Source organism: Lissotriton helveticus (assembly GCF_964261635.1).
Source record: "Lissotriton helveticus chromosome 1_1 unlocalized genomic scaffold, aLisHel1.1 SUPER_1_unloc_33, whole genome shotgun sequence".
Lineage (NCBI taxonomy): Eukaryota > Metazoa > Chordata > Amphibia > Caudata > Salamandridae > Lissotriton > Lissotriton helveticus.
In genome coordinates, this window is record NW_027611674.1 from 1,929,870 (window position 1) to 2,215,317 (window position 285,448).

Genomic DNA, 285,448 nt, shown 5'->3' on the forward strand with positions numbered 1-285,448 from the left:
AAAAACTAATCGCTCTGGCCATCGCCCCGTCAGCAAGTCTGTACGCACGAAGAGCATTCTGACTTCAAAATGGCCAGGGGCACTCCTATTAGACGCATCGGAGAGTCGGATGGCCATAATTACAGACCCCGGTACGGGAAACACTTGGGGCACTGAATTTGTGGACCACAGACTCTCATGGATTTCTTTAATTTCCCTTCTGTCCTGCCCGCCATTTTGCTGCTGTTCTCGGCCGTCTTTCCTTTCCATTCCTTCGTCTTTTAACCTTTTCCCTCGTTTCCCCCTCGATGTTCCTCAAATGTTTCTTCCCTTTTCTGCCTTGCCTTCTCTCCTTACCGTTGATTCCCTCCCACCCTCCCTTGGTGTTGTGACCACATGCCCCCCTACGACCCCACTTAAGGGACCTCTGCCTAAGAAATTCTACTATGTGTGTATACATATATATATATAGGGATAACTCTAATCACTAGTATATGCAGTAGACTGTTGTGCTCTCTTCCATTTCTATGTGACTCTTAGAGTATATCCATTCGTATCCCTTCCCTCTGTATATAGAGATAACTCTATTCACTAGTACATGCTGTAGACCTTTATACTATCTACCATTCTTATGTGACTCTTAGAGTATATCCACTTGTATCTCCTCCTTGTGTGACTTTACATCTTGTACATTTGCAATTTTTTCCGTGTGTAACCTTTTTGTAACGCATGTAATCCTAAGTCCTTATGTTTTTCAACTGGTGCTTATGTAAAGCGCTCTGACACCTTCGGGTAAAGTTCGCGCTATAGAAAATCGCATAAATAAATAAATATGTTAGTGACCTTTCATTTCAGTTGTTTCCCATTATTTTCAAAATTTGTTTAGAGGTTCTCATTGTTCAAAATATAGAAATTTCTGATATTTATTTCTTCCAATGCACTTCATTCGATGACTTCTCGTGCCCCGGTACAGGGGGCAGTGTCTGTCCTCAGCGCATGCTCAGCTGGTGATATAGGGCCCGAGAGCTCTGTCTGTCCTCCGCGCATGCTCAGCTGTTGATATAAGGCCCGAGTGTGCCGTCTGTCCCCCGCGCATGCGCAGTGGCTCACCCAACAGACCCTCAGTAACCCTCCATCGGGTGCTGCGCAGTGGGATCGTAGTGTCAATACTCTGCGCATGCGCAGTTGTTAATCAAAAGACAATCTTCAACCCGCACTCGCAGTGCTGTCTGTCCTCAGCGCATGCTCAGGTGGTTCATCCAAAAGACCCTCAGTAACCCTCGCTCGGGGGCTGCGCAGTGGGAACGAAATAGAAGAACACCGCGCATGCGCAGTTGTTAATCAGTAGCAATCGCCAGCTGTGATCAGTCCTCCGCGCATGCGCAGTTGTTAATCATTATGCAATCGCTGTCTATCCTCAGCGCATGCGCAGTTGTTAAGCATATGCAATCTTCACCAGTGTCAGTCTTGAGCGCATGCGCAGTTAATGCAAAGCCTCTAACCCACGCTGATAGGTTGTTTGGCACCGGCGCCATTGACAGGTCACTGGGTGTCCAGGTGGGTCTGGGACAAGGTGTCTCAGTTTTTAGTTCCTCAGGGGGCCCCATGGCGGGTGTTTGAAGAGTGGATACAGTTAAACGGAATTTCAAAGCACCTGGCTTCTTGTTCCAGGTATAGTTGAGTGCATTCGGTCTTCTCATTTTTTCTGCTCAATGTAACAAAATGTTTACAATAGGAACTGATTCTAGTCTTATTTCTTACAGCTCGATCTTTCCACAAAGCAAATGGTGCAAGCACATTAGGTGTGAAGTGTTCACAGCTCTGGGGCCTATTTCCTTTAGGTGCTTAACTCTACAAGATGCTTACACTGCATAGTTATCAACATTATTTCGATTCTAATGGGAGAACTGAGAAAAGTAGTACATTCTACCTGGTCTTTTCTCACTGGTGCATTGCCCCAACCCCGAGAAAGATGTGTGTTCACGCCCTTGGATTTGTAAGCGCTGGACATGTGTATTGACCTGCCATTTGCACATTTGAGTCTAAATGACCAACCTGTGGCCTGCTGAGTTATGTGCCACCCTCTTTGTTGTATCAAAAATATATGTATTGCTTTAGCACGAAAATGCAAAAGGTGCACATGGAAAAGAGTTTGTTTTAAAAAGGCCGATATTGCTCATGGTAAATTGAAACTAGCATTTGCAATGCAATAGGTCTTGCATTTACCAGAGTTTTGTAAATGCGACACCTATTGCATTGCAAATGCCTGTTTGTAAAAACGCCCATGCAGCGCATTAACTTTAATGTTGGCCGGGCCCCTTTTCTTAGACGAGCCGTGTCTAAAGAAAGGGGTGGGTCGCCATTAAAGTGAAAGAGCAGTATGGGGCGCTTTTACAAAACAACAATTTACAATGCACTAGGTCTCGCATTTACACGAGTTTGAGCTATTAACATTACAAATAACAATGCCTTTTATTTTTGATTCGTTTTTAAAACATAAATAAAAGGCATTGTCATTTACAATACCAATAGCTTAAACTCGTGTAATTGCGAGACCTATTGCATTACAAATGCTTGTACATAGATTGGTAAACAGAAACAGGCTGTCTTTTACTCAATGCAAACATGGAATGGGAGACAGATGTATTGATACAAAAACAGTCACATACATCAACACAGCACCCATTTAACGTCACAGCTACACCTGCCAATATTTGGAATAGCGGTATTTCATTTATTTCTTTTACCAATCAAGTGGCATAACGTATGCAAAATGAAGCCGCATCTACTGTAGTTAAATGAAGTAAGCCATCCCTTTCCTCAGGGCAGGAAAACAATGCAGCAAAATAGAAATGCGCACATGCTGCTGCTGTTAACCTGCTGCTCGCGGGTGTCTCCGCTCCAGATACAAGCTTCCTAGGACCGGTTTCTGTCATTTCAGCCGTCTTCAGCCAGGCTTGCTCGAATCCAGTGGCATAGTGAGCAAGGGACTCACGTCCGAGCATACCCTGCCAACTTATGGCGAACAAAGCCGTACAAAAGGGGGTGGTGATGGACCGCTTTGTTCAGCTGAAATGCCAGAAAACGGTCCTAGGAAGCTTGTTTCCGGTCCAGGGAAGGCATGGCTTGGCAGTTCGGGCTGGGCTGTTCCCATGAGGCACAGGGTCAGACAGATTTGCATATGGCCATGTCTGAACTGGGGTGGCAGAGTGGGCTAAAGAACAGTTATGGATTAAATCCAGATCTGTTGACTGGGTGTGAGTGTTTGATTGGTTCAGATGCGCCGTCCATCACCACCCCCTTTTGTACCCATTTGAAACCAGGCCTTTTTTCCCTTTATTACGCCACTCCCTTCATGGTGACATCACTCTTTCCGCATGTGCTTCCAGGGTGAGCAATATTCCTCGCCCCGGCCAGCACATGCGCAGGAGGTCTCTGACCTTCTGTGCCCTCGTCATCGTCCGTCCCTTGACGAAAAAAGACAAAACAGTCAGAGTCAGACTGACTGAATTTAATTTGTGACACACGGGGCAGTGAGCAGTTCATTGATTTGACGCTGCTGCATTGCGTGCGTGTGGTACGTGTCTCTCTTGTCTTCCTCCCCGTCCCGACTCCCGAGGCTAGTGGGGCAACGGCCCATTCGCCCCTATGAACCAACCGCCACTGCTTATACCACGTGCAATTCATCCTCTCCAAAGCCAAGCCTCAAGAATTCCTGGGTGTGAAGGCCGGCTGATTCTGATTGGGTGCTTGATAGTTTTCCAGAAACTCATGTTCTTGATTTTTCATGTTTGTCAGTAGTTAATTAAACATGCCCAGGGGTTTTATCTCTTCAGTTGACAGAAGCTACAATAAAAGTTTCTTTGTCATTGCAAAAAAATATGAATGGCGAACGAGCCTCTGTCTGTCAAAGATTGGAAGGGCTGGGGAACTGTCATTCATCTCACTGCTAAGCAGGGCCATGTCATGCTTCATCCTCCGTCAGGCCTCTGATTTTGACCAACATCGCTTAGAACACTGGGACGTTAGAGCCCATCCTTTTAATGAGAAAAACAAAACTACAAGTCCCATAAGCAATAGTGGTGGAAGGTGTCACGCATGACCTGGGACAACTTCCGATTCAGCACATCCAGTTAAATTTTTTAAGTATTTGACACAATATTGAATTTATAACCTTTGTTTTTTATGGTCATGAGTCACCAGGATACTAAAACGTGTCTTTTATTTTCAAGGTCAATTAAGTAATGGTCATCAGCTTGGAAGCTCAGTTAATTCTTCAGTATTTGTCATTGATCTCCATGTGTGGCTGGTTTGGGTCTGCCCCCTGCATCGTTCCCGATAACTCACACAGGTAAGGACCTTGTAGCAGCAACATGATACCCCCATACTCGTCTGTAAGAAGTGCGCTCCGAGGCAGGTATCCGATCATTTTTGTGAAACAAGCAAGCACCAATATCTGCTATGTACATTTGTTAAAATAAAACAAAATCAAGTCAATTCAAAATATACTTTATTTGGCATAAACGAATACCATAAAAGTACAGTGTTAAAAAACAATATCTCATACATTATAAAAACCATACTAAAAACCTGTTTAACATCAATACATAAAAGATAAATGATTTGGCACGGGGATCATCTTATAGAAATGACAAGGAGGTACCCGGTTAAAAATGTTTCATCCAAAGTATAGTGCAAATCAGAGCAAATATTGAACACACAGGACCATTATTCCTCCCCTCTACTGGTTCTGAGTTTCATCGCTAATCTTAGAAAATATACTACACAGGAAAGTGTTAAAGGCTCTACTGACAATTTACAGAAACAGTAGGACCACCTTAACTTGTTTGAACTTGGCCTTCCTTAAAATACCTTTTAAAAATAGTCACCTAGGGTAAGCGTAAAATGGGCATAGTAGGACCAAATGGAGCGTATCCTGTGGAGACCGTTGGTTGCAGCCACAGGAGCCCTTACTCTCCAAATGCTTTGTATACCCTGCTAGAACCGCCAAAGTATGGTGTAACAAATCTAGCCTGAAACGGGTCATGAGAAATCTGTCTTGAGGATTGTAAATAAGACTCAAATAAGGTTCCACGCCCAGGCACGACTTTGTTAACTGATGAGTTCTTACTGATGGCTTAGTCAGCTCTCTTGCTTCCCTATTTGACGTGGCTCTGTTTAAAAATTCTGACTTAATACAGCCCTTATCCTTAGATAGCAATTTGGTCGGGTAGGTAAAATATTCAACACAACCCATGGCTAACCGGTTTTCCTTGATGTGTCTACTCCAAGGAATATTGTAACTCCGTGCCCGTGCAATGCAGTCTGATATTATTTGTTGACTTAACGCCGCCTCTGGGTTTGTCCATACCTTAATCCAGCATGCGAGGGGCTTCCATTGCAGCCTATCGCACAGATGGGTTATACTCAGTTCCTCATGAACCACGTAGGAGGAAATGCTTTGTGGGACTTTCAGTACCCGCCTCAAATATTTGTTTCCTTCTATTTGTAACTTAAGCGGGTCTATAAAGCCCCAGACCTCACTCCCATATAAAACTTTGGCACAGCTTACAGAACTGTAGAGGTTCAGGATTTGTTCCGGAGACCATCGGCCTAGCCTTTTTGCAAAATTCATAGTTGCCCCTGTTGAGTTAATTAGTTTATTGCATTTCTCCTCCACAAGGGCTTTAAAACTATGGCGACTGTCGAACATGATCCCCTGATATGAAAATGACTTGACCTTTTCCAGTCCCTGTGTGCCTATTGTATACTTAGTTTTGTTGTATGGTCCTTCCCTACCTCCATAACATATGATTTGGTGAGGTTCGGAGACAAATCTAAGCTATCCATAAAATGGACAAAGCCATCTATGAGGCGCTGCAGTCCACGCGCAGTGCGGGCCAAGAGTACCGCGTCATCTGCATACAGTAACACCGGTATCCCTCTCCAACCTATCTGCGGGCAGTCCACCCCTAGAGCTACCAGCGCCTGGGTCAAACCATTTATATATAAAGTAAAGAGGAAGGGGGCCAAAATACATCCCTGCCTCACTCCCCTTGAGCATGGGACGTGGTCTGTGACTTTTCCCTCCTTATCATATCTGACCTGGGCAGAAGTATTCTGATGCAGTGTCCGTAATATATTTACCAGACCAGGGTCGACTCCCAAGGCCCCCAATAGTCCCCACAATTTCTTCCGATTTACTCGATCAAATGCCGCGGTGAGGTCCATGAAAGCCATGTACACCGTGCCCTCACTGGCTACGGTGTGCTTGGCTGCCAGGAGATATAAATTAAGGCATTGATCTGTGGTACCTAAACCCATACTGGGTATCCGTAATGATCTCATGTTACTCCGCCCAATCAATCAATCGGTTAAGAATGGCCCTACCTAGCACTTTCACGGTAACATCAATTAATGAGATAGGCCTATAGCATTGAGGGCTATTTCTGTCCCCTTTTTAAAATATGGGGACTATTGTGGCCGTAGACCAGGATATTGGCATCATTGTTTGCACTGCGGTATTCATTACTCTGGTGAGTATGGGCACCCAGAGTTCTTTCTGGCTTAAGAGTAGATCTGGTGGAATCCCATCAGGTCCTGGCGCCTTATTACGGGTTAGTCCCTCAATCCCCGCCTTTATTTCTCCCAAGGAAAAGGTAATCTGGGGTGGGTTCACACTTTCCAGTTCTCAATGATACCATGGTTATACAGGCCCTTGTAATGCTCAAGCCAGGTTTCTGGGAGGATGTGGCAGGCCAGCTTGCGTTTATTTGAATCCTGAAAGCATGGTTCATTAACAACTCTCCAAAAAGCAGTCAAGCCCTTTGTCTCGGCCGCTTCTCTCAAGTTTTCCTATACCTGGTTCTGCAATACGGTTCTGCTGCATCTTAGTGTTTTATTGTACCTAGCCCTGCAGCTTGAAACCTTCCCTCTGTCCCTAGTTACGCATTTCAGAGGCGATTTCAGATCCCACAAGGTGAGGGTGCAGTCATGATCGAACCACCTTGGTGCACTGTGTTCCTTGTTGATCTTCCTGCCCCTAAGTAAGCCATCTATTTGTTTGGCCGCTCCCTCAAATGCCTTGATCAGGTCTGCCCCCTCAACCTCCAAGTCCAAACACTTCCAAACGTTGGACTCGGCCTGTGTAAGTAAGATTCTGTAAAATGCCTCACTGTCCTTGTTGACTCACCTTAGTCTCCTACCTTGTTCAGTGGCTTTAATCAAACCTCTGGCCCCCCTACGTTGTGATAGAAGTACCGCATTTGGATCTATGATGCACGGGAGAAGCGGGTTATGGAGTGGTAGAAGAGGAGTAGTAGAGCGGTAGAGTGGTAGGATAGCAGTGGTAGAGGGGTAGTAGAGGGGTTGAGGTATAGTAGAGGGGTATACGAGGGGTAGAGGGGTAGGAGAGGGGTAGAAAAAGGGTAGAGGGGTAGAAGAGAGGTAGAGGGGTAGAAGAGGGGTAGAGGGTTAGAAGAGAGATAGAGTAGAGGTAGAGGGGTAGAAGGGTAGGAGAGAGGTAGAGGGGTAGAAGAGAGGTAGACTAGAGGTTGAGGGGTAGAGGAGAGGTAGTGCAGAGGTAGAGGAGGGGTAGAGGAGGGATAGAAGAGTAGAAAAGGGGTAGAGGGTTATTAGAGGGTTAGAGGGGTAGAAAGGGGTAGAGGGGTAGAAGAGGGGTAGAGCTGTAGAAGAGGGGTAGAAGGGAGTAGAAGGGTAGTAGAGGGGTAGACAAAGGGTAGCGGTGTAGAGGGGTATAAGAGGGATAGAGGTGTAGTGGGGTAGAAGGGTAGAAGAGAGGTCGAGGGATAGAAGAGAGGTAGAGTAGAGGTAGAGGGGTAGAAGAGAGGTAGAGGGGTAGATGGGTAGAAGGATAAAAGAGGGGTAGAGGTATAGTAGAGGGGTAGAAGAGAGTTAGAGGGGTAAAATAGAGGTAGAGTAGAGGTAGAGGGGTAGAAGAGAGGTTGAGGGGTAGAAGAGAGGTAGAGTAAATGTACAGGGGTAGAAGAGAGGTAGAGGGGTAGAAGAAAGGTAGAGTAGAGGTAGAGGGGTAGAAGAGAGGTAGAGGGGAGGTAGAGGGGTAATAGAGGGGTAGTAGGTTAGAGGGGTATTATGGTAGAGGGTAGTAGAGGGGTACAAGAGGTGTAGAGGGTTAGAAGAGGGAAATTAGAGGAGTAGAGGGGTAGAAGAGGGTTAGAGGGGTAGAAGAGGGTTAGAGGGGTAGAAGAGAGGTAGAGGGGTAGAAGAGAGGTAGAGTAGAGATAGAACGGTAGAGGAGAGGTAGAGGAGTAGAGGAGAGGTAGAGGGCTAGAAGAGAGGTAGAGGGATAGAAGAGTAGAAGAAAGGTAGAGGGGTAGAGGAGAGGTTGAGGGATAGAAGAGAGGTAGGGGGATAGAAGAGAGGTAGAAGAGAGGTAGAGTAGAGGTAGAGGGTAGAAGAGAGGTAGAGGTGTAGAGGAGAGGTAGCGGGATAGAAGAAAGGTAGAGGGATGAAGAGAGGTAGAGCGGTAGAAGAGAAGTAGAGGGGTAGAAGAGAGGTAGAGGGGTAGAAGAGAGGTAGAGTAGAGGTAGAGGGGTAGAGTAGAGGTAGAGGGGTAGAAGGGAGGTAGGGATATATAGTCAAATGAAAAGGAAGCTATCAACTTCAGGAATGTGAAAGAAAGCTCTCGTATTTTGAAAGCTGATGACCCATGAGGAGAGAGGAAAGCCAGATAGCTCCTCTGCTCGTGAGAGCACGCCCGAGAGCGTAACCGCAAGCTCTAGGCCACAGTGGTAGAATTTTCTAAAGCCCACTTATTAAAAGTCTTGCCAGTGGCTCAGGTGAGACCTAAAAAGGTCGCCTTCTGACCCAAGCACTACCTTTTTGCCAAATTTGGGGTAATTCCGTTCAGTAGTTTCGGCTGTAGCCTTGCACAAATTTTCCTATGGGAAATTGATTTTTTTTACTCTTATTTTTTGATTTTCTCAAAAACTACTGTACGGATTTACACCATTTAAAAAAAGGTTGCATTCTGAACCAAGCTCTACCTTTTTGCCAAATTTCGGGTAATTCCGTTCAGCAGTTCGGGCTGTAGCTTGTCGCAAAATTTCCTATGGAAATTACCATGGAGAAAATGTGTTTTGGGACCCCGCTTATTTCTCAGCCCCTGCTTGACGAATCACCCCCAAACTTTTCGGATAGGAGCTGACCTGGATAGACTTATTTTTGCGAAAATTTCAGGAAGATTCGTCAAACGACGCCAAAGTTATTCGCAAATGAAAAAATTTTTTGCCTATGGAAACTAGGTTCTAATTATAACGTACCTACTGGCGACCGCCAGTTGGTAATGTATATATGTATATATATATATATATATATATATATATATATATATATATATACATACATATATATATATTACCTACTGGCAGTCGCCAGTAGGTAGTTATAGTTAGGTCCTATTTTCCATAGGAAATCCACAACATTCTATTTGGAATAACTTTGGTGCCGGTTGACGATTCTTTGCGAAATTTCCAAACTTGGTGGGGCGCTCTGGTACGCTCCTATCCTGAAAGTCTTGGGGTGATTCGTGAAGCGGGGTCTGAGAAAAATGGGGGGTCCCAAAACGTGTTTTCTCCATGCAATTTTCCATAGGTAACGTTCATCGCGGCTACAGCCCGAACGGTTGAACGGAATTACACCAAATTTGGCAAAGTTGTAGTCCTTGGTTCAGACTCATGCCTTTTGCTTATATGGTGTAAATCTATTCAGTAGTTTATGAGAAAATTTCAATCAAAAGTACATATATATCTATGGCCGCAGTGGATCCGTGCATCTGTAAATGGAGAATTTTGCGCTGGGTGCATGGATCCGCCGTAAAAAAAACATAAAAACGAAGCGCGGGGTCCTGTGCTTGTTTAAAAATTAGCTACGTGGGAAGGAGAAATCCCGGGGTCTAAAATATTGCATTTGAAGCGGGGGCCGAGAAAAAAGGAAGGTCCCATAACGTGTTTTCCTATGCCCATGACACCCAGCTCATCCTCTCTCTCACCAAGGACATTACACAATCAGACAACAGTACATCTACATTCACCAGTTGGGTTTTCAATAATTGGACAAAAATCTCACCTGTGTCTGGCACAAGTGCAATCTTATCTGGGAGCCTCCATCAACACTCTCAAAGCTCTAGCCACTCCCAATAGAGCCAGGAGTCACAATATCCAGGCCACACTATTACAATTTCAACCCAACCAATCATTACCAGTCAGAGTCTTCATGCATCTGCTGGGAATGATGGCATCCTGCGTTGCAATCGTACCTCATGCAAGGCTTCACATGTGTCCTCTGCAACAATGTTTAGCGAGTCAGTGGAATCAATCACAGGGGGCCAGATGTACGACGTTATTTTGCATGCGCAAACGGGTTTGCAAGCCCATTTGCACATGAAAATCGCTGTTGGCCATGTACAATTCCAAAATAGCGAGTCGCAGTTTATTTGCTATTTAGGAATTGAGAGTCTCAATTAGAAAGGGGCATTCCCTTCCTAATTGCGTTCGCAATGCTATGTGTGAATGTTTTGTGACCACAATTGCGGTCGCAAAACACTTGCAAATTACCACCCTCTTCAAGACGGTGGTAATGCAGTCACAATTTCGAAGGGGACCCCAGGGGACCCCTTCCACTTTGTGACTGTCTCTAAAAATATTTTTTACGGGCCGGCAGTGGTCCCAGGTACCACTGCCTTCCCTTAAAGAATGAAACTAAAACGTTTCATTGTTTTTTTTTTAATGCATCCCGTTTTCCTTTAAGAAAAACGGGCTGCATTTACAAAAAAAAGCTACTTTATTAAAAAGCAGTCCCAGACATGGTGGTCTGCTGAGCCCAGCAGGCCACCATCCCTGGTAGGGCTGGCATTCCCAAAGGGCTCGTAAATTGCGAGTGGCTCATTAATATTAATGAGCCTCACAATTTGCGAGCCCATTGGGAATTGCAAATCAGTGTAATAACAACTACTGTACACTTCATTTAGCGCCTCATAATTTGTGACTCACAATGAGTCGCAAATTGCGAGGCGCAAAATGAAAGGGTCGTACATCTGGCCCAGGGTCTATTAACCGATCTAGTGTTCGTAGACCGCCGCAACCATCGCTCGCTGCAGTGGTGGAACCCTCAAAACTTAGCAAAAGGGCAGCCTTTCATAGACCCACAGATACATCGTTAACCGGTTGGGGTGCCCATCTTCAACATTACAAAGTCCAGGGGCTGCCGTCGGACAAGCACAAACGTTTCCACATCAACTACCTGGAACTTCTAGCAGTGTTCCTCAGCTTTTCTCACCCAACTTGTAGACAAGACAGTCTTAGTTCACACTGACAACATGACAGAAATGTACTACCTACAGAAACATGGAAGGACTCACTCTTTCCAGCTGTCGTGCCTTGCACAAAGCATTTGGGATTGGGCGATTCACCAGAAAATCTATCTCCTAGCAGAACACCTCCCAGGAGAAGACCATCAGATTGCAGACCTGCTCAGCAGACACATGCAGCAAGTCCACAAGTGGGAAATTCATCCCCAAGTTCTTCTTCCCTACATTCAAAAATGAGGTTTTCCACAGATAGATCTGTTTGCCACAGTGCACAACGCAAAATGCCCAAACTCTGCATCCAGGTTCCCACACCCAGCATCCAAGGGCAATGCCCTATGGACGATTTGGTCAGGGACATTTGCTTACGCTTTTCCGCCTCTCCTGCTAATTCCATTTATATTTCGGAAGCTCAGACAAATGTCCCTCATTGATCTTAATAGCCCCCACATGTTCTCGTCAACCTTGGTACTCTCATCCTTAGAACTCTCAGTGGTTCCACATCAAAAGCTACATCTCACATCTTGTCTCCTCACTCCGAGCCATGGAGAAATCAGACATCCAATTCCCAGAGAACTCAACCTAGCGATTTGGCTCCTGAAGTCATAGAGTTTGGTTATTTACAACTACCATCAGACTGTATGAATATTCCCAAGGAAGCTAGAAAGCCGACTACTAGAGCATGTTATGCTGCAAATGGAAACATTTTGTTGCCTATTGTAACAACAACAATATCAATCATCTTGATGCGTTTGTGCAGAACATCATTTGTTATCTGTTGCATTTACAGCAATGTGGATTCACTTACACGTCCATTTGTTTACACCTGGGAGCCGTAGCTGCACACTTGCAAAATAGACAACACATATCTCTCTTCAGAGTACCAGTGATTAAAGTCTTCATGGAAGGATTAAAAAGGGTTATACTGCCAAGTATTCCCCCTGCACCTGAGTGGAACTTAAACATAGTCCTTACAAGGCTAATGGGCCCGCCTTTTGAACCAATGCACAAATGTGAGTTACAATTCCTATCATGGAAAGTTACTTTCCCCATAACGATAACCTCACTAAGGAGAGTTGATGAACTTCAGGCATTAACTATACAAGAGCCTTTCTTTCAACTTCACAAAGATCGAGTGGTACTACAACCAGGGGTGTGGAATTTAATAAAATATGTACTTGTCCATGGGACAAGTAGCTTCATAAATCTACATGTCCTGTAACAAAATCCACTTGTCCCTTTGGTGCCATGTACTGCACCGTCAAATAATGGCTACAATCTATTTATAGAAGAGCTCTGATAAAAGCCTCTCTGGTTATGCCAGGCAAATACTATAGAAGGATTTGAATTTTTGAGTTTTTCACCAGCTCTTCTCTAATCTTTTCCCATACTGAGAAAGGTTGGCAATTTACCCCTTGCAATGGCAGAAGTAAAGTTTCTTCCAGGGCTGGGAAAAATGTGGTTGGAGAAAAAGTGAACTTATAAACACTCAACAGATTTCCGCTGGGGCATATTCATATTTGCTCATGCTAAGATGCAATTCACAAATATTTTCTAGGACTACGGGTTCCTGGCCTACTTGAGGAAATTCATGTGAATACATGAAAAACGTAAATCTGCATTAATACAAGGACATATATCATGGGTGCACTTTTGTGACTTTCACATTGAGCCCCTAATTAAATCTGAGTTAACCAAGACCTTTTGTTTTTATTAAAATGCTATCTCTGCCTATCTGTGAGCTGGCATCCTTGTGTGTAACAGCATTCTGCTCTTTTACAAAGTAGTTTTGTTCAGTGCCAGGAATTTCTATGGCAATGTGGCCTTTATGAGACCAAATACTAGCAGTCTAGTATGAACGCGCTGGCATACAGCACCACGCCTACCTGATAATCCCACAGTAGAGAAAGGAGAATAGTGTAGGCCAAGTGAGTAACCAGAAAATTAAAATACCCCCCACGTTGATCCAAAGTTCTTATGACACCAAGCAAGCGAAAAAAGTAATTGGAATCCTCGCCAACATAGCTCTCTTGTCTCTTCCATCTAAGCATCTATCCCATTCATCCTTTCACCCACTGATATCTAGCATTTCACCTTTACATTGGCACCCATTTATTCTTTTATCCATTATCCTTTCACCAATCTGTTCGTCCATCTGTTAATCTGTCAGTCCATCTGCTTATCCATATCCAAACCTACCCATCCATCTCCAAACCTATCCATTTCAACCATCCTGCCATCCTTTTGCTCATCCATAAACCCTCCCTTTCACTCATCTATCCACCCTCCCTTTCACTCATCCTTCCACCCTCCCTTCGACCCATCCATCAATCCATCCTTCCACTCATCCATCCATTTATCCTTTACACTCGTCCATCCTTTTGCTCTCTAATCCTTACACCCTGTAACCCATCCACTCATTCACCCTTTCCTTCATTATAACATCCTTTGTCCATCGACCAACCCCGTCACTCAACCATCCCGGTCACTCAATCATCCATCCATCCGTCTAGCCAGCCACACTTCCACTCACTCATCCTTTCACCCAAACATCCATTCATCTTTTCACATTAATTACAAATCTTTGTCTGCCGAGCTGCAGACAGAAGAGGCCCATCAAGAGCTCCACCTCTACTGTAGCTACTGAAGGGGGCGTTCAGGAAGCCCCTGTTCAAACCTATCCTGCCATCTCCAAACCTATCGATCTAACTGATCCATCCCGCCTTCCTTTTACTCATCCATCCTTTCACTCCACACATCCTCCTTTTCACTCCTATTCATCCACCCTTTCACTCATCCTTCCATTCATCCTTCCACTCATCCATCCACCCACCCCATCAATCCTCCTTTTCACTCACCTATCCACCTACCCTTTCACTTCCTCTATTTATGCTTTCGCTCGTCCATCCACCCTTTCACCCGTCCAGCTTCCGTTTCCATCATATATCCATCCACCCTTTCAATAATCCCTCCATCCACCTTTACACTCAACTGTCCACCCATCCATCCATCAACCCTTCCACCCAGCCACCAACCCATCCATACATCCCCACCCACTCAGCCATCTATTCATCTACTCTCTCACCCATGAATCCACCCGTTCAATACGCCATCCATCCTTTCACTCATCAATCCACTTTCAACCTATCCATCCACTCACCCATCCCTTCATTCACCCTTATCCTACCATTCTTTCACACATCCATCCTTACATCCATCCACTCATTCATCCATGCATCTACCCTTTCACTCCACTCATTCATCCATCTATCTATCCATCCAGCCTTTCACTCATTCATCCATGCATCTATCCATTCACCCTTTCACTCATTAATGTATGCATCTATCATCCACTCTTGCACGTATTCATCCATGCATTCTATACATCCACCCTTTCACTTATTCATACATGCATCTATCCATCCACTCATTTATCCATACACCTATCGAACCACCCTTCCACTTATTCATTCATGCATGCATCTAAACATCAACCCTTTCACTCCTCATTCATCCAACTATACATCCAGCCTTTCACTCATTAATTTATGCATCTATCATCCATTCTTGCACGTATTCATCCATGCATTTATACATCCACCCATTCACTTATTCATACATGCATCTATCCATCTACTCATTCATACATGCACCTATCCATCCACCCTTTCACTCATTCATTTATGCATCTAAACATCCACCCTTTCACTCCACTCATTCATCTAACTATACATCCAGCCTTTCACTCATTCATCCATGCATCTATCCATTCACCCTTTCACTCATTAAGTTATGCATCTACCATCCACTCTTGCACGTATTCACCCATGCATTTATACATCCACCCATTCACTTATTCATACATGCATCTATCCATTCACCCTTTCACTCATTAATGTATGCATGCATCTACCATCCACTCTTGCACGTATTCCTCCATGCATCTGTACTTCCACCCTTTCACTTATTCATACATGCATCTATCCATCCACTCTTTCACTATTCATCCATGCATCTATTCATCCACCCTTTCACTCACTCTCCCACCCACCCTTTCAAGTCCATTATGGGCATTTGTCTGCGGACCTGCAGATTGAAGAGGCCCATCAAAAACTCTACAGCTGCTGCAGTTGCTACAGCTGTGTGTTCACAATGCCCCTGGTGCAGGCACAAAGTGAGATGAGAGGCCTAGTGCAAGGACAGAATTAGGGGTGGCCTTAGGCCTGCATGAAAGCCCATGTGGAAACTAATGAGCTTTAATGTAAGCCCTCGATGACGTAAGAAATGAGAGGCCAAGGCGAGTGGGTCAGAGATGTCAGAGAGGGCGGCGGAGGGTGGTGGGTTAGCAGGTTTTGGCACCAGGTGTAAGATAAGGTGTACAGGAAATGCAAAGTGTCAAGGAGGGGGTGCATGAGAAGGGAAAGCAAAGTGATTTGAAGATGAGCAGGGATATTGGAGCCCTATGAGGCCCAGGAGTGGAGCAGAGAATACAAGACAGGGAGGGGTCATACAGTTCAAGTCAGAGCAAGGGGCCAAGAGGCAGAAAAAAAGCAGCCTCTTACATGCCATTGCTGGAGTGTACTGGAGCTGCAAAAGCTTGATGTGCGTCTCGTGCTTGATGAAAATAAAAGGACCAGGGGAGTGCCTGGAAGTCAAACAAGCTTTTGTTGTTCTGCTCTGGGGAAATTAAAGTGCAGGCCCCAGCTTTTACATTGACCCTTTCGCTGCCAATAAACTGCTCAGAGCAACTTATTTACTGGCTGTGACCTCCAGGGTTGAACAGCTGTGTATCGTTTTACCATAAATCTGTCTACTTGTCCTTTGGACAAAATGCAAATTTAAACCTCTTGCCCTCCTAAGAAATCTAGATGTCTCGGGCGTCGGGAGATAGGAATTCCCCACCCCTGTACAACTAATCCTAAATTTCTCCTTAAAGTAGTTTCTGCTTAGGGGTAATTCTTGTGCGATATCAAATTAAAATAATATAACATTAGCATTTTCATTATTTCAATTCAATTTAAATTCTTTATTCGGCACTTAAAAAGACACCATAAAAGTACATAAGCAATTGCATTTAAAAATATTTAAAAAACACATTAAAATAGTTAAAAAGCTAAAAAGGCGTTGCATTCATTTCAAAAGGGTTTCTGAAATAAGTCTCTGGTTATGGGTCATTACAATCAATTGCTTCTCTTGAGTTCCTCATTGCCACCTTGATAAAACTTATTATGGAGAACAGTGTATGAGCGTCTGGAGCTTCCTGCAAAAACATTAGGGCTGCTTTCGCCTGTCTAAATTTGGCTTCTTTCAGAATCCCTACTAAAAACGTACGTCTGGGGACTGAGTAAAAAGGGCATAGCAGTACAAAGTGAAGGGTATCCTGCGGAGACCTACCGTTGCAGCCGCAGGTACCCTTCAACTCCAATGATAGGGTAAAACCAGAGGGGACAGAGAGTAGATGATGTAGCATATTAAGTCTGAAACGAGTCATATAAAATCTATCCTGTGCCTTGTACATCACAGCGAGGTATGGTTCCATTCCATATGTCTTTTTCAATGAGCTATAGGACAGGACTGTAGGTTTACGCTTTTCAGCGACAGCCCTATTCGTAAGTGTCCATTCAGTGAAAAGTTTTTTGACCATTGTCTTATTCTGGGTATTTAAGGTTTCCGGTGCAGTGAAGAAGTTTTTACAGCCGATTGCCTCCAAGGACTCTTTTACATACTTCATCCAGGGGATGTGACCCCCTCTGTCACGGTTCAGGCAGTCTTGATAATTTGCCTGCTGAGGCCCGCCTCTGGGTTAGTCCAGATTTTAATCCAAGCCAAAAGCGGCCTAATCTTTATTCGGTCTTCGATGTAGGGCTCTCCCAGTTCTTCATGTGTAATATAAGATGGAGTACTCTGTGGCACTTTCAAAATCCTTTTAAAAAACCTTTTTTCCTCCACCTGAATCTGGTGCAAATGTTTGTTTGTAAAACCACACACTCCTGACCCGTAGCCTGCTTTAGCGCAACATATTGACCTATACAAGTTGACCACTTGCCCCGGCGACCATCTGCCCAGTCTTCTCCCATAGCCCATTATGGCCCCTGATGACGCCACCAATTTAGCTGCATGTTTTTCCATCAGGGATTTGAAGTCTAATTGCTCATCAAATAACACGCCTAAATAGGAAAAAGACTGGACCTGGCCTATTTTATGAGAGCCTATCTTATATACAAATTTCCTTTTTAGGTCTCGTAGCGATACAGCGCGTAAGCGCTGTCTTCGGCGAGACCTATTGTTACTGACTCTGCTTCCCAGGAGACAGCACCTGGCCGCGCTCATCTCGCAAAAGGCGATCGGCGCAGGCCACGCGCGCGCGAATGCGCTCGCCGTGGCTGTCTCCTGGGAAGCGCATACATACACAGGCACACTTCCCCCTGCACGCATGCGCACACACAGACACACACACGAGCGCACATACACGCACGTACACATACAGAGACCCCCGTCGCGCGCACACACACACACGCTCCCCCGTCGCACACACACACATGCTCGCACACACAAGCGCACCGCCCCCCGTCCCACTTACCTCCAGTCCGGTGTTCTGTAGGCTCCGCCCGAGGGAGAGCCCCGCGTCACCGTGAATTATGTCCACCTTCCAGCGCGTGGACACCGAGAACGAGGCTGACGTCACAGCTCCCCGCCCCCTCCTCCGCCGCCGGCGGCGGACGACGCAGACTGCCATTTGAGCCGTGAAACCCCTTGTTATTACAGCAAGGCTCATGTGACACTTCTGTCTTTATATTTATTAAGATAATGTTTTCATTTGGGATTACAAATCCAGGGTATATTAAAATATATTTGAGCGAGATTTCTGGAAAGCCTGCAAGGTACTACAAGGAACAAAGTCCTGCCCTAAAGCCTAAAGAATTGGCTTGGTAGTTTGGTTTGCCCTGTTCCCATGATACACTGGGCCAGGGACAGACTAATTTGCATATAGCCAGGTTCTGAGCTGGGATGGTGCAGTCAGCTAAAAAACGGTGTTGGATTAAGCCCTGATCTCTTGACTAGGTGAGAGTATTCTGCTTAATTCAGAAACTCTGTCCATCACCACCCCCTGTTGTTTAATTATTTTGTCCACCATAAGCGTGGAAGGGTATACTCAGACGCGAGTCCCTTGCTCATTGCACCATCAGGATTCAAGCAAGCCGGGCCGAAGACGGCTGAAATGCCAGAAACCGGTCCCCGGTAGCTTGTTTCCTTCCCAGTTAAAGAATTGGCTTGGTAGTTTGGTTTGCCCTGTTCCCATGATACACTGGGCCAGGGACAGACTAATTTGCATATAGCCAGGTTCTGAGCTGGGATGGTGCATTGAGCTAAAAAACGGTGTTGGATTAAGCCCTGATCCCTTGACTGGGTGAGAGTATTCTGCTTAATTCAGAAACTCTGTCCATCACCACCCCCTGTTTTTTAATTATAATAATAATAATAAAGATCTTTATTCGGCTTATTCACAATGGAAAAACCATAAAAGAGACAAGTAATATCGTACATTACGAAATTGCATATTAAAAAAATACACACATTGCATAGCATTTCATATAAAATTCATTTCACAGATAAAAAGGAGTTAATCAAAATATGCAGGAAACCGCTCAAAGTGGGCTTGATGAAGATTTTTAGAGATTCTTTCTATGTTTCATGATACATTTTAAAAAATTACTAACAAAATAACAGACATTTTCCGTCTCCAGCATTTGGAGTCTTAAGAGGGCGGGTCTGCATTGTCTCAACCCCCAAGTTCTTAATATCGGTAGTAGCCAGGTCTTTCTGTGGGCTTGATGGAATTTACAAAGCAGAATCACATGCAGGTTAGACTGTGTTGATAAGCCATCACATGGGCAAGGCGGGAGTGTGGCATTCCAACAGTTTTGTAACGGAAAGGTAACCATTCTAAAAAAGGTGTTTAGCCTGAATCTTGTAATTAACATTCTTTCGTAAGTTGATGTTTGGAGTGCCAAGTACGGGTGAATGTCATAGGCTAGTTGAATCATGTTCGCATGTATAACTGCCGTTTTTGATGAGTTGGATGCAAGTCTTAAGGATTCCAGATGTCTTAATGCTTTCTGTTTAAGATCTTTTTTAGAAATGTCTGTTATGGATACTGGATCCAGGTAATAGTTCTCAGAACCTAGGTCATTAAAAAAATTTCTAACATATAAGAGCCACTTTATTTTTAAGGAATTGTCCAGGTTCATTGAATCGGCAATGATGGATTGAGTCAGTGCGTTTTTATCTGATTTCCAGATACGGCGCCACAACATCAGTGGTTCTATTTTAATTAGGTCCTCTATGTAGGGTATGCCTAGTTCTAAGTGCATTGCATAAATTGAGGTACCTTTGGGAGTGGCTAATAGAAATCTCAAAAAGGCATTTTCTGCCTTCTGGATAGAGCTGGTATCAGTGTAGCCCCAAACTCCCGCGCCATATGTTGCGATTGCCTGGCATTTAGCATTATAAATCTTTAGTAGCTCCACTGGTGGCCTTTTACCTAGTCTCTGGGAAAAGGTTGTTAGGGCGGCAATTGATCTCTTAAATAAATGTGCCCTTGTGTTCACTGCTGGCTTCCAAGTTAATTGGTCGTCTATCATAACCGCCAAATAGGGATATTGAGGGGTTGCTTCAAGCTTTTGGTTATTGAGCTGTATGGGTTTTATTCTTTTCTGACCCCTACCAGCCGTCATTACAAACGTTTTCTTCACGTTCACCATTAGATCTAAATTGCCCATGAAGGTCGTGTACCTACTCACTGATTTCTGGAGTTCACGAGGAGTTCGCGCAAGGATAACAGCGTCATCCGCGTAGAGCAGGGCTGGAATCAGGCGTCGGTTTATGCGTGGGAGGTCCTGAGCCCCCCTCAACATCTCCCCCTCCAGACCATTGGTATAGAGTGAGAAGAGGAAGGGGGCCAGGACGCATCCCTGCCTGACTCCACGCCCTACACTAAACAGAGACGTCAGCTCTCCGTTTAGGCCAAAACGCACTCTGGCCGATGCCCCGGTATAGAGCTCTCTTAGGAAGTCCAAAAGGGGAAGATCTACTCCCAATTGGGCTAGGACCTTCCACAGCTTTGCGTGCGAGACGCAGTCAAAAGCTGCGGATAGGTCGACAAAGACCATGTAGATCTTAGTTGGGATGGCCTGGGTGTATTTGCCCATTATTAGGGTAAGGTTAAGAACCTGCTCTAGTGTGCCAAAGCCCTCGCGAAAGCCGAATTGGATGTCAGAGATAATGCCTTGGTCCTCACTCCACTGCTGCAGACGCTCTAGAATGACTCTCCCCACTACTTTCCCAAGCGAATCCAGCAGTGAGATTGGCCGGTAACATTTTGCATCTTGGCGGTCCCCCTTTTTGAAAATGGGGACCATTATTGATTTAGTCCATGAGCTTAGGATTCCCTCATTTGCGGCCGCTGTACAGACTCTCGTTAGAATGGGGGCCCAGAGATCTAGATTGCTTTTGAAGAAGTCCACTGGGACCCCATCGGGACCTGGTGCCTTGCCTGGTTTACTGTTCTGCAAAGCCTCCAAGAGATCTGGGATGTCAAAAGGAACCAGAATGGGGTACTGGGCCTTTAGGGGTGATGGGTCTGTTGGTGAAGTATTTTTGAAGATCTCTGCGAAGTGAGTAACCCATGTGTTTTCATCAATGGCGACTTCTATTTTTGGGATACCAGTTTCTGAGAGATATGGAGTTCTAACTGTGCGCCAAAAAAGCTCACTATTTTTTGAGACTGCACCTTTATGGAGGTCGTCCCAAAGTTTTTGCTTAAGTTGGGCAGTTCTCAGTTTTCGTTCCCCTATATATTGGCGCCTTAAAAGTTGGATCTGGGCTGCGTTTCGCGGTTTGTTGTGGAGTGCTGATTTCAGTTTTGTTAATGCAGCTGTACAATTATGATTAAACCATTTCTGTTTTGTGGAACGGTTTGGTTTGGGTTTTGAAGTAAGTAGGTCCTTTGTAGAATCTAAGATTAGTTTAAAGTTTATTAGGACTTCCTTGTGACTTGATGCAAGGTCTAGGCATTTTACAATATTTGGATAGGTCCGAGTTATTAATTTTTTTGTTATATCAGTAGGATTAATTTTTGCCCATTTAATTGTGAATCCATTATGTTTACCGACCTCAATTTTATTCTGTGTGAGGGTGGTCGCTATATCTAATTTATGGGAGGAGCTAGATGGCATATATAACTTGATCGTTAAGGCTGAGTGATCACTGAGAGGATTAGCAATGACCCCGAAATCCTTAACTTTGTTCATCAGGCTTGGGGAAAGGAATATAAAATCTACTGTAGTTTGATGGCCTCTGCCCACGTAAGTCGGACTGAATTTGTTAGGGTCTGCATCATGATGGTTAACAATATGCAGATCCAAATCCGAAAGGACAGCGTTAATGGAGTTTCCCAATTTGTTGTGTGCAAAGTGCGCCAATGGGGCGCCGAATTCATCCACTATCCCACAACACAGGGGGTTAGTCATTGTACAGGGATGGAGGTTGAAATCTCCTCCCCAAATTAAGTGGGTTGCCTCTTTGCCAGATCTCCAGTGGTAAAATTGTTTTAATTTATCATGTAGGCTTGTGAGGATAGTTATGAAGTTTTCTTCCGAGAGATTATTATATACATTAGTCAAAATGATTGTTTCTTTATTCTCAAGGGTTAATGAGAGAATTTGATGGTTAGCGTCCTGGGAGAGTGTGACCACTTTGTTAAGTGATAGGGTGTTTGCAATATAGATTATTAACCCTCCTTTCGGTCTTCCCATTAGGCTGGTTAATGCTGGTACAAAGTGGGTTTTATAGCCTTGTAGATGTAGTTCTTCTAATAACCATGTCTCTTGGAGACATATTATTTGATATGGTTTTAGGAACTTTTGCGCAGATCCATCCTCGATTTTACTTCGAAGGCCTGCGGTGTTCCAATAGAGTATTGTAATTGGAAAGAGGTCGTCATTTAGTTGTTCTGTTGGGGTTATGGGTTCCGTATTTCTAAAACCTGAGGGGGTAATCGAGGTCTGTGAAGAAGAGGAAACGTGATGCTCATTGGGTAGGGTTTCTATTAGTGGTCAGTCGACCATTTCTAGGCCACTGTACCTGTTATATAACGGGATGTTATGCCATGGGTCCCACCGGGATTGATCTCTGGATAGCGGCCATTGCGTATGGGGTCTTCTATCTTCCCATCGTCCGCCCTGGTGGCGTTGTCTTACTGTGTGCCAGGAAAAGTCTGGCTCATAAATGTTAGGGGGGCCATGGTATCTAGAATTTGGTAAGTCGTCCTGCCTGGGGAATGGAACGGACCAGGGTGGCTCCTGCTCCTGGATAAATCCGTCCACTTGCCTAGAGGGATAGAAAAAGGAGAGTGACTTGATCTTAATACCTCCATTTGAGGCAATATCTTCCCATGCGCAGACGTAGTCCGCTATGCGTGGGTCCTCGAAAGTAATCGTTATACAGTCTCCGGGAATCGTCTTTCTGGTGCTACCCACCCATGGTACTCTGGCTACGGATCTAATCCTTCCACGCCAGGTGGATGGAATCGGGCGGTTGGTCTGGAGCCAGTGCTGGGCCTTATTTTTTAAGGACCAAACGGGTTCCGAAGTAAGATCGGTCAATTCGGGGACGCCAGCCATGACCACCACGTACGGTGAGGCCTCAGGAGGGAAATCTGCTGGGAGTCTTAGGTGACCAAAATTCTTTGCAGTATTTCTCTTGGGCCTATCCAAGGGGGTTTTTGGGGCTGGGGCCTGAGGGACTGGTGTTTTAGTTGTTGATTTATTTGCGGTTTTGCCAAGGGTTTTATTAGCAGAACTATTAGGAGCGACTGGAGTGGGGGCAGATGTAAGTGCCGCACCTGGGGAGGTTAGTATGATTGTCTGTTGTGAGTTATTAGTGGTGCTCAGAGCAGTAGCAGTTTTTGATGTTTTCGCTGAATTTGGTGTGTTATTATTAGTGAGCACATTGGGTGTTGTTATCCGAAGCGTCTTTTGTTGAAGATTGAGCGAGGGTGGATTAGCGTTGATAGTTTTAGTAATAGTTGATTTTTTAGTATTGGTTCCTCCTGCTTTTTGTGGGCATGGTAGGAGGGTTGAGTGTTGGGTTTTTAGAAGTTTTGAAATTTGTGACTCCAAGAGTACCAATCGCTGTTCTAGGGGTTGTAATGCTTGTTTAAATATGCTGGCTATATTGGTCAGTGTTAGTTCCTGGGCCTCCATATCACTCAAGTCCACTTGGGCTTGTGTGAGAGAGGGAGGGTCCATGACTCTCGGGATCGATGTTTCCTTCTCTGATTGATGAACTGACGCTAGAATCTCTATTTGCACTAATTTATCTTCTCGATCTTGCAGGATGCTAGGTGGCTGTGTCGGGTTATTTAGTGTGGTAGAGTTAGTGGGCACCCTTTTCTTGCTAATGGCTCCCTCCCTCCTACCCCTTTCTATTCTTTTGTCTGTGGAGGAAATTTGTGGAGATGTTATCGGGCGTAGATCCGGTGTTTTTTCTAGATCGAAGCTAAGCTGTGAGTCCGCGAGCTGGGATACTGATAAATCTACTGTGTTTGGCAAGCTGCGTCTCTCTCGTATTGGGGCTACCTCAGCATTTGACGCTCCTATGGCTGGGGATCTGGCTTCCGCCAGGATACCTAATGAGGATCTTTTGGCGAATGCCAGATCCAAGGAGACCCTTTCTTCCATCATTGAAATGCTTTGATCTATGAATGTGTTAGCCTTCGTTAGGAAGTCGTCCATAGGGCCAAGCAGTTTACCAACTGAGCTAGGGGCTTTAGTTTTAGTTTTGGATCCTCTTGTGAGAACCATTATTATTCTTGTTAAGCTGTGAATCGGGTGAGGTTACTAGCAAAAGAAATGGGGAATATCCAGATGGAAATATCAGACAGGTGGCCCAGTCCAGTCTCTTGCGTCCTCGAACGGCCTAAAACGGCCCGCTCTTTGCCCGGTCTTCGTCCCGGGCTGCGACCCGCGCGCGACCCGCGTCGCGATGGAGGTTGGCTGCTTAAATGGGAGAGTTAAAGGGCGTGGCCGCCGGGGGAAGAGGCGCCAGCTGCAAGGTGCGGTGGTTTCTGGGCCTCGCAGTCCCCCGGTAGGCTTTTCCAGGACACAGCCTATCAGGTGCACTACAACCTGGGCGGGTCGCGCTGAGAGCGGGTTGACTTACCGCCGATTGCAGTAACGCTCCCACCAGCCGACCACTGCCACAGGGAGTGCGCTGCAGTTCGTGGGCAAAGGGCAAATCCTCAGGTGATCACAGGAACAGGTCAGTGAGCGGCACCCGCGCAGCGGGTGTCGCGAAAAGTTATATTGAAACGGGCCAATTAGATGGGCGTGGCCGCCGGGGGAAGAGGCGCCAGCTGCAAGGTGCGGTGGTTTCTGGGCCTCGCAGTCCCCCGGTAGGCTTTTCCAGGACACAGCCTATCAGGTGCACTACAACCTGGGCGGGTCGCGCTGAGAGCGGGTTGACTTACCGCCGATTGCAGTAACGCTCCCACCAGCCGACCACTGCCACAGGGAGTGCGCTGCAGTTCGTGGGCAAAGGGCAAATCCTCAGGTGATCACAGGAACAGGTCAGTGAGCGGCACCCGCGCAGCGGGTGTCGCGAAAAGTTATATTGAAACGGGCCAATTAGATGGGCGTGGCCGCCGGGGGAAGAGGCGCAAGGTGCGGTGGTTTCTGGGCCTCGCAGTCCCCCGGTAGGCTTTTCCAGGACACAGCCTATCAGGTGCACTACAACCTGGGCGGGTCGCGCTGAGAGCGGGTTGACTTACCGCCGATTGCAGTAACGCTCCCACCAGCCGACCACTGCCACAGGGAGTGCGCTGCAGTTCGTGGGCAAAGGGCAAATCCTCAGGTGATCACAGGAACAGGTCAGTGATTATTATTTTGTCCACCATAAGCGTGGTTTGCCCTGTTCCCATGATACACTGGGACAGGGACAGACTAATTTGCATATAGCCAGGTTCTGAGCTGGGATGGTGCAGTGAGCTAAAAAACGGTGTTGGATGAAGCCATGATCTCTTGACTGGGTGAGAGTATTCTGCTTAATTCAGAAGCTCTGTCCATCACCACCCCCTGTTGTTTAATTATTTTGTCCACCATAAGCGTGGAAGGGTATACTCAGACATGAGTCCCTTGCTCATTGCACCATCAGGATTCAAGCAAGCCGGGCCGAAGACGGCTGAAATGCCAGAAACCGGTCCCCGGTAGCTTGTTTCCTTCCCAGTTAAAGAATTGGCTTGGTAGTTTGGTTTGCCCTGTTCCCATGATACACTGGGCCAGGGACAGACTAATTTGCATATAGCCAGGTTCTGAGCTGGGATGGTGCAGTGAGCTAAAAAACGGTGTTGGATTAAGCCCTGATCCCTTGACTGGGTGAGAGTATTCTGCTTAATTCAGAAACTCTGTCCATCACCACCCCCTGTTGTTTAATTATTTTGTCCACCATAAGCGTGGAAGGGTATACTCAGACGTGAGTCCCTTGCTCATTGCACCATCAGGATTCAAGCAAGCCGGGCCGAAGACGGCTGAAATGCCAGAAACCGGTCCCCGGTAGCTTGTTTCTTTCCCAGTTAAAGAATTGGCTTGGTAGTTTAGTTTGCCCTGTTCCCAGGATACACTGGGCCAGGGACAGACTAATTTGCATATAGCCAGGGTCTGAGCTGGGATGGTGCAGTGAGCTAAAAAACGGTGTTGGATTAAGCCCTGATCTCTTGACTGGGTGAGAGTATTCTGCTTAATTCAGAAACTCTGTCCATCACCACCCCCTGTTGTTTAATTATTTTGTCAACCATAAGCGTGGAAGGGTATACTCAGACGTGAGTCCCTTGCTCATTGCACCATCAGGATTCAAGCAAGCCGGGCCGAAGACGGCTGAAATGCCAGAAACCGGTCCCCGGTAGCTTGTTTCCTTCCCAGTTAAAGAATTGGCTTGGTAGTTTGGTTTGCCCTGTTCCCATGATACACTGGGCCAGGGACAGATTAATTTGCATATAGCCAGGTTCTGAGCTGGGATGGTGCAGTGAGCTAAAAACGGTGTTGGATTAAGCCCTGATCTCTTGACTGGGTGAGAGTATTCTGCTTAATTCAGAAACACTGTCCATCACCACCCCCTGTTGTTTAATTATTTTGTCCACCATAAGCGTGGAAGGGTATACTCAGACGTGAGTCCCTTGCTCATTGCACCATCAGGATTCAAGCAAGCCGGGCCGAAGACGGCTGAAATGCCAGAAACCGGTCCCCGGTAGCTTGTTTCCTTCCCAGTTAAAGAATTGGCTTGGTAGTTTGGTTTGCCCTGTTCCCATGATACACTGGGCCAGGGACAGACTAATTTGCATATAGCCAGGTTCTGAGCTGGGATGGTGCAGTGAGCTAAAAAACGGTGTTGGATTAAGCCCTGATCTTTTGACTGGGTGAGAGTATTCTGCTTAATTCAGAAACTCTGTCCATCACCACCCCCTGTTGTTTAATTATTTTGTCCACCATAAGCGTGGAAGGGTATACTCAGACGTGAGTCCCTTGCTCATTGCACCATCAGGATTCAAGCAAGCCGGCCGAAGACGGCTGAAATGCCAGAAACCGGTCCCCGGTAGCTTGTTTCCTTCCCAGTTAAAGAATTGGCTTGGTAGTTTGGTTTGCCCTGTTCCCATGATACACTGGGCCAGGGACAGACTAATTTGCATATAGCCAGGTTCTGAGCTGGGATGGTGCAGTGAGCTAAAAAACGGTGTTGGATTAAGCCCTGATCTCTTGACTGGGTGAGAGTATTCTGCTTAATTCAGAAACTCTGTCCATCACCACCCCCTGTTGTTTAATTATTTTGTCCACCATAAGCGTGGAAGGGTATACTCAGACGTGAGTCCCTTGCTCATTGCACCATCAGGATTCAAGCAAGCCGGGCCGAAGACGGCTGAAATGCCAGAAACCGGTCCCCGGTAGCTTGTTTCCTTCCCAGTTAAAGAATTGGCTTGGTAGTTTGGTTTGCCCTGTTCCCATGATACACTGGGCCAGGGACAGACTAATTTGCATATAGCCAGGTTCTGAGCTGGGATGGTGCAGTGAGCTAAAAAACGGTGTTGGATTAAGCCCTGATCCCTTGACTGGGTGAGAGTATTCTGCTTAATTCAGAAACTCTGTCCATCACCACCCCCTGTTTTTTAATTATTTTGTCCACCATAAGCGTGGAAGGGTATACTCAGACGTGAGTCCCTTGCTCATTGCACCATCAGGATTCAATCAAGCCGGGCCGAAGACGGCTGAAATGCCAGAAACCGGTCCCCGGTAGCTTGTATCCTTCCCAGTTAAAGAATTGGCTTGGTAGTTTGGTTTGCCCTGTTCCCATGATACACTGGGCCAGGGACAGACTAATTTGCATATAGCCAGGTTCTGAGCTGGGATGGTGCAGTGAGCTAAAAAACGGTGTTGGATTAAGCCCTGATCTCTTGACTGGGTGAGAGTATTCTGCTTAATTCAGAAGCTCTGTCCATCACCACCCCCTGTTGTTTAATTATTTTGTCCACCATAAGCGTGGAAGGGTATACTCAGACGTGAGTCCCTTGCTCATTGCACCATCAGGATTCAAGCAAGCCGGGCCGAAGACGGCTGAAATGCCAGAAACCGGTCCCCGGTAGCTTGTTTCCTTCCCAGTTAAAGAATTGGCTTGGTAGTTTGGTTTGCCCTGTTCCCATGATACACTGGGCCAGGGACAGACTAATTTGCATATAGCCAGGTTCTGAGCTGGGATGGTGCAGTGAGCTAAAAAACGGTGTTGGATTAAGCCCTGATCCCTTGACTGGGTGAGAGTATTCTGCTTAATTCAGACACTCTGTCCATCACCACCCCCTGTTGTTTAACTATTTTGTCCACCATAAGCGTGGAAGGGTATACTCAGACGTGAGTCCCTTGCTCAATGCACCATCAGGATTCAAGCAAGCCGGGCCGAAGACGGCTGAAATGCCAGAAACCGGTCCCCGGTAGCTTGTTTCCTTCCCAGTTAAAGAATTGGCTTGGTAGTTTGGTTTGCCCTGTTCCCATGATACACTGGGCCAGGGACAGACTAATTTGCATATAGCCAGGTTCTGAGCTGGGATGGTGCAGTGAGCTAAAAAACGGTGTTGGATTAAGCCCTGATCTCTTGACTGGGTGAGAGTATTCTGCTTAATTCAGAAACTCTGTCCATCACCACCCCCTGTTGTTTAGATATTTTGTCCACCATAAGCGTGGAAGGGTATACTCAGACGTGAGTCCCTTGCTCATTGCACCATCAGGATTCAAGCAAGCTGGGCCGAAGACGGCTGAAATGCCAGAAACCGGTCCCCGGTAGCTTGTTTCCTTCCCAGTTAAAGAATTGGCTTGGTAGTTTGGTTTGCCCTGTTCCCATGATACACTGGGCCAGGGACAGACTAATTTGCATATAGCCAGGTTCTGAGCTGGGATGGTGCAGTGAGCTAAAAAACGGTGTTGGATTAAGCCCTGATCCCTTGACTGGGTGAGAGTATTCTGCTTAATTCAGAAACTCTGTCCATCACCACCCCCTGTTGTTTAATTATTTTGTCCACCATAAGCGTGGAAGGGTATACTCAGACGTGAGTCCCTTGCTCATTGCACCATCAGGATTCAAGCAAGCCGGGCCGAAGACGGCTGAAATGCCAGAAACCGGTCCCCGGTAGCTTGTTTCCTTCCCAGTTAAAGAATTGGCTTGGTAGTTTGGTTTGCCCTGTTCCCATGATACACTGGGCCAGGGACAGACTAATTTGCATATAGCCAGGTTCTGAGCTGGGATGGTGCAGTGAGCTAAAAAACGGTGTTGGATTAAGCCCTGATCTCTTGACTGGGTGAGAGTATTCTGCCTAATTCAGAAACTCTGTCCATCACCACCCCCTGTTGTTTAATTATTTTGTCTACCATAAGCGTGGAAGGGTATACTCAGATGTGAGTCCCTTGCTCATTGCACCATCAGGATTCAAGCAAGCCGGGCCGAAGACGGCTGAAATGCCAGAAACCGGTCCCCGGTAGCTTGTTTCCTTCCCAGTTAAAGAATTGGCTTGGTAGTTTGGTTTGCCCTGGTCCCATGATACACTGGGCCAGGGACAGACTAATTTGCATATAGCCAGGTTCTGAGCTGGGATTGTACAGTGAGCTAAAAAAACGGTGTTGGATTAAGCCCTGATCTCTTGACTGGGTGAGAGTATTCTGCTTAATTCAGAAACTCTGTCCATCACCACCCCCTGTTGTTTAATTATTATTATTATTATTTTTTTTTTAAATTTGTGTGAATAATAACAGCTTTGAGCCCATGCGTGAGGTGCATTATCAGAGCTGTGTGAATAATAACAGCTGTGAGCCCGTGGCTGAGGTGCATCATCAGAGCTGTGTGAATAATAACAGCTGTGAGCCCATGCGTGAGGTGCATCATCAGAGCTGTGTGAATAATAACAGCTGTGAGCCCGTGGCTGAGGTGCATCATCAGAGCTGTGTGAATAATAACAGCTGTGAGCCCATGCGTGAGGTGCATCATCAGAGCTGTGTGAATAATAACAGCTGTGAGCCCGTGGCTGAGGTGCATCATCAGAGCTGTGTGAATAATAACTGCGTCAGCCCCGTGCGTGAGGTGCAGCATCAGACCTGTGTGAATAATAACAGCTGTAAGCCTGTGCCTGAGGTGCATCAATAGAGCTTTGTGAATAATAACTGCGTCAGCCCCATGCGTGAGTTGCATCATTAGAGCTGTGTGAATAATAACAGATGTGAACCCGTCCATAAGGTGCATCATCAGAGCTTTGTGAATAATAACTGCGTCAGCCCCGTGCGTGAGGTGCATCATTAGAGCTGTGTTAATAATAACAGCTGTGAGCCCGTGCCTAAGGTGCATCATCAGAGCTGTGTGAATAATGACAGCTGCGAGCCCGTGCCGGAGGTGCATCATCAGAGCTGTGTGAATAATAACAGCTGTGAGCCCGTGCCTGAGGTGCATCATGAGAGCTGTGTGAATAATAACTGCGTCAGCCCTGTGCGTGAGGTGCATCATCAGAGCTGTGTGAATAACAACTGTGAGCCTCTGCGTGAGGTGCATCATCAGAGCTGTGTGAATAATAACTGTGAGCCTGTGCGTGAGGTGCATCATCAGAGCTGTGTGAATAATAACTGTGAGCCTGTGCGTGAGGTGCATCATCAGAGCTGTGTGAATAATAACAGCTGTGAACCCGTGCCTGAGGTGCATCATCAGAGCTGTGTGAATAATAACTGCGTCAGCCCCGTGCGTGAGGTGCATCATCAGAGCTGTGTGAATAATAACAGCTGTGACCCCATGCCTGAGGTGCATCATCAGAGCTGTGTGAATAATAACTGCGTCAGCCCTGTGGGGAGGTGCATCATTAGAGCTGTGTGAATAATAACAGCTGTGAACCCGTGCCTGAGGTGCATCATCAGAGCTGTGTGAATAATAACTGCGTCAGCCCCGTGCGTGAGGTGCATCATCAGACCTGTGTGAATAATAACAGCTGTGAGCCTGTCCCTTAGGTGCATCATCAGAGCTTTGTGAATAATAACTGCGTCAGCCCTGTGGTGAGGTGCATCATTAGAGCTGTGTGAATAATAACAGCTGTGAGCAACAGCATACTCTTGCACACACTCAAACTGCTCACCAATTCAAAGTTTGCTAAACATTTTATGCAACGCATTGTCATACACAATGCCAAAAACTCAAACTTTAATGCTGCGAGACCTATTGCATTGCAAATGCTTGTTGCTCTTCCTCCTGCTGTCATGACGTAGGATTTTTCCATATTAGCTGACAGGTCAAGTGTGGCCATAAAGTTAACAAATCCATCGATTAGCTTCTGGAGCCCCAGCGGTGTTCGAGCTAACAACACCGCGTGGTCCGCGTAAAGCAATACGGGCACCGGACGGTGTCCTATTTGGGGGGAATCCACACTCAGTTTGGATAGTTCTTTGTCCAGGTTATTAATATATAGCGAAAATAAAAATGGCGCTAAAATGCAGCCCTGCCGCCCTCCACTCGTGCATAAGAATGGTTCTGTCTTGCTTCCCTCTTGGTTATATCGGACCGTTGCTGATGTGTTCCAGTGTAGGGCCTTCAGGGTGTCAACTAGCTCTTGTTCCACTCCCAGGCTTATCATCAGTGCCCATAGTTTTTCTCTGTTTACGCGGTCGAAGGCCGCAGAGAGGTCCATAAACCCCATGTAGATAGCCCCCTTACTGGCGATAGTGTACTTAGCCGTCAAAAGGTATAAATTCAAGCACTGGTCGGTAGTTGATCTGCCCTCCCTGAACCCATATTGTATATCTGTGAGAATTTGGCTATCCTCTGCCCATTCTTGTAGACGATTTAAAAATGGCATGGCCCAGCACCTTGGCCGTCACGTCAATTAAGGATATAGGGCGATAGCATTGTGGGTCATCCCGATTCCCTTTTTTGTAGATAGGAACAATGGTCGCCGAGGACCAAGAGCGGGGCAGTCTTGCCACAACTGCCTCGTTCAAGACCCTCGTGAGAATGGGAGCCCACAACTCTATATTACTCAAATAAAAGTCAGGGGGTATACCGTCGGGTCCTGGTGCTTTATTTTTAGTTAGCCCTGAGATAGCCAATTCCACTTCTGCAATAGAAAAATCTAGTTGTGCAGTCAGTTTTGGCCTCTGGTCTTCATCATGGGTTATTTGCCCTGTGTAGTTGTAAAGACTCTGGAAGTGAGTATACATTGTTCTGGTAGGATTGTATTCAGTATTTGGGATCCACTAGGTTCCTGGAAGCACGGTATATTTATAACTTTCCAGAACCCCGACATATCTCCTCTTTCTGCCGCCTCCCTTAAGTCTTCCCAGGCTTGTATTTGTAGACTTTCTTTACGAGATTTCAGGGCCTTTTTATATTTCGATCTACAGTGAGCTATGTTGGAGTTGTCCCTAGGGCGCTGTTTAAGGCTATATTTGAGATCTTTATGTGCCTTAATACAATCTTGGTCAAACCAGCGAGATGTGGGTACTATTTTGCTTCCTTTAGAGGTCTTTAATAGACCATCCACAAGACGTGCTATTTCCTCGAATGCGCTAACCACCATCACTCCCTCCACGCTTTGATCGAGGCATATATTTATAGCATTTCGCCCTGCTGTTACGAGACTTCTATAAAAATTTTCTCCGTCTGTCTTAGCCCATTTAAGCCACCTCCCCTGATCTACCGCCTTTTCTGTTACATCTATTTTGCTCGGTGGTTTCTTGTAGTTTAGACATTTTAGTTCCATAACCAGAGGGTTGTGATCACTAAAAATGCTGATTTCAATTGCCATACTACTAGTCCATTTTTTGAGTGTGGGCGAGACCATAATGAAGCCTATGTATGAATGGCAGCCTCTACCCTTAAACGTTGAGTTAGGTTCTCCACTACTGCCTAACTCTATTACGTCCATTGTATGGACCAAATTGTGCCTTTTTGTTACTTTTTCTATTTCCCACCCCTCTGTGGTGTGTGCAAAGTGTGGTCCTTTTGTCACTGTGCACCGCGACCAGTCCTTATTTAGTGGTCTCCGATTCTCGCAGAGGTGACAATTAAAATCCCCAGTAAGTATGATGTGAGAGGTACTTGTTGCCTTACTTAACGATAACTGAGCATCTAATCGGGAATCCAGTTCCTTTATTACATTTCCTCTGCTATTTGAGCCCACCGCATTATACCAATTTAACACTAACATATTAGTCCCTTTGGAGCGGTAGTCTATCGCCTGCATGTTTTTTGAGTCCCAGTTGTAATTAGACCATACCCCTTGTATAAGGAGGTCTACATATATTAGTAGTCCTCCAATCGCTCTCCCCGATGACGATCTTACAGCAGGGACTGAAAAACATTTATACCCCTCTATAGTGTACTGGTTAGGGTCAACTACCCAAGCCTCCTGCAGACATATAATTTGGAAGCTAATTATGTACTGTCTCCATTCCTGGCAATCATATTTGGCCGCCAAACCTGCTATGTTCCAGGATATAATTCTAAGACCATCCTGACTGACCAACATATTCGCTCCTTCCCCTTCCCTTAATGAACAAGTTTTCCTGTCCTCTCCCACTCTGTTTTCTGCATTTGTCCTTGCCAGTTTGTCTATCGCCTTTGGTTCTATGTGCTTTGTCCCCTCTTGTTGTTCTGGGACATTCGTCTTGCTGGCTCTCCTGCTGCTACTTTCTTCTAGAGTTGTGGGTGTGGTGTTTCCCATCCCTAAGGCCCCTTCCCCAAATAGTCTCGTATCCGGTTGTGATGTACTAATTTCATCATGTACGAGTCAGCCCACCTCGTCCAGTACAGAGAACCTGTTCCAATGAGCATACTGTGAGATAACAGGGTCATAGAGGGGTATACCCTGCCAGGGTGCTTGCCATTGTTGGATTCTGTTCTGGGGGTCATAGTGATAAACCCTACTCGCATGGGCCCTGTTTATGTGCACTGGTCTCTGGGGTATGATCGGGTAGAAATATGATAGGTGCAGCGGGTAAATTTTTGTGTTTGTGCCACTCGGCGGGGCATTACATATATAATTCACTGCAGAGGTGTCCCTGAAGTTGATTGTTATAATATCCCCTGCTATCGTTTTTACTCATTTCCCAATCCACTCCCCTCTTCTGACTGAAAGTATTTCGCCGGAGGTATTTGGGGGTAAAGGTAGGTTCGCCCTTAACGATTGCACACATTTGTTTTTTAGCTCAAAATGTGTTTCTCTTTTCCCTTCCTTTAAGGGAGGAACTCCTGTCAGTACTACAATGAAAGGCAAAGCTTCCGGGGGGAGATTAATTGTATGGAAGCGAGCTGATCCTGGTTTTTCAGATGCGTCTTTAGGCGTATTTTTGGTTACTTTGTTACTCTCCTTCGAGTTAGGGCCTGTGGTGCCATTTGCAACTAGAGGATTTCCCTTTCCCTGATTAATGTGTACTTGAGGGGTGGTAGTAGTAGTGAGGCTAGAGGGTAAGGGAGCTTTGGTGTTTTTTGGGGTAGTGGTTTGAGTTCCTTTCTTGGGTTTATTTGTAGAAGGATTAACAACTGGTACTACCTTATCCTTATGTGTGTTGTTAGATGTTCCCCTTTCCTGCCGAGCCTGGGCTAGTGTTCTATCTGGGGCCACCGGCCTAGATGTTCCTGCCCCTCTATTGTTTATTATAGATGTTAATCTGTCAATCTTTGACATCAGGGGTTTGATGTGAGTAATGATAGTTTCTTCCAGTCCTGCCTTTAAGTCGGCTACCATATTTGCCACCCAACAGGGTATGCCTGGTGTGGTATTAGATATTGGTGCCACTAGGTTATGATTTGCCGTATGGTTTCTCCCTTTTTTTTTGTTATTTACTAGAGTTTCTTTGGCCCTTTTCTGGTCTGTATTGCTTAATCTTGCCTTTTCTGTAGCGGGCGCGAGATTTAAGTTTGTCAGAATGTTCTCAGTACCTCTAGGAGTCTCTATGGGTGCCTGTGCGCAGGGAAGCTCCGCATAGGAAGAAGTGAAGCAAAAGCTTGTATCCGGGACATCTGTTGCGACTACTGAGAGGTCTTCTCCTAGGTCTTGTATGGTTATAGTCGGTGGTAATGAGAGCCTCCTTTCAGTGTTAACAATTGCTGTGACTACTGCCCCTATTGTTTGTTGCAGCATCTTATCTATCGCTGTTAGTGTGGGTAAGGGCTGTGGTATGTCAAATGCCAAATTCTGTCTCAACATCGCAAGGGAGCTTGGGAGATGTAGTTCCCAGCTCCCCTCGGTCCTCCCCCCCACAGCGGCCGCGCACTGACCGAAAGGCTGCGGCAGCGAGGAAGGACCGGTAGCGGTGTTAGTGCCCTCGGGCAGCGTTGGCGAGTGTAGACCTCCCACCTCTGAAGTCACAGCAAGGTTGGTGGCAGCAGCAAAGTAATTTTTTCAAATCCCCCGTTCCACCGGGGGTGACGTACAATTTATAGCACCTCCTGGCGCGTATTCCCCCTCAGCAGGGCCGCAAGGGAGCTTGGAAGATGTAGTTCCCAGCTCCCCTCGGTCCTCCCCCCCACAGCGGCCGCGCACTGATCGAAAGGCTGCGGTGGCGAGGAAGGACCGGTAGCGGTGTCAGTGGCCTCGGGCAGCGTTGGCGAGTGTAGACCTCCCGCCTCTGGCGTCACAGCAAGGTTGGTGGCAGCAGCAAAGTAATTATTTCAAATCCCCCCATTTTCATTATTTATTGAACCATTGTAATTCTTGTACAGAATGTATGTGCTGCAATGATAATAGAAGCAGATAAAAGTAAATAGCAAAATAAGTACATTGAACAAAATCAATAGTTCCACCATCTTTCTAAAACAATGTACATATGCAAGCATATAAAAACTGTATGTAGCGTTTTCCTACTTTGCTTTCCTGTGTGTGTGTCTGTTGGTCTCTGTGTGTCTGTCTCCCATTCCCTGTAGGGAAAGTATGTAGCTCCCCGTTCTAGAAGAGTCGGTGAAGAAGGAGCACACTGCATTAAATGATTTCTTGGTATACACTTTTTATTAGTATTACAGGAAATCACTATGATTGATTGTCTCTTTTATATTCTTCTTTCCCACAGGGTCTTCCACTTCAGTCCCTTAGGTGAGCCTCGGCTGCCGTTGTCTCTCGGACAGAAGGAAAAGACTCAGGTAAGCAAGACCGCGGGTGCATATGTTGCCCCTATGGAGGGGAACATCGGCAAGGGGCTCAGTGAAGAGGGTGCGCTTGGGTGTGTTGGAGGAATTCGGGAGGATGCCAGGAAGGATATTTTTGTAATGGTGGAAAAGGCTTGATTTTGTGGAAAATCCAATTTAAGGGAAGACTTTACACTCCCAGACATTGGCATTGAAGCTCAAACAAGAGGGTGGGGAGCCATCAACGTACACCCTGTGAAGAGCCCTGTGAAGAACGGGTATCCAATGAGTAGTCCGAAGGAGAAGAACACTTGCATTGTAAACTCCCCCCTCAGGCGTCTCTCTTTGCCCCTATTATATTGTAGTACAAGTCCCTTGAATGGTAATTCTGTGGAGTCCGTCTATGATGCTCATGATGTTCATGATGTATTTTTGCCTTGCTCACAACCAAAGCTGGGTAATGAGAGGGATGGTGTGTTTTCGGAATACTTTGTCTGCATTGAAAGACTTTTAAGTTCTATTTTGTCTTTATTGGAGAAATCTGTTTTTAGTTCAGATCATATGCTGGAAATTATCTCCGTAATTTTGTGTGAAGTACAAAAAGTAAATAAATTGGGCACCATTATTCCCCCCTCTATTATACCCGTGCGATTGGACGAACAAACTGATGTTAGTCCCCTTTTACTTGTTCCCTGTGTAGAGCAGAGAGATGTGTCTGTTCAAGCAGGTACACCTCTCTTCTCATTGTCCCCAATTGAATCTTCCTTTAATCTTGAGAATGAAGAGCTTTGTTTAACACCTTGGCTGCTAAGGCAATTCCCCTCCTGTGCTGGAGATCCTTGATCCCCATTCTTCATGACGAGCTCAGCTCGTCATAAGCACAGCTCCAGTGTGCCTCATGACGAGCTGAGCTCGTCATGAGCAGCGAAGGGGTTCAGCTCACTCTTTTAGGAAGCTGCAGTGGGCCTTCCTTTGGGACATGTCCCACTAAAACTTTATCCTTTGTTCATGAAGGGGAAAAGGGGGGCCGGTGGAGCCACTGAGAAAGCAGCGAAAATCGAGGGTTACGTTGGGCAAAAAGGTGGGGGAGGGACAGAGGGGGACGCCCCAAACTCCATCTGCCCCACAGGCCCGACCTCCGAACTCTTTGGCGAACTTGGAAATGAAAGCAGGGAAGAGGGGAGGGCTTGCAACAAACTGCAAAGGGGAAAATAGGAAGAAGAAATAAACAAGCATTTACAATGCAATAGGTCTCGCAGCATTAAAGTTTGAGTTACTGGCATTGTAAATGACAATGCTTTACATTATTTTTTTTTTTTTAATTTGCAATTGGTATATAAACATTGTTTGTGAATGCTTAGCGGTTGCTTATACTAAGCAAAGTTGGAAGTAATATAGAGTGCTAGTCTTGCTTGTTATAAGCATGCTGATTTAAAGCGCTCTGATACCTGTGGGTAAAGATTGCGCTATATAAAAGTGAAAACTAATAAACAACCTCTCAATTGACAAGGTCAGGGTATAGTGCCCACCAAGCACCTTTCGGGTTTAAACAAGCATTGGCATACAAATAGAAGACGCTGACCAGTACGGGGTTGTTTGCTCTCCCCCACGCCCCAGTGACACTCAGGAGTGACCCCTCAGTAATGACACACCCAGTGGTGATACATCCAGGAGTGATAATCTCAGGAGAGAAACACAGGACTGACAAACTTAAGAGTGACACGCCCAGGAGTGTCAAACTCTGGAGTGTAAGTACAGGGGCCCCTGTCCCTGCAGGCTGGACTTATTAAGATGTGACCTAACGGTTAGAGTGTAGGACCTCGAAGCTGGGTAACCAGGATCGAGTCGCTGCTGCTCAACCTCTTGTGATTCTGGGCAAATCACTTCATCTCCCAGCATCTAACAAAACATGGATGTGCCCGTCTGGAACAGCTGATGCTCGTGTAAAGCGCCCTGATTCCTCCGGGTCAAGTTCGAGCTATATAAAACTGCAGAAAAAACAAGAAATAAGATGCAATGCATTCTGACCAGAAGGATGCAATTTGCGTTGGGAATTTGACAATTCTGGGTTTAACCAAGAACTTACCATCACGACAGGAAGGTGAGGCAGTTACAGTGGCAAGGCAGATTTGTGGCACCACACATTTGGCCTTAAAACACTTTCTGACGTGTATTGCATTCATATCAAACTGGTAAGTTAACGTTATTCCCCCTATGGCCTTTGAATGTGTCAGACAAATTGCATGTACGTGGGGCAGGTGTGGAAATGTTGCATCACTTTAAAAAAGACCTGTATGTGCGATAACACGCCTAAAGGCGCGTGAGAGCTTTTCTCGTCTTCTTCCCCGTGCAGAGCACGAAAGGTAATGCCTACCACGCAGCTGGTTTTGGTTCTTATGCAGTGCCTCGCTGGCTGCAAAGCAAATGGGTGAGCATGAGCAATGTCAAGGGGTTGGTGCACTGGCTGTGAGTGTCCTATATGCCAAGTACCAAGGAGCGCCATTTCCAGCTAACCAGCGAGTTATTGGAGATGGAATACCTCGAGGCAGGTCTCATGCAGTGTTTTAAGCGAGTTAGCATTACGGTAAACTCTGCATTAGTTTCCAAAGAAATAGCAAATTTTTAAGGCAGTAGCATGAAGAACCGCTAACGTCAAATTGCAGTGTTTTAGCAAAGGCCGCCTTGCCAAAGGACTCTCTCAATGCTCAGCTGACTTTGTTTACCATAGTGTTACCATTTCACGAACTTTATTTACCCCACCAATTTAACTGCAGATTTGTGACATGAAAAATCGTGAAGCCCTTCGGTGTGGATCTCGGTTTCCTGGATAGCAAAAGGAACGTGGTAATAATTAATTTTACACTTCTGGGGTTTTCAACGCCGGGGTTCGATGGTAAACACAGGTTTTCTAAATGTACGTTAATGGCTTCGCAGAGGAGGTCCGCGAGGTTTGGAAAGAAGAACAAGAAGACACAATTTAAAACAAGCCTCACATCGTGACCCCCCAGGATCTTCATGGCGGCGGCCGTGGTGCATGGAGCTCCCTGGATCGCCGGTCGCGAAACTGAAAGTGCGGTGGGAGCGCAGGAGACGCCGTCGCCGTGAGCGTGCACATCGGCTGTCCCGGCGCAAGCTCCGAGTCTGAATTGGAGACTGACTCACGCGCGCGACCAAATCCCATTATCCCATTGACAATGCTGCGCGCGTGGCCATCTCTTGTCTCTCCCATTGACAATGCTGCTCGCGTGGCCATTTTTTGTCTCCACTCGTTGGCGGCTGAGCCGCCGACTATAGTTCTCGCAGCCTCAACCTAAAAAGGATAAGACAATTCCCTAAACGAAAAATGTCAAAGTTACATTTTCCACAGATCCCAGATAGCCAGAGTGTTGCTCAGACTGCTACGGAGGAGGATGGTTCTAAACTGCTAATTGGGGAAGGTGCACCCAGGAACCCCGTTACCGTACTTCTGTCTCCTAATGGGAGAGTAGGGGCCACTGGAGCAGTAGTGGCGACATCAAGTCTTCCGCTGCAATCCCCTTTAGTACCTCATCCTCTTTAGCTTAATGAGGGGGATGATCCCTTGGGGAGGAGAAAAATACTGGGAGGTGGCGACCCTATATTTCAAACATGGTCCTCAGCTCGGAGTGTAGAACCAGATGGTAATCTAGAGGTGGAGTCTCACACGCAGATTGAGTTCAATGCGAAGGTACAGGTGGTTAATAATGGTGATAGGGTGCCTCTATGGATCCCCAAAGAGATGCCGTAAAGAAAGCCAATGTGGTACAGACCGCTTCATCGCCCATAGTGGATTTCATCTGGTTATTTGAGACCGAGTCCGATCCGATAAATAGAGGTTTCATTCTCAAACTTTTTCCTGAAATAGAGGAATTGAAGTTGTTATTAAGCAGGGATATTCTAAATGTGAATATTATTGAGCACGAGAATGTTTCCTTTTCTAGAGTCACCTACAAGAGACTTGGGCGTGCAAAGATTTTGATTGTAACAGGTTTTTTACTTTCTCTAGCTACGCTAAGCACTCTGAAAGGGGACATGTAGTTGGGGGGGGGGTCTCTATTTTGCTTAAGACCAGTATTAATTGGAATCAGAAAGTTTTTGATCATCCTTCAAATCCCTGCATTTGCCTGAAGTTGGCATGTTTGGGAGAGTTCAGTAGGTCCACCTTCTTCCTGGTGGCAAATCTCTATATCCCCCCAGGGAAAAATGACGACCATCTGTTGAGTTCACTCTTTTTATATATTAATGAGATAGCCACCATGGAAGAATGCCCTTTAGTGGTATTAGTGGGAGATTGAAATGCAAAACTTTCTAATTTGTCGCAGGCAATATATGCTAACCCAGACAAAGAGGAAATCTGGCATATTTCCGAATCCTTTTAACCAGATAAAAAAAAACGGACAAACGGGGATTCCTTCTGCTTGATAGCATTAGAAGCGTAGACTTGGTCATCCTAAATGGGAGGATGCCAGTCGATAAAACAGCTCAATATACCTTTAATTCTTCTCGTACACAAAGCCTATTGGACTATGTAGCCATTTCTTACCAACTGTTTGGGGCCTGTGAAAATTTAGAGGTTATCCCCTCACTATGCAGTGATCACAGTGTCATAAGCTTGACTTTGGCCTTTACCTATCTGCACTGAATCGAGGGCACTTGTGCCTGGGCTCGATGGTTTTTAATAAATCTAATGGTCGTTCATTTTGGACACAAATAAATACCGTTGAGGTAGGTGCTATAGTGAAAAAAACTTTCCCAGAACAGCATGTCAATGTTTCCGTTAATAGCATGCAATTTTATGAGGCACAAATGAGGGAGATAAAAAATTTAAGCTCAGTATCCTCTGGCCGACGTAGAGTAAATCAGGTTCCCTCTATCCTGAAGGTTATAAACCATGAAATTAACAATTTAGTTCAGAAGCAATATAAACAATTTTCTACAGGTGTGCAACAGGAAATTAATCGCCTAAAGCGAGTTAGAGGCCGTTATAAATTAAGAGTAAAGAGAGACAAGATGGATGCTAAATGGATAGGGTTGAGAGAAGCAGCGAGAACCAAAGATTCAAAAAAGTATTGGCACCTGATCGCAGAGTATTGTGATTCTAGACAGAGGGCACTCCCCATTCCGATTCCCGAAAGTGAGTGGGTGGACTATATTTCACTATTATATAAACTTAAAAGCTCAGTGCCTTTTCAGATGCCTGTAATAGAGGAGGCTGTCGGTGTTGATTATGGTCCCCCGTCAAGGGCTGAAGTGATGGGCTATATAAAGAACGCTAGAACCTCCGGTGCACAAGGACCGGATGGTATATCGATTATGCTAATTAAAAAGGATCCAGCTGCATGCGGAGCCTTCCTGGTGCCTTTGTTTAACTTCTGCGTTCAATCAATTAGTATTCCCTCCTCTTGGAAGGGGAGTATCATAGTTCCGCTGTATAAAAAGGGCTCAAAAAGGTCACCTACTAGCTTTAGACAGATCACGCTGTTGGACGCTGCGGGCAAATTCTTTGCAAAAAGTATACTTCAGCATTTGCAGCAGTGGGCCCAAGGCCAGAACATCTTACCGCCAGAACAGGCAGGCTTCAGACCGAACCGCGGAACGCTGGATAATATTGCGGTCGTCCAGACCATCGTGGAGAAATATGTTTTCTCGAAAAGCATGTTAGTCTACACAGCTTTTATTGATTTCTCCACGGCGTTTGATAAAGTGGATCGTCAGATGCTGTGGAGAAAGCTCTCTCATCTTGGTATGCCATACCGGCCTCATACTAGAATTACACTTGGTGTCAAGTGATGATGGGTGGCTCGCAGGGGCTTTCCTGTAGGATTAATACACATAATGGTCTCAAGCAGGGTTGCCTGTTGGCCCCTCATCTGTTTTCTTTTTATATTTATGACCTTCCCGAGAAAATAAACTTAGTGAAGGGGGACGCTCCTAGAATTTGTACAATGTCCATTGGCTCTCTACTATATGCAGATGACGTTGCAATTTTTGATTTAACCCCTATTGGCTTGCAGCGCCGTCTGGATGCCTTGACTAAATATGCGGAGGACCATTGTCTGAAAATTAATATTGCTAAAAGCTAAATTTTAGTCTTTCGCAAGAAAGGTTTTAGAATAAAGAAAGGGTATAAGTGGCTGTAGGGGCAGGAAGAACTGGAACTGGTCAATACGTATATGTTTTTGGGGAAGGTTTTCTCAAAAAACAGGCGCGACTCAGAGCACATCAAACGGTGTGTTGGTAAGGCCACCTCCCAGGCTGGAGCTTTAATTAGATTTTATAAGACCTGTGGTTGACGTCATTTTGATCACGTTCTGTCAGTATTTAAGGTTTAAATCCCCCGACATTAAGTTATGCTGCAGAAGTTTTGGATAGGAATTACTGGCTCTCTTTTGATAAGGCGGAAGGCCGGTTTTTCCATCAAATTTGTAATTTAAATTCCTTGGCTGCCCCACACGTTCTTCGTTTGGAATTCCATTTAGTTTCTTCTTATACTTCTTCTTTGGCAGCGGTCCTGAGGTGGGGGAACTCCCTCTTTTGGGGGATGAGGGCCACTCTAAGGGCCAGCTTGAAGTTGTAACTTTTTTCAAAATTAAAAGATACATCTGCTTTTTTTTTAGATCATTCGCCTATGCAAACCATTTATTTGGGCTTAATTTAAATTGTGATTTACCCATCCCAAAGCCTGTATTGAAGCCATTTCTAAAGAAGTCAGTAAGTACGATTAGTACAGTAAGAGATATAGCTTTAAGTCCTATTTAAGTGCGAGCATATATCTGGGCAAGACACGACCATTCTTGTGGCGTTAAGCCCGCAACGAGGTGATCTGTGTGAGTGCGACGGGAAGCAGATCCCAGCCCTATCTTTCATGGAATGTCCCACATGGAACCAGAAGGCTAATACTACTTTTAAGAACTAACCCACTTGCCCCTGAGAGAAGTAACGGGCATTTTGGAAAAAATTCCCAGAGAGGAGAGAATTTGAGAATTGTGCTGTTCCCAAATACTGGATCTCAATCATGTGCTATTTGTGTGTCCAGAACTTCTAATCGCAAGGCGAATGTTTTTGAGACCCTCTTTTATCAAATGTATTTATCGTTATGCTCAGGAGGCCCGATCTTTTGTGTTGTCCCCTCCAAATGAAATGATTTGCCATAAAATATTTCAATTTTTTAAAACATTCCTGGCCATTTATTAGAATTTTTTTTTTTGTTTAGTTGGTATGTGTAATGTTATGCTGACTGCTTAAGGTAGAATTTTGTATTTGTTCTAAAGCATGTTTCTTTTATTGTATTGGTGTATTTTTGTGGACCTCCGTTGGAGTTCTGTAACAAATAAACAAATTGAATTGAAATTGAATTGAAATTGAATTGAATTGAATTGCCTGCCTGATGGAGACAACCGGGATGAGATATGCCCCATGAAGGTAGTACAGTTGGACCAGGTGAAGGTTGGCTGAGGTAGTAATGGTTTTAGGAGCCATCAAGGCATCCCGACAGTCCTCGTCTACCATCGAACCCAACTAGGCCTCCCACTGGTGTCTGAGCAAGTCAAGTGTTGGACTGTTATTGGTTAGGGAGCAATATATCGTTGATACCCCCTTTTCCCTAGATTCCCCATCATAATCTGCGCTTCCATTGGGCTGAATTCGGGAAGTGATGTGCCTAGCACGAAAGGATATCTGATGTTTGAATCCTCGTGCAAAGACCGGTCCATGGTACCTACTTATCCTTATTTTGACCTGTGGTTTGTTACATTTTCTTATTCACCTTATCTGAAAAATCCACATCTAGTAGCCATTGAATTCAAAAGTGAATGAAACCTCCTAATGCATCCGTTCTACTTCCGTCACAACCATCCCTTCCTGGTGTAATACTGAACCGTCTAGGGGCAGGCAGAAATAGACAGTCCCACATAAGCAGAGGGGGGTCATGATGATAGACTAGAGCGTTAAAACGCGTTGGGCTTCATAGAAAGACTACCAAGATGTTTCCTTTCAAGGTCAAGGTTGGAAATCAAATTCAGGACCCATAAAGCGCCTCTCACTTGTTGCCACAGCCTTACTCTGCGACAGTAGTTGCCCATGTTGTAAGAAATGTTGGATACTATTTCATCTCAGGTAGACTGAAAACTCTTATGAGTAGCAACCTTCAAAAAAGAGCAACAGCTTTGAAGGAGCTCCTGGCACATGTTGTCTTGAATTGTAAAACTCACTAGGTGGTACTTTAATTTTGTCAACATACAACCTGGCAGTCAGAGTATACAGAGACATATCATACCAATATGTTCTACGTAAGTAGGTTAATCAAGAAGCAGTAAATAATTACACATGCACTAATCTGCTTTCCCATTCTCCAGGTGATCAATAAGTGTCCCATTTCCCTAATTGGGAATGTACCGTATAATTATCATGTGGAGACACCTCCCTGCTCGTCCCCAGTGTTGTAGTGTTCTGCCTCGTCAGTTTCAGAGCCAGAGTCTGTGTCTGTTCTCACTCTGAAAGCAGGAGCTAGGAGTTATCTGTATGAGCACGGCAAGTCTTTAGTGTATCCTCAAATTTGTCATCCTTTCTGCTAAGGCGCATACGTGTTTCCTCAGCTAGGGCCCAGTCGAGCGCATCTCTATGCTAGAGCGCAATCGTTGGGGCAGGCTGGGACAGCCATGTGATTGCAATTCTACGCCATGCCAGTACCATAGGCGATTGACCAAATTTATAGGTTATCTTGCGCCCTTCTAGCATCTAAAGAGGGCTTAATAAACAGCATTTGGGTGTCAGCTCAATACTTAGTTGTGTGGCATGCACCATTTCTTCGACAGCTAGTTGCCAGATGGAGTGTACTGCATCGCAGGGCCATGGTTAATGTAAGAAATCAGCCCCCACATTGTTGCAGCGCGAGCATATATCTGGGCAAGACACGACCATTCGATAAAGGTCTTGTGGCGTTAAGTAGGTTCTTTGCAGAAAATTATAATGTATCATTTGAAAATGGTCATTACTAGAAATCATGCGTATTAGTTCACAGGCCCACTGCCAGTCTTTACCTTCCATTGGAATGTCAAAGTCTAAATTCCAGGCCTCTCGGGCCCGTGTGTAGTGTCTACTGTTTCTGAACGCATTGTTCTGTAAAGATGCATAATTAGGTGTCTACAAGCACCATAAGTTAGCAGTATCTCAAGGGTTTGAGTATGCGGCGGAGCTGTCGCATAGCATGGGCAGGGGTGCTTAGTTGTGTCTGCCAAGCCCGCATGTTGTAAAAATTGCCACTGGCTTAGACCAAACTCTTTGCGGGCATGATTAAAGGAGATAAGTCTCATCTGGGTACAATTCACCCTATTGCTCTCACTTCCTAAAAAACTCAAAAGAAGATGGGATATCTTACTTCCATGGCTGCTTTTTGCCTATTGGGAAGGGCCACAGAAGGGAGTGGGGTCCTCCTTATTTTAGCTTATGTTTGGGTTTCCTGTCAGGAACACTGTGCCTTGTGAAGGAGGGATTGGAGAAACCTCTTGTTGAACCTTAGCAGATATAGTGGACTATGTGCTTGGCTTTTGCTCCAGGATGTATGAGTACATGGAAATAGCAAGCAAAAGCGTTAAGGCCAGCCTAGCTCCAGAAGCTCTGGTAATGCCAAAAGGCTGCTATGGTTGAGTTCCAGCCAAGACAGGTGGTGTGGGTTTTGGGCCTGTGGCTCCTAGGGCTCTGCAAGGTAAGTGGAGTGGACCCTACCCTATCCTAGAAACAAAAGGGGCGGTCACCTACCTGGTAGACCCTGGCTCTGACAGGAATCATAAGAGGGTCGTCCATCTCAACCGCCTTACACCCTACTATGACATGGCAGATGTGACCATGCTCATGGTTACGGATGAGGATCGGGAAGCAAAGAGTGAACCTGTCCCTGACCTGTCCGACAATCCAAAAGATGGGTCAGTGGAAGGTGTGGTCTTGTCAGACACCCTACCTGCCCATCAGGAGACTGATTGCAGGCAAGTCCTAAATCAGTTTGCTGAGCTCTTCTTTTTGACGTCTCGCCAGACTAGCTGGTGTATCCATGATGTAGACGCTGATGAAAGACTACCTGTCGAGAATAAAACATACAGGCAGACTGAACATGTGATAGAGAGCATCAAAGCTGAAGTAAGCATGATGCTGGAATTGGGAGTTCTAAAGCCTTCTGAGAGCCCCTGGACCTGCCCAGTTGTCTTAATCCCCAAGCCTCATAGCCAGGATGGTAAGAAAGAAATGAGGTTTTGTGTGGACTATTGGGGCGTGAATGCTGTGATCAAAAGCAATGCATACCAAACTCCATGGGCAGATGAACTTATTGGCCGGGTGGGAGCAGCCAAGTATCTGAGTATGTTTGATCTCACATCAGAGTACTGACAGATAGGACTGACGACTGCAGGAACAAAAGATATATCTGTATTTTCAACCTCAGATGGGTATTATCAGTTCACTGTAATGCCCTTTGGTTTGAAAAATGCACCTGACACTTTTCAAAGGTTGGTGAACTAAGCCTTGCTGGATTGGAATCCTTGAGTGCAGCATATCTACACAATATTGCTGTCTTTACCTCCACCTGGCAGGATCACCTGATCCACCTTAGGAAAGTACCAGAGGCTCTGAGAAGTGCAGGCCTCACTATCAAGGCATGCAAGTGCCAGATAGGGCAGGGAAAGGTTGCATACTTGGGTCACCTTGTTGGTGGAGGCCAGGTTCAACCCTAACAACCCAAGATCAAGCCCATTCTAGACTGGGTGGCTCCAACTACCCAGACTCAAGTGAGGGCCTTCCTTGGCTTCCCTGGTACTATAGGAGGTTTGTGAGGGATTATGGCACCATTGTGGCACCCCTCACAGAACTGACTTCCAAACGAATGTCACAAATAGTGAACTGGACTGTGAGCTGTCTAAAGGCTTTTGACACGCTGAAGGAAGCAATGTGCTCTGCAGCTGTTCTGAAAGCTGCAGATTATGTCAAGCAATTCATTGTGCAGACTGATGCCTCTGAACATGGTACAGGAGCAGTGCTATCCCAAAAACATGACCAAGCTCAAGATCAGCCACTGGCTTTCATCAGCAGAAGGCTAATCCCCAGGGATCAGCGTTGAAGTGCCATTTAGATGGACGCCTTTGCTGTGGTTTGGTGCCTTGAAGTTTAGGTCAAACCTGTTTGGCTCTCACTTCCTAGTTCAAACCGACCACAGGCCTCTCCGATGGTTAATACAAATGAAAGGTGAAAATCCCAAACAGCTAAAGTAGTCCATCTCCATACAGGGAATAGACTTTGAAGTGAAACAGAGACCTGGGACTGCCAATGCAGATGAACTTTCCAGGTTGTCCCATTTAGACGATGTTAAATATTATGTTATGTTAAAAATACTTATAAAGCGCGCGCACACCACAAGGTTTCATGGCGCTGCGGACAAGGGAGTCCTGCCGCTAAGTGATTTCATTCATAAGCCTGGCGAAAGAGGCATGTCTTTAAGAGTTTCCAAAATTGAGGATATAATGTCCTGAGGGAGAGAATTCAAAATTTGAGGGGCCAGGACCGCAAATCTTCAAATGGAAGACCAAAGATTCTGAATGTGGATATATCTCTGGACCCGAGTAGATACATACACCAGGCAGTTGCCATGGAGTGTTTTAAAGATGAGGCATCCCAACTTGAATGCATTGCGTTCGACTACCAGAAGCAAATGTAACTTTTTCATAAGAGGGTGACATACTGCATTCTTGGCTGGCGATAGATTAATCAGACCCTCCAGGATTTCGCGATTTCGCGATTTCGCGATTTGCCGCGAAATCGGCACTTTTGTAAAAATGCCGCGATTTTTACAAAAGTGCCCGCGAAATCGGCAATTTTATAGAAATCGCGGCATTTTTACAAAAGATCCTGGGGGGTCTGGTGCCATTATAAAAGGCAGGGATAATCTGGAAGGCCCCCCTCGCCTCCCACATCTACCTGGAGATATTACCCTAAGGCACAGTCTGCTGATTTATTGTCTTACAGCTAACATTTAATTCTCTGAAACATTTAACCCACACGTTGGCCGCGGTGTTACAGGCATTGGATGCTCGTGGACCTCCCATGCGCACAGGTGCAGTGGGTGCCCCATGGCTCACCCTGGCATGATGGTTCAAGGTTCAGTGTTTGTGCCTCCTGATCAGGGGGTGTAGAAGGGCTCTGCCAGGCCTGCTCTGGGCATACACTGCCATAGTCCTCGTTGAATCTGGTGAGCATCTATAAAGGGGCTACCGTTACCTAGGTAGCGCCAGGCAGTCTCCACAGAAGGCTGGCATGAAATACGGTCAGGAGGCGGAGATGATACCCCAGGAAGGAGACGCCAGTGAAGGGTCCCCTGGATCTCGGACATGAGGGGCATCCTAGGGGCCTGGAGAGGAAGGAGTCATTTCTTAGGCACTTAGTCAGGTTTTAATGAGCACGTCAGCATCATTCCAAGGGCTGTCTCCCAGTACGGACTGGCCGGAGGAACTGAAAGGTCATGGTTGAGGCCTTTGGTCCAGGTCAGTGCCATATATCACTGTCGCCACAGAACGGAGTCTGATGCCTGCGGGAAGTGGCCATGTGCAGCGCTATGTCGCACATATTACACACACAGACAGGCGCGCAACACCCCATGGACTCACCGGGCTACAGCCCCGAAATCCCCCCCCTCCCGTGTGTGGCAGCCCGGGATGAGACAGATCCCGGGCACACACAGACCCGCTCCCGAACGATTCAAAGGTCTTTAAAAGACCATTTGAATGTTAATTAGGCCTTGCATTTGTTTCACCCCTTCTAAGAGCCCCTGCAGCTCCACTCTGCCTACCGATTAAAGGTCCAGCCCCCCACCCCCCGAAATTTGTCTCTTGTTGCACCTCTGCACACAGACACACACACAGCTGTGGAAATAGTGAGGTTACCATGCTGGGGGGAGCCAGTGGTGGTGTGTTTTCACTGATTATTACTGTACACGTCTGCTGGGCTCTTTCTTTATGGAAACTCAGTACAGGAGTGAGTCAGGGGATGTTCCCATCCTGACATGTATTTTTTTTTTTACAACTAGTTGCGATTCTCTGTATAATAGAAACCGCAGCTAGCCTAGCCATGGGAGTCAATTATTCTTCAATTACTACTGCCTCCTCCTCGCCTTCCCACCCCCATCTCCATGAGCACCAGTATCTTGTCATCAAGTACTTGCCTTGAAAGGTTGCAAGCGAGTTCATTTGGAGGGCATCATAAATTCTAAATCACGTCAGAAACCTATGTTCAGCAAGGGTTCCCAAGTGCAGACAGAACAAGAAGTAGCTAAGTGGCAGCAGTGTTTTTAACATGGGGAAGACTCTCGAAAATAAACCAAGACAGTCTAAGGAAAGATGAAAGCACGTATGTGTGCGTGTTTCTGTGTGTACATTAACCATAAAAAGTTTTTTTCTTTACTAACGTGGCCTGCCCTGCCAAACTATCAGTGGGATGCTTGGTTAGCTGTAGTTAAGGTGGGGAAACATTGTTTAGAACGCGGTGTTTACACCGCAGTGCCTTTAGAACACTGCCATTACAACGCAAGTCGTTACTACGACTTGCGCTGGATGGCGCTGTTGGACAAGGAATGTTGTAATTTTATATTCCAACACCTTCCCTACTGTTACGTGGACTGGTGTTGGAATATTAACACGTTTATGTCCTATATGTAGCCTTGAAGCCAAACAAAGTGTCTACATTGTAAATAAACCAAATATACATAGCTTCATGTTGTTAAATAACTAAAAATACTAAGATATCTGCGTTTGTTGTAGGAAAAACCGCCAAATAAAATGCCGCTAAATTGCCGCTAAATTTCCATATTTGTGCCGCTAAATTTCCATTTTTGTGCCGCTAAATTTGCTAATCCATGCCGCTATATCCTGGGGGGTCTGATTAATCTAGCAGCCTGGTTTGGAACTAGTTCCTGTCTCTTAGATTGATATGCCGGAATGCCAAAGTAAAGAGTTAGTGTAGTCAATGTGAGAGATGGCTAAGGCTAAAGCAACTTGTGTAAGAGCTTCAGTAGTGGGAAATCTGCTGTTCTCCAGTAATGGGGAATCTTTCATAGATTCACATGCTTGAATCATTTCCCGTCGGCGAAGTGGGATTCCCACGGTACGTAGAATAGCAATATAGCAATAGCATAGCGAAAGTATAGCTTAAAGAGCAATAGGAAGTATTGTAACATGGACGTTAATAGGAAAAAACTTGTCACTTTAATAACTTGTCCAAGTCATTAGATATGGTACAAACTCCAGCCAATCAGGCTACAGCACCCTCTGGAACCTTCTCCTCAGAGGCTCAGGCTCTCAGATTTTCTACTGCACGTCGTGTGAAGGGAGTCTCCCTGAGCTCTACTCAGTACCTCTACCTTTTCCCTTCAGAAACTCTTCAGAATATCTTCACTGCTTTGTCTACTACAAAGAGGTCACTCATCAGACACTGTGAGTCTTGTGGGAAACTCCGGCTTCATTCCGAAGACCCCCACAAAAAGTGTATCTACTGCCTCCACCTTAAACATCAGGTGAGAGATTGTAAAATATGCAGGACTTTTCCTCAAAAGACTTTAAGAGACAGAGAGGGACGTCTACTTCTATGGTTACAGAAACTCAAGACCAAGGATAATCCCTTATCAGATGTTGAGAAGATTCCTCTCTCAGGACTGTCATCTTTAAGAAGAGGGCTTGTGAGGTGGAGATGGTATCTGCTAAGGCTAAGGTGCTCAAGAAAGACCACACCTCTACTCATGAAGGCCTGACTTCTTCCTCAAAAAGGGCTCCTGCTCCGTGGGGGACTACCTATGCCCTCTTCGCCTCCGAGATCAGCCTCTAAGTCTCAGGTGTCTAAGTCTCTTTCTGAGACAAATTTGCCTAAAAAAATGGGTTCCTCCTCGACGAAGACTTCCGTCGCCACTGCTACAATGACGACTCTCACCTTCTCTTCTCCTCAACCTACAATGATTATGTCATCAGCGTCCTCTTCGTCGATGTTTGTCATGGTGTTGGTGAAGCCTCGCTTGTCTGCCACCTCCCGCACTTCGTCGTCGATGAAAAAGAGGACTGTCTTCTCGCCGACGAGACGGTCGATGGCACTCGAGTCTCTACCTGCTTCGTCGACAGATGCCTCGTCGAAGTTTGCGTCGTCATTGATGGGTGCCCCGAGTCGGCAGCTCTGGCTGCTGCACCACATCCTGTCCCCATAGCAAGTACATAGGCTGGACACTTTTCATTATGAGTTCCCCAGCTCCATGAGGGCTTCACTGAAATATGTGATGTTTGGCACCAAGCATCTCAATATATTAAACTTGGGCTGATTCCAGTGTCAATTTTATTAAAAATTGCACACAGAGGGCCCCTTAGACGGGTCCCCTGAAACCTACCAATCCTTAGACTGGTCATTGACTGGCCTAAGCCAGCCTGCTACCACCAGAGTGTGTTATGATCTCGAGGGAGAGTGCCTGCGCACTCTGAGGCTGAGAACAATGCCTTTCCTAGGTGGAGGTGTTCACGTCTCCCCTGGACAGGAAGAGCCATCCGTGGTGGGGAGCTTCAAAGTTCTTCCCTCCTTTGTAATGCAACCCCAGCCTCTCCTGTTCGAATGAGCTGGCTTCGATCCTGTCCTCAACCCCTTTTTGGCGGTAGGATAGGTGGGAAACCTTTGATAGAAGAGGAGATGTGCCCCCCTCTGCCAACTCCAGCCTTTGGGTGCTGGAGGCTAGGTCAAGTACACTTCTCCAGTATTAGAGGTGTCTTTAATAGAATCACATGCCTGAATAATTCCCCGTCGTCGCAGTGGGAGTCCCACAGAACATAAAATAGTAGTAAGAAATACATATACATAAAATATATACATATATATAAAAAATACATACATATATATATATATATATATATATATATATATAGCTATAGATATCAAATATATATATATATATATATATATATATATATATATATATATATTACCTACTGGCGTTAGCCAGTAGGTATATATAGTTAGGATTGGCTACCATAGGAAATTCCGAACATTCTATTGGGAATAACTTTGGCGCCGATTGAGGGATCTGCCTGTAATTTTCCTAAAAATGGTCTCGCTGCGCTCCGCTCCTTCCCTGAAAGTTTCGGGGGGATTCGTGAAGTGGGGGCTGAGAAAAAGGGGGGGTCCCAAAACGTGTTTTCCCCATGTTAATTTCCATAGGACTGTCTGACAAGTCTACAGCCCGAACCGCTGTACAGAATTACGCCAAACTTGGCAAAATTGTAGGGACTGGTACGCAGATGTGCCTTTGCTATGTTTGGTGAAAATTGCTCCAGTGGTTTTTATGAAAATTAGGTTCAAAAACACATATATATCTATATGAGCTTACGGGTCCGCGCACAGTACGCGTACCATACGCGTACGTGCGCGTACCCTTACGTGCGCGAGCGCGATCCTGATTGGCTGGCAGTCGACTGTCAACATTCCAAACTGTCCAAAACAGGAAGAGTTGGCCACGATCTTGTTTCTCAGGAGAACTGAGGCACAAGAGAGCCCAAAACAAGAGTGGAAAACACGAAACGGGGGAAGGGTAGAGACCCCCAACCCTCTAGCCCTTCTCAGGGGTCCCAGAAGGACCCCCAAGGGCAAAACAAAAACAAAAAACCGAAAAAAATCACAGGGTGCGCGCACGGTACGCGTACAGGTCCACGTACCGTGCGCGCACCCCACGATTTTATTAAAAAAATAATATATATATATTTTTTTTTTTGCCCTTGGGGGTCCTTCTGGGACAACCTGAGAAGGGCTAGTGGGTCAGGGGGTCTCTACCCTGCCCCCTTTTTGTGTTTTCCACTCTTGTTTTGTGCTCTCTTGTGCCTCAGTTCTACTGAGAAATGAGATGGCTTCTCAGGTGGTACCAGAAGGATATTAACATGTAAAAACGTTATTCGCTAATAGAATTTGCATTTACAAAACCTTTGAAGTTTTTTGAAAAAAAATAGGTTTCACGCCAGATATAGTTAGGAATTAGCACTTAAAAACCTTGCAAATTTACTGAAAAAACCATAGGTTTCAGGCCATATATAGTTAGGAATTAGCATTTAAAAAACCTTGCAAATTCACTGAAAAAACCATAGGTTTCAGGCCATATATAGTTAGGAATTAGCATTTAAAAAACCTTTGAAATTCACTGAAAAAACCATAGGTTTCAGGCCTTATATAGTTAGGAATTACCTTTAAAAAAACTTTGAAATTCACTCAAAAAAAGTTTTAGGGGTGTTATAGTTTGCTGGACATTTCACTCATACAAAACCATTGAAATTGCTCCTATATAGTTAGTTGGACTAACTATATTTCGTGCACCCGCAATGCACTGCTGATGATGTCACTTATTAGATCATTCATGACATGGTCAGTGACATCACTGATGACATCTCAAATGACATCACTGATGACATCACTGATGACATCATGCACGTGACAATCACATACACCTTTTCATACACTAGTAAAATCTTTCATCACTCAATGTAAAATACAGAGTATCATATTTGAATCCATTGTCACAGCTATACAAGTATCTAAAAACCCACTCAGTGATTCATAGATGTATACACACATCTAATCACTTACCTGTAGATTCACTCATACATGCTGTCAATGAACAATAGAACACTATCAAAAATACTTATACACCTATATCAACATTACACAGCAGCACACATCTTATTCACATATGAAGTCATCCTACTCACTTAGGCAAACAATGGATCATACTTACATATTTACTTAGCTACACACTTATACAAACACCACTTCATCTATTCCTTTAGATAGTAAATCATACTTAGTGAATTATAAAATCATTATTACAAGTATATAGTTATCCATACAGTCACTCACACAATCATTGTGTCTTATGGATACTTATTTATATACAACTGACACATACACTGCCGTTTATTTTTATAGTTTGTTGGACATGTACCATTGAGAAATATATTTGCTCATCACCACACCCTTAAAGAGATTCACTCACCCAAACTGTTAGAACATGTAATTTTAACTTCATATATCTACTAAATCAACTATTCACACATCTTTGGACAGTCACACACCCCCCAACGAACCACACACACTTTCACTCTCCCATACAAATACTCAGTTATCTAATCAATACCTAATATAGACTTTCACATAGCTAGTAAGCAACTGGAGAACCTGTTTACACAACAACTAACAAAGTGATACAGATATTCGCACAGTTTAGTCCCTATCCACTATATTTAGTGAGACACTATAAATTGGTCAAGTAAACGGTCAATTACACTGCTACTAAATCCTCCACCCTAATTTTTATTTATATATATCCACTCATTCTTCAATGCAAATTGCTATACATATAATGCATATTTAAATAAAGAAGCAAACCAAATTCACTGGATGATGTCATCAGTGATGTCATTAGAGATGTCACCAGTGATGTCACTGACCATGTCATGAATGATCTAATATGTGACATCATCAGCAGTGCATTGCGGGTGCGCGAAATATAGTTAGTCCAACTAACTATATAGGAGCAATTTCAATGGTTTTGTATGAGTGATATGTCCAGCAAACTATAACACCCCTAAAACTTTTTTTGAGTGAATTTCAAAGTTTTTTTAAAAACTAATTCCTAACTATATAAGGCCTGAAACCTATGGTTTTTTCAGTGAATATATATATATATATATATATATATATATATATATATATATATATATATATATATATATATATATATATATATATATATATATATTCACTGAAAAAACCATAGGTTATAGACCATATATAGTTAGGAATTAGCATTTACAAAACCTTGAAAATTCACTGAAAAAACCATAGGTTATAGACCATATATAGTTAGGAATTAGCATTTACTAAACCTTATTTTACTCACACAAAACCATTGAAATTCCATATATAGTTAGTTGCACTAACTATATATCGCGCACCCGCAATCCACTGCTGATCATGTCACATATTACATCATTCATGACATGGTCAGTGACATCACTGATGACATCACTGATGACAACATCCAGTGATTATGTGTTTCTGTAAAGTTTAAATATGTTTTACATATTGAAGAATGAGTGGATGTATAAGTGTCTGAATGAAGGTTTTAGTAGGTGCGTGATTGACTGTATGAGTGAGTGATTAAATGCGTCTTACTGAATGCACGGGTTAGTGACTAAACTGTCTAAAAGTGTGCATCAGTATGTCTGTTGTTGTGCAAGCTGCTGCACGTGTTGATCAGTAGCTATATAAGTAGCTATATGGGTTATTGATTGGTTGCACAAGTATTTGTATGGGAGACTGAGTGTGTGTATGGCTGGCTGGGAGGTGTGTGACTCTGTGCAGATCAATGTGTACTTGTATCAGTGATTCTATAAGAGAGTAACTATGTGTTAGTATATGTTTCAAAAATGTAAGGTGTTCTGTGTTTAACTGTATAGATGAGAAAATGGAAGTGTGATTGATTCTTTTCAGGACTGACTAGGTGTGTGAGTAACTCCATGGATGAGTGGCAGAGTGTGAGTGTCTGTATAGGTGTATGAGTGCATATGATAGTGTTGTAAAGATGAGTGATTGTATGTATGAATGATTGTATGAGTGAATGTGTGTGTAGACATAGGAATCAGTGAGTGCGTATGTAGTAACTAGTATTGGTGTGTCAATGGTTTCAAAAATGATACTCTCTATTTAACACTGGGTGTAACGGAGGTTATATTAGAGTGTGAGGAGATGCATTGTATTATCACATGAATGATATCATCAGTGATGTGATCATTGATATCAAGTGAGATGTCATCAGTGATGTCATTTGAGATGTCATCAGTGATGTCATCAGTGATGTCACTGACCATGTCATGAATGATGTAATATGTGACATGATCAGCAGTGGATTGCGGGTGCGCGATATATAGTTAGTGCAACTAACTATATATGGAATTTCAATGGTTTTGTGTGAGTAAAATAAGGTTTAGTAAATGCTAATTCCTAACTATATATGGTCTATAACCTATGGTTTTTTCAGTGAATTTTCAAGGTTTTGTAAATGCTAATTCCTAACTATATATGGTCTATAACCTATGGTTTTTTCAGTGAATTTCATTGGTTTTTTAACAGCTAATATCTGTAGCTGTAAAATTTATTCTTCTTTAAATCCAAAAATATATTTTATATGTTTATGAATAATTATTTTTTTAAATATTTTTTTTTCTTCGTTCCCGCTTCGCGAATCGGGAACCTTACAGTAAAAAAATGTTCAGAAAAATAAAAAAAAAAGTTCTTTTCAGAACTACCTCCCCGTTATTAAAAAATTGGTACAATATTTGGAACTGTGCCAACCTCTATTTCTCTTAGTTCGCTTCCTAGTTCGCTCGCTGGTACGCGAACTGGAAGCGAACCAAAAACAGTAAGTATAAGGGAAGGAAACACACACTTATGTTAAAAGAAAGACAGCTATAGGGGAGTAAACTAGAGATACTATTACCCATAATCCACTACTGATGATGTCACATATTACATCATTCATGACATGCTCAGTGACATCATCAGCAGAGGATTGCGGGTTTTTTGGCAACATGCCTTATCGACGGTTTAATAACGCTGCCTTTTGCTTTATATAAGTTTTCAAATTGTATGAAATATATACCAATAGGTCTTTATGAACCTTTAGGTAGTGCTTTTGTTCATGAGGTCTGGTCGCTTCCATACACATACAGATGTTTCAAAGATGATCAAGAAGTTTATCTGAATGGAGAGGAATGCACTGAGACGCCAGATCATTCACTAATGTGTAGGCACATACAGTTACACGATTCATGCAACAAACAGCGACCAAATATGGCTTGCGTGATGCAAGGCACGCCAGTTCCTGCTATCATCCCCACGTTCAAGTTGTTGGAAAATGGTAGTTATTTGATGCTCAATAATGAAGATTGTTCTGAGTTAATTAAAAGTATTCCTTTTATCGTAACAGTAAGTGAACGGGTTATTTGCTGCAGAAATGTTCTATTTCCTCCCACACATGAACATAGGGAGTTTTCAATCTGGCCACAAATACCAACCTTGGGACACGTTTCAACGGCATGACAAGAATAAGAGCTCTTTTGTCTCAGAGAGAGGTGGCCTTGAGTTCGGCCCGTGAAACTTTCGTACTTCACATAGCGAACACCCGTACACAGGTTTGCCTTTCAATTTCAGCAACATGTTTCCGACTATCTTTAACGCATCCTCCACAAAATCCCTGGCACACTTTTTTAAAGTTGTTACCAGTGGTCTCGTGACTTCATTTGAGAAAATCTTTGGAGTCATCCCTGCTCCCTTTCATTCCATTTTCTCCACTCTGGTTCGTGGATTGCATTTTTACTTGCATTACCAGCGGACGCTCTTGTACTTTTTTACATTTTTAAATATGGATGTCCCTCCTATGCAACCTCCGACCCTGCAGCTGCTGACACTGTTCCGCAATCGCATGCTAGAATATTATGGCACAATGCCGTTGGCGATATTAAGCACGGCATATGGATTATCTTTTCGGTTCTCCTACTTCACCTGTGTCCAGCCTGTATTTCACTGCCTGACCTGTGATTTCGATTGGGCCATTGATTTGTGTCTCTGCGGACCGGTTTCTCCTGACGTCGACTTTAATCAGCTGATGACTCCTATCATTACTCACGAGTTGATTTGTCCTGGCGAAAGGATTATGGCTGTGGCATTGATGCATGGACTACTTGGTCCCTGGAATTTACTGGCGGCAGCACAGTCTTTCTTGGAACACAGCTTTCTTGAAAACCCACCGAGCTGTCCTCTGATGGTGATAGAGGATCCGGTGCTGGGAGAGCACGTATGTTCTTTTCCGCTTTTAAATTGGATGGCTGAACTGTTTTCGGATGAAGACGGTGACTTCCTGTTGGAGGCTGTTGCAGCTTATTTTGCATACACAGTTATGTCATAGACCTTTTTCATGTTTCATATGCTGAGTACTAGCATTTCATTGACAATTCATTGACTTAATTGTCAAGTTTTTATTATTTACCTTGCCTATTGGCTTAAGACTCGATAAAGTACTTGGCTGTTTTATTTTTCTTTAGCATTGAATTTTCCTAGTTTTTAATGCTTTACCTTGCGGACCGTCCACATATAAACTTGCAATCTGCTCTCATGAGATGGCACTTCTATTATCTTATTCAGTTCGTTTCCGGATCATGAGGAGGTGTCATCTAGGTCCTGGATATCTTTACACCGTGTTAAGTTAGCATGGGCTCATTACCGGTTTAAACGCCATTTTTCCTTTTTTGCAACTTCTGCACACGACATTTAGTTGTTGCTTTAGCTTTCCACCTAGTAGTTCATCGTGGTTTACATGAGAATAATATGTTATTGGTCTACTATCTGCTTTACTTGTTAAACTATATCTGTACAGCGAGTGCTAAAGTTTCAAGAACAACACGGTACAGAATTGTTATGAGGTCTGATCTCCACGACTTCATACTCATAACATAAGTGCAACTTCTGCCAATTCTGGGCATGAGGCGGGTTTTATATTGCTTTGCCGAACACACATACACAACAGTTGATGCGGTTCACATGAAGAGAGAGCTGGTGTATGCTGATGTGATTCCTTCAAATCTAAGACACTAAAGTATGGGCACGCCCTAAACCAACACAAAGAGACCTTCTTAGCAAATAATATAATATGTGTATTAGGGAGGGTGAGATATAAGCAGCCGCGGGCCGTGGAGGGAGTTACGGTGAGGCAGGGAGGCGGGGAGGGGGAGAAGCAGGGTGGAGCCCTCTCTACCTTGCCCCTCCCCCTCCCCGCCTCCCTGCCCCACCGTAACTCCCTCCACGGCCCGCGGCTGCTTATAAGTGTTGCTAACTCTTATTCATTTACAGCATGTTAACATACTGTCACCATTCGCTTTTTATGTACTAGTAACTATGCTGGTAATTTTGCTACTGATAATATGTGTACTTGTATTCTCCACCCTGCTTCTCCCCCTCCCCGCCTCCCTGCCTCACCGTAACTCCCTCCACGGCCCGCGGCTGCTTATAAGTGTTGCTAACTCTTATTCATTTACAGCATGTTAACATACTATCACCATTCACTTTTTATGTACTAGTAACTATGCTGGTAATTTTGCTACTGATAATATGTGTACTTTTATTATCTAAGGTACTACGCCTGAGAAGACGGCATTAGTAAATAAACATTTCAAATACACATGTGTTCTTCTTAACTCCATGTTCTGGTTTCTAAGAAATATATAACGACCGACTGTTCATGAGTTCCACGTATCCTGAGGTACTATAAGTTCATATTCTGGATTGTCTAAACATTGAGAGTTTGTTATATCCAATGTGACACTGTACCTAGCTTGCTAAATAGTTTTTGATTACTAACGTGAGTTTTGGGACACCCTAATTCGCCGAGGTTCCAATCCTCTGTCCACAGTTCTGTGTGAGAACAGAAACCCTGCGACAGGGGCACCCCCGACCCTTGCTGGACCTTCATCACACTTGCGATACAACTCCAGCAATGCGCCACCTTTACGGCACAGATACATCACGCATCTGTGCTGTTTTTGCCCCATGATGCGCCGCATTGTAAATGCAGCACACCATAGGTGACGGAACAGCGGCACAGAATGACTAACACATCCCTGGTGATGCGCCAGTCATCATAAATGTATCCCTATGCTTCTTATCTTGTTAGAGATGAACCGCCATATGTATCATCAAAGTTTTTTGCATTTCCTAAATAGCGAACTTTAAGGAATAAATAGCGATTCTTTACCATTCCTAGTTTGCGATGAGCTATTTGCTAATTAGCCGAATGTAGCCCAATGAAGCCCAATGTAGCCCAATGTAGCCCAAAGATGGCCGCCAGACACACAAAAAAACAAATGTAGCCCAAATATCAGCCAGATGTAGCCCAACTATAGCCCAGTGACAGAATGACCAATCAGCTTCGCAAACCTCCGTTACGCGAAGCGGAGCGCTGTTACAGATATATATCTTTTTTTGAACGTTAATTTCTCAAAATCCACTGGAGCACATATATTGAGACCTAGCAAAGGCACATCGGGCTACCAGTCCCTAATATTTTGCCAAGTTTCGTGCAAATCCATTCAGCCGTTCAATTATTATTTTTATTATTTTTTTTTGCCCCGCGGGGCCCTTTTAAAACCTCCACATCAAACCTAGGGGGTCAGCGAGGATCTACTATGCCCCCTTATAGTTATTTCCCCCTTTGTTTTGACCTCCTCTTGTCTCTCGATCCTACCGAGAGACAAGATGGCGGCCGCTACGGACTGTTTGGAATGTTGACAGACGCCGGAGAACCAATCAGCTTCGCTTCACAAAGCTCCGTTGCGCGAAAAGTCCGCGAACCAGAGCGCTAACCGGTCCGCTGTTACAGATATATATCTTTTTTTAAACGTTAATTTCTCAAAATCCACTGGAGCACATATATTGAGACCTACAAAAGGCACATCGAGCTACCAGTCCCTACAATTTTGCCAAGTTTCGTGCAAATCCATTCAGCCGTTCGGGCTAAAAGTGAGGCCAACCGCCCTATGGAAAACTCAATGTTAAAAACACGTTTTGGGACCCCCCTTTTTTCTCGGCCCCCACTGGACGAACCCCCCCCAAATTTTCAAGGGCTGCTCAGAAACAAAATGTGCCATTTTCCTGAAAATTTCAGCCAATTCCGTCCACAAACGCCAAAGTTATTAGACATAGAATTTTCAAAAAACCCATAGAGAAAAAATCCTAACTATATATACCTACTGGCGACCGCCAGTAGGTAATATATATATATATATATATATATATATATATATATATATATATATATGTATTACCTACTGGCGGTCGCCAGTAGGTAGTTATAGTTAGGATCTACTTTCCATAGGAAATCCGCAACATTCTATTGGGAATAACTTTGGCGCCGGTGGGCGAATCTTCGCAAATTTCTCAAAGTAGGTGGCTCGCTCCGCTCCTTCCCTGAAAATGTGGGGGGGGGATTCGTCAAGCGGGGGCCGAGATAAAAGGGGGGTCCCAAAACCTGTTTTCTCCATGTTAATTTCCATAGGGCGGTCGAACTCACTTTTAGCCCGAACGGCTGAATGGATTTCCACCAAAGTTGGCAAAATTGTAGGGACTGGTAGCCCGATGTGCCTTTGCTATGTCTCAAGATATATGCTCCAGTAGTTTTTACGAAAATTATCTTTGAAAAAATATATATTGGGCTAAATTGGGCTATATATATGTTAGAGCCCAAATGTAGCCCAATGTAGCCCAATGTAGCCCAAAGATGGCCACCAGAGACAAAAAAAACAAATGTAGCCCAAATATCAGCCAGATGTAGCCCAACTATAGCCCAATGACAGAATGTCCCAGAGTGTTCTAAAGTACAACTAGAGCGCTAACAGTCTTACTTATAAAGTGAGACTTATAGTTAGGAATTAGCATTTAAAAAAACCTTTGAAATTCACTGAAAAAACCATAGGTTGCACACCAGTTATAGTTAGGAATTAGCATTTAAAAAACCTATTAAATTCACTGAAAAAAACCATAGGTTTGACACCAGTTATAGTTACCTGGAAATTTTACTGACATAAAACCATTGAAATTCCCACGTTATAGTTAGTTGGACTCACTATAACTTGCGCGCCTGCAATGCACTGCTGATTACGTCACATATTACATCACTCATGACATGGTCAGTGACATCACCCATGACATCACTGATGACACCATCCTTGTGAGAAAGTGACAGATATCCTTTCAGTGTAATGTAACCCTTGGAACACATATTCAAAAATAGAAACTAACATTTTCAAAAAAATGGAGATACCCATACTAGTTACAACAACCAATTCAGTAATTCCACCATCTATATACACATCCACTCATTCACCAACAGTTCTATATAGGGGAAGAGGTGTGGCGCCGCGGCCAGGGCGACTGACGCTGGAATCTGGGGACCACGGTTCGATCCCCGGCTCCGGCGGCAGGTTAGCCCAGCACCATGTGACTCTGGGCAATAGCTCGCTTAATCTTTCCGACGGCCCCCCAGCGCCTAGAGACCCTTACGGGTGATTGTGCGCTTTACAAATGTGGACTTTACTTTACTTTACTTTATACTCACTCATCATATGTAGTGATACACCTATACATCCTGTTACACACCGACAGTCATCCAAAAGTTACTCACACATGCAAATAAACCTTTGAACATCCATTTATTTGCATATACAACTATACACACACTACCACCTTACTTCTAAGGAAACTTACACATACTTACTCACTTAAACAATCACTTATAGAAACACATACTTATTTAAACAGGAACTCTTACAATCTCTCACTCTCTTATATACTCACTTATATACATCAATACTCACATATACTAGATTAAAGCATATCTTGTTACTGATAAAGACACTAGTGAGACAGTCATTCACTCACTAACACACACATATACACACTCATCCACCCATACAGTCCTGCACATATGCTGTCTTCAAAACACATACACATGAGTCAGTCACCAACCCATGCAGCCACTTATACACAAAGTGAAACACTGATACATATATTACAATATTTAAAAGTTACTCGCTAATATATGTATTCACTAAGATACACTTAATAAGGCAGTTAACCAATCAATTCTTTTTTTAAAAAACATCCATTTACACACTTATTTAACCATTTATTCTTCCATCGTCCTTTACAAATACATATATAAAACATATTTATTTTTCAGAAAGACACACATTCACTGGATGGTGTCATCAGTGATGTCATGAGTGATGTCAGTGACCATGTCATGAGTGATGTAATATGTGACGTCATCAGCAGTGCATTGCAGGCGCGCAAGTTATAGTGAGTCCAACTAACTATAACGTGGGAATTTCAATGGTTTTATGTCAGTAAAATTTCCAGGTAACTATAACTGGTGTGAAACCTATGATTTTTTCAGTGAATATATATATATATATATATATATATATATATATATTCACTGAAAAAACCATAGGTTATAGACCATATATAGTTAGGAATTCGCATTTACAAAACCTTATTTTCTCACACAAAACCATTGAAATTCCATATATAGTTAGTTGCACTAACTATATATCGCGCACCCGCAATCCACTGCTGATGATGTCACATATTACATCATTCATGACATGGTCAGTGACATCACTGATGACATCACTGATGACATCTCAAATGACATCACTGATGACATCACTGATGACATCACTGATGACATCTCATTTGACATTACTGATCACATCACTGATGATATCATTCATGTGATAATACGATGAACCTCTTCAGACTCTAATATAACCTTAGATACAATCAGTGTAAACAGACACTCACAGACTGTCACTCATCCATGGAGTTACTCACACACCTAGTCAGTCATGCAAAGAATCAATCACACCTCCATTTCCTCAACTATACAGTTATACAAACTTTACTTATTCAAACATATACTAACACATATTTACTCTCTTATACAATCCCTGATACAAGTTACAATCAGTGTAAACAGACACTCACAGACTGTCACTCATCCATGGAGTTACTCACACACCTAGTCAGTCATGCAAAGAATCAATCACACCTCCATTTCCTCAACTATACAGTTATACAAACTTTACTTATTCAAACATATACTAACACATATTTACTCTCTTATACAATCCCTGATACAAGTTCACAATGATCCATACAGCCACTCACACATTCACTGGCTCTTATGCACAGTTATTTATATATGTCAACTCTCACATGCACTGTGTTTTACATATGTACTTACTTTGACATGTAGCACTGAGATATCCATTCACTCACCAATACACTCATGCACACAGTCAACCGCCCATACAGCTGTTTCCACATGCACTTTTGAAACCATACATCTAGTGAATCAACTGCTCACACATCTATGCACAGAGTCATACACCTCCCAGCCACCCACACACACACTCAGTCTCCCATACAAATACTTGGGCAACCAATCAATAACCCATATAGTTACTCATATAGCTAATTATCAACACATGCAACAGTTTACAGAACAACAGACATAATGATGCACAAATTAAGACAGTTTAGTCACTAACCCATGCACTCAGTGAGACACATTTAATCACTCACTCATACAGTCAGTCATGCACCTACTAAATCCTTCATCCAGACACTTATACATCCACTCATTCTTCAATATGTAAGACATATTTTAACTTTACAGAAACATACAGTCACTGGATGTTGTCATCAGTGATGTCATCAGTGATGTCATTTGAGATGTCATCAGTGATGTCATCAGTGATGTCACTGACCATGTCATGAATGATGTAATATGTGACATCATCAGCAGTGGATTGCGGGTGCGCGATATATAGTTAGTGCAACTAACTATATATGGAATTTCAATGGTTTTGTGTGAGAAAATAAGGTTTTGTAAATGCGAATTCCTAACTATATATGGTCTATAACCTATGGTTTTTTCAGTGAATTTTCAAGGTTTGGTAAATGCTAATTCCTAACTATATATGGTCTATAACCTATGGTTTTTTCAGTGAATTTTCAAGGTTTTGTAAATGCTAATTCCTAACTATATATGGTCTATAACCTATGTTTTTTTCAGTGAATATATATATATATACATACATATATAAACATATATCATCTGTATATCTATATAAATACAAACATAAATGCATGCATACATATACTTATATGCATACAGATGCATGTTATTTACATGAAAGTTGAAAAAACACTAATAAAAGCAAAGCTAAAAAGCCACCTCATTACAAACAGAATGGCTTTAACTTAAACGAGGGCGAAATCTATTGCATTTTCAATGCTTGTTTACTTTGGTTCCATCAAGAAGGCATTCAGATGTGTCACACATTTGCCATAAATTCTGAATGTTAGCACTCTAGTTGCACATTAGATCACTGTAGTAAAGCTACTGCTCACCAGGGACGTCTGCTGCTGGTATTCAAAGTGCATGTTTCAGTCTGCATGTCAGAATTTTTTTAATGAAATAGAAGAGGATTTGAGAAGTCACTCAAAATGATCCCTAATTTTTCTTTCTGAAGCACTAATCATACTTTCTATGGCAAAATTAACCCCCTCATGTTGTTCCTTTTTAAATTGAGTGTTTTCAGACTTACCACTTCATTCCAATCAAGATGGCTTCTGGTGTGCCATACTTTTGTCATAAGTAAGACTGTTAGCGCTCTAGTTGTTCTTTAGAACACTCTGGGACATTCTGTCATTGGGCTATACTTGGGGTACATCTGGGTGATATTTGGGCTACATTTAGGCTCTTTTGTCTCTGGTGGCCATCTTGGGAGACTGTATGTCAGAATTTGTTAATGAAATGAAAAATTTCCTAGCTTACGTAACGGAAAGTTTCGATTCTATTAAGGACTAGGAGGCGAGGATTATGCAGTCCTTTCTTCTCTTTATTATAATAGCAGATTCAAAGAAAAAACATAAAACATTCTGGAACTACAACTCCCATGAGCACATGGGGCACAGTGTCCATAGTAACCGCCAGCCAATGGTGATGGAGTCCTTGGTATAACTGGCTGTGACGTCCCTTCCGCTTCCTCTTCTTCTCTGTGAGGAAAACTCCCGGGAACGTTCATCAATCCGACTGTTTTTGTCCTAAATCAACACAAGACAACCGTTATCCTGTTCTTCTTCCGTGGAAGAAAGCATATAAAGGCAGTCTACCGCACATCCAAGAATCCATCCTCCCCCATGGAAAACCAGGTCGGGGAGAACCCAATCCATTTGAACAAACAGTAACTGTATGCCAACGTAGCTCAGACAGCAGCACAACACATTAAAGTAACGTAGAGTTACTACTTTATAACACATTAAAGTAAACATTAAGGCACTACTTACATAGCATATCAAAGTAACGTTGAGTTACTACTTTATAATACATTAAAGTAAACATTAAGGCACTACTTACATAGCATATTAAAGTAACGTTGAGTTACTACTTTATAATACATTAAAGTAAACATTAAGGCACTACTTACCGAAATACGAGGATCACGGGTGGGTCGAGACCAGGAGTCTCGGGAGGGATAATCCTCGCCTCCTAGTCCTTAATAGAATCGAAACTTTCCGTTACGTAAGCTAGGAAATTTTTCATTCTATGTCAGGACGGAGGCGAGGATTATGCAGGTTTAAAGCTTATCCACCACCAGTTCCGCCGCACCAGACGGGCTTAAGTAAAGTACTGGAGTGTGGACTCGGAGGACTAGTCCGCCATAGACATAATATCCTCCCAACGGCCGCCCACCTGCACGGTCATGGAGGCCTGCTCCAGTCACGGAGTGAACATTGAACCTGGTGACATCCGCCCCAGCCTCCGTCCTGGTCCAACAGACCCACCTGGCGATGGATGGAGCCGAGACGGCCCTAAAGGGTTCCGCAGAGCAATAAGGAGCTGACTCTCTCCCGGGGCGACATTCCGCCGTCATATCCACAGACGCCTGAGGCAACGCCCCACACACAGCCTGCGTCGGTGAATCCACCTAAGGTGAGAATACGTGCCATAGCAACCAGTGCCCTCACATCCGAGAAGCGTGCACACGAAGCCAGACACAGCAGGATCGCCGGTTAGATCGCCGGCTCCTTCCTGGTAAGGTCTTGATTATCCCGCCAGTAGCAAGGAACCGTAGTACGGAATTGACGCCCCAAAGGGACTCGTACCTGGGTCCGGGGCTTAGAGGGTCTGGACCCCACCTAAGTGTGCATACCCAAGGGTGCTCCCCGCCGTGTTACCGTCGATGTGGGCATGTCCCACCACATGGCGGACCTGACCAACTTAGTAGTCCAGTAGGCTAGTCCAGAGAAGGCCCATACGGCCAGAAAACAGGAAGTGGCTAACGCCTGCCCCACAGGACCTGCGTGCCTACCCCGACCCCAATTACGCCACCGTTGCTAAGATTAGCGGCACCTCTTGACAGGGCCCGGAGCCCAGGCTCTATCGACGAGGTCCACAGTCTCCGTCGAAAGGCGTCCGCCTTCCGAACGTCCCCCGAAAACCACCAAGTCAGGAGGTGCAAGAACATCGGAAGCACCCACGGGAGAGGCTCTTCCAGAAGAGCCCGGTAGCAATAGAGGGAACAGGGCAGCGGAATCGGGCAGACTCGCGACAGTTCCAAATAGAGGGAACCGGGCCAGGGCCCGCCAGAAAAAGGATCACTAGGATCCGGGACGCTTGTTGTCGGCGAACTGGAGCCGCCCCTCGAGAGACCATGAGAAAAGGGGGGACGCAGAAGTCCCGACCGGAGAACCGTCATGCAGAACGCATGAACTGCTGCTGCCTCCGGATCCGGCCTCCAATGCACAAGCCTCGGGAGCCGACGGTTGAGGCGGGACGTGAAAGTCCGCCGGGCACGGCGACCGCCAGTCCATCAAGGCCTGGAATACTGCCCGAGCAGTCGCCAGGTGTTGAAGTCGCGGAAGTTCTGGGAATGCCAATCCGCAATCGAATTCCGAGTGCCCGGAATATACTCCGCCGACCAAAATCCGCCTCTTCGAACAATAGTGTCCGAAGTCCTATGTCAGGTCCGCCAAGGCCCGAGGCCGAGGCTCGCCCTGGCGATGGATGTACAGTCCCTCTGACACCCAGTCTATGCGCGGCAAGAAGCAGCCCTATATCTGCTTCTGAGGCGGACGTCCTTGCGCGGAAACCCGGTAGGGATTCAAAGCGAGTGATGAGAAGCTGGAAGCGTCCAGTAGTAGACGTGAAGCTGGAATTCCTCCTCCGACCAGCGGCCCCCATCGTTGTATCGCCACAGCGAAAGAGCACTCACAGTCCCCTGAACTGCCAGTGAGCCATCTATCTTGCTACTGAAAAGAGCCTGGAAGGAGGCTACTGAGTCTAGCTAGCCGTTGAAGGGAGGTTCCGTCTTCCCGAAGGACCTGGGAGGGCTCCCGCGAGACCGCGCCCCTATGAGGAGGGAGGCTGACCCCGATGCCATGTGGAACCCCAGAAAGAGAATTGTCTCATCGAAATTAGGACCGACTTCAGGGAAGTCACTCCCCACCCAGCTTCTGGGGCGAGAAATAGACAAGGTGCAGCGCAATCAGTTCCGCAAATGATCGAGAAGTAGTATATCGGTGAAATGTACAATCCATTGTACGCCCCACTCGCGCAGTGTCCACACCACTGAACACAGGAGCTTGGTAAAGCACAAAGGGGCCGAGGGGAGGCCGAAGGGGAGCGAAAAACGCAGATGAGGCGGGAGGAAGAGGATTGAGCGGTAGGCGTCTGTCAGGTCCAGACGTATCCTCCACTCCCCCCTCCGAGGAAGGTACCGCTCGGGGAAATGAATCCCCTCCCTTGAAGTGGCGGTAGACCGGCCATTTGACGAAGTGCAGCAGGGTCAGAACCGGGCGAATTCCTTTGTCCTTCCGGACCAAAATGTAGTTTCGTTGTGGAGCAGAAACCCCGCCCTCGGAGGGAAACTAGAGGGCGAGGGATTGCACCCCGTCGGGCTGAACCGTAGAACTCTGTCCGGAAACCCGGGCTGCTTGGAGGCCTCCCCCCCCCCCCCTCCCAGGGTGTCCGGAGGAAAAACAGGGGGGGGAACCTCCTGGTGCGTCGGCTCCGCCACGGAAGGCCCTACCTTGTACGACCCTGCTGGTACTGTTAGCATTAGGGCCTCTTACGGTCCCAGCAGAAACCCATCCGAGGATATCGTTGTAGCTGATGTCCGTGCTCTGGCCAGAGCGGAGAAAGTGAGGACGGGTTTGTCCAATTCCATTAAAAAGGTTCGCCAGACACCTTGCCTCCTGCAAAAGGCCCTACAGTTGAGTAGGCCCGGTCCCCAAGCCTAGAATCTATTGTAATGAGGAGAGACCTCCTCTGCGCCTCCGCCAATGCACAGTTCGCCGTACCCAAGAAGCACAGGGCTCGCGCTGCCCAGCCTGCCACGACCTCCGTGGACATCGACGTCCCCGGTTCCCTGGCCCCCACGGCCAACTGGATGATCTGAGTCCCGGGGCCCGCCGCGTCCCGGAGCTCATACTGACAGTCAAGCCAAAAGCGAACTATGCCCCTCTCAGGAGCCGCAAGGAACTCCGCAAGAATGCGCAGAACATTCCGCCTTGCTGGTCACATCCGGGGTGGCAGCCAATCTGTCCCCCATTTTGGGCGAGGGCATGCGCCCCGCAGGCGTGTCTAAACCTCCCGGCCCAGAGGTTGGCGAACGTTACCCGCGACATACGTCGCCAGCTTAGGATCCAGGATCCATTCCTACACACGAGGGTGGTAAACTTATCCCCCTCTCTGGCCCCCAGAGGCCGTCGGAAAAAGCACCTCCACATTCTCCGGGGAGTCCTCCTCTATAACACCCTCTCCCTCCAAGGGGAAACCATCCTCATGGTCCGTTTCCGGGTCGACCTCGTCGCCATCTTCTCCGGGGAGGAACCCCTCCCGGTAGGGTAAATGTGCTAGCGTCCGCGCACACTTACTGGAGGAGTCCCGCAAGCGGTCAACTCCCCCCCCAGGTGCCCCGCGTGACGTTTAGCAGACTCCTGCCCCCACCCTGCGCGCCTCTAGGTCCGCGAACGACATGCCCTGCGGTACCAGACACCCCGGGAAACAATGGTCAATAGTGTCCACTCCATCCCGCCAGGGCGTCAGCACCGTGACAGGGTCCGTGAAACGCGCGACCCACCGCCGGCGGCAAGGGTTGGAAGAAGCATACATTGTTTGTCTCCTGAACGGGGTTTAGCCTGCACTGAGGCTGTAAATTGTGAGGGTGTGAGCACCAAACGCCCTTATCCTAAAATACACTAGGGCAGCCCCCTCGCCGATGCTCTTGCAGCCTATGTGCTCAAAATGCAGGTGCAGTACCTGCGTCCGCCACCAGATGGCGTCGCGCGCAACGCGCAGTCAAAGATCACCACAGAGGGTGTCAGGCGAGGGTTGGTGAGGCGAAAGGAAGACCGCCTCAGCACGCCGCAAGGATGGAAGAAGACCGCAAGCGCAGCTTCTCCGCACACTACGGCGCCCCACAGAGCCGGGGAAAGCGCGAGGGCGCGCCTCACACGGTCCGCGATGGAAGCGGCAGGAACGGCGCAAGCAGCGCCTGGCGCGCGTCACTCTGCCGGCTCGACAGCGCTAATAAGCGCACTTCAAACACAGTATAAAGCCTATGACGATCGCCTAACTAATCTCAACAATAGAACAAAGTAAAAAAGCCTAGGACAATCGCCTAGCTAAACTCATCAATAAAAAATACCACACAAGTCAGAACGATAGTGAAGCTCAACAGCGCTAGTAAGCACACATCAAGAAGCATAGCATAAAAGCTCAGGTCAGATCGCTTAAGAATCTCAAACAACAAAAAATACCACACAAGTCAGAAAGGTATGAAAGTGACTTATCTGACGAGCAGAGAAGAAAGAGGAAGCGGAAGGGACGTCACAGCCAGTTATACCAAGGACTCCATCACCATTGGCTGGCGGTTACTATGGACACTGTGCCCCATGTGCTCATGGGAGTTGTAGTTCCAGAATGTTTTATGTTTTTTCTTTGAATCTGCTATTATAATAAAGAGAAGAAAGGACTGCATAATCCTCGCCTCCGTCCTGACATAGAATTGAAGAGGGTTTGAGAAGTCACTCAAAATGTGCCCTAATTTTTCTTTCTGCAGCACTAATCATAATTCATATGGCAAAATATACCCCCTCATTTTGTTCCTTTTTAAATTAAATGTTTTAAGAGTTACCACTTTATTGCAATCAAGATGGCTTCAGGTGTGCCATACCTTTGTAATAAGTAGGACTGTTAGCGCTCTAGTTGTTCTTTAGAACACTCTGGGACATTCTGTCATTGGGCTATACTTGGGCTACATCTGGGTGATATTTGGGCTACATTTGGGCTCTTTTGTCTCTGGTGGCCATTTTGGGAGACTGCATGTCAGAATTTTTTAATGAAATAGAAGAGGATTTGAAAAGTCACTCAAAATGTGCCCTAATTTTTCATTCTGCAGCACTAATCATACTTTCTATGGCAAAATATACCCCCTCATGTTTCTTTTTAAATTAAATGTTTTAAGAGTTACCACTTTATTCCAATCAAGATGGCTTCAGGTATGCCATACCTTTGTAATAAGTAGGACTGTTAGCGCTCTAGTTGTTCTTTAGAACACTCTGGGACATTCTGTCATTGGGCTATACTTGGGCTACATCTGGGTGATATTTGGGCTACATTTGGGCTCTTTTGTCTCTGGTGGCCATTTTGGGAGACTGCATGTCAGAATGTTTTAATGAAATAGAAAAGGATTTGAGAAGTCACCCAAAATGTGCCCTAATTTTTCATTCTGCAGCACTAATCATACTTTCTATGGCAAAATATACCCCCTCATGTTGTTTCTTTTTAAATTAAATGTTTTAAGAGTTACCACTTTATTCCAATCAAGATGGCTTCAGGTGTGCCATACCTTTGTAATAAGTAGGACTGTTAGCGCTCTAGTTGTTCTTTAGAACACTCTGGGACATTCTGTCATTGGGCTACACTTGGGCTACATCTGGGTGATATTTGGGCTACATTTGGGCTATTTTGTCTCTGGTGGCCATTTTGGGAGACTGCATGTCAGAATTTTTTAATGAAATAGAAGAGGATTTGAAAAGTCACTCAAAATGTGCCCTAATTTTTCATTCTGCAGCACTAATCATACTTTCTGTGGCAAAATATACCCCCTCATGTTGTTTCTTTTTAAATTAAATGTTTTAAGAGTTACCACTTTATTCCAATCAAGATGGCTTCAGGTGTGCCATACCTTTGTAATATGTAGGACTGTTAGCGCTCTAGTTGTTCTTCAGAACACTCTAGGAGGCTGCAGTAGAACACAAAGGAATCAACTGACAGTCTCTGTCCTTGTTGGATGTACATGTTTTACTGAGAATGTCAGACTTCATTTTCACATGACTGAGAAAGATAATGTGAATTTACAGAAAATATGCTTTCAGTTTAGCTTATAGATCCCCTTCCAAACCACTGTGGGAAAATCATGAGATATTAGTTTTCTTTCAAACAATATTCATGATATCACAGCAGAAGGTTTTTTCACATGGTAAAATCACCTTAGAACCCACCACAATTCCTAAAACGAGTATGGTACCATCAACAAATGATTTATAATGTAACTAAAGTCCTAAAACCCTCTATTAACTACAATGCTTTTTAATGAGGTGCTATCATGTATATTGGTCCCAAGATGGCTGCCAACACTTCTTGGATGAAGTGCTGACAGCCAATCAGATCAGATGTGTGGTTAGGCTCCGCCCAGATATATATCTTTTTTTGAACCTAAATTACTCAAAATCCACTGGAGCACATATATTGAGACCTAGCAAAGGCACATCGGGCTAACAGTCCCTACAATTCTGCCAAGTTTCGTGCAAATCCATTCAGCCGTTCGAGCTAAAAGTGAGGCCAACCGCCCTATGGAAATTAACATGGGAAAAACGCGTTTTGGGACCCCCCTTTTTTCTCGGCCCCCCCCTTGATGAAACCCCCCCAAATTGTCAGGGGCTGCTCAGAAACAAAATGTTCCATTTTCCTGAAAATTTCAGCCAATTCCGTCCACAAACGCCAAAGTTATTAGACATAGAATTTTCAAAAATCCCATAGAGAAAAAATCCTAACTATATATACCTACTGGCGACCGCCAGTAGGTAATATATATATATATATATATATATATATATATATATATATATATATTCACTGAAAAAACCATAGGTTATAGACCATATATAGTTAGGAATTAGCATTTACTAAACCTTATTTTACTCACACAAAACCATTGAAATTCCATATATAGTTAGTTGCACTAACTATATATCGCGCACCCGCAATCCACTGCTGATGATGTCACATATTACATCATTCATGACATGGTCAGTGACATCACTGATGACATCACTGATGACATCTCAAATGACATCACTGATGACATCTCACTTGATATCAATGATCACATCACTGATGATATCATTCATGTGATAATACAATGCATCTCCTCACACTCTAATATAACCTCCGTTACACCCAGTGTTAAATAGAGAGTATCATTTTTGAAACCATTGACACACCAATACTAGTTACTACATACGCACTCACTGATTCCTATGTCTACACACACATTCACTCATACAATCATTCATACATACAATCACTCATCTTTACAACACTATCATATGCACTCATACACCTATACAGACACTCACACTCTGCCACTCATCCATGGAGTTACTCACACACCTAGTCAGTCCTGAAAAGAATCAATCACACTTCCATTTTCTCATCTATACAGTTAAACACAGAACACCTTACATTTTTGAAACATATACTAACACATAGTTACTCTCTTATAGAATCACTGATACAAGTACACATTGATCTGCACAGAGTCACACACCTCCCAGCCAGCCATACACACACTCAGTCTCCCATACAAATACTTGTGCAACCAATCAATAACCCATATAGCTACTTATATAGCTACTGATCAACACGTGCAGCAGCTTGCACAACAACAGACATACTGATGCACACTTTTAGACAGTTTAGTCACTAACCCGTGCATTCAGTAAGACGCATTTAATCACTCACTCATACAGTCAATCACGCACCTACTAAAACCTTCATTCAGACACTTATACATCCACTCATTCTTCAATATGTAAAACATATTTAAACTTTACAGAAACACATAATCACTGGATGTTGTCATCAGTGATGTCATCAGTGATGTCACTGACCATGTCATGAATGATGTAATATGTGACATCATCAGCAGTGGATTGCGGGTGCGCGATATATAGTTAGTGCAACTAACTATATATGGAATTTCAATGGTTTTGTGTGAGTAAAATAAGGTTTAGTAAATGCTAATTCCTAACTATATATGGTCTATAACCTATGGTTTTTTCAGTGAATTTTCAAGGTTTTGTAAATGCTAATTCCTAACTATATATGGTCTATAACCTATGGTTTTTTCAGTGAATTTCATTGGTTTTTTAACAGCTAATATCTGTAGCTGTAAAATTTATTCTTCTTTAAATCCAAAAATATATTTTATATGTTTATGAATAATTATTTTTTTAAATATTTTTTTTTCTTCGTTCCCGCTTCGCGAATCGGGAACCTTACAGTAAAAAAATGTTCAGAAAAATAAAAAAAAAAGTTCTTTTCAGAACTACCTCCCCGTTATTAAAAAATTGGTACAATATTTGGAACTGTGCCAACCTCTATTTCTCTTAGTTCGCTTCCTAGTTCGCTCGCTGGTACGCGAACTGGAAGCGAACCAAAAACAGTAAGTATAAGGGAAGGAAACACACACTTATGTTAAAAGAAAGACAGCTATAGGGGAGTAAACTAGAGATACTATTACCCATAATCCACTACTGATGATGTCACATATTACATCATTCATGACATGCTCAGTGACATCATCAGCAGAGGATTGCGGGTTTTTTGGCACCATGCCTTATCGACGGTTTAATAACGCTGCCTTTTGCTTTATATAAGTTTTCAAATTGTATGAAATATATACCAATAGGTCTTTATGAACCTTTAGGTAGTGCTTTTGTTCATGAGGTCTGGTCGCTTCCATACACATACAGATGTTTCAAAGATGATCAAGAAGTTTATCTGAATGGAGAGGAATGCACTGAGACGCCAGATCATTCACTAATGTGTAAGCACAAACAGTTACACGATTCATGCAACAAACAGCGACCAAATATGGCTTGCGTGATGCAAGGCACGCCAGTTCCTGCTATCATCCCCACGTTCAAGTTGTTGGAAAATGGTAGTTATTTGATGCTCAATAATGAAGATTGTTCTGAGTTAATTAAAAGTATTCCTTTTATCGTAACAGTAAGTGAACGGGTTATTTGCTGCAGAAATGTTCTATTTCCTCCCACACATGAACATAGGGAGTTTTCAATCTGGCCACAAATACCAACCTTGGGACACGTTTCAACGGCATGACAAGAATAAGAGCTCTTTTGTTTCAGAGAGAGGTGGCCTTGAGTTCGGCCCGTGAAACTTTCGTACTTCACATAGCGAACACCCGTACACAGGTTTGCCTTTCAATTTCAGCAACATGTTTCCGACTATCTTTAACGCATCCTCCACAAAATCCCTGGCACACTTTTTTAAAGTTGTTACCAGTGGTCTCGTGACTTCATTTGAGAAAATCTTTGGAGTCATCCCTGCTCCCTTTCATTCCATTTTCTCCACTCTGGTTCGTGGATTGCATTTTTACTTGCATTACCAGCGGACGCTCTTGTACTTTTTTACATTTTTAAATATGGATGTCCCTCCTATGCAACCTCCGACCCTGCAGCTGCTGACACTGTTCCGCAATCGCATGCTAGAATATTATGGCACAATGCCGTTGGCGATATTAAGCACGGCATATGGATTATCTTTTCGGTTCTCCTACTTCACCTGTGTCCAGCCTGTATTTCACTGCCTGACCTGTGATTTCGATTGGGCCATTGATTTGTGTCTCTGCGGACCGGTTTCTCCTGACGTCGACTTTAATCAGCTGATGACTCCTATCATTACTCACGAGTTGATTTGTCCTGGCGAAAGGATTATGGCTGTGGCATTGATGCATGGACTACTTGGTCCCTGGAATTTACTGGCGGCAGCACAGTCTTTCTTGGAACACAGCTTTCTTGAAAACCCACCGAGCTGTCCTCTGATGGTGATAGAGGATCCGGTGCTGGGAGAGCACGTATGTTCTTTTCCGCTTTTAAATTGGATGGCTGAACTGTTTTCGGATGAAGACGGTGACTTCCTGTTGGAGGCTGTTGCAGCTTATTTTGCATACACAGTTATGTCATAGACCTTTTTCATGTTTCATATGCTGAGTACTAGCATTTCATTGACAATTCATTGACTTAATTGTCAAGTTTTTATTATTTACCTTGCCTATTGGCTTAAGACTCGATAAAGTACTTGGCTGTTTTATTTTTCTTTAGCATTGAATTTTCCTAGTTTTTAATGCTTTACCTTGCGGACCGTCCACATATAAACTTGCAATCTGCTCTCATGAGATGGCACTTCTATTATCTTATTCAGTTCGTTTCCGGATCATGAGGAGGTGTCATCTAGGTCCTGGATATCTTTACACCGTGTTAAGTTAGCATGGGCTCATTACCGGTTTAAACGCCATTTTTCCTTTTTTGCAACTTCTGCACACGACATTTAGTTGTTGCTTTAGCTTTCAACCTAGTAGTTCATCGTGGTTTACATGAGAATAATATGTTATTGCTCTACTATCTGCTTTGCTTGTTAAACTATATCTGTACAGCGAGTGCTAAAGTTTCAAGAACAACACGATACAGAATTGTTATGAGGTCTGATCTCCACGACTTCATACTCATAACATAAGTGCAACTTCTGCCAATTCTGGGCATGAGGCGGGTTTTATATTGCTTTGCCGAACACACATACACAACAGTTGATGCGGTTCACATGAAGAGAGAGCTGGTGTATGCTGATGTGATTCCTTCAAATCTAAGACACTAAAGTATGGGCACGCCCTAAACCAACACAAAGAGACCTTCTTAGCAAATAATATAATATGTGTATTAGGGAGGGTGAGATATAAGCAGCCGCGGGCCGTGGAGGGAGTTACGGTGAGGCAGGGAGGCGGGGAGGGGAAGAAGCAGGGTGGAGCCCTCTCTACCTTGCCCCTCCCCCTCCCCGCCTCCCTGCCCCACCGTAACTCCCTCCACGGCCCACGGCTGCTTATAAGTGTTGCTAACTCTTATTCATTTACAGCATGTTAACATACTGTCACCATTCGCTTTTTATGTACTAGTAACTATGCTGGTAATTTTGCTACTGATAATATGTGTACTTGTATTCTCCACCCTGCTTCTCCCCCTCCCCGCCTCCCTGCCTCACCGTAACTCCCTCCACGGCCCGCGGCTGCTTATAAGTGTTGCTAACTCTTATTCATTTACAGCATGTTAACATACTATCACCATTCACTTTTTATGTACTAGTAACTATGCTGGTAATTTTGCTACTGATAATATGTGTACTTTTATTATCTAAGGTACTACGCCTGAGAAGACGGCATTAGTAAATAAACATTTCAAATACAAGTGTTCTTCTTAACTCCATGTTCTGGTTTCTAAGAAATATATAACGACCGACTGTTCATGAGTTCCACGTATCCTGAGGTACTATAAGTTCATATTCTGGATTGTCTAAACATTGAGAGTTTGTTATATCCAATGTGACACTGTACCTAGCTTGCTAAATAGTTTTTGATTACTAACGTGAGTTTTGGGACACCCTAATTCGCCGAGGTTCCAATCCTCTGTCCACAGTTCTGTGTGAGAACAGAAACCCTGCGACAGGGGCACCCCCGACCCTTGCTGGACCTTCATCACACTTGCGATACAACTCCAGCAATGCGCCACCTTTACGGCACAGATACATCACGCATCTGTGCTGTTTTTGCCCCGTGATGCGCCGCATTGTAAATGCAGCACACCATAGGTGACGGAACAGCGGCACAGAATGACTAACACATCCCTGGTGATGCGCCAGTCATCATAAATGTATCCCTATGCTTCTTATCTTGTTAGAGATGAACCGCCATATGTATCATCAAAGTTTTTTGCATTTCCTAAATAGCGAACTTTAAGGAATAAATAGCGATTCTTTACCATTCCTAGTTTGCGATGAGCTATTTGCTAATTAGCCGAATGTAGCCCAATGAAGCCCAATGTAGCCCAATGTAGCCCAAAGATGGCCGCCAGACACACAAAAAAACAAATGTAGCCCAAATATCAGCCAGATGTAGCCCAACTATAGCCCAGTGACAGAATGACCAATCAGCTTCGCAAACCTCCGTTACGCGAAGCGGAGCGCTGTTACAGATATATATCTTTTTTTGAACGTTAATTTCTCAAAATCCACTGGAGCACATATATTGAGACCTAGCAAAGGCACATCGGGCTACCAGTCCCTAATATTTTGCCAAGTTTCGTGCAAATCCATTCAGCCGTTCAATTATTATTTTTATTATTTTTTTTTGCCCCGCGGGGCCCTTTTAAAACCTCCACATCAAACCTAGGGGGTCAGCGAGGATGTACTATGCCCCCTTATAGTTATTTCCCCCTTTGTTTTGACCTCCTCTTGTCTCTCGATCCTACCGAGAGACAAGATGGCGGCCGCTACGGACTGTTTGGAATGTTGACAGACGCCGGAGAACCAATCAGCTTCGCTTCACAAAGCTCCGTTGCGCGAAAAGTCCGCGAACCAGAGCGCTAACCGGTCCGCTGTTACAGATATATATCTTTTTTTAAACGTTAATTTCTCAAAATCCACTGGAGCACATATATTGAGACCTACAAAAGGCACATCGGGCTACCAGTCCCTACAATTTTGCCAAGTTTCGTGCAAATCCATTCAGCCGTTCGGGCTGAAAGTGAGGCCAACCGCCCTATGGAAAACTCAATGTTAAAAACACGTTTTGGGACCCCCCTTTTTTCTCGGCCCCCACTGGACGAACCCCCCCCAAATTTTCAAGGGCTGCTCAGAAACAAAATGTGCCATTTTCCTGAAAATTTCAGCCAATTCCGTCCACAAACGCCAAAGTTATTAGACATAGAATTTTCAAAAATCCCATAGAGAAAAAATCCTAACTATATATACCTACTGGCGACCGCCAGTAGGTAATATATATATATATATATATATATATATATATATACAGGAAAGTTGTAAAGAGCGGTTCCTTCAAAGGGGATACAAACCCGCGATCATTGACAAAGCTGTCAGGAAAACTGAATCTTTGAGTCGTGATAACATCTTAGCCCCCAAAATCCCTGCCATGGCCAATGATTCTAACAATAAATTGCGAGTCATTATAACCTACAACAAACAGCAAGCGGCCATTAGAAAGATTTTCAGGAGGCATTGGGATCTGTTGTTAAAGGATCCTGTCATAGGCAATGATTTGCTTAGAGACAGTCCTACCCCTCTGATAACTTTTCGGAAAGCTAGATCCATGGGGAACTGTCTGGATAAATGCAATCCTGAAATTAGACCCCCCTCTAACTGGCTGTCCAAGCAAAAAGGTTTTTTCAAATGTTTCCAATGTAAAGCCTGCAAACATGCGAAAAATGTGAAGGAATACAGCACTCCATTTTTGCCTCATCCAGTTAAAATCAAGCGACGTATTACCTGCAAAACTGAATACGTCGTGTATGTGTTAGAATGTCCCTGCGCATTGCGCTACATTGGCAGTACTAAGCTACCCGTGCACATGAGGATCCTGCAACACCTCAGGGCCATCAACAATAAGGATCAAGCATATCCTGTAGCACGGCATTTCCAAGCCAAGCATGATAGCGATAACACTCTGCTTCAGTACTTTGCCATTGACTGCATACCTCCATCTCGCAAGGGTGGCAACAGGGACAGTGCCTTGAGAGTGCTGGAAACCAGGTACATTCTGGAATTTAATTCCAAAGTCCCAAATGGTCTTAACACCACGGAGGACTTATATACCTGCATATAAACTAATTTCTTAATTTCTCTGTCTCTGGAACTAATGTTGTTTTCAACATGTTTGACGGGCGTTGTATGATTTGATATACTTTAAACATTGGTTTGGAAAATTAACTTTACTACTCTGACATGTTTATGAATCTCCAACTATGCCTCTCTTTATGTCTCTCGAGAACATACATCTGCGCTATAATATGAATTCGAGTATTCACTCATTTTAAATTCACGTAACACACTGTTGGTTATCTCTAGTAATAGAATAGAGTATTCTGGGTTTTTTATTCTATTTCTTTTGTTTCACTGTTCCACAATTATGTTATCACCTTATTTTTCGCCTATACATTTCAGGCAGCTGATAACATCGATCTGTATATCCCAGGACCCTTTTGCCTAGTTTAAGGTGTTCGCCCACTTGGGCTATATTAATGTAACCAGCATATTTCAGACTGCATCTGGAGTTTGATACAATATATATAGTTGATGACCAGTGATTTGGTTATGTATCAATGATTATATGAGGAGGGCTCCTTACATCATTTGGGAGCCACCTTTTAAAAATGTCTTTAATTATTAAGATATGTGTATATATATATATATTTTTCTACTGAGACTTATATGTATATTTTTGTATCAATATATAAGTGTATATTTATGAAATCACTTGTAAATACGCATGATTTTAACTGTACATACTACCAAGATTTGTGTATATATATATTCCATTAGCAGTCTGGTCTATATGCATTGTGTTCGTTGCATAGTCTGTTTTTCAGTTTCATTGTGCAATGCAACAGCTGTTTACAATTATTTGTTACCTGTCACTTTAAATATGGCATGGGTCCATGAGTAACGCGTCATGTGATCAAGGTCCAGGTCGGACCGAAACGCGTCATGGCGGCATACTGATGCGTGGCGAATTTTCTTTAAATAAATATTGAAAAGCACGAAAGAATGGGTCCGCGCTTGTCTATCTGAGTCCTGTCTGCTGAGTGGATTCTTAAGATAGAGTACTGCAATATATATATATATATATATATATGAATGCTCCAGTTGCGCCAAAAAAAACGGGGCTCAGGCGGTGGGTGCCGCTGCACGGTCGGCGCACCGTGAAAATATTAATGCTCCAACACCCCCTCTCCCAGCCGAGAGAGAGGAAGAAAAGCGGCACTCGCGGGGTGAGTTTCAGAGTTTTCTTTTTATTTCTTTGTAGCGCAGACGCGTTTCGGGCAAAGCCCTTTGTCAATGTATTTGCAAAAACGCTAACAGGAAGACATTATATGCAGTGTGCAGTCACTGATGGAAACTGAAAATGGACTACCCGGCTTGAAAACACGGGCGCCATATTGAAATGTGCAATGTAACTTTGTTACCATGATCAAAGGGCAACGGATTACCTTTTCTCAGTATCATTCATACAGTTATTAAGCTGTGAATCAGCATACAATCAATATTCAGTTAAAAGTTATAATGACAGAAATATATACATGAGCTAAAGCAGGTACCTTTTAGACATGCTAAAATTTACATATGAAATTCATGTTTTATCCTCTTATTTACTGTACAAGATTGCTCATATTGTCGCAAAAAATGAGTATAAATGCCCATTCGATCAAACATTTCATTATTATCTTGCCGTGGATCGGCTTAGGCGGCTCCTATTGCTAGAAACCGCTAAACGGCCAGGGGTGAGAAACCCCCGGTCAACACAGATTCCATCAGATTAGAGTGGGACAGCAGACTATCGGCTAGTGCAGTTTATTTTCCCAGATGGATGGCTAATTCCTCGCCACTATTCAGACCATTTGGAATTTTGGTCTGTAGGTCAATAATGAAACGAGACTCCAAACGTCTTAACTTTAGGAGTCTGTTCCCACCCCTTTCACTCTCTGGAACTTGGTCAACCCCAAAGTATTGTAACAAATCTCTGTTGCTGCGATGTTTAATGGCGAAGTGTTTGGCAACAGGAGAAGTCAGGTCCTTGTTGGCTATCGCCCTCATGTGTTCTAGGACTCTTAACTTCACGCTTTTTATGGTGCTCCCTATATACTTGAGGTTGCAGGGGCATACTAGACAATACACCACATACGGTGTCTGACATGTGATGAAAGACCCAATATTTTTCTTCCTTGCGACCCCAGGGATATCATAGCCCAAGACCCTTTTGCTGTAAGCACAGGCCTTGCATTTGCCACAAGGATAGAATCCTTTCATTTCAGCCAAAGTGTTCGTCCTAGCAACAGGGGTCTCTAGGTGGCTGTGCACCAGTAAGTCCTTGATGGACTTCGTTTTTCTGAAAGTTACTAGTGGGTTATTGGGAATGTCTACCCCAATTATGGGGTCAGTCTTCAAGATATGCCAACTATGGCGTAAGATTCCTTTGAGTTGATTGGAATTGTTGCTATAGGATGTTATTAAACGGAATTTGCCCTCTTCTGTTTTGTTCAAATTTGTTTTATCTTTCAGTAGTTCTGCTCTATCTATCCCGGACACTCTTTTCAGAGTGTCGGTCAGGAGAGCTTGGTTGTAACCTCGTTGTTTGAACCTAAACAGGCTGTTTTTTGCTGCTTTCTGGAAGTCTTCATCACGTGAGCAGTTTCGTTTAAGACGCAAGAGCTCCCCGTAAGGAATACTTCGTTTCAGGTTCGTTGGGTGAGCGCTTTCAGCGTGTAAGACGCTGTTGCCAGCAGTAGGCTTGCGATACAGGGATGTTGTTACCTGGTTGTCAATAATAGATACACGAAGGTCAAGGTAGCTCACTGCCACTGAGCTAACCTCGCCCGTGAACCTTAGATTGACAAGGTTGTTATTTAAATGAGAGATATACTCTCTGGCACTCTGTTCCGACCCCCTCCATACCAGGAAGAGGTCGTCGATGTATCTGTGCCACTTGACCACATTAGTGGTCCAAGTAGTGTTACCCTCTGACCAGGCCACCTGCTCCTCCCACCAGCCTACGAATAAATTCGCATAGCTGGGGGCGAAGCAGGTTCCCATCGCGGTCCCAGAGATCTGTTTAAAGAGTTCTCCCTGAAAGAGAAAAATGTTATTTAACAGGCAAAATTCTGTTAACTCTAGCAACATGGTACTATGTCCTGCGTATTTAAGTGGCCTCTTTTTCATAAAATACTCCACAGCTTTCAAGCCTTGCGCATGATCAATACACGTATAAAGGCTCGTTATGTCCATCACAATCATAACATACATGGGATCCCACACTAGATCTTGTAATTGTACAATAAATTCCTTTGTATCCCTAATGTATGAGGACAATTGGAGTACTGACTGAAACAAGAAATGGTCAATGAACACCGAAAGATTCTCTGTAAGGCTGCCCATTGATGAAACTATTGGGCGGCCAGGCGGTGTTTTGAGATCCTTATGCACTTTGGGCAGATGATAAAAGGTAGGAATTACAGGATGATTTGAACGTAAGAGAAGATATTCCTCAGTGCTTAACATATCTTTATTGTGCCATTTCTGTATGAGCTTGTCATATTCTTGGATGCTTTCCTGATATTTCTTCATAGTAGTGAGTTCATAATGTTCTTTGTTCGAAAGTTGTCGTTTCGCTTCTCCTATATACATGTCCTTAGTCATTATAACTACATTTCCTCCTTTATCAGAAGGTTTGTAGATCACAGAGGTGTCATCCTGGAGACTTTTTAGGGCTTTCCTTTGTCCCACGGTTAATGGATTCGTGACATTCTCTTTTGTGTTCTTCTTGGACATGCGTAGTTTGATTAAATCCTTTATCACAGTCTCTGAAAAAATATCAATCGCATCTTGGGCCATTTGTGGTAGAAAGTGTGAGGTAGGTTTAAAAGGACTCTGTGGGGCTTCCTGATCTATGCCTACCTTCCTACTTCTTTGAGTTAAACTCAATTTTTCAGAATCAGTCTCTGTAGTTTCCGATCTTATCTCTTCCAAGATTTCTAAAGTTTCCAGATCACCCAATTGGATGGTGTCAGTCTCCAAAATTCTGTTTTGTCGTCTTTCATGTGTTGTTGGTTTAGTTTTGTAGTATTTATGCAACTTTAGTTTCCTGGTGAATCTAAAGAGATCGATCCTAGTTTGGGTAAATTCCAGGTTTTTTTGCGGACAGAACGAGAGGCCCAATTGTAGCACAGTTTCTTCATCCTTGGTCAGTTGTTTAGGACTAAGGTTCACAATGGTTAGGGATTCAGAGGTGTCTAGCGGGTTCCCCCCTTCTTTGCTTTCCCGCGAACCAGATTGTTGCCTCTGCCTCTTCCGCGTCCTCTTCCGACCGCCCCTCCTTGTTTTTCTGCGTCTGGTTCCGGGGGTTTTACTTTCCCCCCCCTGAGCCAGGCATGGCGGATTACGTCGAATTCCTCGTGAAAAGGAGTTTTGGTTGGTTTTGATGGTCCGGCCAGTCCTTCCTCATCCGATCCGGTAACTTCGGATTCCGAGGTTTCGACTCTCTCGGGCGGCTGTGCAGAGTTCTGCTTTTGTTTAAATAGATCTTTCCTTGGGCCGTCAAATTTCTTGGCGAAAGTGAGTACTCTCCCCATCGCATAGTCCCGTTCATCCCTGTCGAATTTTTCTTCCTTCCGCAATCTGATTTTCGTTTCGTACCTGGTTAACCGTTTTTTCATTTCTACCATCATTTCCTGATGTTTTGAATTTTCAGGTGATTTTTCCAATTCATCTTCAAGTAATTTGATCTCATTAATGGCCTTCTCCCTGTCACTCCATGCGAATTTGACAAGTAATGTCAAGCTTCCTTTACAAAATTCCGCGGTGTGTACGTGCCATTCCTCCAAGAGTTGGGGATCTGGGTTTTCATACGCGGGTATAGTATATACACGTAAACCCCGTGGGACCCTCTCCACCTTGATGTAGTTCTCAAGCGAGGTGGCCTCCCACCATTTTCGTGTCTCTCTCTCGAATAGTCTCTCGAGCTTTATGTACTTTAGGGCCAAGGGGTCTGAGTTTTTTGCGCCCGTAGCTGTGATGGTACGTGTTTGCCCACCGGTTTTTTTATTGAACATGCCTGCTGCTGCCTCCTCTCGTGCTGCATTGCTAAACATCTGTGCCTGATTATACGAGGGAGAACCGGTCCCGGTCTCCGTCCCAGGCGTTCGCTGAAAAATCCTCTGAAACTCCACCCCTCACCAACGCCACGGCGTTCCACAACACACTGTCCAATTCAAGTTGATATGGTGTGGGTGCGGACTTACCCCAAACTGCTATAGTCGCGGTTTTCTCTTGTGCAAATCCGATGGCGCCGGCAGTTGTTTAAGTTCTTCAAATGCCGGTCTTCCGTTCACGGAAATGCGTCCTCAAAGGTAGTCCTTGTCTCCGGGCGGTGCCTCCGTCAAGTAAATGAATGCTCCAGTTGCGCCAAAAAAAACGGGGCTCAGGCGGTGGGTGCCGCTGCACGGTCGGCGCACCGTGAAAATAATGAGTATAAATGCCCATTCGATCAAACATTTCATTATTATCTTGCGCTACAAAGAAATAAAAAGAAAACTCTGAAACTCACCCCGCGAGTGCCGCTTTTCTTCCTCTCTCTCGGCTGGGAGAGGGGGTGTTGGAGCATTAATATTTTCACGGTGCGCCGACCGTGCAGCGGCACCCACCGCCTGAGCCCCGTTTTTTTTTTGGCGCAACTGGAGCATTCATTTACTTGACGGAGGCACCGCCCGGAGACAAGGACTACCTTTGAGGACGCATTTCCGTGAACGGAAGACCGGCATTTGAAGAACTTAAACAACTGCCGGCGCCATCGGATTTGCACAAGAGAAAACCGCGACTATAGCAGTTTGGGGTAAGTCCGCACCCACACCATATCAACTTGAATTGGACAGTGTGTTGTGGAACGCCGTGGCGTTGGTGAGGGGTGGAGTTTCAGAGGATTTTTCAGCGAACGCCTGGGACGGAGACCGGGACCGGTTCTCCCTCGTATAATCAGGCACAGATGTTTAGCAATGCAGCACGAGAGGAGGCAGCAGCAGGCATGTTCAATAAAAAAACCGGTGGGCAAACACGTACCATCACAGCTACGGGCGCAAAAAACTCAGACCCCTTGGCCCTAAAGTACATAAAGCTCGAGAGACTATTCGAGAGAGAGACACGAAAATGGTGGGAGGCCACCTCGCTTGAGAACTACATCAAGGTGGAGAGGGTCCCACGGGGTTTACGTGTATATACTATACCCGCGTATGAAAACCCAGATCCCCAACTCTTGGAGGAATGGCACGTACACACCGCGGAATTTTGTAAAGGAAGCTTGACATTACTTGTCAAATTCGCATGGAGTGACAGGGAGAAGGCCATTAATGAGATCAAATTACTTGAAGATGAATTGGAAAAATCACCTGAAAATTCAAAACATCAGGAAATGATGGTAGAAATGAAAAAACGGTTAACCAGGTACGAAACGAAAATCAGATTGCGGAAGGAAGAAAAATTCGACAGGGATGAACGGGACTATGCGATGGGGAGAGTACTCACTTTCGCCAAGAAATTTGACGGCCCAAGGAAAGATCTATTTAAACAAAAGCAGAACTCTGCACAGCCGCCCGAGAGAGTCGAAACCTCGGAATCCGAAGTTACCGGATCGGATGAGGAAGGACTGGCCGGACCATCAAAACCAACCAAAACTCCTTTTCACGAGGAATTCGACGTAATCCGCCATGCCTGGCTCAGGGGGGGGAAAGTAAAACCCCCGGAACCAGACGCAGAAAAACAAGGAGGGGCGGTCGGAAGAGGACGCGGAAGAGGCAGAGGCAACAATCTGGTTCGCGGGAAAGCAAAGAAGGGGGGAACCCGCTAGACACCTCTGAATCCCTAACCATTGTGAACCTTAGTCCTAAACAACTGACCAAGGATGAAGAAACTGTGCTACAATTGGGCCTCTCGTTCTGTCCGCAAAAAAACCTGGAATTTACCCAAACTAGGATCGATCTCTTTAGATTCACCAGGAAACTAAAGTTGCATAAATACTACAAAACTAAACCAACAACACATGAAAGACGACAAAACAGAATTTTGGAGACTGACACCATCCAATTGGGTGATCTGGAAACTTTAGAAATCTTGGAAGAGATAAGATCGGAAACTACAGAGACTGATTCTGAAAAATTGAGTTTAACTCAAAGAAGTAGGAAGGTAGGCATAGATCAGGAAGCCCCACAGAGTCCTTTTAAACCTACCTCACACTTTCTACCACAAATGGCCCAAGATGCGATTGATATTTTTTCAGAGACTGTGATAAAGGATTTAATCAAACTACGCATGTCCAAGAAGAACACAAAAGAGAATGTCACGAATCCATTAACCGTGGGACAAAGGAAAGCCCTAAAAAGTCTCCAGGATGACACCTCTGTGATCTACAAACCTTCTGATAAAGGAGGAAATGTAGTTATAATGACTAAGGACATGTATATAGGAGAAGCGAAACGACAACTTTCGAACAAAGAACATTATGAACTCACTACTATGAAGAAATATCAGGAAAGCATCCAAGAATATGACAAGCTCATACAGAAATGGCACAATAAAGATATGTTAAGCACTGAGGAATATCTTTTCTTACGTTCAAATCATCCTGTAATTCCTACCTTTTATCATCTGCCCAAAGTGCATAAGGATCTCAAAACACCGCCTGGCCGCCCAATAGTTTCATCAATGGGCAGCCTTACAGAGAATCTTTCGGTGTTCATTGACCATTTCTTGTTTCAGTCAGTACTCCAATTGTCCTCATACATTAGGGATACAAAGGAATTTATTGTACAATTACAAGATCTAGTGTGGGATCCCATGTATGTTATGATTGTGATGGACATAACGAGCCTTTATACGTGTATTGATCATGCGCAAGGCTTGAAAGCTGTGGAGTATTTTATGAAAAAGAGGCCACTTAAATACGCAGGACATAGTACCATGTTGCTAGAGTTAACAGAATTTTGCCTGTTAAATAACATTTTTCTCTTTCAGGGAGAACTCTTTAAACAGATCTCTGGGACCGCGATGGGAACCTGCTTCGCCCCCAGCTATGCGAATTTATTCGTAGGCTGGTGGGAGGAGCAGGTGGCCTGGTCAGAGGGTAACACTACTTGGACCACTAATGTGGTCAAGTGGCACAGATACATCGACGACCTCTTCCTGGTATGGAGGGGGTCGGAACAGAGTGCCAGAGAGTATATCTCTCATTTAAATAACAACCTTGTCAATCTAAGGTTCACGGGCGAGGTTAGCTCAGTGGCAGTGAGCTACCTTGACCTTCGTGTATCTATTATTGACAACCAGGTAACAACATCCCTGTATCGCAAGCCTACTGCTGGCAACAGCGTCTTACACGCTGAAAGCGCTCACCCAACGAACCTGAAACGAAGTATTCCTTACGGGGAGCTCTTGCGTCTTAAACGAAACTGCTCACGTGATGAAGACTTCCAGAAAGCAGCAAAAAACAGCCTGTTTAGGTTCAAACAACGAGGTTACAACCAAGCTCTCCTGACCGACACTCTGAAAAGAGTGTCCGGGATAGATAGAGCAGAACTACTGAAAGATAAAACAAATTTGAACAAAACAGAAGAGGGCAAATTCCGTTTAATAACATCCTATAGCAACAATTCCAATCAACTCAAAGGAATCTTACGCCATAGTTGGCATATCTTGAAGACTGACCCCATAATTGGGGTAGACATTCCCAATAACCCACTAGTAACTTTCAGAAAAACGAAGTCCATCAAGGACTTACTGGTGCACAGCCACCTAGAGACCCCTGTTGCTAGGACGAACACTTTGGCTGAAATGAAAGGATTCTATCCTTGTGGCAAATGCAAGGCCTGTGCTTACAGCAAAAGGGTCTTGGGCTATGATATCCCTGGGGTCGCAAGGAAGAAAAATATTGGGTCTTTCATCACATGTCAGACACCGTATGTGGTGTATTGTCTAATATGCCCCTGCAACCTCAAGTATATAGGGAGCACCATAAAAAGCGTGAAGTTAAGAGTCCTAGAACACATGAGGGCGATAGCCAACAAGGACCTGACTTCTCCTGTTGCCAAACACTTCGCCATTAAACATCGCAGCAACAGAGATTTGTTACAATACTTTGGGGTTGACCAAGTTCCAGAGAGTGAAAGGGGTGGGAACAGACTCCTAAAGTTAAGACGTTTGGAGTCTCGTTTCATTATTGACCTACAGACCAAAATTCCAAATGGTCTGAATAGTGGCGAGGAATTAGCCATCCATCTGGGAAAATAAACTGCACTAGCCGATAGTCTGCTGTCCCACTCTAATCTGATGGAATCTGTGTTGACCGGGGGTTTCTCACCCCTGGCCGTTTAGCGGTTTCTAGCAATAGGAGCCGCCTAAGCCGATCCACGGCAAGATAATAATGAAATGTTTGATCGAATGGGCATTTATACTCATTTTTTGCGACAATATGAGCAATCTTGTACAGTAAATAAGAGGATAAAACATGAATTTCATATGTAAATTTTAGCATGTCTAAAAGGTACCTGCTTTAGCTCATGTATATATTTCTGTCATTATAACTTTTAACTGAATATTGATTGTATGCTGATTCACAGCTTAATAACTGTATGAATGATACTGAGAAAAGGTAATCCGTTGCCCTTTGATCATGGTAACAAAGTTACATTGCACATTTCAATATGGCGCCCGTGTTTTCAAGCCGGGTAGTCCATTTTCAGTTTCCATCAGTGACTGCACACTGCATATAATGTCTTCCTGTTAGCGTTTTTGCAAATACATTGACAAAGGGCTTTGCCCGAAACGCGTCTGCGCTACAAAGAAATAAAAAGAAAACTCTGAAACTCACCCCGCGAGTGCCGCTTTTCTTCCTCTCTCTCGGCTGGGAGAGGGGGTGTTGGAGCATTAATATATATATATATATATATATATATATATATATATATATATATATATATATATATTCTCCGAAAAAACCATAGGTTTCACACCAGTTATAGTTAGGTGGAAATTTTACTCGCATAAAACCATTGAAATTCCCACGTTATAGTTAGTTGGACTCACTATAACTTGCGCGTGCAATGCACTGCTGATGACGTCACATATTACATCACTCATGACATGGTCAGTGACATCACTCATGACATCACTGATGACATCTCAAATGACATCACTGATGACAACATCCTTGTGACAAAGTGGCAGACCTCCTATTAGCATAAAATAACCTTTGACACACACATTCAAAAATAGAAACTAACATTTTCTTAAAAAAGGAGAAACCAATACCAATTACAACAACTTATTAGGTAATTCCAACATCTACATACACATCCACTCATTCACCAACAGTTCTATATAGTCACTCATGCATGTACTTACTCATCATATGTACTCATACACCTATACATCCTGTTACACACTAATACTCATCCATATAGTTACTCACACACAAATTCACACATGCAAATAAACTATCAAAAAACCATTTACTTGATTATACTGCTATATACACACCACTACACATACTTCTACAGAAACGGAAACATATTTACTCTCTTAAACAATCAATTATAAAAACACATACTCACTAACCCACCCATACACAAAATCATCCACCCATACAGTCTTGCACACATGCTGTCTTCAAAATACATACAAATAGTGAGTCACTCATTCATGCATCTGTGCTCTAAGTAATATCCCCCCACCGAACCATACAGACACTGATACTGATACTCAAAAAAACAACTAATAACCCATATACACACTCATGTAGCTACTCACCAACCCATGCAGCCACTTATACACAAAGTGAGACACAGATACAGATATTTAAATATTTAAACATTGCTCGCTAATATATGTATTCACTAAGATACATTTAATAAGTCAGTTAACCAATCAATTTTACACAAAAAACACCCATTTAGGCATTTATTTATCCCTTGCTCACTTTGCCACTGGATTCAAGCAAGCCGGGCTGAAGACGGCTGGAATGCCAGAAACCGGTCCTCGGAAGCTTGTTTCCGGTCCAGGGAAGACATGGCTTGGCAGTTCGGGCTGGACTGTTCCCATGAGGCACAGGGTCAGACTGATTTGCATATAGCCATGTCTGAACTGGGGTGGCAGAGTGGGCTAAAGAACAGTGATGGATTAAACCCCGATCTTTTGACTGGGTGTGAGTGTTTCATTGATTCAGATGCTCCGTCCATCACCACCCCCTTTTGTACCGATCCTATATCGGTGTCACAGAGCCTCCTCCACGAGTATCGACTGGGGGGGGCCCAGGAGATATCGATACTAGAAGTGGAATCAGCCATTGCTAAGTTACTGCCTAACAAAGCCCCTAACAAAGCCTAACAAATCTTGGTAGTATGTACAGTTAAAATCATGCGTATTTACAAGTGACAAAATCCCCCGGGGACTTGTATCGGTCAGAACCGAAAATATGGGCCCCCTATCTCTGTGTCCTGTTTAATACAATCTTAACAGGGATGGACCCACCAGAGACCTGGCGGGGGGAGAGATGGTCCCTATTTTTAAAAAAGGCCGCTGCGTCCAGGAGTGCTTTTCCTTCCAGGGAGGAAATTACTGCAGATTTTGGGCCAACTTTGAGAAGCACCGGGGTCGTGTGCTAGGACCCGCTGCGCCGTGATCTACCTGCTGGCTGCTAGTAAACAATCCCCAACGCCCAGCATAACCATCTGGACTTCATCCCCCAGAAGGCTCTGGGGCTGCCTGCACCTGTGACGGGGCTTGTCACCGCCCCCAGCACACGTCTATTAATTGCTACGCCCATTCCGCTACGCGGGAGCGTCCCGGGAGAAGCCCGGGACAAGGGCGGGACCGTTTTTGGCCGTTAATGGCCGTGTGAGGCCGGGCTGGGCCACCCCCTTTGACTCTGCTCATTTGCATTCTAGGTATTTCTTGTTATATTTGATTGGGCTCCTGGATGTTTGCTTCTAGCTAGCTAGTGTTTTAAACTGTATTATTCGCTTGCTGGTATCGACTGTTGTCTATCAGAGCGTTCTTTGTTGTGGGGTATTTTGATAGGTAATGTTTGGCACTTGTTGATTGTACTCCATTTTTTCTTGCATCTTCCACTTTGGCTGTTATAGCAATAAAAAATGGTGAGGCGTAACCCCGCAATGCCTGCCCCTCCCCCTAAGCAAAAGGAGGCTGTGAAACCCCAACTCCCTAGCCTGACAGCTATAGATCACAAGCTTCAGAAGACCATCGGGTGGTGGCAAATGCCATAGAGAACACAGAGCGCCGTCTCTCGTTACCTCTTAGTTCTGTTCCCCCTTTACCCCTTGCTAATATGTCAACATTTTCTGTTAATTCCCAGCATTCGTTACAAGGACCTTCTTTTGTCGCTCTCCCTGGATGTAGTCATACCTCAACATCTCAGGATGTAGCCCCTACGGTGGGTAACTTATCCTCGGATATTTATCCTTTTGTTGCGAGGCTATCATTGACCCCTCCTATTTTCCAAGATGTGGCCATTGATGATTTCCCGTCTCAAATGATAAAGGGTGCTGTAATACGCCAGCTGGCACTAATTCAGTCCCTGGCTCACAGTCAAGTGCGAATAGTGATAGGCCTTGTGTTACAACTAGAGGGCAGCTAGCAAGGCGTAGGTCGAAATACGCTGCCAAGGCACACCCAACTGTGAGTAATAGCAAGGGATTAACAGGAGGGAGTAAATCTAAGAAGGTACCTGCCAAACCCTGCACATCAAAGGGCAAGAATGCTAATGTCAAGGTACCTAATGTTGCACCCGACATTCCCAAGGATTCATGCCCATCTCTTGATGAGAGTTTCCGGGAATTATTAGACAACCTTTTGGAAGAATCTCTTACCATCTCAGTGAGTAGTGGATCGGGTAGTGGTAATGACACCCAGCAAACAAATGCTAGCCCAAACATTGCGCGCCCTCTCAATGCTGATAAAGAAATCCCTTTTATTGCTCATATTGAGCAAATTTTGAAGTCCTTGATCTTACCGGGGATTGAGAGGTTAAAATAATTAACAACAAGATTAGATCGCTTTGAACAGGGTACACTTGACAACTTTTTCTCTGTAAAGTCCCTAATTAAGCTAGAGTCCAAAAACAATGTTGCAACAGGCGCACATAAGCAAAATCCTTCTGTAGCTCCTGCAGTAATGGGTAAACAGACACCTTCAAAACAACACCTTGCCTCAGGGACCCCAAGTGGAACTAACCCTCCTACGAGATCTGTCACAATGAGCAAAGCTCCAGCTATAGTAGCTATTCCAATTAAGGCTAGCAATCTACCAGATCAATCTCTAACTAAAGGGTCTAAGAGGGTTCGCGATAGGGCACCCACAGAGGTCCTGAGTGATAATCATAATAATAGCAAAATAGATAAGCAGAGCAAAGATCCACTCTTAAAATCTTATCTAGCTCATAGCATGGATTCCAATCTTCCTTGTGTTAATTTGCCTCCAGCCTGTTTGACTTATGTAGTTGTATTGGCAGGAGTCCCTTGTCTGAAACCGGGCAAAATTGAATCATATGCCGAACTTAAGAATAAAACCATCTTCTGGCTAAGCAATAATAGGCCCCTCCTGAGGGAATTAGATGGACAGATCCTTCATGTTAGAAGAGTAAGATGGGTGGGAAAAAGGACCAAAGACATTAAAGGGGATTGTATTCTAGTCAATTTTAGTGACATACGAGTGGCTAGGCACATTTGCGATCAGCAAAATGTACATGGGGACATTGGAATCAGTACGCATGAGTTGGGATATTTTTACTCAAGCCAACTAAGATGGCATCAGGGACAGAACATTGGAAGCCAACTCTGGGGAGGGTACGCTGGCAGTTCCAATTTTTTCCTAAATCCTGCTTTTTACAGAGATATTATCCATCACGAAAGTAATTTTGGGTACTGACATAGCGATGATTTGTTTTCGCGTTCTTTGCCCTTTATTCCTGATTATAGTAGGCACAGTGGTTGTAGGTTTCCAATCCTCTCCCCAGGGACTATCCAGTCAGCCCCGAATTTAATTTCCATTTGGCCGCAAGGATATATCTTTCTGATAGATACATCTGCCGTGTGGATTCCTCACCTTGTGAATATCCCCTTGCGTCAGCAACATTCGGAAATTCTTTTGTAGCTTCGCGCCGACGTGGATCCGGACGTCACAGAGGCACGGCATCGCACGCGACCCCGCTGACGTCACCGGCGCCTATAACAGGCCCACGCCGGCGTGATGACATCAGTTCCCTTTTTTCGTCGTCGTCGACGCTAACGGTTTTCAGGGATCGTGTAGTAGCTTACAGTAACTTTGTTACTATTTCCATATATTTGTGTCTTTCTTCATTCTCTTCGAGATGTCGTCGAAGAAGACTGGGTTTAAAGCCTGCGGTGAATGTGGCAAGACCATGTCAATCACCGACCCTCACGAATGTTGTGTTTGGTGTTTGAGCTCCGACCATGATGTCGAGGACTGTTCCTGCTGCAAAAAGATGACTCCAAAGGCCTTGAGAGAGAGGGAGACAAAACTCCTCGTGGCGAAACTCAAGAGCAAGAAAGCTAAGAAGTCATCGAAATCTCGATCTCGCCGGTCGAGGTCGAGGTCGAGGTCTCGTTCGAGGTCGCACTCGGAGTCATCCTCGGCTCACGCTTCGAAGTCTTCGAAGAAGAAACACAGGAAGAGGACCCATGAGTCGCGTCATCACTCTGGGAAGGACTCTGGCTCAAGACTGAAGTCCCAGGTCAAGCTCATGAGTAAAGAAGTGGAGATTTCGGAGTCAGAACATGAAGAGGCTTCGCATCCGGGTTCACCCGAACCTCATGAGCAGGTCCGTTCTCCGATTCCATCCAATCCTTCTGGTCAGGAGGATGAAGCGGAGGAGCAGGGGGCTGGTGGAGCCGAAGTTCCGGCACCTGATGGTTCATCGACTCCGGTTCCGGCACCCGAAGAAGAGGTCAACGTCGTATCGACTCCGCCTCCCCAGGAACAACCAAGAGGTCCATATCCCGAGTTTCCGACTCCAGGTCAGGATCCTACCCAGTTCCTGAACGCCATGTTTGGTGTATATTCAAGGGCAATGTTCCCGTCTGGTGCACCTGTTGGTCCCACGGGTCCTATGGCCTTTAACTTAGGGGTTCCACAGGCTTATGCTCCTGCACCCTTCATGCCTTTTATGCCGGCTCTACCACCGCATTGGCATTTTCCGACACCACCGGTGTCGTCGACGCCGAAGCGCACGACGCCGGCTCCATCGACGCCGATCCCATCGACGCCGATCCCATCGACGCCGATACCCGCGACTCCGAGGCAGGATTCTGTCCGACCTCGTGTCGAGAGACCTCGTCCGACGTCTGGTTCGACGCCGGCGCCGACCCCGTCGGAGTCGGTTCCGAATCCTTTGACTTCGATTGTGAAAGAAAGGTCTCGGAGAAAGGCCCAGAGACTTCTAGAAGAGGAGAAATATGGGTATTCTGATACTGAAGAAGGGGAGTTGCAGGATTCTGAGGATCCCTTTGAAGACTTGTGTGAGGCCAGTGGGCTTGAGCTATCGCCTGAATGGGAGTTAGCTTCTGTATCAAATGTTCCATCTAAGGATGTGGTGCCTTACCACACTGTCATTAAGAAAGCAGCCAGTTTGCTAAACATTACTCTACCTACGGCTGATTATAAGCCTAATATTTTGACTGAGGTGCTTCATTCACCCTCATCTGTGATCGAACCTATGTTGCCCTTCAACGAGGCATTGTCTGAACCTATCTATGAGGTCCGGAAAAAACCCTTATCTACTCCTGCGGTTTCTAGAACAGTGGCGAGGAGGTATAGAGCTGCACCGGAGGATCCTGCATTTTTAACAACGCATCCTCTTCCTGAGAGTTTAGTAGTGCAGGCTGCCTGCTCTAAGAAATCTGCTGGAGCGTTTCCACAGGTTCCTGGAGACAAGGAATCCAGGAAACAGGACCAAAGTGCCAAAAAGGTTTTCTCATCAGCCAGTATGGCATTAAAATCAACCAATGCTACGTGTCTGATGGGAAGATATATCCATGCTTTGATGGACTCTGTCAAGCAGCTTATTCCAAAGATTCCTGAGGAGGACAGGAAGGATTTTCAAGAAGTAGTTTCGGACACCCAGGCAGCTGCGAGGCAGGTCATCCAGAGTGGTCTGGACACCGCAGACTCGGTGGCAAGGGTCATGGGTTCCTCTGTGGCTACTAGGAGAGCTGCTTGGCTCAAATCTTCAGAGTTTTCTGCTGATGTCCAGTCTGCGTTAATGGACTTACCTTTTGATGGATCAGGTCTGTTTGGAAAGAAAGCTGATACTGCCTTGGAGCGTTTTAAGGACAGTAGGGCCACTGCAAAATCTTTGGGCCTTCAGTCCAGGGGTACTACCGGAAGACGCTTCAGAGAATTTGGATGATCTTCCTTTCGATCTTACAGATCATCCCAGCAGCAGCCTAAGCAGCAGCAGAATACACTGTACAAGTCGTACAGAGGCAGACAAAGATCCCGTCCTAGAGGTCGTCAAGCTTCCTCCTCCTCCTCCTCCTCTCCTTCCCAACCCCCGGCCAACGCAGCAAAGCAGCCCTAGATCCGCCATTCCGGATCATGTGGGCCCAGTGGGGGGTCGGCTTACTCATTTTCTACAAGATTGGGAATTTATAACATCGGATCTTTGGGTTCTCAATCTTGTAGAGAATGGGTATGCTCTTCCTTTCCAGGAATTCCCTCCCAATTACCCTCCTTGCCAGGGTTATTGTTCGGAAGACCACCTGCTTCTCCTGCAGGAAGAAGTCCTGGCTCTGTTCCGAAAGGGTGCGATAGAGGTGGTTCCAGAGCAGGAAAGGGGTCAGGGGTGCTACTCCCGGTATTTCCTGATCCCCAAGAAAGATGGCAGACTTCGGCCAATCCTGGACCTCAGGATTTTGAACCTTTACCTGAAGCAGGAAAAGTTCAAAATGCTCACTCTTGCACAGGTTCTTCAAGCGCTGTTGGAAGAGGACTGGATGGTGTCGATCGACTTGCAGGATGCGTATTTTCATATTCCCATCTTGAAGTCGCACAGAAAGTATCTCCGTTTCACGGTTGGGTCACAGCACTACCAGTTTGTGGTCCTTCCGTTTGGCCTTACTACTGCACCTTGAGTCTTCACCAAGGTGATGGCAGTGGTGGCAGCTCATCTCAGAAGATCGGGGATTCATGTGTTTCCGTATCTAGACGACTGGCTGATCAAAGCGGAGTCGCCAGAGAAGGTGCTCCATCATCTGCAGGAGACAACTCAGTTGTTGCACAGGTTGGGTTTTTTGATAAATGTACCCAAGTCTCACCTGGTGCCCTCACAGCGCAACCTGTTCATAGGTGCGGTACTGGACACTACTGTATGTCGTGCATTCTCTCCTCCTCAAAGGATTCGCGACATACAGGAGATGATTCCTTTATTTTTCAATGGAGCGGTCGTTCCAGTCTTGAAGGTTCTTCGCCTGCTCTTTCTGATGGCTTCATGCATTCTGTTGGTCAACCATGCACGCTGGCACATGAGGACACTCCAGTGGTGCCTCCGCAGGCAGTGGTATCAACACAATGGAGATCTCAGGGAGTCAGTGAGGATCTCCAGAGAAGCTGCGGCGGATCTATCTTGGTGGGGCGTGGAAGGCAATCTGTCTCAAGGAAAGCCTTTCCAACTGCCTCCATCGGTGGCCACAGTGATATCGGATGCATCCACCCTGGGGTGGGGTGCTCATCTGGGGGATCTGGAGGTCAAAGGTCTTTGGTCTCCAGAGGAAAGGTTGCTTCACATCAACCTTCTGGAATTGCGGGCGATACGTTTGGCGCTCAAGGCCTTCCTCTCTTCCCTTCGCGGTCGGTCGGTTCAAGTCCTGACGGACAACACGACCGCGATGTGGTATGTCAACAAGCAGGGAGGAGTGGGGTCGCAGTGTCTCTGCAGAGAGGCTCTGCGTCTCTGGTCCTGGGTTCAGGACCATCAGATTTGTCTGATGGCAAATCATCTGGCCGGAGTGTTGAACGTTCGTGCAGACAGTCTCAGTCGGCAGTTCTCTGCCGACCACGAGTGGAAGCTTCACCCGGAGGTGGTTCACGACATCTTCCAGATGTGGGGGACTCCTCGGGTGGACCTGTTCGCCACTCGCGAGAATGCTCACTGCCCGTCTTTCTGCAGTCTCCAGTTTCCGATGCAAGGAGCCTTGGGGGACGCGTTTCAGTTGAGTTGGGGAAATCAACTCTTTTACGCGTTTCCTCCCATACCCTTCATTCCTCGGGTTCTGAGGAAGATTCGCCAAGACCGGGCCCAAGTCATATTGATCGCCCCGGATTGGCCGAGAAGGGTGTGGTATTCAGACCTTCTCCACCTCTCCTCTCACCCACCGCTCCGTCTCCCTCACAGGGCAGATCTCCTCTCTCAGATGGAGGGGCAGGTTCTACACCCCCACCTCCAGACCTTACACCTTCATGCCTGGAGATTGAGCGGGGCAACCTGATTTCTTTTTCTCTCCCTCACGATGTGGTGGATGTCGTTTTGTCAGCCAGGCGTGACTCCACTAAGTCCATCTATTCTTATAGGTGGTCTAAATTTGTTGTTTGGTGCAGGGAGAAGTCTATAGACCCTTTGAGGTCCCATTTATCTGATGTGCTCCAGTTTGCCCTTTCTCTGGCCCAGCAGGGGCTTGCTGTTGCCACGGTGAAGGGTTATCTTTCTGCGCTGTCGGCGTTTATCTGTTTGCCTGACCAGCCTTCTCTTTTTAAGTCTCCCATTGTTTTAAGGTTTTTGAAGGGCCTTACTAATAGGTTCCCTCCTACACCCTTTGTTGTGCCTCAGTGGGATTTGAACCTAGTTTAGACATTTTTAATGGGTGCTCCCTTTGAGCCTCTTCACAAGTGTCCCATGAGGCTTCTGACTTTGAAAACGGTTTTTCTCGTTGCAATCACCTCGGCAAGGAGGGTAAGTGAGCTTCAAGCTCTTAGTTCCAAGCCCCCATTCCTGACCATTCATGCTGAACGAATGGTTCTTAGGACCAGGGCTGCTTTTCTCCCTAAGGTGGTTACTCCTTTCCACCTTGGTCAGTCCATTACCCTTCCTACCTTTTATCCTCCCCCTCACCCTTCCAAGGAGGAGGAGCGATTACACCGTCTTGACCCCAGGAGGGCGGTGTCTTTCTACTTGGACAGGACTAAAGACTGTCGAGTGGACGACCAGCTCTTCGTTGGCTTTGCTGGCTGCAAGAAAGGAAGGGCGGTCCATAAGAGGACTTTGTCGAGATGGATCGTGCTCTGCATTAAGATCTGCTACTCTGTGGCCGGTAAGAACCCACCAGAGGGTATTAGAGCACATTCGACTAGAGCAAAGTCTGCAACATCTGCTTTGTCTAGAGGTGTACCTGTTGAGGACATTTGCAGAGCCGCGACTTGGGCCTCCCTCCACACTTTCGCGAAGCACTACTGCTTGGATACCGAGGTGAGGAGGGACGGCCACTTCGCGCGCTCTGTCCTCCAAGATTTCCTGGTATAGCAGAGTGGACACCCTCCTCCGGGAGTGGGGACTGCTGTGGGACTCTATTCACAAGGTGAGGAATCCACACGGCAGATGTATCTATCAGAAGAACAAGTTACTTACCTTCGGTAACGCTTTTTCTGGTAGATACTATATCTGCCTGTGGATTCCTCACTGACCCACCCGCCTCCCCGTTGTCCACTCTTCTATGCCAGAGTTTCTATGATGTGTTATTTTATTGTCATGGAATGTTTATTTCAAATGTTTTATTGCATTTGCTTCACACTGTGTGTGTTACCTTGTTTTCTATACTACGTATACTGTGTATATTTCTACTGTCATCGGTCCGTCCGTGTGCCTCGAGGGCACGGAAAAAAGGGCGGAACTGATGTCATCACGCCGGCGTGGGCCTGTTATAGGCGCCGGTGACGTCAGCGGGGTCGCGTGCGATGCCGTGCCTCTGTGACGTCCGGATCCACGTCGGCGCGAAGCTACAAAAGAATTTCCGAATGTTGCTGACGCAAGGGGATATTCACAAGGTGAGGAATCCACAGGCAGATATAGTATCTACCAGAAAAAGCGTTACCGAAGGTAAGTAACTTGTTCGTTAGTCCCTTGGACACCCCTATTCCCTCTGCAGATTTATCTGCCCAAGAGAGCGCCATTTCCCCATACAAGATCTCTTGCAATCTTCTATGGCAACTGACCCTGGTGGAGAGCATCCACCACTACATGCAGAACAACTTACCTGCCTCCAGGGTGTAGAGGTGGCTGACGGGCCGATGATAAAGGTTCTCAGCTGGAATATAGCAGGAATCGCTAAGAAGTTAGATCTCCCTGATTGGAACACCTTGGTGGAGTCCCACACAATTTGTATGTTCCAAGGGACCTGGAGCATGGAACCTAACCACAAGGTTGGCTACACCACGTATTTTATACCCGCAGTTTTGCCATCCACAGGGAGGGGTCGGCCTTCGGGCAGACTACTCATCTGGGTGAGCATCTCCCTGGGATGTAGTATCACACAAAAGCAGTGCAGCTCGCCAGACATTCTTGGGATCTAATATAAGAGGTTCAGGCAGGGGGAGGTTTCTTGATATATTTAATATATATGCCAGGGGCACTAAAGGCTGTTTCTTTTCCCCGACAGTAGCATTGCTAGAAAAATCTATTCGAGATTGTGGTAGTGGCACGCACATATTGGTCGCGGGGGACCTTAACTGCACATTCGAGCCCCTTGTAGTAGAGGACATCCTAGATCTTACTGAGGACGACGCTAGGAGGGGCATACCAGCGTTAGCGATCAAACCAATAACAAAATGGACGCAGAGGACGATCCAGCTCAATGCGCTGACGCTGGAATATGGTTTAAGAGCAGCAAATGGCAGAACCGCCTCAGATCCCTTAGGCGCCCACACATACAATAGGCCCAACCATACATCAAGGATTGACTATATTCTCCTTGATTTAACACTTTGGAAATATATTCGGGATATGGTAGTAGTACCAACTGTAGACAGCGATCACAACTCGCTGTCTTTGAGCCTAAAGCACCTGTGGCCATGCCAAAGCGGCTTATTGCCTACAAGCAAAGTAAAGTCCACCTCAGAAGTTCTTCCATCTAACTGCGGAAGGCGCCTCAAGTGGTGCAAAGTTGCCTTAGATAAAGCAAAGGTCCAGGCTATAGGAATGATACTGGCAGCCTCACTAAGCGAGATGGAAGTGTCCCTTCTGGAGCATCCAGACCCTTCCCGGGCTACGTTGGTATTCCAGGATACCACAAAGTCCATAGGAAATTTATTGTTGGTGCTAAAGGGCCCCAGAGGCCTAAGGCAAAGCAGGGCTGGTATACAACAGATTGTAGGCAGAAGAAGTTGGCATTAATTAAGGCTGTCAAGATGAAGTCACAACCTCTGATCCAGTACACCAGGAAAGAGTACTATTTAGCGGTAACCAACGCCAAAAGGGTGTGGGAGGACCTGTATTGGGAAACATTAAAAGAGGCTAGCGCAGGGCGGGATGCAGGCCGGTTCTGGAGCACTATAAGAGTGAGGAATAGGCCTGACAGCAACCTTATTACCTGTAACATCACTGACCAGGTGTGGTTTGACCACTTTTCTAAGTTGTATTCTTGCCAGCCAGAAGCTCCTAGTGATTCCGCTCCATGCAGTTCTCAAGTAGTACCCGGAGAGAATAATCAATTTCCTTTTTCAGTCAAGGAGGTTGAATACGCAATTAGTTGCATTGTGCCCCAAAAAGCAGCTGGCCCTGATGGTATTCTTGGGGACTTGCTTCGTTCTAACCTGCCAAAATGGGGGAAGCTTATTCATACTCTTTTGACTGCTATTGACAAGGGTGCCGCCATTCCCGAGTCCGGGAAGGGGGCCAAGGTCGTCCCTATTTATAAAAAGGGCCAGAGGGACGACCCTTCCAACTACCGCCCAATAAGTGTATTAGACTCCACCCAGAAAGTTGTGGGGAAGGTGGTGCTTGAAAGAATTCTGCAATGGACTGAGGACAATGAGATTCTCTCCAACTATCAAACGGGCTTCAGAGCTGGCACAGGCACTATAGAGCAGGCTTTTAGATTACAACTTATTTATTGGAAAGTGGTTGTTATAGGCAAAGGCAGCCTTTACCTTGCTTTTATTGATCCAAGGACTGCCTTCGACCTTGTGCCTAGAGGACGTTTATGGGGGGTGCTGTCAGACATGGGGATTCCACCAAACATCTTGTCTATTCTAGTAAGGCTTCACGAAGGAAACTTCGCGCAAGTGAGGTGGGGTACAAAGGGGCAGAAAACTAATAGGATTCCGGTGGGGAGAGGGGTCCGCCAGGGATGTGCCCTTGCCCCGACCCTTTTTTCACTGTATGTATGTGAATGGGGTGGTTGAGCACTTGCTACTTAAACCATCAGATGCTCCATTCCTGGCGGGGGAGCGTATCCCTACCCAATTATTCGCCGATGATCCGCTCCTAATATCTAAGACCCCAGTGGGCCTTCAAGGCCTCCTAGATAACTTTCAGGCTTTTTGCATCCAACGTGGCCTAGTAATAAATACTGACAAGACGTTTCTGGTGTTGAAACCCCCTCACCGTATTCGACTATTTAGGTATTCGTATATCGGATACTATGCAGTGGACCCCGCACCTTTGTAAAATGCTGTTAAACCACAAGAGAGTCACGGGGGCCCTCCTTAAAGAGCAGCGCTCCTCTTCGACAAGACCGATAGCCCCTGTTATTGATATTTATAAGGCAAAGGGCGTTAGTTCTGCCCTGTATGGGGCAGAGCTTTGGGGCACTTCTAATATAGATCTACTGGTAATGTCTGAAAACAAGTTTTTAAGGGCCATTATGTCCCTTCCACAGAGCACCCCGCTGACTCCCTTATTGCTTGACCTAGGATGTCATCCCATCAGTGATCTTGCTAAACTTCGGCCATTACTTCTATGGGCCCGGCTGTGGCGAGTACCGGAACTTGCCAATTATGCGAAGGGGCTAGCGGAAGTTATGACAATGGTGGGATGGCATAAGATAAAATGGCTCAAAGATGTTACATTTTTACTTGGCAAGCTAGGCCTTACTGAAGCCTGGGATACTCGGTCTTCTCCCCCGAAAGCGAGCCTTAAGATCCTTTATTGGAAATGGGTCGCTACCAGAACTTGTATTGACCCAACTCTTGGTAGGTTGACGGAAGAGTTCCTAAGGCATAAAGATGTACCATTTCGGGAACTATATCTAGATATTGTATGGAAATCTTATGACAGGGCATTATATCTTAGATTCAGGGTAGGGGCACTCCCAGTGCGCGCCCTAACTGCTCACTGGAAACCCCGTCTCAGACAACATCTCTTTGCCCTATTTGTCAAACTAGTATAGAAACTGTACTACATATCCTGTTTGCTTGCCCGGCTTATGCCCACCCAAGATGAAGGTGGCTCAAACCTATATGCCAAGCTATGGGAACTAGGCACTCCAATGAGGCACTTTAATGTCGGACACACGGCCACTATGTTTGTGGTCTTTCTAAGTTTTTAGCATGGACATGGTCCATTAGGGTTAAAAGGCTAACACCAAATGTTTAATCTGGTTTTAAAACATGGTTAAATTTAAAATCTGTAACCACAATTTTATTGTCTAAGTTTTTAAGATTTTAAACAATCATGAATTGCTAACAAACTGTTTTTATGTAAATGTGTTGTATATAATGTGTGCTTTTATGATATTTTTATCGAAATAAAGCCCTATGAACTGAACTGAAAAAAGGTTGCCCTCTGCAACCCTCGAATTATAGGCCCATTAGCCTGATAGATATAGCACAGAAGGTATTCAGGAGAATAATTCTGGAAAGAATCCAGACATGGGAAGAGGACAACGAGATCCTGAGTACCTTACAGGCGGGCTTCAGAACAGGGACATCAACCAGTGACCAGATCTTCCGACTCCAGGTCCTCTATTGGAAATCAGTGAGTGTGGAGGGTGGCAGCCTCTACCTCATCTTTGTGGACCTGCGGGCCGCCTTTGATCTTGTCCCCAGGGAAAAATTGTGGAGAGTTCTCCACGATCTTGGTATGCCACCCTATCTCCTGTGAGTTCTGATTAGGCTGCATTCAGGGAATTTTGCTCAGGTGAGATGTGGGAAAGCGGGAGAATTGTCAGTATGATTCCCAGTACAAAGGGGGGTGCGCCAGGGATGTGTCCTGGCCCCCACTCTCTTCTGTCTATATATTAATGAGCTTATAAAACATCTCACTGGCATTAAGGACACGGATGCCCCGAGACTAGCCACAGGTAGAGTGCCCACACTAATGTTCACGGACGACACCCTACTGGTGTCCCGAACAGCCACAGGAATTCAACGCATCCTTTTTTTTTTTTTTTTTTTTTAAATATATTTTTATTTTATATTTTTCTTCATTACAACAATTGATTATGAGCATTACCTATAACACAAGCCTTAAATACTGACAAATAAATTATACAGTAAATTTTTTGGCCAAACACGGAGTACACAATTATATAAATCGGCTAAAGTTGAAAACAGAGTCTGAGATCAATGAAGAAAAAGCCAAGCTTACCCCTAGCTATTCCTTCTTTGGCTCTCTTTCCATTTACATAATGGCTCCCAAATTCTTCTCCCCAACCGTCTTCCACTCCTCCCCTTCCGGGCAAAAAATGTTTCCTCTATATTATATGCATATAGGGTGTTTGCCAGCCAGCATTGCATTTTCGGAGGACTTTTTTCTAGCCATGCCCTAGCTATTGTTAGTCTATAGACAGCCATTACTACAAAAAGGAATTCAGCATATTGAGTCTGCTCGTCATCACTCACCCCTAACATAATCAAAGCTGGTGTAAGAGTTATCGCAATATCCAATGAGTTCGACAAAAACCCCTCAATTTCCCTAATCAAAGTTCTTAGCTGTGGGCATGAAGCAAAAATGTGTACACTATCTGCTTCCAATTCATTACATCTGGGACAATTGATTCCTTGATTCCCACCCCATTTTGCAATCTTTGCCGGAGTAAAGTACAAAGAGTACAATGTTTTATAATGCTGCGATTGCAGCGGGGCAGCGCATAATATCGTAGATCCAAATTTCAAAGAATCATAAAAAAGTCTAGGATCAATACCCAGTTTATCTTCCCATTTTTTACTAAATTTAACTAAATCATCCTGCTTGTCTTTCACCAATGCTGCATAAAGGGATTTAATAGTGCAATCTCCCGACAATTTTATTTTTTCCATTATATCGACTTTGTTAAAGCCTGCAGGGCCCCCAACTTTATTATTGAGAAAGCTTCTAACCTGTAAGTATTTGAAGAATCCCCTATTATCTAAACCGTATTTTCCTCTCAGCTCTGAAAATTGCATAAAGCCATCTTGTGCATAAAAGTCTCCAATTTGTATAACCCCCTTTAGTGCCCATTCTGCCATAATATAGTCTCCAAAAATTTCCTTGGGGAGTGACCTATTGTTGTTTAATAAGACATATCTGTTATATCTCCCAAGTTTTACCCTCTTCAAAAACGCATTCCATGTCGTGACAGCTGCTTTGACAGTTTTAAACTTAGTCCTCTTGAAATAGCTGTAATCAATACACTTTAAAAAACAGTTCTCTGCATTTACCCCTAAGGCGACAGCATACACATCTGTAGACATTTTCTGCATCCTATCATCGTCAGGGCTTCCACCAATAAGACCTTGAATATATTGCAGCACAGAGGCCATATAATATAAACGAAAATCCGGTGCCCCCCACCCCCCATTTTCTCTAGGGAGTGTCATGTACCTATAAGCTCTCCGGGTTTTACCTTGGGCCCAGATGAACCTATTACATATAGCCTCTATGCAATTAAACCAACTGGCCTCAATCAACAATGGTACAGCCCTAAATACATACAAAAATTTTGGTAAAATCATCATTTTGATAATATTTGTACAGCCAACTAGCGACAGGTGCAAATTATTCATTCTGTCTAAATCTTTTTTCATTTGAGTTATCAAGGAATCCATATTATTTTCCACAATTTTACTTATTTCTGCCGTCATTTGCACCCCTAGATAAGTTGCCATATTTGTCACTCTTCCATCATTACACCTTACCCACTGGTTTTTAACTATCTGCGTCTTAGATGTGTTCAAGCTATACCCAGAGAACTGGCCAAACCTCACAGCTTCCGATTCAATTGCCCTAATGGCGGCTACAGGATCTGGAGTCAAGATGGCTACGTCGTCCGCGTAGGCTAATGATTTAAGTCTGCAACCGTTTAGTACTAATGGTAATATTTGTTGGTTCGTTTCCAGTTTGCGAATATAAGGGTCAAGATACAGAGCGAACAGTAAGGGAGAAGAGGGACAACCCTGCCTTGTACCTCTCTGGATGTTAACTGCGGCTGAGTAACCTCTACTGACTCTTATCTTGGCCGTCGGGGCTATATATAGCGTTTGCAGAGCCTTTATAAATCCTGGTCCTATACCGTGCCACCTTAAAACTTCCCATAAGTAACCCCATGAGACCCTATCAAAGGCTTTTTCAGCGTCGAGAAACACCGCTGCCATTGGATCTTCCAGGATGTCTGCAGCATCAAATGCCGTAATTACCTGCCTGGTGTGATGGGTTGTCCCTTTCCCTGGAATAAATCCATGCTGAGAGGGTGTAACTAAGGATTCGATTGTCTTAGATAATCTTTTTGCCAATATTTTTGAAAACACCTTGACATCGGCGTTCATCAAGGTGATGGGGCGGTAGGAGCCTGGGACATCTGGTGGTTTACCTTTTTTAGGGATAACAATGATGTCTGCACCACCCCAGGAACATGGAACAGTTTCACCCAATTGTGCTAACGCCATTATTTTAAACATATCCGCTAACAGAGGGGTCTGGAAAACCTTATAAAATTCAACTGGAATCTGGTCCGGGCCAGCAGCCTTCCCAGATGGGAGTTCCCTCAACGCTTCTACAAGTTCCTCCACCTTAAACTTCTCTTCCAGCTCTATTCTGTCTGACTCCTCCAGATATGATGGCTCAATATCCCTCAGATATGCCCTCATATCCTCCTCACTTCCATGCCCATCTGCCTGATACAGTTCCATATAAAACTGCCTAAAGACCTCTCTAATCTGCTCTGTACCCTTAACTTTAATTCCATGACTATTTTTCATCTCCTTAATATCGGCCATCCCATCTCTCTGTCTAGCTCGCACCGCTAAAATATGCCCCACTCTTTCGCTAAGTTCATATGCCTTTTCTTTATTGGCTAGATATTTCTCCACCGTCTTTTTTGCCATCCCTTCCATGACCACTGCTTTAAGAGCGACTAGTTTTAACAAAATCTGCTCCACTGGCGTGTGCGCTTGTATAGCCAACATGAGTTCCTCCTCTGCCTCCCTGATTAAATCATTATTTCTTTCTAGTTCCTCCCTTTCTCTTCTTTGCGATCTGATAACATAGCTTAGGGTCTCTCCTCTTATACCAGCTTTAAAAGCGTCCCACACAATCCCAGGTGATGAAGTACCTCTATTGATTGCCCAGAATTCCTTAATCCATTCCGCCATCCTTTCCCTGTATTCACTATCCTGAAGGAGTGCTCTGTCGAATGTCCACTGCGATGGCTCCTTATTTCTCCTTTGCCCAATATTTACATCTAATACTAGCGGACTGTGATCTGATATGATCCTTGGTTCTCTTACTATCCTTGCACCTTCTATCAGCCCTCTTGTTATTAAAAAATAATCCAGCCTGACTAAAATCTGATGGGGCGCTGAAAAGAAAGTACTCCCGTCGAGATTCGGATGGCAATATACCCAAGGATCCTCTAGGGAGTTATTCTTTACTAAGTCTACTAGGGCCCTATAGGTTCTTTTTTTCCTCCCCGCATACTTCCTTTTAAGGTCTAAAAAGCTACTATCTAGATCGTGAATATTCAGATCGCCGCATAGTATAATAGGCTCAGGCCATCGAGCAAGTTCTACATCTAGGAATTGTAGAACATCTGGGTCGTCTCCAGTAGAGCCATAAACTGAAACAAGCGTGAAGGTTTCCCCCCTAAACAATAATTCAACTATAGCCCATCTCCCCCAATTGTCCTCCACCTTTCTCTTAACTATTATATCCTGTTTCCTGCCCAGTATCGCCACTCCTCTTGTCTTAGTGTTCTGATTGGTTTTCGCCAGAACGTTAAACCCTAGTTGATCAAGTAGATAGGCCTTAGTACCCTCAATGTGTGTTTCCTGAAGACACACTAAATCTGGTTTGAAAGATTTTAACAGTGACGCCGCTTTTAACCTCTTATTTATCTCATTAAGTCCACAAATATTAATTGACACTATTCTACAAGTCATTTATGTTTCTTAACATTACCATTTTCCCAATTTAGCCAGCAGGAATTAATAGATACCTGTAGGCTTTGATCCTTCCAACACAATTTTTCCCCCCTTCTAGTTTGCTTGTGTACCTCGATCCCTTCAACTTTTTTTTTTAAGTCCTTTTTACCTTTTTCTTCCACACCATAATTGTGCCCATAGCCAACATGTATGTCTCCCCCCCCCCTCCCCCCCCTTGCCCCCCGCCCCTTGGGAGCCCCCCCCCCCCTCTCTACAGGCAAATAGGCCAATCCTGGCCTATGTGTAGCCGACCGTACTCTGCAGCGTCGCTACTCTCTCCCATCCTTTTTTACTCCTCTGTCCGATATTGCCAAATGATCTATTTGGCATTACCATCTAACCGACTTACGGAGTTTTTGGTGGAGTTCTCCGGGGAGACTGTGTCGGGGTTCTGGTTTTTGCTCCCCTCTCCTTCCCTTTATTGGTTTCTGAGATTTCTGCTAGATATTCTGCTGCTTTTATCTCGGATGTAAACATTTTGACATAACCTTTCCTGATAACTTTCAACCTAGACGGAAACAAGAGATATGCTTCTGCCCCTTGCTTCTGGAAAGGCCCAATCAACTGTCTTAGTTTCCACCTTCTTTCCACGGTGACGTGGCAGAAATCTGGCCTTGAGAAGAAAGTATTTCCATCAACTGTGATTCTTGAGTCAGGTCTTGCTTTATCAATTATCTCCTGTCTTGCTAGGAAATTACCCAGAAAAACCAACATTGCTCTTGGGAGTTCCTTCTCCTGCCCTCCCCGGTTTTTCTTTTTGAACAGTGGGTATCTATGTGCTCTTTGCACTTCCACATCCCATTGCCATTTTGAATCAGGAAAAGCCTCTTCCAAGATCCTAACCACATACCCTCTGGGATCCTGTCCCTCTTTTCCCTCCTCCAGACCCAAAAGTCTCACATTGTTCCTTCTTTGGCGATTTTCAAAGCTTTCAAGCTTCCACTGAAGGTCTTCAACCACCTTCTCTTGATCCGTCTTAAAAGTCTGCCAGTCTGTCACTTCGTCTTCCACCCTACTTGTCCTTTCCTCCACTTGTAAAACTCTTTCCTCAACCTCTTCCTGTTTTCTACTTACTTTTCTTAATGATAACTGCAGTTTTTTTGTATCTCTTTTTGCCCTTCTGCTCTCAGTTCTTGCCTCCTTTTGCATCTGTTTCAAGGTCCCAAACAGCATTTCGAGGGTTACACTTTGGTTATCCTGCCTCCCCTCCTTTTCCCCTCCTTCCTGCTCACTTTCTTTGTAGGTCTCTGAAGTAGCGGAATAGTCCCATGATAATTTCTTAGTGATACTACTTCTTGAGCCTCTTCCGCTTCTTGTTTTTGCTCCCACAGTACCTTTTTTCTTTTTTGTGCCTAATTCACTGGAGCCATTACTAATGTCTGAATCAGGGGTACGTTCAGTCCCGCTTTCCTCTTCCTCTGATTCCATCTCGCTTGATTCTGATGAATCCGTGCCCTCATTAACCGAAAAAAACTCCGGCGAGCCTCCCCTCGCACTTCTGACTAAGCTTCTATTATTTCTCCCCAAGTCCTGATCCAGTTGTAGCCCATGCTGGTCCGTTAAACTCTGCGTGCTGCCCCAGCTTGCCTCAGTAACCTTCGACTGTTTATTAAATAGTTCTGCCTCTACTGACAGGAGAGCGTCTAACATCTGCGCGTTATTTGTATTTTCTAATTGCTTAGGAGCATTAACATTGACAGGGTCGCAGCCAGACGCCTTACCAACCGCCACCTCCGTCTCCTCTCCTCCTGCGGCTTCTGGAGCTTCTGCTCGCCGCTCTGCATTCACCATGCCGACTCCTGCGTTGCTTCTCTGTTGCCTAGCAACCGGGTCTCCGCTGCTTGCGTCCTCGCGGTCCGTTGAGGCTGCTTCCGCGTTTGTCTCTCCGCTGATCCCCTGAGCGCCGGTAGCCGTCAATTGCTGCTCCTTTTGCTGCTGAGTGTCTGCCAGGATCTCTATACGAGGAACCGACAGAGGGGCCCTTGTGGAAAACGACTCCGGTAAGGTCGCTTGTCTCTTTTGATCCTTACCGATTGTTTGAGCTGCATGCGCTTGCTGGGGCTTCCCATCTGGTGCAATATCCCTCGTTGATTTAGGCATCGCTGAGCGGGTCTCCGGACCTGCTTCCAGTTTCTTCTCTTGCTTCTTTGCTGCTGCGTTCTTCAAGCTTCGACCCGAAATTTCCGGCGCTTTTCTCACAGGGGCTGTTTTTGGGATAGCCCCCCCTCTCACAGCAGTTCCTGAGGGCTTAGCCGATCCTGCTGCTGTTACTTTGTCTTTGTCCGCCTTACGCCTTTGGGACATCTTCGGATGCACTCTCACGTCGTTGAACAGACTTCTCCAACAGTTCAACCAGTCTATCAGCTTCTTTTTCACTTTTTTTGCGGGGAAGCCCCTCAACCAGTCTGGGCTGAATATATCTGCTGTGACAAGGGAAATCCAGTCAGTCAGAACCCACATCCCTGGGATCACCAATACTCCATCATCCTAGGATAGGAGAGAGTATAAAATGCGACTTCTCTCTACAGAGCCACGGCGGCCATCTTGCCCCTGTGTCCTCCCAAATGCTAAACACACAGAATTCTGCGAAGCCATCAAGGATGCGTTGAATTGGAATTCAACGCATCCTTGATGGCTTCGCAGAATTCTGTGTGTTAAGTGGTCTGTAGATCAATCTAGCTAAAACTAAATTCATGATTCTCAACCCTTCGAGGCAGATGCAACCAAACCCAGCCCTGAATGGGATACCCCTCGAGAGAGTAAAGACCTTTGAATATCTAGGCATTACCCTCGAGGAACACCTGGGATGAGAAGTCCAGCTAGCCAAGTCTGCCTTGAAACTGACACAGACTGTGGGTGGACTAACCAAAATGTACAGAACATCTCCCTTTAAGCCTGCAGCCCCCATTGTAGAACTATACAGGGTACAAGCAAGAGCAGCCTCCTTATATGGGGCGGAACTTTGGGGCCACTACAGGTACACACACGCTGTATTTGACGCTGAGAGCACGAATGAAACGCTTGTAAGCAGAATAGCGCTATGTGAAATTGACTGAGGAACTCATGTAGCGCGAGCTTAGTATTTTAATTATTGCACTTGATTTAATTTTTAAATTCCTTGTTGCCTTTTAATTTGTTCACAGTCCACAAACCTTTCTCTGGTGCTTCTTGTTGCCCCTGCTACCCCGGTCCACCGCAAGCCTTAGGCTTGTTTGCTGTGGAGGGTGCAGGGCGCTACCTTCTTCCGGGTTCTTCCCGGGGCCGGCCATTGATTGGTGGAGTGTGTATGGGAGGCGGTGCTGATCACTAGCACGGAGCCTTCAAAACAATGACAAAGCCTAAGACGCGCAGCGATGACGCGCAGCATCCGCGCCGAATCCGCGCCAAAGACACGCCAAAGACTAGCCCATCTGTGCCCATCCGGGCCAGGACGGGGCACGGGGCAGAGGACCATGCTCCTAAAGTCACCCCTACACAGGTACTGTCTCCAGCCCAGATACTTGCTCTGCGCCCTTCTTCCGGGTTCTTCCCGGGGCCGGCCATTGATTGGTGGAGTGTGTATGGGAGGCGGTGCTGATCACTAGCACGGAGCCTTCAAAGTCCCAGTGTTTCAAGAGCTCTACTTGATAACACACGCTGTATTTGACGCTGAGAGCACGAATGAAACGCTTGTAAGCAGAATAGCGCTATGTGAAATTGACAGAAGAACTCATGTAACGCGAGCTTAGTATTTTAATTATAGCACTTGATTTAATTTTTAAAATTCCTTGTTGCCTTTTAATTTGTTCACAGTCCACAAACCTTTCTCTGGCGCTTCTTGTTGCCCCTGCTACCCCGGTCCACCGCAAGCCTTAGGCTTGTTTGCTGTGGAGGGTGCAGGGCGCTACCTTCTTCCGGGTTCTTCCCGGGGCCGGCCATTGATTGGTGGAGTGTGTATGGGAGGCGGTGCTGATCACTAGCACGGAGCCTTCAAAACAATGACAAAGCCTAAGACGCGCAGCGATGACGCGCAGCATCCGCGCCGAATCCGCGCCAAAGACACGCCAAAGACTAGCCCATCTGTGCCCATCCGGGCCAGGACGGGGCACGGGGCAGAGGACCATGCTCCTAAAGTCACCCCTACACAGGTACTGTCTCCAGCCCAGATACTTGCTCTGCGCCCTATATCTGACTCTAATTGTGCTTTACTTGCCATTCCACATTTGGGAACAGCTGCTTGTCCTCACTGTAGTTATACCATCACATCATTCCAACCATATCCCCCTCGCAGGATCAGACGGATCAATCTACACAAACAATTGCCCCCCACTAATGACAATTGTTTATTTTACAGTATTAACTGTCGTTCCCTGCCCATGCATAGATTGGACATTTTTGACCTCTTAGTAGATGAAAAACCTAATGCGCTATTTCTTACGGAGACATGGCTGCATGCAGGCTCTAACCCCGACATAGCGACGGCCCTTCCTCCCAACTATGCGATCTTGAGGATGGACCGATCCCGAAAAATAGGGGGTGGAATCGCCATTGTTTTCCAGAAAAAACATACATGCACTCTCGAGCCATTAATAATCCCTGAATGCGAAGCTGCTCTTTTCAAACTCTGCTTGAATCCCAACTTCACTTTTTCAGGGATATATGATGTTAAAACGCATACTTTTACAACGCCTACCATTACAACGGGACTTTTACAACGCAAATACTATTACAACGCATGTATTTACAACGCAGTTTTTTACAACGCAGGTACCTTTACAACGCATACCATTACAACGTAAGTATTGGTAAGTATATATAATTATTTTAATTGTATATTATTTAAAATTATTTTTATTTAATGTAATTGTATTTAATTTAATTTAATTTAAATTAATTTAATTTTATTAATTTAATTTATATTTAATTTTATTTTATTTTTTCTTGTACCCCTTTATCTAAAATTCCCAAAACTGACCCTAAACCCTAAAAATACCCCTTTACCCAAAAACTGAAAACTGACCCTGAACCCTAAAAATACCCCTTTACCCAAAAACTGAAAACTGACCCTATACCCTAAAAATACCCCTTTACCCAAAAACTGAAAACTGACCCTGAACCCTAAAAATACCCCTTTACCCAAAAACTGAAAACTGACCCTAAACCCTAAAAATACCCCTTTACCCAAAAACTGAAAACTGACCCTGAACCCTAAAAATACCCCTTTACCCAAAAACTGAAAACTGACCCTAAACCCTAAAAATACCCCTTTACCCAAAAACTGAAAACTGACCCTGAACCCTAAAAATACCCCTTTACCCAAAAACTGAAAACTGACCATGAACCCTAAAAATACCCCTTTACCCAAAAACACAAAACTGACCCTGAACCCTAAAAATACCCCTTTACCCAAAAACCCAAAACTGACCCTGAACCCTAAAAATACCCCTTTACCCAAAAACACAAAACTGACCCTGAACCCTAAAAATACCCCTTTACCCAAAAACACAAAACTGACCCTGAACCCTAAAAATACCCCTTTACCCAAAAACCCAAAACTGACCCTGAACCCTAAAAATACCCTTTTACCCAAAAACCCAAAACTGACCCTGAACCCTAAAAATACCCCTTTAAAAAAAAACTAACATATAACATTTTCAATATAATTATATACTTACTTATACTTACGTTGTAATGGTATGCGTTGTAAAAGTACCTGCGTTGTAAAAAACTGCGTTGTAAATACATGCGTTGTAATAGTATTTGCGTTGTAAAAGTCCCGTTGTAATGGTAGTGCGTTGTAAAAAATGCGTTGTAATGTGTGTTTACCCTTTTTCAGGCATCCTTATGTACCGGCCGCCTGGAAGCTGTACTAAATGGGCCGCCGAGTTTGCCAACTACATCACCCCTTTCCTCTTGGCAACCAAGAATTTCTCCATTATTGGAGATCTAAATATCCACTTAGAGGATAAATCTAATACAACTAGTGCAAATCTGTTAGAAGATATTAGTGCACTAAACATCCATCTCCTAAACTCAGGACCTACGCACAAGGCAGGACATTTATTAGATCCAATCCTCACTAACTTCTCACAACTAACTTGGAAAGACTCCACTCCGGTATGTTGGTCTGACCATTTTTTAATTAAGTTCACTCTTATACCACCTATTTCTTCCATTGACCATAAGAGTGTACCGACTCAGCCCAAAATAAATTGGAAATCCTTAGATATTTCAAAACTTAACTCTGCACTTGTCTTAAATCCACCTAAAAAGAACACCACTATGGAGAGCATTGCTAATGCTACCCAAATATGGCTTACCAATGCAGTAGAATCCTGTATACCCACTCCTAAACACAAGGGCAAATTACATCGCCCCCCTGCCCCATGGTTCAATGACTCACTGAAAGGGGAAAAAACTAAATGTAAAGCTCTTGAAAGAGCGTGGCGTAAGGATTTTGACCCTGACAAAAAAACTAGGTATAAAAATGCGAGGAACCTCTACCACACTGCATGTAGGAAAGCACGTGCTACATACGCTGCTGAAACCATAACAGGAGCTGCAAACAAAGCCAAAACTTTGTTTAACACAGTCAAAGACCTGGCGGGTGGGCAGATTACTGCCCCATCACGCCCTCTTAGTGAGAAGCAATGTCAAGATTTAGCCCAATTTTTCTCAGACAAAATTGACAAACTAATCGTTGAGATTGACAAGAACAACTGCGACACCACCTCTACGGAAAACTGGGAATACAACCCCATTATAAATCAAACTTTACAAAATTGGCCGCCCATTACAACCGATACCCTCACCTCTCTCCTGAATTCAATCAAATCTGGTTCTCCACGTGACCCTATCCCTGTTAATATAATGAAACTTCTTGAAACTCCTGCACTTAATATTATTGCAGATACCTTAAATTCATCTCTAGAGCTAGCCACAGTGCCTCCCCTATGGAAGCACGCCATAGTCACCCCACTGTTGAAAAAACCTACAGCTGACCCGGAACAATTAGCCAATTATAGACCCATATCACTCCTTCCTGCGCTCTCCAAATGTCTGGAAAGACATGTACACACAGCCCTTACCCGTTTTTCTGACGAAAATACCCTCCTTCACCCCACCCAATCTGGTTTTCGAGCAGGTTTCTTCACAGAAACCTCTCTGTTAGGAATTTCTGAAACCATCAAAAAACTCCTTGATGACGGTCAAACGGTTGCGCTAATTTTACTTGACTTAAGCGCAGCCTTTGACACTGTGTCGCACAATAGGCTACTTACCACACTGGAAAAGAATGGAATTGGTGGAATGGCACTGCAGTGGATCAGATCTTTCCTGAGCCAACGTACATATCAAATTGCATCTGCCACCGCAAGCTCGGGAAACTTCAACTCCCCTCATGGGGTTCCACAGGGCTCCATTCTTAGTCCGCTTTTATTCAATTTATATCTGAGACCCCTGGCAGATTTAGTGGAGAAAGCTGGGCTCACTTTTATGACGTATGCAGACGACTCACGAATTGTCTTTTCACTATCCAAACCCCAATCTTCATCGTCGTCTTCTCTCAAAAATGGTCTTTTGAACATCTTTAACTGGATGTCAACTAACCAGTTAAAATTAAATGGAGACAAGATGGAGATCCTCCTTCTGGGCAAACAGCCAGAGCTCTGGAACATAACACACTGGCCTACACAGATGGGTGATCTTCCAACGCCAGTGGTCCATGCAAGAAACTTGGGAGTAATTCTAGACAACACCCTGTCCATGAAACAACAGGCAAGCAAGGTAGTGGGTCTCTGCTTCACCATTATCAAATGGCTCAGGAAGATTCTGTGGATGCTGCCAGTCCCCATGCAAAAAACAGTAGTCAATGCCCTAATTACATCCTGGCTTGACTACGGGAACATCTTGTATTTGGGGGCAAATAAAGCAGTCATAAAAAGACTACAACTTGTTCAAAACACGGCTGCCCGACTTCTCTGCCACATCCCCAAAAATACTAGCGTGTCTCCTTACTTACGGGAACTACATTGGTTGAAGGTAGAAAATCGCATCAGATTTAAGGCCTTAAACTATATGTTTAAAATTAAATCAGGTACCACCCCGAAATATCTTCAGGCACTTGCACTTCCCTATGTCCCTACAAAAAACTTACGGTCCCTATCAGCTGAAAAGTTCTGTGTGCCAAGATTCAAGCTCTCCAGGATAGGAGGAAGATCCTTTTCCCACTTGGGCCCCACTATATGGAATTCACTTCCATTTCACATACGAAAGGAGGGAAGCCTCTCCAAGTTCCGTAAAGCGATAAGAACCTGGTTGTTCGATCAGTAACCTGAATGTGCCAGCTATACTCGTCCATCTTTGATGCTGTGTTCTTCAGGCGCCGGGAAACCCTTTTTGGGTAGCTGTTGCGCCATACAAGCTTATAAAATAAAAAATAATAATAATAAAATACGGGTCGAACACTCATTCATGAGAAATGTGTTTGGCTTACCTGTTAGAACTCCCTTGGTCCCACTAAGGTTAGACCTAGGGCTACTCCCTGTGGAAGAGGAGGTGGCCCTGAGGCCACTCACTTATTGGAGAAGACTGTGGTCTGTCCCAGAACTGGCCTCATATTGTGCAGAGTTCCAGGAGGTGTGGTTTGCATCCAAATCAAAGAAAATCCCATGGTTATCCCACATCAAGGACTTCTGCGCTAGGATTGGTGTTTCTGAACTATGGGAATCCCCGGAGTTATCCTGCCCGGCTCTTACCAGGGTCGACCTAGTAAATAGGTATAGGCAGCATAATCTGATGATTCTTTATGCTAGTACATTAGCCAGCAGACTGACAACTCAGTTCCTCGTTATAAAAGCAGAGTACAGGAAGGAGGAATTCCTGGATATGATCTATCCAGCCCAAGTGAGAAAGTTGTATATGCAACTAAGAATGGGCAGTTTGCCACTCAGGTCATTCACTAGCAAATGGGATGTGAACAAAAGTTGTGAGTGCCCGGCGTGCGACACCCGCTTGAAAATGAAAGCCATGTATTCTTCTTTTGTCCGGCATATGGGCCGTCACGTCGCTGGGTGAAACCTATTTGTAGGAATTTGGGATTTCGCAACTGTGAAAATGCACTTAGAGTGCTGAAATATGACACCCACCCCCATGTTGTATTCTCTGTTTCCCGTTTTTTAAATGGAATGTGGATAAAACGCAGAACCTTTTTAACGCCCTAATATGAGACTAAAAGGGTTCCACATATGCTATGAACTCCTTTGATAACTAGTTGGATGGTTTAATTCTATTTTTAGCCATGAGTGTATTATTGTTCTAAATAGGTGTGTATATATATATATATATATATATATATATATATATTACCTACTGGCGGTCGCCAGTAGGTATATATAGTTAGGATTTTTTCTCTATGGGTTTTTTGAAAATTCTATGTCTAATAACTTTGGCGTTTGTGGACGGAATTGGCTGAAATTTTCAGGAAAATGGCACATTTTGTTTCTGAGCAGCCCCTGAAAATTTTGGGGGGGTTCGTCAAGGGGGGGCCGAGAAAAAAGGGGGGTCCCAAAACGTGTTTTTAACATTGAGTTTTCCATAGGGCGGTTGGCCTCACTTTTAGCCCGAACGGCTGAATGGATTTGCACGAAACTTGGCAAAATTGTAGGGACTGGTAGCCCGATGTGCCTTTTGTAGGTCTCAATATATGTGCTCCAGTGGATTTTGAGAAATTAACGTTTAAAAAAATATATATATCTGTAACAGCGGACCGGGCAGCGCTCTGGTTCGCGGACTTTTCGCGCAACGGAGCTTTGTGAAGCGAAGCTGATTGGTTCTCCGGCGTCTGTCAACATTCCAAACAGTCCGTAGCGGCCGCCATCTTGTCTCTCGGTAGGATCGAGAGACAAGAGGAGGCCGAAGCGAAGGGGCAAATGACCATAAGGGGGCATAGTACATTGTCGCTCACCCCCTAGGTTTGATGTGGAGGTTTTAAAAGGGCCCCGCGGGGAAAAAAAAAATAAAAATAATAATAATCGAACAGCTGAATGGATTTGCACGAAAGTTGGCAAAATTGTAGGGACTGGTAGCCCGATGTGCCTTTGCTAGATCTCAATATATGTGCTCCAGTGGATTTTCAGAAATTAACGTTCAAAAAAAGATATATATCTGTAACAGCGCACCGCTTCGCGTACTTTTCGCGTTACGGAGCTTTGCGAAGCGAAGCTGATTGGCTCTCCGGCGTCTGTAAACATTCCAAACAGTCCGTAGCGGCCGCCATCTTGTCTCTCGGTAGGATCAAGAGACAAGAGGAGGCCAAAGCGAAGGGGCAAATGACCATAAGGGGGAATAGTAGATCGTCGGTGACCCCCTACGTTTGATGTGGAGGTTTTAAAAGGGCACCGCGGGGCAAAAAAAAAAATAATAATAATAATCGAACGGCTGAATGGATTTGCACGAAACTTGGCAAAATTGTAGGGACTGGTAGCCCGATGTGCCTTTGCTAGGTCTCAATATATGTGCTCTAGTGGATTTTGAGAAATTAACGTTCAAAAAAAGATATATATCTGTAACAGCGCTCCGCTTCTCGTACTTTTCGCGTTACGGAGGTTTGCGAAGCTGATTGGTTTTTCGGCGTCTGTAAACATTCCAAACAGTCCGTAGCGGCCGCCATCTTGTCTCTCGGTAGGATCGAGAGACAAGAGGAGGCCAAAGCGAAGGGGCAAATGACCATAAGGGGGCATAGTAGATCCTCCCTGACCCCCTAGGTTTGATGTGGAGGCTTTGAAAGGGTCTCGCAGGGCAAAAAAAATATATACCGTTTTTTTAGTTTTTTTGCGTGGAGTGCGCCCGGTTCGCGAACCGGGAAGCGGTCTGGGGAGCGTACTTTCTTGAAAATTAGTGAAAAAAGTTAGAGTAAAATAATAATTGTGAGTGATCAGATGTAGGGTAGCTCTGAGAAGAGCTTTTGGGTTTATGGTACATTTAGGTACTTATAAGTAGGTACCAATGCACAGTCTTAAATTCAGAGTGAAAACTCTGTTGCCCTCATCTGAGAAGTGAACTCCATCTGCTCTGTAGATATCTTGCATGTAGTAACGCAAGTTATTGTTGTACAGGGAGCCCATTCCATGGTCTCTCATGTAAGCTGAAACAGATTTGTTTACATGCTTCCTCGATTTCTCAATTTGTGGACAAAATTGGTTCGACCACCTCCATTTCTGTCTTTGGCATATATTTGAATATACCAAGGCAGTCTGAGGAAAAAGTGCCATCAATTGCTCAAAGGTGTCCTTTAAAAGCATTTCCAGACCTACCCCAGTCAAAGTGCCCAAATCATTACCTCCACAGTGCACAATTAACAGGTCAGGTTAGAGACCATATATAGTTAGGCATTAGCATTTAAAAAACCTTGAAAATTCACTGAAAAAACCATAGGTTATAGACCATATATAGTTAGGGATTAGCATTTAAAAAACCTTATTTTACTCACACAAAACCATTGAAATTCCATATATAGTTAGTTGCACTAACTATATATCGCGCACCCGCAATCCACTGCTGATGATGTCACATATTACATCATTCATGACATGGTCAGTGACATCACTGATGACATCACTGATGACATCTCAAATGACATCACTGATGACATCACTGATGACATCTCAAATGACATCACTGATAACATCTCAAATGACATCACTGATGACATCTCAAATGACATCACTGATGACATCACTGATGACATCTCATTTGACATCAATGACCACATCACTGATGATATCATTCATGTGACAATACAATGCATCTCCTCACACTTTAATATAACCTCTGTTACACCCAGTGTTAAATACAGAGTATAATTTTTGAAACCATTGACACACCAATACTAGTTACTACATACGCACTCAGTGATTCCTATGTTTACACACACATTCACTCATTTACCCATACAATCATTCATACATACAATCACTCATCTTTACAACACTATCATATGCACTCATACACCTATACAGACTCTCACACTCTGTCACTCATCCATGGAGTTACTCACACACCTAGTCAGTCCTGTAAAGAATCAATCACACTTCCATTTTCTAATCTATAAAGTTAAACATAGAGCACCTTACATTTTGAAACATATACTAACACATACTTACTCTCTTATACAATCATTGATACAAGTACACATTGATCTGCACAGAGTCACACACCTCCCAGCCAGCCACACACACACTCAGTCTCCCATACAAATACTTGGGCAATCAATCAATAACCCATATAGTTACTCATATAGCTACTGATCAACACATGCAGCAGTTTACAGAACAACAGACATAATGATGCACAAATTAAGACAGTTTAGTCACTAACCCATGCACTCAGTGAGACACATTTAATCACTCACTCATACAGTCAGTCACGCACCTACTAAATCCTTCATCCAGACACTTCTACATCTACTCATTCTTCAATATGTAAAACATATTTAAACTTTACAGAAACACACAGTCACTGGATGATGTCATCAGTGATGTCATTTGAGATGTCATCAGTGATGTCATCAGTGATGTCACTGACCATGTCATGAATGATGTAATATGTGACATCATCAGCAGTGGATTGCGGGTGCGCGATATATAGTTAGTGCAACTAACTATATATGGAATTTCAATGGTTTTGTGTGAGTAAAATAAGGTTTTTTAAATGCTAATCCCTAACTATATATGGTCTATAACCTATGGTTTTTTCAGTGAATATATATATATATGAATGTGTTTTTATACTCTTAAATTATGTTTTATTCAAAACTGAACTATAATGTAGTCATGTTTATTTTTTAATCTGTACTTTTAGGGCCCATTGTGGTCGAAATAAAGTTATCAAAGAAGAAGAAAAATGTGTAGGATTCGTTCTCTCGAGAAGGCTGATTATGTGTCCTACAGCAAAACATCAGTGTAGAGGGAGATTCTCTCATCCCACTCCTGATCAACTGGAATACCCCATATGAGAGGTCCTGGCGAACCCACGCACGTGATAAGAGCATAGAGACAAGGAACATCCCTGTCGAACGGCAAAGACTCAGGAGACTGTATTATTGACGCACATGCACACTAGAGGGGCCACATACAAGAGCTTAACAGCAGCGCCACTGGTTCAGCAAAGGAATCCCCTGTCGCATGTGGTACGCCATTAAGGTGTCGGAGATTTAAGCGCGTTCCCTGGTGTGGCATAACGCCCGATTGATCAGGATGATCCACTGTTGCAATTACTGTCAGCAGGCAGATCGCCAGGGCCTACTCATGGACCTTAGTCTCAAAATTAAGCAGGGAGATAGGTCTATAAGACCCACACTCAGTTGCTGGTTCGTCCTTTTTTGGGATTACCACCACTTCAGATGCTCTTTGTTCCTCTGGGAGACACCCTTATTTTCAGGCAGTCTGAAACCTTCTCTGGAGGTACTCCCTGATTTTATCCATCATGCTTTTATATCATTCTAAGGGGAGCTCATCAGGCCCCATCGCTTGCCCTGTTTGCAAGGTTCCTATTGACTTATTTATTTAGTCTACTGTCAGGTCTTGGTCTAGTGCGTCTCGGTCCTCATTCGTTAGCATTGGAAGGGTCAGGTCTTTTAGGAAGTCTCTCCCAGTATTTCCGTCCCCTTGTTGTCAGTGTCCTCAAGGATCCAGTTCCGTACTTTATCTTGTCTCTCTAACCATGTAAGCAACTCATTGGCTTTATCACCCACATCATAGAGACAATGCTGGGTAGCCAGCGCATGAGTGCCCGCTATTTTCCATTAGTGCTCTTAATGCGTGCTGCTTCAGTTGATGGTGTAATGGGAGAGAAACTGATTCCCCACTTGCCAACCGAACCTCCAGGAAAGCACATTCCTTGTCCTGAGCCTCGCACTTCAATTTACGTTCCTTCGACATTCTCCCAATCAAGGCTTGTGTCTGGCCGCGAATCACTGCCTTGAATTCATCATATAGCACGCAAGCTGATTCAACTGGCCGCCCGTTCTCCTTAAAATAGAAGTCTGCTCCATCTCTCATACAAGCTTTGAACGTCTTGTCTTTTAAATATCACGGATTAACCCTTGGGGGTAGGATGAAGTGCACAACCGGACCATCGAGTTGCACCTTGTGGAAAAGTAAATTTTGCCATGTTCTGTGTCACTACGTGTCATCCATCATACGTTATGTGTGCATGACCAATATGCATATGTTATTCCCCATGTCCGATTCAAGACGCAATTATAGTTGTGTCCTCCTCTAGTATGCCAGTTTCCAGTCCTCGTGAATACTACGAATATCAGGCCTATGTAAAGCTACGTTGCCACGTTTCTCAGTGTGCACATTATTTCATTATAAAGTCCCCGTTTCCAGGCCTCAACAGGGCCCGGACATCAGATTCAGCTCCTGTCTCCTGAGCCACGCTGAGGAGCGATCCAGCCCCCACCTGTATCCTCGACCTTTCACTTATTTCCTGCCTCGCAGTGCCCGGTGCAGCTTGGCTCTGCCTCTGAGTCTGCCAAGACTATGTTATGATTCCAGCTATCAGTTTAGTCCTCCTTCTCTGCATTCCTAAACTACTGAACTGCATCAATAGTTTCCGTCATTGTCTAGCCTATGCGGCTCCACGTTAGAGAAATACTGCATTTAATGGTCATTTAATATTCTTCATCACGCACTACATGTAGAATAATGCATGGTCCAGTCTTAGAGTCAATTAGCTTTTCCCCTCATGACTTCTAGTTTATATCAACATGTTCCCTAAACATCAGATACTAGATAGGGTTTAGGTACATGTCGCTCCGACCCTCCAGACTTTAGTCTCTGCTCCTAGCACAGAGTTCATAGCCCCCAGCTTCTCCTCGTAACACGTCATTACCAGTTTGCGCGCACCATTAGGTTAGAGGTCCCGGCTCCTTAGGTAGCCCCCTCCTATGTTTCCGCCCATTCATGACATATTCTGTTACGTTTGCATCACATGTCTGAGTTACACCTTCTTTTTACTCTTATCTTTCGCGACTGCTACGCGTCACACCCACTGCTACGCCTACCGCCATGTAATGCTATGTGTTCGCGCTATGTATATATGCTCATGTATTGTTATTAAAAGTTAGCGCGCTCATCCCAGCCCCAGCAGCTGCTGGGCCCTGTCATCCTATTCCTATGCAGGTTGTCCTGTTCCTGTCCTTATGCTGTATTAAACCTGCAAAACTCCTACTACCTCGAATCTTGACTCTTATTTATTGAGCTATCTGTTATGATATATGTCTAGTCAAAAATAGGGTATTATTTATTTATTTACCACATAATGGCGCCCGAATAGGGACTTGCCCTTTCCCCACGCGTCGGTGAAGCCACGCCGACCCCCTGACCCTCTGCAGTCGTGACGGAACTCTTCTGCGCAGTGGCAGATATTTCTGCTCAAGTATCCCTCAGGCCCACGGAGAAGACGGAGGAGGCGGTCCAGCATCCAGACGAGACGGTGGAGGAACGCGGCGAGTCCCGACCAGAGCCCAAGCCAAGAGTCCAAGGTCCGAGGTATCCGGAGGTCCACCCGTAACTGAAGTCCGAAGTCCGAAGTTCGTCGTCGTAGCAGTCCAGTCCAGTCCGAGGCTTTCCGTTCTTGCTGCCCGGTGAGTACCGTTACTGGGGTGGTATCTAGACAGGGTCAATTTAATTGACTCTGGTCTGTGGGTTGGTGGTACACAGTCCCACAAACGAAGTGTTCACTTCGGTGGATACGGGTCCTGACGTGTCTCTTTAAGAGACCGGTAAGTTTCGTACTGTTTCAGCAGTGCATCTAGTTTCTGTTCTAGTCAGTTCTGTTCTCGAGAAATTTCAAGTGTTCTGTTCACGGTATTTTCAGGTAGTATTCTGTTCGAACTGTTATTTTTAAATGTTCTTCATGTATTTTAATGTTGTGGTATGAGTGCGACGTGATTTCGTGTTTTCATTGTGTATTGTATTTTGTCCAGATTAGAGTCCAGTCATGCCGCTCTTCTCAAAGTTACGTCAGTTAAAAACTAGAAAGGGTCTGCTGGAAGCAGCAGTTCCCGTCCCGCCTAGGGACAGTCCAGGTCATTTTATGTATCAGAAACATGGCATAAGTGCCATATTGTATCTAGATTTATGGGTAGAGTATACCAAACAGTTAGAAGAAAAGTATAGATGGCCCGTATCGGGTACATGGGATGCCGAGTGCATCATGAGAGTAGAGGAGGCATTATGGAAAAAGAAAGCCAGACAGTCGCAGAAAGATGCCATCGAGTTATGGCGCAAAGAAGCTCATAAAAGAACCGAAAAAGAAATCAGAAAGTCAGAACTAAGTAGAGAATCCCAAGAACGAGCCCAAGAAAGAGAATTAATCGAGATAGGTGAACGAGTTAGAACTGAGCAATCAGACAGACAGAGGAATGCCCTCATTAAGGGTATGTATCCTCTTCTTGCTGAGGGCTTGCCAAAAGCGACCCCAGAGGCATCCAGTAATTTCCCGCCACCGTTAGTTCCGACCAAGCTACGTCACAAACCGACCGCAGCTGATATTTTTATTTCGTCCTATCTGGACGACACAGTCCCCGAATATGCAAATCCTGTTCGCGCTCCGCCAGTCCCTGTAAATCAGGTAATTCCTGCTCCTCCAGACACCGGGGTGCCCTTAACAGCCCCCCCGGGTCAGCCCGCCATACAAGTCCAGCCCACGTTACAATTACCCACCCTGCCAGGACGGAAAGCATCAGTTGATGATTCTAGTTTAGGGGCCGCAGGAGGAGGTCTTCCTCAAACCCCGCCGCCATACAAGCGTTTATCAGCACTCGAATTACATGCTCAAGCATCACAGCGTACTCCTAAAAGTAATAAGTCTGTTGCAGAGATCAGGCAAACCCTTGGCGAATGTGTCTATGACCCAGTTCCAGGCGAGTTTAATATGGTTTTATATTCCGTACGCGTAAGGAGAGTGACCGAGTATCTAGTCACCCTGCCGAATATGAAAGAAGATCTAGACAGGATATATCGTTTCATCCGTACAGGGGATGACCCACAAAGTATTAGTGATGCCATGTCTCAAAGGAAAGCCGAGATTCAGCGTATGATATTAAAGTTCTTAATTAACTGTCTAATAAGAGAACAGGATTACCCGTCTAAAGACCCGGAAGAAATGAAAACTCTAACAAAGTGGAGTGATAATATAGCAGAGGGAAAGCACAATACCATTGGTGCCATGGAAAGTATGTACAAGAAAATCCGTAGAGAGATAATAAAGATACACGAACAGCGTAAAGCCGCACAAGTAAGCGAGAAAGAAAGTACCTCTGATCCTGAAGAGGAAGACGATGAGAATACTGCCAGAATAGCGTATGTAGGAAAACCTAGATTTCCAGATCGCCATTTACGTCTAGAACACAAGTCTATTTTCCATCATTCAGCACCAGAACAAGGTTCCCTAGAACAAGTATTTCAAGCTACCGATCACATTCTGAAATCACGAATCGGTTACAGTGAGTTAAGTACTATGCATGAACAAGAACTAGCCCGATCAGCAGTCCGATGGATTACTGATTCTACCACTTTTCCAGACGAAATAGTGGCACAAATGTTTCTGAAATTGCCCCCAGCCGAGCAGCGACTGGTGGGTATGTATATGATCCAGCACCTCATTACTCTGTATGAGGGTCAGCACTCTGATCCAGGTCCGTTACACGATATCCTGAACGAGTTACTCCAGTATAGATGGAGAGGTCTAGGTACCGATTTAATTAGTGTCATTCTAGAACAGCGCCACAAATATAGAACATTCTTGAACCCGCATTTTGTTCATGTCTCACCCCCAGAAAGTAAACCATTTTACATAGACAGACAGAATCCGTTACGAGAAGTCCACCCAGTCAGAGGAGCGGGTGGCGAAATGCAGCGAGTGTTTGTATACACTCCGATCACAAAGATGGAACTCCTCGAAATGAAGAAATTAATTCCCTGTCATGATAAAGATCCAGCAGGGTTCCATAGAGAATTAAAAGACATGCTCCGTATGGGAGAATACACTTACCCAGATATCATTAAAATGTTAAAGGTTCTGCTACCCGCAGGGGTGTATGAAAAGCTAAAGGAAAAAGAATGGGAGGTGGGAGAGAAAAAGATAGATTGGGCAGTCCTAGAAGCAGAAGATAAGATACGTGTACCAGGTACTGGTCTAGGAGAGAAATGTAAAGAATTACCAGAATTATTAATTCAAGTTTTACCCAGATTATTGACAACGAAAAAGGAAGACTGGGATGCAATCTCAGCCTGTAAACAGAAACAAGATGAAGATATTAGTGATTTTTATTCTAGGTTTGAAAAGTGCTTTAGTATCAACAGTGGCCTCAAGACAAGTAGTGAGTCATACCCTCACCTTTTCGTTACTAAATTAGTCGAGAATTCAAGCTCACAAGTTAAAAACCGAGTTCTGAAAGTCGAAAGCACCTGGCAAGCAAATACTCCGTCCCAGATGCTCCAGATGCTCCAGTACCACCAGAATAGAATCAGGGAAGAGCAAGAACACGAGAGAAAACGTATGAAAGACACGAAAATGAAAGTGCTAGTTGCACAATCTGTTCCTCAAGACAGTCAGAAGAGGGGTCCGAATCAAGCCAGTCATCCTGCAACACCCGTTAAAGGGAACTGCAATTATTGTAAACAGCCAGGTCATTTTATAAATGAGTGTGCAGTCCTGAAACATAACATAGCTACTGGTAAGACTAAAGAAAGACCACGTCCGCCTAGACAAGAGCAAGTTTCACAGACTCTTCAGCCACAGAATGCACCACAGACAGTTACAGCACCGCAGCCTGTTGCTGCAACACAGCATGTCACATCGCAGATGTACCAGTATGCACAGTCTGAGTATCCAGAGTACCAGCCATATTCATGAAACAGCCTAGAGAGGGAGGTAGGCTTGCCTCTCATCGAGATACCTGTAGATCAAGAAGGTCCCTATGTTCACAGTCAAGTATTAGGGAAAGACAGAAAGTTTTTGATTGATACAGGGGCAAGTAGGACCACAATTAGTCATGCCGAAGTTCCAGGGGCTCCGCTCTCAGGCTCAAGAAATGTTTCCCTTGGATTTTCAGGAAAGCCTATCGTAAATGAGATTTCAAAGCCAGTCACTCTAGAAGTAGGTCCATTGTCCCGCACTACTGATCTGTTACTTACTAAGTCATGTCCAGAAAATCTATTAGGCATTAAAACACTGAAAGAGTTAGGTGCAGTTATATGTTGTTCCCCAGAGGGAATACGATTGTTCCTACGTGACTTTAAGGGTCACTATGTTTTACGTGATTTTGATCCCAGATTGTCCAATGTTCCGCAGCATTTATGGGCGCAAGGTCCAACTGATGTAGGTTACATGCAAATCACACCCCATCGTGTGACCCTCAAACCAGGTGTAGTGTTACCACGAATCAGGCAGTACAGATTGCCACCTGAGGCTGTAGCAGCCTTATCCAAAATTATTGACGAGCTCATCGCTCAAGGAGTAGTTGTAGAAACTGACTCCAATGTATGTAACTCTCCGATCATTCCAGTCATGAAACGTACTGATCCAAATGCACCCCCAGTATATCGATTAGTGATTGATTTACGAGAGCTTAACAAATGTATTATTCCTCAGTACCCAGTTGTCCCAGATATCTCTTCCCTATTGACAGCCATTGATTCCGAAGCCACGTTCTTCACTGTCATAGACCTCAAGAACGCATTTTTTAGTGTTCCCATCCATCCAGACAGCCAGTTTCTTTTCGGATTTTGTTTAAATGGAAGGAGCTATATGTTTACACGAGCTCCTCAAGGTTTCACAGAAAGTCCTAGTATTTACAGTCAAGCACTCAAGAGACAACTAGACAACATTCACATGCCAACTGACACTGCCCTGCTCCAGTATGTCGATGATCTACTGATCACAGCCCGTTCTGAACGTGCTTGCGAGCGAGCGTCACTGACGGTTCTGTATTTCCTAGCCGAGATGGGACACAAGGTGTCCCCTTCGAAGCTTCAATTCTGTGTCCAGCAAGTGGTCTACTTAGGACACTTACTGTCCAAGAGGGGTAGGCAGTTGACACCAGACCGTATCCAGTTGATAGCGAGTCTTCCTCAGCCCAAGACCCAGAAGGAGGTACGTGCCTTTATCGGCCTTACTTCTTATTGCAGACAATGGATTCCCCAGTATGCATTTCTAGCCAAGCCACTGATACAGTTAACGACACAGGAGGCAGCCGTATCGACTGTCCTCCCTTGGACATCTGAACATACACTTAGTTTCAACGAGTTAAAGAAAGCTTTATGCCAAGCTCCAGTTCTAGCTACACCGAACTACAGTAAGCCTTTTACACTTTTCGTTACTGAACGTGAAGGTACAGCATTATCTGTTCTTACACAAGATCAAGCAGGACAATACAAGCCCTGTGCTTATTTTTCTAGCACACTAGATCCAGTCGCCCAAGCGTTGCCTGCGTGCCTCAAGTCAGTTGCAGCCACAGCACTAGCTATCAGACAAAGTGATTCCATAGTCTTAGGACACTCCTTGACAGTACAAGTCCCACACTCCGTGGATGTTCTTTTAAACCGAACACAAACACAGCACTTGACAATTGCACGTTTAACAGGTTATGAATTGACACTGTTCCAGCCACACATAGATATTAGGCGCTGCAACGTCCTGAATCCTGCTACACTGTTACCATCAGTTAATTCAAATCCAGCCACACATGATTGCGTGGAAGTAGTTAACATTACGACAAAGCCAAGACAAGACCTGACAGATATTCCGTTACCAGATCCTGACCTGACACTTTATGTGGATGGTTCATGTATGAGAACTAGTACAGGAGAACTAGTCGCCGCGTATGCAGTGACTACTGACACTGAAGTTATTGAAACACACCGTATTGATACTCTGTCCGCTCAAGCAGCAGAGCTAGTTGCTCTGACACAAGCCTGTATACACGCCAAGAACCTGAAAGTTAATGTTTACACAGATTCATGTTACGCATTTGGAGTTGTACACGACTTTGGAGTGCTCTGGCAGGAGAGAGGTTTCATGACTTCTCATGGAACCAAGATTCAGCATGGTCTCCTTATTCAAGCTCTGTTAGATGCCATACACTTACCGACATCTATTGCTATCATGAAATGCAAAGCACATACGAAAGTCACTGACATTATTTCTCAAGGTAATGATCTAGCAGATCGCACAGCCAAGCTTACAGCACAGGCTCTAGACAGTCCAGTTAACATGACACACACTCCAGATCTGACTACATGTATGACAGTTAAAGACCCCACCCAAGATGTCATAGATATCCAGTTACATGCTACTCCCGATGAAATCAAGAAATGGTCTGAACAAGGAGGGGTCCAGACAGATCAAGGATGGTTAACAAAGGGTAGAACCACATGGTTTCTCCCCGACTCTATGGTTCAAGTCATCATTAATACCGCACATAGTCCAGCACATTTAGGAGAAAAAGCAATGTTAGACAGTATCCAGAACATTTGGTTTAACAAGCATTTACGAGCTGCAGCCAAGCAGAAAGTCCGTACCTGTATGATATGTTGTCAGTTTAATCCAGGTAAAAGTGTCCCGGTGGAACAAGGTGGTTTCCAGCCCCCTGACCACCCTTTTGAGGTCCTCCAGATGGATTATATTCAGATGGAGCGATGTCGAGGTTTCAAGTATGTCCTTGTAGTTGTATGCGCTTTGTCCAGATGGACAGAAGCATATCCAGTCCCAGATTACACAGCCGCGACCACTGCCAAGCAGTTGGTTCGTGAGTTTTTCCCTCGATATGGACTCCCTAGAGTCGTATATTCTGATAACGGTCAGCCATTCTCATCTGAGTTGATGAAGCACGTTTCCCTGTTGTTAGGGTACCAGTGGAAGTTTCATTGTGTACGCCATCCTGAAGCAGCCGGTCTAGTCGAGAGACATAATCAAACCCTGAACATCCGCATCGCTAAAGTCTGTAAAGATAAGGGTGTGGACTGGCTAGTAGCTCTGCCAGTTGCTTTGTTTTATATGCGCATGGTCGCACATTCCAGATCAGGTCTGTCCCCGTATGAAGTCGTTTTCGGCCGCCCCCCTAACATGTGGGGTACTCCTAGACCCCGAAGTATTACTGATGTTTCATGTAATATGCTGACAGATTACCTAGCTTCCTTGATGTCTGCCCTCAACTCATGTCGTTCACAGGTTGCCGCCGCATTTCCAGACAATACCGAGGTGGCACCGCATGAGATCGTTCCAGGTTCGATGGTGCTCGTCCGGAACTTTGACAGATCAAGTCCGCTGGAGCCACGTTGGAAGGAGCCCCGTCAGGTCCTCCTCACCACCCGTACAGCTGTGAAATTGGAAGGACGCCGCGGCTGGGTGCACCTTTCGCACGTCAAGAAATTCTACGGATTAAAGCCGGTCTTTTTAAAATTTACATTTTTAAAGCTTCACGTCATTCTTATTTTGTTTGTGGTCAAACTGCATATGTTCGTCTGCCCCTCGATTGGGAGGGAACCTGTTACATTGCCTTCCTACTGCCACCTGTTTTTCTAGCCCCACCTGACTACCATAGGAATACACATCTAGTACATACTAGACACAAGAGAAACCTCCCGATTGTCGATTATACTGAAACTGCTGCAGAGCAATTCATTGATATTGATAAAGGTGTGTTCCCTTATTTAGGTACAGTTGTAAATAGTAAGCTAATCCGTAGGTTAACAAGAACCCTTGAAGCTGTAGTAGATGAGACTGCCTCCGCTCTAGGTAACTTAACCGAAGAGCAATCCTTTATGAGAATTGTTGTGCTCCAGAATCGTCTCGTCCTTGACGTCATACTGGCCGATAGGGGCGGGGCCTGTAGAGTCATCGGATCCAGTTGTTGCATTTTTATTCCAAATAACGCGCCGTCTGTTTATTCAGCTATAACCAGACTTCATAAAATTGCCCATCTATTACACCAAGATCCAGGCACCTGGACATGGTCCGGTTGGTTCTGGAATATAATTTCCGCATGGGGATGGAAAGTCCTGTCCTTTCTAGGTATCGCAGTAGCGATCATATTAAGCTGCTGCCTCTGTATACAATGTGGCCCTGCGATTTGCGGCATGTGTGCTACCTCTTGTATTCCTAGTCCCAAGCCCCGTTCTAAATCTCGTTCCAAGACAATTCGAGATGAACAAATGGTACTGTATGAAATGATAGACGGTATCATGAATATTGATGTTTCCTGATGGGAACGTAGTGACAAGGAGGGAATGTGGAAAAGTAAATTTTGCCATGTTCTGTGTCACTACGTGTCATCCATCATACGTTATGTGTGCATGACCAATATGCATATGTTATTCCCCATGTCCGATTCAAGACGCAATTATAGTTGTGTCCTCCTCTAGTATGCCAGTTTCCAGTCCTCGTGAATACTACGAATATCAGGCCTATGTAAAGCTACGTTGCCACGTTTCTCAGTGTGCACGTTATTTCATTATAAAGTCCCCGTTTCCAGGCCTCAACAGGGCCAGGACATCAGATTCAGCTCCTGTCTCCTGAGCCACGCTGAGGAGCGATCCAGCCCCCACCTGTATCCTCGACCTTTCACTTATTTCCTGCCTCGCAGTGCCCGGTGCAGCTTGGCTCTGCCTCTGAGTCTGCCAAGACTATGTTATGATTCCAGCTATCAGTTTAGTCCTCCTTCTCTGCATTCCTAAACTACTGAACTGCATCAATAGTTTCCGTCATTGTCTAGCCTATGCGGCTCCACGTTAGAGAAATACTGCATTTAATGGTCATTTAATATTCTTCATCACGCACTACATGTAGAATAATGCATGGTCCAGTCTTAGAGTCAATTAGCTTTTCCCCTCATGACTTCTAGTTTATATCAACATGTTCCCTAAACATCAGATACTAGATAGGGTTTAGGTACATGTCGCTCCGACCCTCCAGACTTTAGTCTCTGCTCCTAGCACAGAGTTCATAGCCCCCAGCTTCTCCTCGTAACACGTCATTACCAGTTTGCGCGCACCATTAGGTTAGAGGTCCCGGCTCCTTAGGTAGCCCCCTCCTATGTTTCCGCCCATTCATGACATATTCTGTTACGTTTGCATCACATGTCTGAGTTACACCTTCTTTTTACTCTTATCTTTCGCGACTGCTACGCGTCACACCCACTGCTACGCCTACCGCCATGTAATGCTATGTGTTCGCGCTATGTATATATGCTCATGTATTGTTATTAAAAGTTAGCGCGCTCATCCCAGCCCCAGCAGCTGCTGGGCCCTGTCATCCTATTCCTATGCAGGTTGTCCTGTTCCTGTCCTTATGCTGTATTAAACCTGCAAACCTCCTACTACCTCGAATCTTGACTCTTATTTATTGAGCTATCTGTTATGATATATGTCTAGTCAAAAATAGGGTATTATTTATTTATTTACCACAACCTTCCCCAGCGAATGGTCTGAGATTCCCCCTGCTATGTGCGTAGCGGCTCTGAAATCAACTTTATGGACAGTCTGGGTGAAAAGATAGTGCAGGGATGCCAGATTAGCATCTGCTGCAGACAGGTGCGTCCGGTTCTGATACAGTCTTCCCCTCTAGGGGCATTTAGGAGTATCATGAATATAGTGTAGGTGCAGTTCTGTTACTCCAGTCACCCCAATGCGTATATGCTCTGTTGTAAGCATCTTACCCTTTTACAAAATGAGTCAGTCTTGTCTGGGTCTTTTTCCTGTTTCCCGGCACTTGAATGGCACGCCCGAACACTCGAGAGAGCAGTGACCCACCAGAAGGCTTTTGTGGAGCACTTTTGTCCTGGGTGTAGGGCTGCATTCAGTAGGGCACCCACTCTGTCTTTTCTTTGCAGTTGCCTGAAGATCAGCAGTCCCAAGGTAGCAGTCACACCTGGCCTGTCAGCAATTGAGCCCACACTGTGGCCAGCTGGACCACAGGCGTAAGCTCAGACAAGGTGTTCGACACTGGGGTAGTTGCAGTCCCTCATGGGCCTCTGACACAGAGTAGTCAAAAACTCAGCAGCTAAAAGCCCAACACAGGCTCTCCAGGAAGCCAGTAGATTCAGACCCTGTTGTGTTAGGAATTTGGCAAATGCAACCTTGAACGGGCTTGTTGGCAGCACACAATCGTCCAACTGGGCCTCAACAATCACGTTGTCGTAGAGTTTTATTTTCTGCCTTGAACTGTTGGGAGTCTTGGCGGGGGGGTCCCTCAGACTAGCTGGTCCTGCTGGATGGCTTTCCGGCCCGCCCTACAAATACCGGGGATGTGTCAGACCTTGCTTCTTCCAGGACCGCCTTGTCCTCCTACTGGATAGTCAAACTCCCTTCCCTTTCTTACCAGACAGGCAGACTTCTAGGCTCCTCAGTACAGGTACATAGCTTCTCCATTAAGTAATTCAGCCTGCAGGTGATGTCACTTCAACTTAGATAGACTATCAGGCTGACACCATCCCTGGTGGCACAGCAGGCACCTGAGTACTTTGTAGAGCACATTATTCCTTGGTAACAGAGGACTTTGAACTCGGGTATAAATGAGGGATAGATGGTCCCACTTGTATACACAACTGGCAGGCAGGAGATGCAGTTTACTCTGTCGCACTCTCACATTGCATTTATGCTACGCACACCCAACACCCTAAACATGCACTTGATGTTAGCGCAAAGTCTGGGCACAGGTATAAAAATGGAGCATTACATGGGTGTGTCAGTAGGACGCCACTCTACTGACCACGATGCAAAGATATCATCAGGCTATTGATCCTTACAACAGGGTGCATTGCCACCACCGCTCTAGCTGGTAAACCCATGACAGTCCTCTGCCTTAAATAAGGGCACACTTGGTGTGACCCTCCAGGTCACAGGACCGGTCCAAGACCTCTCATAGTCCCTTGTTAGAAGTTGCACAGTACTGGGGTGGCAGAAAAATCTCACGTAATTGTTTTGTGGTAGATTTACCCCAGTAACGTACAGTTACTAGTTTGGCGCCATGGACTGGGGAGTTGCCACAAGGAACAGATTCTTCTGCCTGTCATACCACATGCCATTCACTATTTCATAGTGTTTTTCTTCTTTTATTTACCACTTGTTTTAAGCAGGTGGTAGATATATGCATGTGGTTGGTTGGGGGGATATGGGTGAAGAAGCAGGGAAGGGAAGAGGAAAGCATTTTCTAACAGAGGGAACAATTGTGGGTTTCCCCCAGTTAGTAAAAAAACAGGATAAGTCTTGGCTGCTTCTGCTGCACCCAGAGTCTTGTGCGTCTTTTCAGTCTAATTTTTCTGTCTGGAAAAAAATTGTGTCCTGTTTTTCTGCACCCGATTACATCCAGGTGCAGAAAAACCTAACAACTGATTTTTTCTTTTTTGTAAAACCTTTTTATTGATTTTTTGAAATAATGTTCACAGTAAATAATAATGCGACGAAGGTGATACAATAGTACAGACATGCCCGTTAGATGTATACAATATTCCACAGGCGCGTGGAGTAGGGGCATGGACCGCTTAGAACTGATGTAGCTTGAGCGCAAGGAGAATTTGGTGGAAAGAAACAGGGGGACTACGTGTGGGGTGAGGGAACTTGGTAAAGAAAGCAGTGTCCCTGCGAAGGGAGGGAGAGAGAAAAGAAAAGAGAAAGCCCCGGAGGGGAATGAACTAACTGGGGAGAAGGGGGGGGGGGGGGGGGTGGAGAGGGATGTGGACTGAGCCAAGGGAGCTGGGCAGGCGAATTGCACTGAGCGCATCTACGGAGTAAAACAATTGTGGGGGGGAAGAGTGGAGTAGAACAGAGCGGAGGCCGGAGGGGTGGATTCGGAAATGGGTGGGGTGGGGGCGGGGGGGCATGTCGATTATTCCCTATGAGGGCATCGATGCCGTCCGGGGCGTGTTGGGAGGGGCTTGGGGTATCACGCTGGTGATCTGACAGAGATTCGTGGGATAGGGTGGCCCATTCTAGGGAGATAGGACGCTTGCGCTGACCTGTAGCTTCCTTCTCCCGAAGGGCATCCTCTTCCGCTGCAGTCCGCTTTCTCACTGCGCCCGCCCACGTCTCTAGTGAGGGTCCAGCTGGCGTGCGCCATTGCATGGCTATGTTCCTTTTGGCTAGAAGCAAGGATAGCGCAGCATATCTGAACTGCACCTTGTGTGTTTTTGGCCTGTGGAATGTCCCCAGGGGGACTGTCTCCCAGGAATGCAGGTCGGTGAGGCCTGTGAGGGTGCTAAGGAAGTCAAGTATGGCTGACCAGTAAGGCTGAAGGGTTGGGCAGTCCCAGAACATGTTGTGGAAGTGTGCGTACGGGGAGTGACATCTGGGGCATAAGAACTGAGTGTCAGGATAGAAACGCTGGAAGCGTGCCGGGGTCTGGTAAGCCCTATGTAAAATGTAGTATTGTATGTTTTTGAACTGCGTGTTTCTCTACACCTTCTTTGGGAATTCCAGCGCTCTGTCCCACTCCCAGTCATGTAATTGTCTCCCAATCTCGTCCTCCCACACCGTCCTAAGAGTGAGTAGCGGCTTGTGTGTAAGTTCCCGGATGGACTTGTACAACCAAGTGACTAGGTGTCTTCCGCTCCCAATGTAGAGGATAGTGTGTGTTACGGGGTGTGTCGCAGGGCTCACTGACCGTTAGATCACCATGTGGGCGATAGCCGTCGATGAGTTGGGGATGTGTCAGGAACTGCCCTGGGGGGAGACCAAGGTCCTCCATAAGTTGTGCGAACGGGCGAAGCTGGCCCTCCTCAAATAGTGCCTCCGCCTCCGTGACCTCAGAGTCCGTCCATGCTCCTACCATGGCGCTCGTAAAGTAGGAGACGCCGCGTGGCCACCCCGCTAGTGGCAGCCGTGGGGAGTAGCAAGTGGTCCTCGTTGCCATGCGGTGAATTTCCAACATACATTGGCGGGCCACGGACACCTGCAAGGGGTAGGTCCGGCAGGGTTTGATGCCAGGGAGCAGCAGCCGACAGAGTTCCGGGATGGGGCCGTGCGTTGTATGAGTCTCCCCGGAATGTCTTCCCGCCGTCCAATACGAGAGCCACTGAAGTTGCGCTGCTAGGAAGTACGATTCGAAGTCGGGGGCACCCAGGCCCCCCTGTGTGGCGGATAGTCTAAGTTTGGCGAGGGCTATTCTATGCCGACCATTTCCCCATATAAGGGTGCGGAGCAGCGAGTCCAGTTCGTGGAAAAAACTTCTGGGAGGCACCACCGGGAGGTTGGTGAAATAATACAGTAAGCGAGGGACAATGATCATTTTTGCCAGGGCTACTCGCCCGATGGGAGCTAGTGGGAGGTATTTCCAGAAGCCCACCGAGGCGCGGTTGCCAGCGAGAACCTTGCCATGATTCATCAGGTGGAATAAAATGAACACATGAAAGTACGCCTTAATTTCATTGCCCTTGATTCATACTCTGGACCATAGTTGAGGGATAGGTCTAGGCATAGTCCTTGCAAAACACAATAGATTTGTGTGCGGCAGAGGCCAGAACTCAAAAGTCAGGATACCAGATACAAGTAGGTGGTAACTCAGGGCAGGGGAAAACACCTGTTGTCCATGGAGGGGAAATTCCCATCTCAAAAATCTACATTAAAAATTAATTAATAGTATTCTTTTTAGGTTTTGCCTGCAAGTGCACACGTAGTGCGCATGCGCTAAAAAACCTATTGAGTTGTATATGTGATCGATGACCCGCCTCTGTCTCTCATTGGCTAGCTCCATAAATGGAGGCTAGCCATTGGGAGACAGAGGCTGTCAATCGCGCTTTCTCGGGGAAAACGCGATTCGGGGGCGTTTCTCTGGCTTTTTTTAAGCCCCCCCCTTGTTGCCGTGTGTCCCGGGCCGCGCTGTGATTGGCTGCAGGCCCGGGACACCCCCGTGACGCCATTTCCCGGGCCGCGCTGTGATTGGCTGCTGGCCCGGGACACCCCCGTGAGGTCAGCCAATCACAGCATGGCCCGGGCCTGACTTGTTTATGTGGGTTTAGATGTGCGGGCACGCTGCTCTGTACCTGGGCCTGTTTTATTGCCAGGTCGGAGTATAAGGATGAGTGACCCCCCACGAGGGCCAGCACGTCAATGGGATTACACGAGGCACCGGCGGAATCCTCCCAGTTCTACAGTTAGATGCAGTGGCATCTACAGACCTCCAGACTTGCTTCTGACAGGGTGGAAAAATAAACTGAACTGGGTTAACTCTCGCCACGAGCTATGTAGATACCATATCTGAATACATAACACCTTCCAACAAAGCTCCAATGCCAGCGAACAACTGACAGGAGGTACATCAGCCAATCCTACGCCAAGACTTCTGCTAACCAATGCCAGGGCATCATACTCCGTCCGACACTCCAGGAATGTCTCCCCCTCCCTGAAAGGTTGAAGTCTCCTGTGTGTGTTACATATCGTCCCTGCGCCCCGTAAAGCTCGTAATTGCGGGCATAATGCGCCCGTAGAAGAAGAAATTGTAGACAGTAAGATAGCGGTCAAGGCCGGGGTATTTTGGACAGGAGTCACCCCTCTCTGCAATGGGGAGATAGGGGCGGGAGAGCGGACTTCGCTTCCCGGCCACCATGCACGACTAAGGGGAGCGGTGGGACCTGCCACACTCTCCCCACCATGGAGCTGGGGGTCTCCTCGGAGATGCTGCAGGTGGCGGAGGAGGCGGCACGTGCCGGGGACTACGGGCTGGCAGCCGAGATCTACGCCTCGGAGCTGTCCGAGCTCCCGAGGCCCGAGCGGAGCCTGTGGCTGCGGCGGGGGGAGGCGCTGGCCCGAACTGGGCGGGTGTCCGAGGCTCTGGACTCTTACAGCGCCGCGGCGGCGCTGGGGAGGCTGCGGCCGGAGGAGCTGGGGCCTTTGGTGTCGAGCGTGGCGAGCAGCCTGCGGGGGAAGGACTTACCGGCTACACCAGTGGAGTGTGACTCTGGACCGGCAGGCCTCCCCCCGATGCTGTGCTGTCCGTGCTGCAGACGCCTACTGCTGGAACCGGTCACCATGGCCTGCGGCCACAGCTTGTGCCGGGGCTGCCTGCGGCCTGTGTCCGGAGACGAGGCTCCCCTCCAACAGTGTCCGCTGTGCGGTCCCCAGAGCTCGCCCCTGCCCGCTGGCTGCCCTCGAGTGAACGTGATACTGGGCAGCCTGCTGCAGAGGATCTTACCTGGAGAGAGCCTGGCGCGTACCTTGTGCGAGGAGGCGCAGAGCTTACAGCAGAAACAGCAGCTGAAGCCGGCCCTGGACAAGTACATTCAGGCTGTAGATCTGGGTGAGTAGAGCTGGTCGAACCAACAAATTAACCGGGAGAGCCGAGCCAAGGCCTGCCCTGAACAGTAATAATACATTTATTGTATGAATAATTAAAACCTTAACAATATAGAACATTGAGCAGGCATTAAACAGTAAAATTAGTTCGGATTTTTTTAGTAGTTGTTTGAGTACTTGTTGTAGAGCGACTTTGATGTTATGGGTCTTATGGCATGGTTTTGTTATTTTGCGAATTTGCTGTGCGCTGATCAAGATAGATTGGGTATTGTTGGAGGTTCTTTCCAGAGGGCACCCATGTCCTAGAGGATTGGCTAATGATTTCTGAATGCCCCTGATTATTGGTTCCCAGTGGCGTAGTAGATGTTTGCCGCATTGGGCCTGAAGAGACTTGCCTATAGTAGATTTCCATAGTTTTATTTTGTGCACGCAGATTGGGCCTCACTTTATTGATCGAATTAGCAATGTAGCTTCATCGTTGAGAGAGTGGCCTGGGTCGTGTGTTGGCTTTTTTGATAGCTTCATCAATTATTTTATCGCTATACCCACTAGCTTTTAACCTTTCCAGCATCTTATTCTGGCACCTGTTGAAATCGACCTCATTGCTGCAGATACGCTTGAGCCTAAGGATTTCTCCGTAAGGTATACACGCAAATAGTTGTCTGGGATGTGAACTGTTGGCATGCAACGTGATGTTACCAAACGTAGGTTTTCTGTAGAGAGCACTTTCGAGTCTACCTTCATCGCTATACCCACTAGCTTTTAACCTTTCCAGCATCTCATTCTGGCACCTGTTGAAATCGACCTCATTGCTGCAGATACGCTTGAGCCTAAGGATTTCTCCGTAAGGTATACACGCAAATAGTTGTCTGGGATGTGAACTGTTGGCATGCAACGTGATGTTACCAAACGTAGGTTTTCTGTAGAGAGCTCGACCAGCAAGAAAGGAGCTGTTGACCTGGTGGTGTTAACAGGACGAGGAAGGTCATGTCCTTGACATTCTGAATCTGTGAGACGGCTGCAGGAAGCGGCTTCATTGTAATGTTGCACGCAGTGGCAAGGGCAGCCTGGGCCGTAGTGTAAACAAGGAAAACGGACATTCATATGCGGGTTTCATAGAAACAAATCGCTGCATTTGTAGTGCAGTGGGTTTCTCGAGCCTTTGAGCCCTGGTCAGTGCCGATTAAACCCTGTGGAGGCCCCTAGGCAGTCGAAAATTCGTCCCCTCTCCCCCTATTATCTCCTAATACATTTTTAATTTTATCAGTCAACAATTTTAAAAAACAGTTTTATTACACAAAACGAAACATTAACAATTATTAATGTTATTGAACAAAAAAAAGAAATGTTAACATTTTTAATAAACCAACAAAGCTTTAAATATTCAATGGGTACATTACATTAACGCTTCATTTTATCTATCGAGTCTTTAATGTAAAGTTGTCGTTTCTTTGAGTTGATTATTTTTTTTCTATATTTGGGAAACAATTCAGGACACCTTGATTGTAATTTTCTTTCAAGATCAAACCAATATTACTTTGATTAATCGTCGCGTGCCCCTCAAAGGGGTGGGGCCCATAGGCCAGTGCCCACTTTGCCTATTTGGTAATCTGGAACTTGCCCTGGAGCCACTGCACCTGCTGCACCCCTGGACTCAAGGTTACAGTTGGAGTAGTTGCGGTACTTGGAATTCTGGCAGAGCAGGGCAGGATTCCTAGGTGCTATGGTATGTTATGTTTGTGCAATTTGCAAAGCGCATGCCTACCATTTGTAGGGCACAGTAACGCTGTTTGGGGTCTGCACATCCATTGCATTCAGTCCCACGGTTTTCACTGACTGACCAGGTGTGTTTGGTTGTGTTTGCTCACTAAAGACTGCTTTGTCCAGAGTCTTACATAATGATGGCTCAATTTGGTACAAATGTGCCCGTTAGGGATGTTCATTGAGTGCTAAGTGAATACATGTGTGTCCTGAAGGATTTTGTCATTTATTTAGTTCTACTCGGGAAAACAGATATCTATTAACTGTCTTGAACAGCTGTTCTGTATGTTTGCTTCCCTGCCCCCTCACTGTGGTTGCTTCCCTGCCCCCTCGCTGTGCTTGCTTCCCTGCCCCCTCGCTGTGCTTGCTTCCCTGCCCCCTGGCTGTGCTTGCTTCCCTGCCCCCTGGCTGTGCTTGCTTCCCTGCCCCCTGGCTGTGCTTGCTTCCCTGCCCCCTGTCTGTGCTTGCTTCCCTGCCCCCTGGCTGTGCTTGCTTCCCTGCCCGTTCGCTGTGCTTGCTTCCCTGCCCCCTCGCTGTGCTTGCTTCCCTGCCCCCTGGCTGTGCTTGCTTCCCTGCCTGTGCTTGCTTCCCTGCCCCCTGGCTGTGCTTGCTACCCTGCCCCCTGGCTGTGCTTGCTTTGTCTGCCCCCCTGGCTGTGCTTGCTATTGGCAATATAAATGACAATGCCATTTATTTATCTGTTTTCAAAACCAAGACATAAACAAAAAAATTGTCATTTACAATGCCAATAGCTCTAACTTTTGAAAAGGCGAAACCGTTGCATTGTAAATGCTTGTTTAAATATCTGTTTGGTGCCAGTCCATATGACTTTAATTTCTGCTTTGGGATTCTATGTTACAAGTCCATAGGGTACATGTATCCTTTGTGAGCTTAATAACATGTTGGAAATTCTACAAATCCTCACTCCTACATCCAAGTACTCTCAGGCTACCATTCTACACTCTGCTTGTAAATTATTTATGGGGAAATTTACATGTATTATGTATTAACTATTTAATTTTAATACTATAGGTGATTGAAATTACGGACGAAGAAAGCAAGATTTAGCACCAGGCAACTGAATGTTAGTGCCATTAGAAGGATTATTTTGAAAAACTGAAGGACATCCAGCATTCTATGTTTAAACAATTTCCAAAAATTTAAGTGTGGTGAGGAAAGTACTATACCTGTAAGTGAAGTCTCTAATTTTGCATTTCATTAACCCAGAGCAAAGTCATATCTGTGCACACAGCATCAGAAATAATGTAGAAAGACCGCTTCAGCATCCTCATCTGAAATATTATCAGAAAGACAAATTGCCTCAGCATGACAGAATAACGTTCATCTAAAGCATCACTGCACACACTGCATAAAAGAAAGTTACAACTAAAGGTTTCTTCTGGATACCATCAAAGCAAAGACGCTGAAAGAAGACTCCGAAGCTGACACGTTAACAACCAAAAGATTGGAAAATCACCTTTGTTCAACAACCGTTTTTAACCAGTTTCGCAAGTTTGAGACTATCTGCCTCGGGATATAACACCTTGACCCACTCTGCTCACTCTTGCGAAAACCTTAAAAATTCACCACTTTATTGTGTTCATGACCATCTCAGATTGTTTCCTTTTTATTGTGTACTGTTCTGTAATTCTATGTAAATCGCCTCAACATTATCTGTTGTGCAGGAGTGATATGTAAAACTGTTAAATATAAAAATGGATTAAAGGAGCACCGTTGCGCTATATCTAATGTAAATAAATCCTCATCCTCAGAACTACAAACCTTAACCTTACACCAAACATAGAAAGGGTAGAAGGAACTGATGTTCTGCGACTAATGAGCCACAATAGTACTCTGCACGTTCAAACGCCCTCAGTTACTGCCATTACATCAGTGCAAAAAGGTACTTAATCATTAAATATCAGACTTACACCTTATTACTGCATTGCTAAGAACCTATACAAATAGATTTGAGAAAAATTTCAGTCACAAATTAAGTTGCTGCCGGAGAGGCTATAACCTAAAGACTATTATCTGCTAGGAAAATTTCAACAGGTGTTACAGGACTGCTTCCCAACATTTTTTGCTCAATTCAAGTGTTGAGAAGATTACACACAATTTCTTTTAGCGATAAGTGCTGAACATTATCTAAACAAGCACGACTCTAAAATCGAGGCAAAATAACCGAAGTTGGGGAAAAAAGTTACCTGTGTCCAAAAAGATACAGCCATAAATCTTATCTCACAGAATTTGACAGAATGCACACAGGGGGAAACCACTTTCAGTGAAAAGTATGCCAAAAAAGTTTCAGGCGTAAATCTTATCTCACTGAGCATATGAGAATCCACACTGGGGAAAAACCTTTTCAGTGCTCTGAATGTCAGAAAAGGTTTGGTATCAAACTGAGTCTATATCGACATGCATTAACCCACTCTGTGGAAAAACCTTACCAGTGCGCTGAATGCCAAAAAAGATTCAACCAAAAATCTCATCTCACTGAACATATGAGAATCCACCCTGGGGAAAAACCTTACCAGTGCTCTGAATGCCCAAAAGATTTCAAACTTAAATCACTTCTAACTGCACATGTGAGATTCCACACTGGGGAAAAACCTTATCAGTGCTCTGAATGCCAGAGATGTTTCAGTGACAAAATGAGACTCACTAAACATACAAGGACCCACTCTTGGGTAAAACGTTATCGGTGCACTGAATGTGACAAATGTTTCAGTGAAAAAAGCAGTCTCGCTCAGCATATAAGAACCCACACTGGGGAAAAACCTTATCAGTGCTCTGAATGCCAGAAATGTTTCAGCCAAAAATGCAATCTCACTGAGCATATAAGAATCCACACTGGGGAAAAACCTTATCAGTGCTCCGAATGCCAAAAATGTTTCATCCAAAAATCTCATCTCACTGAACATATGAAAATCCACTCTGGGGAAAACCCTTATCAGTGCTCTGAATGCCAGAAAAGTTTTTGTAAAAAACTGAGTCTATCTCGACATGCAATAACCCACTCTGTGGACAAACCTTATCAGTGCCCGGATTGTCAGAAATGTTTCAAAGACAAAAGCAGTCTCACTCAGCATACAAGCTACCACTCTAAGACTAAGGAAAAACTTTATCAGTGCTCTGAATGCCAGAAATGTTTCGGTAATCAAAGCACTCTGACTCAGCATACAAGAACCCACACTGGGGAAAAACCTCATCAGTGCACAGAATGCCAGAAATGTTTCATTGACAAAAACAGTCTCACTCGGCATATAATAACCCACACTGGAGAGAAACCATATCAGTGCTCTGAATGCCAGAAAAGGTTTTGTAACAAACAAGGTCTTTCTCATCATGCAATGACCCATTCTGTGGAGCAACCTTATCAGTGCATTGAATGCCACAAATGTTTCAGTGTAAAAAGCAGTCTCACTCTGCATATAAGAACCCACACTGGGGAAAAACCTTATCAGTGCTCTGAATGCCAGAAATGTTTCAGTTTAAAAAGTAGTCTCACAAAGCACATAAGTACCCACACTGGGGAAAAACCTTATCAGTGCTCTGAATGCCCCAAACATTTCAACCGTAAATCACTTCTAACTGTACATGTGAGAACCCACACTGGGGAAAAACCTTATCAGTGCTCTGAATGCCGGAGATGTTTCAGTGACAAAATGAGACTCACTAAACATACAAGGACCCACACTTGGGTAAAACGTTATCGGTGCACTGAATGCGACAAATGTTTCAGTGAAAAAAGCAATCTCACTCGGCACATAAGAACCCACACTGGGGAAAAACCTTATCAGTGCTCTGAATGCCAGAAATGTTTCAGTGAAAAAAGACCTCTCACGCTGCATATAAAAACCCACACTGGGGAAAAACCTTATCAGTGCTCCGAATGCCAGAAATGTTTCAATGAAAAAAGACATCTCACGTTGCATATAAAAACCCACACTGGGGAAAAACCTTATCAGTGCTCTGAATGCCAGATATGTTTCAGTATAAAAAGTAGTCTCACACGGCACATAAGAACCCACACTGGGGAAAAACCTTATCAGTGCTCTGAATGCCACAAATGTTTCAGTGAAAAATCCAAGCTCACTCACCATATAAGAACCCACACTGGGGAAAAACCTTATCAGTGCTCCGAATGCCAAAAATGTTTCAGCCAAAAATCTCATCTCACTGAACATGTGAGAATCCACACTGGTGAATAAAATTATCAGTGCTCTAAATGTCAGAAAAAATTCAGAGGTAGAGATGGTTACAAGCGCCATAAGAAATTACACTGTAGGAAGGTGGATATCTGACTATGGTTACTCCCAACTTTTTGCCTAGTGTTTAGCTGGTTTTCGACTTAGTTGGCCTGGGATCCTGCTATTCAGGGCCCCAGGCTATTGGCTCTCTCCTTAAAATCGACTCCATGTACCTTAGGTACATACACAATTGGATATTGGTTCACCTTATGAGTCCCTGTATAGTGTACCCTAGGTACTCAGGGCATAGGTACAATCAAGGCCTACCAGGGGCTGCAGCATGTATTATGCCACCCCTGGCTGGCCACCGAAATAGACACAACTGGCTGATCACTCAGCTGGGGCAAGGTCGTGTAATTACCCCTTGCTTAGGTGTAGTATTCCTATACCTACATACATATAGATACATAGTAACCTATAAGTCACTCCTATGGCAGGCCTTAACAATCCTGAAGGCAGAGTGCTTGGTTATATGTGAGATGGTGCTCTAGCATGAGCTGAGCCTGTCTGCAGCGTTCGGAACTACTTCCTTATAGCTGTTCTATGATCTTGCCATACCATATACTCTTAAGTGCATTATAATCCTCGCGGTTAATGCTAACTTTGGTTTGGCTTTATCTAAACATGTCGTGTAAGGTGTCATACACTTTAGAATACTACCCCCTCGCCAATTCTGGCGACGGGGGTAGCATTCCACCCTTCTAGACGGGGAAGACATGTTAGTTCTGACGATCACGGTTAAAGTTAACCAGAGCCCCAGCGTTACAAAATGGACGCTGCTGCCCCAGACACAAGTCTGACCTTCTGCTGCTGGGAGTCCTTCCAGCTAGGGAGGCCTGGACAATAGGTTTCCTGCCTGGAGAGGTGCGAGCACCGCCCCAGACAGGAGTTTGTGTATTAGGACAGGGAGGGTTGAAAAGAAACAGACACTGCCTGGAGCACTCTAGGTGCTCCATGCATACCCCAGTTCAAACCGGTTGCTGGGGCACCCCTGCCCCAGCTCTGGCGCGAAACTGGAGAAAGGAAAGGGGGTGTAACCAACCTCCTTCCTGGTCCCACCCATAGGAGGGGCCTAGTAGGTAAACCAGCCCACTTTAGTTGTATAAAGATAGGAGCTGACCCAGGAGACTTTAGATTAATCCTGGAATCGAACTTAAGACGAAACTCTGGACCCTTCGACATTCACCTGAGCTGAAGACTGAAGAATCTCCCTTGTGGCCAAGGAGTGACCACCCTGGGCAACCAGGCACCATCCAGCAACTTGAAGGCTTGCTTTTCCCCCGTTCCCGCCGGAACCCGAGCGCAGTGCCTCACAAGATCCTGACTCCCTGAGCCCTCTGACCCCACTGCACGACTCTAGCACAGCTGAGCACCGTGGACGGTATTGGACCTCGTGGACCGGACATTTGGAAAAGTCCTTCTTCTTCCTACCAGCGCAGCTCCTGAGGCATCCTCGTAGCTGTGCACTGGGGACTGAGACAGCCCGACACGGAGCACCACCTGCACCGAAGATCAGCCCTCCACATTCTACGTGTTCTGCGTGGGGCCCTTCTGCTTGTGTTCTACTTGACGCGTTGTCCCGGTTGCTGGCCAGTTGGCTAGTAGCCCTGTGACGACTATCCTTTAAGAAATCCATTGCTGGTCTGGTTGCTCCAGACTGGCACTTGCTTCCCTGAAAAGGTGAAGTACCTCAGACCCGCCTGGTCTGCACCAGAAGCCTTTTGTGTATCCTGGGTGGGTTGCCTTTGCTTAGGCTTGTTGGCTCCGATCTTGAAGTCGACCCCTCCTTCTGCGAGAACCTTCGTGGGACAGCTCCTCGCTAGCGCCTGGTCGTCCCCCCCTCCTGGTCCGCGTGGCTGCAGAGACCAGCTTCACGACAGCACCTGATTGCTCCTCGACGACGTCTGGTTTCTTCCTGGTTCCACCCGGTCACTGGCTAGTGACCTAGACTCTGTCCCCTCTGCTTTTAGGTCCTTCTTCAACTTCGATCCACCCTTGGATCCACCGGACATCTTCCTCCTGGTCGCCTGCAGCATCTTTCTTCACGGCTCCATTGGAATCAACGGCGAAACCCGACACACTTTGACACCTATGCACCCGCAGCCCGTGGGTGAGGTAAAGCGAGTACTTCAGTGCTCCTGTATGGATTGACTATCCTAGTGTCCAGATTTGCTTGTAGTTTCCTCCTATCTAAACCGGAAGTGTCCTAAAACTATAATTACTTACCTTTTAAGTTCCCATAGACTTTCTATTGACTCCCGCGTGAGTGTTCCGACTCTGCACGCGCCGCCTGTGGGTCTCCTACTCCTAACCTAAGGGTCAGATAGTGTAGCCCCAGCGATGCCCTAGGCCTTCTCCTTTCACAAGTCGTGGTTCTTATACCACTTAAATTAGTATATAGTTTTACACACCCCTAGGGCCTAACTGTAAATTGTGCTATTTAAAGTATTTCTAAGTGTAACTTGTTATGTGCTTTTGCCTCTGTCCTCATAAAGAGTAAGCATGGGCGTAAAATCCATTCCGCTTGTGGATTTTCGGTAAATTCGCAATCCGCGAACTCTCGCGAACTTGCCGAAAATTCGTAAAATCCGTGCGAAGCGGATTTTTTGCTTGGTCGCACTTGCCAACTAGAATACTATACAATTTTGCGGGAGTAAATACTTGCGAACACGTAGATGCGGCGGGCAGCGACAATCTCGCAATTGCGAGATTGCAAAATTTGCAATTTCGCACAAGAAATCCACCAGCAGGCAGCATAAACCTTGAAAATTATGATTTTTATCAGAATAACTCCTCAGGTTGACATTTGCCTGCACTTTTTCTTTGCAAGGAGTCCATTTTGGGAGGTGGGGGTGGGAGGAAGGATGTGCCCCACAGTCTCCAACTTCCTGTTCCTGTCCACCAGGCTCCTCCCAGTGCTTTCTTCATGTGCTGGTCACTTTGATTTGGATCTTGACCTGGAAGGATTACTTTTGTGGATGCTGCTGGATATTTGGATTTTTGCAAAACTGAAAGCACTCAGCAGGTGCAAAGGTTCAATCTTATCATTAGTAACCATTCCCTGTAGTGCTTCCTGAGGGGCCCCTTCAGAGTTCATTTGCCTACTTGCAACTATTCTATGACCCTGCTCTGACCCTCACAGCAGGCTCAGAGAATAGCTACAAGTATACAACAAAGGTCCTGTTAAAAACATTACACTGCAACAGAAAGCAATTGCAGACAAAACTGAAAGCACTCAGCAGGTGCAAAAGTTCAATCTTATCATTAGTAACCATTCCCTGTAGTGCTTCCTGAGGGGCCCCTTCAGAGTTCAGCAAATTACAGATAAGGAAGCAGGTGCCAGCCAGACTGGAAGTTTAAATTCAGTGACACATTAATTAACCCCAAATTAATTCATGTCAGTTGAAGCAGGGCAGGTGTGCTTGCTTTTTTCACCCCCATAATCTACAGTGATAAACCAACCAGAGGGTGGCAGTGATGTACCAGAGGGTGGCATGGGTGTACCAGAGGGTGGCAGTGGTGAAACAGAGGGTGCTGTGAACCTGTGATGATGAACCAGATGTAGAAACAACATAGTCGCGGCCGTTGCGAGCCGACAAGTAAGTTCGCAATTGCGAACTGGTACAGAACCCTCGCGAACTGGCAGAAATCCTTGCGAACACAAATCCGCCCATGCTTAATAAAGAATTCAGAGGAGTGTGTTAGTGAATAAGTACATATATTATTTTATATATATCCTGTGTGGTGTCCTTTCATTTGGTATTCAAGGGGTTACATATGGTAAAACAGCTGGCTTTACACGCCCTCTAGAGTTATAGCCTAAGACTGCTCTGTCCATGCTACCCCTAGGATAGCTGGTCTATAAAGTGTCACGTGTTTGTAATTATACCTTCACACTGTGTTAAGTTAGCATGAGCGTTTTACAAGTTTAAACGCCATTTTCCTTTTCTGCTGCCTCTGCACACGGCACATTATGTTATTACAGCTTTTCGCCTAGTTGCATATTTTGTTTGACGCGAGAATAACAAGGTTTGCTTGATAATCTATGTCTGTACAGTGAGTGCCGAGGCATTCAAGGTTTTTCAACACAGTGCTTTTTGTTTGAGTTGATCAGCGCACGGTCTAGACATAACACATATGCAGCTGTGGCCAACTTTGGGTTTGAGCGGGTTTAATAATGCACTGCACAGAGAAGTAAAACACACTTGATGGAGATTTGTATGCTGAGTGTTGGTGCAGGAGATGATGTGATCCGTTTCTGCTAAGCACAAGAGGTATGGGTCTGCCCTTCTAAACCCAAAAGAGACCTTCTTTAGATATAATATAATATACTGGCTAGGGAGGGTAAACTTACGTTTAATGTAACCTTTTACTATTAGCATTTTGACATGCTTTCTCCTTTTGTATTTTATGGAATAGTAACAATGCTGATAACCTTGTTCTTGATAATGTTTCCTTGTATTATCTAAGACACTGCGCTTAAGAACACGGCATTAGAAATAAACATTTCAAAATTGCACGTGTCTTCATTTACTCCTCGTTCTGGACTGATATGTTGGTATGACGAAAGAGTGTTCATGTATTCCACTTTACCTGAGGTGTTCTGAGTTCATGTTCTGGGTTGTCTAATCATTGGGGATGAGAAAGAACCAATGAGATACTGATTGCTAGTCTGGTAGGGGATTTTGGATACTGAGGTGAGTTTTTGGCACACCCTCATTCACTGAGGTTCTGGGTCTCTATGCACAGTTCTGTATAGGTACAGAATCCCTGCTACAAAGGTTGACTTTACAACCATCACCATAAGGGTTGTTTGGACTTGCGCAAGGTGCTCACTAGAAGAGTGAACATCATTTATGTGTGTTCTGAATGTCAGATAAGGTTTAGTCTTGAATACAATGTCATTTCACATGAGAATTCACACTGGACTAAAGCATTATACAGGAGGGGAAAGCCAGAAACGTTTTACTCAGAAAGGAGATCTCACTAAACATGAGAAATGCATCCACACCAGGTGAAAAGTAAGGCGTATCTTGAGTTGCAGAAAAGCTTCTAACAACCTGACTTTACATGAGAGAGCACATATTGTAGTTGCAATAGAATTCATCAAGAAACTCTTGCATGATAACTTAGGCTGTCGGCTTGCAACCTCCAAAGAAATTTCAGACCTGGAAATATTTTTTATTGCAACAGAATCCACAATTTGAGTATCTGAAAGTTACAAAACTCTCAAGGTCTTTACTTTAGACAGAGAAGTTTTAGTGCTTGCAAAAATCAACTATTTGCCCCAAAAATCACAATAATAATGTCTTAAATTTTACTCCACCCAAAATGTTTCTACTCACCCTTGTGTCTTAACATATGACTGATATCTATTTTTTCATGATAAGATCAAGCCTATGTGACAAAAAAACTCTGGCGGTCTACGTGGAGTTCCGCAAGCAGCGGAGTGCGAAAGGGTCATGCCGTTTGTGGTAATTTCATCCCATGTCGGAGGATCATTTGGCCCTTCTCTTCCAGGAAGTTATGGATCTCTTTGGCAAGGGAGCTATCAAACGCGTCCCTGTGCCAGAAGTAGGTCGGGTTGCTTCTCCCACTACTTCTTGGTACCCAAGTAGGACAAAGGCCTGCATCCTATCTTAGTCCTCAGGGACATCAACCGCTTCCTCCTAAAGGAGAAATTCAAGATGTTAACCTTGGCTCAGGTCTTGTCTGCCTTCGAGCCTGGAGATTTGATGGTAGCATTGGACTTGCAGGACACTTACTTTCACATCCCCGTCTTGCCTGCCCACCGTCATTACCTCGGTTCACGGTAGGCCACATGCATTTTCAGTTTACCACGCTCCCTTTTGACCGTACCAGCCCCCCCTCCCCCGGGTGTTCATGAAAGTGATGGCGGTGGTCGCAGCTCATCTGCGCAGATCAGGGGTTCCAGTCTTCCCCTATCTCGATGACTGGCTGTTGAAGGCTCCCACCTCCAGACTACGACGGACTTCCTGCATTTGCTGGGGTTCTCAGTTAACGTGCTGAAGTCGCACCTGATTCCATCAGATAAGCTCCTTTTCATCGTAGAGCGGTTCTAGGCACTGCACAGTTTTGGGTCTATCCTCCCTAGCAGCAAGTCCAGTATATTCGGGCTATGATACTGATGTTTCAGCCTCCATCCCGGTGTTCGGTGAGAATGACCCTGAGGCTGCTGGGCCTCATGGCCTCCTGCATCCTGCTGGTGCATCATGCCAGATGGCATATACGTGCTCTGCAGTGGGACCTGAAGTTCCAGTGGGCGCAGCACCAGGGGAATCTTTCCGATGATGTTCAGATTTCGGAGGGGACTGCAAGTCAGTTGCAGTGGTGGTTCACGAACCAGGATTGGGTCAACAGCAGATCCCTCTACCTTCCCCAACCTGAGTTCACAGTAGTGACGGATGCGTCACTCCTGGGTTGGGGCAGCCATATGGGAATGGTGGAGATCAAAGACCTCTGGTCTCTGGCGGAGTCCAGGCACCACATCAACCCTCTGGAGCTCCGGGCGATTCGTCTTGCACTGAAGGCATTCCTTCTTTCTGTCAAAGGAAGAGTGGTGCAGGTGTTCACGGACAACACCACCGCCATGTGGTACTGCAACAAACAGGGCAGGGTGGGGTCGTGGACCCTATGTCAAGAGGCTCTTCGCCTTTGGACATGGCTGGAACATCAGGCCATATCTCTGGTGGTTCAACACTTAACAGGTTCACTGAACGCAAGGACGGACAAACTCAGCCGCCAGTGCATGATGGATCACAAATGGTATCTTCACTCGAAGGTCGTGCTAGGTCTCTTTCAGTAGTGGGGAGAGCCTTCGTGCTGCATAAATGGAAAAAACTGGACTTTAAGAAACCATACTAACTGTCTAACAAAAAATGTCATATACTGCATCAAATGTCCTTGCTCGCTATATTACATAGGCAAAACCACACAAGAAGTAAGGAAAAGAATTACACAACATCAGTCTAGAATTAGATGCAAGATAGAAACAGCCCTTTTAGTGGAACACTATCTATAAAAACAACATTCACCTTGTGATATGCAATGGTTTGTTCTGGAGACTATAAAACAGTCAAAAAGGAGATGTGACATTGACCGTCTACTCACACAGAAAGAAAACAGGTGGATTTGGTCAGCCAACACTGTGTCCAAGGGATTGAATTCCTATGTTGAATGGCAGGTTTTGGCAACTTTGTGCTGATATCATTTATGTAAATTCTCGAGTTCCATGTCTTTACAATGATGTATCTTTCAACTTGTGAGTTAGACTTCTCTCTATGCAACCCTCGCTATAACTGAAACTGATACTAATCTTCTGAATGATTTATGACTAGTGGGTTGCATTTGTTTTGCTATACTTTCGCACTATCAAGGATCGATTTAATGTATGATTGATGGCTTGCCTGACCCCTAGTAGTGGTTATAGGCAGAGTCAGGCGTGATATTTATTCCATAATGGCCGCCATCAGTTGTCACGCTACATCATGTGACCGCGAGCTCTCCCGTGAAATGCCAGGACCGTTTCTTTGATGGCTTGCCTGACCCCTAATATTGTCTTTAGGTAGAGTCAGGCAGAATTATTATCCCAAAATGGCCGCCATGACGTGTCACGCTTCACCATGTGACCGCGAGCTTTCCCTTGATACTCTGGGTAAACGCCAGGATCGGCTCGTGTATTTACCGACCATGACTGTTTTGGAAGCTGTTTTACTCGCTGTCCAGTAAGTATATTCTGATTTATTATGATGGATTCTCTTTCGTTTTTAATAAAACGAAACCGTGCACAATACCATTTAGCTGACTGTTGCGCTTGGTTTCATCACAGATAAAGCAGAGCAGAGCTAGGTGCCCCCACAAGTTAGTGATTAATAAGACACTACTAAAGGTAGGGCCTTTCTGTTTATCTCCTGGTGATAATGTATGATATGGTCTTGTTCATTTTTATTCATTTTGGCCAGTTTGGACATTGTTCGCTATCTGTTATGTTTCCAATAGGATTAGAATCCTCTCCATTGGTTTTTCAGTGAATACTTATTTATTTATTAATTCACTGTCTCTCACAGTGGTATTATGGTGTGGGTGCATGTCGTTTTGGGGCATGACCACTTTGTACATATGTATACTTGTAAAAAGGATATTTTAATCTTTGGACACAGGTGTTGACACTTTCTTATTTAGTATTCTTCCACCACTTGGTTCGGTGTGGGTAGACCTATGAATCTGTTGTTTTTTCAAGATTATGTACAGACTTAGCTGTGATTGATATTTATATTGTTTCACTATAGGTCCATTGCGCAACCTATGTCCTGATGATGGTCTCGTTATCTTGTTTTGTATGAGACCGAAACGTCGACGCAACGGCACTTCTTTGTAAATAGCATCAACATTGAGTGATTTATAATTTTGTATATAACCTTTACAAAATATATGTATATGTGAAATATATGCCAATACTGTCCATATTTTTTACAAAAGTGTCTTTTGGTACTGTATATATTTTGTTACAAACTGAAAAAACAGTATACCTCTTTGTGTTGCCGAAAGTGGATTGAGATATAGTGTGTTCATATATTCTCCGGATTAAATAAATGCAAATGATTTAAGATTTGTACTCTCTTGAAAAACTCAATTTATGCTCACTGTAGTGACAATTGCATAACTGTGAAATTAAGGTGAAATTATTTGCCTAAGGAACATTTATTTTGTTGTTATTGGTGTTCACGGACAACACCACCGCCATGTGGTACTGCAACAAACAGGGCAGGGTGGGGTCGTGGACCGTATGTCAAGAGGCTCTTCGCCTTTGGACATGGCTGGAACATCAGGGCATATCTCTCGTAGTTCAACACTTAACTGGTTCACTGAACGCAAGGACGGACAAACTTAGCCGCCAGTGCATGATGGATCACAAATGGCATCTTCACTCGAAGGTCGTGCTAGGTCTCTTTCAGTAGTGGGGAGAGCCTTGGTTAGATCTATTCGCCACCGAAGAGAACACTCAATGTCAGCAGTTCTGCGTGTTAGAGTTTCCAAAGCGGCTCTCGCTCGGCGACCCTTTTCGTTGCGAGTGGAGTTGCGGCCTCCTGTACCACTTCTGCCAAGATTGCTGAAGAAGATCAAACGCGATCAGTCCCAAGTCTGGTACCCCGAGCTCTTGAGCATGGCCTTCGATCCTATTGTTAACAGATTTCTGAAGTGTATTACTCATCTCTTTCCTCCTTCTCCTTTCGTAATACCCTAGTGGGAGTTGACCTCACTTATCTTATGTGTGCTCCCTTTGAGCGCCTACATAATTGTCCTCTTCGCCTCCTTAGAAGACTAGTTTTTTGCTTCCCATCACCTCTGCTTGCAGGATGAGTGAGCTTCAGGCTTATCTTCCAGACCTCCCTTTCTTGCTGTCCATCCAAACAAAGTGTAAGCCCTCTTTTCTGCCCAAAGTGATAGCCTCTTTCCACATAGGTCTGACCATCAGATTACCTACCTTCTTCCCACCTCTGCTGTGTTTTTCTCTGCCAGGTGCACAACATATAGACTGTTCACACACTTTCTGTAGTATGCTTTGTTCTGGGCAGATAAACTCTAATCCGCACTCTACTTCTATCCTCGTGTTAGTGCAGCCCGATGTAAACAGTAATTGTAATGTATTTAGATTTACATAACACTTACAACCCCATACGAACTTTGAAGAGCTTTTTCGACGAGTAGCACACTACTCTAGGATCCAAAAATGATTAGTGGTGAATTAGTATAGGGAAATATAAAATGTATATGAGAGCTGGACATGTTGGTCTGTTAGCTGGGTTAAAAAAGATTGTAGGGGGATAGATGAGGGAAGGTTTTGCATTTATATAGCGCTTGCTACCCCTGATGAAGGGTTGAAGTGCTTTTCGGCGAGTAGCATGCTACTCCAGATCCCAACAAGATGAATAGACAGATCAATTATGGTGGGGAGGCTGTTTTATTGTATACACACAACTGTACACAAATTAATAAAATTCCGTTGTAAAGTTGTATCCAAGAGGCAAGTATAGTCTCTGATAATAATGTATACAATACTGATAAGTTTTAAGTTGGCTTGCCATCAAGACTGATGCCCCGTAATGTTGATGCAAAGTCATCTGTGCTGGAGTATCTTAGACTCTTTTTGAATTGTACCAGCCACCTTGTAGGTACTGCTATTTGTATCATGTCCACGTTGTAGGCAGACATAAACGCCTAAATTGTGCACTATTTATATTAAGCATAATAAGTATAATGTAAGTGAGCAGATGACAGTAAGCACTGTACAAGCTGTATTAGGTGCTTAGAAGTAGAGTGACATAGAGGGCAATAAACACTCACTAAATCTTTTTTATTATTATTAACAGTCCTCATAAGAACATACAATTCAATACGATATACAAATAGCCCATTGGGGAACAGTTCAGGCATCATCTGGGGATTACACATCCGAGAAACACAAGTGTCTTTCATGAATACAATTGACTACTCCTCCAAGGACTCCACTGTATTATTGACACAGGCAAAAAGGCAAACAAGCAGTCAGGAGGCGCATTGATTGTATACGCCCCACCTGACAGGATGGTGACAGACCCCAACCACCTGCAGGGGAAACGTGCCACCTCACTTAATAGCTGCCAGACGCTTTACTATGTAAGCAGACTGGTGGTTTACAACTGCGCCTACGTTGGGGCACCACATGTTTTTTCCAGCATAATCTGGTGTGCTCCCCCCTGTGCTCCCCCCTGTGTGGGATGATAGCACCCACTGAAAACTGCACCGTTGTGTAGTCTGGGAGAGTGCCCTTTCCATGTAATTCTGAACTGGGCCTTTAAATACGGTACTATTTTGTGTGCCTATTTAATTCAGGTATACAAAGAATGTGATACTACTTGTATACTAGGGTAGGACAAGGAAGATTGAATTTCTATGGTGGCAGAAATGTATTTGTCAAAGTGCTTTATGCCCTAAATACCCTGAACATAATGAGATTATGTAGAATACACCTCTGCGTGCCTAATGCTGCCATTTGTATTTCAAGACCAGTGATTAATGTGGCTTTATCAAGTTTAAAGCCATTAGGCGTTTCCGACCTGTCTGATACTTGCATATGGAAAAGATGGGTCATTTGAACCTAAAGATAGATAAACATATTCATAGGTCGCGATTTATGTCTGCATCTAATATAAAACTGTAAATTAGGAGAGGTGATAAGTGAGAAGTTAAAGGCAGCCGCTAATCGAGCTGCATTTGTACATAGGCCTTCCTATATTATGATATCTATTCCTGCTTAAGTCTTTAATTGTAATGAATACTTTAATACCCAGGCATGAAGTCATCGTCGAGCTGTTTAGATAATCCACCTGTCTCGCCACTTCTTCCCCACTGCATCCTTAACCAGTGGCCTAGCCAGTGTGCCTTGGGCCCCAAGGCAAGAAAGGAAATGTGACCTCTGCCGTTTATTTGGACTGTGGAAAACAGCAATAATCATTGTTCTGTGTAGGCCCCTCAGACCTCTGTTTGAACTGTGACAAACAGCAGTTATCAGGGTTCAGTGGGCCTTTAAGGCATCTGGGACCTGGTGCCACTGCACCTGCTGCACCAATGGGAAGCTAAGCCCCTGCCCTTAATAGCTTCTATTCTAGCCCCACTGGAGAACCGAAACAGCCAAGTACTGATCTGGCCATATATGCAGGCATGCAGCCGCCTCTTGCTCTGAAAGGATTTAAGTCGCATGAAAGCAGCATGCGGGAAACAACCATTTTCTGAGGTAAAGTCAACCAACACCTCTTCTGTTCCAACCTGAATCCATTTAAAACCAGGGACGAAAAAATGGTTCATCGTCATCCCTTGCTTATCAGAAGGGTAAAACAGATTCATCTAACATTACAGTGTACCACATAACAAATTGTGATTCTGTTTACAAATTAAAACTAGCATACATATAGAAAGGGCAGCCTTTGGCCAAAATAGCCATTTTCCCTACCCATACTTTTAACACATCTTATACAAAAATGCTAATTACATTGTCATCCGGAAATAGTCATTAGCGCCTACTCATAACCAAATGCCACTTAGAATTGTCTTTCACTTCAAGCTTTCAAAGGTATATTAATATAAAAGCAGTATTGAATTTTTTGACATTGTGTACTCTTATCAAAATTTAAAGCATCAACTCTATATGACACACCATAGAAAAAAGGAGTTGTTTATATATACTAAACCTCCAGAAACGTTTGATTTACCAGTTATAAAGTCACGCCTAGCTTAGTTACTTTATAGTCTTCTTTTTTTAATAGTAATTATTTCACATTGTTACTGAATATGCATGGCAATGCTTGTTATTGATTGAGTACATTGAGCGGCAGAACTTTTGATTAAGTCCTGAAGAATGCCGCAAACACCTATTTGGAGGGTTAATAGGCTGAAACATGTTGACCTCTTATTGACTCTAACAGTGCATATATATTTTTCCCACAGTGTCCTATTTTTAATCCTGGCCCAGGGGTGTACAAATAATGGAAACCACATAACCTTTAGCAAGTTTTAACTTTCACTCTGCTGCCCCCACTACCCTGAGCTCATTATTGTGGTATTTAGTATACCTTTCTCTATAACAAAATATACCTGAACTCCTTCCTCTCAGTGAGGGGGTTGTTTTACGGTGCAAGGAGATTCCCAATAAGGAAGCATGCCAACTATGGTGGGTGAGGGAAATTGTCCTTTTAAAGGGATATTTCATCTTAGCTAGGTTTTCATTTGCAACAGTAATCCTCATAGACCCAAGGGTTTCTTGATTGTGGTCGAAATGCATTTTTACCTCTTCATTGTACGTTCAAGCACAGACCATTGCATGAAATGGTGTGATCTATGTAGGGAAAATACTCTGTGCACTGACAAAATGTGTTAAAATAACAGAAAGTTGATAATCACATTTAATAACTTCTCATACCTGGATTTATCTAGAAGAGAAGTCTGTTAATTCTATCATATTTTTGATACCACAAGGTATAAGAAATTTGGGGATCTTTATCTGATATCTTTTGCAGCTGACACTAGCGCTGCCGCGAAGCCTGACCTGATCACTCCTCCTGACGCCATTACCGGCGAGGACAGAGGCCACGCCCCTTTCTCAGGCCACGCCCACTGCCGCTGGTACATAAAGACGCTGAATACAAGCGCCTTAATCACAAGCAACCCATCTCCTGAGGCGGAAGCCGGGAGGTCGAATTTGCGCTATTTTTAAAAAACAAAACAAAACTATTGTCACTTAACTTTGTATTTTTAACTCACCACGCTTGCAAAGCATTTCTGTGCACTTGCTCGCCCCTGATCGGCCCGCGCAGCTGACTCTAGCGCTGCCGCGAAGCCTGACCTGATCACTCCTCCTGACGCCCTTACCGGCGAGGACAGAGGCCACGCCCCTTTCTCAGGCCACGCCCACTGCCGCTGGTACATACAGACGCTGAATACAAGCGCCTTAATCACAGGCAACCTATCTCCTGAGGCGGAAGCCGGGAGGGCGAATTTGCGCTATTTAAAAAAAAAAAAAACTATTGTCACTTAACTTTGTATTTTTAACTCACCACGCTTGCAAAGCATTTCTGTGCACTTGCTCGCCCCTGATCGGCCCGCGCAGCTGACTCTAGAGCTGCCGCGAAGCCTGACCTGATCACTCCTCCTGACTCCATTACCGGCGAGGACAGAGGCCTCGCCCCTTTCTCAGGCCAAGCCCACTTCCCCCCACCCCCTGCCTCCGCATAAACCATGTGCATCCACCGGAAGCGCAGCGGACGAGCGCAGCGGGAGCGCCTAAGGCAAGCCCGTCTGCGCCCGTCTGCGCCAGACCGAGCCCAGTGCCCGGGACCCCTTCATCGGTCACACCTCCTCTCCTGAGGTATACCCAGGAAACCCTCCTCAAACTCAGGGGCTCTTCCTCCGCTCCCTGTCGCAGCACTATCTCCCTAAAGGAAGGACATTCCTGCTGCGTAAACTGTCCATATAGGCTCACCCCACGACTCCCCCTGAAACCACGCTGGCTTAATATGACTCTACTCAATTGCAGATCCCTCCCGAAACACCAAGCAGAAATTAACATGCTTCTGCAGGATTCTGAGATCGAGATCCTCTTTCTCACCGAAACTTGGATCAACCCCAACTCTGACCCAGACATAATCCAAACACTCCCCCCGGGCTATCTTATCAAACACCAGGACAGACCCTCTGGGACGGGAGGTGGGATAGCAATCATCTACCGTGATCATCTGGTGTGCCATTTTAAGGACAGCCCAATTCAGGACTGTGAAAATGCCCAGTTCTCTATCCACTTGCCACCATCCACAACTCTCTCGGGGATGTTAGTCTACCGTCCCCCAGGACAGCAATGCCTTTTTTGCGACTCCCTTGTGGAATCCATCTCCACTCTTGCCTGCCTGACCCCCAACTTTACGGTCTTAGGAGACCTAAATCTCCATTTCGATGACCTAACAAACACAAAACAGCCGCTGACCTTAAAGATGACCTAGCCTCCCTTAACCTACACTTGAAAAGCAAACAGCCCACCCACTCCAAGGGCCATTTGTTGGACCCTATATTCACAAACCTCACGAGACTAGTCGTGAATACCCCCATCCCTGTCCCCTGGTCAGACCATTTCTTAATCTCCTTTAAGCTTCAACTTTCGGCTGAAGCACCGGAGAGGCCTCCTCCCCAAGCACCATCCCGCCCGTGGCAAAAACTAGATACGGCCTCATGGGCCCAAGCACTTGCCTTCACCTTACCAGTGCTGGACCCGGACCCCTCCATAGCAGACGCTCAACTACGCGGCTGGATCGATCAATCCCTGGAAGCGATCCTTCCCGTCAAACCCCTCCCCAGTAAGAAGAAAACCTTCAAATCTCCGTGGTTCACCCAAGAACTACGCCTACTCAGGAAAAAGTGCAAAAAGCTTGAGCGCCTTTGGAGAAAGGACTGGGCGATTGAAAGCAAAAACGAATACAGGTCCGCCATGAAGCACTACAAAACCTGTATAAAAAACACCCAGGCAACCTTCTTCGAGAAAAAAATACTAGCTGCAGCTAACTCTGCCAAAGAAACTTATCGCATCGTACGCCTTCTCACTAAAACTCCAGACCCTCTACCTACACCAGACCAATCGGGCACCAGATGCAACCAGCTAGCTGAGTTCTTTGCAACAAAAATCAATAATATCCTCAAATCCCTCCCATCACCTCCCAACTCCCCGCTACCCCCTTCCCTTGTGCAGAGGCTCCACGCCTCCAAACATTCTTCCAGATCACCACAGAGCTTTTCCTGACCATTTTACAATCCGTGAAAAGTGGGGCTCCATCAGATCCAGCTCCTATGAGCAAATTAAAACTGATCATCGCCACTGTCGCCCCTCCATTCACCCAATTGATTAACGCTTCCCTTGCACTAGGCATTGTTCTAGTCAATTGGAAAAAAGCTAAAGTAAGGGCCCTTCTTAAAAAAAAACATCTCGATCCAACGGACCCATCCAATTTTAGACCCATCTCTCTCCTCCCGGCCATCAGCAAAGTGGCCGAGCGAATTGTCAACCAGCAACTATCCCTCTTCTTGGAAACCAACAATCTCCTGCGCCAATCTCAGACAGGGTTTAGACCTGGACAGGGAACAGACACCGCACTACTAGCCGTGGTCGAGGAGGCAAGAACCATCATAGACGCAGGAGGATCAGTGGCAGTGATCCTCCTCGATCTGAGTGCCGCCTTCGACACGGTGGACCATGCCATCCTCATCCACCGGCTCAGCTTGGTAGGAGTTTCTGGCACTGCCCTGTCCTGGATCAAATCCTTCCTTGAAGGCAGAACCTTTCAGGTGTCCGAGGGCACAGTTATGTCCAGAGCTCTTCCCCTCCAGTGTGGGGTCCCCCAGGGCTCCTCCCTGAGCCCCACACGTTTTAATGTCTACATGTCACCCTTAGAGGACATTATAGCCCCATTTGGCATAAAAACAGTCATGTATGCCGATGACACCCAACTGGTGGTGTCCCTAAACCAGTCGAGTAAAAGCCTGGACAACCTGGCATCATTTCTGGAGAACATCTTCCACTGGATGTGCAAATCACGCCTTAAATTAAACGGAGAGAAATCCGAGATCCTCCTCTTGGGAAACCCACGCAAACTCCTTCCTTCCCTCTTGTGGCCACTCTGCATGGGATCACCTCCAACCCCCAAATCAGAAGTTAAGTGCCTTGGTATCTGGTTGGACCAAGAGCTTAACTTTAAAGCCCAGGCCAGAAAAACCACAGGCATCTGCTTCGGTCTCATTCAAACAGCACGGAAGATCCTCCACCTGATTCCCTTCCAATCCAGGAAATTGCTCATGCAGGGGCTGGTGAACCTCAGACTAGATTACGGAAATGCCCTTTATCTAGGGGCCCCTGCATCAGTCATTAACAGACTGCAATATGCCCAAATCGCGGCTGCCAGACTCCTAACCGGGACCTCATCCAGATACTCCACCAAACCGGCCCTCAAAAGCCTACACTGGCTCCCGATTAAGGAAAGGATCACCTTTAAGACCCTTTGCATTTCACACAAAATAATGCAAGGCAGAGGCCCGCCGATCCTTAGATCCCTCGTCAAACCCCATCAGTCGAACAGACAACTCAGATCAGACTCACTCTCCCTGGCCAGCATCCCCAGATAAAAAAGGCCTGCTCTGGGGGGCGATTGTTCTCCTACAATGCCCCAAAACTGTGGAATCCCCTTCCACTGTCCATCCGAAGAGAACACAATCTACTCGCCTTCCGTAAGCAATTAAAAACATGGCTCTTCCCATAATTCTTCACCTCCTCTTCCCCCCCTCTGGAATAATAGGTCGCCGGTCAGCGCTAGGGTAGCTACGCGCTGTATAAATCCATATTCAAATTCAAATTTAAATCTTTATCAGTAAATTATCTGAAATTATTGAACATAAACTTTTCCAAGTATTATTTCTAAAGATTAAGGAATTGGTCTTTTCTAAACTAACCCCTGTGCGTATGACTACAATAATCACCTCTCTCAAATCAATATTGTGCTTGTTTTAGTGAGAAAGCTAAATGATCTAGGAGAAACCAGGAACTGGCGTCAGTATTTTTCTTAGGAAGCTTCAAGTTAGAGAGTGAAAACACTTTTTAGAATGCCCCAAAAATTGTGATAAAGATATTTCAATATGTTTGACAAAAAGAATAGGTACATTTCATGACAATATTGAAATGGGAACTAACAAGAACAAATATTTACACGACATTACAAAAATGTAGAGACTAAATTTCAGAAATATAGGAAATACTGAGGTTCATGTACTAATAATCCATTAAGTAAAAAGTGGTTGCTTGTAAAGTCAGCACAATACTTTGTCTGTGATAGCTTTTAAATAAAGGCATTTTTAATGCACCCCATTTCACTTTCAGATTCACAAATGTCCCCTTGGGTTACTACCTCCTGTTACTGTTTTTCAGTCCACATATGGTTTCAAAGCTCAATACATACCTTAACAATGTATTACATATTCAGAAGGGAAACTATTAACATTCCCCTTCCAAATTCTGAATTGTTAAATGGGCTTAGTACATTTCAAAAAGGGGTTTAGCATTTGCAAACTCTGTAAATTACTAAACCAGTGGATTTTTTTAACAATAAAACATGAGGCAATTTTTCTCAATTCCCTCCAAATTAAGTTTACTAATATTGTTAGTTGAATGATGACCGGTGGACGTACCTATTTAGTGTTAGTGTTGCTTCAGATCAAATAAAAACCATCACACATAACTCTTACACAATACTTAAAGACAGAATTTCTGACATCCAGCGTTAATGTTTTGTTAAATATATTTGCAAATGTTGTCACTTAAACAGGAAATCAGCTAAAGCAGTCTCTGGACATAAAATAGGATGTAATCATAATCTTTAGATACATTTTCTGAGTTTCAGGAACAATGTGTGTCCTCTGGGTTTACTCTAAACCACTATAATAAACATATTCAATGATTGTAGATTTGATCTGTTTGTACTGGTTTCTATTGCAGACAATAATCTAGATTTAGACCAAGGATCAATTCCACCCATGGCTTTTAAAATCTATTTATCAATGATCTCTATGAGTGTTATCGCAACTAAAACTGTATTAGAACTGAACTGAGAGATGGACCTTCAAGTAATATGCTCACTCAATTTATTAAACAAACTATGGAGTTAAAATCTGAATCGATTAGATCCACAAGCATTGCCTGACCACTGTATTTTACATCAATAGATTACTTATCAGCACATTTTCCCTAAGTAAAATTCAGTCATCTTCTATTTTTCACAGAGCTCGTGTTGGGTCTGTTAGAACTCTTTCAAAAATATGACATTTAAATGTCCCAAAAATCAGGAATTCTAGTTTCAAGCCTGGTCAAACCTTAATGAATGGTACACCAACAGATGCCCTTCTGTTTCTACATTTTATTGTGCACCATGATTCAGAAATGGCATGTTTTTGCTTTCGAAGGTAAAATTCTAAACATATTTATTGTTGTTGCCATCTGAAACATGATCACTAATTGGGAAGATAACAACAAGTTGTCCTGTGATGCTTGCTGGAATGGGAAGTGTTTGATTAGAAGGTGGATTGAATTGAAGTTTAGGTGACAATTTTACAAAAGTGGGTGGATTTTGTATATATTTGAAATTGTTGTTCTCCAAAATGGCCTAAATCAATAAATTTAATTGAAAATCAAGTTTATCATTTGAATCCTGTTGTTGGAAAAGATGTGATTTTGAATCCCATGAGGTGGTTCCTTTCCAGAAAGCATTCAGGTTGTAATCATGAGTCAAATAATGCTGAGGAGGTTAAAATATTCAAATTGAATTCTAATTACACATGAAATGTTCATTGTTCATTATATTTCTCGTAGTATTTTAATGTGCGTACTTTATTGCTTAAGGAAAATAATTAGTATTTGTTTTTCTATATGTAGGAAGCATTACATTAATGAAATCACTGTATCCCACCTTCTTTGTTTCCTTTCCTGTTCCTTATGAACGTTTCTATTGTTGAACTTTAAAGATTGCCAGAATTTAGGAATTGTGCTCTACATAACTTTGCTGTGTTACAGTATTTTGATTTTTATCTGCAACTTTTGTCTCTTATGTGTATGGCAACTGATGTTTTGGTTTGCTTTAATAATCAGCTTATGTTTATTAGGTTTTATTATTCAATAAAATGTTTCAAACGCAACAAATGGTAGTTGATATGTATTTACAACTGCAGCATTTTTATTGCATGGACAGTTTCAAAGGGTTCAAAAATATAGTCTGCTGGATGACGGAGGACCACATTGGCATCAGCAGGGAGAGGTTTGGGCAGGTGATTGGGGGATATGTAAGGTTGGAAGTAGGGGGAACAACTTATGTATATAGTGCCAACTGTGACTCCTGGAGTTATTGTGAGGGATACCATGCTACCCTGTAAATGAATCCCCTAGTGATTATTATCAACAAACTTTATTCGGTTTTATAAAAGAAAACCATAAAAGTCATACATAAAATGATTAAAAAAATTCCAAGTTACAGATTGAAAAAATATAATATGTCCAAGTTAGTCAGAACACAAGATAAAAATTCATGAATTACAGTACAGAAGTTAATCGCAGCTTGACCTGAGTCTAACAGCGACCCGTAAAAAGTTAAGCGTATGCAAAACAGTGTCATTAGAGCAGTTATTAAAAGATAAGAGCTGGTCTCACCCTCCAAAAACTCTCTTTTTTGAGAATGGGAATAATAAATAACTTTCTAGGGACCGCATAAAAACTACAAAACCTTAAAAAGTGCATCATGTCCTGAGGAGACCATTGCAGCCACAGGGCATGAAGCACTGGCCTCTGTGGAAGCCGCAAGGGTGTGCCATGAGGTAATGGAAGAGGTTGAGCCGAAACCGGGACAATAGAAAACGATCATGGATGCTTTTAAGCCCTAGAAGATAAGGTTCTCAGGTTCTCGGTTTTTAACACGATGTACATACGCACACTAGGCTTACACAGCTCATTTCCCTCTCTATCACAGCAACTCATTCTTTACAAAACACCCTTTGACCAGAGAAAGGTCCCTCTTACAACTGCGCTCAGGGTTAGCACATAGTTCCTACCTACCCTGGAGAGGCCAACTCTTATATACTGGAGCCATCGGATGCTTGAGATATGGTCAAGTGAAAGGCTTTCTCGTAGGACGTCTTTGCTAAGTGTATTTTCTTAATTAGACCAAATATTAAGCCACAAAGCCAGGGAACAGAAAGCCAGTACATCTGAGAGGAAAGGCATCCCCAACTCTTCGTGCACGACATAAAATGGGGTGCTTTGCGGGACAGAAAGGGCCCATTGCAGGAAAGAGTTTTCAGCACTTTGCACTGCCTCTACCCCAATGTGGCCCCATATCTCACTCCCATAACTAACCTTTGAGATATATTTGTCTTCATATGTCTTCAAAAGAGCCCCTATTGGCTTCCCTCCCACTCTGCTGGCAAAGTTAAAAACAGCTGCAAAAGCTTTCACTAGATCCCATTCCAAGTAAGCAAAGGTCACCAACTCAAGGAATCGTCAAACACAACTCCCAGATAGGAGAAAACATTGGTCTTCGGTATTGAGGAAAGTCCGAATTTAAAAGTGAAGTGCTTAGCTTTACCAGGTCCCACCTGCATAATGAACGACTTGGCATGATGAAACAACAGGTCCAAGTCCTTCATAAAAAGGGCAAAAGAATTCAGAAGAAGTTGTAGGCACCTATCTGTCTTCGCCCAAGGACTGCGTCATCTGCGTATAGGAGGACTGGCAGGCTATGCTTGCCTACCTGGGGACAACCAGCATTTGTGGCCAAAAGGGTCTTCTCTAAGGAATTAATATATAGGTTAAAAAGAGAAGGTGCTAAAATGCACCCCTGACAAACCCCTCTCTTGATGTCAAGCTAACTGGACACTTTCAGGTCCTTTGAATAGCGGGCAACCACGGTGGAATCACGGTGAAGATCCCGCAGAAATATAAATTATGGTACTGTCAATGCCAATGGAGGACATCAACTGCCACAGCTTGGACCTATTGACCCAGTGGAATGCTGAGGACAGGTCCATGGGGCTGGAACGAGCCACAGTGTATTTGTTCAGGACCATGTACAGGTTTAAAACACTGTTCCACAGTGGAACGACCTGGGCGAAAGCCTTATTGGATATCGGATAAAAAGTTGTTTTCATCAACCCAAGATACAAGTGTGTCAAGTACCATGTGGCCCACCACCTTCACCACAGAGTCCAGAAGAGAAATGGGCCTATAACAATAGGTACTGTACCAATCTCCCTTTTTAAATACCGGGACTATAAAAAAAGCCCAAGAATCTGTGCGGCCAATCTTGACTGCAGCATTGATAACAGCTGTGAGGACAGTCACCCAGGTTTCTACGTGAGCGATATGGAGATCTGACGGGATCCCATCTGGCGCGGGGGCCTTGATTTTAGATAGATCCAGAATACCAGCTCTCACCTCTTGCGTGGTGAAAATAAGTTCCGACTTGCCTTCCACCCTTTCCTGCCCCTCAGTTGGCGGGGTATACCACTTGAAGGTACCCTCGAAATGATGTACCCATTCGTCCTCTGTGATTTGGGCATCCAGTAAATTAGAATTATTTCCAGATAAAAATGGGTTGTTAATAATGCCCAAGAACTTTGAGCTATTACGCAGTGTACTAGCCTTCACTAAATCAATCTAGGCCTCCTCGTTCAGGGTACACTTGCGAGTTGCTTGAGCAGCCTTATATGCTCTTCCTAGGCCTTTGACCGCCACCCGGTCTCGAGACTTAACACCCAAGGCCTGTCTCAGGTTCCTGTAAGCCTGGTAGCAAACCATCGTGGACCTGGTTTCTAACGGCCCCCATCCGGGGCCCGTAGTAACTTCCTTATGACAGTAGACATGGTCGGCGATGGTGTCTCTGAACTGTGGTCGTGGTCCAGGTGGTCTGTAGACGGGTGTTCCTCTGAGGGTGGTGTTGGGGTCGGTGTGGATCTGGAAGTGCATGTGCTCGGCGGTGGTGAGGGTGTCGTCGGTGTTGGTCGAGACTCGGAGGGTGTTCTTGTGGACGATGGCGATTCCACCTCCCACTCCATTGGTGCGGTCTCTGCAGGAGATCTTGTAGCCTTCTGGGATGGCTATGGCGATGTCTGGAGCCGAGGTGGTGTTCAGCCAGCTTCAGTCAGTATTGGCTCCCTGAGACCTATTATCCTGCTAAGTAACTCCAGTCAGTAGTGACCCCTGTACCTTCAATCCTGCTAATCTACAAAACCAGAGGTCAACTCTACTGTTATCCAGTTCCAGGCAATATTGACATGTATTGTTACCCTGCTTTGCTGAAATTGTGTTGTCCGACTGACTCTGGGACCTACCTCGTTGTTGCGCAGTCCTGTGTAATGTAATGTAAATGTAAATTGATACTTGTATAGCGCACTACTCACCCGCAAGGGTCTCAAGGCGCTTGTACGAATACCGCTGTGGAACCCATCCTGGCTTTCCCTGTGAGGTGTCCACTCCTGGGCACCCCCAAGGTGGAGGCCAGGCATCCTTAGCGTTGTGGGGGCCGTTGTGGAGATTAAGCAAGCTATTGCCCAGAGTTGCAGAGTGGGACTCCATGATTGGAATAGGCAAAGAAGGCGAGAATTATCAGGTCCGTGGAATTTTTGAGCCCAAGACCCGCCGAGGCGGGGAATTGAACCCTGGTCCCGGGCTAGACCTCCGCATCAGGGTCTGCCGCTCTAACCATTGAGCCACACTTCTCCTGTGTGCAACATTAAGCCTTCAAACCGCTGCGGAGTTGCCTGCCCGCCTCCCGCCGCCCCACTCGGTAACTACAACAGCTGAGTGGTGCCGCCGAGCGGAAAGCGCCAGGGGACTTCATATCCCATCATCCCGTGCGGCCCGCGCTAGAGGAAACCGCGCCAGGAGGCGCATAAAAAGTGCGTCAGCCCCGCCTCGCGGGACGACGGGCGAAGCCCGGGCAAAGGGCGGGCCCTCTTAGGCCCTCAAGAGGTCAACAGTGGTCGGGCGGGCCCTCTTAGGCCCTCAAGAGGTCAACAGTGGTCGGGCGGGCCACCCCTCTAAGTTATTATAAAAGGTGAGCCTGAAACATTAAAATTCATAATGGTGAAACGAAATATTAGCACTGTGACACAGGCACCTGAGGGATCCTCTGTTCTTCCGGCTTCATTTGAAAGCATGCTGGAAAATGCTTTTAACATGGTAACAAATGAAATTGCTTATACCGAGAGGAGAATGTCAATGGGCCTCGCAAATATACACCAGGAGCAATCACAAGCAAATCCCATTAATGCTTTGCCGCTTTCACCCGTGGTTACAGTCACGAAAGCTACCCCACCTGTCAATCCGTTGGTACCGTTGCCGGGGGGGTAGTAGCCCTACCATTACTATTGACTCCTTACCTGAGCCTGCTGTACAAACTGTTATTGTCCCCTTGACCCCGAGCAACAAGTCTGGAGGTGAGAAAAGAAAAAGATGCGCCTCCAAACTAACAGTAAACAAGAGGAAGCAACCCCCTCGCAATAAGAGCCAGCCGACCCCACAGAGTATGTGGACTAAATGGAACAATCAACTACCAGGGGGTGGCACTAAAACCAATGAGTCTACGCAACATGATGACGTGGTCTCTGTGGCATCCCCAAAAATTTTACTAAAAAAAGGACATAGCTCTGCCTGCACACAGACTGAGCCGCTAGTTGAAAGTATTATCCAACCAAAGACTAACGGGAATCTTATTGAGACTATTTTTGATACAATTTTTAAACAAATGGAAAGTCAAATGATCAAACAGTTTAATACTATTTTTAAAAGACTGGATAGATTGGAAAACCTCGTAAAAAAGAAAGATGCACAAAGGAAAGGGGTGATTAGCCTTGATCTAATGAGGGGAGATCGCCTATTAAAAGATCTGGAGTCTGCCAGTAAGGTCATTACGGGGGTTGGGCCCAATAATATTATTAGCAGTAGTACACCAACATCTAATGCTGCACCTAGGAGCGACACCGTTGGGAAAACCCAAACTGCCACGAAACCACAGTACACCCGGTAGTGGCCGCCGGGTCCTCCTGTTCCATCAGTACGGCTAGTGGCACATCTAAGGGAGGCCCTACCCCAGCCATTACTAAATCAGGAGTACCAACTAACACTGGCCCTGATAAGGGACAAGCTGCTGCTATTAGGCCCACAAAATTCCAGGGACCTGCCCTTCACCTACCCCCAGATGCATGCCCTTATGTCCTAATCTTAGCAGGCGTACCACCACTTAAGGAGGGCCAAGGAGAGTCCTGGGTCCAGCTGAATAACAAATGCATTGATTGGCTGTGTAAACATAAAGGGGTAGGCCATGACATCTCGAACGAAATCTTGTCAGCACGCCGGGTAAGCTGGGTCGGTCCCTTATTTAAGAATATTAACGGTGATTGCATTGTAATACATTTTAGGCACCCTGGTACAGCCAAATATATACTTAGCAACAATAACATCTACCCAGGCCCAACAACTGTCATAACCCCTCTATCATTGGGTTACTTTTACAGGTCCCCTCAGCGATCATTTAGCCAAGCTCCACCACCATATCCATTATTTAATAGATACAGTGCACTATCTGAGCTGGGCACCTTGGACTGACCACCACCACCTATCCTCTCTGATATAGCAGCCAGTGATCAACTGAATGCAATTGATCCTGCGGAAGAATTGCCAATTTGCCCTAATGTAATGGCGCCTAATGGGCTAAGAGCGCCTGAGTTACCATCTAAACACTTAACATCTCCCCAGGGCACCATTACCCCCATTCCATTTGACGATCTGACCATTTTGAGTTGGAACATCGCCGGTCTTAACGCAAAAATGAAAATCAAGGAGTGGATAGATTGGGTTATTAACTTCGATGTCCTAATGCTCTAGGAAACCTGGTGTACCAGTCCCCTGCATCAAGAAGGATATAGTTGTTTTAACCAAATTGTTCCCACCCTGGCCATGGGCCGACCTAGTGGGGGACTATCTATTTGGGTTAAGATTATGGCTGGAGTTAAAATTGAAACATTGCTTATTAACGATAAGAATTTTCAGGCGTTGATATACACTAGCAGGATAAAGCTATGCTTAATCAATTTTTATAATAATGACTTCACAACACATCCTAACGCTAATTTTATAAGATTATTTGATTTTATTGATGAAATTGTTGATGGACATAAATATAGTAAATTTGATGGTATCTGTATAGGAGGCGATTTTAATGCTCACATTTACCCAAGAACCCCTAGCTGTAAAAGAGGTGAAGAATTGCTCAACCATTTAGCCACACACGACCTAGTTAATGTTATGGAGAAGGCAAACATTACTGTGAACAATGAACCTGAGGCCACCTATGTAGGGCGTGGGAGTTCTACTACAATAGATAATGTATTTATATCCTCTTTGTTAGGGGACCTCTTATTAAAGGCTGAGGTTGCCAGTGTTCCATATCACTACCCGATTTTAATTATTCTTAAATCCATTAAAAAACAGGGGAACCAGAGAGAAATCGGTGCACGAAATCTGGTGGCATCCACAGACAAACTTAGGGTGGTCTGGAGGGGGATAGATAATAAGGGGGTTTTAACTCGTACTATTAAAAAACATCCATTATTAGTGTCTGTTTGTCTATCCACCGATAGTTCTGAACATGATATTGTTGAGGCCTTCACAGGTCTTTGTAAGGCTATAAAAAAGGAGACTTCTAAACCAGCCTTAGCCACCAATCATAAACAACCAAGGTGGTTTGACACTCATGTTCCAAAGCAAATCGGGAACTAAGGGCTGCCCTCACAGCGGAGCCTCGGGACCATTCTGTGGTGAGGAGACTGAGGTCTAGCAACAAGCGCACTTTAAAAATAAGATCGGAGGAGTTATTAAAAGACCATTGGGATTCCCTCGTGCGCACAGCGTCGTTGAGAGATGTCACCGGGTTCTGGAGCGAAGTTAAAAACTTAAGATCAATGGGAACAAATATCACCCCCATAAATTGCAATATATTAGGGGGTGTGTGGGTGGACCATTTTTCAAAAATCTATGAGGCACCACTTAATCCCACGGGTACTGCCCCCCCCTTAACTACACTGAACATCACCATAATGGAGGTGGAAGATGCCATCTCAGATAGTGCGGGGAATAAAGCTCCAGGACCCGATGGTCTATCCATCGACCAAATTTAATCAGAACCTGACTTCTGGGCTCCTTTATTGTGTAACATCTTCAATAATTTATCACATACTTCAGTCCCAGTAACATGGTCAAATAGCATTATCGTGCCTATTTTTAAAAAAGGCGATAGATCAGACCCTGGCTGTTATCGCCCGATATCTTTAATAGATAACACCTTGAAGATCTTAGGTAGGGTCATCTTCAACAGGATTAGAACTTGGGCAGAGGATAATGCTATTTAACACCCGTGCCAGTTAGGTTTTAGAAGCAATGTGGGAACTGTGGAGCAATGCCTAAACTTAAATCAATTAATGGCCAAATATACCATCGCCAAAAAAATCCCCTTTGTATTTAGGTTTTATGGATTTAAGTTCTGCCTTTGATTTTGTTAACCGTTCTCGTTTATGGTCAGGTTTATTGAATCATGGCTTAGATGAACCCTTGGTTTATTTTTTGGCACACCTACACAGCGATTTGAGAGCCCGAGTTCGATTGAATAATGATGGTGAAGTCTCCGATGATATTTTAATTGGCAGGGGGGTCAGACAGGGCTGCGTCCTGGCCCCCTTGCTTTTTATCTTGTACATAAATGAATTAAGTAGTTTTGTGTGTAAGCTAACAAGTGATGTCCCGCATGTAAATGGTAGACCACTTCCCGCCCTTCTTTATGCGGACGATGCGGTCCTTATGGGCCGCACACCCAATGCACTGCGCACTTTAATATCAGGATTTGTCACATATATGGCAGATCTCGGCCTTTGCACTAATTTTAATAAATCATTTATAATGTGTTGTGGCCCCCAAAAACATAAAATTAACCATATTTTGTCAGGGAATAATGTTTTAAAAAGCACATGCACTTTTCCGTATCTAGGCCTGTTGTTCTCTGATTCTGGTTCATGGCAACCTCATGTTGGCCAGGGGAAGAACAAATTGGGCAAAGCTATTAACTCTATAATCTCCCTCCGTCAACCTAAATATGCAGAGGTTATTATACCATTGCTACAAATCTATAAGACCCAATGTTTACCCACAGGAACCTATGGTGCTGAGGTGTGGGGATACTCGAACTGTACTAATATACAGACCGAGGAGAATAGATTTTGTAGGAAGGTTTTGGGGGGGTTATTTCTGCCCCAACTTTCGTGTGCCATTGGGAACTGAATCTCCCGTACACAGAGGACTTTATAAGATCTAGACCTGCCCTGTTCGGGCTGAAAATATGGCTGAATTCAGCGGCTTCTCTGACCCGTGATATCATCTCGGATTGTCTAAAAAGTGAGCGGGCCAATTATATACCATGGCTCAGGGCGGTTGAGAAAAGCCTAGCAAGTGTAGCAGGAGCATTTATTTACATCTCCCCAAACAATCGACCGCTCACACAAGAACTTAGTAAAAAGGGCCTTGTACAGCCTTTACAGCAATGAGAGGGAAAAGAGCGAGTTTGTAAAACCAGCTATTATAAGGTACACATCCCTTTTGGTACCAAGCGACAGGCCCTATGATAAGCCCCAAGGCTATCTGTGTAAAAAGTTGGGCAAATGGAACAGGAGCCTGCTGTTCCGGTTCAGGGATGGGAGCATTAAAAACCTATTATGCTTCCCGTTAGGCTTCAACAAAAATTTGGAAAACCTAAGATGTCCCTGTAACCAAGGCGGAAAACAAAGCCTTTTTCATTTTACGCTTTTTTTGTGGCTTTTATGCAAAATATACTAAACATTATCTAATCCCATATTTTCGAAAGACTGACCTGATGAATTTTAATTTAGCTTTTGGAGATTTACTGATGTTACGCTCTGACGAAGTAATTTTCAGAGTCAGTTGCTTTCTTAAAGCTGCTATACGATCACGAGTATCATTGAATATGGTCTGATATGTTTTGCACTATTTCTTGCTCAGTTTGCACACTGCTCATTTGCACTAGTAGCTGTTCTTTTGCACATATCAAAGCCATTGATTCTGTATTGTTTTTAATTGTTCTGTATCTCATTTTTAAGCCTTGCATACTCTCTGAAATCACCATTTTTGCCTGATATCTGCATTTTTATGTAATGTACATTGATGGTTAATTATGTCATCTTTTATTAGCTTTTTAAATGACTGTTTTATTGTGCTTTATGGATGATTGTTGTGATTTACATGTACTTTTATGGATGCCTTTTTAATCCGAATAAAGATCTTTGACTTGACTTGACTTGACTTGAAAAGTAATCCTTACTGGGTTTACTAGTAATCTGTATTTTCTCCTTAGGAACCCATTATCTGCTTTTCTCTGAAATTTCTTCTGTCTACTTTTGAAAACTTGAAATATTCTTTAAAAATCATACGAAATACTGAAACGCAATTACCTACCTGTTTTAAGTTAAAACTCCAGTGCTGGCCCCAGGAGCCCAGTACTGGATTACAAAGGTAACGCGATCGTACTTTACCTATAATCTGAATTTTCTCCCATTGGATAACATTGTCAGATTTACCTTGAAATGTTTCTAAGTGTGAACTTTTAAAACAGCTTTATATTCCTGAAAATTCACCACAGTAACTAAAACGTTTTTGCTAATTTGGTTTCAGCTTATACCCCAGGACTGAATCTAGGAGCTAGTCCTGGAACTACTAAAGTAATCTGCATTGTAATCAACTGTATTTTTATGGTAACAATCCATTGAGTTCAAGGCTAAAGTGTGTATAGACCTGAGTTGCCTTCAGCAACTCCTGTACCTACGGTGTTCACAAACCTTATTGCTTCCTTGCAAAGTATTACATGAAAGTACTCATATTTAGCAAAGTATATTTTTATGCCTGTTGGTTCTAAAAATAAAACAACAATATCTTTGGATATAAAAACAATTGGCCTGGAGTTCAGTCTTTAAGTGTGTGAAATCCTTTGCTGACTGAGTGTGTACAACAAATGATTTGCACTGCCCTCTGGTATTGCCTTACTGCTCGACCAAGCTACCACTTTTGAGAGTAAGGTCAGTCCTGACTTTAACCTCTGTTATACCTCTGGGGTTTGTGGACTCTATACACACTGTACTTCATTACTGCCCAGAATATATAGAGCCACTTTGTCACATTAATCAACAAGAGGGAGACAGAAGGGCTTTTGGAAGGTCCAGCATTCATACCCAGGCCAACACTAGAGAAGAGGGTATGCAGTTCCTTATGTGGGTCAAGAGAAGTAAAGAGAGATCAACAATGTGTATTGTCACAAAGAGAAATGGCAGTCCTGAAATAATCGGCAGGAGCGGAATTCCTCCTTTTGGAACTAGGCCATCACACACCCAGCCAGCTAGGTGCCATGCTTCATCATTTGGGCCTGCTCCTCGCTGGGTCGGCGCTGCAATACCTGACGGGCCCCCAAAGAGGGACTCTTAGGTGGTGATCTTTTGTTCTTTGCCGTTTGGTGCAGTGGAGGTAAGGGACCCATAAAGTGTGGATGTGGTGTAATGGAAAGTGATTAAAACAGGTTGGGTAGTCAAAAGAATGACTTTTATTCAGGTTGGCTCCCCACCTGGTTAAGAGGAAGAGTGGCGACTCTCTGAATTAATGGTTTGGGATAACTGCTCTCTACTCCTGAGGGGTCGACATGTTTGTTGCCTCATAGTCTGGAGGATCAGTGGCAATTCATCGGGACCTAGTGAAAAACTATCAGTTCGTATGTTACATGCATATTGTGCTGTGTGTTATGTAGTTGGCTCCTCATATGCAATGCATTATTTCTCTCTTCTCGTTGAGTCCATTGTCGTTTGTGCCCAGACGTAGGATAGTTTTTGCTTCGAAGCACAATAGTATGGAATCAGTGCAACTTCCTTTTACATGTTTTAGGACTGTCCATTTTATGTCTTGTGTCCCATGTCTTTATTTCTTCGCAATGTCGTACCATGGCTGCATTCTGGACTTTGCATTTAATTCTTGATCTGTGTTGAGTGATCCTATTTTTTACTGCCTGAGTTGTTTTACCTACATTTGCAAGCTGGCATGGGCATATTACATAATATATTACGTTGGTACTATTGCAATTTGTGAATTCTTCATGGATGATACTTTTAACTCTGTATTCAAATTTATCTCCTTCGATGGTACTCAAGCTTGATATGCAATTTCCACATCGGTGGTGACCTTTAATGGGAGGTAGTGCTAGAATGGTCTGTATGAAACCTTTGGTCTCTTCACCTGTGTATTAGCACGTACCAGTTTGTCTTCGATGTTTTTGCCAGCTGACAGCTGTCAGGGGCCTCTGTTGGTTGCTGTCTTAATTCACAGAGTTTACCATGGGTTGGGAACAAAAGTCTGATCCAAGGGGTCTACTGAGCCAGATCACTTTTGTTTGCCATGGTGGTACTGTCTGCCACCTGGGATGTATCTGTGAACAAGTTACGGTTAGGTGCTGCAGAGATGAGGAGAAGAGTTCCCCGTGGGTCAGTTCAGTATCTCATGAGAGTGTAGATAGAGGTATCCAACTAGCATCAGTTTGGTACATTCATGATTGATTTAATGCCTTAGATCCATATTGAAATAGTCTTATTGAGGAACACCAAGTCGCTTATTCTTATTAACCGCATGCGTGCGGCGGTTATTTTTGCCCTGTGCGGCTTTTTTCTAAAAGCTGCGTTACATGACGAGCTGAGCTCGTCATGAGCTTGCGAGCGGCGCAACTCATGACGAGCTCAGCTCGTCATGAGCATGGAAGGGGTTAAGAGATGCAATATCAATAAGCTGGTAATCACCATCGCATCCAGTCAGGTAAAATCTTGAAAGGATTATTGCCTTTGATAAGTACTAGCGTGTAGTCTCGTCGGGTATGCCGGGTGATTGCCTATATATCTATCCTACATCTGATTACGGAAATAGCACCTTGGTGAGCTTCCCTGCACCTGCTTCACTAATGATTGCTGCTCCTGTGTGGGCATAGGCTAGGCTTCAGTGAGCTCTTACCCCTTCTTCAGCCCTGGTGCCACTGTGCCTGCTGCACTAACAATAGATGTGCCCATGTGCTGTGTAGTGTTCAACCTACAAGGATACAGAACACTAAAAAGGCCTTTGCTGCAACTGTCCAGCTGACCAGTGGCATGGGCTGGACTGGTCCCGGCTGTTGGTCCTTGACTGAGCCCATATGAGGCTCTACGTGCTTCCCCTGAGGTACTGAGAGGCTATAGAAGTGCACTCCTATTATGGAAGAAGACTTAAAGGACTAAAGTCAAAAAGTAAAATCTTTGACCAGCACGAACCTGGTTGGTGTATCCGACCTGACTTCCATCGTGGTCACCATCAATTTATACCTAGGTCTTCCGCAACAATGGAGTATCATTGGCACCTTGTGATTCTTGGCACTATCGCTACTTGAAGCGTTACATTTCATATCTCAGATTCCGCTTATTGGGTTTTGTCATTTTAGTGTTATTTTGTTCATTACATTTTACATTATTTTTCTATTTCGTTTTTTTCTATTTATTGTTTTGCATTTTGACTTTTACTGTTTTGGTTTCTGCATACATATTTTACATATTGTCCTATGTTAAGCCTGCCTGTTCCGTGCCTTAGGTACCAGGGGGTTGACTCCAGGTTACTTTTAATGGCATTGAGAATTCACTCTGACAGGGGTTAGGATTTTTCCTCTTTCACCACGGCCACCAGCTGCTGCGTGTGCCTCCCTGCCTTACTGCCTCGCCGCCCGGCTGCCGCCGTGTGACCACGCCCCCTACATCGAGCGGCGTGGTCCGTGCTCGCCGCTTCTCTCCCTGGTGTCATCGTTGTTAGAATTGTTGTAAATTGTTTAATTTTTACCTCTGTATTGCCTGTTTTGCCTGTTTTGCTGTTTGCTGTTTGCTGTCAGTAGCTGCCCTCCGTCTTCCCTCCCCGCTCCCCGCTTCCCGCCACCGCCGCTAACCCCGCCCCTTTTTTCCTTCTGTACCCTCCCCGCTCCCGCCTCCCAGCTGCTCCGCCCCCCGCGCACTTGGCCATATATGGCGACCGTGCGGCACAGATGAGTGTGACCTAGTTCACGGACACCCCCGCGCCGCACGGCCACCAGCTGCTGCGTGTGCCTCCCTGCCTTACTGCCTCGCCGCCCGGCTGCCGCCGCGTGACCACGCCCCCTCCATCGAGCGGCGTGGTCCGTGCTCGCCGCTTCTCTCCCTGGTGTCATCGTTGTTAGAATTGTTGTAAATTGTTTAATTTTTACCTCTGTATTGCCTGTTTTGCCTGTTTTGCCTGTTTTGCTGTTTGCTGTTTGCTGTCAGTAGCTGCCCTCCGTCTTCCCTCCCCGCTCCCCGCTTCCCGCCACCGCCGCTAACCCCGCCCCTTTTTTCCTTCTGTACCCTCCCCGCTCCCGCCTCCCAGCTGCTCCGCCCCCCACGCACTTCGCCATATATGGCGACCGTGCGAACGCGCAGCGGTGACGCGCAGCGGGCGCGCCGATTGTGTGCCGAAGGCGCGCCAAAGGTAAGCCCGTCTGCGCCCGTCCGCGCCTGGACTGCGCCCAGTGCCAGGACCCCTGGCCCCCACCGACAGAAGACGACCCGACTGACCTACAACGCCGCCGAACTCATCGTACTCAACACCGGCGGCATCCCGGGATGTCACCGAGCCACCCCGAAGCACACCCACGGACCCTTCAGCTGCCACGCCTGCAAGTTCACCTGCATCCGGACCTACCCTGCACCAGCACCCGCCAAGCCGAACACCAGCAGCAACCACCTCAAGTGCATCCTGCTCAACACCCGCTCCGTCCACAGACACGCCATCGAACTCTGGAACCTCCTCGACACCACAGCCCCTGACATCGCCTTCCTCACGGAGACCTGGATGAACGCCTCCTCAGCGCCCGACATCGCCATTGCCATCCCAGAGGGCTACAAGATCACCCGGAGGGACCGCACCGCCAACCAGATGGGAGGAGGCATCGCCATCATCCACAGAGACACCATCCGCATCACGACCAACACCGACGACACCCTAACCACCGCCGAACACCTGCACTTCCAGATCCACACCGACCCGAAGACCACCCTCAGAGGCACCCTGATCTACCGACCCCCGGGACCACGCACACGATTCAGCGAGGACATCGCCGACTTCATCAGCCCGCATGCCCTCCCCTCCGCCGACTACATCCTCCTGGGGGACCTCAACTTCCACCTGGAGAACAACAGCGACCGAAACACCATCACCCTGCTCGACAACCTCGCCAACCTCGGACTCAAGCAGCTGGTGTCCACCCCCACCCACCTCGCCGGACACACACTCGACGCCGTCTTCTCATCCAGCAAAGACATCGCCTTCAGCCACGCAACAGGACTCCACTGGACGGACCACAGCTGTGTCCACTTCACCTTCAAAAGAACGACGATCCACCACCACCAGCAACAGGTTGCCCGAAGAAGCTGGAACAAGATCACAGCCGACCAGCTCACCGCTTCCCTGAGCCAGCACCCTCCTGCCGGCTCAGCGAACCCCAGCCAGGCCGCCGACAACCTCACGAAGTGGATCAGCAACTGCGCGGACGAACTCGCCCCTCTGAGGACCCCGCCCAGCAGACCCGGCAGCAGAAAAGCCCCATGGTTCACCGACGAACTCAAGAGCTCCATGAAGAACTGCCGAGCCCTCGAGAAAGTATGGAGAAGGGAACCAACAATGGACAACATGACCACCCTCAAGCTCGCCACCCGGAAACACCACCAACTGATCCGCGCCACCAAGAAAAATGCATACAAGGACCGGCTGGACAACAACGCACACAACTGCAAGGAACTCTTCAACATCGTGAAAGAGCTCTCCAACCCCAACGCCGGAAACAACGACATCACCCCATCGCAAGACCTCTGCAACTCCCTCGCCTCCTACTTCCACAACAAGATCGCGGACATACACAACAGCTTCAGCATCCAACCGACGCACGCCACAACCGCAGCAACGCCACCCACCACCACCCTCCGCGCCTGGACTCCGATCAGCACCGAAGACACCGTCCGCACAATGAACTCCGTCCACTCCGGATCTCCGACCGACCCCTGCCCTCACCACGTCTTCAACAAGGCCGACGTTGTCATCGCACCCCACCTACGGGACATTATCAACACCTCCTTCGACACCGCCACCTTCCCTGAGAGCTGGAAGCACGCCGAACTCAGCGCTCTACTCAAGAAACCTACAGCAGACCCCACCGAACTCAAGAATTACCGTCCCATCTCGCTCCTCCCGTTCCCGGCCAAAGTCATCGAAAAGACCGTCAACAAACAGCTGGCCGCCTTCCTCAAGACGAATGGATCCCTCGACCCCTCACAGTCTGGCTTCCGAGCCAACCACAGCACCGAGACCGCCCTCATCGCTGCCACCGATGACATCCGAGCCCTGATGGACAACGGAGAAACAGCGGCCCTCATCCTCCTGGACCTCTCCGCGGCATTCGACACTGTCTGCCACCGCACCCTAGTGCAGCGCCTCGGCAACATCGGAATCCAGGAGTAGGCACTGGAATGGATCACCTCCTTCCTCGACGGAAGAACACAGAGAGTCCGCCTACCACCATACAAGTCAGAGGCCACCGAAGTCATCTGCGGCGTCCCTCAAGGATCCTCGCTGAGTCCCACCCTCTTCAACGTCTACATGAGCCCCCTCGCGGCCATCGCACGCCAACACAACCTCAACATAATCTCCTACGCCGACGACACCCAGCTGATCCTCTCCCTGACCAACGACCCCGCCGCCGCCAGAGCCAACCTGCACGAAGGGATGAAAGATGTAGCCGAGTGGATGACGACCAGCCGCCTGAAACTGAACTCAGACAAGACGGAGGTCCTCATCCTGGGCTCCTCGCCCTCCGCCTGGGACGACTCCTGGTGGCCCCCCGCCCTGGGCACCGCACCCAAACCGACGGACCACGCACGCAACCTGGGCTTCATCCTGGACTCCTCCCTCTCCATGACCAGACAAGTCAACGCCGTCTCCTCGTCATGCTTCAATATCCTGCGCATGCTACCGAAGATCTTTTGGTGGATCCCCACCGAGACCAGGAAGAGTGTCACCCAGGCCCTCGTCACCAGCCGACTGGACTACGGCAACGCCCTCTACGCCGGAACCACCGCCAAGCTCCAGAAGAGACTCCAGCGGATCCAGAACGCCTCAGCCAGACTCATCCTCGACATCCCACGAAACAGCCACATCTCCGGACATCTGAGAGACCTGCACTGGCTCCCCGTCAACAAAAGAATCACCTTCCGTCTCCTCACCCACGCACACAAAGCCCTACACGATCAAGGCCCGAGCTACCTCAACAACCGAATCAACTTCTACGCTCCCAAGCGCCACCTCAGATCAACCAGCCACGCCCGCATCCGAAGAGCGACAACAGGAGGAAGGTCCTTCTCCTACCTGGCCGCCAAGACCTGGAACTCCCTCCCGACCGACCTGCGCCTGACCCAAGACCACCTCTCCTTCAGGAAGAAGCTCAAGACCTGGCTGTTCGAGCAGTAACGACACCCCCCCCCCCTAGCGCCTTGAGACCCCACGGGTGAGTAGTGCGCTCTATAAATGTCTTGATTGATTGATTGATAATAATTAAATTTCTTGCAGAAACTAGCAGATTTTAGAAATTATCTGCAAATAGGCAGTTGATAACCTACCAGGGTTGAAGCACTTGGAATATGGGACGAGTATCGTGCGGGAACAGAACCTCTACAAAATTCAGTTTAGAGATAAACCAAGCTTCTCGCTTGAACGTCACAACTTTTTAAAACAAATATATTGCAGCTCTTTGCATTTTGACAGCCCCAAGCAAATTTGAGAACAGATTGGATGTATGTAGCAGAGACGAGTTTGTGTTTAACTGTTTATCTAAGAATTTGCAGGAGAGATTACTGAGCTGCAGGAACCCAACTCTCCCCGAGAGGTGAACATTCCTAAAAGCATAGAGCGCTACACGCTTCCATCTAGAACATTGACCTCTGAGGAGGGCGCATCACCAGTGAGTCTCATTCTTGGGACTGCTCTGGGTTGTTCTGTGAACTCCAGAGACCGAACAAAAAGGAATTGGGCTGAGAAAGCTCATCATGGCAGTTGTTACCAAGGAATGAAATGAAATGAAATGTCAACTTATAAAGCGCGGTTGCTGCCTTGGGGCATCCAAGCGCTAGCGACCAGCTGTAAAATTGCTTAAAAGGCAGAAAAAAGAGTTAGAAAGGAGCATTAAACAGAAAAGTCTTCAGCTGTTTCCGAAAGGTGGAAAGGTTTGTATTGGACCTGAGTTGAAACGGGAGTGAATTCCACAGCTTGGCGGCGTTGTAAATAAACATCCTGCCCCCAGCTCTTGCCTTTTTGGGTCTCGCTGGCAATGCATCCGCAAGGATGCATGTGTCCAGCTGGAGACGTATAGTGATCAGTCTGGGGGGAAGGAGGACAAGAGGGTGTACGAGCTTTTCTTCCTGGATTCGTGTGCGCGAACGCGCATGTCGCGTCCCGCGCCGTACACATGCGCGCGCAGACAGACACTCGCTCACACACACACCCCCTCCCCCACAGTCACACACACGCACTCCAAGACACATACACACGCACGCACGCACGCACACACATACACAGCCCGCCCCCCCCGCACGCGCGCGCACACACACGCCCCCCCCAGCTCAGCAACTCACTCACCGGCTTCCTTCGTGCGGCGGCTCTCCTCAGCTGCAGGGCCCGACGAGGATGTTTGATTAGCGGTATTTATTTATTTATTTATTTATGCATTTTTATATAGCGCAGACTTTACCCGAAGGCGGTATTTATTTATTTATGTATTTATGCATTTTTATATAGCGCGGACTCAGGGCCGGCTCTAAGCTCATGGTGGCCCTGTGCAGGGAGCGTTGGTGTGGGCCCCGGAAGAGGGGGTATGGGCGGGGCGGAGCTCAGGAAGGTGACAGTGAGATTTAATATTCGCCCAAGTTAATGTAGAGATCTTCGTTGTATTATTTTAGTAAATCAGCATACTTAGGCAGCTCGAGCGGGGCGATAGGCATAAAATCATTTTACCGAAGAGCAAGTGCTCAAAATCGTGAGAATCTTAACGGTCCCTGTATTAAAAAAATGCACACATTAAAAAACAGCACTTGTACCTATTGTCGAGAATGTAGCCGGCCATCAACCTTAATGACACTTTCGGGGCAAAGCTGTAGGTCACTCTTACCCTGGCACAATGGCCTGCATAAGCGACTTGCAAGGAGCGCGCCGCTGCCTTTGCTTTTGCGCTGTCGAGCATGATCTTGACTGTGCAGTCTCTCAGCAGGCGGGCAGCAGCTGGCACACTGCAGTACTGCAATAATATGTTGGAGATGAACGAATCGATCTCCGATTTCACGTCGCAATGGGGAAAGGCTGCCTGCACCCTCATGATCTAGGGACGAGTTGCCCACTTCCACCTCGAGCAGGCCGATTAGCGGTGCCTTAAGTGTATGTATCTCCTCCTTTTTGCGCCAGAATTTGGAAAGGACAGTACTACTACTCCAGGGTCACTCACTCAGTCAGAGTCAGTGACACCCTGCTCCAATGGATAAGAAGCCAAGTAAATGATCACACACTGCTACTGGTCATGGGTGGATATTTGGGAGGGCAGCCTGGAGGCTCCACGTGCCACCTTCATTCAGGTCGCTTTCTACACAGATGTAAAATGGGGTACATTTATATCATGATGTTAATATGCTCCGGGATTTTGTTGTTACCATATGACCACAAAGCTGTCCCTTCCTTGCCACAGACCGTAAAGTTATTCTACATCATGAACGTAGACTCACAAAAATAGCAGCAGACGTGACATCACACACCCTTTGTCCCCATGATGACATCAAAGGAAAGTGACATGAAGTATTCTATGGCCGATTCACACACAGAGCCACGCTTCTTACCACAGACAGCAGAGCGATACCTCTTACCGCAGACACCAGAACTATGCCTTTTACTTCAGACAGCAGAGCTATCTGGTGCCTGGCACAGTCGGGTGATTGTGAACAGAGAGATTCTGAAGGGTCTCTTGCAGCCCCCATAGTTCCGGAGCGGAGTGAAGGCCGCAAGGCGCTTTGTTTCTGCACTCACTACTCAGCGTCCGACCTCGCGCTGCGGCGGGCCTCAGCTCGGGCCGGCCGCTGCTGACATTCAAGCCAAGATCATGTGAAACCCACACACCTTCCAGGTTCATGGCGTTGACGCAGTCAGTCAGACTAGTCAGTGACACTGACACTGCAGAATCAGAATCGACTCTACATTCAGAGAATGAAGAAGTAATATTAAACGCACCTGGCGTAACCCACCACGCGCCAAAATCCTGCCAGGGGCCGCCAGTGCCAGTGTTACTAATAAAACTACACAAGACACAAACGATAGAGAACTGTGGAGTTTTAGAGAATGTTTATATCATTTAAGCTTCACCAAGTGAAGGGTCTTGATTTGTTTTGTTTGTATTGAAATCGTTGTTTCTACCACACTTCTGAACTACAAAAGATGTGCCTCATTTGTCCTTTCCTAATTGCAGACAGATTTTGAAATATGAGTAGAGTTAATTTACGAGTATTTAGATTTTCTGTGCACCTGGGAAATAAATACACGTTCAGCAGCCTTTCCATTCACCCAGTGAGACTGCCACACAGTTCACTTCACAAAATCCTCTCACTTTGCAGCCAGAGAAAGAAAACGAAACACTAGTCTCCCTGTTAAAAGAGTAAGCAGCAGTTTGCCAGAAGACAACGCCTGACATTTGACTCCTGTCTTCGAAGGCACCGCAAAGATGGCAAGATAACATCAAAATGTAAAGGCCTCTTCATTGCTCATTGCCTTCTGAACTCCAGCACGAATATTGTATGATTGGTATGGTATCCGATCTGATCCTCGTCGTCGTGGCGGCCCCTGGGGTTTGGCGGCCCTGTGCTGGTGCACACTTTGCACATGCCTAAGGCCGGACCTGCCGGACTTTACCCGAAGGCGTCAGAGCGCTTCACATTAGGAACAGAAATGAAACATAATGAGAAACATTACAAAAGAACAGGTTGCAAAAACATACGTTACTTACATAAGGTAATAGTGACAATTGTGAGCAAACGAAATACATGAGGTAGTAAAAACTATGAGCAACCAAAAATACATGAGGTAGTAAAGGTAATAGTGACAATCGTGAGCAAACAAAATACTTGAGTAAAAATTGTGAGAAACCAAAATACATGAGGTAGTAAAGGTAATAGTGACAATCGTGAGCAAACAAAATACTTGAGTAAAAATTGTGAGCAACCAAAATACATGAGGTAGTCAAAAGTGCACAAGAGGAAATGAAAGTGACAAGTGTGCAGTTATAAGAGAAAACAGAGTATAATTAGAGGTATAGTCCTGCAATAAGTGCTAGACACTCAGGCTCAGGAACAAGCGTTACATGGGCAAGGTGGCACTTGTGCAAGTATCAAAGGTAAAGACATGTGAGAGGTAGCAGCCGTGTGTTGCAAGGGCAGAGTGGTGTGTGCATGTTACAAAAGGGCACCGAACACTAGTACATGGAAAATACTGCAAAAAGGCAGACCCTCCAATCACAGGCATACACTGGGAAGGCACTTCCATGGTCATGGAAAGTAGAAATTATCAGTAGTGGGAAGTCTTCCTCACAAATAGCAAGAGGACGTGAATTACTTTTGGAGGTGTCTCTGGAGGAGGAGAACTTTGAGGTCCCTTTTGAAGGCCTGGGAGGAGGCGGTGGTCCGGAGCTTTTTTTTGTCCTCTCGCGGTTTGTAAATACAAAACATATTGCATTACAAATGCTATAGGTATCACATTTGCGAAAGTTATAACTATTGGCATTGTAAATGACGAAGCTATTAATTTAGCTATTAAAAAATAAATAAACATAAATAAAAACTTTGCCATTTACAATACCAATAGCTCAAACTTTCCTAATGCGAGACCTATTGCATTGCAAATGCTTGTTTATTCTGGGGACTATAGCCTTACATGCTTGGCTAGAACGAAGGATTCTGCTAGGATGATACTGTGTTGCTAGGTCCCGAGTAATGGCCGGTCCCGTGTCCCAAAAAGCTTGGTGGAATATACACATCGCCTTAAAGGCGATTCTTTGTCGCACTGGAAGCCAGTGCAGGCTGTGCAGACCAGGTTTGGCTGACAGCCTGCGCGGCAGCTGGAGCACGGTGCGAGCCGCACAATTTTGCACAATCTTGAGCTTGCGCAGTGTATATTCCGGAACGCCAAGATAGAGGACGTTGTTAGAATCCAAGCGGGACTGAATCAAACCCTGAATGGCTACCTGCTTTGCCTCCACCGGCAGAAGAGGAAGAACTTTCTTCAGCATCCTTAGGAGGCCGAAGCAAGTAGACGCACGTTTTGTGGCCTGAGTGTTAAAAGAAAGGGTCTTGTCTAGCCAAACCCCAAGGCTTTTTATATTGTCCTTGGGTATTGGGGGGTACCAAGACATGAGGGCCACAAGGGGTTGACAGAAGTAAGGTTAGTGGGACCCAGGAGCATCAGCTCCGTTTTGTCCCCATTCAGCTTAAGGAGAGAGGAAGTCCCTTTACCTCCTCTAAGCATTTTGCCAGACCACCTGGGAATGGCAAGCCCTGCTCCTGCGCCAAGGAGACCACTAGCTGAGTGTCGTCCCCATAGGAGATGATCTTGATGCCAAACAGACGAACAACCTCAGCCAGTGGTCTCATGTAGATGTTAAAAAGCGCAGGGCTTAAAGAGGAACCCTGCGGGACTCCACACTTCAGTGGCCTGCTTGAGGATACCGAGTCCCCATCAAAAATTTGGAAAGACCTATCACTCAGAAAGGATTTGAACCATAGCCATACTCCGCCAACTATTCCGACACTCGACAGGCGTCCCAGCAAGATGTCATGGCTGACCGTGTCGAATGCCGCGCTTAGATCAAGGAGGATCACTGCCACTGACCCTCCCTGATCCAAGATCTTTCTGGTTGCCTCAGTGACTGCCAGCAGGGCGGTCTCTGTCCCATGTCTGGGTCTAAAGCCCGTCTGGGTAGCATCTAAAAGTTGGTTGTTCTCGAGGAAATGCACCAGATGGACGTTGATGTGCCTCTCGAGAACTTTGCTTACCCAAGGGAGCAGAGAGATAGGACGATAACTACTGAAGTCACCGGGTTCCAGATTAGCTTTTTTTAGCAGAGCACGCACCATTGCCCGCTTCCAGGCAGGCGGCACGATACAGGAAGTAATGGAGGCATTTAGAAGGTTCAAGATGGTCGGCAAAATAACCTGAGGTGCCAGCATCATGATTTCTGGGGGTGCTGGATCACACGGAGATCCGGATTTTACTTTGCTGGCTATGGAAGCTAAAGATTCAGGGTCTAGTGGCGGAAAGTGATCTAGCGTAATAAGAGATTGGGATGGCATATCCTCCCAGATTGTCTGGTCCTGGGCTATGGGCCGTGGTGCTATAGAGGGGAAAAAAGAATAGATTATACCTGGGTTTTGATGGCTGCGATGAAGGGGGGGGTGGCCCTAAGCCCGGTCCCGGTGCGGACGGGGAAGCGTCATTCTTTTATCCTCAGTGGAGGAGGGCGTGAAGCGTCCTACTGCTGGACCGCTACCCTATTCCTCCCACCAAGATGGCCTCCCCCCTCCTAGCCTTCTGGCGTCAGCACCTGAATCGGCTGTACCGGTCAAGGAACGTCTGCGAGGGGCCTCGGTACGACCTAATTCTCCCACCGAGGGGTCAGGGATGAGTGCTGATAAAAGTGAGCGATTAAAATATTTATAATGTTTTAAAAATATTTTCAGCAAATCAATTTATTAAATGCCCGTGGGCAACAGGGATAGCATAAAGAGCCCCCGGCTTCCGCCTCAGGGGAGAAAAAAAGCAATTCAGTTACAGGTGTGGGTTTAAGGCACACGTGGGAAGTAATGGGAAATGCCCGGATCAAGGACAGTGTTGCAGTGTTGGGGCATTTTCAAGCAGTATGAGTGTATGCACTACTGCTGCACAATTGATGTTAATGAGGAAGAATGTCCCCAGAGGGAATAACTTAGTTTTAGCCATTGATTCCATAGTTCGTTCCACCTTCCTGCGACAGGTAATGTGTCCCTTGTGTATCATTCATGCTGGTGCGGTGCTGTTAAATGGAATGGCGGATTCAGGACTACCCATCAAGATTTTGTGTGATGTAGCCTTTGATAAAACTAGAGCTGTGAGAAACAGCTGACCAGCTCCAGTATAAATCCCCACACCTTAGGTGAGCAGGATATCGATATATAGGATTACTTTGTTAGTCTGCTGGAATGATTGGGTAAAAAGATTCACTCAAAAATGTATGTATCTATCAATGGAAGGTAAGGGATGGAATGGCAGAATCAGACTAAGTTGGTTTCGCTATGAGGCCGGTTCCTGATAATCCAGCGGTGTTGAGTGACATGCCTGTATCGAATGTAGATTTTGATGCCAATGACATTAAGAATACTTTACTACAGTCTCCTGATGTTTACCGAGTGGGAGCAGTGAATGGGTTGAGCATTGTATCAAACTTAAAGCTCAGGCAGTACCTCTCATTCATAGAGTGCGCTCTGTTTTTCTGAGATTACGGAGTAAGCTTACTGAACTCTTACATGATTTATGATACCAAGTCCTCTGAATGGTTTCATCGGTTTTTATTGTCCAGAAGAGGTCTGGGGGCATGCATCTTTTAAAGTTCACCGACCACAGCCCTTTGCTTTGAACCCTTAATGGTGTCAGTAAGGCCCCTGTAAGGTTGCTAAGGCTGTTTTTAAAATTACAACTTTGGCATCAGATTAGTACACAGAGACAGACACTACAGGGCTGGCTGCTTATCTAGAAAGCCACTTTTGGGTAGTTTGGTCATGAGGATTTGGATGTTCATGAATGTTTGTGGCAGCGGTGTTAGACGCTGTCCATGATGCTGCTTGTGCTGACCCAGGAGTGGTGCCAGTTCACAAGGACTTCACAGATGGTCTCCCCTGGGACTGGTGCTTAAGTGCTGAGGGGTTTGGGTGTGCTCAAGTGGTGGCAGAGCTAACTGTGGCTCTGTATATGTTGTGAGACCCGATTCTTTTGTTCTACTTGGGAAGCTGAGACCATGCTTGTTGAATATTCACCCAATGTGAGTGGTGAGGTCCGCATTGCAGGTCTGCCTGAAGTTATGATGCTGCCGACAGCAGCGTGTCTGCTAAAAGCGATGGCGTGACTGGTGGAACTATAAAGCCAAATAAAAGAAAGTTATCTTCCAACACCACAGTCTTCGTGACTGAGACCAGTAATACTGAAGACTTTGAGACTCACAGCTGTAATTTCTCCTTTCAGAGCGTTATTGCTGCAGATGGAGTGGAGCCCAGAAGAAAGAACATTACTAAGGTACCAACAAAGTTTAATATTTTTCAATTGTATTAACTGTTTCTCTTTTGCAACATTTGGAAATGCATTTTCTAGTTTTGTGGCTTTTTGTTTCGTTTTTTCTTGTAGGCTGTTACCTTTTGTTTAAAGGGAATGATGTTGTAGTGTGTGACCTTAATGCTGCAGTTTGCATTTCATTACCATCATTTGCTTACCCTGGAGAATCTCCAGGGTGCAGTAGGTTTGCTGTTCCAGAGTTCTTTCTTCAGCTTCTGGGCAGTTGTCACTCTGTGGCGGTCTGTGGTCCTGTTTCTCTGCTCTTCTTGTAGTAGCTCCTATCAGACTATGGACTGTTCCCATGAGGCACAGGGTCAGACTGATTTGCATATGGCCATGTCTGAACTGGGGTGGCAGAGTGGGCTAAAGAACGGTGATGGATTAAACCCAGATCTGTTGACTGGGTGTGAGTGTTTGATTGGTTCAGATGCTCCGTCCATCACCACCCCCTTTTTTACTGCTTTTGGCCGCCATAAGTGTGGCAGGGTATGCTCAGATGTTGAGTCCCTTGCTCACTTTGCCACTGGATTCAAGCAAGCCTGGCTGAAGACGGCTGGAATGCCAGAAACTGGTCCTATGAAGCTTGATTCCGGTCCACGGAAGGCATGGCTTGGCAGTTCGGGCTGGACTGTTCCCATGAGGCACAGGTTCAGACTGATTTGCATATGGCCATGTCTGAATTGGGGTGGCAGAGTGGGCTAAAGAACGGTGATGGATTAAACCCAGATCTGTTGACTGGGTGTGAGTGTTTGATTGGTTCAGATGCTCCGTCCATCACCACCCCCTTTTGTACCACAAGGTCAAAATCAGCCACTGGCTTTCATCAGTAGAAGGCTAATCCCCAGGGATCAGCGTCGAAGTGCCATTTAGATGGGTGCCTTTGCTGTGGTTTGGTCCCTTGAGAAGTTTAATTCAAACCTGTATGGCTCTCACTTCCAAATTCAAACCTTCCACAGGCCTCTCCGATGGTTAATACAAATGAAAGGTGAAAATCCCAAATGGCTAAAGTAGTCCATCTCCCTACAGGGAATAGACTTTGAAGTGAAACAGAGACCTGGGACTGCCAATGCAGATGGACTTTCCGGGTTGTCCCATTTAGACGATGTTAAATGTTACGTTATGTTAAAAATACTTATAAAGCGCACGCACACCACAAGGTTTCAGGGTGCTGCGGACAAGGGAATCCTGCCGCTAAGTGATTCATTCATAAGCCTGGCGAAAGAGCCAGGCTTATGAATGAATCACATTCACATGCATTTTAGGTCAATGTGCAAGCGCATTGACCTAAAATGCGCGTGCACATTATCAAATCGCCATCTGTTCCCCAGCAGCACTCCTCCCACACCTTTGAAGTGAAGCTTAGCTTCACTTCAAAGGCCCCTGCTGCTTCACACCCTCATCACCGCTCTCCCCGCTCTGCCCCCTCCCCTGCCCGCCGTGTCGCATTTCTCCTCCCCCCTCCCCTTCTCTGTCTTCCCTCCGTCTTGTTCAAACAAATATGCTTTTGTTTCACCTTTTCCTGTAAGATTACTTTGATTAGTGGTAGTAGATTTCTTGGACTTTTTATTTCCTGCAAATTAACTGAAGTGATAAGATCTCATTGAAGCAAGTGATCGTGCTATAGCAGTCTGTCATTGCATTTCTCCTCCCCCCCTTCTCTGCCTTCCCTCCGTCTTGTTTTTTTTTACCCGCTCTGCCCCCTCCCCTGCCCACCGTGTTGCATTTCTCCTCCCCCTCCCCTTCTCTGCCTACCCTCCATCTTGTTTTTTAAACGCAGCGCTTACAAACATAGACAGCATACACAAAAGCTTTCTCAAAATACAGCATGAGAGAATTCTTCACACACACAGACACACACACGCACTCACACACAGACACACACACCCATGCACTTGCAAACAGACTCACATGCATGCACTCACATACACACACCCACATGCACACCTAGACACACACACACACACACACATGCACATACACTCACACTCACATGAATACTCCCACTCAGACACACACGCACACAACTAGCACAACTAGCGGCATCCTCCCCTGCCCGCCGTGTCGCATTTCTCCTCCCCCTCCCCTTCTCTGCCTTCCCTCCGTCTTGTTTTTTAAAAGCAGCGCTTACGAACATAGACAGCATACACAAAAGCTTTCTCAAAATACAGCATGAGAGAATTCTTCACACACACAGACACACACGCACACACTCACACACAGACACACACACGCATGCACTTGCAAACAGACTCACATGCATGCACTCCCACATGCACACTCAGACACACACACACACACATGCACACACACTCACACTCACATGAATACTCCCACTCAGACACACACACACACAACTAGAACAACTAGCGGCATCCAAGGAGTGTTATGTTTTCCCATCACAAGGAAAGCATGTGCAGCATATTTTCTGCCACATACGAGAAATATCACAAACTCTTGCGTAGGATGTATTTTTATGTAATTTTGTATGCTAAAGTACTCAGAGAATAGAAGAGTAATTAAATACTTAGTTCCCCTAGAGCTTTGACAAGGACATTCTCTGCCTTTTCCAGGAGCAGTTAAATGTGTTTCTTCTTTGCCGCTATGCACCCACACAAATGGCCAAATAGCTGCTGCCGATTCACAATTAATTTGAAAAAAAAAGTCTCCGTAAGTCAGGAGACAGGCAGGAAAGGCTACAAAAAGAAGGTAGCAAGCCTCACCTGGCAGCAGTGTATTAAGGGGAGCTATTTTTGGTTCATTAAAATGAGCGATCACGCACTAGTGGCCCGTGACCAGTTCTTTGCCTGGATAACCTTGATCCAGCTTTTGCCCATGACCAGGATTATGATGCATCAACCGTCTTGTTACTTGCCACTAACTTTACCAAGAAGTGGGCTACACTATGGTAACATCACTCTGTGCTTTATGTTATCTTGGATGTCAGAGAAACGACAGCCTTCCCCCTTTTAAACCAGCTGGCTTCATTGCCAAGCTTGTTTCCTTAGTATTGGGACAGCGGAGGTTCCTAAGTATTGAGGACTCCCCAAGGCTTTATGCAGCTCGGTTTCATGTAAGATGAGCGAGTGAGTAAATACTCCCACTCAGACACACACGCACACAACTAGCACAACTAGCGGCAGGCTGAAACACAAAGTAAATAATAAATAAAAAACAACATGTAATCTTTGACAGGGATTACACTGCCACTGACAAAGGTAAACAAAAGTTAGCTCAGGATCTGCAACACTGCATGTTCTTCTCTTCGCTCAAGTTTGACTTGCAACTGTGGGGAGGGGGCGGTGTATTCGCCAGAGCACTTCCATCTCATAATCTGGAAGCATAAATCACCCCGCCCTCCCTCTCCCCATTGTTCGGCTCCCATTTCCTGTAAAGTTCAATTCACAGTTTCTGTATTTTGTGGTCGCCTTTACATAGTGCATTACACAGTGAGTTACAGCCCTCAGTTCACGACAGGCGACACTGTTTCAAGCTGTTTTCAAGCTTTCAAGCTTTATTACAAATCACAAAAAAGATGTTAATATTTCACTTCTGTTCTTGGATTTTCGTCACAATAAAAAACACTGAATATAATCTTCACAGAAGTTATTTACAAAAGTTTAAGATATTGCCATTACAAATTAAATAAATTATTTAACAATTAATTTAACAAAAAAATAAAAGCCATTGTTATTTGTAATATTAATACATCTAAGTCACGTAAATAAAAAACATGTTGCATTACAAATGTTATAGGTGTCACATTTGCAAAAGTTATAACTATTAGCATTGTAAATGACAGAGCTATTAATTTAGCTATTTTAACAAACACATAAATAAAAAAGAATTTAATTTATAAGACCAATAGCTCAAACTTTCCTAATGCGAGACCTATTGCATTTCCAATGCTTGTTTGGGATGACCACCACCTCAGACATTCTTTGGTCCTCTGGGAGACACCCTTATTTTCAGGCAGTCTGAAACCTCCTCTGGAGGTACTCCCTGATATTATCCATCATGCTTTTATATAATTCTATGGGGAGCTCATTAGGCCCCGTCGCTTGCCCTGCTTGCAAGGTTCTTATTGTCTTATTTATTTAGTCTAATGTCAAGTCTTGGTCTAGTGCGTCTCGGTCCTCATTCGTTAGCATTGGCAGGGTCAGGTCTTTCAGGAAGTCTCTCCCATTATTTCTGTCCCCTTGTAGTCAGTGTCCTCAAGGATCACTGGTTAGAATTCATCCTATAGCACGCAAGCTGATTCAACAGGCCGCCCGTTCTCCTTAAAATAGAATTCTGCTCTATCTCTCATACGAGCTTTGAACGTCTTGTCTTTTAAATATCATGGACCAACCCTTGGGGGTAGCATGAAGTCCACAACCGGACCATCGAGTTGCACCTCCACCAGCAAATGGTCTGAGATTCCCCCTGCTATGTGTGTAGCGGCTCTAAAATCAACTTTATGGACAGTCTGGGTGAAAAGATAGTGCAGGCATGCCAGACTACCATGTGCTGCAGACAGGTGCGTCCGGTTCTGATACCCTCTTCCCCTCTAGGGGCATTTAGGAGTATCATGAATATAGTATAGGGTCAGTTCTGTCAGTCCAGTCACCCCAATGCGTGTATGCTCAGTCGTAAGTGTCTTACCCTTTCACAGGATGAGTCAGTCTTATCTGGGTCTCTTTCCTGTTTCCCGACACTTGAATGGCACGCCCGAAGACTCGAGAGAGCAGTGACCCACCAGCAGGCTTTTGTGGAGCGGTTTTGTCCTGGATATAGTACTGCATTCAGTAGGGCACCCACTCTGTCTTTTCATTGCAGTTGCCTGAAGATCATTAGTCCCAAGGTAGCATTCACACCTGACCTGTCTGTAAGTGCAGCCCCTCTGGAGGCCCGACCGTCAGCAATCGAGGCCACACTGTGGCTGGCTGGACCACAGGCGTAAGCTCAGACAGGGTGTTCGACACTGGAGTAGTGGTAGTCCCTCATGGGCCTCTGACACAGAGTAGTCAGAAATTCAGCAGCTAAAGGCCCAACACATGTGCACCAGGAAGTCAGTAGAGTCAGACTCTGTTGTGTTAGGAATTTGGCAAATGCAACCTTGAATGGGCCTGTTGGCAGCACACAATCGTCCTACTGGGCCTCAACAATCATGTTGTTGTAGAGTTTTATTTTCTGCCTTGAACTGTTGGGAGAGTCTTGGGGCGGGGGGGGGCATCCCTCAGACTAGCTGGTCCTGCTGGATGGCTTTCCAGCCCGCCCTACAGATAGCCTTGTCCTCCTGCTGGACAGTCAAACTCCCTTCCCTTTCTTACCAAACAGGCAGGCTTCTAGGCAGACTTTTAGGCTCTCCATTAAGTAATTCAGCCTGCAGGTGATGTCCCTTCAACTTAGATAGACTGTCAGGCTGACACCATCCCTGGTGTCACAGCAGGCACCTGGGTACTTTGTAGAGCACATTATTCCTTGGTAACAGAGGACTTCGAACTAGGGTATAAAAGAGGGATAGATGGTCCCACTTGTATACACAACTGGCAGGCAGGAGATGCAGTTTACTCTGTTGCACTCTCACATTGCATTTATGCTAGGCACACCGACACCCTAAACATGCACTTGATGTTAGCGCAAAGTCTGGGCACAGGTATAGAAATGGAGCATTACATGGGTGTGTCAGTAGAAAGCCCCTCCACTGACCATGATGCAAAGATCTCATCAGGCTATTGATCCTTACAACAGGGTGCATTGCCACCACCGCTCTAGCTGTTAAACCCATGACAGTTCTCTGCCTTAAATAAGGGCACACTTGGTGTGACCCTCCAGGTCACAGGACCGGTCCAAGACCTCTCATAGTCCCTTGTTAGAAGTTGCACAGTACTGGGGTGGCAGAAAAATCTCATGTAATTGTTTTGTGGTAGATTTACCCCAGTAAAGTGCAGTTACAAGTTTGACGCCATGGACTGGGGAGTTGCCACGAGGAACAGATTATTCTGCCTGTCAAACCACATGCCATTCACTATTTCATAGTGTTTTTCTGCTTCTATTTACCACTTGTTTTAAGCAAGTGGTAGATATATGCATGTGGTTGGTTGGGGGGAGATGGGTGAAGCCGGTGGGAAGAGGAAAGCATTTTCTAACAGAGGGAAGAATTGTGTGTTTCTTCCAGTTAGTAAAAAAACAGCATGAGTCTTGGCTGCTTCTGCTGCACCCAGAGTCTTGTGCGTCTTTTCAGTCTGGAAAAAATGGTGTCTTGTTTTTCTGCACCCGGTAAATCCAGGTGCAGAAAAGCCTAACAACTGATAATCAGGTGGAATAAAATGAACACATGAAAGTACGCCTTAATTTCATTGTCCTTGATTCATACTCTGGACATAGTTGAGGGATAGGTCTAGGCATAGTCCTCGCAGCACACAATAGATTTGCTTGAGGCAGAGGCCAAAAGTCAGGATACCAGATACAAGTAGGTGCAAACTCAGGGCAGGGGAAAACACCTGTTGTCTGTGGAGGGGAACTTCCCATCCTAGAAATCTACATTAAAAATTAATTAATAGTATTCTTTTTTAAATATCTGTTTGGTGCCAGTCCATATGACTTTAATTTCTGTCATTGGGATTCTATGTTGCAACTCCATAGGGTACATGTATCCTTTGTGATCTTAATGAAATGTTGAAAATTCTACAAATCCTCACTCCTACATCCAAGTACTCTCAGGCTACCATTCTACACTCTGCTCTGTCTGAAAAACAGCTCAACATTTTCAAAATTCTGCAATTCTGCATTGATTTGGCTTGTAAATTATTTTTGGGGAAATTTACATATATTAACTATTTAATTTTAATACTATAGGTGATTGCAATTACGGACGAAGAAAGCAAGATTTAGCACCAGGCAACTGAAGTCAGTGCCATAAGAAGGATTATTTTGAAAAACTGAAGGACATCCAGCATTCCAAGTTTAAACAATTTCCAAAATCTAGGTGTGGCGAGGAAAGTACTATACCTGTAATTGAAGTCTCTAATTTTGCATTTCATTAACCCAGAGCAAAGTCATATCTGTCCACACAGCATAAGACATAATGCCATAAAGACCAATCACAACATCCTCATCTGGAATATTATCAGAAAGACGAATTGCCTCAGCATGACAGAATAACGTTCATCTAAATCACGCGTGATCTAAAGCATCATGTAATTCCAGAGTGGAAGCACACACTGCATAAAAGAAAGATAAAACAAAAGGTTTCTTCTGCAAACCATAGAAGAAAAGACGCTGAAAGAAGACTCCGAACCTGACACGCTAACAACCAAAAGATTGGAAAATCACCTTTGTTCAACAACTGTTTTTAACCAGTTACACAAGTTTGAGACTATCTGCCTCGGGATATAACACCTCAACCCACTCTGCTCATTCTGGCGAAAACCTTAAAAATTCACCACTTTATTGTGTTCATGACCATCTCAGATTGTTTCCTTTTTATTGTGTACTGTTCTGTAATTCTATGTAAATCGCCTCAACATTATCTGTAATGTAAATAAATCCTCGTCTTCAGAACTACAAGCCTTAACCTTACACCAGACATAGAAAGGGTAAAAGGAACTGATGTTCTGCGACTGGTGAGCCACAATAGTACTGTGCACGTTCTTACTCCCTCAGTTACTGCCATTACGTCAGTGCAAAAAGGTACTTCTCAGTTTAATAATTAAATATCAGATTAACACCTTATCACTGCATTGCTTAGAACCTATACAAATAGATGTGAGAAAAACTTCAGTCACAAAATAAGTTGCTGCCAGAGAGGCTATTACCTAAAGACTATTGTCTGCTACAACAATTTCAACAGGTGTTACAGGGCTGCATCCAGACATATTTTGCTCAATTCAAGTGTTAAGAATATTACACCCAATTTATTTTAGAGATAAATGCTGAACATTATCTAAACAAGCCTGACTCTAAAATCGGGTTCACTCTTACCGTGGCATTTAAGCAAGAGAAAACTAAATGTAACTCTAGGAATACACCTTATAAAAACACTGGCTGTGAGAACAAATTCAGTGTTCAAACCTGCCTCAATCAAAGCAAAATAACCTAAGTTGCGGAAAAAAATTACTTGTGCCAAAAAAGATTCAGCCATAAATATCGTCTCACTGAATTTGAGAGAATGCACCCTGGGAAAAACCTCTCTCAGTGCTCAGTGTGCCAGAAAAGTTTCAGCAGTAAATATTATCTCACTGAGCATATGAGAATCCACACTGGGGAAAAACCTTATCAGTGCTCTGAATTCCAGAAAAGGTTTTGTAACAAACAAAGTCTTTCTCGACATGTATTAACCCACTCTGTGGAAAAACCTTACCAGTGCTCTGAATGCCAGAAATATTTCAGTGACAAAAGAGGACTTACTAAACATACAAGGACCCACACTGGGGAAAAACCTTATCTGTGCTCTGAATGCCAGAAAAGGTTTTATAACAAACAAAGTCTTTTTCGACATGTATTAAACCACTCTGTGGAAAAACCTTACCAGTGCTCTGAATGCCAGAAATATTTCACTGATAAAAGACAACTTACTATACATACAAGAACCCACACTGGGGAAAAACCTTATCTGTGCTCTGAATGCCAGAAAAGGTTTTGTAACAAACAAAGTCTTTTTCGACATGTATTAAACCACTCTGTGGAAAAACCTTACCAGTGCTCTGAATGCCAGAAATATTTCACTGATAAAAGACAACTTACTATACATACAAGAACCCACACTGGGGAAAAACCTTATCAGTGCACGGATTGCCAGAAAAGGTTTCGTAACAAACAAAGTCTTTTTCGACATGTATTAAACCACTCTGTGGAAAAACCTTACCAGTGCTCTGAATGCCAGAAATATTTCACTGATAAAAGACGACTTACTATACATACAAGAACCCACACTGGGGAAAAACCTTATCAGTGCACGGATTGCCAGAAATGTTTCATTGACAAAACCAGTCTCACTCGGCATAGAAGAACCCACACAGGGAAAAACCCTTATCAGTGCTCTGAATGCCCAAAAGATTACAACGTTAAATCACTTCTAGCTGCACATGTGCGATTCCACACTGGGGAAAAACCTTATCAGTGCTCTGAATGCCAGAAATGTTTCAGTGAAAAAACAAATCTCACTAAACATACAAGGACCCACACTGGGGAAAAACCTTATCAGTGCTCTGAATGCCAGAAATGTTTCAGGGAAAAAACAAAACTCACTCAGCATATAAGAACCCACACTGGGGAAAAACCTTATCAGTGCTCTGAATGCCACAAATGTTTCATTAAAAAAATCAATCTCACTCACCATATAAGAGCCCACACTGGGGAAAAACCTTATCAGTGCTCCGAATGCCAAAAATGTTTCAGTGAAAAAAGACATCTCACTCAGCATATAAGAACCCACACTGGGGAAATACCTTACCAGTGCTCTGAATGCCACAAATGTTTCAGTGAAAAAAGCAGTCTCACTAACCATATAAGAATCCACACTGGGGAAAAACCTTATGAGTGCTCTGAATGCCAGAAATGTTTCAGTGAAAGAAAGACTCTCGCTCAGCATATAAGAATCCACACTGGGGAAAAACCTTATCAGTGCTCTGAATGCCAAAAGTCTTTCAGACAAAAATCTAATCTCACTGTACATGTGAAAATCCACACTGGTGAATAAAATTATCAGTGCTCTAAATGTCAGAAAAGATTCAGAGGTAGAGATGGTTACAAGCGCCATAAGAAACCACATATCAGAATAATTTAGTGCTCCGAATGCCAGAAAAGCATCAATTTTAAACTCAATCCCACTCTACAATGAGCAGACGCACACAGGGCAAAAACATTACCAATGCTGTGAAAGCCAGAAATTCCTATTTGATAGGCACAGCCTCACTAACTATAAGTGACTCCATACTGATGAATACCTTATGAGTGCATTGAATGCCAGAAAAGCTGCAGAGAAAAGCGCTATCTCACCAGGAGAAGCTCCACACTGGAGAAAATCCTAATGCCTTAAAAGCTTGAATCTGAAAGACAGTGTTATGCTTCATGAGCGATCCCACTCGGGGGAAAAACCTTATGAGTACTCGAAATGCAAGCATAGGTTTGGTTACACATTACTTCTCACTTGACATGAGTGAACTCACACAGGGGAAAAAAGCCTTATGTGTGTTCTGAGTGTCAGATAAGGTTTAATTACGAATACAATGTCACTTCACATGAGAGAATTCACACTGGACTAAAGCCTTATACAGGAGGGGAAAGCCAGAAACGTTTTACTCAGAAAGGAGATCTCACTAAACATGACAAATGCATCCACACCAGGTGAATAGTAAGGCGTATCTTGAGTTGCAGAAAAGCTTCTAACAACCTGATTTTAGATGAGAGAGCACATATTGTAGTTGCAATAGGATTCATAAAGAAACTCTTGCAGGATAATTTAGGCTGCCCACATGCAACCTCCAAAGAAATTTCAGGCCTTGAACATTTTTAATTGCAACAAAATCCACAATTTGAGTATCTGAAAGTTACATAACTCTCAAGGTCTTTACTTTACACAGAGAAGTGTTATTGCTTGCAAAAATCAACTAATTGCCCAAAAAATCACAATATTAATATCTTAAATTTTACTCCACCCAAAATGTTTCTACACACCCTTGTTTCTTAACATATGACTGATATCTATATTTTCATGATAAGATTAAGCTTAGGTGGAGTTCCTCAATGAAGAACTCAGCGAAGTGACGAAAAAACTCTGGCGCTCTACTCGGAGTTCCACGAGCAGCGGAGTGCGTTAGGGTCATGCCCTTCTTGGTGATTTTGATCCAGGGGTGTTTGTCCCGCCCTGTAAAAATAATCGCCAAAGGCACCATGTGCAGCACAAGAGGGTGCAGTTGCTTCTACTCGAGCGGCAGCTTTGTCAATGCGAAGGAAGGTTTCTCAATGCGAGTGGTTGTGACCTGCCGCGACCACTTGCATTGAGAAATCCGACTACCAACTTTGAGAAATCTCGCCAGGAGGTTGATTTTGCTCGCCAACTAGACCTTGGCGAGCTCGAGCAAGGAAAAATCTCATCAGGTGTTGGATTTTCCTCGCTCCAGCACATGACGTTGAAGAGCATGAGCATTGAAAAAAAAAACTTGCTACGCTCCACGGAGCGGAGTTTTTAGGAACTCTGCAAGCTCCGCGGAGTTCACCACCCAGAATTAGATAATATACAACAGCAGGAACACATAACAAACCAGTTACTTGCCTTTGGTAACGCTCTTTCTGATGGATACTCCTTTACCTGCAGATTCCTTACCTTGTGAATATTCCCCACATGCCAGACTAGATCCGCAAACTTTAAAGCAGTCCTGCTACACGCAGTAGGAGACATTGTGCAGCTCAGTGTCGACGTCATTCGGCTCCAGAAGTGACAAGCGTAGACGCATAGAAGCACTTCCCATGCGCACTGTGTACAACTACAGAGGCCTATGAGTTCATTATCTCACAGGTCTGTATCACATATGCAGGCCCTGGACAGATATTAATTCACAATTTTTATCATGATTAGAATTCAGATGAGGCCTTTTCATTTCCAAAAATTGTAATTGTATTCTCATCAGCAAGTGTATATATAAAGTGTTGAGTGATGACTGCGCAGTGCTCAAGATGAAAGTGATATGATGATAAAACCGTCCGATCCACATTTTGTACACAAAAACAGGGCTGAAAATACTTTCGTACAATACAAGTTATGCAAAGGCGATTCTTAGAAGACATAATTTATATGAAATAGCCCCTGTATAGTCAATGTTTCGACCGTTCCAGTTAATTACCGTGGTCTCATCAGGACGGTAGATCGCCGCCTCTCCAATATGCTTCTCAACTATATTCAATACAACCCAGTAAGGATTCTTCTGTATCTCTAGGCAGCGTACCTGGGAGGAACTCACATTCAACAAAGCAGTTCCAGTGCCCGTTCGTCGGACCAAACAACTGCAGCAGGTGAATCCTCGGCTCGCTGTCAAACAAGTTCAAGTGTGACACTTCCTAATGAGGCCATCGTCATTGACTGTCTTGTCTGTGAGAAGCTGCACCAGCCCTCTTGTGATGGTGGGCAGGAAGACCTTCACCGCCAAGTGAAATGCTCGCAACTCCAACAGCTTGTTGTGGAGTTGGGTCTCTGCCGGTGATGAGGGTTCCCTAGTCTCTGTCTCCCATATGGCCTTCCCAACCCAGAAGTGATGTATCCGTCACCACTGTTAAGTCTGGGTGGAATAGGGAGAGAGGTCTGCCACTGGCATGATCTAATTCACTGGAGAAAATGTTGGATTCTGCCTACAATAGGGTGAGTCAGCGTCTGGAAGGACACAAAGAGGTTTTGCAGCTGCACCAGTTGTAGAGGCAGGTCACTCAGTGGCATGATGTCCTGGACGTTGCCTTTGTGTGCCATGGCCATGAAAGAACTAAGAGACCTGTGGGGTCTGCAGCAGGGTCTGGTGCTGGCAGAGTTGCAAAACCCTACTGTAGCCAAAAGGGTACGAGATTTGTGTTGAAATTGCATGGCGGAGGCAGACAGACCCATGGAATCTGTCTGGGGCCTAGTCCGCTTTCTTGCTTAAAAGGTGAGAGCCATCGAATAGCTTGTCCATTACCGATGCTCGGGTATCTTTAGAGAAGCATATAGACCTAATCCAGGCAATGCACCGAAGTTCCACACTCATGTCAATCGCCTGACCAAAGCAATTGGCTGTGTCCAAGTCACAACATAGTACAAACTTTGCTTCAACACATCTATCCTGAATAGCTTGTGTTTGCCGGCAGAGTTTAGGCCACTAGTTTCCCACAGGGCATGATTATATTTGGGAACATTGTCATTCAGACCCTCCAGGATATAGCGATGTGCAAAAATAAATCGCCAGTTTTGTATCAAGCCTGCACTTTTCATAAAAATGCTAGTGAATGCTACCTCATCCTTGCATTGAGCCAGCGCTCGCCAATGGACCAATAAAAGGCCTGCCTGCTGTTTTGCATTCATCAATTATTTGATTTTGAGGATATTAAGTGTTTACAACAGGGGTCTTCAACCTTTTCTGAAGTGAGAGCCACTTCTGATTAGAGAAAATCTTGAGGCACTTAAGGCTAATCATCTCGCACATTGTTAACAGACAGTTTGTCAAGTAGGGCCTTTTAGATTGAAGACTAACCATCTGTCTGCGCCTTCCGCGCCATGGTACTCCTATGATCTCAAGAAATGCCAAAGAAAATGTAGGCACCAACAGCAATGTTGGAGGAAGAGTTACAGCCTACTGTTCAACGCAGTTAAATCACTTTCGTCCTTTGGTTATAAAAATGTAGCAACTCCCAGCCGAAAAGCTGTGATGAACTAACCAAATTCTTTTTTCCAAAGTAAATAAAATATTCCTGAAATTTAATATAACACCAGATAATCTTTAGGAACAGATATAGTGGAGTAATCGTACGGTGAATAAACTAACTTACCATTTCCTGGTAATGAGTACATTCACCCCATTTCCTGAAGAGAAAGTCTCTAATTTTATCAACACAATGAAATTTGGAGCCCTGCAGATTCTTGCCCTCCATTTAGTTTCAGCTACCTTTTCTGCTCATCTCACTTTGTTATTACAATGGTGCTCAAGTCTGGCTTGTTTCCAGATGCTTGGAAAAAGGCATTGATTTTGCCCCTTCTAAAGACTCTTTCCCTTGATCCCTCAGATTGGTCCTTCCACTTCCTGCTAACATTTTAGAAAAGGACATGAATCAGGTAATCACCACCTTCTTTGAAAATATCCTGCTCAACATGAGTTCAGACCCTACTACTGTATAGAGTCGACCTTATCGGCAGTAACTGAAGAGATCAGATCCATTGTGGATAGAGGAGATTAATGCGGCCTTGATCCTATTGGTTCTAACAGAACTCCACCAAGCAGTCCAAGTCGGAAATGTCGTCTGGCGCCATGCTTTACAAATCTCCCTCCTAGCCAGCAAAATTAAGTAAAACACAAGTTTTTGTTGGGGCCCTATCGGGTCTGAAGCTCCCCCCAGTGCAGGAGTAAAACCAAATAGTATAAGAGTTGGGCTTACCTCCACGATGCGACCCAGGGATCTAGAGATAGTCTTACCCACATTTGTCCAAAATTCTTGTATCTTGAAACAGGACGCGAATACATGGACATCATCTAATTCTGAAGGCCGCATCTCATACAGCTGGCTTCTCCACCTCCCTTTATCTTGCATAACTTAAGGGGAGACCAATAGATTCTATAGAGTGTAAAAAAAGTGTTTTTTTCTCAGTGCAGCAGATTTAATCAGGGGGTAAAGAGTATCTAGAGATACTTTCCATAAAGTTTCCAACTCCTCGCTCGGCAAGTAGTTCTCCCGGATTCTATATGGTTGATCCATCTTTCTGTCTGTAGCTGCCAAAAGATGGTTATACCATTGCGCCACTTCTTTTTTCCTAGGAGCTAGATCCTGTAGTTCGCTTTCCATACTGCTATCCTCTATAAGTGGCCAGCTTTCCTTCTTACAGCAGGACGAGAGCTGATAAAACTTGAACCTGGACAAAGTACAGTTAGTAATATGGTTCCAGTATTCCCAGGAATGGCATTTGTCACCCAGTACAATGTCTCTCTAATATACAACTCCTGCCTCTTTTAGTGGGTAAACAAGAGAGTCCAAAAGACACTCCCCTGTACCAGGAGGATCCCAAACTGGCGCCCAATCACTATAATAGGATAGTCCTAACAATTTCGGCAGTCCGACCACAACCTAGCCGCCGAACGCAGGGTCTTTAAACACATTTTTTTAAAGAATTTATGAGAGTTGAACTTGTACATGAAACCTAACTCCTCTTCCCCTTCTAACATGGCTTTAAACATGCAGCCTATCAGCGAACTGTCCGGAGAGAGGAATAGCATTCTACAGTTCTTTAGTTGATAAGCCCAACAGTACAGCTGGAAGTCTGGTAGGGCCACCCCCCTCCCTGGAGTTTGCGCCTTAATTTCTTCCAGGATAACTGGATCGCTTTACTTGCCCCAATAAAGGAAGATATCTTGCCCTGGATTTTAAGAATATCAGATTTTCCGAATTCTAAAGGAACGTTGTTAAAAAGGTAAGCGTATTTTGGGAGGACACACATCTTGATGAGATTAACTCGCCCATACAAGGAAAGTGGGATGCTCTGCCATCTTTTTAGTAGGACATTGACCTCTTTTGAAACTCTATCTAGATTAATCTTGGGGATTAGGGCGGGGTCCTGAGATATTATAACTCCTAAATATCTAAGTTCTTTAGCAAAATTCCCCTCCTGATCGGTTATGTTCCAGGCCATAACCTCGGTTTTCTCATTGTTTATCTCATAACCTGACAGGCTTCCAAAAGTTTGGGTTACAGCTCCAAGCTCTGAAAGTGTAGTGCTGACATTGGATGATAGAAGGATCAGGTCGTCAGCATACAGTGCTAACTTTCGTTTCGTACAAACCCATTTATTTAAAAAGGGACAATCTTCTGATTCAGCCTTACGCTCTGAGCTAGCGGCTCTGTATATAAATCAAATAAGATGGGGGAAAGCGGGCAGCCCTGCCTAGTTCCACACCCTATCTTAACTATCGGGAAAATATTGCCATTAACCAGAATCTGGGCCCGAGGGGATTTATATATTTCTTTCAACACTTCCCTAAAACTATCAGCAAAACCCAAAACCTTAAGAACCCTATTCAAAAGGTTTCAGTTCCCCCGGTCAAAGGCCCTGGCTGCATCAACAGTAATGATTGATAGACGGTGACCCTGCGACTAAGCAAAGTCAATCGACCCAATTAAGGTATGTATTAAATCAGACATCTGCCGGCCTGGCAAGAAACCCTTTTGATCCGTGTGAATTATTTGCCCAACAACTTTGCTAAACCGGGCATTCAGAATTCTAGCAAATACTTTATAGTCAACATTTAGCAAAGAAATTGGGCGGTATGACTGACATTGTGTTGGGTTCTCCCCTGGCTTCAAAATCAGTGCAATAACTGCATCACTCCAAGAGTCAGGCAGGGGAGATGTACCTTCTAAGATCCCATTAAACAGTTTTAGCCAGACCGGGATAATCTCCTCCCTCAAAATCATCCGAAACATTATCACTAATTAGGAAGATAACAACAAGTTGTCCTGTGATGCTTGCTGGAATGGGCAGTGTTTAATTAGAAAGTGGATTGAATTCAAGTTTAGGTGACAATTTTGCAAAAGTGTGTGGATTTTGTATATATTTAAAATTGTTGATCTCCAAAAAGGTCTAAATCAATAAATCGAATAGAAATTTAAGTTTATCATTTGAATCCTATTGTTGGAAAAGATGTGATTTTGAACCCCATGAGGCGGTTCCTTTCCATAAAGCATTCAGGTTGTAATCATGAGTCAAATAATGCTGAGGAGGTTAAAATATTCAAATTGAATTCTAATTGCACATGAAATGTTCATTGTTCAATATTTTTCTCTTAGAATTTTAATGTACGGACTTTATTGCTTAAGGAAAATAATTAGTATTTGTTTTTCTATTTGTAGGAAGCATTACATTAATGAAATCACTGTATCCCACCTTCTTTCTTTCCTTTCCTGTTCTTTATGAACGTTTCTATTTTTGAACTTTAAAGACTGCCCGAAATTAAGAATTGTGCTCTACATAACTTTGCTGTGTTACAGTATGTTGATTTTTATGTACAATTTATTTCTCTTATGTGTATGGCAACTGATGTTTTGTTTTGCTTTAATAATCAGCTTATGTTGGGTTTTATTAGTCAATAAAATGTTTCAAACACAACAAATGGTAGTTGATATGTATTTACAACTGCAGCATTTTTATTGTATGGGCACTTTCAAAGGGGCCAAAAATATTGTCTGTGGGATGACGGAGGACCACATTGGCATCAGCAGGGAGAGAGTTGGGCAGGTAATTGGGGGTATATGTAAGGTTGGAAGTAGGGGGAACAAAGCATATTCAATGTGTGGACTGTGACTCCTGGAGTGGAGGAACAAGAACGAGCGAGGAAAAAAACTCTGCTCTGTGAAATTCTGCTTGCTCCGCAGAGTGTGGAAAACGACATACTTCGCAAACTGAGCGGAGCTCACTGCCCAGACTTAATTAAAAGGATATTTTAAACCATCTCCTAATTCCATGACCCTAACAAGGAGCTTTATCGTCAGACTCGTTCTTCTGTATGGGCACAGAACTCCTTAGTGACTTGCAATATCTGTATAATGTATGACAGAAGGTACTTTTCCCCTTGTGTAGCCTGCTTTAGAAGTTTTTCACTGGGTGCTATCGGAGACCATCAACACTCGCGGTGCACTAACACCATACAATTTATGTATCAGAGATTTATCCTCTGACGTAATAGGGCGATTTACATAATGAGGAAAGGAGCCTGGTTATTCCTGGTCACAGAGTACCACCATGTTCTTTATATAGAGATGAGAAATGGGAGAGGCTGTTCTCGATTATAAAGGGCCCCACACCTCAGCCTGGTTACTAAAAGTATAAAGATTCTGGTTGCAGACGGCACACAATCTGTTTACACGGTGAGGAGTCACATTAGCCTGGTGCTTGTGTACATATGCACAAGCGAACCGAGTTACAGATGGCACACAGACTCATTTACATACAAGACTGGTGCCTCCTGCTTAGAGACGGCACACTAGCGTCTTTACACAGGGAGAAGGATAGGAGCCTAGTGCTCCTTTACATATGTGGGAGATGTGAGCTTGGTGGCGCCTGGTTACAGACGATGCACAGGGAGAGGAGCTGGGTGATGAAAGAAAGCCAGGGTCTGGCAATCTGCAGCGTGATGGATATTCAGTCCAACCTCCATGATACATTATGTTTCACAGAATGTTCTTGGCGCCCCGTTGCCAACCATAATCCTGCTGACATCCGAACCAGGTCATGTGGAGTCTGGTGTCATCTCTGTCCTCTTTCAACTCTCTATATACCGATCCGTAAATACCACAGACCCTTCCAGTCACAGCTCCAGCTGGTTATAAACTCCAGACCGAGTAACAGGAAGACCTTATAAGAGATCATGTGTCTGACATATCAGGTCAAAACATTCAATCACTAATGGAAACCAGTATACAGAACATAGCTCCCCACACCACATTGTAAGAGGGATGAGTGCTAATGAAGTGTGGACACATTTTACCTTATATATATATATATCCTATTAATATAACCTGACTATCACTGGAAGGCATCAGAGCTCTGCACATGGTCCAAGACAAACACAGTCAACATGTGATTGGAGGTTAAATGGTTTCTAAGAGTGAGAGGCGTGTTGATGCATCATAATGTGATAATCTTTAAAGAGGTGCATTTTCAGCTCTTTTCCGTCACAATGTGCAGCTCTTAAGATTTCTGAAATATTATCCCTATTACGGTCCTTCTGCCTTGAGAAGGCTCATCCTGGACCAACATGAAGACAAAACACATGCAGTCAAATCGAGGACAAAGGGATTGTGACAAGGTTGAGGAACACTAGGGGGCGCTAGGTGGTGCCGGACTGTAATGGCAGCACTGCAGTGAGGCTCCCGTAGCCACGGGCGGCTTCCTACACTTAATCCTCATCCTGACTGAAAAAATCGCTTATTCCTCATTACCCTTGCAAAGCTGAAAGCATCCTGAGGCAGCAGCCCCAATTTGGTGCGCGTGGGACACCCATTTACCGAGCGACGAACGACGGAATCTGGTGTGGTGTCCCTTTGTAGTGTGGTGGTGTCTCCGTGTACATGAGCATAAATGCTTACCCCCCCCCCCCCCTCTGGAGGGTCTGACTCTAGTGCTCGGTAACGTTCCTGGAGGAGAGGGGTCCCGGGGTGGTCAGGAGTACTTAACTCTGTCCCCCAGAGACATCCCCCCTCTAACAAGTACCTTAGCATCTCTCATTCCGACAAAGTATTTACAGGCATTCATTCCATCTTGATGCCTAATACTAGTGTACAGACTTTCCACGTCTAAGCACAATAGCCAACATTCCTTGTCCCAACACAGATTATTGGATTTTTGGATGAAGTCTTGCATAGCTCTAAAGTAGGAATCCAAATTCTGTGCATATGGTGCCAGAAAACGGTCAACATATATTGAGGTATTCTCAAAAATACTATTTTTTGAGGAAACAGTGGGACGACCTGGTGGGTTTAGTGCATCCTTATGCACCTTTGGTAACAGGTAGTGTGTGGGGATGGTAGCTATTTCATTTTTAGGAATTGTAGTTCATCCCAACGGAGTAGTTGGTGTTCATGCCACTCCAGTAGTCTTTCCTTTTTCTTTCCTTTTTTTTTTTTTTTTTTTGTGTCCTCATTTGCCACAATGATTTGTTTCCATGATGAAGTCGAGTGGTATACGAGCGGGGTGCTGTCTCAGCAGATATTTTAGCTGGTAGGGTTCAACTTTAACTTTCGATACTTAACCCTCAGCTCCTCGTTCTCAACCAACTTTATTTCACCAAACGAAAACCAACCATTAAAGGAGTGGAAAATTTCCACAATGATACCTGGCCCTGAAGTATGTCCAAGTGGCTTAATCATTGGAACCGGGGGGGAAAAAAAAACGGAAATTCAATGTGTCCAATTTAGTAGATACCAAAACGCCTTTTTGTTTGAGTTACTAGACCTACCCAGGTCTAATCTGGAGACAGTTAGAATTGAGGAGTACCAATCTTCTATTGTAGGGGGCAAAGAGTCTTTCCATCTTCTGCATATCTCCCTCCTGGCAAGCAAGATAGAATAGGAAACTAGCTTCTTCTCTGAGCTATGGAGACCCTCCAAAATACCAAAGATAATCAGTGGGAGATCGAGGACTATGTTCGAGTTCAAAGATAAAGACAAAGTTCTTTTTATGTCCTCCCAAAAAGTTGACAAACTTGTGAGATTGAATGCTGTGCGATGATGTGTGTGGCGTTATTGTGCCCAGCGTGGAAGTGCCACTTCTAGAAGTTGGCCTGTCTGTGTACAAAAGGTAAATTGGCTGTCTGGCTTGTGATTGGCAGAGACTGGCTGGTGTGCCTGGCTCCATGAGTCAGGATGGGTCTGCCCCGGTGGTGAATGGGAGATCTGCATGTTAATGTGAGGGAGGGGTGCACCTGGGACTTGAATAGGGCTGGGCTTTCCCCACACAATGCTGGCTCCGCCCCCTGTGGCGCGACTGATGACCCTAACCTGGCCAGTGAATGAGAAGAGGGGCTGAGCACATCAGAGTGCTCCAAAACCAGCTGCGACTGGTTTTCCCCCCTACCCTACAGACGCAGACAGAGGAATTAGGTGTATAAAAAGGGGCTGTGTCCCCATGAATGTTGCTCACTTGTTCTTGACCTGAAGATGGGGGCCTGCTGCTGGGCGCCAGGAGGACCACCACTGGGGACTGCCTCCTTGTCTAGAGGGCCCTGTGAGCTGGCCCCTGGGCCCAGCCTTTGCCCCCCTGCCTTTCCAAAGACTTTGCCCTGGACTTTGGGGATTCCTGCCTGCCAGCTCTAGGGAGCGATGGCCTCCCCCCTTCTAAAAACAGTGCATTGCACTGCTGGATCGGCGATCCCTTTTCTCGAAGGAATCCCCGACGTGGGGATCCCCCTTTGTGCTTATCATCGGCGCGGGAGCCTACCCCGCAATTTTGCCGGTTTATGTCCCTAGCGGGTGCCCACCCCGCCAGGGACCTTGTGCCAGGGTGTATTCTTAAATTTGCGGCCTAGCGGGTGCTCACCCCGCTTTATATTTAAATTAAAGAGGGAGCCTACCCCTCATCAGCCCCGCATCACCGCCGCAGCCCGGGACAACAGAAAATCACAGTGCGGCCCCCGGAAGTCAGGCAGCCCTTGCTGAGACGAGGGCGGGCCCGGCCAAGGAACAGGAAGTCCGGCAGTAGGAGGAGACAGGAAGCAGGGCTCCCACATCGGCGGTGTGAGCCCTGCGTGTGTCTCCCACCAGAGAGCCCCGCAGCTGCCGGCAGAGAGGAGCACCGGCCACCGGAGCAGCGAGGCTCCCTGAGTGAAAGGAGAGCCCCGCAGCCCAAGAGGAGCCTCGCCCTACGCTGCGCAGACCGGAGGAGTGCTGCAAAAGACCTCCGGTGAGTGAAGCGGGACTCCGACGTTGGGGGCTCATTATTGTAGCAGTCCCAGAGCGGGACACCAACGGGGGAATTTGCTGATTCAAGTCCTGAGAGGTTCCCGGGCACCAGTGCATTCAGAGCCCACGAGGGGCCACGGGGACCATTATTGATAGAGGTGGCATAGGGGCACATTGCCGGTACCCACCCCCTCCTGCTAAGTGCTGCCTTCGTTTTGGGCCATAATTGTTTGTCAAGTCCCCCGAGCGGGACTTCAACATCTTGGGGGCATTATTGTTTGAGCCCGAGAGGCTCCACCAGTTTGGGGGCATTTCGGGAGGTAGGGTGGTCCCGGCTGGCAGCGGGCCGCTCCCCCCCACAGTGGGCAGCATTTTCTCTCGAACCCACGAGGCTCCCACGTTGTTTTGGCCCTATTTTGTTTATTTAGAGCCCAGAGGAGGTCTCCAGCTGCCCAGCACTTAGTGGGAAGCTGCTTCGTTTAGGCCCCCCCAGGAACCCTTCTGCCATCTTCTTTGGCTGCCTGCTCAGCCTACCCTGACATTGTGGACACCGGGCGTTTCAGCCCCTGAGAGGCCAGTTGGCCTGGGGGACAGTTCTGGTGTTTGCCCTTGCATGGGATACCTGTTTCTGGCCCTATGTGATCTTTGCGCAATTTGTGATTACCTGCCTACTGTGTAATGCCTTCTTACCTACACCTCTGAATGTGTTTTCATGCATCATGTGCCAAGCTTCTTGCCTATACCCCTAAATGTATTTTTATGCTTAGGTGGTTGTTTTTCCTAGTATAGTTATGCTAGTGAGTTCATGGTTCCCTGCGTGATATTTGCCTAAGGTGTTTAGGATCGCGTAGGTGGTACTTATCTTTTACCAGTGATTACTGGTTGTGTGCTACATTTACTATTTGATGCTACAGTTATGATATGTTCTATGTGCTAAGTGCTACTCCTACAAGTATTCTATTTCCACAAAGTGCTAGTTCTACCAAGTGCTTATTCCTGACAGTGGTTCATTTGCCCCTGTCCCATGTATTTAATCCCCTGTAAATTCTGCCCGTGCCTCTGGCACATTGTAAAGTGTGTGTTTATTATCTAATGTGTTTGGTATAATACAAAGGCTATTTTTATATATAACCTTGTGTGGAGTTTCCTTTGTGGTGGGCCTTGGGTGTTGTTGCTGGGTGAGTGCGCAAATACTTAACCTACATTGCCTCCGGGATTAGCCTTACTGCTCGTGTCACGTTACCTAGAGGGTGAGCAGGGGTTATCCTTGGCGTGTAACTTCCTTGCCCTGACTAGAGTGGTGGTTTCTGCCTGGCTTAGGTGCAAGCCTTAGCCAACCGGAAATCCCATTTCTAACATTCCCTGTCACTTCTAACGTAACAGTTGCTATTGCTCACCTGTCTGAGTCCCTCCTTTACATAGTTCTCTCTTCAAATTATCACTATGTTGCCCCCCTTGTCGGAGGGTTTAATGATTATTGTCTGATCTTTCCGTAACTCAGTTAATGTGTTCCATTGTCTCTTGTTCAAGTTACTCTGTTTCAATTGTTCTCTACTTAGTTTCAAAATTTCCTCTGTAACTGTGTCTGAGAATACATCAATATTGTATTTGGGTAATTGGGGAATGGATCTAGATGGCATTCTAAAATTCGTCATTTCCCCCTGTCGATACCAAGGATGTTGCTAATATTAGTGGGATCTAGAGAGTCATTGGAATTACTAGATATGATTGTGGTCTCTTCCATTCCTTCTAAACTGTGTAGTGTTTGTAATATCTCAATGTCTCTTATTGTAAGGGCAGTCTGGAGAGAAGTGGTTGTTGTTGTCACATCAATTGTTTCCCTGTTTGGACGTAATTCATGTATTTTGTACAATTTCATCTTCCAAACAAACTTAAATAAATCGATCCTTAATTGTGCATAATTTACTTGTGATGTAGGACAAAAGGATAATCCAAGTTTAAAAGTACAAATGTCCTCATGTGTGAATTGTGTTTTAGAGAGGTTTATTACCGTTACTTTCTTCGATTGTACTGCCATTACTTGTTCTTTCCATGCTGGCCCCGTATTCCCATGCCGCTGTTTGTTTGTTTTCCTTTGTTGCCTGCTTCTCTGGCTTTCACTTTTGTGCCCCTTCCTCTGCCTCTTTGTTTTGACTGAAATGAGTGTTCGTTTTCTTTTTGGAGCATCCAAAGTTCCTCAGAAAAATAAATCTTTGGTGCCATCTTGTTTCTCAAGTCTTCCAACAATCCGAGTTCAGAGCTCTGGTCCGTGCCTGATTTTGATACTTTTGCAGCGTGACTCTTTCTGGATTCACTATGCTGTGCATTATTCCGCGGTCTAGTGGTTGGGTCCGGAATCGTAGTCTTTTCTTTTTTTTTCCGTAGCCCAGGTGGGCGTCGACGTCCCACCTTTTGGTGTACTTCCTGCGACGTCGGCACGCTTCCTGCGGAAGCTCCCACCTTTGGGAGCCATCTTCAGATTCTTTTTTCCGCCATTGGGTCTTGAATGTCACCGAGAGGCTCCAGAGTTTTTGTAGAAAAGAAGAGGAAAAAGAAAAATTTTACACAGAAAAGATTGGAGAATATACTGAGGAACGAGATCACCAAGCCAGGACAACGAAGAAGGAGGAGAACTTTGAGATCTTCGACGTTCAACAGAGAATGGGCACACAGGGGGCCCCCTGAGCGCAGGAATGGACAAAACACCTTTTAAATTCTACCGTAACTGCCACCACAAATACGCGCAGAAGGACCAGCACCCTGTCTGCAACCTTTGCTTACCAGTTGACCACACGAGCAAGGATTGCAACGCATGCTCCGCCTTCACCCCGAAGACACTCAGGGTTAGAGAGAGACAGAGGAAAGCCAACTACACCATGCAAGGCAAAGGCCAACCTCTGTCGCTGCGGGACCTGGGCCTCTCCAGCGACAAAGAGGACAACATCACCGAGGGACCAGATGACTACACGGTCGTAGAGACCGTTAAGAAGGCATCTAAAGAGGTAGGAGAGACGTCGACCCCTAAACCCCCGACAGGCTCTCGAAAGCCCGAGTCAGACTCTCGGAAAACAGAGTCTAAGTCCTCGAAGGGAGCACTGGCGCCGAAAATCTCGACGGCCGCAGCTGCATCCAAGGACAAACAGCCCAGCGGATCCTTCGAAAAGGACTCCCAGGCAGCGAAGACTGGCGAAAAGCCAAAGTCGTCGAACCACGTCCCCGAAAAGGACTGCTCGACTTCGAAGGAGAAGACCCGGCGCCAGAAGTACAAAACAACATTCTGAGCACCCCAGTCAATGGAGAGACACTATTCGGGGCACCGGTGGATGAGAAACTCACCCAGCTCAAGAAAGAAATTTAAACTGCAAGGTCCATGGGGTCCTTACAATTCAGAGGGATGAGAAGGGGTACCCCGACACGGAGACCAAACAGAAGGGGAGGAAACCAGCTGGGAATGTCTCACCAGACATTCCAGCAGGCACACCAGGGTGGCAATCAATCACAGCAGGGACAGCAAAAGCAAGCCTGGCAGTACCAACCTCGGGGCCAGTACTTTGGCGGGAGGGCGAATGGACGAGGGCAAACAAGAAGAGTGGGCCAACAACCCGCCTCAAAGTGACGCCGTCACGCAAAGCGTGCCCACCCACACGACCCCTCCGAGGGTGAGGCACAACAAGGTCAACGAGAGGGGGTTACACGGACCAAACATCCACGAACATGTAACACCAGTAGGAGGCGGGCTAAGATACTTCTTCCAGGAGTGGAAGAAGATAACTACAGACAAATGGATACTCAACATCATACAGTTCGGATGCTGCATAGAACTGGAAAAGAAACCACCAAACAGAAAACCAAAAAGGAAGGAACATTCAGGAAAAGAACTAGCGTTACTCCTAGAGGAATCACAAGACCTGCTCCGAAAGGAGGCTAACGAACCAGTTCCATTCAGAGAAAGGAACAAGGGAGTGTACTCAAACTATTTCCTAGTTCCAAAGGTGGACGAAACGCTAAGACCCATCCTTCACCTAAGGTTCCTAAACCAATACATAAAGACACAAAAATGCAAAATGACATCCCTACAAGAGGTAATTCCTCAGATAAGGGACGGAGATTTCATGTCCACCATAGACCTCAAAGATGCCTACCTGCACATTCCCATGAACAGGCAGCACAAACATCTACTAAGATTTACCATCAACAAAGAACACTACCAGTTCACAGCCCTAGCTTTCGGACTAAAGTCCGCACCAAGGGTGTTCACCAAATGTCTCGCAGCCGTGGCAGCGTTGTGGTACTGGGTTTTTCAGAACCGGGGTTAACCCCGTAAACCTGCGATGTCGGGGGAAACACACCCGAGGACCACGAGTCCTTTTCCTGATTCAGACCACAGAAACTCAGAGTCTTCTAGGTGAAGTCAAAGATCGGTTTTATTGGCTGCAACCAAGGTAACAAGCGTCCTAGAAGTACAACACACAGGGAGTATGTTCTCAGGAGACTGTCGCAATTTACAAGAATCAGGCTTCTCTTTTTATACAGAATTTTAAGCTTCAGGCAAACAGTCTTGGTTTTACAGTAGATCATTGACATAACTTCTATTACAAAGAAAAAGGCAGAGTCATGATGACATGTCCATATTTCATTTAGCCCGGCCCATAACAAATCACCCGGTGAGGCCCGACCCTTCATCAGATATCGGTGGACCCCCAATAAGACGGGCACCTCCCCATCATAAAACGAGTGAAGCAAAAGAGTAAAGATAGATGTGGGCAAGATACGGCAGGTGTGTGCGCAATGAGGAGGTTTTATGGCCGGTTGAGCCCTGATGCTATCTTGTTCGGCCACTGGAGGGGAACTGACCTAGCAGGTCCGGCCTGGGGCAATGGTTCTAACTGGCATAGGTCATGGAAAAGTCGATTAAGGTGTACGTGTCCTTCTGGGGTCGAATTCGGCTGGTTTATAAGCCTATGTAAAGGGCAACTCACAAAATGGCTGCCATACACAAAATGGAAGCTGAGGGTTCTGAACGAGAGTGACGATTCCAGGGCGAAGTCGTCACTCGAATATGCTGAAAATACTTGTGCATGATGTACTCGTCATTCTCGGTCTTTTGATACTAAATTCGTCAATTTACGACAAAGTTTTATTCTCGAGTGCAGACGTAATACACGAGTCCAGAATTCTTCAGTACTACAATGTACCTGCGCAGGGCAGAAGTTCATGTATACCATTACCTCGATGACTGGCTAATAAAAGCAAGTTCACACAAGACATGCAAGGAACACGCACAGCGGGTCACGGAAACACTGACAGACCTGAGTTTCTCCATACACTGGGAGAAATCCTCAATGGAACCAGAGCAAGTGAAGATCTTCCTGGGGGCACTGGTTAACACCATACAGCACAAGGTGTTCCCCAGCGACAAGAGAACACTGGCTCTGCTGAAGGAGACACGCCACTACCAGAAGGGGCGAGCTCTGACAGTGAGGACAGCGAGCAAGATCATGGGGATGATGGAGTCCTGCATACACCTGGTCCCCAATATACCGTTCCACATGAGACCATTCCAGGAATGGCTGCAACAACAATGGTCACAAGCTACAGGAAGTTGGGAAGATCTAGTTAGATCTTCCCAACTTCCTGTAGCTTGTGACCATTGGTTGTAACGCACGCAGTGCAGGAGGAGATTATGTGGTGGAACAGGGAGACCATAACAAAAGGGAAGACTTTAAAACCACCAACCCCAACGGTGACCATCACCTCAGACGCATCCCAGATGGGATGGGGAGCACACATGAACAAACTCAAAGTGAGGGGTCTGTGGACTCCAGCAGATGCGGTCAGACACATCAACTACCTGGAACTGAAGACCGTGTTTCTTGCCCTGAAGGCATTCCAGAAACAACTGTACAACCATAGAGTGTGGATACAAACAGACAACACAACAGCGATGTTCTACATCAACAAACAGGGAGGAACACAATCAGTCGCACTATCCAACCTAGTGCAGGAAATATGGAGATGGGCCATCCCACTCAAAATAGACCTGCTAGCTATACACCTACCAGGGAAGGACAATGTGGAAGCAGTCTGGCTCAGCAGACAGACTTCAGCATCCCACGAGTGGAAGCTCAATGCACAGAAAACGCAAAGGCTTTTCAGGAGATCGGGAACACCGACGATAGACCTATTTGCAACACACCAGAATGCAAAATACCGACACTTTGCATCCATGTAACCAGTGGAACGATCCCATGGGACTGCCCTATGGATAAGCTGGTCGAAAACATTTGCCTACACTTTTCCCCCGATACCACTGATACACAGGGTACTCAACAAGTGCAGGACCTGCAACATGACACTGATCCTGGTGGCACCACAGTGGCCAAGGCAGACCTGGTACTCACAAATAATGGAAATGGCACAGGGACCACCCCACAAGTTTGGGAGAAGAAAGCACTTACTCTCCATGCAAAACAGAGAAGTACTACACCCGGAGCCAGAGAGCCTCAGCCTAGCGGCATGGCTCCTGAAGACATAGAGTTTGCACACCTAATGTTACCTGAGAGCACCCTGCGGGTGCTACGAGAGGCAAGGAGACCTACCACACGAAAGTGCTATGTGGAAAAATGCAAGAGGTTCACGCAATGGTGCAGCAAGAAGAAACTACACAAGAAGATAAGGGAATCAACAGTGCTAAGATACCTCACGCACATGCTAAAAGCAAAACTAAGTTCATCCTCGCTGAGCACACCTAGCAGCGATAGTAGCCTACACAAGAGGAGAGACAAGAAAGAGCTTCTTTACATCACAAGTAGTAAAGAGATTCCTGGAAGGGGCAAAAAGGATTGCACCACCTAAGAGGATGCCGCCACCGGCATTGAACCTTAATTTAGTCCTAACAGAGCTTTTGAAAGTGCCCTTTGAACCCATCCATAAGGCCTCCCTACAAATGCTGGCAATGAAGGCAGCCTTTCTGGTGGCTATCAACTCGCTGCGCAGGGTAAGCGAACTGCAAGCGTCGACACTGCAGGAATCCTACCTTCAAATACGCAATCATTGGGTGGTAATGAGAACTGACCCACACTTTATGCCAAAGGTGGTGTCTAGGTTCCACATGAACCAGACAGAACAAATACCCAGCTTCTTTCAGAAACCGTCCACAAGCGCAGAGAGGGCACTGCACACTCTGGATGCTAGAAGAGCAGTAATGCATTACATGGAAAGAACTAAGGAGCACAGGAAAACAAATCAGTTATTTCTGTCCTTCGCAAGCAGTTTCCTGGGTAGACCAGTAACAAAGGGAACCATCGCACGATGTATCGCAGAAACTATACAATTCTGCCACAAACAGGCAGGCCAAGAACTAGCAGAGGGGGCATGAGCCCACTCTACCAGGAAGAAGGATCTGGGTCATCACACACACGGTTGGCTGTGACATTTCTGCTATAACCAGCAGTAGCTACATAATCATGCATGCATTACTAAACCGTGTGTTCTCTCCATATTTGTTTGATTATTTGTTATAAAAGTCAAGCTAATTTCATTTACTGTACCCTTGTGCACACCGCAGTACCTTGCATGCTCACTGTACTTTGCTGTAGTACACACTGATGAGCAATACATGGTTCCTTGAGTCCAATTTAGCGCCGTGGCGAGCCATGCATCCCTAAACACCACTATTGTAACCCCTCTGCTGAGCATTGCATGCTTCCAGTCAGACGCTCCCGGATGAACTTGCATACTTCTACGCACTGTAATGGGGCATTCACTGCTGAGCCAAACATGCTTCGTATATTGGGTAGTTGTGCACACTGCGGAACCACGCGTGCTTCATCTTCATTTCGGTTGTGCCCACACTGATGAGCCACAAATAATTTCTATATGGCACAATTGTGCACACCCTCTGCTGTGCCTTTCTTAACCAGGTATTCTTATGATGCTGTGCAGTTGTGCACACTGCTAAGCTGTGCCCTCAATGCATCCTGTAGCCAACCGTGCAGCAATCTCTCTTGCCTTGCAAGCTTCGTTTAAGGTGCAGTTGTGCATAGTGCTAAGTCTTAAATGCTTAGTGTGAAAATAATTTTTGTATACTGCTGAGCCATGCTTTCTTTTTACACAGTACAATTGTACGCACACTTTAGTACCATACATGCTTTATTTAGTGTGCTGTGCTGCAGAGTATAAACAGTTACGCCTTGCATGCTTCCTATATGGTGCAGTTCTGGAAACTATTAACTCCTACCTGGTTTGCTGTACAGTGCAGTTGTGCACTACAATACAGTACAATTGTGCACACTGTTGCGCCATCCTGCTTTCAACCCGTGTGCTAGTCACACACACACACACCACACCCCCACATACATCTTGTATGGATCCATTCAGATATATTTGTGCTCTGATTGCTGCGTCATGCATGCCTCTTAAGGGTTTTTGCAGACAGACTACTGAGCCATGCATCCTTCAGATATATTTGTGCTCTGATTGCTGAGTCATGAATGCCTCTTTAGGGTTGTTGCAGACAGACTGCTGAGCCATGCATCCTTCAGATATATTTGTGCTCTGATTGCAGTCATGCATGCCTCTTAAGGGTTTTTGCAGACATACTACTGAGCCATGCATCCTTCAGATATATTTGTGCTCTGATTGCTGAGTCATGAATGCCTCTTTAGGGTTGTTGCAGACAGACTGCTGAGCCATGCATCCTTCAGATATATTTGTGCTCTGATTGCTGCGTCATGCATGCATCTTCAGGGTTTTTGCAGACAGACTGCTGAGCCATGCATTCTTTAGTCCCTGCAAGATACTGTATCGCTCAAGCATTATCCAGTGCTTTCACACAACGGGTGCAATCTGGGCCAAGGGTGGCGGCGGCACGTGTACTGATTTGACAAAGCCATTCATCCACTTACAACGGTGCTACAATCGCCTCTTAGTTTGGATGGTGCTTGCATTGCTTTTGTTGCAGTTTATCCAAGAGTGCTGCTCACAACGGGGCATGAGACTGAGCATGGTTTGTTGTGTGCTCCTGGAAGCCTTCAGGGGTTTCCAGGAGGAGAGAACAACTTAGCGCTTTGACCTAGTGTACGCAATAATAATTATACATTAACAATAATAACCACTACTGAAATTATTTTAATAACTGCAACAACAACACAAAGAGAGCTCAGTTTACATATCCTCCCATTCTGAACACACAATGTTTTTTAAGTTCTTTATTGCAGCTAATAAGACTGGCCGTGATACACTCCTTGATTAACATCTCGTTGGAGTCCGGCACGGTACCCGCTAGCTGGAAGCGGGCGGTGGTTTCTCCCATCTTAAAAAAACCTTTTTTGGACCCAGACAAACCTGAAAACTATCGGCCCATCTCCCTGCTTCCTTGGCCTACCAAAGTGTTAGAGGCTCACGTTAACAAAGCTCTCTCGGCTCACCTTGTCCAGGCTAACATCTTGGACCCCACCCAGAACGGGTTCCGTGCTGGTCACAGCACGGAGACCGCCCTTCTCTCCATGGCTGAACATCTCCGCACGGTGATGGATGCGGGGCAGACTGCGGCGCTCGTTTTATTAGATCTGAGCGCCGCGTTTGATACTGTCTCTCATCCCATCCTGTTGCATCGCCTGGAGGAGAGTGGCCTGGGTGGTTCTGCACTCCAGTGGTTCCGGTCCTTCCTTGACGATCGTTTCTTTAGCGTTGCCATGCCACCGTTCCAGTCCCAATCCCATCCTCTGAGACAGGGGGTGCCGCAAGGCTCCTCGCTGAGTCCCACGTTGTTTAATCTCTACGTGAGACCGCTGGCTGAGGTCGTCAAGCAATGGGACTTGACTATGGTCTCATATGCTGACGATACTCAGCTAGCGGTTTCCATCAGCGGGGACCCGGACCGGGATGCCCCCAGGTTTCAGAGTGTACTTAGGGCGGTGGCGAGCTGGATGAAGAACAACTGTCTCCAGCTCAACGCGAAGAAGACGGAGATCATGATCGTCGGTAGGAGGGCGGATCTTTGGGGGGACAGGTGGTGGCCTGCGGAGCTGGGGCCGGCCCCGCTTCCGGTCACTGAACTAAAGAACCTGGGAGTATGGATGGACCCTGTGCTTTCCTTCGAGGTCCACTCTAAGAAAACCGCGGCCTGTTGCTTCGGCATCTTACGGTCGTTGCGCCCCATTCTGAAGTTCTTTGACCACAGTACCAGGCAGCTGATAGTCCAGGCTACTGTGTTATCCCGCAAGGACTATGCAAGCTCTCTTTTGGTAGGCTCCAATTTGGCTGAGGTTGTTCGCCTCCAGCGTGTTCAGAACGCCGCGGCGAGAGCCATAGTGGGCTTACCCCGTACTAGCCCCGTTTCCAGCACACTGAGATCTCTGCATTGGCTGCCCGTCAGAGCCAGAATCCAGTTTAAAGTGCTGTGTCTGGCGTTCAAGATCCTGAGGGGAGAGGGTCCCCCAATCCTTGCGGACCTTTTGTCCTGGTATGTGCCCTCCCGGCCCCTGAGATCCTTGGGTCACGCTCTTACTGTGGTCCCTCGATTCAGGTTGTGTCGGGCTGGTGGCCGGTCCTTCCGGGTCAGAGCGGCTCAGCTCTGGAACTCCCTTCCGGTAGAGCTGCGGTTATTAGATGACCTTTTAGCTTTTCGTAAAGCTTTAAAGACCTTTTTGTTTTAATAAACTCGCCATCTGTGTCTTTTATCTGTTGTGTTTCCATGTAGGTGTTGCATATTACCTGACACGCGCCAGGACGCCCCTTAGCTGGGGCAGCTGTGCGCGTTACAAATGTATGTAACATAACATAACATAACATAACATAACTGGCATTTTTGTCACTGCCCCCATTTCTGGTCTCATTATCTTTTCTTCTTGCCCTTCTATTGAAGGGCAGGAAGGAAAGATGATGGGACCGGAAAACAAGCTATTGTTTATGCCTGGCATTCTCCTGGTGTTCCTCGTTCACCCCTTCACTTCTACCTTTTCTTGTTCGTCTTGACGTCTCTCTAACGTTATAGGAAACGAAAAGGATTTATAGAGCGCAAACAAATGCCCAAAGGTGTCAAGGCGCTGACAGCAATTATCCCTAAAGAAGGAAAAGAAGACGGAAATAAAAATTCCATGGTCTCAAGCCCCGAAAGCATCCATGACAGAATAAAAAGTCAGGTTTTTAACCCCCTTGGCGCGCCGTAGAATCCGCCGCGGTGCGGATGTTTCTGTGTGCGGGCGGGGCTGTGTCGGCCAACGGACGTGCGCAGCACTACGGAGGTAGTGCTCGCGACGGCCGTTGGCAGATTCACGCAACGACCAGGTTAAGGCCTTAGCCATACGAAATGGGGTGTGAGCCTGAAGACTGGAGATGGAACAGAGAAGGGAGTTCCATAGCTTGAATACGGCCACGGAAAAGGCTCTGGACTCCCCAACTTGCCTTTTAGTATTTAGGAACAATTACAAGATTTTGACTTGAGAATGGAAGCTGTCTGGAGGGAATATATCATTGAAACATGTCTTTAATATCTCCATGCCCCATGTTATGCAGTACCTTGTGAGCGATGCATAAAGTTTGAAGGTAACAGGTTTGTCACAGGTAGCCAATTGAGCTTCAGAATCTCTGCCAAAACTGATTGAGATTTAGGAATATCAAAAATCAATCTTGCCACCGCATTTTGGACCAGCTGCAGTTTGACTATTACAGTCTCGTTGATAGCCAGGTAGAGCGCATTGCAGTAGCCTAGCCAGGATGAGATCAGTGCCCCGGCCACTTGCTTACGTGCCGGGAGGGAAATGTAAGGATCTCTCCTTCTCCAGGTGCCCTTTCTCTTCCTTCCCTCGCACTTCTTCTTCCTGGTTTTTTCTGCTCTCTCGTATCTGTACTGCTGTTCCTCGTTTCCCTCTTGTTACCCCCACTGCGCTTCCCGCCCATTGAAGACGGATCACGAGGGCTTCAGGAGGAACCATGGCTGGTGACTGCGACCTCTGTGCTCTGTCCTTGTGTATGGACTTATTTATTTAAGTGATCAGTCTTTTAAAAACAAAAACCATTAAACTAATGACATTTATAATAGTACTACTGCATACTTATATAAACACGTAAAATCATTAGTAGCATTTTTACACGGTTGGGCTACAACATACTTCTATACATCAATTATTTAAAATTTTGTTTAAAATGGAGATTTGGGAGTTCTTGTCTTTGTGACAGATTATTGCGATCTCCACGGAGTTTCAGCCAATTTCCTTTAAATACACATTTAAAAGTTTCACCCCCCTGCACTGTTTAGTGATCTGATGGGCTGTTGTGGATGGATGTGATCATGTCTGTGATCCTTGAATACTAATCTAGTGGGCAGTAGCCCCTTTTGGAACATGGTCTTCTTGTCTGCTCAGTGGGCTAAAAATAGCTGGTATCAGAGCTTCCTGCCTGTTACCGACCCACTGGGTGTCTTAAGTTATCGCGTCGCCATCCCTAATCCCTGGCCAAGCAAGATCAGGCTGCAGATTTAGTAGGAATAGCACACCTGAGAGCACTAGTCCAAGTTAGGCTCCCATGCTGTGTGCTGCTGTAGAGACCCTAGTACTTGCAATTCTACTTCATTCCCTTTTCGGTGTCATTCTCTGCCATGCCAGCAGTAAATGTAAATGTATTTTCAGCTAAATAGTTGGGCACAGGTGCTTTTAGTCGGGTATGGTGAGATGTCTGTTGCATTTCAACAGGAATTTTTATCGACACACACTTTTCCCTTTCTGTTTTGAAAGTCTTTAACAATGTTGGTTGTATTACAAAATAACATGTTTTCTCTCACTCCGCATGTGTCTCCTTTCCATTGCCCCGTTAGGCCCTCTCATGCACCCTGCTTGTCATATAATGCATTTTAACATTATAACTCAGCTCCATTCATGGAAAATCTACGGCTCACCCCCTCCAATCTTACTGCCCAAGCCACGCTCCTGCCTGCCAGTGTCTCATTATTACCGATTTACTTCAGTGTCAATGAGGTGTTTGCTGGTTTACATGTGAGTGTCTTTTAGCCTGTGTGTTTGTTTATGTGTGCATGTTTGTGTGCGACTATTTGAATATCTGTTTGTGGGTGTTAGTTTGTTTCTATTTGTATTTACGTGTTTGTGTGCACCATTGTGGGTAGTTAGGTGTCTGTATGTTCATGTTTGGTGTGTGTTTGTGGGTCTGTGCATCTCTTTGTATGTGTATTTCTTTGTGGGAGCACTCTTTTGTGTCTTTATCAAGCAATCAATCAGTATACTTGTAAAGCGCACTACATACCCGTGAGGGTCTCAAGGCGCTGGGGGGGGGACGCTGCTACTGATCCAGAGCCAGGTCTTGAGAATTCTTCTGAAGGCCAGTAGGTCTTGGGTCTGCCGTAGGTTGGTGGGGAGGATGTTCCAGGTCTTGGCGGCGAGGTGGGAGAAGGATCTGTCTCCGGCTGTTGTTCTTAAAATGCGGGGGACAGCGGCGAGGGCGAGGTCGGCAGAGCGGAGCTTGCGGGTGGGGGTGTAGAAGCTGAGTCGTCTGTTGAGGTACGCTGGGCCGGTGTCGTGGAGGGCTATCAATGTGCTTAACCTCTTCCTTAGAAGATAGAAATTCTCTTTTAATGAGATATTGCCTATGCCTGCCCTATACATTAAAACACACAATAAATTACATTAGCACACCCAATTTTTTATGTATTCACAGTCAATTATTAGGATAAGATTTTCAGTGTAAAAACTGTACTTGTAAATCATTATTTTTCTCACAAACACAGATTGTTTATCCTCCACTTCTACTTTCAAACACAATGCGTAAACTACAGGCGTAGCTTTCATTAGTGCAGCAGGTGCAGTGGCACCAAGGCCCACTGAACTCTAATTATTGCTGTATTTCATAGTTTAACATGGGCCAAAGAGGGAATTTCTTTCTTGGACTAGAGCCCCTGACACACTGGCTCCTGCTGTAACCTAGCCTTGCTGGAGAACGTTATTTGCGAGAGGGTTGCTGTATGGAAGAGTAAAGACTCGTTGGATATTGCTCTACTCGTGAAATACACCTGCTTTAGAGTTGGAAATGATTATCAGCCCCGTCAGTGGCAGGAAGTTCCATCGGGGAGCATGGCAGTGCCTAACAGGACTGAATGTGAACACAGCTAAGTACAGGAGGCTGCTCTGGGCATTACAGGTGCCTGTATTCTAGGTCTTGTCATGACTTTTGGACAACTTAACTAGATATGGTGATCTCCTGTATGTGCTGCAAGTACATAATATTAAGGCGTTAAGAGCCCAGTTCCTTGGGGAAGTTTACTTGCGAGCCATAGCGACTCGAAGGGGGAGCAGCCATAAAGACAAGCCCCAGGGCAGTCCGGAAGTCAGCCACGGTGTACCCTCTTATGCCCTCATTACTTCTTTGGTTTCTATGGGAAATATGATTTTGAGAAATACAGAGAATCTATTTACTTTAATGCTGAAAACTGCCAACTTTTCTATGAGTACATTTGGGAGAAATTAGGAATTACCAGGTGAATTGAGGCATTATATCACAAAACGTGTAATACTCAAATATATATATATATATATATATATATTCCCTAATGGCAGTCTCCAAATAGCCCAACAGGTATCTCCAGTATGCGCCAGGGAGCTGCGTTGCAGACAGGTGTTCAGAGGCCACGCCCCTTTTTACACCTCTCTGCAACGCATCTCTGTGGTGCTTACTGGAGGTACCTAGTGCGCTAGTTTGACCCTAGGGATCCTTAGGATTGAAGGGGACTTAATCTCTCAATGTAGAACAGTGACAGGGTGCGTTTGCACAGTGGTGAAGGGAGGGGATGGGGCCTGACGTGATGTGTGCCCTGAGGCGCGTTTTAAGTTGGGGAAAAAATTCAACTTCAAACCTGAGGGACCATGGGGGCCAAGTAGTCCACCAGGTGCTTCCAGGAAGCGCTACTGCTCTGCGTTGCAGAGAGGTGGTGCATGCCGTGCCCCTTTTTACATCTCTCTGCTACGCAGCTCTGTGGCGCTTACTGGATGTACTACGAATTCCGATTTACTCACCTGTTGTCAGGAGAGACCTCAGTGCTGCATCTTTGATCCAAGTACTAAACCTCAAAAGTAATACTAACCACACTTACCATTAACTTGAATTTCCTTCGATAGGCTAACATTGACTGGTTTCACTTGGAAATTCTTCTAAGTGTGGAGTTTTGCAACTTTAAAATCTTCACCTAAATTCATCCGAACAACAAATTCCGATTTACTCACCTGTTATCAGGTGAGAACACAATGCTGCATCTTTTAGCCCAGCACTGACCCTGAAAAGTAATTCTAACCATACATACCAGTAACTTGTATTTCCTTCCATAGGAATCCATTGTCTGGTTTTCACCAGAAAAGTTTCAAAGTGTCTATTTTCACAAACTAAAAATATTCCTTAAAAATCGCCTGTATGTCAAACGCATTCTTTCAACTGTTTACAGGAGATGCACCAGTGCTGGATCCAGGATCCACCACTGAGTAAGAAAAAGTAATGATAACACTACGTACCTGCTAAGTGAATTTCCTTCCAAAGGGTAACATTGAGGGGTTTTATTTGGAAAAGTTTCTAAGTGTGGAGTTTTGGAACTTTAAAATATTCTTATAAAATCAGCAGAACTATGAATTCCGATTTACTCACCTGTTATCAGGAGAGAACCCAGTGCTGCATCTTTTAGCTCAGCACTGACCCTGAAAAGTAATTCTAACCATACATACCAGTAACTTGTATTTCCTTCCATAAGAATCCATTGTCTGGTTTTCACCAGAAAAGTTTCTAATGTCTATTTTCACAAACTAAAAGTATTCTTTAAATATCGCCTGCATGACTTAAACACATTCTTTCAACTGTTTACAGGAGATGCACCAGTGCTGGAACCAGGATCCACCACCGAGTAAGAAAAAGTGACTATAGCACTACTTACCTGCTAAAGGAATTTCCTGCTATAGGATAACATTGGTGATTCTATGTCAAAATATTTGTGTCAACTTTTAAAATACATTAATATTCCTTAAAAATCACTACTGTAACTAAAACACTTTTACTCACCCGTTTACAGGAGATGTCCAAGGACTGAATCTAGGATCCAGTCCAGTGGTTAGAAAAGTAATCCATAAAGTAACTAATTGCAATTAACTAGAAATTCACATTGAGGTCAATGTTGCATTGTGTTTGAAATTGTGTTGCCCATTGCAACAACTGTAACTACTGTACTTAAAAGTCTATTGCCTATTTGCAAAGTATTTAAACTAAAGTAATTCATTCTAAGAAAGTATATTTTGTAATGTAATCTAAAATGTAATTGTAATGCTTTTAAAAAAAATATCTAAAAATAAATTGTTTAAAAAATGTAGTAAATCAGTTTAAAAAAATAAATATAACAATTAATAAATTTAAAAATTGTCATTTACAAAACCTTCGAAATTCACTGAAAAAGCTATAGGTTTCAGGCCTGATATAGTCAGGAATTAGCATTTAAAAAACCTTAAAAATTCACTGAAAAAACCATAGGTTTTAGGGGTGTTGTAGTTAGCTGAATATTTCACTCGTACAAAACCATTGAAATTCCTCCGATATAGTTAGTTGTACTCACTATATCTTGCGCGCCCGCTATCCACTGCTGATGATGTCACATATTACATCATTGATTACATGGTCAGTGACATCACTGATGACATCATCCACGTGACAATCAGATACACTACATTATACACTAGTATAACCTTTCATCACACACTGTAAAATACAGAGTACCATATTTGAATCCATTGACACACCAATACAAGTTTCTAAAAACCCACTCACTGATTCCTAGATCTATACACACATTTAACCATTTTCCTATAGATACACTCATACATGCAGTCAATGATCAATAGAACACTATCAAATATACTTATACACCTATCTCGACATTACACACCAGCACACATCCTAGACACTTATGAAGTCATCCTACTCACTTATGCAAACAATGGATCATACTTACATTTACTCAGCTACACACTAATACAAATACCACTTTATCTATTCATATAGATAGTAACTCATACTTAGTTTGTTATAAAATCACTATTAGAAGTATACAGTTATCCATACAGTCACGCATACAATCACTGAGTCTTATGTATACTTATTTATGAACAACAACTGACACATACACTGACTTTTACTTTTTTTACTTTGTTGGACATGTACCATTGAAAGATATATTTGCTCATCACCACACCCATAAAGATATTCACTCACCCAAACAACTGTTATAACATGTAGTTTTAACTTCATATACCTACTGAATCAACTATTCACACATCATTGGGCAGTCACACACCCTCCACTGAACCACATACACATTCACTCTCCCATACAAATACACAGTAAACTAATCAATAACTAATTTAGAGTTTCAAATAGCTAGTTACCAACTGGAGAAGCAGTTTACACAACAACTGACAAAGTGATACAGATGTTCACACAGTTTAGTCACTATCAAATATATGTAGTGAGACACTTTAAATTAATCAAGTAAACAGTCAATCACACTGCTACTAAATCCTCGATCCAGATATTTATATTTATATTTATATATCCACTCATTCTTCAATGCATATAATACATATTTAAATAACGAATCAAACCACATTCACGGATGATGTCATCAGTGATGTCATCAGTGATGTCATTTGAGATGTCATCAGTGATGTCACTGACCATGTCATGAATGATGTAATATGTGACATCATCAGCAGTGGATTGGGGGCGCACAAATTATAGTGAGTACAACGAACTATATCGGAGGAATGTCAATGGTTTGTTATGAGTGAAATGTCCAGCTAACTATAACACTCCTAAAAGCTATGGTTTTTTCAGTGAATTTCTAAGGTTTTTTAAATGCTAATTCCTATAGGAGTGTAGGATTAAGGCTTCTTTTTAATGGATCAGGTCACCCTCAACCCAGGATCACGAGATATATATGTATATTCCTTCGATACCTCTCACCACCTTTCTTTTCCCAGTGGAAGCCACGGCACGACAGCAGATAGGTTATCTAAATTATTTTATTTTTAAAACACCATGTGCAAAAACGTGCAAGAATAGGACGGCCTACGCGTTTCGGCTACAATTAACCTTCAACTGGACCATAGAGTCCCAGGCGTCTAGTAAATTTATAAAAAGTGCTCAGTGGTAGTACCCTTCTTTGTGTTCATTAAACACTAGACTGTTAACCTCATTTACAAACTATGGCTCAATACAATCGCCATTTTGTTTTTCTTCCATTCCTGTGAAGTACTCTTAAAGTGCTCCGTGCGAGATGATGATATCATTTCCTCATTCATGGCAGTAAGTTATTCTGTCACAACAATTATTTACAATCTATAAATAATTTATTCTACAAGGCCTTATAGAGTTGTCTCTAATAATAATAAGTCATAAATTATGTATACATTTCATTGTAAAGTACTTTTTCTTGAGATGGACATAACGTGACTTACTACTCATTTTCTACATATTTACAACCCTGTTATTTACAATTATTTATAATTTCTAGTCATTATGTTGTTGTAATATGTCTCATTGCGGAAACCCATTCTTGCCAAGACCATTCGGTTGTATTGAATTCTATGTTAGATATATTCTCATATACATGTCCTTAATCCTCCAATGTTTGGTTTATCTGAGATGCTGCTATATTGTGGCCCTCATGGTCAAGTACCAGGTCCCAGTTGCGGATTGCAACTCCAATATGGTGGTGTATGCAATTAAATGCCCATGTGGGCTGGTGTATGTGGGGAAAACCACTAGTAAAGTCAAGACACGAGTGACAGAGCACAAGAGTATGATTAGGACACAGAATTTAAAATCCAATTTAGCTGTACATTGGAAGGACAGACAACATACCATTCCGCAATTACGTTACACAGTGTTAGAAAAAATTGAAGAAAAAGATCATGTCGATGTCAACAGACATTTATCACAAAGAGAAACGTTTTGGATACGGTATCTTAATACGTTGGAACCTTGTGGTCTGAATGACAAAATTGAAATGATTTGCTTTTTGTAAATTGTAAATAGTAAAGTGCCTGTTGTAAATGATTTCACACATAACATCTGTATGGAAAGGAAAAATTCATTAGTAATGTGTATATAGTATTTTAATGATTATAATTATGGTGGTTATTACATTACAAAAGTGAATAAACAATTGCATTGGGGAACACCCAATACAATATCACAGATCTGAGTACTGATAGGGCATACACTGAGATAGCATGCTTTTACTACATACCACATTAGAAAACACCAAACACATATGTTTTCGATTCGATGGGTTTTCGTTGGTCATTTTTCGAAGGTGCAGTCATTAGTTTGTTTATTATTACCAGTGGAGTAGCACTGCAGGAACTAGCATGCCAGTGAGGACTTATAATAAACCAGACAGAAGCACTAGGTTAAGATGGCGGCAGCATATTAGGAAACGGGAAGTCCGTTTTCTATATCTATCACAACACGCGTCACACGCTAGAGCAAGGCGAGATGGCGAGCCGAGTGCGACTACCGGCAGGAGCAGTGTAGCGGGCCAGCGTTTGGAACGTTAATATTGAAGTCCCAAGGTATGGAGGCAGAGTTGGCATTAGTTAAATGCATAAGGTTAAAATTCAGAAAGAACGAGTGAAGTAACGGTAGTGTGGGGGTCTTTTACAGCGGATGCCATTTACGACGTCTCTTGAGGCAAGAGTGGTGCTACGGAATAGAGAAAGAATATATGCTCCGGACAACAACTAAGGTAGAGAGAGCCTTTATGATATATTTAACATGTGGTAATTCAAACAGAGAGAGGAATCTTAAATTGGTTTTGATTATGACGCTTTTTGTTACAGGCAACCTTGACATATTTTTACACAGGTTAGTGAGGCATGGTTATTGACATACTAGGTGTGGTTTTTTGGTACACAACGGTATCAGACACATTGATATTTAGTGAGCACGATAAGGGAGGTGGTTCAGAATTGTTGATTCACTTTTAACAACCACGATAATATGGTTAAATTCACGAGATTGGTGTTTCTGGTATGGGGATATCCCTATACAGGCAGAGGAAGATAGACATACAGTGTTTATTGTATATTATTACAGCATTCCCCTGATGAGGGTAATTTTACCGAAATGCATTGGGAAAGAAGTGTAAATATGAAGGATTCATGAAGTAATGAACCAAAAATATTCTGCAACAAGAATTGAAAAAAGAATAAAGAAGAAAACAAGAAGAAACATACAAGAGATTGTTTCTTACTGTTTGTTGTTGTCATATTAGTCTCTTATATGTTAATAATGATCATGTAGACACATAACAAGTAATGTTACGTTGAAATGAGATATCAGTTAAGCACCTGAGGGGCAAGTGAACAGTGCGTCTTTAACAAACAGGTTTTGTTTGTCTTGCATATTACGTTACAACTGACAGGAGCCAGTCAGTTTTTAAAGACAGCACCAAAACGAAATAGAGCAATTGGTAAAAAGACAGTGAATATAAAAGAAAAAGAGGAGTGTGCGGGTTATCCAGTTCATAAAAGTACCAGGTCCCACATTCCTCTTCTTATGGTTAATTCTATATACAGTTAATTCAGATTCTTTCCATTAGATTCTAATATACAAGTTATGTACCCAGAGTTTATATCCACTTTTCGGGTTTCCCATGTCTGGTCTTTTCATGAGGATATCTCCTGCACATATGCACTTGTCTACAGATTTCCAGGGAGGAAAGGAATTCTATTTATACCCTATACACAGCTATATACGAAAGGTCATTCTATTTCAGATTTTTGAGCTGAGACTATTCAGGTTTATTTACACAGTCTTGATATCCTGATCTTATTTACAAATGTACATACAGTTCAGCATCCAGGTTATGTCCATGTGGGTATTCTGTACCCATCCCCAAAATCATCCTAGACTCCATTTTCCGAAGTTTCAATGTACGATCGCCTCCTCTTTCTAATGGTTTTATGATTCTAATCCCAGAATATTTCAATTTACTGCAATCGTTTTGATGGAATTCATGAAAATGTTTGGCCATTGGGTAGTTTGGGTCTTTGTTTTTTATTGCACGGAGATGTTGCAGAATCCGTAATTTTAATTTGTTAATGGTACTCCCTATATAGTACTTTCCACAAGGACATGTCAACCTGTATATCACACATTTTGATTCACACGTGATGTGATCCTTAATTTTCTTAGTTCTCCCATTCTGTAATTTGTATTCTGTGATGTTAGAACCCTGTTCGCAAGCTTTACACTTGGAGCATTTCCAAAAACCTGGTGTCGTCAGCCATGTTGTCTTTTTTGGTGGTTGGATTTCCAGGTGACTCTGAGTTAGGATATCGCGTAGAGATGCTGTTTTTCTATGTGTTATACTTTGAAAAGATGTTAGGTTTTCCTTCAGAGTTTCATCCAGTAACAGAATCTCCCAGTTCTTCCTTATCACCTTCTTCAGCTCCTTACTTTGGTTGTTGAAATCCATGATCAAACGTGTTGTACCCTCTGTTTCTGTTGTGTTCTCTCAATTCAATTCTCAATTCAATTCATTTTATTATGATTTGGAATTCCAAAGAATTCCACATAACATTACAATAAAACATTAATTCATAAAAAAAAGTATTAAAAACCCATGAGGTTACACCCTGTAATAATCCTACATTACACACAGTACATAATACATTTTTCATTAGACCCCTAACTTTAGTCACGAATAAATACTAAAATAAACAATTTTCCTAAAATTACCTCCTCCCTAAAGGGACTAATCTCTGAGGATCATTAAATACGTCACTTCGAGGGACAAAAATCTTCTAATCATTATCTAGTGAGGAACATTATTGGCTGACTCCCTAATTTGATGAAGCTATCTAATCTAATCTACAAATACATTTGGACAACGCATGGATAAGAAATTATGTATAGTTCATCCAATGTACGTTTAACGATATTCGAAAAATAGTAATTAATATCTTGTTTTTAAAATCATATTTTTGGGAGATGAATTTTAAATGAAGATATCGGCCGGTTTTTATAAAATACCATGTAAAGTGCCCATGCATTTTACATTGTGCTGATGCAATAAAACCTTAATCTTTATCCAGGGCTTATACATGATTCGACACTTTTGGTTTTAGCCCAAGATTAATAAACTCAGCTACATTTATACAAATGTTAACAAATATACAGGCAGCAGATTAAGAAAAGGCAAGAGCAATTAAAACATTTCTTAAGTCAAGGACAGAGAACAGTGTTAACAACGGATGATTTTGTAAAGTGCTACTGAGAGTGCAAATATATCAAGATAAAGTGCTAGTGCATAGATGCCCTAATCCTGGACAGAGCCCAGAGTGATTATCTTGCATCAATATAACCAAAATAACTCAAAAGCTGCACAAGAAAGCAAACAGGATTATTAAACACACTAATAAATAATTGTTACTTATCGTATGTTTCACGAGTTAAAAAAGCTTAAAGTACTCAAAAATACTAAAACAAGGGAGATTATACAAGGTACTACATAATCCACTGATCACCCTACTTATTGGCTTCTAATATACATTTTAAAATTCTTTGAAAAAACTGAAAATCTTAAAACATATCTGTTCTGACGGAGGGTGCAGAAGAAAGTTGCGTGCCTGTTCTGCTGTTGAAATATTATATTGTAAAAAACCATGCCTTAGAAATTTGCGTCGTATTGAACTAAGTGCTGGGCACACAATCAAAACATGATTAAAATCTTGGATACCACCATTGCATAAATCACAAAGTCTTTCATTTTTGGGGATACCTTCCCAAGTTCCTGTTACTATCCTCAACGGCAACAAATTCATTCTGGAGAGTAGAATCACTCTGCGTACACCATGATTCAGGTTCCAAAGAACATACGGCTGAGGATTTTTAATAATTGAGCTCTCCGCTATGCAGTCCAGTCTGCCATTCCCTCTGCATATTTTCAAATCTCTTTCTCGTGAGATCACATATATGGATTTTTTAATTAATTGCTTTAACGCTATTTTGTTTAAAACTGCTGCCCCTACTAAGTCCAAAACAAAAATGCTTAACGCTTTTAAGTAGTTTCTAAAAATTACACTTTTACACAATAAATATTAAAAATGTCCTTGTGCAATGCTATCCTTAACAGGTTTTCTTGACCATTTATCAAAGCGTTACACCACCTTAAAGTCCCTGCCAATGACAAACCATACGTTGAGAGAAGGCCAAATTCGAGCCTAAGAGCCGCAATTAATGCAGCATTACTCAGGTTACATATTTGACGCCAAATTTTACCTTCCACTTTCTCAAACTTAGCCCACTCACATTCGTCAATTGTTTCATATGCGTAATTCAGGGTCGGCGGAATCTTTATTTTGTACACTGCAATACTATGTGAAAAATGTATTTTCCCGCATTGCTTGAGCAAGCGGTTAATTGCCTGTTTCTGTTGTGTTCTCATTTGTCGTCCTGGCTGCATCCGCCGCAGGGATTAAGAGATCCGATCGTTGTTTCAGGTTCATCCTAGATATTGCCATTAGGATTACTTCCAAAGGATATCCTCTTTCCAGAAATCGACTACTCATCCCCTCGATTTCCAGTTTCAAGTCCTCCATCTCTGAACAATTTCTTTTAGATCTAAGCATCTGACCGTAAGGTATACTCCATTTTAGTTTCACTGGATGGCCACTGTTAGCATGAAGAATCCTATTACAGGATTTCGGTTTCCGATGCATTTTAGTGCACAGTCTCTTGTTTTTAATGAAGACCTCCACATCTAGAAAAATTATACTGGTCTCGCTTATAGATGATGTGAAATGGAGGTTATAATCATTTTCTTCCAGAGAGTCGATGAAATTATGTAAGTCTTCGCGACTTCCGTCCCATATGACGAATAAATTGTCGATGAATCAACACCATGTTTTTATTTTCGAGTGATTTTTGTTTTCTTCCTCCACGACTTTGGTTTCCCAGAGAGCCATCATAAAGTGTGCATAAGTTAGGGCGAAAGATGTCCCCATCGCCGTGCCTTGTTTTTGTAAATACAGGCTACCAAGGAAGGAGAAAATATTATGTTCAAGACAGTAGGTCAAAATGTCGATAAGCATGGCTGAGTGTTCAAGGTGACTGATCGATCTTTTTTCCAGAAATTTCTTGATGGCTCTTATTATGTCTTCATGACGTATCGAGGTGTAGAGTGATGTTACGTCTATTGTGGTCATCAAGTATCCCGGGTTCCACTCAATTTTAGATATTTTGTTTCGAAAGTCCATGGTATCTCTCAGATACGAACGGAGCACTGTTACGTAATTCATGAGGAAGATGTCAATAAATCTTGAGGTTGTTTCCAAAAGCGATCCTATGGAACTCACTATCGGTCTAGCAGGTGGTCTCTCAATTGATTTATGAACTTTCGGCAGAAAGTAGATAGTAGCTATGATCGGATTGTCTGTTTTCAAGTAGCAATATTCATCAAAATCAATTTGGACTCTTTCTTTCCATCCCAGCAAGTGTGTATGGTATTCATTCGTTCATTCTTCCATCGGGTTGTTGGCCAATAGCTCATAATGATCTTGATTCTCCAACTGTCGCACTTGCCTCATTTATATAATCGGTAAAATTTTGGACCACAATGTTTCCTCCTTTATCCGAGGATTTGATTATAATTGTAGGATAATTTTTGAGTTCTGTGATTGCCTGATATTCTTTTGGCGAGAGTTTCCACGTTTTTTTATTGTTGTTATTATTCCAATCCATGTTCTTATTAGCGATGGATCTGCTTGACATCTTGGTAACTTCTTCTACCATTATTTCATGGAATAGGTCAATTTTATTCCCGGGTGGCATCTGTGGACAGAACCTGGACTGTTTTCTTAGTCCACTTTCACCTCCTATGTTTGTTGTCAGTCCAACAGTGTTACAGAAGTCAATATCTGATGTGAACGAATCTTGACTTATCTCCATGTTTGATGATTCATCCTCTCTCAAAGATTTTAATGCTCTGAGTGCTGGTAGATCTTTTTGGGCAATTAAGGATGGATTTGTTTCTTCTGATTGACAGGCATTAGGTTGAGGTTTCTTCTCCGCAAAGTATTTTTTAAGTTTAATTTTCCTACAAAAGTTGTAGAGATCAATCCGTACATTGGGGATATCCATATCCTTGTTGGGGCAGTAGGAAAGTCCTCGATTCCATCGTTTGATTTGAACGTCCGTTAGTTGTTTGTCGGATATGTTTAGGACCAAATTTTTATCTTGATTTATTCTGCTTTTTTTTAGGATTATTTTTGCTTTCCTTTTCCTCTCTTTGGTTTTGCTCCTTCTTCTGGTTTTGGTTGTCCTCTCCCTCACGTGTTGATTCTGCCTCTTGCTCTTTGTCGCGTTATCATTTGCGCCAATTGTATCTCCCCGCGAAAATCCATTGGAGTTGTTACTGTGTCCTCATCAGCTGAGCTGATTTCTGAACTGTCTATTATATCGGAATTTACTGTTCCAGCGTACTTGTCCATCACAATTCTACTTCTAAGAGTGTCGTACTTGCGGGCAAACGTGTATATGCACCAGTTTGCATAATCCATCCGGTCCATCGTGAATTTGTTTGCTTTTCGTTTCTCTACCTCCGTCTCATGTTTGTTCAATTTTTTCTCCATATTTTCAATTAATTCCTTGTTTTCTTCAGATACCGGGATTTTCGCTAACTCTTGTTCCAGTGATTGGATTATGGTCGTAATTTTCTCCAATTTCCTCTGAGCGTGTATGATTAATGTCCTCTTGAGTTTAAATGAACACTCATTGGTGTTCTGTTGCCATAATCTTATCAAATCCGGGTCTAGATCATTCAATGTGGGCATGATGAGTATCCGTAGCACTCTAGGGACTCTTTTATCTCTATATATTTTTCTAATGTCGTTTTTTCCCACCATTTGTTAATTTCCAAGATCCCGTTTTGTTGTAAATCTCTTAGGACATTTACTATTGTTCTGTTATCTTTTTCTTTTCATTTTCCTCCTGCTGTTCCTCTTGTATTTGTGCTAGTTGAGGGAGTTGTTTCATCATCATTGAGTAGTTCACTCGCCCTTAGTTGGCGATTCCTGGTTTTATCTGCCATCTATGTAAATGAGGTTATAATTTTCACAGTTTCTTGTCTGTAATTGCTTTGGTGTTTTATTTATTTTATTTCAGGATTCTGTCGTCTGCTCTCAGATTAGTTCAGAATCCCATTGACCTGCTGCTCCTCTTACTCCCCACGTTCGAGGAATCACAATATACCATACTGTTTCTTTAATGCTCAATCCCTCTCATTTAGCTTCTACCGGGTTTCTTGCAGAGACAGCTTTTGCCTGTAATTTAGGAGTCGAGAACGCAATGTGTTGTCTCGTATCATTCGTCTTTTGGAAAGCGTCTTATTTTCTTTGCCCCTTTCGCGATGACACAATGCTCGGCTACTCTTCCTGGCGGTTTGTGATCGAGTAGGCAGTCGCGGGCCACTGCTCCTCATACGCCGCTTCCGCCACGCTACTGAGTTGCACAGACACCACTCACCACCCGCCTCGCTCACTCACCGCCGGGTCTTTTCCGCTCAGACTCCAGGCATCCGTTTTCTCTAGTTTGTTTGGATGCGTTTAAACACGGCAGATGATAGAGGCGTCGATCATCTTGTTCCGATTCTTCAAATGACTGGAATTGTTCCCAGATCGCCTCGCCTCCTCCGTGAGTGCCTGTGATGTCCGTCCCAGTCCACGCACCATAGATTCCTTTGATACCTCTCGCCACTTTTCATTTCCCAGCAGAAGTCACGGCACGACAGCAGGTAGGTTATCTAAATTATTTTATTTTTAAAGCACCATGTGCAAAAACGTGCAAGAATAGGACGGCCTATGCGTTTCGGCTACAATTAGCCTTCAACTGGACCATAGAGTCCCAGGCGTCTAGTAAATTTATAAAAAGTGATCAGTGGTAGTACCCTTCTTTGTGTTCATTAAACACTAGACATTTACATTACATTTACAAACTATGGCTCAATACAATCGCCATTTTGTTTTTCTTCCATTCCTGTGAAGTACTCTTAAAGTACTGCGTGCAAGATGATGATATAATTTCCTCATTCATGGCAGTAAGTTATTCTGTCACAACAATTATTTACAATCTATAAATAATGCATTCTACTAGGCCTTATAGAGTTGTCTCTAATAATAATAAGTCATAAATGATATATATATACACATATATATATATATATATATATATATATATATACATATATATATATATATATATATATATATTCACTGAAAAAACCATAGGTTATAGACCATATATAGTTAGGAATTAGCATTTACAAAACCTTGAAAATTCACTGAAAAAACCATAGGTTATAGACCATATATAGTTAGGAATTAGCATTTACAAAACCTTGAAAAGTCACTGAAAAAACCATAGGTTATAGACCATATATCGTTAGGAATTAGCATTTAAAAAACCTTATTTTACTCACACAAAACCATTGAAATTCCATATATAGTTAGTTGCACTAACTATATATCGCGCACCCGCAATCCACTGCTGATGATGTCACATATTACATCATTCATGACATGGTCAGTGACATCACTGATGACATCACTGATGACATCTCAAATGACATCACTGATGACATCACTGATGACATCATCCAGTGATTATGTGTTTCTGTAAAATTTAAATATGTTTTACATATTGAAGAATGAGTGGATGTATAAGTGTCTGAATGAAGGTTTTAGTAGGTGCGTGATTGACTGTATGAGTGAGTGATTAAATGCGTCTTACTGAATGCACGGGTTAGTGACTAAACTGTCTGAAAGTGTGCATCAGTATGTCTGTTGTTGTGCAAGCTGCTGCATGTGTTGATCAGTAGCTATATGAGTGGCTATATGGGTTATTGATTGGTTGCACAAGAATTTGTATGGGAGACTGAGTGTGTGTATGGCTGGCTGGGAGGTGTGTGACTCTGTGCAGATCAATGTGTACTTGTATCAGTGATTGTATAAGAGAGTAAGTATGTGTTAGTATATGTTTCAAAAATGTAAGGTGTTCTGTGTTTAACTGTATAGATGAGAAAATGGAAGTGTGATTGATTCTTTTCAGGACTGACTAGGTGTGTGAGTAACTCCATGGATGAGTGGCAGAGTGTGAGTGTCTGTATAGGTGTATGAGTGCATATGATAGTGTTGTAAAGATGAGTGATTGTATGTATGAATGATTGTATGGGTGAATGAGTGAATGTGTGTGTAGACATAGGAATCAGTGAGTGCGTATGTAGTAACTAGTATTGGTGTGTCAATGGTTTCAAAAATTATACTCTGTATTTAACACTGGGTGTAACGGAGGTTATATTAGAGTGTGAGGAGATGCATTGTATTATCACATGAATGATATCATCAGTGATGTCATCAGTGATGTCATTTGAGATGTCATCAGTGATGTCATCAGTGATGTCACTAACAATGTCATGAATGATGCAATATGTGACATCATCAGCAGTGGATTGCGGGTGCGCGATATATAGTTAGTGCAACTAACTATATTTGGAATTTCAATGGCTTTGTGTGAGTAAAATAAGGTTTTTTAAATGCTAATTCCTTACGATATATGGTCTATAACCTATGGTTTTTTCAGTGAATTTTCAAGGTTTTGTAAATGCTAATTCCTAACTATATATGGTCTATAACCTATGGTTTTTTCAGTGAATTTTCAAGGTTTTGTAAATGCTAATTCCTAACTATATATGGTCTATAACCTATGGTTTTTTCAGTGAATTTCAATAGTTTTTTAATAGAAAATATCATAAGCTGTCGAATGTCAAGTACGTGGTAAGTAAAAATATTTTCGTGTTTATGCACACTGATCTGCTTTGAATGCTGCCCCCCCCCTCATTTCTATTAGGAGTACTCTCAGTGAAAGGTAGTTAACGCAGGCCTTTGCCCCCGTGGTAATACGTCGTGCCTGCTTCTCTCTCCATTTGATTGATTGTTATCCAAGCATTTACTGTTTTAGAATTGGTTCTCTTTGATTCATTCTCTATTTACAAACAAACACAGAGTCGCAATACTCTGTTTAGTCTTTGCAGATAACGAAAAATCGTGTAAAAAAACAAAAGGAATCGAGCAAAATCAGTAGGCCACTAATGGGATCTCTTTTTGACCTCGCTAAAATAGAAACATTAGGATCAACCCCTCATGACAAATACGAAACTAGTGAGATGAACTAAACTCCACACCATGATGGCTGCAATACAGCTCGGCTCCGCCACCCACCCCGCCCAAAATAACGATAAAGAGCGGCTGCCATGATTGCTCGCGGAATGGCCACGACGGAGCTACGAAATGGTGGTGCTCTCATGCTAACCCCAGCTTCAGTCTGAAACATCCAGAAACACTGTAGACTACCAATTCGATCAGTTCCGGTAGCGCCCCAACGTAACCCGGTAGAGAAGAACTAGCCCTCCCCTCTTTGACTGATGGTTCTTGTTGCCTGTCCCTTCTGTTGTCATTTAACAGAACTATTTAGCCTGCTGAAAGGGGTTGTGTTCCGACCGCTGGTTGGTGGAGACATTTCGACTATATTCTGGACCTGCGTTGTCGCGTAATGCGTCATATGACGCGCCGCGTTAGCGCATCCGGAAGTGATCCGGGGCGCGACGCGCAGCGCGTAACGTAAGCATAACAGGTCATGTGACTTGTTAATAAAACTTTTCATTGGATCATTTTACTTTTCTTATTCTAATGATGAAAGGCTTGGTCATATGACCTAAAAATTACGCTTTTTATTACTTCCGAACATTATTTTTTCTTAAACATATATGTTATAATGTTCCAGGCTAATGTACTTTCCCGGAAAATTTACAACTGTCCTGCAAGTAAAATATATTCTTTTTTCGAGAAAAAGGGCGTTTCTTCGTCCCATGACGGAGCCGTTAAGCAAAAGAGGGTCAACCTGCTGTCTTAGTTGCCGATACGCCTGAATACGAGATTCTTATCGATCACTTTATGTTGCAGGAGTAGAAAACACAACAGCCCTTGACCATTTATCTTTACTGCGTTCCTGCGTATTATACCTTTTACCCGTCATGTAATTGGTCTGCTTTATTTCACTTGCCTTTTACTGATTCTAAAACAGTGACTATTATTAAAAACTTTACCAATGTAAATACTACTACCATGTTTTCTTTTAAAAACCTTTATTGTGAAAATGTCAGTATACAAATACGGGCCTATAACCACGTGCGCCGGCCACGGAGCAAACTGTAATCGTATATGATGAGGAGACATTTACACTGTAGAGGAACGTAACGGGCGGGCCATTAGGTTGCAAGAACTAAGGTGTCTAACAGTTGCGGAATCGGTGGACGTACATTTTATAATTAAAATACGACAGGGCCAGTTACAATAAAATTATCTAGATATACATTTGCGGGCAAGTACCATGGGTGACGTTAATTCGAACTTTCAATAGTACATCACAACTTAATATCAATAGAGATGTCGAAATATTCAATCTATTCTCGTCCCCGCCCGCCATGTGCTTCAAAACTGCATACGTATCTCGTGATATCAAGGTTGTACAACAAGTACACAACAAGGAGTTACGAGTCCCATTTATTCCGGCGCCATTTTGGGCGAGGACGGGCAGGTCCAGGATATAGTCAAAATGTCTCTACCAACCATCGACTATCATGATGTTCATATGCTGTATTTATTAGAGTAACACTCATCTGTCCACATGAAATTAATTTGCCACAATCTAAACATGTCATTTTAATCTTTCCAAAGTTCTTCTAAATATTTGGGACCGTTTCCCTTGCCTCTGATGCTGTCAGTGCCACTTCTTTGATGAATGTACTGGCAGGTCGGGGGTTCTTCTCCAAATCCTCTCCATATGACGATGCATGGTATAGTTACCATAACTATATTTTTTTTTCGGTTCCTCTGGAGAGTACATCGTGGCAGATGAAGCGTGTAACGTACCGGGCATTTACCTTTTTTTGCATGTAGAGGAAAGGAAAAAAAATTCAAGCGTCCGAGTTCTAAGGTGTCCCAGGGCCATTTTAGTGGACCAGGCCCAAATCCAAAGAACAGGCCGCCATTTTGAGAGTCCTGTTGCAGCCGCCTGTCGCTGTAGCATCAAGAGCGGCCGAAACTCAGCTGAATGGCAACTGAAACGGTAAAGGGGCGCCCCACTACAGCAGACGAGCCTCCACCTGGGAAGGCCCGTTCACGCCGCCTCCCCCCCCCTTCGGGCACCCCACGCCGTTATTCGGAGCAGTATTGTAGGATGGCCACACCAGTGCAGCAACTTGCTAGACACCACCTCGGTGGTAACCGAATCTCAGCGCCTTGTGGTGTCTTCTAGTCAGAAAATATTGTTGCGCTGCCTTTGGCCCCATTCGCACATCGGTCCGCTACTGACGCCACCTCACAGGCCAACGGGGCGCCCCACGCCGACTTTCAGCATTGTAGGATGGCCACACCAGTACGGCAACTTGCTAGACACCACCTCGGTGCCATCCGGATCTTGGCATCTCAGCGCCTTGTGGTGTCTTCTATTCAGAAAATATTGTTGCGCTGCCTTTGGCCCCATTCGCACATCGGTCCGCTACTGACGCCATCTCACAGGCCAACGGGGCGCCCCACGCCGACTTTTACCATTGTAGGATGGCCACACCAGTGCGGCAACTTACTAGACATCACCTCGGTGCCATCCGGATCTTGGCATCTCAGCGCCTTGTGGTGTCTTCTATTCAGAAAATATTGTTGCGCTGCCTTTGGCCCCATTCGCACATCGGTCCGCTACTGACGCCATCTCACAGGCCAACGGGGTGCCCCACGCCGACTTTCAGCATTGTAGGATGGCCACACCAGTGCGGCAACTTACTAGACACCACCTCGGTGCCATCCGGATCTTGGCATCTCAGCGCCTAGTGGTGTCTTCTATTCGGAAAATATTGTTGCGCTGCCTTTGGCCCCATTCGCACATCGGTCCGCTACTGACGCCATCTCACAGGCCAACGGGGTACCCCACGCCGACTTTTACCATTGTAGGATGGCCACACCAGTGCGGCAACTTACTAGACACCACCTCGGTGCCATCCGGATCTTGGCATCTCAGCGCCTTGTGGTGTCTTCTATTCAGAAAATATTGTTGCGCTGCCTTTGGCCCCATTCGCACATCGGTCCGCTACTGACGCCATCTCACAGGCCAACGGGGCGCCCCACGCCGACTTTCAGCATTGTAGGATGGCCACACCAGTGCGGCAACTTACTAGACACCACCTCGGTGCCATCCGGATCTTGGCGCGTTGTGCTGCCTTCGGCCTATTCGCACATCGTTCCGCTACTGACGCCGCCTCACGTGCCAACGTATTTTCTCCGCATTTTATACCCTATGCCGCATAACAGGTCATGTGACTTGTTTATAAAACTTTTCATTGGTTCATTTTACTTTTGGTTTCCTAATGATGGAAGGCTTGATCATATGACCTACAAACAACACTTTTCATTGGATGAAAACTTTTTTTTTTTGCCAAACGATGAAAGCCCCACCTTGTTTCTGGATGTTTCAGACTGAAGCTGGCGTCAACATGAAAGCACCACCATCTTGTGGCTCCGTCGTGGTCATTCCGCGAGCAATCATGGCAGCCGCTCCCCACCAGAAGCCTGCAGGAGTCGGGGGCCCCCAAAACTTTTGTTGAATCCTCAAGGCGGAGGGGACGCTTTCGAGAATGGGGTCCAAGACCTAGCAGACAAGCGTGCGATTTCCAAGGTGTCCCAGGGCCATTTCAGTGGACCAGGCCCAAAAAGGAAAGAGCCTGCTGCCATTTTGAGAGTCCTGTGACAGCCGCCTATCGCTGCACCGCAAGAGTGGGCGCAACTCAGCTGAATTGCGGCTTTTGACACAGTGGACCAAAAGCGGACGGAATGGCAACTGAAACGGTAAAGGGGCGCCCCACTACAGCAGACGAAACTCCACCTGGAGAGGCCCGTTCACGCCGCCTCCCGCCCCTCCCCGGGGCGCCCCACGCCGTTATTCGGAGGGCGGCAACTTACTGGACATCACCTTGGTGCCATCGTTCTGCTGCCTTGGAACTATTCGCACAACAGACCGCTACTGATGACCCACCCCCCGCGACGCCCCACGCCGGATACCGAAATCAGTGCGGCACCCAGGCAACATCACCTGGGTGCCGTCCAGAAATCTGAACGTTGTGCTACGTTGGGACTATTCGCACAGCCTACCGCCACTTCCTTCATTTTCCCTAAAAATGTTTAAATGTTTTTACTGTTTTTGTTTTGTTGTATATATTTATAAGTTATTAAAGTTTTATAATCTTACTACTTTGTTGGAGTGTTATATATTTTTAATGTGACACATAATTGTAAAAACTTTGATGTACAAAGAGTCATCCCTGGAATCTTCCGCTTCAGGCTCGGTCCCCTCCCCAATCACAATACAGGATGGTTTTCAGATAGTAGGAACGCGTGTGCTGTGACGGATCTCATCGGGTGTGGGCCTTGATCTACTATAACTCCTTTGAAGAGGGGTGATTCTTTACAGCTGGGGCCATAAACTACATCTGCAGGGCTAGCTGATAGCCTAGGACCGGCCTGGACAATCGGACACAGAGGAAAAGGAGTGTCAGAGGGTGCGGTAGTGAATAGGGCGAAAGGGAGGTGTCGGGCGGGCACAGGGTGTGATTCTCAGGGAAGAGCAGCGCAGATGGGGGGAGGTTTATTACCCATGCATAAGACAGAGAGCGGGGGTGACCAGTGCCTGGGGGAGATGCTTGCGAGGGTGGGGAACCATGCTAAGGATCGACAGCGTACAGAGAGTAGGTCTGGTCAAGGCATCTAAAATGGCTGCCGTGCACGACAAAAGTGTGGCATTTGAAAAAAGGCAAGATGGCGCAGACAATGTTTTTCAACACTTCCTGATTTCCTTCGAATCGAACGTTAACAGACGTTCGGGCATATTACCAAAGTTAAGCGATATTTATCCCTAACGATGCTTAGCAACGAATTTTTTACCGCTAAGCATCGTCAGAAATTATCGCAGATAAACCTTGCAATTATCGATGTTTATCGCAAATGCGATGAAAAACGACCGCAATGCATTAATATCGCTGAAAAGTCCGCGATATTCATGCATTACCGAGCTAATGCTCTTAGCCATGTTATCCACCTCCCATTGGATAACATGGCTAAGAACTGCTCAGGGCAGGTGTTACTTTTTGGAGATATTCGCGCTTAGCGCGAATATCTCCAAAAGTTGGTAATAGGAGATAGCGATGTTAACGACTGTTTCCAGTCGCTAACATCTTGGCATGCCCACTTTGCATGTCATTAGTGATAAATATCACTGACATGCAAAGTGGAGCCCAAGATGGTCGCTATCTCCTACTAGCGGTCGCTAACTGGTGTTAGCAACAGCTAGGTAATACAGAGATAATTTTATCTCCGCGAAGCGGAGCGCTGTTACAGATATATATCTTTTTTTGAACGTTAATTTCTCAAAATCCACTGGAGCACATATATTGAGACCTAGCAAAGGCACATCGGGCTACCAGTCCCTACAATTTTGCCTAGTTTCGTGCAAATCCATTCAGCCGTTCGATTATTATTATTTATTTTTTTTTGCCCCGCGGGGCCCTTTTAAAACCTCCACATCAAACCTAAGAGGTCAAGGAGGATCTACTATGCCCCCTTATGGTCATTTGCCCCTTTGCTTTGGCCTCCTCTTGTCTCTCGATCCTACCGAGAGACAAGATGGCGGCCGCTACGGACTGTTTGGAATGTTTACAGACGCCGGAGAACCAATCAGCTTCGCAAAGCTCCGTAACGCGAAAAGTACGCGAAGCAGAGCGCTGTTACAGATATATATCTTTTTTTTTAACGTTAATTTCTCAAAATCCACTGGAGCACATATATTGAGACCTAGCAAAGGCACATCGGGCTACCAGTCCCTACAATTTTGCCAAGTTTCGTGCAAATCCATTCAGCCGTTCGATTATTATTTTTTATTTTTTTTTTGCCCCGCGGGGCCCTTTTAAAACCTCCACATCAAACCTAGGGGGTCAGGGAGGATCTACTATGCCCCCTTATGGTCATTTGCCCCTTCGCTTTGGCCTCCTCTTGTCTCTCGATCCTACCGAGAGACAAGATGGCGGCCGCTACGGACTGTTTGGAATGTTTACAGACGCCGGAGAACCAATCAGCTTCGCAAAGCTCCGTAACGCGAAAAGTACGCGAAGCGGAGCGCTGTTACAGATATATATCTTTTTTTGAACGTTAATTTCTCAAAATCCACTGGAGCACATATATTGAGACCTAGCAAAGGCACATCGGGCTACCAGTCTCTAATATTTTGCCAAGTTTCGTGCAAATCCATTCAGCCGTTCGATTATTATTATTATTTTTTTTTTTTGCCCCGCGGGCCCTTTTAAAACCTCCACATCAAACCTAGGGGGTCAGCGAGGATCTACTATGCCCCCTTATGATCATTTGCCCCTTCGCTTTGGCCTCCTCTTGTCTCTCGATCCTACTGAGAGACAAGATGGCGGCCGCTACGGACTGTTTGGAATGTTTACAGACGCCGGAGAACCAATCAGCTTCGCTTCACAAAGCTCCGTAACGCGAAAAGTACGCGTAGCGGAGCGCTGCCCGGTCCGCTGTTACAGATATATATCTTTTTTTGAACGTTAATTTCTCAAAATCCACTGGAGCACATATATTGAGACCTAGCAAAGGCACATCGGGCTACCAGTCCCTACAATTTTGCCAAGTTTCGTGCAAATCCATTCAGCCGTTCGGGCTAAAAGTGAGGCCAACCGCCCTATGGAAAACTCAATGTTAAAAACACGTTTTGGGACCCCCTTTTTTCTCGGCCCCCCCTTGACAAACCCCCCCCAAATTTCCAGGGGCTGCTCAGAAACAAAATGTTCCATTTTCCTGAAAATTTCAGCCAATTCCGTCCACAAACGCCAAAGTTATTAGACATAGAATTTTCAAAAATCCCATAGAGAAAAAATCCTAACTATATATACCTACTGGCGACCGCCAGTAGGTAATATATATATATATTTATATATATATATATATATATATATATATATATATATATATATATATATATATATATATATATATATATATATATATATATATATGTCTCTCTCTATATATATATATATATATATATATATATGTGTATATATATATCCTCCACCAAAGCGATCCTCAGACTCTGCGCGCTCAACTGTGGGTGCTCAGCTACGGGGCCGGATCCTGGCCCAATTAACTTTTCCACCAAGAAAGTGGCACTCAGGGTTTATAAAGTTAAACAATTTTACTTTATTTCTCCAGCTCGGACCAACGCGTTTCAGCCATCACAGGCTTTGTTCACGGTAAGTGAGCTTTTTTCTATGTCCACTATTTATCTCAATTGGCTGTAAGGGTGCATTATGGGACTAGTAGTTTGTTACAATTACTTGATAAAGAATCAATGCAATTCGTGTCCACAATATTTACATATAAGTACATTCTTTGGTGTTCGCGCTGCTCTGTGCGCACAGTCATTTACATCTCATATTTATGTCATATGCAGAGTGTGTTTTCCATTTATATACATATTTTAATTGTATAGTACCCATTTACTTAACAAAAAAAGCTTTTTTGTGTTGTTTGCTTTGTGGGTAAAGTACCTCATCATTTTCTATTTACTTAACGTATTTTTCATATGAAAAGTAGAGCATGGCTGTTTTTCTGATCGCGCTGCTTTACGCGCATTGAGCAAGTCATCTCTTATGTTTACATCATATAGAAAATGAATTAGTGTCAGTGGTCTAGTACCCAATTCAATTTACTCATGTATTTCCACATATGTGTCTTGTATGGGTATAGTACCCAACCATATTGTCTCTGCTCATTTTACACATATTGCAGTCTTCGCGTTTTTAATCTAAATGTACGTAAAGTTCCTCATCAAAGTTCATCCCACGGGGCATCTTTGTTTTGAGTCTGATTATGAGTTTGGATTTGATTTGTCGCAGTTTGCGTAGTCTATTGCCACCTCGTTCGTCCAAATTGACCATGTGTATCCCAAAATAACACATGGCTCTCCAATCACCTTTCTGACATGATAGCATGTGTTTGGCTGTTGCATACGACATATCCTTATTCTTCACAGCCCGGATGTGTTCTAATATCCGTTTTTTTAGAGCACAGGTTGTGCTTCCAATGTAGCATGACCCACATTTGCATTGTATCACATACACTACATGTGAGGAGGAACAGGTAATTTTTCCTTCAATGGGCGTTTTCTTTCCATCTGGTTCATCATAGGTGTTTTTATTCAGGCCAATTTTGCATGCTTTGCATGCATTGCATTTTCGAAATCCATTTCGTTGTTCAGTCAACCAGTTGTTTTCATTTCTTAACTTCTTGGATTTGAAATGGCTATTTACAAGATGGTCTTTTAGTGATGATGGTTTTTTGTAGCTTATCATTGGGCCATCGCCAACTATTTTTCTCAAATCAGGATCCCCCGATATCAAATGCCAGTATTTCTTGATTTTACTTTTGATGATGCCACTTTCCTTACTGAAGGTTGCCACAAATCTTGGTGGTCCATCTAATTTATCCTTCACTGTTTTCGTAGTTAATATCACAGATCTTGTTCTGAGTTCAGCTTTTTTCTTACTTTTTTCCAATATTCTTTCACTGTATCCTCTTGATCTCAGTCTTTCTGTGGTTTCCATGATTTTGTTTTCTGCATCTTGTTCTTTGGAGCAGTTTCTTTTCATGCGAATAAATTCGCCATATGGGATACTTGCCAGTAGGGGCTGCGGGTGCAAACTGGTCCCATGGAGAATACTGTTTGTGGCCGTTAATTTCCTGAACAGTGTTGTTTGTAGTTGTCCATTTTCAAAGTACACTTTAATGTCCAGGAAATCAATTTCTTGTTTACTGGTGGTATGGGTGAATTGTAGTCCAAGGTCATTATCACACAGTTTAGTAAAGTATGTGTTAAAGTCACTTTCTGTACCACTCCAGATTAAAAACAGATCGTCGATGTAACGAACCCACAGTATTATTTTATCCAGATCTGATTGGTTTATGGGATCCCATGCAATCAACTTCTCCCACCACCCCATGGTGATATTGGCGTAGTTGGGTGAGAATGAAATTCCCATGGCCGTTCCACATTCTGGCTTGTATAGTTGGTTGTCAAAGAGGAATACATTATTGGTTAAGCATAGCTCGATCATATTCATTAACATTTCAGTATGTTTACGTTCTCCGATGTTTCGCTGTCTTAGAAAGTATTTACATGCCTCTAAGCCAATTTCATGTTTGATGGACGTGTACAGTGAAACTGCATCAATTGTAACCAGTAGGTAGTTCTCACTCCATGCGATATCATTAAGTATTCGTAAGAAGTCTCCTGTGTCTTTGATGTAGGAGCTCATGCTCTTTGCGATGGGTGCCAGAAATAGATCTACGTACTGGGAGATGTTCTCATATAGGCTTTGACATGATGACACAATTGGCCTGCCAGGTGGGTCCACGAGTGTCTTATGGATTTTCGGCAGAAAATATATTGTCAGGGTTACTGGGTGATCGTTCATTAAGAATTTCCTTTCTTCTTCATCCAGCAGACCTTCTCTTTGCCAGTTCTCTAATAATCCATTTAGTTGCAGCGTCATTTTATTTATTGGATTTGTTTGGGATAAATAGTGGACATAGAAAAAAGCTCACTTACCGTGAACAAAGCCTGTGATGGCTGAAACGCGTTGGTCCGAGCTGGAGAAATAAAGTAAAATTGTTTAACTTTATAAACCCTGAGTGCCGCTTTCTTGGTGGAAAATGTATATATATAGAGAGAGAGAGAGAGAGAGACAGAGAGAGAGAGAGAAAGAGAGAGATATTTTCACTGAAGAAAACATAGTTTACATAGTCGTTATAGGTTGGAAATAGCATCAAAAACCTTAGAAATACACAGACAAAAACAAAGGTTACAGAGACGTTTACTTAGGTTCAGATTTTACATACTCAAAACCGTGGAAACTGAGCAGTTATAGTTACCTGGGCTAACTATAACTTACACTCCCCACAATGTTCCTGCCCGTAGAGCACAGGATTTTAAGCTGCTCTCTACGGGTAGGAACAATACTGGCTCCCGCTGGCATCACGGGGTCTCTGGGGGCCCTCAACATTCATCATATGGGTGCCCTGGATGGGCTCAAGGGCACCCACCCTTTACTGGCAGGGCCATTTTTGTAAATCTTTCATTATGCATGGGCAAGGCATATGAATGGTAAAGGGGTTACGTGGTAAAGGCATACGTGTTAAAGGCATTTGTTGGTATCTATGACATTATAATTAGTCTAATCCTGCACTATCTCTTGACTTGAAACTAAACCCTGGGCCTTGATAAACTGAACACAGACAGCTCAAAAAAAGTGTAAAAGCAGGTTTAGTGGGAATGTCATGTCACATTGTCATCACATGACATTTCCCCAGTGCATTGTACCATTTCCCCAGTTTTCCCCAGATAAATAGTGCTATGACCCGTATAGCACTACTGGCCACCACGTTTAGAGGGTGATCCATTTCTCCTACTACCCTGGAAAAATAGATACATCCGGCATTTTGTTGAAGTGAAACTCTAACTGTTACCAGTGTCAGAAATAGTCAGATTGGGGTCTGTGAATGCTCACTTGCTCACAAACTGGCAAGGTGAATCATGCATGCACTACAGCTACTAGTGTGTGATTCTGCACGTGCAAAACATGTACACCTGGCAGCTATCATCTGACTAGTTTTGTTTTCAAACATTGTTGAAAGAGCTGAGGACACAGACAAGCCCACTGACACCAAGAGAGAAACAGTAATAACAGTTATTCACAGGCCCTGGCAAACCCCCTAGGCCTGCTCATCATGAGACCAATCTCCCTCCCAAACATTCTTGCTAAGCTATTCACAGGCATTCTGGCACACAACTTAGTCCATTCATAATGGCCTTATGACTGCAAGCCACAGCAGTGGTAAGTTAATATTGTGCGTTTAATAAAATTGATCATTTCCAACACTGAGAAGACACTGGGTGTAGGAAGGTGGATATCTGACTATATGGTTACCCCAACTTTTTGCCATGTGTTTTGCTGGTTTTCGACTTAGTTGGCCTGGGATCCTGCTTTTCAGGGCCACGGGCTATCTGATCTCCCTATAAAATGGACTCCATGTACTTTAGGTACATACCAGATTGGGTATTGGGTCACCTCTGTGAGCCCCTGTGTAGTGTACCATAGGTACCCAGGGCATAGGTGCATCCAAGGCCTATCATGGTAGTAGTAGTAGTAAAATCAAAGTTTATTTAGACAATAGTCTATAAACCATACACAAGACCATGGATCCACTTAGCAATAGAAATGTTACATCATATTTCATTTTAACACTCAATACACATTTAAAACCATAAAAGCACTAAATTGACATTTTCCATTTTTTAAAAATCTTAAAATCTTAAAATTTCCCAACTTCCTTGGCTGTCTCCATTACAGCTTCCCTTATCGCTTTCAAAAAATTCCCCAGCGCAATTGTGATATCTAAAAATGACATTTCAGTAAGGAGAACAACAGCCTCTGATCGTGTATTCACCTTATACTTTAAAAATATTGGACGTAGAAACATTTTACGCACTGTTAAAATCCATGTACAGTCCAGTAGTATATGTAAAATATCATTCTTCACACCTAGGCCACATTTACAAATACCATCAGGTTGGATCAGGGCTACTTTTAATTTACTATCGATCTTCCATGGATTTAAGCCTACCCGAACCTTCATGATTTCGTACCTTAACCATTTACTGGGTAACACATCCAAATAAGGAAACCGGACCTCCTTTTCCCATTCATTCCTTACCCAGTTCACTGATTTTTTCAACTTCAGGTGCTCTAGATCTTGTGATCTAGAATATTCATGCCCTTGGTCCCTGAGCATTTTCTTAGTGAAAACTAAGTACAATAAGGGTTGCTCGAGGGTCAACTTTAATTGCGCAGTTACTTGCTGAAGGGTTGTCCTCACTTCCCGTGCCCAATGTAAACTGCTTGCTTGTATTTCCTTTCTGCACCAAATTGACACCTTCTGTTCACCACCGGGCGTCTGACGGTTTCAAAATCTTAGCAATGACATTTGTGCCTTTACCTCCCATGCCGTTAAGCCTACCTCCAATCTAATAGCTTGCAACATGGAACCGTTAGGTAGAGATAACAGCATTTTAATTATCTTTCCTTCCTCCCGGTCCCAACCCCTTTTACCACTCAGATAGAGCACTTCTGCGCCGTAGAGAACTTGTGGGGGTATCATAGCTTCAAATGCCTTTATTAGCGGTCTGTGAGACATGTCACCATAGTCCTTATTGAATTTTTTCAATCCACAGACCGATGAGGATGCCTTTGAAGTTTGTGCCACCACGTGGGTATTCCACTTTAATGCACTGTCAAACCAAAGGCCTAGATATTTATATTCATTTACTACCTCTAATTTGTCTAAACCTAGAAACCATTTAAAAAAATGTACCCTCTTCCCGAAACATAGGATCTTTGTTTTCTCCATATTCACCGATAGAAACTTTTTCTCACAATATATTTTAAAGGCATTTAATTTCCTTTGGAGGCCCATTTCAGTTTGGTCCACGATCACTAAATCATCAGCATATAAAAGGCATGCAACTTTATTATTATTCATGCGTGGGCTCGCACTCTTTTCAACTTCCAAAACCATGGGAAGATCTGCTAGGAAGATTGAAAAGAGCAAGGGTGCCAAAACGCACCATTGTCTCAAGCCATTCTTTACAGGGATTTTCTGCGTTAATGAGCCCGTTGAATCTCTAATGACCTGGGCCCAGTTGTCACTATGAAATTCTTTTAGAATATTTAATATGCCCTCCGGCAATGCATAATTTTTTAGCACTTCCCAAAGGCTGCTTCTATCTACTGAATCAAAGGCCGCTCGGAAATCGACGAAACAGCAGCATAGTTTTCCGTTTTGTTCAATCGATTTCCTAGCTAAGGCCCACAGGGCAAAACAATGATCAATCGTGGAGTGGCCTTTTTTAAACCCACCCTGTTCCACTGGTACGATTGACCGAAGATCCGCCCACTCTTTTAGCTTACCGAGTATCATCTTAGCAAAAATCTTTTCTCCTGTATCTAATAGGTTAATTAGTTTGTAGTTTTTAGGGGCATGTACATCTCCTTTTTTATGCAGAGGCCTTATTATTGCACCATTCCAGTTTGCAGGTATTACCCCTTGCTCAAGTATTAAAGTAAACATTTTTGAGAAAAATTCCGCCCACCAGAGCTGGTTTGAGTTTAAGATCAGGGCCGGCATATCATCCGGGCCTGCCGCTCTAGTTAAATTTAAAGTCCTAATTATCCTGAGGACGTTTATTACTGAGCAATCATGTTTGAGATCCTCTACTAGATCTCTCCACTGCTTAGGTACCAAATTATCCGACATCCTTCCCGGGGCATACAATTTCTGAATATGCTCAGCTCATGCATCTTCCTCTACTACACAGGTCATTGGTGTAATCAAGGGTTCCCTGGCTGACTGTATTAGCTTCCAGAATTGCCGTAGGTTCTTATTTTCAATGGTTTCCAATAATTTGCCCCAGCAAGATTCTTTATGAATCCTTTTTACATTGCGGATTAACATATTATATTCTCTCTTTATTTTTAATAAGTTTTCCGTGTAATTTTTTTACGTAGGCTACGCTCTTCTCTCCTAATTTCTCTTTTTTTCATTAAACAATCCTGATTAAACCATGTTCCTTTCTTACTTTGAGTATTTCCTTTCTTGTTCTGTTCTTTTGCAGGGGGCCTTAGTTCTATACTTATACTTTCTACTACTTGTTTTATTTTTTCCACAAACCAGGATAGGTCTTGGCCCTTCAGGCAACCTAGCTGAATCTTATGTTGCAGGCTTACTAACTTCTCTATTGATTTTTCAGATAACCTAGTGGTCATCCGCTTCGGGTACTCTGTCTCTTGCCAGATAACTCTGTCGCAAACCATGTATTGTGCTATTTCCAATTCTAACTTTATTAGATTGTGATCACTACATTCCATGGGGTTGATGCTAAAATCTTTCACTAACTCGAAATTCCATGCCGGCAAAAACACATAGTCTATTGGGCAATTATGTGCCCCATATTTAAAAGTTTTCTTTGCCGGGTGGTCCTGGACTATCCTTCCGTTTAAAGAAAAGAAAGTTTTATTTGATAAATAGTTGCCCAATTCCACCGCATCTGTAGAGGTGTTTGTTTCCATAAACTCTGCATTTTTTATATCATATGCCTCTCGAATTTCTGAGTACCATTGGTCTGACAATTTTGGATTTAGTTTATGGTTAAAATCTCCCGTTAACACAATCAGGTCATTTCCATACTTATCACAAAGTGCATCCATATCATTCTTAAAATGTAACAATTCGACCCCATATTCTCTCGTCGAGTTCCATTGCATATACACATTTAGGATCAGTATAAATTTATATTTCTTATCCGCAAATGTGGTTTGGATTCTGCAGGCAAGAAGCCACTTACACTTTACAGATATCAAAATGGTTTTAGTTGTTAGAGTTGTTGATATCATTGTCAACAAGCCACCTGCTGGGCGTCCAAATTTCGATTTTACAGCTGCACGGTGGACTTGTCGAAACCCTTCAACTATTTGGGGGACACCACAGAGCCAGGTCTCTTGTATACAAATAATTCCGTTCTTTTTTGCAAGTTCTTTCACAATTTCCCGTTTTAAAAGTGTTCCCAATCCATTTATGTTCCAAGAGACCAATTGTATTCTCTGTGGCTGCCCCATTGCCTATTCTACATCACTTAAAGGCCCATTCACTACTGAATCTTCGCTGTAACTATATGAAGGTCCTGCTAAGCTGGAGGTGTTACTCCAATTCTTCCATGCCTCCAACATATCTGTATTGTTTATTACTATATTAAAGTTTTCTCTCCCTTCCTCTATTTCCTCCTCGGGGAGCCTCACCTGCCTCTTGCTTAGCCCCGCATGATATCTTAAAAAGGGTTTCTGCTGGGGCACCTTAAACACTGGCACTAACTCTTCTTTGGGCACTAGACGAATCCCCTCTTTACGGATTTCTTGCTCTGCATTTTCTATTGCGGACGTCACCAAGCCCGAATAAAGCTGTAATTTAGTGACTTCCTTGCCATCCTCAATTGTTTCGAATCCCACTATTCTTAGATCTCGAGTATTTATGCCACTTAAATTTGGGCAATGGGCAAAAACCTTGAGTAGGTGTGCTCTATTTAAATACCCACTCTTTTTAGATTTTTTGCCACCCCTTTCCAATTTTACATGTTCAAAATAAAGCCACTTATTCCCTCTGTCAACCACTTCTTCTGGCTTTGTAACACCTTGATAATATAGTGTATTTAATCTAGGTATCACTTTCCCGGTTTGCATTACTTTTATTTTTTATGGGGGGCAACCGAGCCTGTGTCTTTGCTAATTTTGAGGTTACATGAATCTCCTTATCCTGTTGGGTTTGCTTCCTATTATACTTCTCTTTTTTTACTGATAAGATGGCCTCTTTCTCAAAATCAATACCTTTCTGAACCCTCATTGTTTTCTTTGATTGAGACTTAAGCTTATGTGTTACCTCTTCTAATGACTCCTTCCTCCCCTTTCCTTTTTTCGTCGCTCTTAAATTGAACTTTCTTTGTGCCTCCCTACCTGAATCTCTTATTCGTTTAGAGTGACCATAATGCCTATATTTACCTCTCCTTTTTACCAACATTGGCCATTTTGACACATAAACTTCATGGCCATCAACGTGAGCTTCATCAACTTGGCTTACAAGTGGGATATCGGCTAATCTATCATCCCCCTCCCTCCCTTGACCCGTAGCCACCGGGTCTATGACAGGTCTCAACATTGAAGGCATTTGACCTCTAATGCCCTGTAATTCTCCCTCAATTTTAGAGAGGTAAGTTTTTTGACTTTTCAGGACATCGTGGTTTAGCATTGTTATTTCTAACAATCCTTGTAGCGATTTTTGCACCATTAACATCATTTCTAACATTGAAACTGCCGGGGATTCTGATACTTCCAAGTTTATATCCAGTGACCGGTTTTCCCCATTTGTGACACTGCTTTTGTCCAGATCTTCCTGGTCATTGACTTCCCCCAAGACATTCTTTACAAATCCAACTGGACAACCGTCTGAGTTATGGGCAGAATCATCACTATGGTTAAGGGCCTGACTATCTTCCTCTTTCTCTTCTGCCACCAGGTTGGTTAATCTTGGGGAGGAAGAAAGTCTCGGTGACATTATTATCCCCTTCTGCCCTGTCAAGGATAGGACTGATCGGTTCACCAAATCTATGGAGTCTACCAAATGCCCATTGAATATTAGGGAGGATCCTTCTTTCCATGTTTCTTCCATTTCTTCCGTTTCTATAGTTTTTGCAGGAGAAAAAACCAGTTTAAAATGCTTTCCCACAAACTCCTTAATTGTACTAGATGCTATGCTCCCCTTACTTCCTCCGTGTTGTACTTCCTTGGGAGCCTTGGGAGTTTTTCCTTTTAATTTTTGGGAGCGTTTTGATTTTTCATTTACCCTCCGGGGAGAAGGACTCTCCTGGGTAACCTGTTGATTATCCCCATTCAGTTCTGCCTTCTTTGTATTCCCTAATGTGCTTTTATTTTTCCGTGGCGCCATTTTATTCCCTCTGTTTTTTCTCTCAGCACTTCAAACAGAGTCAAATTTCTTAAATTATTAAATTAAAATAACTAATATTTCACTTCACTTACCTCTGTTGTGCCTACTTCTTGTGCTTGCGCTCTTGCCCGTGCCCTTTACCGTTTTTCTTTTGTAGGGTTCTCACTTTTCTCTCCAATCAAGGCTTTACTTATTTAAGGTTATGTTTGAGGCTAAAAAGTCACTCAAAAGGGACACCCAAGCAAGCTCCTGCTCCCTTGCCCCTAGTTCCTTGCTTCCTTGCCCCCCCCCTCTACCTTCCCGTAGTTCAAATGGGCTCAGGCAGAGGCGTGGGAGTTCTTGCTTGATTCTTAATTTTTAAACAAGATTCTGCCTGCCCGTGTCTGTGAATTCCCGAGACACTAGCAAGCCTCAGCAAATCATTAGTGAAACAGCTGCGTGACTGGTGGAGAGTGTCTGGCGCCGATTCTATAGATCGTCACACTTCAGCAAGTACCCGGGCTCCGAGCTCCTTTTTACCTCGGTGCTCGTCTCGCTCATTTACTCGCGCCCAGCCAAGCGCCTCAATTATCCTTAGTGTTAACGTTCCGCACTCCGCTTCCTTAGTTAGCCCGTTTGCTTTCCGCTTCCCGCTTTTCACTTTTTACGGAGTTCTGCTCCTGCTCCGGTTTTCCACCTCCAGCGTTCGGCGTCCATTGGGTTCACAGGGCACGCATGCGCAAACACACCTTCGGCAACAACAGAGATCGTAAAGTCAACCTATCATGGGCTGAAGCATGTATTATGCCACCCCTGGCTGGCCATCCAAACTGACACCACAGGTTGATCACTCAGCTTGAGTAAGGTGGTGTAATCACCCCTTACTTAGATATAGTATACCTATATCTACCTTTATATATAGACACATATTCACCGATAAGTAACTCCCATGGTAGGCCTCGACAATCCTCGAGGCAGAGTGCTTGGTTTTATGTGAGAGGGTGCCCTAGCATGAGCTGAGCCCCTCTGCAGCTTTCAGAACCATGTCCTTATAGCTGTTCTATGATACAGCCATACCATATACTCTTAAGTGCATTATAATCCTCGCGGTTAAATGCTAACTTTGGTGTGGCTTTATCAAAACATGTGGTGTAAGGTGTTAAACACTTTGGAATACTACCCCCTCCCGCCAATTCCGGCGACGGGGGTAGCATTCCACCCTTCTAGAGGGAAAAGACATGTATGGTACTGCTTTACCCGGTTAGGGTTAAGCAGAGCTTCAGCATCACAAAATGGATGCTGCTGCCACAGACACAAGTCTGACCTCCTGCTGCTGGAAGAAACTCAAGCAAGGGAGGCCTGGACAATGGGATTCCTGTTGAGGGAGGTGCTAGGACCTCCCCATACAGCCTGTAGTGTATTGGGGCAGGGTGGGTTGAATGGAACAATGCTTTTCCAGACACTGCCTGGGGCACACAAGATGCTCCATGCATAGCCCGGTTCAAACCAGTTGCTGGGGCACTCCAGCCCCGCTCTGGCGCGATACTGGACAAAGGGTAAGGGGTGTAACCACCCCCTTCCCAGGTGTACCCATAGGAGGGACCTAGTGGGTAATCCAGCCCATTTTCTTAGTATAAAGATAGGTGCTGTGTCCCCAGGACTTTAGATTATCCTGGAACGAAACTCTGAAATGAAACTCTTGGACCTTCGACATTCTATACCGACTAGAAGACTGAAGACATCTCCCTTGTGGTCAAGGAGTGACCACCCTGTGTAAACAGGGACCCCTGTCTTTAGTAACAAGCAAGGTAAAGGCGGCAGTTGTCAATTGAGCTGATCCAGTGTGAACAGGAAAGCATTGTGGAAAAAGATGTCCGGAGTTACCTTTGTCATATATACTTCCTGAAGAGTTACCTTTGTTATACAGTTCATAAAGAGTTACCTTTGCTATACACTTCCTGAAGAGATACCTTTGTTATACACTTTCTGAAGAGCTACCTTTGGTAGATACTTCCTGAAACTGAATTAACGGCTGCGCTTCCTGATTCCTCTCTTTTTCCACAATCTGTTCTGTTTAAATGAAATCTTGTCCTTGTGTATCTACCCAAAACTGTACCTGTAGCACATGAGTGCTCTGTGGCTGCCCTTTCCTTAGTAATTTACTCTGAACAATGGTAAATCCTCCCTTTTCAGAAGTAAATAAGATGTGACATGTTCAACCGCAGTTTTAATGAAATATCCATGTATGGTAAAATGTTCCTTACTAAATTTCAAATATGGTAGCGAAGAGATGTCTTCTACAGCTGGTTAAATATTGTGTATTCACATTGTATTACATTTGCATTTAGTAATATTACATTTCTTTACATCCAACAGAAAATAAGCCTTAAATGCACGGATTGATTATGAATAATGAAGATACCACATCAAACCAGCAAAAATTATCAAAAATAAGGAGCTCCAAAAACATCAGTGCAATCAGAGGCAGAGGACAGATCCAGTAAGAAGCAGTCAAAGGCAATTCAGTGAGTGTACGAGTCTGAGATCTGCACCTCGACACCCCAAGACGAAGAAATTACCTCTACAAAACCAAGACAACAAAACTGACAAACCACCTGCTGTATAAACAAGCGTCCAACACCAGCTTTGATCATGAGGCCGGTATGAGAGTTGGAGGAAGGTCTCGTGTCTATTTGGGATCCATAGCTTGGAGCAAACTCCCTCTTCAGCTTTGAGCTGTTAGCAACATGATAATGTTTAAAAAAGGTTGAAAACTTGGCTTTTTGTCCATGTTTGAAACAAACTGATTTACTTTCTTTTCTGACCTGTGCTTTGCCCCGGGACACTCTCTGGAGTAGCTGTACACATTACGAGTCGATTCACCATCATGATATGGCTAGAGCAGTGCTTCGCTATCTAAACTGGCAACAGACCACCATTCAGTGCTCTCAGTGTATTGTTAACTCTTTCTAGCCAAACCACAGGCACCAGGGAAAAGCACAACGAAGTGGAGCCAAACAACTGAAGGCTAAAGGAAAGCGGAGATCTGCTCTCTGAAGTACAGAGTATTGTCCCATTTGCACCTACTGGAAGGAAGATTAAGCTTTACCCGCAAGCAGGCAAAGCCATTATCCAATCTAAAGATGCAATCACCCTCAAGGAAGCCTGACTGATATTATGAATGTGGCAGGTATTTAGTGAACCTTGTATTTTATTGTTAAATCGGAAATCAAGCGTCCAAAATATCACACACATACAGGGAATGTGAAAATAACGCAAGTGGTTTATTAACTATCCTGGCCCTTCAGGAAACACGGTTAGGAAAAAAATCTGGCAATTGCACTGAATATGTCAAGAACTCTAGCCAGTTAAAAACCATAAAAGAGAATCAGCGAATACAAGCAGGGGAAAAACCATACCATTGCACTGAATGTGTGAAGAGCTTCAGTTGATTATCACATCTCCAAACACATCAGCGAACACACACAGGGGAAAAACCATACCATTGCACTGAATGTGTGAAGAGCTTCAGTCGGTTAACAGACCTCCGAAGACATCAGCAAACACACATGGGGGAAAAACCATACCATTGCAATGAATGTGTGAAGAGCTTCAGTCAGTTATCACACCTCCAAACACATCAGAGAATACACACAGGGGAAAAACCATACCAGTGCAGTGAATGTGTGAAGAGCTTCAGTCGGTTAACAGACCTCCGAAGACATCAGCAAACACACATGGGGGAAAAACTATACCATTGCAAGGAATGTGTGCAGAGCTTCAGTCGGTTATCACACCTCCAAACACATCAGGGAACACACACAGGGGAAAAACCATACCATTGCTGTGAATGTGTGAAGAGTTTCAGTCGAATTTCAAACCTCCACAGACATCAGAAAATACACACAGGGGAAAAACCATACCATTGCAAGGAATGTGTAAAGAGCTTCTGCCTGTTACAAGAACTCCAAACACATCAGCGAACCCACATAGGGGAAAAACCATACCAGTGCAGTGAATGTGTGAAGAGCTTCAGTCGGTTATCACATCTCCAAACACATCAGCGAACACACACAGGGGAAAAACCATACCATTGCACTGAATGTGTGAAGAGCTTCAGTATGTTAACAAACCTCCAAAGACATCAGCGAACACACACAGGTGAAAAACAATACCATTGCAGTGAATGTGTGAAGAGCTTCAGTCAGTTATCAGACCTCCAAAGGCATCAGAGAATACACACAGGGGAAAAACAATACCATTGCAAGGAATGTGTGCAGAGCTTCAGTCGGTTATCACACCTCCAAACACATCAGCGAACACACACAGGGGAAAAACCATACCATTGCAGTGAATGTGTGAAGAGTTTCAGTCACATTTCAAACCTCCACAAACATCAGAGAATACACACAGGGGAAAAACCATACCATTGCAAGGAATGTGTAAAGAGCTTCAGTCAAATTTCACAGCTCCATGCACATCAGAGAACACACACAGGGGAAAAACCATACCAGTGCAGTGAATGTGTGAAGAGCTTCAGTCAAATTTCACAGCTCCACGCACATCAGAGAACACACACAGGGGAAAAACCCTACCATTGCAATGAATGTGGCAGTAGTTTTACTTACTTTTCAGCATTAAGAAATCATCAGCGAGCTCACAAAGGGGAAACAAATCTTTTAAATGCCATGAATGCTTGAAAAGCTGTAGTTTATTATCAATCCTAAACAGGCATCAGCGAACACACACAGAAGAAAAGCCTTCAAGTGCAATGAATGTGTGAAGAAATGTATTCAATTATCAAGCCTATGTAGACATCAGCTTGCACTCACTCTGTAAATACCGTACAACTGTAGTGAGTGTAGAAGTACCTTTAGGAAATCTTCCGCATTAAGGATTCATCAGTTAATGCACACAGAGAAAAAAACTTTCAGGTGCAGTGAATGTGTGAATATCTTCTGTCAGTTATTAAACCTACGGATACATCAACTAACGTACACAGAGTAAAAAAGAGCATTGCAATGAATGTCAGAAGTGATTTTGTCAATTGCAAACACACCTGGGGTAAACCTTACAATTGCTCTAAAAGTGTGACGAGCTTTTGTCAATTTCTGATCTTACATAGCCTCAGCGAACACACACCTTCATTTAACTCACTTAGAAATAATCCCAGAGATGCAGTGAATTCAAAAAGAACTTAAGAACATTAACAATAATATTGACTCATCTGAGGACATAGACAGGGGCAGAACAGTGCAGTTATTGTGAGATGAAGGAATTACAGGAACAAGTATATAATTATGTTAGTAATTCAAATACCAGATGAATGAAGACTCGACTAGAAGAAATGAAGAAAACCAAAGATTTGTAGAATATTGAAAGTGTCTTTTCCCAGTGATTGTTCACTTCGGTACACATAGAAAAAACAACGTGATATAACAGGAAATCCACTGGGAGACTAGCACAATGAGGAATAAAAGAAAAGAAACACTGGTAGTTTTTATTTGGCAATAAAGAGTTACAAAAGAAAAACATCCAAGTGTTCCGGTTTTTGCCACCTATAAAAGTGTAGGGATGAATATGATTCTGCCTGCACATATTGCTATATTAGCATAAGTGAGTTAGTTGTGAAAACGCCATTTTGCTGCTTTTGCACATGACACAACATCTCTGTTTTTATAAAGACAAACTGCTTGCTTTTCCTTCACATGAGAACGGTCTGTTTTTCATATCTCTAGACTCACACTGCGACCTCAAGTCTGCACAAAGTGTTCAAGGTTAAAATAACAATGTATGCTGTTGATGCAGGTTGATCGGCCCACGCTCTAGACACAACACAAACACAGCTGCTCATTTCTGAAACTCATGTGCTTTAAATATTGCACTGCATGCATGAGTGTAGCACTTGGGAAAAACCTTTCAATCGACAAAGAGCTGTGCTGATCTAGGATGTGATTCACTTCACCTGACTTTGGAGGTATGGGGTTCCCGGTTTTAACCTAGAGATCTTCTATTATCATAATACCTAGCTCCTAGCAAGGGGAGGGTGGTACACACGGTGCTATAGACCTGGTTCCACTATCATTATAATATGATTTCTCCCTTTGTATTTTATGGAATTTTAACAATGTTGATTGTATTGATTTTATGCATCTTTATACTTATGTTAATAAACATACTGCATCTACAGTGTCTCTGATTGCTCACGATGTGGACATTTATGAGAATAAAAACAAAAGAGTGTTCTTGATTCCCACTATTCCTGAGAGGTCCCAAAGTCGCTTGTTCATTGGTAGCTCCGCTGTAGTACGGAGAATGAATGAGACACTGTTGCTACTCGGATAGGGGTTCTGGGCACTGAGGTGGATTTTTGGTACACCACAAAACACTGAGGTCGTGGTTTCCTGCGTATAGTTCTGTACATGAGCAGAATTCCTGCAACATGGCGTCCAAAGTCTTGATTAGTGCTCGTATCTGTCCACAATACCCTCAACACCTTTTACGGTTAACAGGCGTGACGGATTAACCTACCTATATAAATGTGTTATAGGTTAATTCAAGCATGAGATTTATGAAAAGGTTCACATTTTGAATTACTACCCTTTCTTGTACTGCAATTTATATAAATTGTTTTTCTTCTCTATGTCCTCATGGATGTTATTGACATAGCTCAGCATAGTTGGGCAGCGCTCTGGCATCATCTGACGCAGTTTGGAGTACCAGACGATGGTATGTCTGTTATCTTTGTGGTGAGTGCTGATTCGGCGATCCCCTTTGAGCTTTTCTACTCTTGGGTCACGTTTCCTGCAATAAATGCGGATGAGGATACGTTTCATACATACACTCACACTGCGATTCCTGTGAACTATACTCCATATAGGACACAAGAGATTCCAATTTAGGCATGGCAGCATTGTGTTTGGTTGTATGGCACCCTCCCCCACACCGTAACTCCGGTTCGGTTAGGTCCCTTGTCAATTCCTGGGGCCACTTGACCAGTCTTAGTCGGGTTCACACCATATCCACGTTATCTCAATGCCCCGATTGACGACTTGTGTCAACTTTATACCTCTTTTGTTGGGGTAAATAGGGCTTTAGTTCAATATGTTTCTTGCAGCGGAACAAGTTGTACCGGCCGGGATGTAGATTAGTCCAGTCATGGTTAATTCGGTTAATTCGGTAATGGGCAAGCACCCTCAAACTAAGTACGATATGCCTTATTGGCTTGCTGAGAAATTTGACCAACTGGAAGCAGTGTTTCCTAATACCACTCCTGTGGAAAAACACAGGATTCTCACAATTAGTTTGCAGAAAGACTTATTGCCAGAGGTAACAGATTGTGAGATTTAGGGTAAAGTATTTGCAGCAGAATATGCGAAGTGTTTCTGCACGCCGTCTATGAATGTCTTGCCCTCAGTGATCAAGCATGTTCCGGATGAGCACAGTGCGGAGGCGGCTGTAGAGTTGAGAATGAGGCTCGTTGGAGTGTTTGACGTAGTTGCTGATCTCTTCTTTTGTAATGTAAAGGGAGGTGCGGTTAACTTTCAGATGTCGAATGCTTTGCGCCTTGTCCAAGACGTCGCCAAACCCCGAGCGTTACCATGAATTATTGCGGAGGCTTATAAGACCATTGGCCGCAATGGTTTGGGTGTTAAGCCTTTTGCTAAAACGGCAAAGTCTACTAAAGACGACCATCCAAATTTTCCAAAACAGAATTGGAAGAATAAAAATCAGGGGAAGTAGCAATAGAAACAGGTTCGCGTCCGGCGTCGCCGATACCAGCGTCTGCTGATCGCACTTATGATTTGTGCGACCACGCAAGAATTAGGTCTCCTAATAGATTTCAGGTTCTTCACAGGAAACATCGTGCGCAAGCTGGTGGAGGAGAACACGGCAGGGGTCGGGGTGGCCCTTAAGGACGTGAGCAGCCCCGCCCGTCTGATGGTAAAGGCAAGCAGGAAGACTTGCCACGTTAACGCCCTCATTTTCAGAAAAAGAAAGTTGCTGCGTTAACCGTAAGGTATGCCACAGATAGTGAGAACACAGCTTCAGATCCTGACATGGGCATTAACGCTGCTCGACAGCGCAGCGGAGGTTACAATAGTGCGGCAAGCACTGCGTCCATATCTGAAGGCGACAGCAACTGACACTTTTATCACAATGGAAACTGCTGACAGTAGGGTGGCTCCCCCTGACAGACTATATGATATAGTTCTTTTAATAGAAGGTGATATCCAACGTGTAATAAAAAGGATTTTTTGGGAATATCTGACCTCTACATATGACATTCTGTTAGCTGAGTCACACTGGCCCCCGCTTTTCATTTTGGACGCTCCAAGAGGGGAGGAGGTCACCCTCCCCAGCTTTCCGCACACCGTGCCCAAGGAGCAGTCCGCAGAACTTTGCAGAAGAGTGTGCTCTGGTTTTTGCACCTGCGTTGTACCATACTCAAGTCGGGTAGGATCAATTTTCTCCCAGACATGAGATTCCATTGCGGTTTATGCCACAGCCACCACCCTGCTATCCCATGCGGCGATTCGTTTAAAGCCCCCGTTGCAGAAATCCTTGAACAATTGTTATGTTATGTTATGTTATTTATGTTTTTTATATAGCGCAACGGATACTCAAAAAGAGTGTCCCGGCTCTTTGAGTAAGGGGAACAGATTCAGAATAGCATAACGCAATTAAAAAAGAAAAAGAAAACACCACACACGCAGAGAACAAGGAAGAGCGGCTAGGGAGGCCTACTGGGTAAACAACCAGGTTTTAAGACCTCTCCTAAAGTCCAAAAGACTGGTCGCTCCCCGAAGTGAGAGTGGAAGCGCATTCCACATCTGTGGGGCCAGCAGACTGAAAGAGCGGCCGCCCAAACGAGCTCTCTTAATACGAGGGACGGCCGCCATAAACAACGATTCAGACCGCAGAGAGCGGCCCGGCTGGTAAAAGACCACTCTCTTTTGGAGATGTTTTGCTCCTACTGCGTGGAGTGCCTTATAGGCCAATATCATGGCCTTAAAAGCGATCCGTTTACGGATCGGTAGCCAATGCAAAGTCCTCATTAGCCCGGAGGCGCTGGCACGTCTGTTTAGACCAAAAATGGCCCTGGCCGCCGCGTTCTGCGCAACCTGAATTAGAATACCAAGGTGGGATTGAGACATGTGTGTCACCTATGAATAATCCTCATCTCACTGTTACCAAACCTGATGGGTCGTACTGCCTGGTTTTGGATTATCTTTGTGAATCAAAGGAGTTAGGTCCATGTAGGGTATGGGGTAGACTGGATCGTAATAAACTATTTTAGATCGTTTAGTGCAATACCAGAAAGAATAGAGGCTTCATGCTAGATAATTAAAACTTTATTGTTTTTCTGCATTTTACACAGAAAAGTGACAAAGCCCTGATGACTGTCTGGGAACTGGTTTCCTCGGACGAGAAACGGGTCGGCACATCTGAGGGAGCAATCAATATCACTAAGCGTTTGAACTAGCACTGGCTGGTTGTAAAAGTCATCCTTATTTTAGGACGTGCTCCTTCCTTTTGACTTTGCCTCTACATTCTTTATGAATTCAGATTAACTTTATTGAAAAAAATTTCAATTGTTTGTGTTTGTATAGTGAATTTTTTGTGGAATGTATGATAATTGTGTATATGAATTGTAAATATTTTGTTTCTAAATAGTTAGATGTTGGAATTTAAATGTATTGAATGTACAGTTTTTTCTTTTTTGTGAAACTTTCAAAAGAAGAATGACATTTTTTTTCCGAAATAAACAGGTATAAATAAATATATCGGGTCAAACTCAATAAGTTTGTGTTTCTCCTATGATCTGAAATAAGTTTTTGGAAATTAATTGGGTGTAGACATATTCTTGTGTTTTCTGGTTTTGGATTATCGACATTTAAATTCACATTGTCGTACATGTGCGGTACAGAACACCCACAGTTCAGCTCTCGTTAACAGTCTAATGCGAAAAAGATTTAAGATCACACGAGACATTTCAAATGGCTTTTTTAGTCATAACCTGTCCTCCGTTAGTAGTCAATGGACAGCGTTCACTTGTGGCGGCAAATAAAAACAATTTAAAAGATTGGCCATGGGCTATAAAAACAGCCCAGGTGTCTTTGCCGCACGTGTCGTCTCTTTCTTAGATGGCATTGATCCTAATGCGCACTCGTACATTGATGATATTTATCTAATGGACGACGAATTATGGCCGCATCTGTGTCGCATTGACCGCATCATAGTTATGTTTGCGGACTTCGGTTATAAATTTATCTTTGCAAAGTCAGACATTGCGGAGTTCACAGTGTTGTTCCTGGGCTCAACAATGAAGGTAGAGGTCTTGCACCTCACTTCCTACAGAAATGCGCAAGTTTATGGTCTCCTACAACTCTGAAAAAACTACAATCCTTGCCGGGATTTTTGAATTTCGGGCATACTTATATTCCCGATTATGCCCAGCGTATCAAACCTCTATATGGTTTGATGCAACCAACTTTTACCAAGTCATGCTGGCTGCCTGAACATTCAGCTATTCTTCAATTTTTGCAGTCTGATCTTCTTGAATCTAAGTACTTATTGACTCAAGATAACCACACTAACCTGGTAATAAGAATTGCGCCTGGTGCCGTGGGTTTCACGTACTTGACGTTTAATGAAGGAGACACAGTGCCTATCGCTTACAAGTCACACTTGTACACTTCGGCTGAAAAACGATTTTCTTCTGTCGAGAAAGTCTTGACAGCTGTACAGATGGCGATTCTAAAAGAGAGAGCTCAGTCACAAAAATGTAGTATACTTGTAAAGCGCACAGCTGCCCCAGCAACGGGGCGTCCCGGCGCTGTATAACTCTGGGGAACCCGTCCTGGCTTTCCCTGTGGGATGGTCCCTGCTGGGAGTCCCCAAGGTGGAGCCAGGCATCCCCGGAATTGGTGGGGCCGTTGTGGAGATTAGGCAAGCTAATGCCCAGAGTTGCCGAGTGGAACCCCTGATTAGAGTAAGCACCGAAGCGAGAATTATCAAGTACGCTGACCAAGGTCCATGACCCTGCCGCGTCGGGAATTGAACCCTGGTCCCGGGCTGACTACTGCTCTCAGGCCTGCTGCCTCTAACCAGTGAGCCACACTACTCCACTAGTAGGAAAACACATGTTGGTTGTTACACCTTATACTGCATTTGAAGCAGTGATGAACGCCAGTGTACCAGATTCTAAGGTTTTATATCCTAATTGGATACAAAGGGCAACTTCGTTGACATCTCCAGATGTCACATTTATCTTTGACCCCTCATTGCAAACTTCAGGAGTTCTTACAGTATGAGTTTGTTCATCCCGCTCCTCTGTTCATGCGCACGCTTGAGGATTACCATTGTATCATTAACACTAACGGTTCGGCGCAACCGGTGATAGGATCTAAGCATTCTTATTCAGTGGCCTGCGCAATCGTGGCTGGGACCATGGTGAATGGAGAATTCAAGTCCGATGTCGTGCACACGCAGACATTAGGTGACTGTACCGCCCAGTTGGCAGAGCTACATGCTCTAGTGCTTGGGTTAGTGAGAATGAGGGGTAAAAGGTCCCAATCCCTTACTAGCCGTTTATTGAGCAATGGTCCCTCTTTTTTGTCAAGCTTGCCCTCGGCATGGGGAAACCCCTAACCCCCTATTACAGCAAAGTTTGAGAAAGGTGTGTCAGGGCAAGCTTTGTTTTTTATAGTCTATTATGGAAAAATTCCAATCGCACGAGACGACTCGTACCGGCATTACACCAAAATCAGGGAATCCCCATTTATCCACAGAAAAGAATGACCAGATATACTTCTTCAACCTGATTCGTAACGCCCTGAGGAAGCCCCAGGCCGGATGGCCATGTAAGGGGTGAAACCAGTGTTGGCTGTTGTCCTACGTACTATCACGACTATGGTAACACCTTTATTAAACAAAAAAATGAACCATTGGGTGATTGGAATTTTTCCATAATAGACTATAAAAAACAAAGCTTGCCCTGACACACCTTTCTCAAACTGTTCTCTAGTGTTTGCATTGAAGTTTGCTGACCCTCGTGTGACTACTTTAATTGTGAGTGACTCTTATTACTGTGTTCAGTCCTTCAATAAAAATGTATTATTTTGGACTCAGAATGACTATCGTGATTCCAAAGGTGGCTCAATTAAGCACAAGATGCTATGGGTTTGAGTCGCAGAAATAAAGAACGTCTGCCTCTCGTAAATGTAATTCATACTCTTGGTCACCAGCGTGTAGGAGTACACGCTGTTGGTAACAGTCTTGCTGGTGAAGCAGCAAAGACCGCAGTAGCAACATATGTAGTAGCAGTAGTTACAAGGTCCAACAGTAAGAATTATGATGACATCTTGGCAGCTATAGCTGCTACAGAGATCGGTGATAATTACCCTAAGGGTTTTCCTTCTAAATACTCTTATCATTTAAGTCCTGATAAAGTTCCCTATGTGAGAATTAACAACGTTGGTGACAGGCTGATTCCCGACGCGGACCACAGGCTACCCTTGATAACAGTCGCTCACGAAGGCATAGCCTCGGTTCATGCCGATGTTTCAGTGTATGTCTCTATCTTACAGCAGCGTTACTGGTGGCGTGGATTGTATAAATAAACTTGTGAATATGTCCTTTCTTGTTTTGTATATCAGCAGATTAAACCTTCAACTTCTGCACGGCAGCCACAAACTCAGCTGTAGATATCTAACAGACCACTTGGTTGTGTTTATTTAGATCACTGCTGACCTTTTTCTGCTGATACTTCGTATAAGTATATCTTAGTTGCAGTGGATTCATGCACACGTTTTCTCTGCGGTGTACAAGGAAGCCATGGGGTCTTTGTGGGTGCAGGTGAAATTTTTGTCTCCATACCGGCTTGAGGGCAATTCTGTTGTGGAGCGAATGAACCGTGACTTAAAGCAATCTTTGACAGCTAGGGTTTTAGGTACTACGTGCACTAAATAATCTTCCTAGAAGATCTCTGGGTGGGCAGACCCCGTACAAAATGCTCTTTGGCATAAAAATGTTTGTCACGGACCTTGTTGGTCTGGACATGGCGGCGACAGCCGTACCCTTTGACGTAGATAATCATTCTGCTGTGTTACAGAACCTACAAGAGACTCGAGGCAGTCTTGCAAAGGAACACTTGCCCTCCACATATGGAGCTGCAGCTGCTCTACAGATTCCGGTAGATTCCGGTAGTTAGCTGGCTACCCCGAGTCGGTGACCTGGTCTGTGAGAAGGTGGAGAACAAGAAGGAGTTCAGCCCCTCGTATCATGCACCCGTTCCAGTGCTTGGCATACAGGGCACAAGAACAGTCATTTTACCACCACTTCCTGGTCGCAAGGGAAACAGGTACGACTCCATTGACAATGTCAAACTACAACAAGTGGCTGATTCTTCTTAGTATGACTCCTGCTGTCTCTTGTCCAGCACTGATGAGAAATTCTGTTTTGGCCTCTGCTGACACCAACATCCCTGACCTTGCTATAGATATGTTCACAGTCACTAATGCATTATTAAATTCGCCAGCTGGCGATCCACATGAAGATACTGAGTATACATATCCCACGGATTTGTCATTGCCTGCTGTGTAAACAAGTCTAGCTGACCAGTCACATTTTTCCTTTGACTCTGACTCTATAACATCGAGTGTACCATTGAGGTTTTCTATTTTTGTTACTTGGTTTAAAAGACATTTTTTAGTTCCACCTTGGAATTACATCTGGTTGGTTCTCATCTCCATTTTTTTGTTCATGTCGATTGGATTTGTGATGGTATTTTTCCGTCTGGTAAATGGACACTATATAATTGAACGATCAAAAATCAGATTAATTGATGAAACTTTGGCCCCACACTCCTCATCACACATTATGAAAAGAGACCAGACTTTTGTCAACATCACAGCCTAGCCCGTGCTAGATGTTGTAAAATTTTGAGATACTGTAAAATTTCGAATTCATGGACCCACAGAGGTGGTTAGTGTTCCTAATGTACTTCATGTTTCAATGGGGGATGTTGTGAAACAAAACATACGTTCTGATGATTGGGATGTCCAAGCCATTGAAGCTGTCTTTTCTGATTTGAAATATTATGCTGCCTTTGATGCTGAGGATTTATATTTAGACTCCACAAACTACGCCGACTTGTTCTGTTACCAACACTATGGCCATCACTTTCAACATAAGGCTAATACATTTAGAAAGGTGATTAATTACACCCAATGGGAACATTGTCCTACTCCCATAGAAGGCAGCTCAAATACCCTTTTGAATAAATTCACATATTTTACTGACTTTGATCGGTCTAACCTGAGCTCATTTTATTTTAAATTAAATTACAAATCTAATTCAAAATTGAGACTTACTCACTCAAAATTGTTGTATTCCAAATCCTTTATGGATCAGTTAGAAGTGGATGGCTACAAGCTATGGAAATATACCATAGATCTTAAATCTGTTTGGGGTTCTAGACCCTGGCAAGTGCAGGGCACTGAAGCTTTACACCAAGCATGTCTTATTCTCGGCCACATGTTGTTTTTAAATAGTACGATCTCACAAACAACTTGTCTTAGTTTGGCCACTTCAAAACACATGAATACCCCTAAAATTCCTAATCTGCATGCTTACCCTAATTGGAACAATCATACCGATAGGTCCCTTGATGAATTACAATCTTTCATTTCAAATTCCTCCTTTAACATTTCGTCCCTGGATCCTGAGGGTTGGCTGTTGTGGCCACCAAGTTCTGATTCTTGTCAACATGGCTTTCTGGGTTTAGCCCCTGGCCTTACACAGGACAGAACTGATCCATTTTTGAAACTTCCCATTCAGTTACCACCTAGTCAGTGGGGAAATGATGTCAAAATTGGCTGAAACATTCCACTCTTTCGTCTGTTAAACATTATTTATCTTTGTTCACTGACAATGTTGATTTAACTGATTTTGTTAAGGGTCCTGTGAGTGGAAGATCTAAAAGATATATATATATATGTGCAATTTACAATGAAGTTTGGAAACTGTCGCAGGTTGAGGCTGCTTCCCGTTTAAGAGCAATAGACCAAGCTAATTTGGAAAAAGTGCTTGCTGTCATTGATAATAGCATTAACACACTCGCTTTCAGGCTTTACACCTTGGATAATATTGTTTCATCTGTTGTGAATATTGTGTAAGATGATGTTTCTGTTTTGTTCCATGGTCAAAATCAATTGCGGTCCATCATGCAGTTTGCATGGACCTTACAAACTTTAAAATCTGGGAAAGTGCCTTGGGACTACATTAATATTTCGTCAGTGTTTTTACAGTTTAATCGAACAGAAAAATAACAGTTCATGTCAATGAAGGATGCGTCACATTCTCTATTGCATATAAAAAAATTAGAACCATTACCATTTTCTGTCGTCGAATCTAATTCAGCTGTTGGTTCATCCATGGTTTAATAACATTGCCTTTTCCTCTGTATAAGTTTAGTTCATGTATGAAACACTATGCCCTGGGTAGATATGAACCACTTGGTACCGCTTTCTCCATGAAGTTTGGTCTCTGCCCTTCTCATACAGATGTCGGAGGGATGGCTAAGAGGTTTACTTAAAAGGGGAGGAGTGCACTTCCACACCTGATCATTCACTTGTATGCAAGAATGTTCAATTGCACGGCACGTGTAATGTGGAGGCTACGAATTTAGCTTGCATTTTGAAGGGAATTCCTGTGCTAGCTATCATACCAACATTCACACTATTAGCTAACGGTAGCTTTTTGCTTTTGAATCATGAAGTTTGCTGCGGGATGTTGGCTTGAATTTCATACATTGTCACTGTTTCACAGCGAGTAGTTTGCTGTAAAAATGTGCTTTTCCCGCCCTGGCATGGGAGGCTTGATATCTCTATTTAGCCTTCCATTCTGACCCTGAAAGCAGAGTTCAACAATTTGAACAGAATAAGAGCTTTATTGTCTCAAAAAGAAGTCGCTCTCACTTCTTCTCATGAAACATTTGTCCTTCATGTAACTAACACGCGTACAGAAGTACACACAATTTTAAATACGGATCTCCCACTTCATTTTGGCACTTTAATCCACACTATATTTAATGCCTCGACCACTACAGGCCTGGCCCACTTTTTTAAAACTGTTAGCTCCGGCCTTTTGACCTCATTCCAAACTATATTTGGTGTAATACCGGCATTTTTTCATTCTATTTTGTTCCAGCAACTTTGGCGGCTTCCCTCTAATTCTCGCCTTGGCTGCCGGTGTGCTGCTGTTGATTTGCTTGCTCCAAAATGGCTGCACTGTCTGTGTCAAGAGACAGCCGACCCAGGCTCACCAAGCTTCATGATCGAAAGCTTGAACACTATGGAGTACTGCCTTTGGGCACATTGGGTTTGGCATATGGATTATCATTTCGCTTTTCATACTTTACTTGCGCTCAGCCCGTGTTCCATTACCTGGATTGCCAATTGGAATGGGCATTTGCTATGCATAGTTGTGTGCATGAGCAGAATCCCCGCAACAAAAGCAGCTCTAGGAATAAGTCTTGGACTAAGAAGGGTATTTTCAGCTAACTTTAGGGATTAGTGATAAAACCTATAAACTCAACACACTTGGACTGAGTCCCTGCAAAAAGAACTAATTTAACAAGCACACACTGGTGAATATTCACAGCTGATTGTGGTGTTTGGTTGTTTTCTACAACAGTGATGATTCAGTGACAGCGGCCAGAGAACAGTGTCCAAAAGCAAAGTGAAAGGAGAAGAATGTGAACTGTCACTCTCGGGTATATTGCTTGCAGTACACAACATTTACCACCCAAGCCCTGATGCTGCAAATTATATCATCAATGATGGCATAGAAGTTATCATGAGTGATGTAATATGTGGGGTAATTAGCAGTGCATGGCCAGGGTGCGAGTTATAGTTACCTTAGGGCATGGCCCCAGATGCTCCAAGCCTACGGCATGAACCAGCATTGCTCCTGCTCGCAGGGACAAGCTAAAAATGCTGCTCCCTGCATGCGAGAGCAATTTTGTTCATCTGTTTCTCTGCCCACTTCACAGCGGGTAGGGAAGCAATTATAAAGTCTGCTCTCAGCAGCCAGGTGCATTTTTCAATGCTCCTGCCTGCTGGCTGCAGAAGTAGTGTTTGATTTCGCTTTGCAGGAGCTTTAAAATTGCTCCCACGAAGCGAGAGCAAACACAGGTTTCTGTGTTCGGACCAGTGCGGGCAGGGAAACTGTTATGCTCTGGGTGTGGGCACCCCAGGGCATAGCAAACCCGGCAATGGAGTATGGGTTCCCCAGGCTTATTAATGGCCCTGGGAGGGGTGCGTTTTTTTCTTCGTGCCTGGGATGCCCTCCTTTTGATACGAAATCGGCCCAGGGAGGTGGACTGCATGGCTTCCCTCATTACAATTACGGCTGGGCCCCGGGTAATGGGGTTGCCAGGTCCGAAATTGGCCCAGGATGGGGGCATCTGCCCCCTCCTCTGTGGTTTGGATAGCTAGGCTCTGGGGGTGTTGTGGTCCCCAGGGCTGAAATCAGCCCAGGGAGGGGCCACGTGCCCCCTCCTCTTAAGTTTCGATGGCTGGGGAGTGGTGGTCTCCAGAGTCATACCTGGCCCGGGGAAGTGGGGCCAAGTGCGCCCCCTCTCTCCTAATTCTGAGGCTAATTATCCCCCAGAATCTGGCCCACCCGGGGGCATTATAAAAAACAAGTAGGCCTCTCATTTCAGCTCCTTCCTGGAAAGTTTCAAGGTGAACCATCAGGCGGGGCCCGAGAAAAACAGCCCCCCCCCCTTGTATTTTCCATAGACTTCTTTAAACAGTGCTGTAGCAAAATCTGCTGAACAGTATTACACTAACTTTGGCATAAAGCTAGATCTTGGCCCACAGATTTAGCTTTTTGTTATTTGGTGTAAATCCGATCAGTAGTTTTTGAGAAATTAAGTGTAAAAAATAACTGTATATTTAGGCAGTTGGTGTCCAGATGTGCTCTGATTGACCAAATTAAGAGGCAGTAGTCAATCCTGATTGGTTGGTTTCAACCTGAACAATGTGTTTTGGCAGCCTTTACCAGACTCAGAGACATAATAAATTAATTAAACAAGCATTTTCAATGCAATAGGCTTCGCATCTGCAAGAGTTTAAGCTATAAGCATTGTGAATGACAATGCCTTTTATTTATGTTTTAAGAAACAAAACTTAAATAAAAGGGATTATCATGTACAATACCAATGACACAAACTCTCGTAAATGCGAGACCCAGTGCACTGGGAATTGGAACCAGCAGAGAGATATAGGGAAAGAGAAAGATGGAAAGAGAGAAGGAACGAGTACACATGTCGAGACAGAGAGGAAGAGTGAAAACACTGTGACCGTAGATAAATTTCATTCTACTGAAACTAAACGCAAATGTAAAACTTCAAAACATGAAAGCATAATTATTCCACTTACCTTGGAGAAGTTGATTGAAGGGAGTAATGAAGCCCATGGCTGACTTGGTGGCCGGTTGCAAACAGAGTTGCAGTTTCAAAAGTGCAGGACACTGTAAACAATTTAGAATAACACTGAAAGCGGGAGCTAAAGCAACCCTAAGCTGGGTAACCAAAGCTGTTTTCATTGCCCCATACAAGTCCTGCAGCGGAGCAGCGAGCACTAGGATTGGGTGATGGCTTCCAAGCCAATCATAGTAGCTCTCCACAAAAAGTCTGGGGCAACCATTAGAGCAAGCATAAAGATACATTATGTACATTTCAGAACCAATGAAGGCACGTCCATCATGGAATTTTCCAAGCAGATGTCGTTAAACAGTGAAATACAAGGAGTAAGTTCTGATTCTGAGACCGGGCACACACTATCTGCTGTTCAAGGTCGTTCTTCCCATCCCTGCCACTGGACAAGTGGGAGAAGGCATCTATCTGGTTGGAAAGGTATGCGCTAATAAGAACAGCTCCTCATCCACACACACAAAGCCCTCCATGACACCGGCCCTGCGCACCTCAACAGACGACTCAGCTTTTAAACCCCCACCCGCAAGCTCCGCTCTGCCGACCTCACCCTCGCCGCTGTCCCCCGCATCCGAAGAACGACAGCGGGAGTCAGATCCTTCTCCCACCTCGCAGCCAAGACCTGGATCACCCTCCCCACCGACCTCCGGCAGACCCAAGACCTACTGGCCTTCAGAAGACTACTCAAGACCTGGCTCTTCGATCAGTAGCAACTCCCCCCCCCAGCGCCTTGAGACCCTCACGGGTATGTAGTGCACTTTACAAGTGTCCTGATTGATTGATTGATTAGTGAAGCAAAACTCAACCCTGGAGAAACGCAACTCAGAAAAGGTCATTTCTCAGAAATAGCAAAGGATTAGTTTCAATCATGATTCAAAATGGCGCCCAAATAGAAAATGGTGCACCAAATGCTAACTTACATATAACAATACATAAACAAAATCATTTCTATTCTAACAGGGGGGTGGGTATCCAAGGAGGGGCATGGAGTAGTGCAGAGGGAGTAGGGAATCCAAAGAGTAAGATTGAGCAGCTCAGAGTGAGTAGGGAATCCAAAGAGCTGCTGGAGTAGGGAATCCAAGGAGCGGCATCGAGCAGCGCAGAGGGAGTAGGGAGTCCAAAGAGCTGCTCGAGTAGAAAATCCAAGGAGCGGCATCGAGCAGCGCAGAGGGAGTAGGGATTCCAAGGAGCGGCATCGAGCAGCGCAGAAGGGAGTAGGGAATCCAAGGAGCGGCATCGAGCAGCGCAGAGGGAGTAGGGATTCCAAGGAGCGGCATCGAGCAGCGCAGAAGGGAGTAGGGAATCCAAGGAGCGGCATCGAGCAGCGCAGAGGGAGTAGGGATTCCAAGGAGCGGCATCGAGCAGCGCAGAGGGAGTAGGGATTCCAAAGAGCTGATCGAGTAGAAAATACAACGAGTGGCATCGAGCAGCTCAGAGGGAGTAGGGAATCCAAAGAGCTGATCGAGTAGAAAATACAATGAGTGGCATCGAGCAGCTCAGAGGGAGTAGGGATTCCATTAGTTGTTATTGGGGTGCACCTCGCTTGCTGCACTCCACACTGTTCACACGTTTGGAATCACTTTACTATTGCACGTTGTACCAAATTCTGTCTCTCTGCTGGTGGCTTTGACTGTGCCCTGCCATACTCTGTCAAACACAGGGGTGATATGGGGTGCATAGCAAATCTTTTTGCTGGACATAATATATCTGACATATCTCACTTTCTTCCTGTGAAGAGGCACAGGCTTTTTGCTCGTTTTCTTGCCAAGTCTTCTAACTTCTCATACACTGTCAGAAAGTAAGTTACTATTTCTCTTCCTGGTGAGGACCCTGGTCAGTCCACTCTCAGAGTGGATGTAGAGTTGGGCCTGGCCTCTCTGGACCTCTCTGTCACCAAACAGAGTGAAGGGCTTGGCCTCTCCAGCCTGGGTCTCCCCTCCGTTACACTGGTTGCAAAGCCTGTTCTCTTTGGGGCTCTCCTCTGGCACACTGGGAGTAGAGCCTGGGTTCTAAAGTTCTCTCCTCCATCACACTGGGATCAAAGTTTGACCTCTCCAGATCTCTCCTTCATCACACTGATGATGGACATAGTGCTGAAACCTTTAAACCATTCACCCCCATTCAAGAGATCTGGGTTTAAACCATTTTTCTTTTGCTCATTATATCACCCTAGTTTGGACCCAGCCATGTGGTAATCAGTCCTGACCTTGCTCCTCATGGCCACAGTCCAACCCGAATCGCCAGGCCAGGTCCTCACTGGACCAGAAACAAGCATCTTGGGACCGGTTTCAGGGTATAACCCCATATCAGCCAGGCGAGCCTGAATCCAGTGGCACGGCGAGCAAGGGACCCACGTCTTGGAATACCCTTGGCCGCGTAAGGCATAGACAGCAAACACAACGAGACAATGAATGGAGGGCTGACAGTTTCTAACCACTCATCCCCAGTCACACTGTTAGCTTAGCCTGACCCCTCCAGGTCTTTACTCCATCACACTGGCCACAGAGCCTGGCATATACCGTCACTCTGGAAGAAGAGACTTGAACTTCAAAGGCTTCTCTTTGGTAACACTGGGAGCAGAGCCTGCCTTGTCCACCATCACCCTCAGCGTAGAGCCTGATTCTTTCCCTTTGTATGGAGCGTGTCTCTTCTCCACCATACTGGGCTCCTGGGGTCTATCCTCTCTAGCAGTGGGTGCAGAGCACGACACCTCTGTGCATTAATCCTTCACACTGGGTGCATAGACTCCTCTTTCCCCTGAAATATGGGTGCAGAGCCTAGTCTGAAACAGCACCTAAAAAAACACATGCTGATGGATTTCTGAATTCCTGTTTGATGACACCCTTTGGTCCAATGTACTGGGCATCTTTGGAAGGCTTTGTAATTTGCTCCTTTAGGATACTCCCTCCCATAGAGATGCATGTTGTGAGTCGCATCATACTGATGTCCGCATTTTCACAGAAAAGTACCAATGGAACACTATGTAATATTCATGACAAAATATTGTCTACTACATTATATATGTATACAGCAAGCCTGTGATAAACAACCGACTTTCAATTCACTTCAGTCCATAAACACCAGTACCGCGGCATCAATTTTACAGCGTGATTTAATCAAATACTGCCAGCAACATCCCAACGCGTTTTGGAGCCTTGCGCTCCTTGATCACGGATAAGGTTACATGTTCCTTCCGATTCTTTTGAAGAACTCACCATGTGAAAAAGAAAACATCTTTAGTCTTTTTCTTATGATACATTATATAAACTTAAATGCAACTTTGGAGAGACAAAATTAATTCATCATTTTGTAACATCCTTATTTAGATTTCAAAAAGTGATACTTGTAAAATTCACATAACATTATGTAGCAATCACCGATATGCTACACTTTTAGAATCAATTGGTCCAATCCGCCCTGGTTGGTATACATGAATGTGAATAACTTTGTTAGATAATCCCATTTTTTGGTCATAATTAATGAAGATCAATCGATCATTCAAACAAAATTGATTCATTGTCACATGGTTGCACCACATCTGACTTTCAACCCTCCGCTGTTGATTAAAATAACTCCTTCAATTTCAATTCTGCCCAAGTGGGCCTATTATCATTTGATACGATATATTCAAACTGCATTGTCATAGTTTTGATTCATTAATTTGATTATACTTCACATCCATGTTTTTAACAATAAGAAAATAACATTCCTATCGTACAACACTAGTTAGATATTATAGCTCTCCTGCGTCTCAACGATATCTTCATGTATACTGCAAAAAAATAGACAAAAGATAGTAATTAAAATCAAATATGTAGCTATATATTTCAAATAAAAAACATATGAACCTAATATCTATTTTAATCCTTCAGTCAGTAATGATTAACCAAGATGTACCGCTAGTTCCTCATCAAGTGTAAGGCCTGTGGGATGAAGGGCGTTGTACCTGATAATCAATTTTGATTCTAATCTTCTTAGTTCTAATATTCTGTTGCCGCCCCGTCCTCGAATTGGAACACTATCAAGCACACTGTCAGAATATCTTTATTCGACTTATTCCAAGTCATACAAAGAAAACAGTAAACAATAAAACAAGACAAACAAAAACATAACATGAGAAGCAAACTAAGCCTTCCAGTTATCCCTAAAAAGCATCAAGCTAAAAACACATTATAAATACTATATACAGAATTTTACAAAGTACGATATAAAAAGATGCATCTTATCCCGTTTAAGGAACATTTTTTTAAGAAAGAGTTTGGCCAGCAGCTTTTACCCTTGTAGCTGCCACTAAAAATTTTGCAATACTAAAGGTGGTGCGGGGATTTGTCAAAAGCTGTAAATAGAGCAGTGCAGGGCGCACCTGTGTGAACCCTGCTTCTTTCAAAATGGGGAGCAAATATTTTTTCCTCTGCTCATGAAACAGACTACAAAACATGACAAAGTGCATTGTGTCCTGCACAGAAAAATTATCACAGCTGCAAGGGGCGGCTTGCTCTGGCTTCTGCCAGCAATTAAAAGAACCAAGGTGAAAGTGTAAAAGGTTAAACCTAAATTTAATTAAAAGGAACCTATGATAAGGGATTGTGACGAAACTAAGAGAAGGTGCAAGATGGGGTACACTTACCAAAAGGTAGTGAGCCCTAACTGCTGGTTTCTGCAATTCAACTACCTCGCGGCATGCATCTTTCCTTTCATAAAATAGCTTCTTTATGTGGCCTATATCTTGAACCCTGATTTTTTCTGGGCAGAAAAAAAGTTCTGGGCGACCCAAGTCCGTAAATGATTTAATCAGGTAGTCCAGCCATGGGATTTTGCTATGTTTGTCCAATAATTGAACATCCCTCAAAATCATATGATTCAATGGGAGATCTTCATTTAGCCACATTTTCAACCATAAGGTCAAGGGTGCTAGGCTCAAAATGTCTGACAAATACGGTAGGCCCACCTCCTTATGGATTGAATAGGTTGGGGTCGACTGGGGGACAGATAAGAGAGATCTAATAAATCTATTTTCAGCTCTCTGGATGGGGTCAAGATTTACATATCCCCACAAAGGGGACCCATATAGAGCAATGGCCACAGGTTTACACTTATAAATTTTCAACAATGCTTCCATGGGCCTAGCTCCCAGCTTGCCCGCGAAACCTAAGAGCGCTGAGGCGGATCTTGTGACCGCCAATCGTTTTGCACTTATCTGCGGGCTCCACGTCCCTCTATGATCAAACAAAACGCCCAAGTAGGGGAATGTAGTAACCTTGGAGACTGGGACCCCACTGCAAAAGAATGATTTATGGCTTTTTTTGGCACAATCACGGCCCATGATCATCGTATGGGATTTGGACACGTTAACCTTAAGGTCCAAATTCTCCATAAAGGTGCCAAAGGCATTCAAAAGCACCTGAAGCCCAATACCAGTGCGGGCAATCAACACGGCATCATCCGCGTACAGGAGTGCCGGGATTTGGACATCTCCTGCACGCGGAACATCCGTGCCCCTGCCTCGCAGGTATTCCCCCAGGCCATTGATGTAGATAGTAAAGAGCGTGGGGGACAGGATGCAGCCTTGCCGAACCCCTTTTAAAGATTTAAAAGAAGGGGTACACCTGCCGTTGTTAGACACTCGCACAGCTGCAAAAAGCTCCTGGTGCAAAGTGGCCATAAACGTGACCAGAGCTTCGTCAATGCCCAACTCCAATAAGCTTAACCATAGTTTGGACCTATTGACGAGGTCAAAAGCCGAGGAGAGGTCCATAAATGCTAGAAAGACAGAACCCTCCTTGGCCACCGTATACTTAGAAATGAGTAAATGCAGGTTTATGCATTGCTCTATAGTGCCTTTTCTTTCCCTGAAACCATATTGTAGTTCGGACAGCCCCCCACAGCCCTCAACATTCTCCTTTAATCTATATAAAAGGACCCTCCCCAAAACTTTTACGGTTGAGTCCAAAAGTGAAATGGGTCTATAAAATGCTGGATCGTCCCGCTGACCCTTGTTTTTATAAATGGGGACAATAGTCGATATTGCCCAGGATGCGGGAGCTGAATTATCGTTAACTGCGTTAAACACATTACACAAAACATTCGACCACAATTTAGGGGAGTGCATAAAAAAGTCTGCCGGGACTCCATCTGGTCCAGGTGCCTTGTGTTTGGTAGTTGCCTTAAGTGCTTTCTCCACTTCTTGGGTGTTAAAAACAATAGGATGTGCAGTCCCAGTGGGCAATGAACCAATATTAGTACTCTCATCTACTTCATCACCCCCATATACATTTTTGAAGAAAGACAGCCATTTATCATCAGAAATCACGCAATCCATGGTAGCGTTACTGTCATCGGAGAATAGGGGCTGCTTAATGATCTCCCAGAATCTCCTGCTGTCCTTCAGCACTGCCGCTGATAGGAGATTTTCCCATGTTTCACGTTTGATAGATTCTTTACAATTTTTTATGGCTGTCTTATAAGCTTTCCTTAGCCTCACGATGTCATCTGTTGCCCTCGGTACAATTTTTAGAGCCACCATCAGATCTCTGTGGGCCTTCGAGCATGCTGAGTCGAACCATCGCTTGTGTCCTTGAGATCCCTGAATAGGTTTAGCTAAAAGCTCGTTAGAGACCTGGGCACATATCTCCTCAAAAGCTGCTACAATCTGTTTCCCTTGAGCGTCCGAATTCTGACAAAGCTCAACCTGATCTTTGATTTTAGGGAAGCCTTTTTTGTAGAAATTGTCCGGAATCACTTTTGCCCACTTCACTCTTCTATCTTGGTCGGTGGTCCTCAGGGGGTGTGAGGCTTTTACGATTGATGGTGATGCACCCATCTGGGCTCCCCAGGCCACTTCCAATAATACTGGGTTGTGATCGCTATAATGAGTTTCTACTGTGCGGTAAGCAATGGTCCGATTAAAGATACCAAGTGAGACAAAAATATAGTCTATCACCGTTCCATGGTTACCGCCAATAAAAGTTGGCATTCTCAAACCATAGTCAGGTTCAAAAAGATTGTAGTTTGCAAGTAGATCTTCAAGCTCTTGCCCCTCAGCAGAATGTTCAAAGTGAGGTCCTAATGGTACCGCATCATCCACTTCATCAACTTCTATTCCCTTACAGTCTAAATTGCATAAATGAATATTAAAATCACCTAGTAAAATGAACTCAGAGGCAAATGCGATATTCTGTGAGACTTTGTTTAAAATACTGTCCAGACTAGCAATGTTACAGCCGGCGTAGTCACTATTCCCAGAATTGTAAAAATTAACATATAGAGTCCTGCTAGTTTTACTGATCACCCTTTCAACTATTAAGATATTATCAGAGTCAGAGGTGATCTGCCTATAGCTTCCTTTTAGGTTCAGAGCAAAAAAGAACGCCAAACCCCCTTTAGCCCTGCCCGTTCTACTGAGGACTGCGGGTCTTATAAAGCTGGTGAACCCATCCCACCAAATGTTGCTGGATGTGACCCAAGTTTCTTGCAGAGCAATAATATGATGTTTTGAAATAAAGCTCCGCCAGACAGGGTCCTGACTTTTAGCATTTAATCCTGCTACATTCCAGCTTATGATCTTACACGAATCAATAATTACACTTGGCTCATTTCCACCCTCGGAGTCTCCTTCCAGTATATCTTGCGATAGAAGTACCTCTCTAATTTCCCCATGACCGCGACACTGTGTGTCCTCTCCGATGGCACCTGGTTTCACACCGGCCGCGAACCCAGATAGATTTAGTTGCTGGGTAGGATTTGTAGATAAATGAGGCTCAGCCACTACCTTAAACGATAGAAAACTAGAGTGATCTTCAATATTAAAACCGCCACTACTAGTTTTTGGGTTGCTGGGCCCCACACGTTCCTGATCCGCTCCTGTTGCAAGTCAGTCACAGGTGTTTAAGTCAGATAGGGGGCCAAATCTATTTCCTGTGGCGAAACCCCACACGGATGGATTAGGTGGCTGAAACTGTCCATTGTGAGCTAGATTCCAGATGGGGTGTGAGGTATTTGGATGGATCAAAAATGGGTCCGGTCTCTGCCACCGTGTGGGCCTTAAACCCCGCTCACTATGGTCGTATCCCAAGGGACCTGGCCCCCACCCGTTTGTTCTTAACTCATGCGGGTGACCAAACTGATGATTTTGCTCATGCGGGTAACTAGATCTTCCTAAATCCCGATGTACTATCGGCTGAAACCACTCGGTTGGATGTCGCAATCTAGTGGCCCTCCCCCAGCTACTGGTATTAATGGGCTTGTGTTGTCTGGTGGTATTAGGCAAAGTAGCAGCCTGAATCTCATCATAGAAGAACTTGAGAGTCAGTGGAATTATAGAGCCACTGCGGCGTTGTGGTGGGAACACATTGTTCAGGATGTCTGGGAGGACTTCGGCATTAGCAAAATTTAAAATGACACAATCGCCTTTGTACTTTTTAGGCTTACTGCCAATCCAAGATACCCTCCTGGTCAAAACTATGTCCCCAGCCAGTTTGTCTAGCCCTTCTTGAGCCATATACATATTATTTGAAAGCCAATGTAAAGCTTTGTCTTTTAGACCCTGATTAGACTCTGTTTTATCTTGTGAAAGGACTGGGACGTTAGCCAACACCAAAACTACCGGTGAGGCTTCCACAATAAATTCTACTGAGGCAGTCTCTTGGTGCGCTACCACTGTTGCGGCAGTTACACTGGTGTGGGAGACTCCGGTTTCGACATTCTGATCCATAACAGGTGGTGATAGCAATGAAGGAAAAGGTGCCAGCCCTTGTTGGATGGTCTGAATGGGCTGTAGGTTACTTTCAGTGGGGATATCCTCCTCGTCCGTAGCTGTTAAGTCTGTGACAAGGGAAGATAGGTTCTCTACCTCCTTAGCCAGAACACTATGCACCCCACTCAACTTCCTCACTTCAGCAGTTAATTTATCCACTTTCCCGATCAGAGGTTTGATTATAGTCCTAATTTTGATATCTATCATATCTTGGATCCTGTTGAAAAGGTCATCATCAATGATACGTTTAGACTCGGAATCTGCCTCAAGGACAGTATGTTTGCCCGACCGCCTAGAAGGAGGGGTGGCAGGCTTTTTTCTACCTAATTGTTTCCCCCCTCGTTTCGTAGGAAGCTTTCTACACGCTCTAACCGCGCCTGTTTCTGGCTGCGGGGATTGTTGGTCTTCGTCCAAAGGGGCTATCTGGCTGTTTGAATCAATGAGGGCATTGTCTGATAAATCTATTAAATCAGTTCTACCCGTCGAGGGCTCAGGATCATCGATAGCCTCAATAAAGTTATCTAAAGATTCAGAATCAGCTAAAATAAGCGGAGGATTGTCTAGCAATGAGTCAGACATTGCAGTGCTTACTGCACTTGTTGATGGACTATCTGCGGGCAACACCGGTGATTGACTTAGGCCCAGAGATTGCCTTCGCTTATTATTAATGCTACTGACAACTTGGACAAGATACGAATCTAAAGTATTCAAAGTTTCAACTGGGGCAGATACCAGTTTTTTCCCCATGCTCTGGGCTGTGACTCAGAAAGGCAATCAGTAAATAGCAATAGCAGGATATAGTGAGAGGGTCATACGGCAGCGATGTAGTAACAAAGGATGTTCTCTATACAGTGGACTATGCCAAATATCAAACAGGGACACAGTACCTTGATATCCACGCGATAGATGTCAGGGGAATAGCCTTGCCTGGCCTTCTCATGCCTCGGAGGGCCTTAGAGGGCCCGCCCTTTGCCCGGGCTTAGCCCCGGGCGTCCCGCTCGCGTCCCGCGGAGCTGAGGGCTTCCTGATTAAATAAGCCCCTCCTGGCGCGTTGCTGACGCGTCAGGGAACGCGCCTCCGCCGCAAAGGCTGCCGGGACCTGAAGTCCCGGGGCGGCGGTGGCGTGCCTGGTGCTCGCGGTGGCTGGCTTCTGGTGCGGCGTGCTCTGGACTCCCGCTGCTCTCCTCAGGTACGTGCCAGCTCCTGGAAATGCTCCGCCGGACAGTGTCTACAATGCAGCTCCCTGCAATACTAGTCATTCCTGCATCAACCACACATTTCACAGAATTAGGCTGATAGGACATTTTTTCCGTTCCCCGGTGAGAGTCATTGGTGTGAATGGGGATGCTATTAAGCTAGCTAAAGGACAATGGTGGAACAAGTGCCTTCTTGTTAAATATCGTACAGTTGTCAAGGATACAGAGGAGAATGACAGTAGTAATAATAAGATCGAATCTCATGATGGAGTTGGAGATTGTGTGGGCCAGTTTCAATTGAGGCGCAGTGCTCGAGCTAAGTTTTTACCCTTATGTTATAGGAAATAGATGTTGTTTCTCATTCTCTGACCTCTTTTGTTTCCATGCACTCTTTTGTTTCTTGTTCTTATCTTTTTCTTTTCTTTTTTTTCTCTTTTCTCTCTAACTGACCTTTCTTCTTTCTTACCTCTTTTTGGTTGTTTAGGTATTCTTTAGGGAAGACCAATGTAGTGTTTTGTGCTTATTATGGAATGTCCAGGTTAGGGAATCTCACTGCTGGGATGCCCGAGTCACTCTTTCCAATACTGCCAGGTGACAGTTTCCTTGGTTCCTGCTTGCTGCTCCGCTCGGTGGCTCAGCCACAAATACTAAAGTAAGCCCTTTCCTCTTACCTGTGTTCCTGTGCCTACTTCACCTTTGATGTATTCAATCTTGTATAATTTATATCTCCAGAACCCTCCCGTGTTTTTTTCCATTTTTCATGCATAAATGTATAGAACAATGCATTCCAAGGATGATAATAGGAGGAGGGGCCCCAGAACCCTTCAGGTGTCCCTGGGTCGGTGCCTGGGCGGGGCGGGGGCCCCAGAGCCCTTCAGGTGTCCCTGGGTCGGTGCCTGGGCGGGGCGGGGGCCCCAGAGCCCTTCAGGTGTCCCTGGGTCGGTGCCTGGGCGGGGCAGGGGCCCCAGAACCCTTCAGGTGTCCCTGGGTCGGTGCCTGGGCGGGGCAGGGGCCCCAGAACCCTTCAGGTGTCCCTGGGTCGGTGCCTGGGTGCGGCAGGGGCCCAGAACCCATCAGGTGTCCCTGGGTCGGTGCCTGGGTGCGGCAGGGGCCCCAGAACCCTTCAGGTGTCCCTGGGTCGGTGCCTGGGCGGGGCAGGGGCCCCAGAACCCTTCAGGTGTCCCTGGGTCGGTGCCTGGGTGCGGCAGGGGCCCAGAACCCATCAGATGTCCCTGGGTCTGTGCCTGGGCGGGGCAGGGACCCAGAACCCATCAGGTGTCCCTGGGTCGGTGCCTGGGCGGGGCAGGGGCCCCAGAGCCCTTCAGGTGTCCCTGGGTCGGTGCCTGGGCGGGGCAGGGGCCCCAGAGCCCTTCAGGTGTCCCTGGGTCGGTGCCTGGGCGGGGCAGGGGCCCCAGAACCCTTCAGGTGTCCCTGGGTCGGTGCCTGGGTGCGGCAGGGCCCCAGAACCCATCAGATGTCCCTGGGTCTGTGCCTGGGCGGGGCAGGGACCCAGAGCCCTTCAGGTGTCCCTGGGTCGGTGCCTGGGCGGGGCAGGGGCCCCAGAACCCTTCAGGTGTCCCTGGGTCGGTGCCTGGGTGCGGCAGGGGCCCAGAACCCATCAGATGTCCCTGGGTGGGGCAGGGGCCCCAGAACCCTTCAGGTGTCCCTGGGTCGGTGCCTGGGCGGGGCAGGGGCCCCAGAACCCTTCAGGTGTCCCTGGGTCGGTGCCTGGGCGGGGCAGGGGCCCCAGAGCCCTCAGGTGTCCCTGGGTCGGTGCCTGGGCGGGGCAGGGGCCCCAGAACCCTTCAGGTGTCCCTGGGTCGGTGCCTGGGTGCGGCAGGGGCCCAGAACCTATCAGATGTCCCTGGGTGGGGCAGGGGCCCCAGAACCCTTCAGGTGTCCCTGGGTCGGTGCCTGGGCGGGGCAGGGGCCCCAGAGCCCTTCAGGTGTCCCTGGGTCGGTGCCTGGGCGGGGCAGGGGCCCCAGAGCCCTTCAGGTGTCCCTGGGTCTGTGCCTGGGCGGGGCAGGGACCCAGAACCCATCAGGTGTCCCTGGGTCGGTGCCTGGGTGCGGCAG

General features: G+C 44.7%; 1 long non-coding RNA gene across 4 annotated transcripts; it reads left to right on the forward strand.

The window, feature by feature from the left end:
* Positions 1–1,518: 1,518 nt before the first annotated feature.
* On the forward strand, positions 1,519–225,083 carry LOC144805920 (uncharacterized). 4 transcript variants are annotated; one of them, XR_013605630.1, is made up of 6 exons: positions 1,519–1,650; positions 4,212–4,330; positions 35,950–36,019; positions 141,140–141,296; positions 187,943–187,993; positions 194,867–195,567. It is a non-coding gene; the product is annotated as an uncharacterized LOC144805920 (long non-coding RNA). The 4 variants fall into 4 exon arrangements; XR_013605628.1 differs by lacking the exons at positions 141,140–141,296; positions 194,867–195,567 and adding an exon at positions 224,984–225,083; XR_013605629.1 differs by lacking the exon at positions 141,140–141,296.
* Positions 225,084–285,448: the final 60,365 nt, after the last annotated feature.